This window comes from Cyprinodon tularosa, unplaced genomic scaffold (assembly GCF_016077235.1).
Source record: "Cyprinodon tularosa strain WSP-4 unplaced genomic scaffold, ASM1607723v1 ctg21, whole genome shotgun sequence".
In the NCBI taxonomy this organism is placed as follows: Eukaryota; Metazoa; Chordata; class Actinopteri; order Cyprinodontiformes; family Cyprinodontidae; genus Cyprinodon; species Cyprinodon tularosa.
In genome coordinates, this window is record NW_024038778.1 from 252,290 (window position 1) to 475,684 (window position 223,395).

General features: G+C 38.6%; 9 protein-coding genes, 1 long non-coding RNA gene and 2 other non-coding genes across 21 annotated transcripts in view; 8 read left to right on the top strand and 4 right to left on the bottom strand.

The window, feature by feature from the left end:
- The window catches only part of LOC119783658 (protein kinase C beta type-like), a 68,297-nt gene extending 41,810 nt beyond the window's left edge, over positions 1-26,487 (bottom strand). Inside the window, exons 1-2 of one of the 2 annotated variants that reach the window (XM_038285282.1) lie at positions 25,976-26,487; positions 25,606-25,637 (exon numbers count right to left, since the gene is read on the bottom strand). In XM_038285282.1, coding sequence (XP_038141210.1) covers positions 25,606-25,637; positions 25,976-26,139 — 196 coding nt within the window. In that variant the 5' untranslated portion in view covers positions 26,140-26,487. The remainder of the gene's footprint in view (positions 1-25,605; positions 25,638-25,975) is intronic. The other variant, XM_038285281.1, reaches the window with a different exon arrangement.
- Positions 26,488-38,862: 12,375 nt separating this feature from the next.
- On the top strand, positions 38,863-44,288 carry LOC119783654 (ATP synthase membrane subunit DAPIT, mitochondrial-like). Its single transcript, XM_038285276.1, has 4 exons — positions 38,863-38,959; positions 39,073-39,143; positions 42,693-42,785; positions 44,080-44,288. Exons 2-4 carry the CDS (start codon positions 39,075-39,077, stop codon positions 44,182-44,184), a joined length of 267 nt encoding a protein of 88 aa, XP_038141204.1. The 5' UTR covers positions 38,863-38,959; positions 39,073-39,074; the 3' UTR covers positions 44,185-44,288.
- Positions 44,289-47,177: 2,889 nt separating this feature from the next.
- On the top strand, positions 47,178-59,030 carry LOC119783655 (suppressor of cytokine signaling 1-like). 2 transcript variants are annotated; one of them, XM_038285277.1, is made up of 4 exons: positions 47,178-47,264; positions 50,647-51,095; positions 56,630-56,817; positions 57,740-58,064. In XM_038285277.1, the coding sequence occupies exons 2-4, from the start codon at positions 50,877-50,879 to the stop codon at positions 58,062-58,064; spliced, it is 732 nt and encodes a 243-aa protein (XP_038141205.1). In that variant the 5' UTR covers positions 47,178-47,264; positions 50,647-50,876. The 2 variants fall into 2 exon arrangements, with proteins under 2 accessions (XP_038141205.1, XP_038141206.1); XM_038285278.1 differs by lacking the exon at positions 47,178-47,264 and having other exon boundaries at positions 50,877-51,095; positions 57,740-59,030.
- Positions 59,031-70,312: 11,282 nt separating this feature from the next.
- Positions 70,313-132,538, top strand: si:dkeyp-9d4.3 (caskin-1). 5 transcript variants are annotated; one of them, XM_038285287.1, is made up of 22 exons: positions 70,313-70,844; positions 97,308-97,359; positions 101,830-101,927; positions 108,694-108,839; positions 108,978-109,073; positions 110,437-110,558; positions 111,411-111,519; positions 111,699-111,807; positions 112,435-112,529; positions 113,023-113,137; positions 113,591-113,869; positions 116,267-116,365; positions 117,801-117,979; positions 119,609-119,690; positions 121,169-121,236; positions 121,699-121,806; positions 123,849-123,950; positions 124,152-124,290; positions 124,994-125,778; positions 125,856-126,501; positions 128,382-128,991; positions 130,733-132,538. In XM_038285287.1, the coding sequence occupies exons 1-22, from the start codon at positions 70,751-70,753 to the stop codon at positions 130,815-130,817; spliced, it is 4,218 nt and encodes a 1,405-aa protein (XP_038141215.1). In that variant the 5' UTR covers positions 70,313-70,750; the 3' UTR covers positions 130,818-132,538. The 5 variants fall into 5 exon arrangements, with proteins under 5 accessions (XP_038141215.1, XP_038141214.1, XP_038141217.1 ...); XM_038285286.1 differs by having other exon boundaries at positions 70,314-70,844; positions 117,795-117,979; XM_038285289.1 differs by lacking the exon at positions 113,591-113,869 and having other exon boundaries at positions 70,316-70,844.
- Positions 132,539-135,920: 3,382 nt separating this feature from the next.
- On the top strand, positions 135,921-137,312 carry LOC119783693. Of its 2 annotated transcripts, none has more exons than XR_005280837.1 (4): positions 135,921-136,027; positions 136,624-136,742; positions 136,938-136,985; positions 137,173-137,312. It is a non-coding gene; the product is annotated as an uncharacterized LOC119783693 (long non-coding RNA). The 2 variants fall into 2 exon arrangements; XR_005280838.1 differs by lacking the exon at positions 135,921-136,027 and adding an exon at positions 136,149-136,393.
- LOC119783720 lies at positions 136,778-136,866 on the top strand. The gene has a single exon (XR_005280841.1). It is a non-coding gene; the product is annotated as a small nucleolar RNA SNORD60 (small nucleolar RNA).
- Positions 137,024-137,105, top strand: LOC119783722. The gene has a single exon (XR_005280843.1). It is a non-coding gene; the product is annotated as a small nucleolar RNA SNORD60 (small nucleolar RNA).
- A 4,335-nt stretch (positions 137,313-141,647) lies between the features above and the next one.
- Positions 141,648-144,932, top strand: LOC119783690 (guanine nucleotide-binding protein G(I)/G(S)/G(O) subunit gamma-13-like). Its single transcript, XM_038285328.1, has 3 exons — positions 141,648-141,813; positions 144,350-144,476; positions 144,556-144,932. The coding sequence occupies exons 2-3, from the start codon at positions 144,379-144,381 to the stop codon at positions 144,659-144,661; spliced, it is 204 nt and encodes a 67-aa protein (XP_038141256.1). The 5' UTR covers positions 141,648-141,813; positions 144,350-144,378; the 3' UTR covers positions 144,662-144,932.
- Positions 143,384-159,466, bottom strand: chtf18 (CTF18, chromosome transmission fidelity factor 18 homolog (S. cerevisiae)). Of its 2 annotated transcripts, none has more exons than XM_038285327.1 (22): positions 159,222-159,466; positions 158,400-158,489; positions 158,178-158,322; positions 157,886-158,075; positions 157,682-157,774; positions 157,313-157,362; positions 157,090-157,234; positions 156,772-156,996; positions 156,603-156,700; positions 156,396-156,519; positions 156,179-156,315; positions 154,978-155,071; positions 154,790-154,888; positions 154,573-154,703; positions 153,930-154,044; positions 153,618-153,842; positions 153,376-153,525; positions 151,451-151,581; positions 149,660-149,804; positions 149,467-149,556; positions 148,742-148,811; positions 143,384-145,079 (listed from the first exon to the last, which is right to left on the bottom strand). In XM_038285327.1, exons 1-22 carry the CDS (start codon positions 159,307-159,309, stop codon positions 144,958-144,960), a joined length of 2,757 nt encoding a protein of 918 aa, XP_038141255.1. In that variant the 5' UTR covers positions 159,310-159,466; the 3' UTR covers positions 143,384-144,957. The 2 variants fall into 2 exon arrangements, with proteins under 2 accessions (XP_038141255.1, XP_038141254.1); XM_038285326.1 differs by having other exon boundaries at positions 149,461-149,556; positions 159,222-159,465.
- A 2,903-nt stretch (positions 159,467-162,369) lies between these two features.
- On the top strand, positions 162,370-208,145 carry slc5a10 (solute carrier family 5 member 10). The gene is made up of 15 exons (XM_038285285.1): positions 162,370-162,650; positions 162,729-162,800; positions 166,479-166,583; positions 167,008-167,067; positions 169,657-169,761; positions 169,855-169,960; positions 170,228-170,308; positions 173,409-173,614; positions 180,621-180,756; positions 197,528-197,635; positions 197,728-197,878; positions 198,203-198,371; positions 203,321-203,536; positions 206,951-207,044; positions 207,138-208,145. The coding sequence occupies exons 1-15, from the start codon at positions 162,543-162,545 to the stop codon at positions 207,341-207,343; spliced, it is 1,923 nt and encodes a 640-aa protein (XP_038141213.1). The 5' UTR covers positions 162,370-162,542; the 3' UTR covers positions 207,344-208,145.
- On the bottom strand, positions 176,176-190,876 carry LOC119783659 (protein FAM83G). Its single transcript, XM_038285284.1, has 5 exons — positions 189,709-190,876; positions 187,643-187,810; positions 186,674-186,798; positions 182,422-183,790; positions 176,176-177,212 (listed from the first exon to the last, which is right to left on the bottom strand). The coding sequence occupies exons 1-5, from the start codon at positions 190,198-190,200 to the stop codon at positions 176,850-176,852; spliced, it is 2,517 nt and encodes an 838-aa protein (XP_038141212.1). The 5' UTR covers positions 190,201-190,876; the 3' UTR covers positions 176,176-176,849.
- A 4,765-nt stretch (positions 208,146-212,910) lies between the features above and the next one.
- Positions 212,911-221,006, bottom strand: LOC119783656 (GRB2-related adapter protein-like). Of its 2 annotated transcripts, none has more exons than XM_038285280.1 (5): positions 220,709-221,006; positions 220,523-220,620; positions 219,748-219,867; positions 213,790-214,099; positions 212,911-213,699 (listed from the first exon to the last, which is right to left on the bottom strand). In XM_038285280.1, the coding sequence occupies exons 1-5, from the start codon at positions 220,784-220,786 to the stop codon at positions 213,520-213,522; spliced, it is 786 nt and encodes a 261-aa protein (XP_038141208.1). In that variant the 5' UTR covers positions 220,787-221,006; the 3' UTR covers positions 212,911-213,519. The 2 variants fall into 2 exon arrangements, with proteins under 2 accessions (XP_038141208.1, XP_038141207.1); XM_038285279.1 differs by having other exon boundaries at positions 212,911-213,702; positions 220,709-221,001.
- Positions 221,007-223,395: the final 2,389 nt, after the last annotated feature.

Here is a 223,395-nt window from a genome sequence, read left to right on the forward strand (position 1 = left end):
TTTGATCTGTTTTGTTTTAAAGAGGAGGACCCAAAACGTGACATAAACTAAGCTAATCAACAAAAAGTAAGAAAAGACAAAGGGTTGCAGATGTCATGAGTAAAAAGGACAGAATGATGGAAAACTCCTTAAAAGACGCTCATCTGGTTCGGTGGTTCTGCAGGGATCAACAAGGGTTTGTCTAAAGATGCTTTAGAACTGATTGTCGACCTTTTTTATACTCTGAGATAGTTATGATAAATAGAGATATTATAAGTTGATTTGCTGATCTACAATTGTGTTTTCTTGGCATAAACTTCCAAGCTTAAGTCAACTTTTCTACCACTCAGTTTGGATATATAAAACCTATACACACACACATACACACACAAACTTGTCTCTATCGTTACCCTAACCCTAACCCTAACCCTAACTGATTAATCCAGGTGTGTCTGATCTCAGTGACCAGCCTAACACACCTGGATTAATCAGCTTGTCCAGTAATGAAAGACGGGAAACAAAGGAGCTGCTGCAGTTCAGGAAGTAGTGGAGCTGTGCATGGATCGCAATAATCTACTTCTTTGAGATGCAGAGGCCGATGATGAGGTCATTTGACAGTAATAAACATATATCATCTTTATCTACAGGCTTTGACCGTTACTTGTTTTTTATCCATGTTAACCCAGGAAAATCTAATTTTCTATGGTATGTAGATGTGAACAGAATGAGAATTTGTTGCTCCTTATTGCAGAAGTGAGGGAACTCTGTCTCCACAGACAGCTTCAGGCATAGGCTAAATGTTGGATAAATATTTGTATTTACTTTTCTGGGTTTCCTTTTCCTAATGTCACTCTCCCCTCAGGGGACAGCAGAGCTGTTTAGGCCCCATAACATTGTAAAGCCCTGGTAACCACCCTTTACCCCTCTACTCACACACAAACCCCCTTCCCCAAAACCCAGAGTTCTAGATTTCTATTCATAACACTAACGATTTATTAATTTTATTCATCTTAAGAAATACCAAAAGTGCGGAGAGGCACATTCCTGGATTTTACACTTGAGATGTCTTGTTCTTTTTTTATATGTATGAGCTAGAAATGTTGCCAGGTTTGATTTCAGAAATCTTGCCACTTTACCGTAATCTTTCCATTTCCAGATGATGCATTGAACTGTGCTCCATGAGATTTTCAAAGCTTGCTAAATCATTTTATTCACCTATTACTGAATATTGACTAAACTGCTTTAGGCGTCTCCACAACTATACCCTTGACCTGTCTGGTGTGTTCCTTTGATCTCATGATGCTGTCCGCTCCCAAGCATTTTCTGAACCAACCTCTGCAGGGTTATACTATGCACTGACATTATATTAAGGCAACTTCTGAAGTCAATTGGTTGCTTTTTACAATCCTTTAATTGTAAAAATATTTTAAATAACTTGATTTTATTTCTATTTCAAAAATGTACAGGTGCTGGTCATAAAATTAGAATATCATGAAAAAGTAGATTGATTTCAGTAATTCCATTTAAAAAGTGAAACTTGTATATTATATTCATACATTACATACAAACTCATATATTTCAGATGTTTATTTTGTTTAATTTTGATGATTACAAATGACAACAAATGAAAATCTCAAATTCATCATATCAGAAAATTAGAATATTGTGAAAAGGTTCAAAATTGATGGCCCCTGGTGCCACACTCTAATCAGCTAATTAACTCAAACCACCTGCAAAAGCCTTTAAATGGTCTTTCAGTCTAGTTCTATAGGCTACACAATCATGGGGAAGACTGCTGACTTGACAGTTGTCCAAAAGACGACCATCGACACCTTGCACAAGGAGGGCAAGACACAAAAGGTCATCGCTAAAGAGGCTGGCTGTTCACAGAGCTCAGTGTCCAAGCACATTAATAGAGAGGCGAAGGGAAGGAAAAGATGTGGTCGAAAAAAGTGTACAAGCAAGAGAGATAACCGCACCCTGGAGAGGATTGTGAAACAAAACCCATTCAAAAATGTGGGGGAGATTCACAAAGAGTGGACTGCAGCTGGAGTGAGTGCTTCAAGAACCACCACACACAGACGTATGAAAGACATGGGTTTCTGCTGTCGCATTCCTTGTGTCAAGCCACTCTTGAACCACAGACAGCGTCAGAAGCGTCTTGCCTGGGCTAAAGAGAAACAGGACTGGACTGCTGGTGAGTGGTCCAAAGTCATGTTCTCTGATGAAAGTAAATTTTGCATTTCCTTTGGAAATCAAGGTCCCAGAGTCTGGAGGAAAAGAAGAGAGGCACTTCATCCACGTTGTTTGAAGTCCAGTGTAAAGTTTCCACAGTCAGTGATGGTTTGGGGTGCCATGTCATCTGCTGGTGTTGGTCCATTGTGTTTTCTGAGGTCCAGGGTCAACGCAGCCACATACCAGGAAGTTTTAGAGCACTTCATGCTTCCTGTAGCTGACCAACTTTTTGGAGATGCAGATTTCATTTTCCAACAGGACTTGGCACCTGCACACAGTGCCAAAGCTACCAGTACCTGGTTGAAGGACCATGGTATCCCTGTTCTTAATTGGCCAGCAAACTCTCCTGACCTTAACCCCATAGAAAATCTATGGGGTATTGTGAAGAAGAAGATGCAATACACCAGACCCAACAATTCAGAAGAGCTAAAAACCACTATTAGAGCAACCTGGGCTATCATAACACCTGAGCAGTGCCACAGACTGATCGACTCCATGCCACGCCGCATTGCTGCAGTAATACAGGCCAAAGGAGGCCCAACTAAATACTGAGTGCTGTACATGCTCATACTTTTCATGTTCATACTTTTCAGTTGGCCAACATTTCTATAAATCCTTTGTTTTTATTGGTCTTCAGTAATATTCTAATTTTCTGATATGATGAATTTGGGATTTTCATTTGTTGTCATTTGTAATCATCAAAATTAAACAAAATAAACATCTGAAATATATGAGTTTGTATGTAATGTATGAATATAATATACAAGTTTCACTTTTTAAATGGAATTACTGAAATCAATCTACTTTTTCATGATATTCTAATTTTATGACCAGCACCTGTACACCACTTTGTGTTGGTCTTTCATATGAGATTCCAATAAACTATGTTTGTTTGTGGTTGTAATATGATATAATGTGGAAAAGATCAAGGGGTATACTTTAGAGAATCGCTATATTTGGTATTGTCAAGAAGAAGTTGAGACACCAGAACCAGCTAACATCTGAAGGCCATTTTCAAAGCAACTTGGGCTTCCATTACACTTCAATAGTGACCCAGGCCGATCACCACTATGATGCAATAATTCATGCAAAAGGAGACCCTACCAAGAATTCCCTCAACCACTGTTTAGTGTATGGACAAGGTCTTTGATATTTATGAATTAAAAATCATAATTTATCATGCTAATAATAAGCCTAATTTGCTGAAACGCTAAATTTGGGGTTTTCATTAGTTCTAATGTTATATTATATTCATCAAGAACAGTAGAAAGAAATGCACATAATCTATAAAATGTGTGTTGAAATAAAATGTTTCCTTTTTTTATTTAATCACTAGACTATTATCTTTTACGTTTGTTTGTCTCCATCTATGCGTTTGCACATTTTATTAATATATCTGATGTGTTATGCCATCTGCCTGCCTGGGGACTTCAGCTAAATATTAGCCTGCAAGGTCAAATCTGGTACATTTTCAGGATGTACCCATGCTCACTAATGTGCATTGTCCAATTGCAATCCAAAAAAACCTGAACTTGGAAAAGGTCCAGGAGTTTCAGCTCAAACAGAGCTCCAATGCACTCACTGGGCTCAGAGATGATTTAAGGGGTTTGAGTTAGAACAGGTCTGGACATGTATAAGCATCACATGCATTTTATCTGATGTGTAGGATAAAGGACGGTGAGGGAATGCATCATTTCCAGTGAGCTTCCTCGGATGAGAAGGGCTGGGAATCCGTGTGAGTGTGAAGGAGATGTGGGCACAGCTGGGTTTGAGGCGACATGAGGGGGCGGAGACTCACTTGTGTGCCTGCAGCATGCCAGAGAAAGCTAGAGCAACAGAACACAGTGTAACACTGCGGTTCCACTTTAAAGCTTTCGAGTTATAAATCTGCTTCGTCACTCACACAGCTGCACATGTAGACAAACACATGCACATAACCGAAAGACAGGCCCTGTGACCTGGCGAGGGGGGTCTTTGGTCTGTTTCCTAGCAACCAGGCTGAGCCCTACAGTCGAGGTGCCGCACGCCACCCCGGTTTATCTGACTGACGCCATCGACAGCCAATCGGAGTCAACGTCCAAATAAAAGATCTCCGCAATGAGCCGCCAGGATAACAGCAGGCCAACAGTTTCACATGGACAGGAGGACAGCCGGGAGATTCCTCCATCTTGGATGAGTACCAGGATACATGCCACAGACTGATGCATAATCATAATCAGCCATCACGCCTCAACATGCAACAGTTAAAATAGATCCTGTTAACGGGTTCCTTAGAATTAACAAGGAAAACTAAAGAAAGATGGTAAGTTCTGTCTTGTAGATCCACCACTGCCTTCTCACCCTTACAGCCTCACCCAAACTGATATTTTCAAACAGTGTTCACCTTTTTCCTTCAAGGCACAACAACCTACTCACTTATTCCACATTTCTCTAACCAAAAGGGCAAAAAGCAAAACAGCACAATTTACCTTCAATGTTGGTGATCTTTTATGTACTGCTCTTTGCAAGCAGGGCTGGGGGATATGGCTTATCTAAGTAATTTTTTTCCCAGCCCAATCTAATATTTTTTTTTCCCACTTAAGTTTCAGAATAAACATAGCTGTCAAAAATGAGCTTTTATATTGCAATCATGCACCTTGGAAGGTGACCTTAACTTAAAGGACAATATAATTTGATCAGTGAAACATGCTTATAAATAATCCTGTTTCACAACAATGAAAATATAGCAAACTTAATGTTTGCTGCTAGTGGTATTGCACAGTGCATATGGTCTAGTTAGTTATGAGAACACATCTACAAACAGAGTGATTTACTGATATCACCCTGAGCTACAGAAGGCGAAGGAGTGGATTAGTGGAAACAAAACAATTCTGAATCTCAACCCAACATCATCCAAACCCTATTTTTTCCCAGCATATGATGTCCCCCCAACCCCTGCCTGGTTGGTTGACCAACCAACACAGGCAGTTTTTCAAACAGCTTTATAATAGATCATCAAGATTTCTGATAAAACTCAAAGGTTGAGGTCCCGTTTTCCCTTTGATGTTTGCAAACATCAGCATGATGGCTCCAACATGTGTTAAAAGTCAGATACGGACAAAACTTAATTGGTATCCCTGATGTGCAGGTCCAATTATTTCTATACATTTCCACTGCTTACCCAAACAAATACAAATGTGTTTTTAGAATATTTAGTGGTAAACAAAAATCTGGACAGTGTGGAAACTAAAGGAGTGCAACACATTAGTAAAGCCAACTATTCTCTAGGAAAGGATTTAAAGCCCTGCTAGTATAAATACTGTTTGGCCCTTTAAATATCTCTACCTCATTACACTGAAAGGGTCCGAAACTGGCAGATAATTCTGATGAATTTATATTTTTAAGTTTAAATAAAACAATCAAAATGATGGCATTTTTAAATCCCATGAATAGAAATGCGTAGATTTTGAATACATACAGTGGGAGATAAAAAAAAAAAAAAAACATTTATATATTATTTAGTCAATATTGCAAGAGAGCAGTCAAAGAGACACAGGTTGATCATTCTGGCTTACAAAGGCATATAAAAAAAACTAAGAAAATTTAATTCATCCTTTAATTCACAAGCTGTCAAAACATTGTCCCACTGACACCAATGTGGCCAAAATTGTGCAAGAATAAAGTTGAAAAAAAAAACACTGATAAAAGTGTACCATGACCTCAAGCATTTTGAGAAAAACATCAAAAAAAAATTTTTGTTTTATTGTACCTTTATTATATCTGCAATTGAAATAAAAGAGAAATAACCCTCAACTTACTTTTCAAATTGAGCCTTTATGCTGTATAAAATACTGAGATTATTGTATAAAATGAGCTGGAAACTCTGAATAACCTGCATTTCTTTGCATTTATGATGCAGCTTACAAGCCTGTCTACACAAGGCAGCTGACATAGGAAACAAAAGACCTCGCCCTGAAATTAAACAGTCTTCTTCAAGAAAAGCAACATTTTTCGATTAAGGTGCAGAATTCACACCTCATGCATGTGTGATTGCCGATCAATTTCATGTAGCCTGATTGAGAACATTTGGAGTAATACTGTAGATGTGGCTTGTAAGCTGCAAGATGCCAAACTATGCTTGCCATAACAACAATTTGGGCGAGTCTGCAATTTCAAGGGTATATTAACAAAAAATAAAAAACAAGGTATTTTTCTATTGTAGATAAAATACAATTGGCTCATATTGTAATTTTTTTAAATAATAGCTGTACAATCAGATGTTGATTTCTTTAATTATTCTTTTTCAAATTGCTTATATTAAACAACGTATTATCAATAACTTAAATTCTTTCTAGTATTAGTAGGCACTGTTAGCTTTAGAGAAAAATAATCCTATGGAGCCCCAAAAATGAAATGCATCAACCTTTACTTATCATTTAAAGCATTGTTTAAATAAACACTTTCAAAATGAAGAAACGGAAAATACTTTCGCTTATGTCACTTCTTGGTTGAGTAAATACCTCAGTACTGACGTGTGCGAAAGCAAATAAATAGATAATTAAAAGCCTTAGGCATGGTTTAGGTTAACTTTATTTAAAAAGGTCATGATGACCAGAAATAGGCTTTGGTGGTTTCCAGAGGAGGGAAAAACATACCAATTCAGATAAATACAGTATATTTTGTCATCTTCATTGAAGATATAAAAGATAAATAAATAATAATAAATGGCTTCAAAGCTAAAGACCAAGTGAAACCATGCATATATCAAACAAAAAAACACATTAAAAATATTAGGGCTAAAACATTTCATCAGATTAATCAATTATTGAAATAATCATCAACTAACTTAGTAATCGTTTCATCGTTAACTGGAGTATAGAGACTGTAAAACACGCCTTTAGCTGACACAGAAACCCGCTTTGAGCAGTAAATATACCTAAATTGTAAAAAAAAAAAAATATGTAAACATTTTGCATTTAAGATATAAATTGTTTTGGTCTGTCAATATGCTCTATCCAGAACTCCTCAAAGTGGAAATGTTTTTAACAAATGCTTTAATTTAGCAAAAAGCCTCTTTAAGAAACCTTTGGCTATCCGATTATTAATCGATTAATCGAAAATATAATCGACAGATTAAACGATTTGCAAAAAAAATACACCAACCAAACAAAATATATGAATGAAAGATCTACCAAGTTCTCCTATGGTTTAAAAAAAAACATATCGTTCCGAAGTTAAGGTGGAAAAACAGCAAAAATAACCAAACCTTTTTTTGAGGTTTACTTTGCTCCTAAGTACAACAAAACAAATTAACTTTACCTGACATCAACAACCTGCTTGGAGTGTAAAAAGTCAGAAAATAAGAGATAATAATGTTATAACAATGTATTCAGATCTCAAAAACTCTGTCAAGTTTCCCTGACTGATGCCAGTACAATGTTTTACAGTTAGAATAGTGTGTTGGTCATAAAGCCGCTAGATAGCATTTGACAAACTGCAGTAGTGATGCACTTTAAATTATCTTGGCTGGAGAGATGCTCCTCGAGCACAGAAAGCCAAGACTGTTGTGATATGGCCTTCTTTTCACATTCACATCGTTATCCAGCTGTAGAGAAGAAAAAAAGGGCAAGAACAGACTTGTTGCAGGATTCAGTTTCTAAAAGTCTAAGAGTAAAAGGAAGGACTTGTAATTGCCAATGATACCTGGAAAAACAGGCTCCAACGGCCTGTGGTTTTAAAGTAGAAAAAGTGCAGTCACAAAAATACGACTTGCAAGAGGTATTTCATCCAATTGGCATTATCAGTATCTATGGGGGGAAGTGGAGGCAAGAAGGTTCACAAAGTACAGCACAGTTTTTGCTGAATAAGACTGATAAACTGATAAATCCCTTCCATGAATTTTGGGCATTGGGAATGCCCAGTGTAATGTTTTGCAGGCCTTACTTTTTTGAGAAGGGATGTAGAGTTGATAACTTGTCTGCATAGCAATAGAAGGAGATTTAATGTTTGCTTAGAGTGGCACTGAATGGTAGCATTTACAGTGAGTGAATACAATCTAATTTTTCCATTTTCAGACTGGAAATGTGTACGCTGGTCATAAAATGGATTCACAATTGCCATTTTCAACCTGATCAACAAAGAGGTTTATAAACATAGGATTTTTATATCAGATCCAGGAGTTAATTAAATCTCTCACTTAAAAGCATGAAGCGTCAGCTGCTGTGTTCGTAAAAACTGGTCAGAGTTAGAGGATTTCATTAGTCCCAACGCGCCATTCATTTACTGCCTCCCAGCCAATATACATTCATTTAAAACCAATCAATTTAAAAGAACTATAGAAAACCCATAAATAAAGCAATGCAAATGAAAAGTCCAAAAAGCTTTATATATTTACAAACATTAACCATATTTTTCAGTATGAATAACAGCGTTACCTATTTAAATTAACAGTTGTCTTCATGGGAAAAGAAAAATATCAGTGCTGTGGCAGTGCAGAGGATTTTGCAATTAGCCTTTTTTTGAAGGAAGTTCATGTTCTTCTTTTTAAACTTCCTTAATCATGAAATGCTGAGTTAGTTACACTGCCTTTGCATTGGATATGCTTTGTTCGGGTTTTTTTGTCACAGAAAATGAACTTTTACCTAATATAAACATTGTGGCAAATAATTAAGTAGGGTATGAGACCATAACCGTCTACAAGCTTGAGCTTTTAAAAGTACAGTGGTAGACAGATCATTTAGTTAAAGGCTGCCTCACCACTAAAACCTGCAGATTATTTAATCTCTGTCCCACCCTACATATACGCTCTTCTTTTCATTCTATAAATGGAACAACGTTCTGCAACTTTGAATGGAGTTTTAATATTTAACTCAAAAGTGGATTGTAAAAGAGGTGTTTATTCAAGTTCATAGAATAAACACCCAGGTGAAATAAAATGTATTACTTCATGACTCCTTTAAACAAGACTAAGGAATTAATCCAGTTTATTACAAAGTAATGTGACATTTTGTCGTTTTATTTTACCTTAACGCCATTTTATTCCTTGTTGCTCAAGGGCTTAAGAGTTCTCAACTCATTTTAAGGCACTTTGGTTAACCTGGTAGCCAGTGTAAAGAGCTAAATATATAAATGTAGTATTAAATTCAATAATCATAAAAATAAGAATCATAAATACAATATAATACTTGGATAATACCATAATACTATATGGAAGCAGTTTGAGCCTTTTATTTCTTAGTTCTTTCTTAGTTTGTTTGTATTTTTTGTTTTTCGTGCATTTCATTATAGTTTGATAGCACAATTCCATTTCGATATACATAAAAAATTTGAGTTTTTTGGTAAATGTCCTTAAACATAGCAAGCATCAACAATTAAATTGGTTTATTTCTTTTTCATTCTCTTCAAGTACTCATTTATAATTTTAGATTTAACATACAACAGAATGACACTTCATAAAACAAAAGCAGCATTAATAGAGGAGAATAAGAATAATCCTAGATTTCTTTTAATGCCTGCTGCCAAACTCACCCAGAGCCATAGCTGTCTTGAACTATTAATTCCCCCTGCTCTTCAAAGTAATGATTTTATGGGCTTCTTTATAAATTATACTGGTTGAATTGAAAACAAGATCATTGGCACCCCTCTAAATATGATTGGTTCCTCTCTGAAAGGCGAGGCAGCATCTGAAGTAGGGGTGTAAATCACATTCATCATGGCGATTCGATTCAGTATTGATTTCCTGACCCAACGATTCGATTATTTTCGATACTCAAGAATAAACCACGATTCGAGTATTCGATTAATCGATTAATTTTTATTTTTTATTTTTTTACACCTTACAGGCTAAACAAAGTTTCAAGTTTGAAATAAATCAATGAAAACTGTAATATCGTTAAGCATTTTTATTTTTTTTAGACACAACAGCAAATAACAGAAATAGAAAAGTTGCATCAAAAAATACTGCACATAATCAGTGCAATGAGTGCAATCCAATACCTCAGCTCCAGACGTCCCCGCCCCCTTGAGAGACGCTCAGGTGCGCGAGAATGCGGGGACCCTTTTTCCACCTGGCCCTCATGTCCCTCCGTCGTCGGACTAAATTCGCCCCCACTTCCTCGCCGCCTCGGCCGTATCTAGACCCACAGCGTATAGCACAGACCATGCTTCAACATTGAGCATAATTTAAAAATGTCTGTGTCAAGCTTACTGCAACACACTGCTGCAGGAGTATAACCAGGAAGCGCGGCAGGAGGGCAAAATAGGTTTAGCGCCACCGCAGCACGGGAGAGAGAATTATGCCCAGGAGCAAATGGATAAAAATAGACCGGAGGAAAAAAAAAAACATGAATCGATTCTCTTGCGGACCTCGGATCGTCAGCTGTTGGATCGATGCATCGATACAAAACGATTATTATTTACACCCCTAATCTGAACTGAGTAAAAGAGAAGCTGATTAGTCAGTCACTTCATTTAGATGTGATTAAATTGATCTCAGATAATAAAGAAAAAAATATTGTGTTATTTTTTTCAGGACCTGCAATTTAAATCCAATATCAAAAAGGTTTCATCGTTTCATCTGCGGAATATGGCAAAAAATTTGAAATCTCCTGTCCAGGGGTGATGCTGAGAAACTAGTCCATGCATTTGTTACTTCAAGGCTGGACTATTGTAATTCTTTACTATCAGGAAGTCCACAGATGTAGTTAAAAGCCTTCAGCTGATCCAAAATGCTGCAGCCAGAGTCATGATGAAAATTAAAGAGAGATCATATCTCTTCTATCCTAGCTTCTCTTCACTTGCTTCCTGTTAAATCTAGAATAGAATTTAAAATCCTCTTCCTCACATATAAAGCATTAAATGGCCAAGCTCCATCTTATATCAGAGATCTGATTGTACCTTATGTCCCTAACAGAGCACCTTGCTCTCAATCTGCAGGTTTACTAGTGGTTCCTAGAATTTCTAAAACTAGAATGGGAGGCAGATCTTTTAGTTATCAGGCTCCTCTCCTGTGGAACCAACTACCAGTTTTAGACTGCAAGGCCGACACCCTGTCTTTTTTTTATTTGTTTTTAAAGATTTTTTTAGGACCTACTGGCCTTTATTTTTGTCAATTTTGTATAGGCAGTCAGGAAGATGGATTAGAAAAAAGGGCATCAAACTTGTTTAATTTTAAGAGTAGGAGTGTAATTTCCCTTTTTGATAAAGCTTATAGTTAGACTGACTGATATTATCCTATGCTATCTCTATAGTTATGCTGCTACAAGATCAGGCTTCTGGAGGACAGAGGGAACCACTTTTTAATGATTCTATCTCTATTCTCCTATTCTGCAGTATACCATGCTGGACAGAAATATTAGCTGAGCTGTTAACCAACATATTTGGTTATAGATGATAGAGTTGGGCCAGTTTTTAAGTGTTAAGCCTGTTTTTCTGTGACTATGTGCTCTCTTTCCTCCGTTTGACATTAAAACATCTCCTTAACCGTTTCTTTCCTTAACAGCGTCACCTGTGGAACCTGATCTATAAATATAAAACATTTCTAGATCAGTGCTTCTATATTTGTTTTATAGTTTGCTTCTGTGTCGTTGGCCTCAGCAGAAGGCCGCTCACACTGAGCCTGGTTCTGCTGAAGGTTTCTGTTTTAAAAGGGAGTTTTTTTCCTCTCCACTGTTACCGGATGCATGCTAAGTGTAAGGGATTGGTGGAGAATTGACAATAAAATTTAAACCGAATATCTACAGGTGCCACATGCTATTCCAGGAGGAGCATACACTGCAAGTCAATGAGGAGATGCAGCTGATTTTCCTCAGATGGAAAACTGTTTAACCAATCTGACTATTTAGCAGATTGAATCGTCTCTGCAAAGTGCCTTAAGATGACATGTTGTGAATTGACCCAATATAAATAAAATGAATTGAAAATTTTAATACATTTCTTTGCTCATGCTCTTAGTTAAAGCTCAGCTATTTTGTTTAAATTCAATTACTTTGAATATAACAGAGTCATTTACTTACCTACACTGGATATTTTATAATATATATTTGCAGAACACAAACTTAGACATATGTATTTGGATTTCAAAGTCACAAACAAACAAAGACCTTAAAACCCCAGATATGCAGATATCACAAATGTTTATATCAGCTATGCAGCTTTTTTTTTAAATATTTTTGTATCTTTCAAATGTTTTTGAAGGCTGGAATGAAAGAAAAACTGAAGTAAAAATAGCTTATTAAGCATCAGACTAGATTGACACAAAGGATGGAATCACCTGAGGTTTATTTGTTTCTTAGGTTTTACCTAAGAAACAAATGGCCAAGAATGCCAAACTGAGTGAAGTGTCATTCTGGTTACAGCGAGTGTTGGACATTTACCACAGACACTGATAGCTGATCAGTTTAAGATCAATATTTAAACATCCAAGATGGAATTCTACTTCAACATAACGCAGCAAGATTAAAATTTAAAGCCCATGTCTGTTAAAACACCAGAAAGATTTTAAAATGTAATAATTTTTTTTTCTAGATGTCTTTGTATGGGCAGAAGACACAAAAATAAGGAATTTACCATCCTTGGTTTATCTGTACATCTTAAAAAGAAGTATAAACACAGTTAATATAGAGAACATCATGTGTTTTCTCCAATTTTATTGTATTTTAGCTGCTTAATTAATGGGAATCAGCTATTGCTGTTAATCATAAGATCATATTGGTCATAGCTAGTTAGTGTGAAAAAAAATAGGTTTTATCTTTTGTTGCACTGTTCTGGTAAATATGCTTCTGCATCAGTAGTCTGGAATATTTTATGTGTTGTTCATATAGGCGCAGCTGACGTCACAGCGAATGAGTCTGTTAAATGTATTGTCCATCACTGAGTGAGGCTCCAGTTGGATGTTAAGAAGCAAAACATCAATATTTAAAAAGGCCTGCGTGAGGTTTTCTCTAAACAGCTGATTAAGAGCAGACCGCTTTGGATCACATGGCTTGATTCATTATGCTCTTTCACCGAAAGCATCTTTGTTCAGATCACATAGAAACACAGCCGACCAACCTGAACCTACAACAACAGCAAGAGCGATTCTATGGAAAGACAAACTCATTTGATGTTTGCCTTGTAATGGAGCTTGTGTCTGTATAACCTGAGCTATGTGGAGTTCCTCATTAGTACCTGCTTTCAAGCCAGGCTTAAAGCTGCAGTCTGTAACATTGAGGAGAGAGCAGACTTCAACTGAAAATTTGAAGAAAAACAGGTTTCATGCCACTCCCCCACCCTCTCTGCTTCACTGGGCGGGTTTCAGCGTGTGTGAGCTGTGATTGACACTCCATCAGACGCTCCTCTGGCTGTGATTGGTTCTTTTGACTCGTCCCGAATTATTCTTTCCAGATTGAAATACAGGCAGTAGGCGGTACCAATTGAAGCAGTTTTTTTCACAGGTTACATATCACATGTACTGCTGTCTGGGCATAGGGACAGTTTTAGCCAATATGACAAAAAAGTGATTTTTAAAAACTTACAGACTTCAGCTTTAAAGGAGGACCCCAGCTTGACTCTAACACAGAGAACCGGAGGGGCTGGGCCCCGTAGCTGTGCAGTGAACTCACTTATGCTGTGATCTAATAGTATCTATTGAGTTAAAAGGTAAAAGATCAGATATATTCCAGTCAGTGAACACCACGTTCAGAAAACTACAAGGTGGCATTAACAGAACCACTCTTTGGTCTTGAAGAAACTTAAACCTGACTATTCTTCAGCAGCATTGGTGAGATGTCTTAAAAGTCAGGTTGCAGGAAGCACAAGCATTTAAGGCACTATTCAAAGTAAACTGAGATGTGATCAGGTTTATTCAGACAGTGAGAGGAGGAACAAAAACACAACGCTTTCAAAAGGTAACAGAAAGGAGGAAAGGAGTAAAACAACGTTGCTTGGGTTTATCTTATTAAGCTGATGGTCGTCATATCAACAAAGGCTTTAAACATCTCAGAATTACATATGTCAGAGATAAGGTCAATAAAATAACATACTCCTCACATAATTAAACATGATATCTATGCTTTCTCTGCTATTCAACTTAAAAAGAATAGCTGGCAAGATTATCTTTACTTTAAAACAGCAACTGCTCTCTTACACAGTACAAAGGAGTTGCCTGTGCTCCTAATATACATAATTGTTGACAGTTGATTTAAAAAACAATATTAATTTGAATGCTTTTCTTGTGTATAATATAATAGAATAGGTCCAGGTGTTTTGGCAGTAAGTAAAGATTAACTTACAGAAAAAGAAAGTGAATAAGTTTTATGCAGCTGTTAAAAAAATGAATGATACATAAACATAATGCATACCCACAAGGTAAAATGTGCAACAGAGTAGGAAAAAATGCAAGTGTAACAAAACGCATCAAATTTGTTGAATATAGTTATAGCTATAAAGATTAATAGTTGCTGAGAGGAGGGATTTGCGATATTGCTCCGAAATGCACCTAAGGTGCAGCAGTGTTTCATTAAAGGAGCTCTCTAGCTCTGTAACAGCTTCATGCATGGACTGGATGACATTTTCCAACAGTGATGTTGTTTTTCAATAGTCTCTCTGTCTCCCACCACCTACAGCGTGTTTAGTGTACGTCGATAATCCAAGTTTAATTTTCACTGATTTATATGGTCAGTTCATTTCTGCAGTGCAAGGGCAATAACCCAAGTCAACTACTATGAGGTATTCCTTTAGCTCTCTACTGTGCAGATATTTCTGTATCTAAGGAAAACATATTCCACGACATTACAATGTTTTTCTTTTTTTTTTTCTATTATGCATTTTTGCTACTATATACACTCTTTTTAAAATGTCTGTCATATTTTTATCTTTAATGGCATCTTGCTTTAACTCTTTGTATATATAAGCTACCGGAACCAGAATTTCACTGAAGAAGTAATCCAAATGGATAAATAAATTTGAGTCCAATCTTAGGTTTATTTTTTGAAGAACAAAAATAAGAATCAAATCATTACCTACAGTCTGTGTGGCCATTCTTCCACTAAGTAAGAACCAATTTTTCATTGCTTTTCCCATCATTTATTGCACTCTTAAATAATTGAGGCAGGTATACACTCATTTTGAGCACAAACCTTTTCTTGTCACACCGAGGGATCCTCTGTGGGACCCCACACTCTCACACTTTAATAAAAAAATCTGAAAGCTCCAAATCTGGAACTTGAAAACTCTATTTTGCATTAGGAGACATTCAGTTTCAGACATGTTGGTGTTCTAGCTCCAAGCTAGAAAACCAGAGGAGCTGGAGTAACTATTATTAGGAAAACATGCTGTCAATGTAGTCATCTGTGTTTATAGAAAGCAAACACCAAAGGAAAATGTCCTGTCAGAATCTAATCAGGATTTTCAATTGGAAACCTTTGCTTTCCACATCAAAATTCCAACTTTAGCAGGAAGTCAATCTAATCTGTCTAAGTTTTCCAACTCCTCAGTCTAAAAAATAGGATTTCTTTATATTAATAAGAGCAAATCTTCTGGTTTAATCAAACCCATCTTGGCTTAAAAAGAGAGGGGGAAAAAATTCCTGTTTTTTTTTTTTACTGAAAATAATATATATTAATATCAAAGCACAACTTCTAAAAAGTGATCAGTAATCTGGATATCTGGTTTTAAGCAGGAAGCAACAGCAGCAACTTCCTCTATTTCACTCATTAGCCTTGATAGAAAAGCTAAGCCTAAAGGGGAAAGCAGTACTTATTCAGTGACACCTCTAGATACCTGCTGAGAAGGTATCCAAACACACCATAGCTCCAACTAAATTCATAGCAAATACCTATGTCGCACTTCCAAAACACTATTTATTTTGTTGCTACTAAGCCTGAGATCTTGTAAAGACAGGTCTACATCAGAGGGCTGGAATTCCTCTGATGCAACCGGTCAGATCTGTCTCTCACTGTGAACCTCCCACTCTCCTTGAACTGCACCTACACCGGTTTTTTTCTTCTTAACTTTTTAAAGGTGTAAATACTACAGTTCCTTCTGCATGTTTGTCACATCACTGTTCAATGAAAGGTGATGGAAGCTACATGATGAAAAGCAAAATGCAGTAAAGAAGAATGTGATGTTAGTTCTGTCAATTCGTGCTACAGAGCATTCAAATGATAATGTCTTCGAGTATTGAAACGGCTCCTAGAGCCGATAACGGTCAGCATGTGTAACCATGTGTAACAAAATTATCAGTGGAACGATATTTAGGAAAAGTAGATTTAAAATCTTTGAAATTTGTGAATCCTGTACTGACATCTTTACAGAATTTCTTGCCCTACAGTGAGCCTGGGACATTCACAAAAAAAAGCTTCCTGATTTTCCACAGAATGGGTGTGTAGACCGCCTCAAGGCAAATACAGATAAATGCTCAACAGCACTGTTATTAAAGTCAAAGATCAGCTGTTAGTGTTTCAGAAGATATTGTTCCATCTATAAGAATAAGACTTGCATAGCGGTGAGATCATATTGGTTACTTGGTCAGAGTGCTTTTGCAACATCTGGAACTTCTTGGGTGTAAAGATAAACATAAAACTGTGACAAAACAACTGAACATAAGACTATTCTTTACCACCTATAGAGGGGAAAAGGTTTGGAAAAATAACAGTTTATAGATGATAAAATACTAGTCATTTATGTTTGCAACTTCCAAAAAGTGTTGATGAGATGGAGGACTAACTTATTCCTCGTTGGCTCCAATTTTTTTTAAACTAAATAGATTTTAATACATTGTTTTGTTTTCAATTTCTACTTTTATCTTGTTTCTAATTTGTAGCTTATCTTGTGTTAATTTTTTTTTCTAAGATGCAATGAATTAGGCATTCCCATCTCAATAAATAAATATCCAACAAAAACAACATCTTCAACGGAATATTTGTCAATCTAACATGTTTTTGTCTGTTTAATAATGTTTAGGGTCGATTGGGTGGATGTGCACTGCCTTTGATGTCCACACCGGAAACAGATTTTCATGACCAAGATGCTAAAGCGTAGACACAAGGGTGGAAATCATGATAATGGATATGGAAGGGAGAAAGTCTGAGTTATCTCGACTCTAACTTAGCAGTCCAATGATTTCCCAGTTTGGGCAGGAATAATTAAAGGGTCCCAGATTTTATTTGGATCTCTCTAAGAAAAATGCTTTTTTTTACATCTTAAATTGTGTGGCAGAATATGTCATTTTATTCAAATAGTTACTCATTATTTACAGACATGAAGGAGTTCAGTCCATTTTTTTGTAGGCTTCTAAATTTAGCGTAACGGATTTCTCTGCCTTCCGGTTTCCAATCAGCCACTAAAAGCATTTCCCAATAAGTGTTTTCTCAGAGCTAATGCATGGTATGTCTTTTTTGCAGAGAAGCATGACAACCAACAACGGAAAATTTGCAATACCTCAGCTGCCTGTCACTGTGTTTACAGCAAAACAGCCTAAAATGGTCAAAATGGAGGAAGGGGTCAAGTTTGTGTAAATGTCTTACTACCCTACCCGATGTGGACAGCTTGACGAGACAACAATCTTGAATCGTTCTGGTTGTAGTCCTCTCAGACAGTCATCTTCCCATTACTTTCATTTAGGGATTTTCACGTTATCACCTGAACGAGGAATAGGAGGAAAGTTTCTCCATGGGAGCGGGATAGTGGCGACACTGAAGTTCAAACTAGACAGTTACCCTCCATCACAGTTCAAAACTGTGCAGAATCAAGTAAAGCAATTTAAGAAATATAAAGATAAAAAAAAATTAAAAATGTATTAAATCACAAGGAAATTGTGGATATAAATAGCAAAAAGGCCAAATGGATGGATAATTAATAAGCTAATTAATAATACATTTGCCAGTTTTTTAAATAATAAAGCAGATTGTATTTAACCAGTAATAGAAACTCTCTTCCATTTTTTGCAAGTGTAGATCCAGAATGATCTCTCCCCGAGGATCAATTCTAACATCTCATCGAAGACTTATATTTAATGAACCATTGAAGCATCCTATTTACGTGAGGTACTTTTTGTAGCAGAAGCTAATGGCTTTTTTTATTCTGCACAGCTGGACAGCAACAAGAATAATCCTCCTGTTGAAAACCTAAGAGTGGAGCTTTTCAACAAATATATATATATATATATATATATATATATATATATATATATATATATATATATATATATATATATATATATATATATATATATATATATGTCTGTCTTTTCTTTTAAAAATGCATTAACCTTTATAGTTAGTTTTTCATATGTCAGGGATCTCTGGTGGTTTTCCATCTTCTTCAATTCTCCTCCCCTTCAATATTACTTTATTTTGTTGATTTTGTACTATAAAATAGGATAAATACCCAGAAAATAAGCTCATAAATGATAAATAATTTTACCAATACCAGACAACTTAATCTATTTTAAATAATTTTTATTCTTATTCCAGTATATAAGTCACAAAACATATTGCAAAATTAGGCTCCTTGATCAAATCAAAGTAAATGTTAGTATTTTTAATACATTAGGTGTCATCCTAAGAAGAAAAATCTTAACTATATTGTTAACATCACAGGCCTCCAAGGCTAACTAATCTTTAATGATTTTAAATATAAACACATATCAAGCAAATGAAACAAATATGATCAGAGCCGGAGTTTTAAATATAAGCAAAAGCAACAGATAAACCCCGGATGGTCAGCCCATGGACACCATTCATCTCTCAGCAGCAATTAAGAGATGCAGACGTGCTCCATCTGAAACAACCTGCATTAGAAGGACCATCTAAATCGTAAGTGAAAGACATAACAGTGCGAGCAACTTGAAGGAAGTGGCCATGAATATCAAAAGTGAAACTGAGACACAGAATTTCCACATCGAGGCTATAAATAATAATTATCGGTACCGTGTTATTCAAAGGAAGTTCAAATCTTCTTAAAAGAAAATTGTGCTTCAATTTACTCTCCATTGTAACTTCACTAAATTGATTTTAAAATATTAAAAAATGTGCTCATTGAATATAAAGATGGGCGGTTAGGTGCATCTTAGTGAATTTGTATATTTTGCACATAAAGTTTAATAGATTTCAAGTGTTTTTTTTCTCTAGATAAGGATGCTTTTGGTCAACAGTTAAGGAAATAGGTTTTATATATTGCTAGAATATCATATTCAACCAATAAAAAAATGATTTTATTAGCTGAAAACTTTTAGAAGAGGTTAAACAAGTGAAAAAAATATATATAGTTTGTTAAATTGAGAGGAAAAGTGCTCAAATTGCTTGAGGTTCAATGTGAAGTGTCCTCAGTCAACAGTAAATATAGGGAGCTACGTAATGCAGCGGTGAGGGGCACCACTTCATCAAGTCCAAAGTCAGGATGGCTTTCTACCAGAGGTTAGAGAAATTCATACCTTTATTCTTCTGCGAAACAATATGGAGATACTGATCTCATTGTTGAGCAGGACTTTGTACCTGACAACCTTGCCAAATTAAACATAGGCTGTTTAAATGTTCAAGGTGTGCTGGATTGGCCATGAAACAGGCCATACCTGACCACCCCAGAGAATTTAAAGAGTATTGTCAAGAGGTAGAGAAACCAAACCTAACAATATCAGCCACATGCTATTTAAACAACCTGTGCTTCTTGAGTACCTCAGCAGAACAACAGGCTGATCTCCTCCATGCAACATTGCACTGATGTAGTAGTTCATGCAAATAGAGGCCTGACAATTTTCCAAGCATGTATGCTGCAAATTTGACTGTTTTTGAGTGGGCCATCAGTTATGAAGTCTCTTCTTTTATTCTGATGCAATAGTATAATTGTCTGAGGTACTAAACTTTTCCTGCTTTTTTTATGATCTGCAAGTCATAATCTTTTAGATTAGCAGATGTAAACACACAAATTGTATCACGCTGTGTTTTTAATTATTAACTGGATTAGTTTAATTTTTTATTTATTAACTTAATGAAATTCACTGACTAGATAAGGAAGGCGCACCTCTATGTGTATTCTCAAATAAAAAATAAGTAAATTAATGGTTTAAGTGTGCAACCATCATTTGTGCTCCTGGCAAGCTGCTAACAAGGTCAGATTTTACACAGCTAAAAGTAACATTTGCAACAAAACTAATAAGAGCTGCATTCATAAAAACAAAAAAAAAGTGCTTTTTTGTTGTTAATCAAAAGCAAACGTTGCATAAAAGGGCTGACATTATTCTCTTAAAATGCTGAGCCACAGATGCGGATAACTGAGATTAAATAGATTAATCTGTGTTGATGTGTGACCATGTGACCACCTCATCTGAGGGTTCATAAGTGAGCAAATACCTGACTGTTGAAGCATACGACATAATTTCCTGCCACCTTCAAAGTCATTCTCACTCTCTAGTAGAAGCTTTGAGCCAATCATACCTCACTCACAGAAACATTTTATTACCCTGAAAGAAGTTTCTGCATCCTTGACAGCAGGAGTAATAAATAGAGTTTAAACCAATTGAATCTGCATGTGCGTACTTGTCAATATGCGTGTGCACGCCTAAATTCAATGTAGCTTTGAGTGCAGAAGCAGTTATCACAACAGATAAGACGGCAGCTTCCTCTGATACTACTGATCTGAAACTACTATTTTTTTTTCTTTTTTTCCCCCACACCACAATCATGTCGCTTTTCTTCCCAAATGCAAAAGAACTCAATATATTTTAGTCTTCTGCTGTACAGGTGCAGCCCAGTTAATGGGTATGCACCTGTACAGACATGAACCCACATAAAAATGTCAACAGGTCATTGCAAATCAAGGTGACTTTGCGTCACGCATTTCAAAAACATAATTAAAAGTAAATTTAGTGGAAGGAAAAAAAGTTCTGTTGCAAAATAGTTCAGATAAAGATATTACCATGAGAATAAGACGTAAACAAGGTGCAGACTTGAGTGATGTTTCTGTCGCTGCATATGCATGAATTTCCAGGACTGCAAACTTTACTGATAGCGTTATATCTTTAGTCTGAACTTTAGCCAAGAGTCTGAGTTACACACACAATATAGTAGGAAAAAAAAGCCTCATGTTTGCTATGCAAAAATGTTTACAAATATTTAGGTGTCTTTTTGTTTTCAGGGATCTGATGAAAAGAAACCAGGAAACCAGATCTGTCAAAAGGCAGAGCGATCTGTCCAAGACCTCAACTGGCCTTCACAGTACGAATACTAGATCTATTAACTCAGAGTACCTCACCTAACACAGGTCTCTATGTGTGCATTCAAGTTACACACGTGAAGCATTGTGTTGTCTTCAGGAGATGATGGGACGTCACCCTTTTCCTCTTTTGAAAATGACCAGGTTTGCACAACTCTTTCAAATCCAGGGAGGCTAATATAGAAACTGTGGTTGCCTTCTTCCTGGACCTCGTGCAGCGGCAGGGGAGCGTCACATGACCAGGGCCAAATAAGTTCAGGTGGGTGTCTGAGATGGACTAGTGAGGAAGAGGAAGTGATACTGGGAACAGAACGACATTTGCTGCAGTACTGTAGCACACATGTGGTTAAAGGGATGTTACTATATTTTGCAAGGGCCTGCTTTGTGAAACCATTTTGTGCAGCGATCCGTGTCTAGACACCCACCCACCCACTCACCAGTGACTGTGTGACGAGCTGCCGCCCACCCACCCACTCCCTCCCTCCCTCACCCACATGCAGGCCCACCATTTCACAGCTCCAGTCAAGATGCATCTGTGGAGAAATCTAACTTCCTGCTGCCTCTCCCTCTCATGATCTCTCCAGACATCTCAGCTTTCACTGCCCGCTCCACTCTTCTACTCTTACATCTCTCTCCGTCTCCCTTTAGCCTCTTCGAAGCGTTCTCACTGTCATTTAGCAGCGTTGGTGAGCGGCTGCCTCGGGTTTGACACCTACCTGCCAACACCATCATACCATCAACGAGAGGGCTAACAGGTCGCTCTGACAGTGCTGACCTGCATTACGCACACAGAGCAACCAAACAGGAGCGGGCCACAGACACCCATATAAAGTTGCGGTCTGCAGCCATTAATTAGGTTGAAAAGCCGCTTTTTATTTGCTCCTCCAAGGTGAAGTTTCAAGATGCACAAAGACTCAGAACATCATATCATACCTTATCCATTTTGTTTTTCCAATCCAGTTAGCAATACAGCTGGGAGTTATTGCGGAAACTTTGTTCTGACTAAAACCAACTTAATTTTCTTCAAGATTATTTGAAATAATTCAATCGAGCAATTAACCTTAAAGGCTCTTAACAAGTGTTCAAGGATCTATAGTGAAAAAAATATGTACATACACTGCATGTGTGTGTGATAAGCTGCAGGGAGCAGATCGTTGCTCACAGGGAAATAAGTCCTATATTAACTAGAGCTGGAATGCCATTCAGCAAAGAAGAAGCCAATAACTGAGAAGCAACATAAATCCCAGATTACATTTTACTAATATTACATTTTTTGGAGACATGTTCCTGTAGTTTAAAGAAATAAAGCTATAATTGCTTGGCCATGATGACTGTTGTTTATTCTAGAGCAGGCATCCCCAACCTTGGTCCTCGAGGCCCGCTGTCCTGCAGGTTTTAGAGGTTTCCTTGCTCCAGCACGGCTGATTTTAAAGGAATAGTACACCCAAAACATGATTAGCCTTCATTTTCTACTCACCCCCATGCTGAACAACACTCTGGAGTACTTTTTTGATATCTCAAATGCATCTGGAAATCTGGGAGGCTTCTTGCTGTCTGCTGACATTCAAATAATGGAGGTCTATGGTGACCGAGACAGAAAGGTCCATAAAAGTCCACAAAAAACGTGTCAATATTCCTCCATACTGCTCGTCCAATGTATTCCAATTGTCCTGAGTGGGTAGCATCCAGAATTTACTCGAGACGAAGTCATTTAGAATGTTTTTAGAGCATAAACAGTAGTGTATAGGATTTCCTGAAAGCACGCACATGCGCGCTCACGACGCTACGGAAACCGCGGCAGACCAAACCAGATGAAAGTGCGCATTCAGCTCGGCAAAGAACTCATGCTCTTCCTCAACCCTGAAGTCCTCAGACATTTTTCTTTCGTTGTTTCTTTCTTTGCACAGGTAAACAGCACAGAGCAGACGCTGAATGCGCACTTTCATCTGGTTTGGTCTGCCGGCTTCCGTAGCGTCGTGAGCGCGCGTGTGCGCGCTTTCAGGAAATCCTATATATGTTTTGGGTGTACTATTCCTTTAATTGAAAGCTGATTAACAGGCTTTTGGTCTACTGCAATCATTATAATCAGCTGTGCTAAAGCAGGGAAACCTCTAAAACCTGCAGGACAGCGGGCCTCGAGGACCGAGGTTGGGGATGCCTGTTCTTGAGGACAAAGAGGGAGGAACTGAAGGCTTTAAATATAACCCTAAGTGTTAAGTACAGGGATCCTTTTCTGAGGGTGTGGTGCTTTAGGTGGGACTGGTCCACCTGAATAACATAACATCATGAGAAAGCAACAAGTCATTTGGTTGACAAGTTAAAGCTTGGGTACAAATGTACCTTTTAGATTGACAACTAAGCCTGCTTTAATATTATATTTTTAAACGGTTTATAGACAAAAAAATAAAAAGTATCTGATAAGCCAAATGCGCCTGTGCAAGCCGGTGTTTCTCAGGAGGAGTGGCCCATTCTCAGAAGCTGTTTCAAGCCAAGCAGATCAAATGGAAATTCTATCAAAGACTGATGAAATGTCTGAATTCACTTCAGAACTATTTCTTATCAGCCCCTTTAAAATACTGATTATTAATCAACGATCATTTGTGAAAGTATTCTTATTGATAGAAATAAAAAAAATGAAATTAAACATTTTCCTTTTGGTTTTTTTTTTTCATGTTTCATAATAAACTGAGGGACATATTTTTCAACAGAAGTGTCTACAACTGTTTTTCATTGTTTTATCTTAAGCCATCTGTTTTGTAGACATAGCAAAATCTCACAACAAAGCCATCTCAGCAAACAATTCCAAAACAAAGTCCATCCATTGTTCAAACATGACGGATGTAAACTCAAACACATTCAGCCCAGATCAAATCTATCATCCATTGCAGTCAGTTTCAGTTTCTATCAGTTAGTTAAAAAAAAGAGCAACCAGGTGAGAACAGTGAACAATCTTTGAAACATTCTGCTACTGCTCTTTTAGATTTAATTGATGATTTAATGTTTTTTTTTTTCTCTAACCTTCTTATTTAAATCAGCATCAACTAAGAGAAACCATGGGTTAATTAGTTGCTAAATTGATTTGATTTCTTCTGCCTTTGTGTGTCCTGTATAGTGTGCTATCCAGTCCCCACACACTTCCAGGCTTTTAGTTAAGGTGTGTCACCACAGCAAAAGGTACACAATCCGTGGAAACACTTCCAGTTGACAACTTAAACAATTGCTTTCACAAACTTATCACCTTACAGTACAGAGGCAGAATAAAGGTCAGAAGTACATCTGGTTATTGCACTACTTTCATTAGGGTGTTAACCACCCTGCTATATTGCACCCACAAACTGCCTTTTTCTATCCCTACCTACTTTAATTTCCTACTTTAATACAATGGGTTCTGTATCAATAAGGCAAAACTATTGCATACCAGTTTGTTTTTTTAACAAATCCTCTTCATATTCAGGAGTGGATCTAGATGGGGGGCCAGGGGTGGCCATGGCCACCCTTAGCCAATCATTGGCCACCCCCACCATTTCCCCCCCTCTAATACAGATGGTGGAAACAGTAATACTCTCAAGTGGAATATTCAACACATTTAAATTTTTTTGTGGTTAATTATGCATATCAATATACTAATATCAAAGATGATAAGTACAGGACTTATCAAATAATCAATTTATGTAGATATTAGTGCTTGTAAATACCAATTTTATGCAGAATGTTTATTGGTACAGGTAGGTAATTAATGACAATGGAAAAGATTTATACCCCCCGAACTAAAACTGAAAGAGTTTTATCCTCTATACCTTTTATTTAGAAATTACAGATGTTTAGATATATGTGTCTATTTGTTAGTAAAGGCTGTAGGAAAGTGTAGTTTGTCTTTATGTAGAAAATACGGATGTTTTGCTCAATAATTTTCCTGTTGGAACAGTGTAGATTGATCCTGAGGTTCTAGTGCCTATCTACTTTCGGCCACCCCTCTGTGCTAATTGCTTATTGCCTGGCCCCCCTTATAAAAAATTTCTGGCTACACCTCTGTTCATATTCACTTTGCTAAAAAAAAAAAATGATTGCATATTCCCGGATAGTTTGTTGGGTGTCCATTAGTTTTACATACTATGTGACACCTGCCATCAGAGCCCTCAATCTGCCCCCCTCTTGATGCGCCCCTGGACATCAAAGATCCGTCCATCCACCCACAGTCATGCAGTTTGTGAATGAGCCTCTTACCTTGGCACTGGAATCCCTGCTTCCCGAAACCCCTGTGGGCAGAAACAGACAGAGATATATTAATAATAAGCAGAAAAACATGAATAAAAGCAACGGCCCCCCTTGTAACCAACAGCATTCCTCCACCAGTTTAGAGGTTGGTGTGGAGGAGGGGGGGATGCGGTAAAACAGAAAAGCCGAGCAGCATCTCCCCCCCTGTTGAAGGGACCGCCAGTGCTGTCGCATTGAATGGCGCATCGCCTTGTATTGGTTTGTTTTATAGTGACAGGTTTTGAACACTGCGGCGCTGATGTGAGCAGAGAGGCCGCCGCAGCAGCAGCAGCAGCAAGTGGATCACCTGTGTCCTTTCGCCTCGCCTGTTCACACTCACCAGATGAAGTCCGTGCAGTGGCTGCAGAAGGTCGGCTGCTTGAAGAAGCGCGCGATGAACTTGTGGTTCTTCACCTCGTGCACGTTCTTCTGGCGCAGGGCTCCCTGGCGGGCGAAGCCGCGCGCGCTCTCCGGAGCCTCACCGTCGCTGTTGGGGTCAGCCATCTTAACGAGGAAGCGGTCCGAGAGGTATGAGGGGCGAGGAAAAAGACGCTACGGAGGCGGCGGGGTAAAAGGAGTCTGGGTGCAGGTATCACCTCTTCCTCATCCACCTCCTCCTCCTCCTCCTCTCCGCCCCACGGTCACTGGAGCTCGTGCCGCTGGTGATTTACACCGCCTGGGTCCAGTTAAGGCTACTACCTTGCCGCTGCTGCTTCTTCCGGCGGCTCTGCTTCCCTGTTTAAAGCGTTGCTGCTTGCAGCTCACTCGGTCTCTCTCCAACAAGCGCAGATGCACATAGATGCGCGCGCAGAGCTGTCTGTCAACAGCATCACCGACTGAACCTGGAGCTCTGCATACCTCCAGGTTCAGAGTGGATTACTGTAGGCACACACACCCATACAGGGTGGAGTTCCATCTCTTAGCAGGAAAACTATTTACCATGCACAAAAGAAGCCTCCAGTACGACGGAGTATTTAAAGTCGACATGTCGACTTTAAACTCGCCATTTCGAGAATAAAGTTGAAATGTCTTGTTGAGTTTAATCTCGACGTGTCGACTTTAAACTCGCCCTGTCGACTTTAAACTCGCCATTTCGAGAATAAAGTTGATATACCGTGGCGACTTTAATCTCGACATTCCAAAGTTTGGAGAAAAGAGCAACCGCGCTCCACAGCTGCAGTCTGCGTTTTAAGAGTGAAGGTAGTCTTTGACGTGCTGCAACTGTATAACTGTATAATCATCACAGAAAGTACAATTTGACCAAATCATCTACACAAGGCATGTCTGATTCTGGATTCTGTGCATGTAACCTGTGCAGCGGTTGGCTCTCTTGAACTAATTTCAACTTTATTGTCGACACGTCGAGATTAAACTCAACATGACATTTCAACTTTATTCTCGAAATGTTGAGTTTAATGTCGACATGTCGACTTTAAAGTCGACATGTCGAGTTTAATCTCGTCATGGCAAAAATATTTTTTCTCTTCATGTGTGGCCCTAATACTCCGTCGTAAGTACGAAATAGGATTAGGGCCACTAAAAAAGTTTTTAAAAAGTTAACAGATTTTTTAATATAAGCATTATTTTTTCCCATATTATTTGAGAACAAAGTCAGAATTCTGAGGGAAAAAAAAGTCAGAATTCTGAGATTAAAGTCAGAATTCTGTGGGAAAAGTCAGAATTCTGAGATTAAAGTCAGAATTCTGTGGGAAAAGTCAGAATTCTGAGATTAAAGTCAGAATTCTGTGGGAAAAGTCAGAATTCTGAGATTAAAGTCAGAATTCTGAGAAAAAAAGTCAGAATTCCGAGAATAAAGTCAGAATTCTGAGATTAAAGTCAGAATTCTGAGATAAAGTCAGAATTCCGAGAATAAAGTCTGAATTCCAAGAATAAAGTCAGAATTCAGAGAATAAAGTCAGAATTCTGAGAGAAAAGTCAGAATTCTGAGATTAAAGTCAGAATTCTGAGATAAAGTCAGAATTCCGAGAATAAAGTCTGAATTCTGAAAGTCAAATCAGAATTCTGTGGAAATAGTCTGAATTCAGAGATTAAAGTCAGAATTCTGAGAAAAAAAGTCAGAATTCCAAGAATAAAGTCAGAATTCTGAGTGAAAAGTCAGAATTCTGAGATTAAAGTCAGAATTCTGAGATAAAGTCAGAATTCCGAGAATAAAGTCAGAATTCCGATAAAAACATCAGAATTCTGAAAGAAAAAGTCAGAATTCTGGGAAAAAAGTCTGAATTCTGAAAGTAAAATCAGAATTCTGTGGAAAAAGTCAGAATTCTGAGAAAAAAAGTCAGAATTCCGAGAATAAAGTCAGAATTCTGAGATAAAGTCAGAATTCCGAGAATAAAGTCTGAATTCCAAGAATAAAGTCAGAATTCCGAGAATAAAGTCAGAATTCTGAGAGAAAAGTCAGAATTCTGAGATTAAAGTCAGAATTCTGAGATAAAGTCAGAATTCCGAGAATAAAGTCTGAATTCTGAAAGTCAAATCAGAATTCTGTGGAAATAGTCTGAATTCAGAGATTAAAGTCAGAATTCTGAGAAAAAAAGTCAGAATTCCAAGAATAAAGTCAGAATTCTGAGTGAAAAGTCAGAATTCTGAGATTAAAGTCAGAATTCTGAGATAAAGTCAGAATTCCGAGAATAAAGTCAGAATTCCGATAAAAACATCAGAATTCTGAAAGAAAAAGTCAGAATTCTGGGAAAAAAGTCTGAATTCTGAAAGTAAAATCAGAATTCTGTGGAAAAAGTCAGAATTCTGAGAAAAAAAGTCAGAATTCCGAGAATAAAGTCAGAATTCTGAGATAAAGTCAGAATTCCGAGAATAAAGTCTGAATTCCAAGAATAAAGTCAGAATTCCGAGAATAAAGTCAGAATTCTGAGAGAAAAGTCAGAATTCTGAGATTAAAGTCAGAATTCTGAGATAAAGTCAGAATTCCGAGAATAAAGTCTGAATTCTGAAAGTCAAATCAGAATTCTGTGGAAATAGTCTGAATTCAGAGATTAAAGTCAGAATTCTGAGAAAAAAAGTCAGAATTCCAAGAATAAAGTCAGAATTCTGAGATTAAAGTCAGAATTCTGAGATAAAGTCAGAATTCCGAGAATAAAGTCTGAATTCCAAGAATTAAGTCAGAATTCCGATAAAAACATCAGAATTCTGAAAGAAAAAGTCAGAATTCTGGGAAAAAAGTCTGAATTCTGAAAGTAAAATCAGAATTCTGTGGAAAAAGTCAGAATTCTTAGAAAAAAATCAGAATTCTGAGATCAAAGTCAGAATTCTGATTTTTTTTTCTCATATTATACTCAGATAAAATGTAAAAATCATTTTTTTTTCAGTGGCCCTAATCCTCTTCCGTACTTCAGCACCCACACCGAAACCCTGAGAAATAAGCTGTTTAGATACGGACCTGCTTAATTACAGCTTTTGCATCTCTGACTTTCACTAAAGAATACAAGAAATCTAAAAAAAATTGAATATTATTTAGGAGTTGATTTATTCTAGTGGATCAGAAAGCTTTAATTCATCATTCCTAGTACACAGAATTACATTTTGAAATCATTTAAATCTAGTAATCTTGATTATTAAGACTAAGATGTAATGAAGAGCGAAAAAAACAGTTTCAGAAAACAAAATTATATTGAAGAAAACCAAAAAAAAACTTGCTTGTGATATTTTCTACTACATCTTTGTACTGAATCTGTATCTTTGAACAACAGCAACAGAATATTGAACTTTTAACTTAATAGTCTGAACTCTATAGATGTTCCCGAGAAAACTGCTGCTGCCACCGTGCATGCTGGGAAAGCTGTCAGTCTGAAGAACAAACAAGTTTGCTCTGATGCATGCTCGGTAAAGAGGGAGGGTCAAGAACAACATCCGGGGAGTTTGTCCATTCTCCATCTTGTGTTCTCGTGAATTGGAACAGTGCTGGGGTTGCGGCACATGAGAACGCCCAAGTACGCTTATTGAGAAACGGCCATGGAGCGTGCTTCAAGAGTAACCACCCACAAACACCCAGAACATGAGCTTCAGCTGTGGTTATTATACTCATGCTTGGCCAAAACTCCCATTTTCAGAAAAAGCACATTTTGCATTGTGTTTATATCTCAAGGTCCCAAAGTCTAAACAGGCACAGGTCCAACATGATTTTGCATTAGTCAGTGATGTTAAATAGTGTCATATCAGTTCTTTGTGTTAATCCACTGTGTTTTATTCATTTAAAAGTAAGTATGGTGGTCTACTAGGACATTTCAAGGCACACAGGAGGGCTGTGAGTAAAACTGTTCTCACAGTACAAGATATTTGAAGAATTTTTGAAACATACAGTAAGCCTAAATGGGTGATTCTGATATATTGCATATAAAATGACAGGATGCTGAAGTTGGATCAGAAGATGACTTTTAGGGTGTGCACACTCATGAAATTGGTTGTTGCAACTTTCAAACCTTTATCAGGTTTGTCAATTTCAGTTAAACCACACAGGGTAAATATTCTTAAAGATAGGAGGAGCTTTTTGAACTAGTTATCTGTGTCTTTAATAATAATAATAATAGGCTGTTGGCTCATCCGGGGCTTTACTTTTTTTAAAATAAGCCCTTTCTATACCTAATTGTCTGTTAACTGTGTACCTCAATCCCCAGTTACTAAAGTGAGGTCAATTAAATATCCATTTCCTGTTCTTTATCCCATTTTGAAACTGAGTGAAATTACTATTTGAATACTTAAAACTGTATATTTTAAAGTGAAGTTTTAAATAAACATTAATCAATGGTAAGTATATCCAACATTGTTGGCACAAAATTCTTCATGCTTGTACTTGTCCTCTTGCGGTCTTCAGCCTACGGTGTTACAAGGCAAGTGTTGTGCCTCACAGCTGTGAGTTAAATATTAGCAATGACTATACAAGAATGTTAAAATCATGTGTTTGAGATTCTGTAGCTAATGTCCTATTAGGACATTCCCGAAGGACGAGTCTCACTAGACATCATTGTACCCCCTCGGGTTCTCCATGTATAAACTTTGTTTGCAAAGACAAAGTTGTCTTTGGCCCGTGGGCTCTCTGGAACCCACGGGTAGAAGCATATTAATGATACTTTAGTGAAGCTTTAAGTAAAATTAAACCTCCACTGAGTGCATTCTTACAGTTTTCCTTCATAATTTTAAGTGTTCCTAACCAAGTTTGTTGTTCCCTGAGAAGCAATTCAATTACATTAACATTCAATTACCTAAGTTTTTATTGCCTTCTATTTAGGCAAACCTTTCAAATATAATTTTGCCAAACAATGTTTTATCTACCTCGTTGATTTGAATTGTGAAATAGTTTATACACATTCCAGCTTAAAGTTCGTTTCAAAGGCAATTTTAATGTTAAGAGGTTTTAACCGAAATATGTGTTCCCTGGAGCCTCCTTCAGGTTGGACATGCCTGGAACATCTAACAAGAGAGGAACCCAGGGGGTTCACCCTATCTCTGAGGAAGAGCCCAGCCACCCTGCAGAGGAAGCTTATTTCACACCTTTGTATCTGGTTCTTTTGCTCATGACCTAAAGTTTGAGAGCATAGGTGAGGTTAGGAATGTAGATTAACCAAAGACTACAGGTGCTGCTCATAAAATTAGAATATCATGAAAAAGTAGATTGATTTCAGTAATTCCATTTAAAAAGTGAAACTTGTATATTATATTCATACATTACATACAAACTCATATATTTCAGATGTTTATTTTGTTTAATTTTGATGATTACAAATGACAACAAATGAAAATCTCAAATTCATCATATCAGAAAATTAGAATATTGTGAAAAGGTTCAAAATTGATGGCCCCTGGTGCCACACTCTAATCAGCTAATTAACTCAAACCACCTGCAAAAGCCTTTAAATGGTCTTTCAGTCTAGTTCTATAGGCTACACAATCATGGGGAAGACTGCTGACTTGACAGTTGTCCAAAAGACGACCATCGACACCTTGCACAAGGAGGGCAAGACACAAAAGGTCATCGCTAAAGAGGCTGGCTGTTCACAGAGCTCAGTGTCCAAGCACATTAATAGAGAGGCGAAGGGAAGGAAAAGATGTGGTCGAAAAAAGTGTAGAAGCAAGAGAGATAACCGCACCCTGGAGAGGATTGTGAAACAAAACCCATTCAAAAATGTGGGGGAGATTCACAAAGAGTGGACTGCAGCTGGAGTGAGTGCTTCAAGAACCACCACACACAGACGTATGAAAGACATGGGTTTCTGCTGTCGCATTCCTTGTGTCAAGCCACTCTTGAACCACAGACAGCGTCAGAAGCGTCTTGCCTGGGCTAAAGAGAAACAGGACTGGACTGCTGGTGAGTGGTCCAAAGTCATGTTCTCTGATGAAAGTAAATTTTGCATTTCCTTTGGAAATCAAGGTCCCAGAGTCTGGAGGAAAAGAAGAGAGGCACTTCATCCACGTTGCTTGAAGTCCAGTGTAAAGTTTCCACAGTCAGTGATGGTTTGGGGTGCCATGTCATCTGCTGGTGTTGGTCCATTGTGTTTTCTGAGGTCCAGGGTCAACGCAGCCACATACCAGGAAGTTTTAGAGCACTTCATGCTTCCTGCAGCTGACCAACTTTTTGGAGATGCAGATTTCATTTTCCAACAGGACTTGGCACCTGCACACAGTGCCAAAGCTACCAGTACCTGGTTGAAGGACCATGGTATCCCTGTTCTTAATTGGCCAGCAAACTCTCCTGACCTTAACCCCATAGAAAATCTATGGGGTATTGTGAAGAAGAAGATGCAATACACCAGACCCAACAATTCAGAAGAGCTAAAAGCCACTATTAGAGCAACCTGGGCTATCATAACACCTGAGCAGTGCCACAGACTGATCGACTCCATGCCACGCCGCATTGCTGCAGTAATACAGGCCAAAGGAGGCCCAACTAAATACTGAGTGCTGTACATGCTCATACTTTTCATGTTCATACTTTTCAGTTGGCCAACATTTATATAAATCCTTTGTTTTTATTGGTCTTCAGTAATATTCTTATTTTCTGATATGATGAATTTGAGATTTTCATTTGTTGTCATTTGTAATCATCAAAATTAAACAAAATAAACATCTGAAATATATGAGTTTGTATGTAATGTATGAATATAATATACAAGTTTCACTTTTTAAATGGAATTACTGAAATCAATCTACTTTTTCATGATATTCTAATTTTATGACCAGCACCTGTATACCTTTTAGCTCAGCTCCATCTTCCTTTCTATTCTTCTTTCACTCCTGAAGTAAACCCCAAGATAACCAAGCTCTTCACTTCAGACAGGATCTCTCCTTCAACCTCCATTTTCCACTTACTATGAAGTACATTTTAGCACAAAGTTTACCAAGATAACCTAAGAAAATACAAAGCAATATGCAAGTTTATAAAAAAAAACAATAAAATAATTATATAAGAGTGTAAAGATTACCAAATCTCCACATTAACCTGTAGATGGAATCTCCATATCATCCTATTACCTCTAATGAAGCGGTGATGTTTTTGGTAGCTATGGTTTGTTGGATTAGGTTATGAAAAAAGTTGTGAACAGATGCTCTAAAATTGGGCTGATTTTGCCAAACTGATTTTGTAACTGTTGTTTTATTTTATTTTAGCTTTCCTCTACGCTAACCACAAGCATGTAGATGTTTTAATCCAGGATTTTATTGTTTGATGACCTTGAAAGCTTGCTCTTGTTGATTCCGTTATCACAGGACTTTAGCGTTACTGTTAGGCGCATGCATGATCACAAGGCTGCTAGCTGCAACATTGTCTTCCTTCTGTGTGGTGGCCAACCCGCCTTAAGCTCATTAAAGCTACTAAAATGTAATGTAATGTGACCAAAATCAAGGGTCTATGCAATTTCAAAATAGGTTTAATTGCGATTATATTGCAAATGCAGTTAATTGCCTAGCCCTACTTTGAAATTTGTTTTTTACTAAGGGTATGTCTAACTTAGAAGCCATAAAACCACAAAGGTTTGGGAACCACTGAGGCACCCCTCAAAATAACACAACAGGTGGGCGTATGGATGATGCTTGTCCAACTGGGTGTTCATTTTTCCATAGCACAAAGAAGAAAGCGTAAACAGCAGGAGAAAGAAAGAGCATGAAAAATAATTAAAGCTAAACATATGTCCGAGTAGTTTTTGACGTTGGCCAATTTAACTGATTCAGATTTAATAATTACTTTCCGTTTTCAAAGTGTTAGAAGAGCTGGTAGCTTTTTGTAAAAATATCACTATTAATATGATAATTGAACATGTATGGACTTTCCAGATAATTGCCAGTTGTTACGTTTAATGCTTAGAGTAGCATGTGTAAATTTAACAAACCCAAAAAACTCACGAAAAATCGTTCTCTTCATTGTTTTCATCGTCTCCCTCCATTATCGTCCTATATATTTTTTCACCCTTGACACCACTGTGAGCTTTTTGATCAGATGAGATTTAGATGGTAGTAACTCTGCAGGTTTGCTGAATTTAAAACCATTTATGAACAAGTGGAAAGCACTCCACACCCACTGTGGAGGACAGTGGAGGAGTTATGCTGGAGTGTGGCATCATAAAGTATTTGAAGCAGAGGTTTTTAATAAAAAGCTGGGGCCTAAAAAAATCAAATGTCATGTGACCAAATGAAAAGACACAACCTAAGCGTTCTTCCATGGTCATCTCAATCCCCAGAAGAGGGTATAAGGGAGGAGCATGGAAGTACTGTCATGGTGGCAAATGGGGTTGTAGTATTAATGCAAATGTTCTCAAATTTAACATGTAAGTTTTTCAGAAAAACATGTATTTTTTTTGTAAAATTGCCCTTTTCCCTATTAAAAAAAAATGTCCTCAAATTACATTAAAGTAAATCTGGCTTATCCTGCATCTGTAAGCATGAGCTCATCCTTCTGCCATAAGATACGGGGTTCCTTCCAGAATGTACAAACAGATAAACCCTGTTTATTTGTCAATTCTCACTGAAAACTACAGTTTTAATTGGGTGTTTATCAAAAGGCTTATTTTGAATCCGGGTAATGGGGTATCCCCTTTGATTGCACGCGGACTTACAGATCGAACCGAGCCTTTAATCTCTTCAGCAGCCATGCTGTGTGTGGGAGGTTATGTGTGAATGAAGGAAACCGCTGCCTTGTGAGGATCCAGGCCTGTGATGTTACAGGTTTCATGTGAAAGCAGGGCTAAAATAGGTGTCCCTCTGTCACCTGCCCACAGCTCATAGTCGATGTGTAGCAGCAACAGTGTTCAGCTCCACTGATGCGTTCGGTGAGGAGTCTGTTTTAAAATTTACATGACTTGTTTTGCAAGTAATCAACTGCTAAGTGTTTTTTTTTTCCATTGTGGACCAAACACATGCTGATTAATTCAGTCTTCTTTGAAAAAGCTTTAACTCCATAGAGACTGTTAGAGGAACAACTTGAATCTGTGCCATGTGTAAAACCTTGTATATTAAATCCTCCCATTTGTCTGTCTCCTACAGCTCTTGATGGCTGTCACTTACTTTTATTTGGATTTCAGCTGGTTTTCCTCAGTAAACAAGTAAGGGATAAACACAAATACACTGCTCAACAATATAAAGGGAGCACATAAACAGCACAATATAAGTTCAATCAAATCAAACTCCTGTGAAATCAAATCGTCCACTTAGGAAGCAACACTTATTGACAATCAATGTAACATGTTGTTGTACAAATGGAATACACAACACAAAGAAATGATGGGCAATTAGCAAGACACACTCAATGAAGGACTGGTTCTGCACGTGGGGACCATAGACCACTGCTTAGTACTTATGCTTTCTAGTTTATGTTTTGGTCACTTTTGAGTGTTGATGAAGTTTTCACACTTGTGGCAGCATGAGAATCTACAACCCACACAAGTGGCTCAGTTAGTGCAGTTCATCCAGGATGGCACATCAATGCAAGATGTAGCAAGAAGGCTTAATGTGTGTCTGTCAGAGTAGTGTTCAGAGGTAGGAGGTGCTACCATGAGACAGGCAAGCACACCAGGAGAAATGTCGGACACCATAAGAGGGCAACAATCCAGCAGGAGGACTGATACCTCTGCCTTTGTGTGAGTAGGAACAGGAGGAGCACTGCCAGATCCCTGCAATATGACCAAACAAAAATCTGTCTGCACAAATAGTTAGAAATGGACTCCATGAGGATGGTATGAGGGCCCAACATTCAAAGAAGGCCCAAGAACACCAGGATTGGCAAATTCACCACTGGCATGCTGTGCTTTTCACAGATGAAAGCAGGCTCTAACATGTGAAGACATGACAGACAAGACATGGATCTCCTCCCAGATCTGGACTAAAGCAACCCCCACCCACACACACACAAACCCGTTCCCCAGGCCTGATTTAGATCAGGCCTGGGGAACGCCACGACGCAATACAGAGTATCCAGGAGTTGTTGGATGTTTTAGTCCAGGTCTGGGAGGAGATCCCTCAGGAGAACATCCGCCACCTCCTATGGGGCATGTCCAGGTGTTGTAGGGAGCTCATACAGGCACAAGCAGGCCCTACATAATACTGAGCCTCATTTTAATCTGTTTTAAGGACATTACATCAAAGTTAGACCAGAATGCAGTTTGTTTTCCGACTTTAATTTTGTGTCTGACACCAACGCCTCCATTGGTTAACAAATTTGATTTACGTTGAAACTGTTTTGTGTGAATTTGTTCTCAACACATTCAGCTTTGTACAGAACAAAGTATTCAATGAGAATTTTTTTAAGTCTTTCAGATAGTCTTTCGGAAATATAATGTTATTTGAGTGTTCACTTTATTTTTTTGATAAGTGTAAGTTACCAGACCTAAAAACCCATCAAAAAATCTGATTTATATAATGAAAATGTTGCAGATTAGAAATTCAGTCACAGTTTACCAATAAATTCAGTGTAAAATGTGATCTTTGCAAACTTCTCTGTGATGTGTTGACACAACAGTGACTCACTCACTCAGGAGTACAGTAGGAGCCTGTTTTATATCTGAGTGATTCAGAGGTTAGAGTTAATAGGCTCCTAATGCCACAAAAACAAAAAACAGTCATATTTGGAAAGGGTGGAGAGAATAAAATCAGCCAACTGTGATAAAACTATGATAAAAACATACATAGAAAGGACTGTTTATTGGGTTTTAAAAAAAATGTGAAGGATTTTTTTTTTTACTACATTATATCTCAGTAGCGTGTTCGTCTTTTGAACAAATTTAGCTCAATCTGTCCTCACATCAACACAAGCTTTTCATTATGCTGCCACCACCACATTTCCCCTTAGGGGTAATGCAATCAGGGAGGTGTTCAGCATATTGCTTTGCATGTAGACCACCAAGATTCAGTCCTGACAAGAGTCTTCTTCTGCTTGTTTGCTGTTCTCTGCAGAGGGTGCCTCTCACAGCTCTCTTCCAACCACAGCTTTCCCTTTACAGGTTCAAATGGGGCCAATTTGCAGATGGAACAATAAATTGACAAATCTTCCCCACTTAGCTGTTGATCTCTGCAGCCTCTTCAGAGTGACTGTGAGTTGCTTGGCTGCTTCTCTGATCTATACTGTCTTTGTCAGACATGCACATTTAAGAAGACTTGCCAGGTTTTCTAATTTGACAGAATGTATTTAAAATGATGGAATGAATAGACATCTGCGAGGTAAAATCTTTTCCTATTTATTATAACTTAACCTAGCTTTAACCTAAACCACAACCTCATCCCTGTCATGAACCCTTGGGTTTAGACTGAGATTAAATTACACACAGAAGGGCTCTGTTTACAAGGTAGGAGACTTCGGAAGGCAGTTGTTTACACTCTGGTAATGGGCATTGAACTTTATTTTTACAAAGTATTTTCTGTATGCAAACTTAATTGAAAGCCACATTTCCTGGATAACAGACTAAACTGGACATGAAAATGTGAGGGGGTCCACAAGAAGGCTGTGGTTTCTGAGGAAGCTCAGATCCTTTGCTGATATTTTCTATAAATCAGTTGTGGGCAGCGTGACTGCTTCTGCCATTATCTGTACGGTTTGCAGCATCAAAGCAAATGATTTGGGGAGGCTTAACAAGCTGATAAAGAAAGCTTAGTTAGAGGCCTCCACCAACCTGCTGTAAGACAGACAGATACAGGAGATTCTCCCTGCCTACATCTATTAACATCTACAACAACTCGTTAAAGAAACCTCTGCAAGAACTTCAACAACATATGATTGAATGCATCACTTGCTTTCAATTCACAATTTGACAGTACTTTGAAATGTGAATTTGTGTCTTGTAAAAGTTTTCTGACAGAGTCTCTTAATTTTTTTTGTGTATGATAGCCTGTTATTTCAATATACAGAAGATACCAGACAATTTTCGAAGGTTTCCAAGGTGTCTGTGAGAGGAAAAGGCCTCACAGCATTACACGTCGTCCTTATCGCAGAGTATAGATGGGACAGTGAAACTACTGAGTTAATTATTTTTTTTCAGCAACAATTCATGTGCATTTCTTTTACAAAGATCTGAAAGCATTTTTTTACCAAATGACAGGAAAGTGTGATTAACCAGAAATAGGATGTACTATAGCTGAGTATCTGCTCTTCTGATTTAAAAAAAAAAGCCTTGCTGGTTTTGTTTTTTCCTTCTGTAACACTCCTTTCTTGACCAATCCAAACCTTACCACTTGTTTCTGATTGAATAATTATTTATTAATAATAATAAATATTTTTTTAAGATATTATTATAAAAAAATTAAATTAAATAAAAAAAAAACAACAACAAAAAAACTATGCACTCTCTAACACTTTATTCTGTATATAAAAAAAGTGGAAAAATGTGATTTATTTTTTCACTGTTGAGTCCCCAAATATAATATTTTTTCCATGTAATATATAAAAACATCGAAATGTTATAGTGGGTTCCTTTTAAAATGAATGATATCGAAGTAGATTTATTCCACTTCATTGTTGAATAATGTTCCATAGTATGCTCACAATCATGTCAAATATTAGGTCAACAATGATAAAGGGATCGCTGGTTAGAAGAAAACAATTTAATTCAGTGACGATTTTTTTCTGCCTTTTAAATCGCAACAAGAAACGAACAGTAAAAGAAAAGTTATAATTTTCCGCCCTCTAGTGGTTACTTTAAAGTGTAGCAGCTTGTTGGCCGTTTGTATAACTCAATTTAACGTCCGCCTACCAGAACGCAGCTTATTGGTCAGCCGTTTCAATGGAGGCATTCAATTGGTCCAGACGTCTCTCTCGCAAGTGAACCCGGAAGACAATAAATACAGTGGAATTGTATAAATTACCTACAGTCTGCAGCAGGTAAAGCTTTAAATACGCCCTTGAATAAATTACAATGTGGCAAAAAGAGTGTTCAAATAAGGACGAGTAGTTTTATAAGCATGAATAAAATGTTTTGTTTGAACTGTCCTTAGAAATGCCGACATCCCCTGTGAAAACTCGGATCCCCCTGACCAGCTTCGGTCATCTCATCACAGAGGTGAAGGTAAGATGCTCACATATATAAAACCAGCATTCATTTAAGACAAAACAAGTTCACCTAATAGTCTAAAGTTACTGGTGTGTTTAAATAAATTGGAATGACATCTAAAAATAGCCAATTTTAGTGAATAAAAGATAAAATCTTCATTATGCCCAGAATGCCTTTGAGAAACTATTTATTATAGCTTTTAGAGAAAGAAAAATAATGTTTCACTTTGAGAAAACTAGACTAATTCATTGGGATTTGATTATAGGAGAAATGCTTTGCAACGAGCAAGGTATTCTGTACACAATCATCAAAAAACTGCTTTTCACAAGAATGGTAAAACAATAAAAGGCGACTACTTAACTCCCAGCTGTTAAGATGCTTGATCAAATGTTATGGAAAGATTAGTGGAAGGAAAAACTGTGTTAAATAGGTTCATAAAGAACAGTGATAACCTCAGCTTAGAGAGTTTTGATTAAAGCCCATGTAAGTCGCAGGAGTCAGGGCTTTAAGAGCCTTCACACTGATTTGATGACTGTACTCGGTTGGCCTAGAAAAGTCAGCAGATCATCTAAGATGTGTGTAAGATTTAAGAAGAAAACAAACAGACATCAAAGTGGTCCATTATGGTAAAGCTGTCATTTCATTCGGAAACCAAAGCCCCAGAGTCTGGAGGAGAAATGGAGAGGTACAGAAACCCTGTTGCTCAAAGTCAAGTGGGAAGTTTCCAAAGTCCGCAATAATTTAGGGCCAGGTGGGTTTGATGAGATCCACAATAACAGGAATAATTTACAAGGACACCATGTCACAGCTGATATTTCTGCAATAAACTTTTCATCTAGCTCTTACTCATAGAAAACATATTAATTGTGCAGGAATAAGGTCTTAGCTCTGTTACACTTGTAGCCAAGTAATCGACATTTCGTTGTCAAGATTCACCTTGTGTTTTTATATGCAATGACAATAAAGGAAGTCTAAGTCTAAACATTAAGTCAGAATGATCCATCCATCCATCCATCCATCCATCCATCCATCCATCCATCCATCCATCCATCCATCCATCCATCCTTCCAGGTCGCCGGGTCGCGGAGGCTAAACAGAGATTTACAGACCTCCTAATCCACACACACCTTCTCCAGCTGCTCTGGAGGGACCCTGAGGTGACACCAGGCCAGCTGAGAGATATAGCCTCTTCAGCGTGTCCTGGGCCTTCCACAAGGTCACAATGAACAGTTAATAATAATAATAATGGTCCGAATCCGTGGTGTCTAAAGTACACACATTTGTTACTTAAGTAGAAGTATAGATACTACAGTTTTAAAACACTCTGGTAAAAGTTGAAGTATCAACTTGACCTCTTTACTCAAGTAAAAGTGAAAAAGCATGTGCTCCAAAAACTACTTTAAAGTATAAAAGTATAAAGTAACCTTTAAAATAACAGCCAGATGTCACTATATAAATTGAAAGCTCAATTTTTCAACTATTTCGAAAAATTCTTTGAGATAGGGCCAAGGGTGAGGGAGGTCTTGTTGGTCTCCATCTCCCGATACGCTCTCGCCTGTGTCCGACCTTTCAGACATTTCAACATCTTTTTCTGAATGCGACATTGTAGCATAGCAGTTTGAAGAACACCTGCTTGCTTCTGATTATTTCCTTTGGCGGCAGCACAAATTTAACGAATAGCTAACCAATGAGTGTTTGCGTTATCCAATCACCCTAGTTTTCACTAGATGTGGATAGCGCCAATGATCTGCATTGGATGGAGCACATGATGTGAAATAAATATTTATAAACATAAAACTGAAGCCAAGAGTAACAAGTAACGTTTGTTTTAAAAACGTCAGGAATAGAAAGTACAGATACTTGTGTTTTAGAAGTAGGAAGAAAAATAAGTAATGGAGTAAAGTATAGAAACCTAAAAAGTGTACTTAAGTACAGTAATTATTTGTACTTCGTTACTTGACACCTCTGGTCAGAGTCATATCTGAAGAGCTGCAGCTGTTCAGATATAAATATAAATACATATATTTTCCAATAGAGGGCAGCAAAATCTCTTTTCCCCAGGAGTGAAAGCAAGTCGGTGCTAATTGAATGTAAGGGAGGGAGTTACTCTCTGCAGCATGCAGCAATTCAAGCCTTTAAAGTGATCAAGTTGCATTTAGTTGCCCTAAACTTCATTAGGTCTGCAGAAGACTTGCATCCGATGGAGCTCTGGTAGGGGTAGTTCTCTTGCTGAGGGCAAGTTTAAACAATTCAAATAATTTTTAGCAAGTTTAAAAGTGGTAAAAATATATTACAGTATTCTTACCCCTTTGACTGTTTACCAATCTTTATTTTATCTGCTTTTATGTATTTCAAACCCTTTTATAAGCGCACATTTAAAAATTATTGTATGCATCTGTTACCCTGATGCCCTTAAGAATACATCCAGATATTTTTTAAACAGATATTTTAAAAGTCGCCTTAGTCTACTTCAATGTGAACACATCCTATCTTTGAAGGTCTGTTAGAGAATATTAGGAGACAAGAAGCATCATGAAGACCAGGTTACATAATAGTAGGGTCACAGGTGAAGATGAATGCAGTTAAAATCAGAGAAATCCTGCAGGAAATTTGCCCGATGCTACAAAATACTTCAAGCTGTGGCAGAGGTTTGACTTCTAGCATCCGGGATTAGATCACAGCAGATTTCTGTGTTGAAATGGTCCATTCAGAATTCAGCCCTAAATAGAACGTGTGCTAGCAGCATCATGCTGCAGAGACACTGACGCTGGGTTTAGAGACAATATGCAGAATAAGCAATCATTCTGATACACCCTGGAAGTTCTGAGTGGAAACATTTTAAATGACCTGGTTTTGGTGAATTTTGGATTAATTTGTTCACATCTGAGAAATAATCATTTTGTTTTAGAAAATGGATCTTAGAGGTTTTGATAAACCACAGATTAAAAAAAATGGGTGAAGGCTACAGTAAAGCTGGTCTCATTATATTGTTCAGACTAAACAGCGGCGTAGCAGAGATTGCTCAGTGAGGTCTCCGAATCAAAAAGCTTGACATCAAGACTGTCCTCTAGAACAGCGTGTTAAAATATGTAATATCCTGTCCAGTCCGCTCAGAGGTGCCATACATTAAGCTGCCTCATTTGACCTTTATTAGCTCAGGAACAGGACGATAAGATGCTAAAAAGACACAACCTTCTGTTTGATGGTCTAGTTTGGAGCCAGAAAAGAGCCTCTGAGCTACAGCCAGCAGCAGCAGAGGAATATGATTAATCTTCTCTTCTAATTACAATTTATATACCCTGTGACATGTTGCTTTCACATTCATTTTGACGCGGCGACTGCTTGGCAGCAAGCCCTTCTGGATGCAGGAAATGGCCTTGTTACTTCTTTTATTCTTGTGGCTTTGTTTTCTTTTCTTTGCTCAAGTTTTAACTTTTGATTGCATTTTAGATTTTTTTTTTTCTTTTTTTAGTCGTCATTGATAATTGTCATTATTTATCTCTTAATCCTGGAATGTGTAAATGCTTTTATGCATGTGTGTTTTGATGTTTTTCTGTGTTTCAGAAGCAGCTGTTTGGAATGGAATCGCCTTCGCCTGTGCAGCTGACCGGTTGGAGGAAACACTTCAATAGCTACACACTGCAGGGACGCAGAAATGTACGTAACGCAACTAAACGCAACTCTAACACCAAAACAAATACGCAATGAAAGAGTTTTAGTGTACCTTGAAAATGCTCACGTTTTCTCACACTATAAACACGAACCTTTATTTATTTATTTATTGACCAATAGGAACAGTGATTACTTGCAAAGGGACGCACATCTGCAAAGTAAGGCGTTCATTTACATCCAACCTTTCTATGTAGATCATAGAAAGGGTATTTTTGCCCTTAAAATAAGATATTTAGATATTATGTACTCAATAATACAATAATTTTCTTTTTATTTTAAATGCATTATCTTGTTCCAGTGGCAAAGTGTCTCACCTTTTCAGTTAAAGAAAAAAAATGCACTTATTTTAACTAAAATTGACTTACTCAGATGTATTCCTTTATTACTGTTAAATATGACTGCTGGCCTTCTGCTCTAATAGTTAATTCCTGGAAATGTAAAGGGAAAACAATGCTAACTTCTCCAATTGGTTAAAATAAAAGAGAAGCTAGTTTGTTGTAAATCCTTCCACCATTAGCCAAACTATTGCAATCAAGCTAACTGCACAGAAACCCGTCTTTTTAGCAGAGAACCAATGATTGTCTACGAAACACAAACCACATTTTCTGAATTGTAAACCAATGACAATAGACTTGGATTCAAAAGCATCCTGATTCCTTAATGTAGACTTAAAGTTGAAGCCGTCAAAACACAGAGTTCTTTGTCCAACTTCTAAGGCAACATTTTTCAGTGACTGAGGGAATCCATGGTAACAAGGAGAACACAGACATGATGGATTGTTAACCGTTTTCTCTTAAGATTTCCTTGTTTTGTTGGTTCTTTTTGCCTCGATCTTTACCTATCTTCACATCAACACTCCAGGTTTTTGCCAGCCTTAATGGGGGAAAGCTTTTCTGTCACATTCCTTCACAAACGCGTGTAGTTTATATAATAAACTACACATGATTCCCCAGTGCATGTTGCTGCCACCACCATGACTCACCATTGGAATGGTTTGCTCAGGTGGTTCAATGTAATTTTGGTCCCGTCTAACCAGAGCACCTTCTTCCTCTTTTTTTTTTTTTTTTTTTTTTCCTAAATAAGCAATGTTCCATAATCGCAGAATATTGCTCAACACAAGTGCATGTTAAATAACAAAAGCGTAAAAAAAATCCTGACATAATCTTTTTTTCCACTACACAATAATATACCACTTTAATGTAATCACAACTAAAATGTGTAATAAGATATTAATAGTTCTGCATGTTACTGTTTAAAGAATATTCTTTTTCTCTTGCAGTGCGTCTTGGCTACGTATGGGATCTTGGGGTCCTTGGCTGCTGCTTACCTGATGAACAAAAAGCACCAAGATGGAAAACAGACGCATTCTGCTTCCATGCATTAAAGCTTCTCCTGTTCAACTGTTATTTATTAAAGGAAACCACATCCTGGCGTCTCTCAGCCGTTAGCTGAATGTTGCATGTTAATAAAAGCTGCATTCATGCCTTTCTGGTTATTGTGTTATTGAATTTAGCCTGAACAGGACAACATTTAGTGAGTTTGTTCAGTTTCATTCTTTTTGACGTGATGCTCATCTCCTACAATTACTCTGCAGCTCAGGATTGTATTCTCTATTTTCTCATGTCTTTGTAACGCTGTTGCATAAGAAAAGTTGTTGAGCCAAAAAGAAACTGATAGTAAGTTTATCCTATAGAGCTGTGCTCATGTTCTGCAGACTTGCAAAATGCAATCTTATCTAAGGTTTGAGCATATTGTTAAATGTTTCTTGTGTATTTTTCCCTATTATGAAAAATGTCATGCCCTTTACTCATCTGGAAACTGGTCCTGAGGAACAAAAGAGAAGAATCACTGGCCTCAGAGTGTATTTCTCAGTAACTGAGAGGAAATCGACTAAAGAACGTATTATAGACAACAAAAAAAACACTTAAAAGGTCAAAACGGAAGGCTCCTGTACCCGATCACCTACATTCAAACCACAGCCTTAAATTTTTTTTTTCTTTCTATGCAGATTTGTTACCAGATGTTTGCCTTTCATTGGACCAAAAGCATGAGCTTGAACAGAAAGTTAGACGTGAAGGAGATTGTTATAACCCCAATAGATTTTAGAGGATATTCTGCTGCATTTATAATGACTGACTGAGATATAAAATACATACCACTGATGACCTTACAACATTACCGCTTGAGTTTAGTTTTTTTCATTACTGAAATTGTTTTTAGTTTTAAAAAGTATCTGAAATTTTGTTTTTAGTCATTCCTAGTTCCCCACTCACTGAATGAAATCATTTCCTTTAGCCCTAGAGTACCATCTGTATTCGCACACCTGTTTCCATCCTGTTGCAGACTGTGGTTTAAGAGAAAGCATATATTTTACTTTGTACAGTGGTGGAACTGCAAAAAGAAAGACTGGACTTTATAATCCAGCCTGCATGGTGTTTGCATGTTCTCTCTGCACATAAACAGTTCCCCTTATGGTACTCTAACTGTCCCTAGATGCGAGCCTGTGTCTCTGTGATGAATGGGGACCTGTCCAGGGTGTACCCTTCCTCTCACCCAACGAGACACCAGGGCATAGACAGCAGATGGGTGGTTTTACATTACCTGCAGCTTCCACTCTGTCAATATTTATGCAGCAATAATTAGGCCAAACTGGAAATGTCAACAACAAATAAGCAACATAACTATATTATCAATACTTCCATATCAGATTTTCTCATAGAACACAATATCTTATTCTTCAAAGCCTCAGTTTGCATGCTGAAATGTTGAAGTTAATGGTTTCATAATCAGAAGATGACCAAACCAATAAGGTTTGGTTAACCAGTATCAGTTTTTTTGTCTCTGTGGAACAGGAGGTGGGAATTGAGTTTGAAAAGCTTCATCTGAGTGAATAAGGAAACACAAACACTTCAGACCTACTGTCAAGCAAGGTGTTGGAGGTGTGATGATGATGGTCTTCGTAACCACACGAACCCTAGCAGTTTGTTTTAAGTGAGCTGATCATGAACTTCTCTGTATTTTGTAGTTAAATGAGGGCTGAACCTCGGTGGGAAATCTTGGTCTTCAACAAGTAGATTTAAAACACAACAGGAAATCTGTAGAATGGCTGAAAAAGAAGAGAATCAAGATGTTGCAGTGGCCTAGTCAAAGTCTAGAACTAGAGCTGGCTGAAACATGGGTTGTTTCAGTCAGACAGGGGCCAATGGGGGCCAGTGCCCCTGTAGATCATATCCTGGCCCCTGGGACGGCCCCTGTACTGAAGACATAATACTAAAAGAAATTCTAATGATGCTATGTGCTGGAACAGACATGGTTACTGATAGGTCCTTTGGATCTATTTAAATTTTTTTTCTTTACAAATTCTGTTTGACTGATTATTTAAAAACAATAACATGATAGCTTCAGTGGTATTGAGATAGGATCCCAGTTTTCATCTGCTAAATGTTTTTAAAAAATAAAAATAAAAAATACTATAATTTTTTTCCATCCATCCTTTTTCTGACATGCTTAATCTCAAGCGGGGTCAAAAGTGATGCTGGTGCCTATCTCCAGCTGCCTCCGGGCGAGAGGCAGGGTACACCCTGGACAGGTCGCCAGTCCTTCACAAGGCAACACAGAGATGAACAGGACAAAAAACCATTCACTCACACCTAAGGAGAATTTAAAGTAGCCAATTAACCTAACAGTCATGTTTTTGGGCTGTGGGCGGAAGCCAGAGAGAACCCCACGCATGCTCAGGGAGAGCATGCAAACTCTATGCAGAAAGACCCCAGGCCAGGAATCAAACCCAGAACCTTCTTGCTGCAAGGCATCAGTGCCACCCTCTGCTCCACTGAGCAGCACCTGCAAGTTTTTGTTGAGTTCTAATTCAGATTTTATATAAAACATTTATTTAAACTTAAATTAAGTCAAAAATATGAAAATTCCTAAGTTATGAATGTATATTGACCAAATAAGAAATACAATTTCAATTAAACCTGATTGAATAGAAATCTCATTTCATGCAGCTCTCTCAATATATTTGAACTCCTTGCTCCCCCATGAAAACACGCTGCCCCCCTCCTGGCCCTCTGGGACATTTGGTCTAGAACCGCCACTGGACTGAAACGATTTTCCACTTTGACTTTTATCTTCTTTTTCATAACAGATGTTAGGGCTTATTAATAAAAAATATTAATAAGCATATGACATGAATTATCGAAATGTATTCATCTATTCTTTGCACCCTGAATGTAGAGTAAACTGCATTTCTGCAGCCTTATTTCTACACGCACGCACAAAGCGCTGCTTGCAGATCACGTGATTTATAGGAATCAGCCTTGCAGAAGAGAAAATGAAAGCAACAGTATTTTTTTTTTTTTCCCCTTTACAGCTCCGCCTTAAAACCAATGTAGCTCCTCGGTGTGAAGCCACTGCACCCTTTCATTGCTTAGGAAAAGCTGGATCCCTCTGCTGTCATTCACTGTAAGTCACTCAGAAACTTTCCTTCTTCCTTAGTTTTATACAAACTCTTTCAAATGTGTGTTTTTAATTTCAGTCAGACCTGTTTGTATTGGACTTGTCAAGTGTCGACAGTGTTAAATGTGAAAGTAAAGTAAAATTAAAGTTTGTAGATAAATTATTATTCCTAATTAATTAAAAGCTGAACCAAACTGCTGTAAATGTTTCCAACTCCGCCCAAAGTCTTTATCCCACAGCACTTTAACGCCTCATTTAATTTGTATAACAACATAAAAATATGTCCCATTACCCGCAACAAGGAGACGCGCAAATTAACATTTATATAACTTCTTCATTTTATCATGTGTTTACCTAAACCCCCAAATTTGAAGTTTTATAAAGCCAAGTCGTTTGGCACAAGAAAGGGTGTGACAGAGTTACTGTTAAAGAGATGAAGTGCAGATAAAGTCTGCAGCAATATAATTAAACAGCATGTAAATAAAACTGAAACCAAAGTTTTATAAGTCATAAAATCTAAAAAAGGAAACAAGAACTTTGAGTTTCTCCTCATGCAGAAACTAAAACAAATAGCTCGACAATTTGAATTTAGAGTAAAATAATGCTTTTTAATATTTGGAGACACTAAATAGCATTTGCAAATAATGTTTGTATTATAATGCTTGCAGGTCTATACCCCCTTCTCTATTATTTTGCATAACTAGCAGTGAGGTTCCCTCCCGTTCCACAGTTCTCCATATCACTTTCCTTTACTCTTCGTTTATTCTTAGATTTAATCATCACTAACATGCAGTATCCATGCTCCATCCCACCCCGGATGAATCGACTTTAAGACTTCTAGTCTGCCTTGTCTTGAAATGTTTTTAAACTTTAACATTAACCTAAATGAGGTTAAAAACATTGAATTAATTCACTTATTAATTTTCGATGCTTCAAGTAATAATAATAATAAACAGATCAGCCTTGTTTTGCAAAAAAAAATAATAATAAAAAATCCGAGGTGAATATAAAATCTTTCGGATCCTTTGTCTAAATGCTGCTGCCAGTCTTTTAAGTGGAAAACACATGAGCAAATCTCTCACATCCTGTTCTTGTTTCGTCGGCTTCGTGTGCATCACTTACTGCACATCCAAATCCTGATGTTTACTTATTTATAACGTGATGCTTTTGCTCTTCAATAGTGACTGTATCTGAATTTCCTCCAGCCTCATCTTACCTGACAGCCACATAGATCAGCTGACCATTTTTATTTTAATGGTCCCAAAAACTTGATGCAAACTGAGAACACTGGGTTCTTTCCATTTTCCCTTTTTCTTGCAGATGTCTTTCCGTCCTGCTATCATCTTTCACTTCAGTCCACAGTGTTAATTCATGTGCGCTTTTAAAACATCTGTTTTCTATTTGATTAATGCTTGTTTTATATCTTTTCTCTTTTTCTCATCTTGTCGATTTGTATAGTATTTCTGTCAAACTGGCCATTTAAACGCGCTTCATAGATAAATTAGATTATTTTGTGAAAAGGTTTTTGGGACTTTCATTAATCATTAAATTAAAACTCTGTTACAATTTCCTGGAAATGTGGATGATGTATTTGTGGAAATGATCACTTCTGGTTTTTATTAAACAGAAAATAATGACATTTTGGTGCCCAAAATAAATCCACAGGTTTTCATTTAGTCTTAGGTTTTTTTTTTTTTTTTTTTTTTTTTTTTTGTTCTTGTCCTGTATGAAAGCGAAAGCATTCTTCTGTGATTAAAGGCAGCAGCCGCCTTTCCTCTGTGACATATGTCACAGAGGTGACATATGTCACAGAGATACAATCTTTAAATTATATCACTAATACAGACAGACAGGGATTGAAAGAGGTTATTGTTTTTACTGTCTCTATTGGAAATGCTTCAGTCAGGTTTATCCTGTCCAGAATCAATTTCCAGTTATCTTTCACATCTGAGCTGCCTGCTCTACTTAAGCGGGCGATTTGACCCCAACTTTAACTATCATAGATGTAAGCAGTGGCTTCCTTTTAAAGAAACTTAAATATAAAATCACTTTATCCCTTTTTCATTGCAGGAACCTTTAGCTAGTCTCGGTCACAATTTTACCCGAGTTATTTTCCTTTCCCAAATCCACCTATTCCAGGATAATCTGCCCTGGTCTGTTATATGATTGTTCATATCAATCCTGAACTGTCCAAGGGCAGGGTTATGATTGTGGATCGCTGGGCTTCAGATACAACGTGGTATGACACTTAAAAAATATATTATATATTTTTTTTTTAACTGGCTTTTGGAAAAAAAAATGGTCAGATATGGATTTTTCAGACAGGCTATGCTTATTAGGTATTTGGTTTCTTATTACCACCGGCCGCATGACCAGAGTTTGTTTTTTTCTTTTTTTCATAACTTCCCCGTACGTCATTAGGCCGATTTTAAAGGAAGTATCCACAGCCTTTTTAGAGTAGTGGAAACAGAAAATAAATGACTTGGGATTCCTTTTACCTGGGAAAAAATAAAATAAAATCCCATGCATGCATTTTTAGAGGAAAAGGGACTTTAGTTACTGTTAGAATTAGGGCTGAACGATTTTGCCACAAATTTTTCAACCAATGTCGCAATTGCAATTTTACTTACATTTTCCTTTGCACTAACCAAAAGCTCTAAATGCTATAAGAAAAAGGAGGAAAATGGGCTGCAGGTTTTTGTTGATGGATGCTTTGATGGTAGCTTTGTCTCTATAGAAATGTAAGTAATTAGTCATTTCTTGATAATCATTGTTACAGCTCAAAACCACTTCATCTGACCTTTTTAAAAGTCTTTCTTTTGGTTGATGTATTTTTTGGCACAAACAACTTGTGGCATGTTAAGCTTTGATGCGTGTTGTCTAAAAAAAGGGGTGGGAAGAAATTTTACTGATCAATTTTTGAGCCAATCGGAAAACAGTTGTTCAATGATTCCGTTGTCACCATTTATTTTCTCTGCTACATGATGATTTTAAAGTAAAATAGTTATTATAGTGTAGTTTGTGAAGCCTAATATTATCTTTATCATAATATTACCAAGGGTTGTCTAAATTACAATTCTTAAAGCATTTTTTTATCCTTTGTTTTTTTTTTTTTGTCATTGGATGTTGCTGATCTCCATCATACACATCTGCTGTAAACAGTAGATAAATTATATATATTTTTAAAAAGTTTGGATTGTTGAAACAAACCAAAACCAAAACTGAGGTAGAATAAGCACCAAGCAACATGAAAAACAGGAATGACTTTGTTTAAATAAGCAGTGATTTGTGGTCACATCTTGTTCCTGCAAGTTCCTAACAGATAAATTTGTTTTTACAATAAGATCTGGCTGCAGGGATTATCTGTGTTTATCTCTCTTTGTTGCAGCTCACTCATCTTTCCGTGGCGGATGACAGAATACATCCATACTCTACCTTCCTATGAGATCTGTGTGGTCCTTGTGGTAAATCTTAATTTAAAGTGAAGCTTCATGGAGCCTCGGAGAGGAGCTGGCTGCAGATGACCGATCAGAAAAGAGCTGATGATGGAGACCCTGCCTGTGGAAAGAGAAGAAAGTGGTGCAGCAGGCAGTCGGGAAGAGGATTCTCCATTCTAGGATGGTCAGAGACAGTCTGGACAGAACATCTGATCAGAACCAGAAACAGGAGCCGGCAGCTGAGACACAGAGCCAGGGTCAGAACTCGGAGTCGTCCGATCTGCCTCAACAAACAGCAAAAGCGGTTCATGCTGGAGACGAGGACCCTGCAGGATCAAAGCTAGATTTTCTGCTCTGGTGCAAGCTCAGATTTGAGGAGGAGCCTGAATCCTGGAGCCTGGTCAGTTTCCACTCTTGGTTTGCTTTCTGTAAATTAATTACAGCCTTTTATTACTTGTGGGAGTTCATTTCAAAACATTAAACAGATGATAAACATGAGATAAAGAACGAAATCTTAGCGCAGGAGTTTGATTACTGTCTGTAAAACTAGTAAGACCAACAATAAAACCCATAAAAAGTGAAAGCAAAAGAAGGGAAGCATTTGTTTTGCAGGCATAACATCCATCTAAACATATCTCCCGGCGCCTGAGGAATAACATTCAAATATTTATTCTCAATATTAAACATTATATTGTCATATTCTGTTACCAACAAATTTGCAAGGATTTTTCAACATTTATTCTTTATTACCTTTTCCAACAGACAAAAATATGGACTTTTTGAAGGATTGCTTCAAAGACTAACTGCTTTTTAGATCCAGATATTCCCTAGTATATTCAAAGTAAAATTATTTCCGCACATCCATTCTAAACCTCTACAGAATAATACCCTTTATATTTCTGTTAGTTTTAATAATTATGCCATACACCAACACACACAAAACAAAAACTTTTCTCAGAAAAAAATAGATATTGCATAAGACCAATAAAACAGTATGATTAATACAGAAATTTAACTTTAATAGCTGCACAATCATAAGGACTACTGATGACTCACCGTTGTCCAGTGGACACTTATTAATGGTTAAACCAGTGCTAAGCAAGCAGAATGACGACAGGCTGCGTATTGATGGGAAACTCAGAGGAAGGAAAAAGTGTTGTAGAAAAATTAAAAAAGGAAACCTGCAGCTCCCAGCTCCTCTGCATTGTTGGATTTAATTTTTCTTCCCTTACTGTCCTCCTTCAAGCTCGCCATCCAGGCTAGCGGGGAAACACCACGGCTGTTGTTGTTCCTGTTGTTTCTACCGCACTTTTTCCTTCCACTAAATTTCCCGGTTTGAAGTAGAGGGGAGCAATGATTGTTGGATAATTGTTATGTCAGCAATCTCTCTTTGATTGTGCTGTGACATTTTTGTAAATTTAATGTAATATTTCCTTTTTTTAATAGAACTGAATCAATGTTCAATAGCTGTAAGCCTTGATTGTTAAAATTAACTACATAAACACTACATATGTCGCTCAGTGTTCAATAAACCTTAATATAAAGATACATATTCTAAATTAATTAGTAAGGTTATTGACATTTTGTCTTTATTAAGATACAGCTTTATGTAGAAACATTGTTTAGTTGACATTTTAATTTATCTGAATGTAAATACATATCTAGTGTTAGAAAAAGCTTGTAATTTAAATTATAAGAAAAGACACAAAAGAGTAATTTTGTGCTGGAAATCTTTTTCTTTTTTTTTCTTCTGCACAACATGCAATTTTTTCTCTCATCCTTTTTATAAAATGGATGAAGACCGCCTGTAAAGTCCACACTTTTTGACACATGAATCCTAATATAGGAAATTCATATTAGATCCTAAATTATCGTCTCATTATTCATGAGTTTCACAGCTATGCTGAAAATGAACCTCAGCTGCTAAATGAACACAGCAGACTGGCTGTTCCCTGAGAAGAAAAAGAAAAATACTGAAAGATCACTTTTAATTTGTGATTCAATCTACAAAAAACATTTCATACGAATCTAGAAAGAATGATTTAACAGGAGCAACGCTTTATGCTGCAGCTCCTGCTTTTGTTTTTGTCTGTTTTTGTGGGAAAGTCTGTCTGTTCAAACCGTTCCAATGTTTACTGGAAGCGGACTTTGAAGCTAATCGCAGAGATCTATTAACCTTTTAGACTGTGTCGAATATTTTGTTGATAATGGAATTTTTTTTATTGTCAGCAGTGGTTTAAAGTCTCTCAAAACAAACTGAACTATAAAAGTTGAATGAATTCTTGTACTTTGGCTGGAAACTGAAAGTAGCAATTAAATCCAGTGTTTCTCCAACAGCTTTCTGTTAATGTTTAAAAGTTGATCAGCAGTTGGAAAGAATCCAGGATTCCCAAATGCTCCTCTTGTTCTCACGAAAGGAAGCTGATATGTAAGGGTCAGAAGTAGAAACTAAATGGAACGATGATATCTTTCTAATATCTACCAACGTTTCCGCTTACATTTAAGGTTTCACATCAGCAGATAGGATACTTAATAAGTTGGATCTTCGAGCTTACACGTAGAACTCAACACTTTAATTATTTAGATCATTAGATAGACAATGATAATCTGATAAACACAGTTTAATCCGTTAAATCCTAAATCAATAAATAATTGTCATAGGGCTGTGTAATTTTTTTATTTTTTTATAATTCAGCTTTGATTGTCATTAATTCCTAAAGATTGATTCATAAAAGCAAAGATTGATTTTAAGTGCCATTACAACATTGCTATAACTATAAGGTCATGTCATTCATGTTACAATAAAAAAAAAAAATCTATATTTTTTACAGATCTCAATCTTTAGAACTGGAATTGACTCGATTCTTGAATTGACACCGAGCACTAGATTGTTAGAAAACACTAGAGTTGTCAATTAACATTCTGACAAATAAAAAAAAAAAAAAAACTTTTGAATAAGATAAATTATTATTATTTTTTTTTTTTATAAAAAAGAAAAAAAAAGAATAAGTTAAATTAGATAAGTTATTGGTATCATTTTACATCTCTCTGATTGCATAAGTCATGATTTTCAAAAATATCACACTGATAATGTCTAAACAGATTTTCATATCATATATCATATATGATAAACTTAAAGGGTTAGATAAATCCCAAATATCGTTTTAATGATTATGTAATTCTTTGTTTAGGGTAAAAAGCTAAAAATCAATACCATACCAGCCCTTTTTGAATGTGATTGGCCACACATCCTTGTTAAACCAATTAACAATCATCAACCTTATTAATGGTTAACTTTCAGCAGCCAAACCAAAACTCAGAGTATGGCAAGAACTTTAATAGAACCCCTCTGACAACATGAATTAGGGTAAAAAGCCTGATAAAGCAAAACATTACGACCTGCTCTGAAGAGATTTGTGATCTTAGTGTGTGGAAGTTAGCCATTTTTAAGGCTTTAAATCAATCACTGTTAGAGTCATTATCTACACATGGCGAAAACGGAGAACAGTGGGGGAACTTTCCAAGGAGAAACTAGCCACACAAAAAAAATAACTCTAAGAGCACATCCAAGAACTAGATCAACATATAAAGCACTGCAGGCCGGACAGGTCTCAGCTTTAAGAAAACAGACGAAGATGCCAAAATGGCATTCCAGACCAGAACCACAAAGAACTCAAAGGACTCTCTCAGATTAATCAAGAACATATCTAGATGATCCACAAAGCATTTGGGGAAAGTCTATTGTTGACAGCCGAGACAAATAGGAACTTTTCGAAAGGTCTGCAACTTGTTCTAGTGAAAAAAGGGAACAAAGGCACATACCGCCTGCATAGGTTAATTATTTCAACTAGACATCTGATACTTCAATATGAAATAAACGTCAGGCTCTGAGTCTTTTTTTAAAGCTTTGTTGTCTGATTGTTTGGCTGAAAGCTCCTGAGCAGCAGAACAACCCGCTGAGTGTTTCAGTGTTTGCTGCGAAGTTTTTAAAGTTGGCAACAATATGGGGATTTCCAGGCTCAACGCATAATTAACTCTCCAGATTTTAGCTATTGTTAAAAAAATATAAATTTCCTTCTGACCTTCTGGCATTAAACCAGATACACTATATTGCCAAAAGTATTTGCTCACCCATCCAAATTATTGGAATCAGGTGTTCCAATCACTTCCATGGCCACAGGTGTATAAATTCAAGCACCTAGGCATGCAGACTGTTTTTACAAACATTTGTGAAAGAATGGGTCGCTCTCAGGAGCTCAGTGAATTCCAGCGTGGAACTGTGATAGGATGCCACCTGTGCAACAAATCCAGTCGTGAAATTTCCTCGCTCCTAAATATTCCACAGTCAACTGTCAGCTGTATTATAAGAAAATGGAAGTGTTTGGGAACGACAGCAACTCAGCCACGAAGTGGTAGGCCACGTAAACTGACGGAGCGGGGTCAGCGGATGCTGACGCGCATAGTGCGAAGAGGTCGCCAACTTTCTGCAGAGTCAATCACTACAGACCTCCAAACTTCATGTGGCCTTCAGATTAGCTCAAGAACAGTGCGCAGAGAGCTTCATGGAATGGGTTTCCATGGTCGAGCAGCTGCATCCAAGCCATACATCACCAAGTGCAATGCAAAGCGTCGGATGCGGTGGTGTAAAGCACGCCGCCACTGGACTCTAGAGCAGTGGAGACGCGTTCTCTGGAGTGACGAATCGCGCTTCTCCATCTGGCAATCTGATGGACGGGTCTGGGTTTGGCGGTTGCCAGGAGAACGGTACTTGTCTGACTGCATTGTGCCAAGTGTAAAGTTTGGTGGAGGGGGGATTATGGTGTGGGGTTGTTTTTCAGGAGCTGGGCTTGGCCCCTTAGTTCCAGTGAAAGGAACTCTGAATGCTTCAGCATACCAAGACATTTTGGACAATTCCATGCTCCCAACTTTGTGGGAACAGTTTGGAGCTGGCCCCTTCCTCTTCCAACATGACTGTGCACCAGTGCACAAAGCAAGGTCCATAAAGACATGGATGACAGAGTCTGGTGTGGATGAACTTGACTGGCCTGCACAGAGTCCTGACCTCAACCCGATAGAACACCTTTGGGATGAATTAGAGCGGAGACTGAGAGCCAGGCCTTCTCGTCCAACATCAGTGTGCGACCTCACAAATGCGCTTCTGGAAGAATGGTCAAAAATTCCCATAAACACACTCCTAAACCTTGTGGACAGCCGTCCCAGAAGAGTTGAAGCTGTTCTAGCTGCAAAGGGTGGACCGATGTCATATTGAACCCTATGGATTAGGAACGGGGTGTCACTTAAGCTCATATGTGAGTCAAGGCAGGTGAGCAAATACTTTTGGCAATATAGTGTATCTGTGGGGTTCTTTATCAATCTCTGTTGTGGCCCTCTGCCAAAATACCCCATGACTTCCCTGTTTAGGAGAAATTATCCCAGGAGTCACTGCATGGGGGCAGTGAAAGACTGGAACCGTTTACAGTTCTCTAGCAGCTTAGAGGGACTCAGACATGCAACTGGATGTAGGTCAGGGTTTAGCTGCCAGCAGGTCACATTCTGGAAGAATCATAAATCAGATTTAGATCCTGGAGTTGGAGAACAACATTGTTCAGTTATTCCATACATTCATCTATGCATACGTACATGACCTTTTCATCAAAGTGGTAAAAAAAAAAATCTTTAAAAAAAAAGATATACAAAATACTTTAAAAGATATATAGCTGCTTATCTGAAATAAATGTTTTCTTTTGAAAACCATCTTAGTTTTCCCGACTTGTACTTTTTTTTTTTCTGTTTTAGTTATGCAAACTTACCGTTCCCCTGTTATATTAAAGGGAAGTCACAGGCAGAGGGAAGTCTAAGCTGAGTCCCTGATTTCCTGTTAATTCACTACCAGGAAACCTTTACATCTTTTTCCTTTGTGTTTTCATGCTGTAGCCAGAGACTGAAGCCGACCCTGAGAGCTTGCCCACACACCTCCGTCCATTCACCAGCTCGGCAGAATATCAGCTGGTAAGACTCACCTTTCTGCAGCTGCAGCAGAGCGGTTACTACTGGGGGCCGATGACCATGGAGGAGGCACACCAAAGGCTGGGCAACGCATCGCTGGGAACCTTCCTCATTAGGTACCTTAGCACCACTTTTTCCTCTTAATCCTGGTTTAAACATGTTTTGTTTCTTCTGTTGATTTTTAGTTCAATCAGTGAGAGAGAAATCATAAGCAGCTATCCAGGAAAATAGAGTAGTAGATAAAGAACCAACATGCTTTCTTTGAGTTTGGTTCTTTATTTAATTCAAGTAAGATATTGCACAAGTATTTTGATCTGTTTAAGACCTTTTAACAACTGAAGCTGATTAGAATTTGGTGATTTCTGTCACAGAAAAAAAGCCTGTAACTACAGAAACATTGATGCAGCAGGAAGAGATTATCATTATGATAAATATTAATATGACAGGTAAACCGTTTCTATATATGAGGATTTTCCTTATATTGGAAAAGGGGGAGTCTCAAAGCTAAAGGTAGATAGAGGAGAGACTTTTTTGACTTTTTCTTATCTTTAAGATACACAGATCTTGTTTTTAAGCTCATTTTTATGTTATAATTTAGTAGAAATTTTTGTCTAAATATGCCAGATTTTTAAGATAAAGAAATAAGTTTCTCAGAGGCAGCGCTTGATTAAACAGCTTTTGCCTCCTTTACTGAATATGTAAAACCCTAATGCTGCAGCTGTCTCTGTAAAAATAAATAGGAATCTCTGTTTTTCCTCTTTATAAAACAAGCTTTCATCTCTTTGGATTCTTAATTTTTTTTCACTCACATTAACAACAATAACACATAGGAGAACACTGCAAAAAGTGTTTTGTCGAGAACCAAGTCAGGGCAGACCCTGAAATGATCTCAGCAATGCTCAGAATGAGCTGAATAGTGTCCTCAGAGAGATGGATGTTTTAGATAATAAGGAGGTAATAAGTTCTAACAGAAACAATAAACTGCACTATTATACAGATTGATGGGACAGTCCTGTTTGCTGTTTTTTTTTTCCTCAGGGACAGTGGCCAGCCGGATGTTTTCTTCACTCTGAGCTACCAAAGCGAGGATGGCCCCACCAGCGTCCGCATCCATCTGAACAACCTGCTCTTCAGTCTACACGGCAGCCAAAAGACTTTCGCGTCGCTCTTCGCTCTGCTCACCTATTACACCAGCTCGCCCTGCAAGCTGACAAAGCCTTACCGCAAGCAGCGGCCCGAGCGCCTAAAGCAGATGTGCAGGAGGGCTCTCGTACGAACGCACGGTGTCGAAAATATACGCACCTTACACGGACTCAGCCCTGATGTTAAAGCATATGTCTATGCATATCCATACTGTACATAGAAATACTTGTGGATATATTGCCTTTTGCTGGACTTACATGTTTTTTTATTAAGTTAAAAATTGTGCTTTTACAAAAGAAATGCTGGAAACATTTTGGTACAACATTTAAATACCACATAGACTGAATATATTTTATGGAGATATACTTTCTTTTGTAGGTTTATAGAGCACAGATTCAGAGTTAACAAGATTATTTTTGGTACTAAAATTGAAGTTGAAAGGAAGCAAGACAAAGATAAATTATTTCTGACCCTTATTCAATTTTAATTTGATAAACACGCTGAGAAATGCAGTCGCCATCATTCAGTTTGCCTGTGGCTACTTCTAAAGTAAAGTTTAGCTGTTCCTGACCCTCCGCGCAAAAATTGGTTGAAAAGACCAATGATTTACATCCAAACAACATCTACATTTGGTTAAAAAGTGAAGGTTGAATATCCATAATTTGCAGTTTGTTGAAAAGACGTTGAAAACTGGGTTTGTGACATCTTTTCACAGTCTACTATTGGACTAAAGTGGGACAAAATCAGACCGACCACAAACAGCCTAATTTCCAGCCACTGTTTCTAGAATAATATTAAGACAATGATGCACCGACCTGATTAAGCCTAAAGAATTCCCTCTGGTCTGCTGAGAGCTCCAAAGCATCAGATGAATTTCTGTGCCAAAACTTATCAGTCAGGGGCAAGGGGCGTAACAATTTCCAACTTTTTAGATGCATGACATTGAACGCAATGGAGTGTTAATTATCGAGAACAGGAGAAAGTGAAGAAAAGTAACACAGAGAACTAGATATCCTTTCAGAATATATAAATAGAAGGAATAAACACTGGATAGGATGGCTGCTAAGAAGCTAACAGTAACATTAATAACATGTCATCGTTTCTGGCAAGTACTGGGGGTGGTGTAAGTAGATGTTAAAAATGGTAGTAGGCAGATACCTAGGCTTCCAATTACTCCCCCCCCCCCCCCCAAAAAAAACAAAACCCAAATCCAGAAAACATCTGTGGAAGCCTATTTAAAGTCGCAACTAGGCTTCTGGGAAGCATGGTGGGGGCAGTACCATCATTTGGGATTCATCTTATGCAGCTGTAGCCTTGTTTTTAAGGTGACAAGAAGTTAAATTCCAAATACCTTTTGGTGAATCTGACTTCAGGATACAATTAAAACTGATTTTTTTTTTTTTTCATTCTACAGATGAAATTAAAATACCTCAAACACAAATAGGAACATTGTCTTTCAACATGATAGTGACACAAAGCATAAACCCAAACTAACATGGCTTCACCAGAACGACCACAATCTAAGGGCATGGTCAAAATCCATCAAATTTGGGACATTTTTGCAAGGCATAGTGAGAAATGATCATCAAGCCAAGATGTGTCACGCTGATGTGTCAACACAATAGGAAACAGAAACTATAGTATCATTAGGAAGTCGCTCCCATTTATGCAACAATATTATTTTAGATTTTTTAAAAGCTTCACGTTTTGCCCTTTAATGATTTTGGTTTAATTATTACAGTAGAAATTTAAAGCTTTTAGTTTAGATTTAGGATGGAAAAGGTTCTAAAAGCAAGTGCAATAGCTTTTATCTAACATTAAACAACCAGATATAATAACAAGTGGTGTTAAAAATTAGAGCTACTTTACACATTATAAAAATGTTGAATTCTTTTAGAAAGCAAAAAGTTAAATTCAAACGATTACATTGGGAAAAAGCAAATTTTAAGATTTAAAGGAGTTTTTGGTTGGTCGGGGTTCAGAGGCGTTCTTGTAAACTAAAGGGTGGGGGGGGGGGTAGCCATTGCTGCAGGAGTTTATTAGACTGATAATCTTTGATTTCTGAACATAAGTGTAATCAGTACTATGTTAAACGTTTTTATTTCAGAACAAGTAATAAATAATCTGAGCACCACATGCCGAATGACATGGTTGTCATGGTAAAAACAGTTGCTGTGCGACTAATGTTACAAAGTAAGGACTTCATATCTTGCAATCTGTCACATCTAATGCAGCGTTGAAACATGCATTAGTAGATGTGGATGCCTCATTTGAGATTGTTTTCTGTGGTTTTATTTTCCTATGTGCTTCTGTTTATCATTCAGTGTTGAGTTGTTTTATCCTGTGTTTACTTATTAAGTATTCATTGTTCGTTATTTCGCGGGCACATATCAAACTTTTATTGTGCATTGATCCCAAGAACACACATTGGTCCTTCTGTTTGGAGTCATTGGATTTTTTTTCACTCATTTATGCAATTTGAAAATTTGACTCTCGACCACTGAAGCGGTTGTCCATGTTATTGTGTTTGTATGAATAGGAATGCATATTAATGCATTGATACAGCCGCCCTAGTTCATGTGTTTGTTTGTTTTTTGTGAAAAAAACTTGCACTGTTAAATTAAAATAACATTTGTTTCTTGACAATTCTTGATAAGTTTCCATAAATATTTATTTTAGGTCATGCTAGTTTTAATTTCTGTGTTAATGTGTCCCTCTGCCTCTCAGACAGCCAGGCAAATAAAACAGGTAGACATACAGAAGCTTAAAAAATTCATCTGGTTTTTACCTTTACATAGTTTTTGTCTAACAAATAAATGTGTGTTTGATCTGAATGGGAATGATATGACCCAGCTACTTTTAGTATAGAAGTAGGCAAGGTGAGATTATTTTGTGCAGTATGGTATTTCACAGGACAACAAATGTACAGTAAAAAATGCTTTAAACGATAAGAAACAGGGGAAGTGGCGACTTAGTGGTTAGATCTGGGCACTTGCAACTGCAAATGCAGCAATCTCCCTTCTTCAAATTACAGACTACCACTATGGACCATGAGCAACACCCCTAAAACGAACCCTGGGCTCTGCACAGTGGCTGCCCACTACTCCTCAGGGGATGAGTTAAATGCAGAGAACAACTTTGTTTGGAATGTAAATTACTGCAATAACTGATGATGATGAAGATGAAATGTGAGAAAAGAAGCATTCTGCTTTCTGTGAAATGTTAATTTGGAGGGAAGTATAACTTTACCATAAACAAAGTTCTGCAGACTTCATTTCCAAACCGGTTGGAGCCAATCTGGTCTAAACGGGAATGAATCCCCCTTTCCTTTAGATCCAGAACTGGAATCAGGTTTCATGTCACAAATAGGATCAAATGACACTGACAGAAGCCACTGACCTCAATTTACTTCAATGTTCTGGGTGGGGTTTTTTTTTTGGCAAAAACTGTAGCTGCAGATTTATTGGACTTTCCTATGAATTTTTTCCTTTTGTTTGCATTTCCCATTGCTGAAGCCAAATACTTCAGGGAGCCTTTAGTGGCATTTGATATGACAAACAATGAAGGCAGAAAATTAATAAGAAAAGGCCACAAATGTGCATTAACCCATAGATCATTTGAAAATAGAAAGATTGTGTCAGACAGAGATGGGAAGTAACGAAGTACAAATACTTCGTTACTGTACTCAAGTAGATTTTTCTGATATTTTTACTTTACTTTACTACTTATTTTTATGGAGACTTTTTACTTCTACTCCTTACATTTTTACACAAATATCTGTACTTTCTACTCCTTACATTTTAAAAAATTGGCTCGTTACTTTAGTTTTGAATCATTTCAATGGAATTACCGTTATTATTTTTCACGTCATCAATACCAAATTCAATCTAATTGGATGGGAATCTACGTTGCATTTGACGCACCACTACAAGATGAATCGACAGATTCGGCGGTATTCATTGGCGGCAAATCATTGCAGCTTGGTGGCGGTGGCGTTAGCATAGTAGCATGGACCACGAGATGATTGAAAATGAACACAACGGAGATCTAGTCCTATTGGCAGACATCCATTTAAAATGAAGGCAACGGCATGAAAAAAGTGGTTTCTACTTTTACTTTTATACTTTAAGTAAATTTACAAGCCTGTACTTTGTTACTTTTACTTGAGTAAAGAAGTTTAATCAGTACTTCCACTTTTACCAAAGTATTTTTTAACACAAGTATCTGTACTTTTACTCAAGTACGGAAAATGAGTACTTTTGCCACCTCTGGTGTCAGAACTGTAAAGATGTTTTTCCTTGATGGAAAACCTTACCTTGATGGTTTCCATTCAAAATGTGGTGAAAAACTAACAATGCCTCTTGGTTTTGTGAAGAAAAGGGGTGGGAGCATCATGCTGTGGGAAATGCCTTATTATTTACCTTTTCTCAAAAGGAATAAATGTTGAATGGGATGATAAAAAAAAGAATGGAGCTAAATCCAGGACAATCCTGGAAGAAAATGTGTTACGGGCTGCAAAAAAATATCAGATATCAGAGCTGGGGTTCATGCTAAAGCTGGACAGTAACTTCTAAATACAGCCTGATCTTAAACTGTGTGCTTCAGGTCAAAGTATATTCAGGTGTTAGGGTGGACTAACCGAAGATCAGACTGAAATAGAACTTGTAATCCGTAGAAAGAAATGATAGTAGTTATAATAGACATACAATTTGACCTAGCTTGTGTGATTGTGTTATCTGCGACTTTAAATCCATATTTGTTGGGATCTGGAGGTCTGTCCACTTTCTCCACCAGAGGGCGTACGAGATCTCCTTGAGCCGGGGCTGATTGCACCACCTGTTCCTCATCTGCTCATCAGGAGATCCGTACTTAAGGAGGCGGAGGGCTTCACTCCAGTGCCAGAGTGTTTGCCAGTAACGGTTAGCAAGCCTGAGCCAACCAGCCTGTCTGTAACTCTGACCCCCTGAGATCCGAACCTGATCTGTTTTCTCTCCTCTCTGCTCCTCAGATTGAACCTGCCTGAAACGAGAAACTCTGGAGAGTTTCTCTGCTGGTAATCAGCCTGTCCGTTCTCAGAAGTTCTCTGGAGAACAGTTCCTGTCAAAGATCTGCCTGCCCGCTCTCAGAAGATAACCGGAAACTCAATCAGTGATCTGCCTGCACTCAGTAAGCTCTGCCTCCGCCTCTGCTCTCTGCCTGCCGTCAGCCTCTGGACCCTCAAGGTTCCCCCCCTCTGCAGCTCTGCTCCACTCAAGAACAGGTACAGCCCTGACACACTCTCAACCTGCAATATTCCCTGGACCTCCGCTAAACTTCTCTGTCCTCCCCTGCAGTGAACCCACTTGTGACCAGTCAACCACTTCCTGGATCTGAATAACCTGTGTGCTTTACATAACTCTCCCATGACCAGTCAAGCCTCTAACTGAACCTGATCCATTGTTGCACATTTATTGTTCAATAAACTTTTTGAACTTTTTCTTCTGCCTCCGAGTGTTCTGCATGTGGGTTAGGCAAAGTAAGCCGAACATGACAATATTGGATTACAGATGGTGTCAGAGTAAAGGATGCTAAATATAAACACACTATACTTTTCTCTTTTGGGGTTTTATCTTTAATATGATGCTAAATGTCCATTTGCAAATAATCCTTATCTATGCTTACTTAGATATATACCGGTAGCTAAAAAAAAAAAAACATGAAATCCAGTTGAAAGTTCGAAGTACCTTTTGAAGGCGTGGATGTGTGTTTTCTGTAAATCTTGGATGTAGAACTCAAGTCTGTTCTAGTAGGAACAATTAATAAACTTCATTGACAGTGTATATCTATGTCTGTGCAGCCAGGTTCTTATCAGATTATTTGTTATCTTGTGTGGGGGACCCTGTGCTCTCATTACTGGGTTAATCCTGCCCTGCATTAAGCTGACTGCCAACTAGAGGCTTTTTGCGCTTTATATCAGACATCCTTTTGGCTTTGATTCAGCTCTCTGCTGTCAACACGCGCTGTGCAGCTTGTACTCTTTTCAAAAAAGAAATCAAGTTTTCAGGCATCTGTTCCATATCCTGTTCTAATTCTGAGTGTAAATGGCCCCTTTAGACTTAAATTAGCACAGAGAATACACACACTTTTCAGGTCCTCAATTTATCTTTCTCATTAACCTTATCTAGTGGATATAACCCCCTGACACAGTTTAAGTCAAGAGAAATCTTCAGCTGTATGTAATAAATTCAAATATTATTAAAAATCTAATTCACTTCAGTAACTCATTTACAAAGTAAAACATGTTATGTGGAATAATTAAGCAAAATCCGATATTAGACTTAAGTTTTTCATAATTATTATGATTTTTTTTATTTGTTTGATAATAAGTCTCATTTGATTACTTGTAGCACCTTTCTTTTTATTTCATTCCTGGGCTTTACCACAGAGCTGCCGTTTCATGTTCTTCTTGTTTCTCATCTGCTCATTTCTTCATATGAAATGAAGAAAGCTCCAGAATAAATTCTCTTTGGTTCCCTCTCTTGATGCCAGATCCTCTGTTGTCCTCGTCCCGTCTTTGTTGATCCGGTCTGTCATTGAATTGTCTTTTTTCCTATGCTCCTGTCATTCTTGTCTCTCTGTTTGGATCTCCAAAACCATAATACCTCAAAGCAATGAAAAAAAAAAGCAGAAATGTGAGCCTAATGAAGAATATGTTTAACCTCTGCTTAAACACAAAGAACAATATTCGTCATAGATAGGCATAATTTTTATTTATCGAACATGAGCACAGCTTTCAAAGAATTTTAATTTTATAAAAGCTAACATAAATACAAAACATGGATGCAGATAAATGGTGAAAAGGTTCAGAAAAGGCACAACTTGTAAGGAATCCAGTTTGTGTGTGTTGTTTGTGTGTTTTTCTCCCTTCACCACCAGGTGGTGCCCTGTTCCTCGTTAGGCCTCCCTGCACACCTGCGGCTCGTTGGATCATTACTGGAGGAGTATTTGAGCAGTTGGCTGTCACTAGATCGATGCCAGAGTGTTTACCAGTTTTGGGAAGTCTTCTTGAGTAACTGGATACCTGGACCTTCTCCCCCTGGAAGAATTAACTGAGTACACACTGAGCAGGGGAAATCCTCCACATGATCCGTTCAAGTCCTCTTCGGAAATCCAAGTGACAGTCCGCTCCTTTACTCTTCTGGGTCCAACGCTTGCCTATCTGTCTGCCCTCCAACGAGTTCCCTCTTCTCTGGATTAACCCCCACAAACTGGATTCAAGGATTGAATTGACCCCCCCCAAACGTGAGTCCCTCTCCAGTAATATTCAAGCCTCAGTCAAATTTCCTACGGTCCCTAAACTGATCACTGTGATCTCCCCTTCATACTTTCCTGTTCTGGTTCACCAGTCCACTGAGTTCCAGATCCATCTTCTGTTATTCATCTACATTTAATAAACCTGTTAAACTTTTTCCCTTGGTCTCTGAGTGGTTTTCTGCATGTGGGTCAGTTCGCTTAAATCAATCATGACACAATTCAGTAATTGAATACATTAATAAATACATGGGCCCTAAACTGATTTCTTTTTAAGTAAATAAAAAATGCTGTTAGTTGAAATATACATTTCAGTTACAAAAAACAGATGTGTTCTTTTTTCTCCCCAGTATTCCATAGTTTCCTGGTTGCATGCTACAAAACATGGGCTTTAAGGACACTTAGGGCCAAAGAGGAAGTGTGATAAGTGCTGTCCAAATAATTCTTCCTGTGAAAAGGGAGGTAGGAAAGGGATGCAGGATGCATGCTATCAGTCACAGGGACCTCCAAACGTTCCTATCCACTGCACAGGAGCTACACAGTTGCCCACAATCCTCTGGGTGTTAGGAAATACAGGCATAGTCCCCCTCATAGAGCTTAGCAAAAATACATTATTTCCTTATGTGTAATGTGTGTAACACATGCAATAGTATGTATGGTTTTTATAAAGGAGTGCTTTTGGCTAACTTTGGCTTTGAATATCTTTTTTGGTAGACTCTAGACGCATTTTTTTCCCACACATCATGCATTTCCAATTTGATCTCATAATGTCATCCATAAGGCTGCTGAATTTGACACAGCAGTCTGAAGTTCCTTTCCAACCCTAGATAGTGTTCTTACTGTTGACCCCAGGGAAGGTGACGGAATAGAAGCTAGGAAGCAGAGGTAGGAAACATAATTTAACCAGATTGGTATCATCCATATTATTATTTTTTAGTAAATCATTGGGTAGAGCCCCCACTGCTACAGTTCATATATTTAGTCAGAAGCTGAGTGGTTGAGCCCCTTAATTAATTAAATTTGTGTCTACGTTATGAGCTGCAGCGACTTGTTAAATCGCTGCAGTACAATGACTTGTACATTTAATGAAAAGTAACAATCTGTTTCTATGAAAACCATATAGAAAGGTTTTGTCAATGTACAGTAAAAATTCTACTACGTCTGGGATTCCTTTGCATGCATTGCTGCATCAGTACAGCTTAACATGCGGATAATCAGCTAGTGACACTGATGAGGTGTTAAAGGAAACCCAATGGTTATAAAATAGCTTTCTACTTTTCTACATTGTTTACTCTGGTGTCTCTTATAATTGTCATGGCAATGCTCTAAAAACAATCTGTGAACTTAAAGGTCATGCCATTTAAGTTGATCCATCAAGCCTAATGATATCATGGTCATCATAGCTTGTATTGGTTATTTTTAGTGTATTGGTGCCAAGTCCTATTGGAAAATTGTTTCTATACAGCTTGTTATCAGATTGGAGCGGACATCCTGCAACAACCTGTTGAGTTGTTGCTACAACACTTTTTCCTCCCTTTAAACTTTCCTGCTTTATTAGCAATGGCATCTTTGTGATTTAATATGTGTTTGGTTGGTTGAAGGAGTGTCCTCTGGATAACTCAGTAACAGTACGCCACAACATTCAGATTCATAGATTCTGAATGTTAGAATATCATGTTTTTCTATTTAGAGAAATGACTACAACACAGTCACATGGTGTTTCATCCACATGCCTCTTACATAGGGTTTTAGAATTCCTAAAACATGTTTCAAAATTATGTTTTCACAAGTACTTTTTGTTTTATAGTTGTGTCAACAAATATAATGATATTTAAAATTCCACTTGGCATGTGTGACTCTGCAGGAATAATGCAACAGCAGGTATTCAGTTTTAGCCACACCCCCTAATGGCCGGCATTATTGGAAACAGGCTCAGACCTTTCCAGGTAGGGGTCAGAGGTAATTGTGTGACCATTTCTGGTGATGTTACCGGCATGCATTACATAAGCTTGCTCTGTTATTCTTATTTACTATTCAGATTGGTGACATTATTGGTACATTTCAATGAAACAAAAGCTGAATATTAGGTTCAAAGGCTTTGTCTTATGCAGAAGGTCTCCAATAGTGTAAATCAACATATTGGTCTGACCAGAATCCATTTTATGAGTGGAAAAATGCATTTTTGCACTTTTGCGATTGTGCCAAAATCACATTTTCGCCTAGCACACTGCCCACTAAAACCTTTGTGGAACAAACATGCTTCAACCTATTCAGTCCAAATTAGCCTGAGTTATAGTCAAGATGTAGCATGGGTGCCATTCCGAACTTAGTCCCGCCCACAAGGTTTGAGGTCGGGAAAGTTCGGTCTGGCATTGCTCCATAGTAAAATGGTAAAATGGTAAATGGCATGTACTTATATAGCGCCTTTATTCAAGTTAGGAGACTTGACCAAGGCGCTTTACACTACATTCATTCACCCGTTCACACACACACTCACACACTGATAGTGGCAAGCCACATTGTAGCCACAGCTGCCCTGGGGCTCACTGACAGAAGCGAGCGCGAGTATGATCGCCCACTCTCTGGCGATCCAATCAAATTGTCAGGGCGGGCTGTATACGATGATGGACAGATGATCAACAGTAACGTAATCAACCACGTGACCAAAGCGCGCTTGGGTGACAACAACAATGGCTGCCGCCGTAGAGTTGAGGTGAGTAGATTCTGCTATTAGGTCTGTTCTAGAAGATATCAACAGCAAATTAATTTTAAAAGAGGAACAGAGAAACGCGATCAAGGCTCATCTTCTTATTCTAGGCGTGCAACTGCACGCTTTGATTTTTGTTGACAACAACAATGCGTGGCTTAACATACCTCACGCACTCCGTTGCTCTTATTGGTTGTAGGTCTATCCAATTGAGTGCAGAGGCATTTTTTTCCTGGTTCGTTCAAAACACGCCCCATAATCACAGCTCTATGGAGCAGTATCAGACTCATGTTCTGACTAGAATTGAGTAGGACTACTTCAGGCTAGTCAAGATGTGGATCTATAAGGTCTGAGGGTTCATCCAGAGTTTCAAATGGGGTTTCATGGTGTTTTGCAGCATTTATTTTGGAAAAAAATTCGTCAAGGCTAAATATTTTTCATTTTTTTCTTTGTTTAATCACCTATAAATCAGACATGGTGACATTGAAAATAGTTGTTCCACCTCAAAAATATTCTTCAATGCCTTTCTGTCATACAAAACAAACAATCGTATTTCCAATTTATAGTTTGGGAGCTGCAAAATTGTTATTTCACCTTTCCGATTCATGATCCTCCACAGATGGGTTTGTCGTCTGATTGCCAACTTGAAGAGGGAGGATTTGCCTCCGATCTTCTGGCCAGAGAAAAAAAAACACATAATATGTAGCCAACATTTCGAAGTGGAATGTTTTCAAGATGACTTGGATAATAGTACGTTGTGACAAACACCAAATAGAGCACTGGGACTTGATCAACAGCCGATACCTAGGGATGGGAATCGAAAACCGGTTCCTGTTAAGAACCGGTTCCGTATTTTCCGATTCCATGGCATCGTTTGGCAGCTCGCTGAATGATTCTTTTTTCGATTCCCGCAGCACCAGAGCCTAGAGTCACGTTTTTTACGTAAGTTACGCAACTTACGCAAGTTACGCAAGTTGGAAGAACTATTCGAGGAGGAAGACAACTAGCTGCGGTCACTTTGTGAATCAAAGCCTCGTCTTTCCTTAGCCCAGAGGGTAGATCAGGAAATCCAGCTCTATAAAAGCTTGCCCTCCATCCCCTGCAGGGATAGCGCCACACTGTGGTGGTGGAACAAGCAAGATACGCTGCCCTTGCTATCTGGACTGGCTGAAAACTACCTCTGTGTGCAGGCTTCCTCCACCCCATCTGAGAGGGTGTTCTCCACGGCTGCAGACACCATAAGCCCTGAAAGATCCCGTATCCTTCCAGAAAAAGCAGATATGCTCATCTTTCTGCAAAGAACTATTAATTTTCCCTACTACTGTTTTATAATTAGTATTTTTTGTTATTTAAAATAGGTTATTATCCCATCATTTGTTATTAGACATTGTTGGTTATTACGTTTGTTCTTGTATTCATTTTTCATTTAAACACAGATGTTACTCCAGTTTCACATTTCCTGTGGACATCTTGATCTTGTTGAGTTTGTAAGATTGTGCAATAGTTAAGTAAACAAAGTTGATTCTGATAATCAAACTTTTTGTTCTCCTTTTTCCCCCAAATTGGAATCGAAAAAAGAATCGATAAAGAATCGAATCGTTTCATAGAATCGAAAAGGGAATCGGAATCGTGAAAATCTTTTCAATTCCCAACCCTACCGATACCACACCGTGATGTGGCAGTAGTGTTCTTTGACCAACATGGATGTCTCCAGTAAAGCACATTCAAATTAAATTACTCTTAATTAAAAACACTCATTATCCTGCGATGGACTGGTGACCTGTCCGGGGTGTAACCTGCCTCTCGCCTATAGACAGCTGGAGATAGGCACCAACACTCCTCGTGACCCTGGAAGGGATCAAATGTGACGGTAAATGAATGGATGGATAAAAACCCTAATTATTTATTGAATAGTATGCACCGGTTATCTGTGGCTTTCTGGTTGACAACCACAGCCTGAGATGCTAATCCAATTTGACTGACACCTTTATTTTATAATAGTTGTTAAAAGATCACAACACAACCTGAATGTTTCTATCTCATTTTATTAAAAAGAAAATGTGAAACAATAAAAACTCATATGAATTGCAAATACTGCTTTATGCTTTAGAATATAAATGAAAACATTTAATTATGGGTAATCAGACATCTCCCAAAATGAAAAAAAGGTGGCCAATAAATTGATGCACCCCTTTCTATCTGCTACCTCTTGGTGTAGAACCGCCCCTGGTAAAAACAAACAAACAAAAAACAGACTGAACATTGTGGCATTTTGAATCTCTGCTGCACTACATCATCCAGCTTGACCTGTTTATCTGAAGAAGGTGACCCAGCAGCTCCAGGCGCGCGCTGAGCATGCATGCGCCTCACGATTGGTTCCAACTTCTGCTGCAGCAGCAGCAGCTCAACAGCTGGACCTGCACGCCAGTGTAACAAATACTGCCCAACTGTGACCGTTTGCCGTGTCAGTGCGCGTGCGTGGCCAGATCCGATCCACATTGGTACTGAGGCGACGGTGACACGTCAAACATCCACGGAGCGCAAGGAAGGTTTTGACCCAAAGGTGCACGAGGGCTCTTTACGCTCCACCTTCTTTTTTTTACGCACAAGACGCACGCAGACCCGGTGAATCCGTCACGGTGGGTTAGTTAGAGAGTCTGTGGAATCGAGCCTTTTTTATTTATTTATTATTTCTACGTTGGAAGTGCGACAGCGACCCGCGCTGGAGGCTGCGGTCGAATCCAGGGCATCCTGCTCTTTCCACCATTCATCCATCTGTCCCAACATCCGCAAGCTCCAGCGGGAGGCCGGGGAGCGGCGACAGGATGTAGCGGCGGATTAACGGAGGAGATAGGGGCGCTCAGAGGAAGAGAGCTGGACCGGGTGGACCGGGGCGGGACGGAGGGGACATGGGGAAGGACCAGGAGCTGCTCCAGGCCGTGAAGACCGAGGACCTGCTGACAGCTCAGCGGCTCCTACAGAGACCACGGCCAGGAAAAGCCAGTTAGTATCCATCCATCCATCCATCCATCCATCCATCCATCCATCCATCCATCCATCCATCTCCCATCCTCTAGTCCATGACCCCCCCCACCCATACACACACACACCCTCCCATCATTTCCAGGTCAGGACAGTGCAAGCCCCATATAATATAACGCCCTTGGATCTACATGTTTCTCTGTGTTTGTTTGGTTGTGCACTCTGCATGCATGCATCTGTGTGTTTGTGCTTTGACGTTGACAATACGATAGTGATGACGTTGCACATGTGTGAAAGCAGTCATCACCAGGATGCAATTAGAAATCAGGCGAGCTTGTCACCCCTTCCTCTGCAATTAGGCGTTTGTGTTTGCATCTGCATGAATGAACAGATGCATATATCTATATTTAGGGAGAGATGTCCTGTCCATAGGGGGGGTGGGGGGGGTGGCACGTGTGGGAGAGAGGCAGAAGGTCCTGCACTGCTCTGGGACATAAAGGAGGATTATCAGTGTGTGAAGGCGCCAGATGTTGACCGGAATAAATTTGGTGATTGTAAGGGTACACGTGCAGACATTTTCATGGAGCGTGAGCTTGCTCCTAACACGGATTCAGCTGGGACTTGAGGTGATAATTAGATTTCAATTACAACCTTGAAACTGCTTTCCTCCTCCCCATCTCACCAGAAGCTCTCCATGTTCCTCCTCCTCTTCCTCCTCTTCTGTCGCCTACTTTCCTCCGTGCTCTTCTGTCACCTCCTCCTTGTGTGCTTGTTTGTCTATGATAAACATCGGCAGCAGTGCAGGGGGAAAGAAAAATGCCTCTCTCTACAAATGCCAGACCAGATCAGCTCTGAGGGCTCAGGCCGCCGCACACTGACAAAAGGGAACAGGGGGTGGAAGATGGAGAGGAAGAGGAGGGTTGTGGTGGCACGAGAAGGTGCAGGACACAGGGATTCGAGCAGAGAGGCGAGGACACAGGGTGTGTTGGAGGGAGGTTAAAATTTGTGTGTTTGTGTTTGCACAGGTTTTATGTTTGAATAATTAAACAGTATGCCAGGTCTCCCTGCTGGAGGATGTTGCCTCCACAGACAGACAATCCCAAACACTGTGCATGCACAAAATTGCAGGCAAGCATGATCAGAAACACACTTCACACTTGCAGTGTTAGTCATGTGCTTAGCCGTGTTTGTATTATTAATAGAATGCTAATGAAGTTCAGAGGCAGTAGGGTGGTGGGTTAACGGGGAGGGAGGGTGGGGGTTCCTGTGCAAAAGGCACAATTTAATGTTGGGAAATTTAGGGAGGGATTACAGGAATTTATGTAGGAGTCCCAACCAAACAGCTGTTACTGTAGGACTTCTTATTTGGGTTACATTTATTGATTAAGAAAGAAAAAAGTTCAATCAGATCTTTTTTTTTATTAACAAACTGATATCTTTAGTATAACACTTTGTGATGCAACAATATATCCAGCTAATGGGAGGAATTCCAGAAATATAACCAGTTTTTACCTTGTTCAGGTTTAACAAATCATTAAATATGCAGCAGTCACAACCGGGGGCGGATTTAGGAAATTTGGGGCCCTTGGCAAAGACAGGGATGGGGCCCTCTGAACTGTGAAGACAACACAAAAGACCCATTATAAACATCCAGAAATTTTTAATATAATAGACATACATAATTTTTTCTACGTTTTGTCCCGCTTTTTGATTTTCATGCTGTCTCAAAAGGAATGAAAGATTTTTCCCAAGCACTAAGCTCACTTAGCTGATTGCTTCTTCCTGTGTTTCCAAAAAGGCGACAGCAAAAGTGAATAACATAGTCCTTATTTTTACTGTAGACAAGCCATGATCTGCTTATCTGTTCTCCATTTTTCATTTGGATGAAATAATAGCTGCATGAATCATGACAGCAGACAAGAGAGCAGGAGGCGGGGTTATGAATCTTCTTGATCTGTAGAGCAGAGTTCGCTGCTTTTATATGTTGTCACCAAAATCTCCACTAGCAGAAGAAAGTTGCTAGATTTGGCACTAGGCGCATTTTTGAAATGAAAGGTCTGAAAAGTCACTAAATATAGCGACAAAAGTGCATAGTTGGCAACACTGCTCTTCACATTATATGTTTTCAAATGGTTTTCTGCTGTCTGTTTGGACCTTTCAGCAAATGGACTGATCCAATATGGTGGATACTGAAGGGCCTGAGACAAACTTAATATTATAAGCATTCTGATGGCATGTTAGTGAAAGGATTTTTATCAGAAACATAATTAATGTGCACAAATAAGGAATAGTTGCATTAACCATACATGTAAACAGAGTTTTATGGGGCCCCAGGAACTTGGGGCCCTAGACAACTGCCTAGTATTGCCTAATGTTAAATATCCTCACCCCCCCGATCACTTGACATTTGATAACATTTATCTATTTATTTATTTATTTTACTAAACAGTTTTGTTTTACTGTTTTATTTTCACTATTTGATTATCCAGTATCAAACAAATAAACAAGAAAGTTGTGGCTGATTGTGGCTGATTGTGTATTTCTAGTCCTGATGCCAAAAAAGTATTTCCTTTTGTGGTGTTTTTGTTGTTGTTTATTTTTTAGCCAAATAGAATAAAAGTTCCATAAATTTTAAGTTGTGTTTTATAGAATCTTTTTTCAGTGAGTGTGTTCAGTCTCTGTTTATTGTTAAAGTTACGAACTACTGAAATGTCACATGCTTCAAAATGTATTTATTTATTTTACAGATACAAGAGTCTTATTTAATTAGTGACTGCTCTTTTTACATGAAAATAAAAACACAACAGAATTCTTCCTTCTTTTTAAACATGTTATATCCATCCATCCCAAACTCTCTAACTGTATAGTTAATCTGTTAAAAAAATATATCATAAAAAGCTCCTTTCCCTATCCAACCATTAACTGATTAATCAAACAAAATTTAGAACAGATACATTTACAACTAAATATTTATTAGTTGTAAACCAAAAACAGTCTTTAAATGCATTGGAAAGACCTCTGCAATTAAAATATGTTTATGTTTTTAGAAAAAGCTTTGCAAACATACATTTCAAACAGCATTAATAAATCACTGAAAAACAGATAAGTACATAAGTCAGGCTGTAACAGGAAAAGTAAAAAAAATGCAAAGATTATCTCTGGAAGATACCAAAACAGAGACAAATTCTAGTTTATCTGAGAAATGGCTCAGATTGAGACATTTGAAGCAAAATTTAGAGTGACATGTCTAAGGGGTGGTAGATAAATTGGATAAAGGATGATAGAGTTGCTGCAAAGGGTTTGGAAAAAAGAGAAATACCACAGAGAATGTTTGTGGATGCAGTGAAGATAGACATGGATAGAAGGTGGAGGTGATGAGATGAACACAGATGGTGAGCTATGGTGATTCCTGAAGGGTGCAGTTAAAGATGGAGAAGATAAAGAAGCTAATGTTTTCAGAAGCCCTGATACAATTTATGAAGAAAGTTCCAGTTAGTGTCAACAAACACACTTAAAACATGTTTATGAAAACACAGAAATCTCATTTTTATAATCAATATGTCCAAGTTTTATTTAAGAATATATTTCAATAACAAACCCAACTTAAGATTTTTTTTTGTTGTTCTCTATTGCATTTTGGAGGTGAAAGTATATTTTCTGTCCCTACTGAAGTACCGTTTTATCAACAGAAACTCCAAGAGGGGGTTTCATATCTTGTCCTGGAATAAACCATTTGGAAATAGCACCTTATGTCTAAAACAGAAAAACAAAGACAGCAGAAATTCCTCAGCTGTTTTAAAAGTTGTTCATGTTGGATTTTTGCTCAAAATTTTACTTTAACTTGAATAATGTAATATGGCGCACATATTATTATTATCATCATATTTTTTAAAGGCCTCTTGTCATATTAGGTTGTGTATAAGTGGCATAAGGGTTCTCCAATTTCATTTCAATGTTTTTGTGATTAGTTTCTTCTTAGAATTCTACTTTCTTCTTTCATCTATGTATTTATGTAATTATGGATTTTCCTATTTTGTTTGTTGATCTTTTTTTCCCTGAGTCTTACTTCAGCACCTTTGTGTTAATTACGCTTCCTCCCTTAGCTTCCCTGCCTTCCTCCCATTGCAGATCTTCCACATTTCCCCTAATTAACTAACCGATCAATGTCATCAGTATTTGATCTTCTGCTTTGTTTTTTATTATTATGGCTGTTTTCTTTGCCGTTTCTCTCCACTTGGGTCCTCATTCCACAAACATGATATTAGAAGCTAGGTGAGATACTGCTTCCATGGAAAGGATGAAAATCTATACTGTACTTAAGGTTGCTGAAAGACTAAGTTAGGTTAAATATTATTTTTCTTTTGAAAACATGTGGGACAGAGGTCTTTAAATACAAACTAAGGCTGCTGGAAAATATCTAACGTAAAAACAAGGAGCTGTTTTAGAACTGCTCTCTTTTTTAATAAATCAAATGAAGTTCTTGTGACTCCTCTCTTGTGATTAAATGTTTCTTTGGCCCCAGCTCTTGATCGAATCCTTTGAAATTCAATCCTCGTGCTGTATATTGACCTAAATATGGATAAAAAAATCTGTTTAAATAACTGGTGTAACAGCTGGGGCTTTTCACAAGCCTCTTTAAGAACCCTCATTCAGAACTATAAGGATCCATCCATTCATATATGCCACCTGACCCCGAGGGGAACGCTCACAAGTGCTGACACAGAGAAAGCCATTCAAATATGCCTCAGCCTATAAAAATAGGTAGTGCTTAGATTACTTCACTTTCTATCTAGGGAGTTCTGAGCTCAAGCCGTGACTCCTTAAACCAATGGGACCTACATCCTTACCTGTTTGCAGAGTGGAAAGCATGAAGAAGCAAAACATTTCACTTTTCTGGCTCATTGTTTTGCTTCTCTTGTAGATTTTATGCATTCAGCATCAGAAAAAGGCAAGACCAAAGGCCACTGACCTATAAACAGTGTTGATTGTCTATCTAGGGATAGTCAAGTTAGTAAAGAACAAATAGAAGGTACAAAAACTGGGTAAATATCTAAGAAGAGTAGATTTAAACAACTTTTGTTCAATTGTACATTTAGGTGCAAGGTTTCCAGATGTATTACCACTTTGCCAAGATCTGGAAAAAGACACTGTTTCCCTGAGATAAAATTTTTATAGGTTGGCTGCAACAGATTTTTTCCTCAAACGTTGAAGCTCCGGTTTGGGAATGAACTTAATGGCTTCTGATTGCAAATTGGAAAACAGGGCTTATTGTTTGGCATTAACTACTGCAACAGCAGCTCATGATATGTCACTTTGTCCTATTCACCAAGATACTAAAGGATTATGTTTACAAGTAGATATTTTACAGCGGTATTGGTAGCATTAGTTAAATGAAGGACAACCAGTTTGAAGGGAAAATATATTTCACTTCATTATACGCATTCTCTGCTATATCAGATAGAAAAGTCCAGGTTGCTGCAATATTCCCAGTAGGGCTTTACAGGGAGTGCTCTTGATGTTTCTCCAACTGGGCAGCCATGAAAAAAAATGCTTTGGTGATTTTTTTTTTTTTTATGAGCACCCTTCTCTAAAGCTACCAACATGAACAAGACTCGTTCCTGCAGAAGGATGAGGCAGGGTTTGATCTCAAAGGCCAAAAATTAGCAACGATTGCTTTTTCTTTTCTGGAAGAGTCTGATTTTGAGACTTGCTGACCTAAGAATGCAGAACCATCTGTCAAGCATGGTTGTAGTTTGGCTGCTGGTTGACAGAGTAAAGCAAATTATTAAGAGGGGAAAACAATTGCTATAGCAATGGGTAGAGAGCTGACAATTGGCTCTCAGTTAAATTTCAATCTGAAAAACACGGAAAGAAAAAGACAATTAGAGGAATTTTATTATTACAATTACTTTTGTCTTTGGGGCTCAGATCTCAAAAGGGAACAAAGCGCTGAATTTTGTTTTATATGCATGAACACGAGTAATGAACAGGGCTGTTTCCCCCCAGGCCTTAAACTGGTGTTGGAGTGGAGATAGATGAAGTTGGTCAGTTTGTAGACTGCTGGTTAGCGAGACAGTATGCTGAGCTTTATGGGGACATCCAGTGGACAGCGTGAGCTGATGCTAGAGCTTCACTCAGGGACCTGGAAGATGGAAGTCCAGCTTGGATAATACAGTTTGAGAGACCCCGTCCATGATGAGCAAGCATGAAGCGACAGTGGAGAGGAAAAACTCCCAGTTGGGAAGAAACCTTTGCAGAACCAGGCTCAACATGGCGGTCTTCTGCCGGACCGGTTGAGATAAGACAGGGAACGCAGTAAGAATCCAGGAGGAATGACACTCTGATGGGGACAAAGTAGAAGAAGCACCATGGAAAGTCAGATAAAGCTTTAACTACGATGGTGGTGAAGGGGATGGAGGTGGGTTTAATCAGGTCATCTGAATCGAAGTCAGTCATAGCGCACCCAGTGCCTGCGCTTTGGGTAGCAGACTGAGTTGCGGATTGGAGACCTATTAAGATGATCTCTGGATGCTGATTTGGCTTTCGTGGAGGTGTGGTTCAAAGCTGATTAGCATGTGTCAGAGGCGCATGAGGGTAAGTAATCAGTTTATTCAGTTGAACTTCAGCCTAGACTCCATTTTAATGAACAGCAACTCCAAACACACGAACACTGTTGTTAGGATGAGCAAACATCAAGGTTTGGGTGTAGCCTTCACAAAGAAATGTCACAAAAAGGTGAACTATACTTATCAGCTCTTTCTGTACCAGGAGAACAGGTTCAAGCAAACAAGCTTAAATAAACTCAACTTAAGGAGGACTATGCTCCAGAATTATGTTAGAAGTATGTTGATGGCTACAAAGTGGCTGGGTATCTACATTTAAACAAATATTACTGTGGGTGAACTGTGTGTATAGCTTTGATTATTAATGGTTCAGTAAAAAAAATCTCTACATTAAAAGTTGTGAATCCATTTGTTTTATTGCAAATTCTAGAAGCTGTATGATGATTATAACCCTGCTAAAATAATATAGGTCCTATGCATCATTTAAAGCCCCTCATTAGGGCTTTATGATCCTACATTTATAACAATAGAAGTTAGGATGGAAAATATTAACATTACTTCTTCACAGTGTTTCTAAGGTAACTGTATTGCTGTGACTGCAGGTCAAAGGAATCATAGCTCCGCAAATAAAAATGCTGAAAACTAAACATATTTAAAACAGGCTTCCTCTGGACCCCAGTTACATAATTAAGTTTGATTTGTAAAGTCCAACAGTAGCATTTTTAATCATATTCTATGAATTTTTCAATCCCCCCAATGAAAAATAAGAAAAAACGAAAAACATTTTTTTGTCAGTTCCTTCATTTTCTTGAGTTTTCAAACATCCTTCATTTTAAATGATCATTCAGACAATAAATCAAAATTTATGAGAAATTTATCATGATAAACAATATGATAAATACCCCCGATATTTCAATGTATGTCGATATAACTTCTTACAGCCACATTGTGTTTAAACATCTATATTAGATGGTTGGCTGGCATTCTGCCTGGATTGAACTTTCTTTCTTGATTATTTAATAATAAGCTTGGTATATCTTTTTTTTCCAAACCTGAATAAATATGTTTATTACATAAAATTATTATTTTTAACCAAGCCGACATAACAATCCTCAGTTATACCTCCGTAGCATATGTATTTAGGTAATTTTACATGACATAAGATGTCATGTAAAAAATGTCAGGTATTTAGGTAGATTAAAGATAACTACTTGCTTTTTTTGCAAGCAAATCAACAAGTTTCAGATTTTTGAATGTGTCTGCAAACCTTAGCTCTTCTGTAATAATAGAACATAAAACCGCTTTGAAGTCAGTAATAGCAAACTGCAGCAAGAAGGCATAACTGTCCCCTCAAATGACAGGCTACAGTGCACAGGCTATTCAGAACAGACATCAAGTGTTCTCAAAAACCTTTATTTTTAGGAACCAATTAAGAGGGCGTATGCTTGACTCAGTAAATAAATAGATAAAGAGAAAGTGCCCTGTTTTTCTCATGAATACGTCACGTAAGCGAATCAGCAGACATATTGTTCCATTTGTTTCTTTAGCATTCTCTGTAATTTTAAAGAACCTGCTCAAATCAGTAGAGATATACAACTAAATATTTGTAATATAGGTTATATAGAATAAACAAAAGAGTAAATTACTTATTATGCAGTTATATGGGACTTACAATATAGTTTAGGGACACAGAAGAACTTAGAAGGAGGTTTTGAGGAAGAGCTGGGACTAAATAAGGTTTCACCTCTCCTTAATCCTTATATGAATTAACTGTTTTGTCAAAATGATAGCTTAAAACTTGTTTTTTTATTGTTCTTTTGTGTGTTTTAAATAAACGTCTAAAAGGGAAACATTAAAGAGTTTTTACTCAAAACCAGGCTATTATAAGATGTGTGCCAGCTCTTCTTTAAACAGGACGGCTTCCTCTTTCAATAATGATTTTCCTATCTCTGTTCCAATGAAAATAAAGCTCTTATCCAGGCTATTTGAGCACACCCTTATCATAATGGTTTATCCTCTAGTTGCAGCAAATGACTAAAATGGCCGTTTATCACTGATAAGTGGGTTATCTTTTGGAAGCGTTTATAAAATCTTGGTTTAATCATGTGAACACTGTTTGTACACCCTTCCCCGAGCAAAATGATGACATCTTGCTTTTCCATGAAATTCAGTCAGGCGGCTCATAAATGAATGATAGCAAAAAATATGAGGCGTGAAGGAAATAACTGTAATTAATAGCACATCTTACATGTTAAGTCACTAAGCAAAAACTATTACAATTAGTATACTGCTGCACTTCTTGTTTTTTTTTTAATTTGTTTTTAAATATAAATATGAACATAAGAAAAAAAAATATTCCTCATCAGTTCTCATCAATAATTGGATAGAAATCTAAACTGTTTGCTGACTTGTCCTTATCAACCATAAACATTAGTTAATCCCTAGTTTAACTAAAACAGTTTGGATTGAGGGGAGTAAAATACTGATGACCTGATCAGGGTTTTAGGACCCGTTCTGCTATCTGATTTATCTGATTTGATTATGGGGTGAGCTGTTTGCCTTTCAGGCATGGACTTACATTGTATAACACCTAACATCTTACTTATTTTTGTATTTCTTTTTTTACGATATTCACAAGTACAATCCTTTATTTTCAGGCTGGTTTTCTCTTTTGGGTGTAAATATTGGTAGAAAGGTCTGCAAAGCTGCTGGATCTTGCAAAATAATTACTCGGGAACACTGTCATTTCACAACCCTTTCTGACGGGAACATTCATTAACTGAACATGAGAGGATGTTAAAAGTGTTCCTTCCAATATCAAATTGCTCCCATTTCTGCAAGGATACTGGCATTAATAGCATTATCTGTGTAGTTAAACTCTCCCCATGTGCTGCTAGGATACTTCTCGTAAACACAGAAGTAGCAGAAAAAGGATCAAACATTCAGTGGATGAGATAAATGATGGGGCTCTGATTTGGTTCTCTGTTTGCAAATGGTTGGTAAACTGGCTGGCTTTGCGAAAGAACAGGCTTTAGCTTCAGTTAGGCACCAGAAGTACTCTGAAGCTCACTATATATTCCTACTTTGAGTCAAAGCTTCGTATAGAAAGCATCCAAGCTTTCAATAAACTGCGAGTATGTCTGAATTTGACTTGTTTCCATGGCCTGTAAAGGCTGAAAGCTCAGAAATATTGTTGTCTGCTGAAGCTTATTGTCCTGAAACCCAGAGTGTCACTTAAAGGAGCCAGTTCTGATTATTGTAAATCTGACAAAACTTTCAACAGTAAATATTTCCACAAACACCTGAGTATTGATTGTGGTGCCAAATATATATACAAAAAGGAATAGGGCCACCCACAGGCAGGCTATGTATTAACTTTGTATAATCCTACATATAAAATATAAGTTAATCATATCCATATATTTATATTTTGTCCTAGTTATGGACTGATGAATGCTAAAATAGGCACTACTGTATTTCAAGGAGAAGCAGAGTTAGGGCAATTTTTTTTTGCCTTAGATGTTTAAATGTTTAATGTAAATTCAGTCTAAATGTAACCTGCAGCAAAATATGATTGATGAGACATTTTATATATTATATATTTCAATGTTTCACAGGGATTGTACCAAATAAATAAATAAAATCCTGGATCATTTCCTTGTTGAATGTAAATTCCAGAATCATCAGTGAATATCAGTTTTATCCAATCATCCAGAGCCATTGACTGCTCCTCTTTATCCCTCTGTAACCCTGTTTTCTGCCTTGTTAATGATGATTTATGTTTGGTTTCAGCTGAACCTAAATCCTATTTCCTTTAGCCGATTTCTTATGTTTTGATGACAAACACTGACTCCTGTTTACGCTTTCTGCCATTTTTCTATGAGGGAGGCATGTTGCTTACAGTCTTCTGTACTGATGCTTTGATGTCTTCCTTGGCCTACCTTACCTCCACATTTTTGTTTGAACTTGCTCCAGTTGGCCGGTAAAAAAAGCCAACCTGGTTTTTTCCACACTCTGAGGGGATTTATCTGCTTGAAGGAGTTTTATTATCATTCTCATTGTTTCAGACATCATCTCCCTTTGTTGAGACTATGTTTTTTCAATCAGTGAAGAGCAACAGCTCATTAAATTCCCCAAGGTTTCTCTTTTAACTGCTGACTCATTTGCATAAAGAGACATGCACATATTTTCTTTTTATAATTGTAAATTGTGGAGCGAGTTTTTCTTTAGATGTAAAAATACCAAAATCCGAATTATAAGCTATTATTTTTAATTTTTGCTAAAAATAATACAATTGTTTTCGCTTGGGGTACATATATATTTGAATAAGTTAGAATAGCAGCCGCTGCATTGATGTGACGTTTCAACGTGAAATAGCTAAGCTGTAAAATCATTGGATCAAAATGGATTTAGTACAAACTCCATTCTGAGTTTAAAAATAGCCAGGGTGTGCAACCGTATCTGATCTCACCGCAGCTACTAGGGAGGGTTCAGTCTGTTCCTAGTTTCATCTATCTCCTCATGAGATCCCACTGACTGTAATGCTGATATCAAGACTTTGTCGGGTCTGCACAACCTGCTGCAGGACTCCCTGTTCTTCTCTGCACAGAAGAGAGCTTGTTATTTATCTAAATATATTTTTAGGGCTTTGATCACACAGTAGAACATGGGGCAGTCAGCTCACCCTGAATGCAGCATGTGATGGTTGCAAGTCTGATCAGACAATGCTTTTAAAGAAATCTTGCAGAGGAATCAGCAGATTTACCATTGCAGTTTAGTTCAAAACATTTTTGTGAACCCCTACAAACCTATGTCTCTAAGAACATTCACTGTGGGAAAAATATTTCCTAATTTCCACCAGACTTATTTTTTAAGTTTTAAATATTTCTTTTTTTCCCCCTTAGGTTAACAGTTTGTTATAGTTTAATCCATCGCTGAAAATTATACTAGATGGATTATTTTCTATAAATTTATCTGAGAAAAAATTAAATTCATATCCAACTAGTATTTAGGTCCTTAAACTTTTTTCCATGTATTTCATGGTATTTTAACTTTATTGTACCACCCAAGTACTGCATATCTACATTAAATTAACTCCCCACCCTCCTATGCATCTGAAATTTTAGTATTAACACTTAAATCAATAGTAAGGTCAGATCAATACATATTTACTGGACATTTTGAAAATATTCATAAGGTGAACGTTTAAACATACAGTATATAATACACACACGTTTTACTGTTACGGAACTAACAAAAAATGATATTCAGATCTTACACTAATTAACTGATAATACAGCTTAATTCATAGCATGCATGTAAAGAATATATATATGCTCTAATTAATTTGAAGCAATGAAGGAACGTTTGTATAGTTTTCTAACTTTGTAATGGGTTTTTTAAATTTATTAAGGGGTTAAGGACAAGCCCAAGGTATTTAAATTCAGTTACAGATGGAACTCTTGATTTTGCTCATCTATTTCAAAACCTTGTGCTACATTTAGTTTTTCAATAGAGAAGCTAATTAACACTCCCTTGGTTAGATTTTGCACAATTTAGTTTTGATACAACCATTGCCTCACCTCAGTCATACATGTTAAAATTAGCCCACTGCTCTAGTGACCTCACCGACGCATAAAAAATTGTATCATCCTGGGCATAGCTGTGGAGCAGGGTTTAAGCATGCAACCCATTGGTCTTAGATGCAATTAGATTTAAAATTAGAATTTCGAGTCTTTGTTCATGACCTTTACTGCATGTGTTCCCACTCCCTCTAATCCCATTACCTGTCAGCCTACTTTCAAAAATAATAAAATAAAAGCCAAGTGTAAAAAATAATCTGAAAAAAGCCCCTGCATCATCAGCAAAAATATGGCCATGGCACCTTTGCAGGTAGCGGGTAAGCTATTTATAAAGAGGCTGAACAGTAAAATTCCCAGTGTCAAGCCCTAAGGTACGATTTTAATGCTTAAACATGAGGATTTCTCTCAACCTATTTGAACACATTGGTCCCTATCCTGAATACATGATGCAGACCAGCTCACTGCCTCAGAAGAAATGTTAAACGGTAACATTTTAGATAAAAGCAAGCCATGACAGAGCTTCAAAGACGTTTTTTTAAGATCTGAAAATACTGTTCCTACCATCTAGCCCCCTATCCACCCTGCTGTGGGTGGAAAAGCTGGTTGGCTAAATACTCTATACTAGTCAATTGTGCAGCAACTACTTTTTCAATGACTTTTAGAAGTATTGACAAAACTCTATGTGGGCCTCTAATTACACATGGAGTCCAGGATCCCTGATTTCAAAACTTGGGACACTACAGCTTTTTTCCAGCCGGAGGGACATTTTTAGGGTCTTGTAGACAAATTAACCAAGTGTATCAGGACTTCTCATTCATAATAACGTCTATGAAGAATTTTGGTCTGCGGTTCGGCCACTTCACAGCACTGAAACAGCCTTGTGGTCTTCTCATGGAGTTTGACCCTGGGCTACTCACCATACTCTTCTTTTTTGACACATTCTCCTCAAGCAATTGTCCTCCATAGACTTTTACAACATAGTGCTTTTCTGGTTCATCTCGTACCTCACTGTCCCCACAGTGTGTATGAAATAAAAAAATCACAAATAACACCCTTTCCCTCGCTATATTAGTGTCACCCAGGGCTCTGTCCTGGGGACATTTCTATCTGCCTGCTTTCTACTGGCAATATTTTGAGAAAGCACAACATCCCTTTCCACCTCTATGCCACAGATACAGAGCTCTGCTTTTCATCCAAACCCTCTATCTTCCCTTTCAAACTGTTTAACTGAATTAAAACATGGTTCTCTCATAAATTTCTAAAACCTAAAGCTATAGAGGACAATATTTTATTTCCAGTGGATCATCTAATTAAGTGGTCCTCCTAATTGTCAGTCATTCTGGTGATATCTTTACATAAGGCCGTCCTACGTTAGCTATATTTTTTTGCACATGCGCACTTTCAGGCGTATATGTGTGGCCATTAAAACTCTCCTTTTTTACTGCGTTTTTTTGAAAATGGCGAGGGTCATAACAGAAAAAGTGTCTATGAGTGTCTACATGAATGTCTATGAAAAGAAGATTAAGGCTTCAGAGTGACAGATATATCCTGGAATGCTTTATGCGGAGAGCTCTCCTTGCAAAGCATTATGGGATTTGCTGTCACAACAGCCCGCTATCGCCATAGGCTGTCGCTACCCGACAGCGGTGGCTTATAACAAAGATGGCGCAGGCACCGCGCAGTTAAGGAGGAGTTACTTGACCAACAATGAGCAAAACGCAGTGATCATCCTTCCGAACGGCCAATTAACTGAGTTCACTAAAAAGTCAACTATATAGTCCCTGCTCTATATAGAGAGTGAGCGATTTTTTATTTTTTTTTAAGTGGAGAGGGCGGGTCTTTTAAAAAAAAAAATCACAAAAATCCTCCACAATACCTTTAACAATAGCAAAACAGAATTTCTCATGGTTGGCTCTAAATCTTCTCTCTCCAAATCTTCTAGCTTTTCTGTTACAGTTCACACCACCATCATCTCCCCCTCACCACAGATCAAGAGCCTCGGTGTCATTCTGGACAGTACCCTGTCTTTCACAGCACACATATAAACAGTATCACCCTGTCAGCTTGTTTTATAAATCATCTATGTCCATCACTTACCCCTAATCGTATAGCAATCCTGGTTCAATCCCTTGTTACATCCCACTATGAGTACTGCAAATACCTTTTTTTTGGTTTACCTGACAAGTCCATCCATAAACTCCAATGGTTTCAGAAGGCATCTGCAGAACCCCATGACTCATCACCCTAGTACTCAAACATATTCACTGGCTCCCTGTTAACTTGTGTATTCAATTTGATGCTCACCTTCAAAGCTCTCTATAACCTGGCAGCGTCCTACCTCTCTGACCTCCTGCACTCATACACATCTCCCTGTATCCGCCGTTACTCCTCAGCCTGTCTTCTTTCATTCCACCTGGCTGCATGTCCTCCATGGGCCTGAGAGCCTTCAGTCGCTTAGCACTTTGGAACTCCCTCCCTGCAGAAATCTGGCAAAATGACTCATTCTCTGCATTTTAAGCCCCAATCCCAATAAACCCTTTACTTTCCACCATTAGCCCTTACTCAGTACCACCAGCCCATACTCATTTCCAACACACCCTGGAGTTGAAGCCACAACAGTTAAGGCTTCATAATCTTCCCTAGGAGTTGGGACACCCCATCATCCCAAAGCTTTTTAAAAAAAAAGAAAAAGAAAACAACTATTAAACCTAAAATTGTAAAAAGGAAAGTAGTGGAGCTTGTTATCCTTTTCCTTTATCAGGTATGATAAGTCTTAAAAAGTGATGTATTAAACCTAGCTGACAATTTCTAGTCCAAAAGATATTAAAATTACAAAACCATAGGACAGAATTACACAGTGCCTTTGCCATTTTTTTTATCAAACTGGAAGATACAGAAAATAATGTTGTAAAAGAATGAAGTGGGGAATGCTCTTAAGGGCTGTCTGAGCTCCAAAACACCGACTAACCCATCCACTGCTGTCTGGGGGAATCAGCCAAACCCAGAATGCTGACATCTATAGCTTTGTTTGGCTTTCAAAGTAACTAAGCTTTCAAAGTCGCTCCGTAAAATCCCTGTCCTCCATGTTTTCTCTGAAATTGTCTCTGGCCCTTCCCGGTCAAGTCAGAATCAGAAATTCCTCGTTTAAGGATTAGTTTTATAGCCCCCTACCTCTCATTATGTCCACTACACCTACGGCCAAACAATGCAAAATTTAGGGGTAGGGCTAAAAAGTAGTGGGGATTGGTCTAATTCCATTTAAAAACTCATCTTTGACTTTCTTTCCCCACATAGTTACATTATTCTATATTGTTTGTCCTATGCATGTCATGTATATTTATATTTTTTGAATTTTCTGTAATGCGAATCAAATGTATTTATTTTATCATAGTATTTTCTAAGGGGATCTTGAACGTCTCGAAAGGCACCCATAAAGAAAACGACTTTTAGAGCTGGAAAGGTACATATTAGGTGTAAAATCCTTTTCTAACTTTTCAATTTTGGCACTATTGGTAAGTATTTGGCCAGTAATAGTGAGTTTTTAATTCCTCAGCACTTAGTTGGTTTATTTGTTAATTTATTTAGGCAGTGAACTGTTGGTTTCCCTAATAATGTCAATGAGGTGTGTAATATTAAGATCTTTTAGCTTTTTGCAATCCTTTTACCACTTTATTTCTTAGAATATTTTAAGGGTTTTTTTTGTAACTTTTGCTTACGGTCTTTGTACAAACATATAATTACGATTATAATTGTACAAATTTATAATTTTAGCATTTACTAGGCAAAAGGAAAAGTAGTTCCCACCAAAGTGTGCATTTATTTTATTTTTTTCAAAGATATTTTTATTAGAATTTTCTGTTAGACATACAAAAACAAACACACACACACAGAAACATGAAAAATAAAGCAAAATAGACTAAAAAAACAAAACAAAGCAAGGTGCATTCCCTCCCCCCATCCCCCACCCAAAAAGAACACTAAACCCCAGGGCTCACTCTATCTACACACTCAAAAAACGAGGAAAAAATAGCTCTACATGTCACAGTATTTGATAAGATGTAGGAAGGGAAACCAAATATCCAATAACCAAATTTTTATTAATGTATAGCACTTTAACTGACCGTAGTATTGAAAGTATTGATATTTGTATTTTTAAAAACAAAAATTCTGGTTTCTGAGCTATCAATATGTTCATTTTCATGGGGCTGCTTTTAAATCTTACAATTTGAGGCAGTCTTTTATCAGATTAATAGTATGTATGGAGAGAAGAAACACAAAGGGAGTTATGCTACTGCCAAAGAAATTGGTGGCTAAACTTTGGGAATTCTTCATTCCAAGCATACACATTTAGGGTTGCAGCTCAAGGTTATTTCGTAAATCATTTAATATGTCAATTATTTTTTCAATTAATATAGATTTATAATCGGACAGCCAAAGCTTCCTTAAAGAAGATTTCTTTTTGAAATTAAACCAGGTGAAACTCACAGTTTTCCACTTTAGGAGTTCTGGATAGAGCATATTGACAGATGAAAAATATTTTTATCTTAAATGCAAAATGTTACATATCTTTTTCACAATCTTGGTATAATTATTGCTGTAAGTGGGTCGCTCTGTCAGTTAAAGGCATTTTTTAGAATCTCTATACTCCAGTTGATGATTAATCGATTATGAAATTAGTTGGCAAATGTCAGCGATGTTAAACAGTACAATTACAGTGTGACTGTTTCAGGCCTATAAACATTTCTAAACAGGGAAAATGTCCTTATTTTCTTATGGTTTGACCATGGGTTTGCTACATTAGACAAAGGGTCTGTGGTCACTTTCTTGTGGCCCTCAACTGCACTTGCCATCAAGTGGAGTCTCCTTTTAATTGTTACTTCATCACTTTTTAAAACTAGGTTACTGAATGTCTAATTAATTGCTGAGCAGGTAAAAACAAAAGACTTTCAAAAAAAAGGATGACCCCCTGAGTACTTTTAGGGCCCAAAACTACAATAAGATTTGACAGCATTGGTTTAGATCCACATTACCCACTTTTTTTTACCATAATAAAAATGGAAAAATATGCAGTGTGACAACAGCAAAAGTTAGAAGAAATTACAGCTTGACAGCCGTATCTACCAACTGTTTAACACCCGCTGACATTTGCCATCTAGTTTGCCCTTTTTTAATCTGTCAATGTGACCTAAACTTGTAGGCCATCTGTTTCCGAGGCCTGTGGTTCTTCAGAGGAAACACTCAACCTTTTTTTCTTTAGAGCTACGGACATAACATTTCCATAAAATCTGTTCAATAACCTCTGATATAATTTTAAAACACCTTGTAGAAAAAAAATTTAGTTTCCTTCAGCAAGTGTTGGTTTTGTCGCCCGTAGTGTTGAAAACATGCAGGTTGGGATATATAGTGGTGGTAAACTAAAACCAGATGTTGCCGTCTGCAGGTCCATAGTTGTTTATGCAACTCTGTTTCTGCCCTTTAAAATTACTGTTTGGCAGGAAACCCCTAGCCTAGTCAACTAGCCCATCATTTAAGGACGTATTCACCGTTTTAACTGACAGGCTATTTGTTTACACTCCCCCACCAGCTTACTCTCGCACTTACTACGTCACAGTCAGTTGCGCTCATTGGTCAGAGCTTTGGCCAATAGACACAGACATGGTTTAAAAGCAATGGGTTGTTCTCATCAACAATCTTCCGATGTCTCTTTCATCGGGGCCAGACTAAATTACACATTTAATCGAACATTTAGTCTGGTTTATCAGGCTAGGAAACCCCTCTATTACCAGGAATGATGAGAAAATAAGTAGCTGAGAGGGGAGGGGCTCTATGTCAGAAAAAGGTGTACTTCTAACTCAATATCTGCACTCAACCGAGTAGGTTCTAAGCATCGAATTAACTGTTTATTGTGGAATAATAATTTTCAGTTAATGGTGGTACTGTAGCTACATACTGTGTTTTAATGGAGATTCTCATACTAGCCTTGGTCAACATCTTTAGAAGGTATTTTACTTTTGTTCTTGGACACATTTATGACCAAATCTTTCCATCTTCAGGACACAGAACCAGTCCTTACTGACTGGTATGTTAAATAAATATTTCTATATTTTTTTTCCCTGTCCATATTATTGTTTAATAAAGCAAATGTTATTGTTTAAAAAACAAAATGTGGCGCCTTCAGCCTAAGATCCTAAACTTATTTCCCAATATTTTGGTGGATTTGTTTTAGTTAGCTTTCATAACCCAGAATGTGTGACTGAATCTATTAGAAGCCATACTACAACATACTACAACATAAATCGGTTGGGTTTTCCAGATTTTTGAAAGGCATACTAACCTAGGCGTATGTAAACTTGGGAATTTCCTAGAAAATGCTCTAATATTAATCTCATTTGGCCCATATAAATAATTCACATAATCCTTACATACCTTAGGAATGAAACTGATATTAAATTTCAAATCATAAAGTAAGGAAAACAATAGTTAGATGCCTTTATTGAGCATAGGTAAGAATGTATTCCCAACCCTTAATCTCGCTGAACCTAGCAAATTTGTTAAAGTCTCAGTTGGTTCCCTTGGTTACCTTTTTAGCCAAGTGGAGGATAATGGATGAAATGAGTGAAGTCTGATTTATACTGGAAAAAGAAATCATTTTGGACTAGTTTTACACCTAGCCCTAGACAGGGAAAGTCTTCATCAGTCTGCACTAGCTGCAGTCACTTGGCAGAGAGAGTTGACAGAACAATCAGTTAGTGTTAGAAGATGTAAAGAGTTCAATCTGGAGGTTTGTGAAGGGAAACCAACCTCAAGCATAGTCAAGCAAACACATTTGGATTTTTTAAGGTTGATCTGCATGCAACTGACGTGAATGCAAATGCCGACAACCAAAAGAGGCTAGAATATGAAAGCAACAGCTATGTAAATGCTGACTTATTTTCAAAATTCATAGCATCTGTACAGTCAGCTCAAAATAGCTCTTGGAATAACATATACTATAATAAGTAAATACAATAAAATACTTTTGGGCTGTGAAATAAATTACTTTGAAAAAAAAAAAAGAAACTTGAATATTTATAACAAAATATTTTCTTCTTTAGTCTGTGATCCAGCTGCTGATCCTTAAGTGATTATAAGTATTTTAGTTGTGAAACAGATATTGCTTGATAGTATGAACACCTTGTCTTTTTTCAAAAGCATTGTTTTATGAACCCAGCTTTCATTCATTTCCCTCAGCTACTCTAAAGATGTAACCTAATGTTATTGTGACGGCTCCTCTAGCTGGTAGCTGCAGGCAGCTGTTTGCTCTCAACATCAAGAATGGCAGGTTTCTAACTGGAAGTTACTGATGGGATTTTATGTCAATACAAATCCATCATTTAACCATTGTTACAATTTGATGGAGGGTTTTACCAAACAGTATCATGTCGATGACATCCAAAATGACTGACAGGCCAGGACTGACACAGTGAGGTGGTTACCATGGTTACTGCAGCCTGGATGCAGTGTTATGCTTAGTGTTATTCTGAAATATAAGCAAAAGGACACAGATGGAGAAACAGGAATGGGAGTCTCTCAAACCAGCAGCCCACATCAGGGAAGGAAACTGGGATTCAGAGATTAATGGATGAAATGAGGAAAATCTGAGGAGCAATGCTAATAAAGTTAAAAACTGGACTTCAGTGTTTATGGCTGAAAACATTTTATCTTTCATCTGAAGGGCGTTCTTTGGTAGGGGAGAGGTTCCAAGCTTTTAAACTGCTTGGAAAGGGCTGTTTTTTAGGTTGAAATACACTTGCAGATTGGACTCCATTAACAATAGGTAATTGTTCGAGCATGGCTCACTGAGAGATGTTTGCTCAAATACAAGAAGGTGTGATTTGGCACAAAGCCCGAGGAGCTGTCATTGGCGTTTTGATATATATGCCACCCTGGTGAGAGGCATGGTAAGGAAAGAAGATAAGCAGAGAGTAAACAACAAACTCAGGAGAGGAAAATTAAGAGGAGCAAAATGGGTTTGTGTGAAAATCCACAATAACTTGAATAGCTTCGGAATCAGATTCTGAATGGTGACTAGAGCTTTCAGGCAGGGGCGTATTTAGGACATTTTAGGGCAAAAACAGGCAGGGATCCTCTGAATTTAGACGACAACACATTAAACACATCCACTATACAGCTTCACAAATTTGAATAGAATAGATATACATTTTTTGTTGTACGTTTTGTCCTTTCCTTAATTTCCCTTTTCTTGTTGTTTTCCTTTCTGTGTTTTGTACTCAGCTGACTTTTCATGCTGTCTCAAAAGGAATGAAAGATTTTTTCCAATCACTAAGTTCACTTCTGATTCACTGATTGTTCTTTCCTGTGTTTCCAAAAAGGCGACGGCAAAAGTGAATAACACATTCCTTCACTCTAGACAAGCCATGATCTGCTTATCTGTTCTCCATTTTTCATTTGAATTAAATAATAGCTGCATGAATCATGACAGCAGACAAGATAGAGGAGAGCAGGAGGTGGGTTTACCAATCTACTATTTTGGTGCTTTTATATGTTGTTGCCAAAGTCTCCACTAGCAGAAAAAAGTTGCTAGATTTGGCGCTACACGCTTTTTTGAAATAAAAGTACTAGAGGGGTCAGAAATGTTGCTAAATATAGCGACAAAAGCACTAAGTTGGCAACACTGCTCTTCGCACCATTTGTTTTCAAATGCACACTGAATTTTATAAGCGATCTGATGGCATTTTAGCAAAAGGAATATTATCCAAAACATAATTACTGCGCACAAATAAGGAATAGTTGTATTAACTGTACATGTAAACACCGTTTTATGGAGCCCCCAGAAACTTGAGGTCCTAGGCAACTGCCTAGTATTGCCTAATGGTAAATTCCCCCCCCTGCTCTAAGGTCAACCATTGTTTCTGATAGCGAAATCAAGAGCAACAGAGACCCTAAACCTTTCTACTCTAGGTGGGCGTATCAAATGCTTTTTTTTTTTGCTTTTTTTTTTGCCAGTACTTTCACTGGGTGGGACCACGTATCTGACCAAGAACTTTGTCAGATACATCCAAACCCTAACCCAGATACGTTGAAAGTACCAGCTAAATCTGTTTCAGCAAATACATGTTTATTTTTGAACATGTGTTAGTGGGAGGTTTACTGAAATTTAAAACAATTTTCACAAATCTTCTGACTGACTATAAGTTCAAGCAAAAGGGAGTTTTCCATTTGGATGAATGTCTTTATCTATGTCAACTAATTGAAAACAATTGCTTTCAGGGATATTTCTTAGAATTTTACAAATGTAATATAAAATTATCATTGCAAAGGAGATATATATTTATATATATATATAAAAAAAAAACGGTTTTCTCACCCCTCGTGGGGTGGTATGTGTCATCCTCAAGCTCGGGTCCTCTACCAGAGGCCTGGGAGTTTGAGGGTTCTGCGCAGTATCTTAGCTGTTCCTAGGACTGCGCTCTTCTGGACAGAGACCTCTGATGTTTTACCTGGAATCTGCTGTAGCCACTCTCCCAGTTTGGGGGTCACAGCCCCCAGTGCTCCAATTACCACTGGCACCACTGCTGCTCTTACTTTCCACATCTTTTCTAGCTCCTCTTTCAGCCCTTGGTATTTCTCAAGCTTCTCATGTTCTTTCATCTTGATGTTGCTGTCGCTTGGGATTGCCACATCTATCACTACTGCCTTCTTCTGCTGTTCGTCGATCAACACGATGTCTGGTTGGTTAGCCATCATATATATATATATATATATATAAAACATTAAATTATTATTTTCGTGAAAAATTCAATAGATCCAAGCATAGTTTTGTATATTTCCATTTGTCAATTTAAGCTTGATTAAATGTTATTCATCCAACCCTTTTACAGTCTGTTAATCTCAATCTAAGTAACAAAACAAAAACAAATATTTGAGTCTTGTATTCCCAATGTGGGACATCATATATTCTCAGAAGTTAAAATTGGCCCTCAGTAGATTCAATGCTCAAAATTTTTTTTTTTTTTTTTTTTTTTTTGTGGTATACTTTTTGGTAACCTGATAAGACAAAGCACACGGAATCCGAAAAACTACCCTTCAAAAAGAGATATTTTTTAAAGGGAATCTTCTCACCTCTCTTTTTGAGGCTGCAGCTGTGGGGTCGGCCCATCAGTGGCTCTCCACAAGCGACACTACTTTCAGATCAGGGCGGAAACACCATTTTGTAAAGGGAAGCTTTGTGTTAATGTCTTTAAAGATACAGTGTGTAATAATTACAGGGATTTGCTTACATAAATGGTATATGTAATCTATATTTATGTTAAATATTATCACCTATGAACTGAAAGAGTCTATCTTTATGTTTGCCTTTAGAAGTTACTATTTTTAATTACATAGATGTAGCTCTGTCTTTCTGGATGCAGACATCTTTGCCCAAGCAGTGCGCAACTGTGTAATCACGCAACATAGAGGGAACATTGGGGTTAAATAGAGAAGACGGTGGAAATGAGGATAGCTGTTTGACTTATCCACCACCTAAAACGTGGATTAAATGAGTGCATAAACATTGATGTCATATAAAAAAAAAAAAAAAATCTTTTATTTACCTAATTCTGCCTGGTGCTATGAGCTGAAGGAATAAACAGTGTCATTTGCTGCACTTCAGTTAAACCCAGTTACTCTTGTGGGCGGGGGAATGACCCGATTTGATTCTCCATTGTGCAGTTGGTGGGCTTTATCGTATAAAACAGATTCTAAATGAACTAGAAGATTAAGTTACGCTTAAGTTTGCATTTAAGTGCTTTTCAGTTCTATCAGAAAGTGTATGAAACAAGGCAGGAATCTCTTAAGACATAAAGTATATGTAAGAAAGTATCTCCCTGGAGAATATGTGCCACAAATTTAGAGCGGGAACAAATACCCTCAGGGAGCCTACCTTAGTAGAGTTGCATACCTGTCAAGTTTTGAATTTTAAAAAATGGGACATTTTTACAAAATTCACCGTATACTACCCCAGTCAAGCTCCAGTATCCATTATATTTTAAGACATGTACACAAGAAATCAAAAACACTTGTCATCCAATTGCAAACTACAATAGGGTGACCAGCATGTTTGGAGAGGCAGATCAATGCAGCAGTGCAGCAGGAAAAAGATGAGGCTCTCTTTCTGAATTTGGCGTTGTTTAGTCATGTCAGCCGTCACTAGCATCGTAGGTAACTGACTGGTCATTTCTTTATTTGGCTTTAAGCAACACTTATGACTGCTGCAGATTTTTGCTTGCACACACACCTGCAAATTCTTCTTTATTGATTTTAGGCAGCTTTTATTTCGTCTCAGTAGACTGGATACCGCAACTAAAGTTTGAACAATTGAAAATTTTCGAACCGGCTCTCATCAATTAGCGATTCTCAATGCTCAACCCTATCTGGCAGGAGTAAATGCTGGAAGATTGAATGCAGTTTACTGGTTTTCTGTATGGTTAGATTGAAGTAACGGTTTTTAATTACCCTTAAGGGCTGCTTATACTCCCGCAGCAGTGTGTTGCAGTGAGCTTGTCACAGGTATGATGCAGATATTTTTGATTCATGCCCAATTTTGAAGTGTGGTCTGCACTATGTAATGCCACATCACAATGCAAGAGGGACTATCACGAACTAGCTGTAGGTCTAGATATGGCCGAGGCATTGAGGAAGTGGAAAAACGCAAGGGGCAAGTTTGTGCGACAATGGAGGGACATGAGGGCGAAAAAGAGCAGAGATCCAGGTGGAAAAAAGCTCCCAGCGTTCTCGCGCACCTCGCTCTTGTAGCTGGTCCAACTTCACAAGTCGTTTTCCACAATGGTGGTCATACAAATAAAACAAGCCAGTAAGGTACCAAACAGGAAACACTTATAGTGTAGAGCGGATTTAGATTTGACCAGTCGGATGCCTCCTGACACCAGAGTGTCTGCCGAAGTGGCGGGGGCATATTTACTGCAACACACATGCATGCGAACTGGTTTCTGAGTATAAATCAGCCTATATACAGCATGTGTTGTGAATTACATTTTGTAACATTACATTTAGATCTGGGGTCTGTTTCAGTCGGAGCTAAGTAAGCCCCCTTGAATTAATCATGTAGGGTATGTTCATCCTTCTTCATTGTCAATGAGCGCTAAGCGCTACAACCTCTTTTCTGTTTTATCGGACACAAAATCATGTTCGGTGTATTTAGGGCTTTGCACAGAGCACATGTCACACAGGTTAATATATTTCTGTAAAATGCTTTGAGGTTAGCTAGCCTATACATCCTGTCAAATAAAGTATCGAGGGCAACCACATGGCTCCTATGCAGTGAATAGGATAGTTGGGAGGTCTCTATGCTAGATTAACCATCAATAGGAAGCATCTTGCTTCCTATTCCTTAATCAACACCAGCACTTACCATGGTAAACACTGACAAAATTCCACTTTAGCTTAAGTGTCCTTACCGATCTGCACTATTTGGAAGCCGCCCTGGAGATGTTGTGAGGAAAATCAGTGCATAGTATCCAGAATCCCATTGGTTTGGAGATTTACCACACAAAACAGAAACACTCAATAGTATAACCAAGTTAGGATAATAGTGTGATTTCAGCAATTCCAATTCTTCTTATTCGTGAAACAGCTGCAACTGTGGACATAATTAGTATTCATCATCAGATACTCCGAATCAGAAAATGCTAGAATCTGTTTTTTTTTTTCATTTCATCATAACTTTTAAACATTCTAAAGCAGGGGTTTCCATAGACCCCATGGCCTTTTTGCTGCCCTCTGAATTACTTCCTTAATATGTTGCAAATTTGACCCGTATGCACAGTTGTTCCATATGCACTCTTTTTCATCTTTAGGACAATATTTTCCAGAGAAAAATAAAGTCTTGCGATATTTAAAAAATTTTGAATACAACACAAGCTGCTCAGTGGAGAAAGAAGGTTCCAGGTTTGATTCCTGGGGTCTTCCTGCATGGAGTTAGCATGTTCTTCCTGTGCAGGCGTGGGTTCTCTCTGGGTATTCTGGCTTCCTCCCACAGTCCTAAAACATGACTGTTAGGTTAGTTGGCTTCTCCTTAGGTGTGTGTGCATAAGTGGTTGTTTGTCCTGTTTGTCTCTGTGTTTTCCTGCGATGGACTGCCACCTGTCCAGGGTGTCCCCCTCCTCTTACCCACTGACAGCTGGAGATAGGCACCAGCATCCCTCGTGACCCCAGCAGGGATAAAGTCTGATGAAAAATGGATGAATAAAACACAAATTATTTCATTTTCTCTCTTTTTAAAGCAGGTTCCATTCCTTTATTTTGGTAGTTAATCAAAGCTCAGAGGGAAAGAAAACTTCTAAAGCAGAAAATGGGATAGGGAAAAATAAAATTGCTGTGTTCTTTTAATTTTTGGTGCTTCTTTGATACTTTGATAGCGACAAAAGTACTGAAACTCATCCAGGTAGTGTATGGTGTGTGTTGGTAGGGGGGAGGGGCTGGGCTGGTCATTAATCCAAGTCAGGATGGGGGAACCTAAACGTGCACACTAAGAGCTCACGCAACATCCAAGCAGGAAAATGATGTCAGCATCAGAGTGTAAACAGAGACGGCCAAGCCACCAATCAGCACGCGCTCTTTAGCAAATTACAGCGAAAATTAGAGTGTGAAAGTAGGATGAAGGGATGAAGTGGGAGAGAGAAGCTTTCCCGCAGATTACAGGACAGCTACAGATTATGTCCTCCGGATTATGAGGGTTTGACCAGAACATTAAAAAAATGGGGAGAGAGACAAGCAAGCTGTTATATCTGAGTGCATTTCAGAGTGTTTGTTAAATTGTAACCCTCCTTTAAGATCAGTGCTGTTTCTCCCATGTGGCATCACATTAGTAGCCATAAACAGATGGAAAATGTGACGCTAATTGGAGGGAAAGGAAAAATGTACAAAATATGCAGGTAATAAATGTGCATCAAAAACAGCAATGACTATTTCCCAAAGAAGAAGCAGATAAAATGTGTAATATTAAAATTAGTCAATGAAAAAAATCTATAATATTCTACTTTTCTGAATATACCTATATGTTTTACCTTCAGGAATTATTCACATTTTATAAGCAGAAATAGATGGGTTTTCAGAAATACTTGTTTATCCTCAGTTGTGATTTTCACCTCTTCTTAGTACAGTGAACGAATTGTACAAAGGCACACGCTTTGCTCAAATGTTTTCACACAACTGTAGATTCAACACCACAATGAAGGAGTCAAACAGCAGAGTGTGTCTTTAGTTGGCAAAGACTACATGTTTAAATAAAAAACGTTTTTTTTTTGTATCTTTTAACACCTCCGTCTTTTCTCTTTCAGAGCTTCTTGGTGCAGCAAAGAGGGTTAATGTCAACATCCAGGATGCAGACGGGTGAGATAGACGGCTCCATTTGTTTCCTCCTGTCATCATCATCCCGTTCTTTACCGATGTACATTTTAGAGACAGAAATAATCAGTGAAACTATACTAATGATCATATAGTAGTGAAACAGAATAGATCCTTCAAACTAGGAATGCATTGAGATGTTATTTAGCAGTTTTATAGTAGCTGGGATATGTCATACTGAATCTGATCACAGATCGGTGTTTGCAATCTGATATTTAGACAGTTCGAGGCACCATAGACCATTGCTTGCATTGTGAAGTTGACCTTGCAGAAATGCTTCATAATTAGCATTCATCTAGCACAAAAGAAAATAACCCACTGACTGACTAGAGATTTGACTAGCCCTAGCAGACACATAAAACACAAGACTGTAATAGAAATACCTTTTATGCTAAAAGTTTTTTCAAAACATTTAAAGGCAGTCGTTGCCTTTTTTGTGGTTTCATTTAGGAGAAAAACCCATTTAAGCAAATAGCTCAGAGTCAGTTTTCAAGTCTAGAGGATGAAAGAGAGCACAATCACATACAGGTGGACTCAGTAAAAGCTCAGCCAATAACAAGGTCTGGGAGAGAGAATGAGATTACTACTAAAATACAGCGACGTGTGTAACATCTATTGAGGGAGGAACATGAACAAAAGCCCAGCTAATGCATCCAGTAAAGGCCATGTAGCTACACCAATGAGAAAAGCATAAAAATACCCTAGCTGCGTTTCTATTGAATTTTGAAGTGAATTTTCAAAAAATAAAGAAAATCCAAAATAAAGGTGTTTTTTCTATTCATTAGCTGAAAGTTACCAGGTTAGGTAGTAAGCTAGTGTGGATGACAGATTAGTAATGGTCCAAGGTTTTAATTAGGCAAGTTGTACTTATTTTATAATGTCAGCTACTATGGTATTAGAAATTTGACATGCCATCCAGAGATGTTAAGACAGAAGTGCGATTTTGATTCTTGCATTCAGGATTCAAACAGCAGACACATCTATCCAGTCATTTGAGGTAAATGTTCCTTATGTCAGAACTTGACAACTGTGTTTTTTTCTCCTAATTGGTGCATTTAGTCTTGAACCACATACCTTAAACTATAGCTCCTACCTTCTGTTCCTAGATCCTATCCATTCACCTTCCTTGGGTCAACGGTTAGAACACCAATTGCGTTGGAAAGTTCCTCTGAAAGGCTGTGCTGAATCAAGACAACTCTCAGCTTCTTTGGATGTCATTACGTGACAGACACCCACAAGAATGATGCATGTTAAATTGGGAATACAGCTTTTAGAAAAAGATCTACAAAAAACAAAAGTGACACAAATACACTGAATGGCTGAGGCTCTCCATTGTACACATGTGAAAATAAATGTTGGTACCCCTCAATTAATGAAAAAATATCAGGTATCACAGAAATAACTCTAATGATAAATATAAATATCTATGAAAATAAACAAATGAAAGCCAGACTATTTTTTTCAGCCATGCTTCAACAGAGTAATTTTGAAAAACGAACTCATGAAACAGGCCTGGACAGACATGATGGTACCTGAAGAGAAGACTTGAAATAATATGACCAAACGTAAATGTTAAATCAAAGTGTGTCCACTAATAAGTATCACAGGTGTTTACTATCTCGCAATCAGTCAATATTTTTATATATACAGATATCTGTAATCACTGTTTTGTGTGGTGACATGGTGTGTACCACACTCAACATGAACTAAAGGAAGCAAAAGAAGAGCTGTCTTTGCAGATTAGAAAGAAACATATAGATAAGCTTGTTAAAGGTAGAGGCTAAAAGAGATTAAAGGTGAACTTCAGGCTCAAGGAACTTCAGAGTCAGATCGCACCGTCAGTTATTGTTTGAGCTCTGTGTACACGGATAGAAAACTGAGGCCTATCAAGAAAAGAACACTATCACTGCAGTGAAACATGGAGGAGTTTCTGCTATGATCTGGGGCCTCTTTGCTTCTTCTGGGACAGGGTGTATGGATACAATAAAATCTCAAGACTATCAAGGGATTCTAGAGATAAATGTGCTTCCCAGTGTCAGAAAGCTTAGTGGTAATGCACTTCTATGAGCCATGACCTAAATCCTATAGAGGATCTTTGGAAGGAGCTAAAACATGACATGTGGAAAAGGTGAATCTGAGACCACTGGAGCTGTTTGTTCATGAGGAGTAGACCAAAACACCTGCTGAGAGGAGCAGAAGTCTCATTGAAAGTTAAAGGAAGGTTTGGTTGCAGTGATTGCCCTAAAAGTTTGTGCAAAAAAATATGAAGTGTAGATATATTTTTTCCAGACCTTACTGTTTATTACTACCTTGTTCAAAGTTATTTCCGTAACCATTGTTGTTTTTTCTTTAATTAAACAAGGGGTACCAACAATATTGTCAACACATGTACCGGTAAATGAATTGACGCTAGAAAGCATCCTGCTTCTTGTTCCTTCCCTACTGCCAGCACTATTCAGATAGCACTTATGGTGGACGCGGACACACTGTCATTGTATCTTAAGTGTCCTCACCAATTTGGGGTATTCAGACCAAGCCTTTTTCCTTTTTGAAAATGTAAAAGAAAATAATCACATGAGCATGAAAAACTTTTTTGCCAAATTTATTCAACTGATCCAAATTCAGTTGTTTCCATCAAGCCCTTCTAATGGCAAACATCAATGTTTTTAATGGCAAAATGCGCATAGGAAACTTTGATGAAAACCTCCAGCATTATGAGTCTATAGAGATAATACACAGCCAGCTAATGATTACCTAAGTCACCCTAACTTTAAGATTTATTAAAAAGGAAAATTGTAAGTCTACTCAGTCTTTATATTAGAGGACTGATATGTTGCATCTCTGCTCCAACATACCTGAAGTAAATGAATGGTTAATCCACAGACCTTTGCAAAACTTGGTGACATGCCAGGAGAAAATTCAGCTTCTTGATTCCGGTTTGTTGGAGCAGGGAAGAGTCAACAGTTGCAGAACAGTGACAGTCAAGGACTGAAGTTGCAGACGCTTATTTACATAATAGGACATTAGGGTCAGAATTTGTGCAGTTAAATTCACCATCCACTCCATCCAGTCTAACTCAGGTTGAATCATTTCCCAAAAAGAGAATGGATAAAGCTGCCACTGTCTAGTACATGTAATATAGCTGGTAGAGCCCTAACCACAAAATAAGCAATGCTGTAATCATAGCAAAATTTGAATCTACAAAATATTGAACCAGTTGGGTTGATTATGAAAACCATTTATCCCTTTCCTTCCCCCAAATAATTGTGTGCTACTTTGACTTGTTTTACCACAACAACAAAAATAAAAAAATAAAACAAATTAAGTTTGAGTTGTTTTACAAAATGTGGAGAAGTTCAAATGTTGTCTATGGCTAGGTTTGTATAATGCAGTGCAATGCAAAACATTGAAATCTAAATGAGTTATTTCAAATGATCTTATTTACCTAGTTAAATTAAGCTTAAATACGCTTACGATTTTTTTTTTGTTTCAGTATTGTTTAGTTGTTGCAGTGATATGCTGGTCATTACTGCTGTGATAGCACCTGGAATCTCTGAGTAAAACTGAACCATTTACCTTTAAGAGATGAGGGAAAGCAGCAGTAAACAAAAGTTTAAATCCGTCCATTATTATTAACTTGACTTAGCCTGGTTAGTGAGTGCAATAGATAGCAAACCTTCTAACTGGAAGACAGTTACATTGGATGCAACGTGTTTTCCAGATAAATGTTGTGATTTTTCTGGGTAAATGGAGCACAGCATAAACAGGAAGGGAGAAAAACTAGATCACAACAAGACACCTGTTTCATCCTGAGAAAGAAAAAAACATAAATAGCCTGGAGGACTGTAATCCATGCCCAACTATCCGCTCTGACTCACATGGCTGAACAACAGGAAAAACTTCCTGTGCTCAAATCTGTATTTTCCATAAATGAAATCATATAGAATGTAAATGATAGGTAGGCCCATATGAAGCCAGTTGAAGGGTTTGTTGTTGTGCCGTTTTATGGCTCTACTCAGATGTGTGCACATGCTTGGCTTGTAACTGTGTTCCCTTTCGCTAGATCAAATAAGAAGAAGCTTTCTATTGTGTTGGTGGAAATTAGATAATTGGACTCAGTTCCCTGGTTAACGACTGATGACTTTTTAATGTGAGTCGAGGGACAGGCTTATATCACAGGGGATCCATTAGACTCACACATAGATGCCCTGTGTGTACACTCCACTCCAGGGTAGTAAGATTGCTTATTAATGGAAGTAGGTCACCCCTCACCCCCCCTCTACCACCAACATGTCAGCTCAGCTTCCTGCCCTCCCTCCTATCTTTCACGTAGAGCTGAGGGGTGGAGCAGCTGTACGATGGAGATTAATTCAGATGAGTTATAGCCAGGATTCATGCTGATACGTATATATGTGAAAATGTTTATTTTCATGCTCAATCTGTGTCTGTGTGAAGGCTGTCACCGCTGCACCATGCTGCCCTGAGTGGGAACAAGGAGCTGATCTCTCTGCTGTTGGAGGCTCAGGCAGCTGTGGATATCAAAGATAATAAAGGTAAAGACATACGCAGATGTCTGGACTAAAACAAAAAAAACAGACACAAACCTGGTAAAAGGGCGTAAAAATAAAAACTAACAAAAACCATGTGAGAGCTTGTTGAAAACACAATAACCTTTTTACATCCCTGTGTGTGTTTGTGTGTAAGAGAGAGTGAGAGAGAGCAGTGACAGATTTGTTTGCACAGTAAATAATAGAAAACAGAGGATAAAAGCTTCATGGCTGCACAACCGAGAGCCAAATGGCATCAGAGGAGGAAAAAATCTCCAGCCAGGGTTGTCGGATTCTGTGGAAAGAAAAAGAGGAAATCTCAGGGCAGATGGGGGTTATAATCCCTGCAGGATGTTGGCCTAGTCTCTCTGCACTCTCAGTTAGCTGTGCCCCCCTGCATCTCTAAATACAGACATACACCTGGCAGGCGTATTTACAGCATGGCCCTTCCTCCTCAGTGAGGGGCTTTCTGTACCAGAAGTGTTTGGGAAGTTGTTCCCCATCACAGACACCGTAGCTCATTGATTTGAGCAGATTGGAGACCCTGGGTGTTTTGCTCCATTTTCGGCCCAGAACTCTGCCAAAATTACAAGACACAATTTCTAAAATACTAAAAAAAAAATGTATTGCCACAGTTTCTGAAGGCCTTGCCTCCATATTCTTTCATTACTCTTCTTTTAATTTTCAGTGATCTCAAAGGGAATTATTGGATATTCAGCTTGTGTGGGCGGGATTTGTTTTTTAACACCTTAATCCTTCCTCTGTTCATATTAGCCACTAATAATGCCTGACTGAAATGTTTGCCACTGGGTTTAGTTTTAGGGCTTTTTTAGAAACTTTTAATACATTTTTAATTTCCTTGATATCTATTTTTACTGCAGCATGGTGTAAAAATAATTAACATCCAGCAAAAGAAGCAATACTTTTCAGAATCTTTATGTTAAAAGCAACACTCCGAATTTAGTGGCGCCTCTGGTAAAGACCTTCATCAAAGGCCCTAAAATACATTGATCTTTCAAAAAGCAGGTTCAAAATCTATGAAGGAGTATTAGAGCCAGACTTGGAGAAAAAATTAGATTAAAGTCATAATTTATGACTTTATTCTTGTAGTAGTACCAGAAAAAAAGTTGTATATTACTATTACTACTTTGTATTTTTTAAGGTGTATAAATGCACATTATTGTCGGCACTAAATGCCTTTAGACTTCTAATAATCTGAAGCACAATTTCAAAGTCAAAGAACTCTTCTGGTTTTCTTCCCATTGCTAATCTGAACTGCCAATATTAGGATGATTTCTTTTTGATGTGTAATCTTTTGAAATACCACAAGAGAATATTTTTCTTTTTGTTGAAAGGTAGCTTGTATTCTTGTTTTTTTTTCTGTAAAACACCACCGGATTATCCTTCCCATAAACATGAGGAGATAAACAGAAACGCGGCTTCAAAGATTAGTAATCGTATTCCATTTCGTGTTTGTCGTAGTAATTAAGTCTGACTAAAACAAACATTTCTTTTTTTATGTTCCTTCATAGTATTAGTCAAAACAGTCTCATGCCAATGTAGAGTGGGTCCCACAATCTTTAGTTTATTAGAATCTAAAGCTAAAAATCATTAACTGCTGTCAACTATGGAGACCTTTTAACTGCTTAAAGTTACAGCATTTTAAAATTAGACTTTAAGACCTTTCAGATTAATCCAAACAGATATTAAAAGTCTGATTTGTTGGCTTGTTAGATGAACACCAAGCCTCTTTGTGTTCCATTTAGCCATAAATAAAAGTCTTGGTGTCGTTTGTTTTGTAGGCAGCATATTTCTTCTATGTCTTTGTAATTTGTCTGGGTAGTTTATTTTTTATTGATTTATTTTTCCCCAGCTAAAGTTCAAACCATGGGAAGCTAGATGTTCCAAACATCCCGGCTAAGGTCAATCAATCACCACAATCCGGATCCAAACAGGATGTCAGGGCCGGCCCTGGTGATTAACACATCGGTCACAATTACAGCCAAGTTCCTTTATCACCTCAGAGCTAAATCAACACTTAGCTTTGGTTTCGACTTCTTCCTATTTCTTTCTTATGGCTATTTTGAGGCAATTTACCTGCTTATTTGAGATTTCTTAGTTTTCTTTAATGTGACAATAGTGCATTCACTGAATGGAGGTAAAAATTAAAACCAACATTATAGCAGATTCATGTATTAGATGTAAAAGAAAAAAATAAGATGGGAGCATTAAGTGTTATTTTCATCCTGAACTGATATGTTAGGGTGGAGGTAGTGGGAAAAACGAAGATGGGAGGTTGGATAGTTAGACAGTGAACTAAGCTTGTCATAGTTTCTCTGTGTAATTCTGAGAAATCTCTCAATGGATTAAATATTTCCCACGTCAGGGGGATTTCCTGCCTTGCTGCAGACAGCAGAGAGTGGAGTTAAGTAAAAAAAATTAGCAGGAGACATAGACTAGAGACATATATTTGAAGCTAAATTCCAATGTGTCCTCAGAGGAAAATGATTCAGAAACTTGAGGAATTATTATTGGTTTAAGATCCTTTCCTCAAATAACAGTCCAGCTTCGATAAACAGCCTGAGTTCACTGACCTGGTTCCTTTCAACAAAAACACAGCAAGGAATGAGGAAATTAGGCAAACTGTTAGAGTTTCACTGAACTTCCTAATTATTCTATGAAAGGCAATCAGGGTATTTCAAAGAGCTAGAATACATTTGATTAGGGTTGTCATTTTGCCCTGAAACTTTCAAAGCTCTTATTTGTGGAAAGAACTGTGTATTGCTCAGAAAGGAGAGACAAACTTTTCACTCTTTAGCAAGAAGTGAATGGAGGCACACTGACCACTTCTTAAAGACTGCGCCTCCAACGTGTCACCAAGGCAGAGGTCATTTTGGGTGGACCTATGCAGGAATGTGAAGGAAATTGCACGAGAATGAACACAGGAAGTGAGACACAGTAGCAAAGTAAAACACATCTTCTTTTGGAAAATCAAACTAAAACAGTCAAATGACAACATTATTGTTATGTACTTTCTGATCCTAAGACTGAAACAGCTATCTTTTTTTAGCTTCTTTGAGCAGCAAATGTAGTTTCGTTTTTACTCACAGACCCTCTTGGTCTTGTTAGTCCAGTGATCCGTTGACATTACCTGTTGTCGGATCCTATGTGTTCTGAAGAAATCCAATTGGACTGTGTAGAGTTGCATGCAGGTGTCAAGCAATGTGAATTATGCCTCCTTCATGCAAGCTGGGCATGAAGGCTGTCTTTATTCAGTAGGAGAGAGACAAAAAGCATTGTCTTCTGACTCAAGATGGATACACCTTTTTCCACTGCTGGCAAAAATTTACTGTTTTGTTCAAGATTTTGAGCAAACAACAGGAAGGTGTGAGAATTCAACCTCTTTCTGCCATGCAACATGGTGGATTTGAAAATGCTGACACCTTCCTAGAGATCTAATCATGCTTTACATAAAACCTAATCTATGCTGTGGACTAAATGTTTGGGAGATTTAAAATATGCCCTCAAACGTCAGAGATGTAAAGCTTAACTCCAAAGATAACTGGTCAAAATACCATAGCTAAAATGTTAAAAACTAGTGAGCAGTTATAAGAAAAGTCTGACTGATGTAATGCAATAAAATGTGTTTTTTTATGAAAATTTAGAAGGGAACACATTAATTAAGAGAGATAATTTCCTTTGTGCATTGCCTCATCTTTACTGAGATAAAATTTTCAACAGAAACAACATGAAAAAAAATCCTTGATGAGAAGTAATATGTCTTAATTTGTCTCACAGAGGCCAGTGTTTTTAGTCATCCTTACTGTACCAGAACGCTAAATGCTAATACTGCAAACACTGTAGAGACATTTTGCAATGGAAATTCTGTTATCATCCGAACGTCAAAGATCACCTTGCCAGAGATTATTAATTGACCACAAAACTCTGATCAGTGCATTTCTGGAGACAAATATCTGAATATCCAAACATGGGGTCCGGTGGTGTCCTCAGAAATGTTCCCACCAGACACAGACTGCAGTGCCTCAGGTGTTGCTTTTCAAAAAAATCTCTGTAACATCATCTGTTTAGGGGAGTTGACAGTGACTCCAGCTTCATTTTTCTGCACTTCTCTCAATATCAGCTTTAACATTCTGCAGGAGTGCTTTCTGTATTGTCCTCTTAGGACATAGTATGACGTTGAAAAGGGTTTCGTTGCCCTTTGTCTCAAGCCCTTGGTCTCAAATGTCCCAGAAGTGTGATGTTTGCACAAGCTATCATTCCAGGGTTACACAGGGTCATAAAGATGTCAACAGCAACAACAAGGGTAGAGTTAAGCAGGAGGTCCACTCAGAGTCTGTATTTAAAGCTGCTCTGAGAGATGGAAATCAATGCAAACTGTAATGCTGTAATTAACTATGGTTTCTCTTCACCAAATTCATCTAAAACACATTAATAGAAATAATTGTTAAACTGTTCTTTTTCTTTTCCTTTTTTTTTGTTCTTGCAAAAATCCACTTCTTACTCTTCTTACTCCGCGTCATTACTTTGCAGAACCCAATGTCAGTTCACTTGACTGCAGCACAGTGAGAGGGATCCTGAGCTGCACAAAGCCTTTAGATCTTGGATCTTCTCATGCTCTTTTTTGTTTTCAGTTCAACCTGTAGGTCTTCAGTAGGTTTTAATCCGGGGACTGGGCTGAAGAAATAAATGATTTTGGGTAAATTAATCATTCTGTAGGTTGGAATTAGCTATTCTATTTATTTATATATTTTGTTGAAAACCCGCAAATATGTATTTGAAACATCCAATTGTTTAAGATGTTACATAATCTGTAACAAGGACCCCAGAGCCTTAAGAACAGAAAATGAGCCACAGTCAATGTCGTGCCAGATCATAATTAAAAAGAACTAGTTCAAAGTTCAGTTCATACAAATAATAATGAACTAGCTCTGGTTCATAGTTCACTTTTTTCAAAAATTAACTAAGTTCACCAACCTAAAAATTAACCGGTTAAAGTTCATTTGATAAATTAAGCCACAATCCTACACAATAGAACCTCATATTTCACCCTTTAAATGTGTGATCATAATATATAGAAAGAAATACTTGATGCTGTCAAGGAATTCTGTATGTGCAGTGAAGCCTTTATTTTGCCAAATTACACAGAACTTTAGAAACATTCAAGTACATTCAGGTTCTGCTTAAATTATCTGTATCAAAAATTATTTTTTTACGTTTCTCATTCAGTAGCAGATATTTCCCAAGATAGCTTGGATGCTTTAACTCGATGTGTTGCATTAAATTTGAAGTAGACTTGACTGACGTACGGACTTGTATATTAAGTCCTGGTGGGCACAGTTCAGACAAAAACATGTGTTTTTTTCTGTCCGAGTCTTCCTTTGATAGTTCCTAAAACTCTGCAAGCGATCTGCAAAACTGGCATCAGAAATACCAGTAGATGCCTCTGAATCACTTAGACTAGTACTAGTAGTAGACATGCTGGTCTATTATGCCGTAATAAGTACCATAAAACCTGCCTTTATCCATTGAAAAGTGTCGTTATCAATTGAACGAGAACGTGAGCTGTGTGTGTTGCTAATTATTCTCAAAGTGAACGTCGATCTCGCTCACTTTCAGTACTACAAATCTGATCCATGTTCACCGTTCACTAAAAATATGAACGTATTCAGTAAACGCTGTTCATCGAACGCGTTCGTACACCATTGTGGGCATGTGTTGTTACATCCTTATCATTTGTTTCATGTTGAGTGTAAGTCCCCAAAAAGCTTCAAGGCACAACGTTTCATTTAAAGCTTTGGTCGTCTTTAGCAAATTCCACATTTTTGCACCTGAAAGGAAAGACAGTTTGCCACTGGTTGGCTAATAAACAGCATACCGTGATTACTATGGTTACTTGATGACACCCAACATGTCTTTTATCTCCTACTATCTTGGTCAGTGTGCATAGTGACAGATAAACCTGGGTCCTTAACTGTAAAAGTGTCAACGTAAGGCAGATAAGTCTCTTCTAGTGGCCGTTCCCTTATTCATAGTGATAAACACACACATAGACCACTTAAAATGTCATACTTTTGTCTTTCCCTTTTTAAAAAGTACTTTATATCTGCATTACACTTCAAATCTAAAAAGATTGAAAAAACAAAAATGAATCATTGTTCCTAGACTCTGCGATCAATTACATATTACCTATCAATCTTTCTTGTATTTACTTTTTCTTTCATTAACATTATATATACACCAATCCAAGGTATATTTTTGAAAGCTTTATTAGTGTAATTTTCTTACTTTTCCATTATCATATTTATCTGAACTAAATTTGTGCTATTGCAATAACATAAAAAATATGTAAAGGCTTTTTAAACATGTTAACCATATTGTTTGGTTATTAACTGTTTAAAATAGAAGCAAGCAAACATTTGCGTTTTTGTTTAATTAATTTATTTTTGTTTTATGAAGCCTTTCATGATCTGTGATTATCAAGTCTTCACTGAACTCTCATTTTTTTTTCATTGAGATGATAGTTAAGTAATTATCTTTTTCACCAGTAATTAAGTTTAGAGATTGGAAGCCATGAATTGTGTTTTCCTGATTTCAAATGAATTGATTTAAATGAGAAACTGTATTTGCATGTGATCATGTGCTGATCCTTGTGTCTGTGTGCATGTGCTTGTGGGGTGCTGTATATGTGTGTTTCAATGTGCCGTCATGTCTGGCTCTGCGCTCTCTGTTGGTGTCTGGGGGTGTTGTGTAGGAATGCGTCCTCTGCATTACGCTGCATGGCAGGGGAAGACTGAACCCATGAAAATGCTGCTGAAAGCAGGCTCATCAGTCAACGGACAGTCAGATGAAGGACAGATCCCGCTCCACCTGTCAGCACAGCATGGACACTATGATGGGGTAACTCTGGGTGTGTGTGTGTGAGAGATGTGGGCTTCTGTTATCTAGAACCTGATGATGCATGCATAAAAGGTCTTTTCTCTTACAAGACAGCTTACTCAAATACACCAGTAATGTTTTGGTCTGTTTGTGCTACAGTCAGAAATGTTGCTACAACACCAGTCCAACCCATGTATCTCAGATACAGCTGGGAAAACCCCCCTGGACCTGGCATGTGAATTTGGACGGGTTGCAGTAAGTACAGTAAACCGTAAACATTCTTTATTTCATTTAAATATTCTTTATATTTGAAATAATTTCTCAGTTTCCTTAGAAGATGTCTAATAAGGACTATATTAAATCTCTATTTAAATGCAGGGATGTATAAAATGTCTCCCTTGATCAGGATGTTTTTATTACAAGTATACATACACAGCTTAAGTCAGATTAGGATATAATAGAAATAATTATTTCAGAAGCTTATTTATTTTAAGATTATCATGTTTTTAAACAATTTGAGAAACCAGGTGAGGGTGCATTGGCTTTTCAATCTTCTAAAATAACTGGAGACATTCCTATAAATTATTTCTACTCAAACATACTGCCTCCTCATGTGATGTCATAGAAAAGTCAAAGAAAATTAAGCAAAATATCTTCAAGATAATTGTTGACTTCCAAAAGTCTGGAACAATTTTAAGATAAAGATGCAGCACTAATTGGTTCAAGTGTTTGCACCTCATCTTCAGCCGTCCTATTGCTGGGAAAGGAGGTGGCTTGTACGTCCAATAGACGCACTTAATAGAAAATGTGTGAAACAACCACAGAACAATTGGGAAATAGATGTGAAGAAACTCTCTGAAGCTGGTGTAAGAGTATCACTATCCTCACTGAAACATGTCTGATAGCAGCATGGATTAGATGGCCAAATAGACAAGAATGAGCTGTTAATCAAAAAGCGATAATAAAGCCAGAATAAAGACACAGGCTTTATTTAAAAAAAAAAAAAAACAAGTCCTGTGGTTGGATGAAGCTAAAACCAAGTACTGGCCACAATGACTGAAAAAAGGGGGAAGCAGGGGGTAAAATCATCATTCCACCTGTGAAGCATGGTGGTGGCAGCTTTATGCTGTGTGAGTGATGTCCTCTAAAATAGAGGACATCATGAAGAAAGAATATAATGTGGAAATATTAAGGGAACATCTGGTCTGGTCTCTTGCTGGGAAGTTTGGGAACAAACGAGTCTTCCAAATAAGCAATGAACGTAATCTAACGGCAAAACTAGCTATAACAAGAGTTAAGGACAATACAGTTAATGTTTAGGAGTGGCCATCACAGAGCCCTGATCTCAGTTTCATAAAGAAGTGCTGTCTCCCAGCATCACTTATCACCCAAAATCCAAATAATCTATGGTGAGAAGCTTGTTTGTCCTCAGTCATCAGTTTAAAAGGTCAATATATAAAAAAATAAGTAAACAGATGTTAACTATGCCTTTTGAAAGAGGTAAAATGTTTTATACTGTGCATGTACATGTCCGATCCCAGATGTATATTTACATGCAGCGTAGCTCTGTCTCTATGTGATGAAGTTCTACTGATGCTGTGTCTTTCTGTGTGTTTAGGTGGTGCAGCTCCTGCTCAGCAGTAACATGTGTGCAGCCATGTTAGAGCCGAAACCCTCTGACCCAAACGGAGTCTCCCCTCTGCATCTCGCTGCTAAGAATGGACACATCGACGTCATACGGTCTGAACAAGTTCTTCTTTTTGCTCCTATTTCAATGTCCGTCCTCTCTCTGACTATTTCCTTGAGTGGAAAACAAACAAATGTCATGAATCATCCTTCTTTTTAGTCCCTGTCTATTAAACATGGCCCCGTCTCTTAAGTTTTAAATCATAATAATCAGTCAAATTAATGAAAATAGATTCACTTTTTTTGTATCAGTTTTAAAAGTAATCACCTGAATCCGGTCTCTGTTTGCAGATATGATTTAACTCAAAACTGATGCAACTTTTAAAGGCCGGAGCAAAAATGTACACCATTATATAAATTATAATTTTTTTTTTTTCATATTTCCTGTACAATTACCACTAAAATTAATCTTGTATATTTAGATCTGCCCTTGAAATACATGATTGAGATACAAGATATGAAGCTCTGGCCTGCAAAAACCATTAAACAAAGAACTTGACTGACTGTTTTCAACTGATAAACACAAACAAACTGATGCCTATGGAGTTCTATAGATTAGAATTTCAACGATTTTTTCCTGTGTTGTCTTGACATGACTTGTCAAAGCACAAACACCGTCTCTACATTCTTCCTGCTAAAGCTCTGGAAGACAGCCAGCCATGGTTAGGAAAAAGACAATAGAAAAATGAGAAAATGAACTTCCTTCAGCCTGCTTAAGATAGCTAAAACATTGTGTCAGGAAATCAATAAGACATATTTCGAACCAGAATTATCAAATATAAGCATTTTATGTTTAATTATAACTCAATCCTCTGTCAATAGCAGCAGATTTCAGTCTACATTATTCACTTTGACGTCATTATAAGATAAACAAAGGTATGATTTCAGTTTTGTGTGTTTTTGCAGGTTGTTGATCCAGGCTGGTATAGACATCAACAGGCAGTCAGAGTGTGGCACTGCCCTACATCAGGCTGCCCTCTGTGGGAAGACAGAGGTGGTGCGGCTGCTGCTGGATGTGAGTCTCACTGCTTGTTTTCCTAAAGCCTGTTTTTTTTCCAGCTCAGAGAAACTCTTACCTCTTTTAGTCATTCTTTACTCCCTGCAATGCAAAGACATTTCTGGAACATGTTCGTTTGCTCCTTGTGTCCCTGATACTGATTAACGTCGATTTTTACCCCCTCTGCCTTATTCTAGAGCGGCATCAGTGCAGGAGTGAGAAACACTCTGAGCCAAACTGCCTTGGACATTGTTAACCAGTTTACCACCACACAGGCCAGCCGGGAAATTAAACAGTTACTGAGAGGTGAGGCCTTGATCCCAGCTTTGAGCCCCAGCTTATTTTATGTCAGAGCTACGAGTAAAATACAGACAGAAAAAAAGTTAAAAATATGCATCATTGCTGCTTTCAAAAGAATTCTGGGGGGTAAAAGAAGCATAGGTGATGCTGATCTAGGGTATTTTATTAACTGTTCATTCACAGGTGTCACGGCTGCTAGAAAATAAGACTTTACAACAGTTTGATTAAGATTAAATCAATAACTATAACATCAAATGTGTCTGGTTTATGTTTAGATGTATGTTTCTGTCTTTTTAGTTTTTAGAACATAGACTTATATTTATGCAAATAAATAAGAACTTGGAAAATGTTCAGTTCTAAAAACTGCTGGCAGATATTTGACTTAACTAAACATTTTCATTATCTACGCAGATTCATGTAATTTTTATGCCAAAGTTCTTAACGGCGAATAGAGAAAGAGCACCATTCTGATATTAACCTTTTTCTGACAAGTTACCTTTCATCCAGGTTTTAAGGGAATATAGTTTCTGATATGTTATTTGCCCTCTATTGTATGTGAATTATAAAGATGACTGCCCCCCACCTCTGCTGCCTCACTCTCTGTTCTCCCATACGTGCTGCTTTAATTTATAGATGCTTCGGCTGCTATGCAGGTCCGTGCACTGAAGGATTACTGCAATAACTATGACCTGACCAGCCTCAACATCAAAGCTGGAGACATTATCACGGTACAGTCATGTCCTAACAGCTGCACACATTTCAGAACCATTGTAATATATTTTTTCTGATTATGTCAGGCACCATTAGAGCCCTTTTTTCCAGTTGTCATCGTTTTGGTGAAGTTTTGGGGCCTGTTTTAATCTGGGGCCCATGCTGCTGGTGGATTTGATTTAGGAAAGTCACACTTCCTCACTTAGGCATATAAGTAGCTCATAGGAAAGGAACAAATGAAAAAATATGTTCAAGACGTCCTGTATTAGTTTGCTTCTCTTCTTGCCAAATAAGTCAGGTGTGGAATAACCGAAACTGTTGCTAAAGCTCAGTTGCTAAAGCTGTGGCTTTTTATTGTTATGATACCAGCTAAAAATGTTGGGTGTTTGCTGATCGTCTGCTGAGCAATCGGTGCATTGTCCTTTCAGTACCTCTCTTTTGCAACTAGGAGTTTGGAGGTCAGATGTTTGTGCTGGTGTGACGGTGCTACGGCTGATGTTTGTGTCTCAGGTGTTGGAGCAGCACTCTGACGGTCGATGGAAAGGCTGCATTCATGATAACCGCACCGGGAACGACCGTGTGGGATACTTCCCATCCAACATCGTGGAGGTCATCAAGAGGGCAGGTGACCACCCACATGACGGCTGTGTGTGTGTGGGTGTGTGTGTGAGCGTTCAGCATGTGATTGTGGTAGATAGCAGCAGCTAATGGTCTCCATCAACCTGTCGATCATCTTCATTGATCAAACACTGTCCTCCTCCGGCTGTTTACCTCCGCTCCTCTAAGGTTCTGCTCCTCCTGTCTCTCTCCTTAATCTCTAATCTACCCCGTTCCCCACCTTTTCCTATAACCGCTTATTTAGATGCTTTGGTTCATTTTGTTTGTTTGCTTTATTACATATACAGATATATTCCTTCTGGATATATATTAATGTTCTTTTTTTATTCTCTTGTTTTTCACTTTTAATCAGTTCTCTTTTTATGGTTTCTTTAACTTTTTGACTGATCAGTTGTCGTTATGTTGTTGTGTTGTTTTGTTGTTTTACCCCCTCCCCCTCCTTCTCCTGGCCTGTGTCCAGGCCACTCCCCCTCCCAGCAGTGCCACACCCTCCTCCTCCGCCGGCCCAACCCCTGCCCCATTGCTTCGGCCAACGGACACCCATACCCCCCCTCCAAAGTCCTCCCCCTGCATCTGCATCTGCCTCCCCCTCCTCCCCTCCATTCCAGCACACAGCCCCTAACCCGCTTCTCCTCGTTCGGGTATGTTCCTCTTCCCATCTCTCCTCCTTCTCTGTCCACTCCTCCTCTGTCCTCTTCTCCTCCTATCTCCACTCCTCAGGAGCAGCAGAGTCAGACAGGTACATACTGTAAACCACAGATAAGAATCCTTTCTGTTTTTAAGCTCTTTGGCCAGAAAACACTTCGTCTGTCAGCTTGTTTATGGGCTTTAGTTAAAGTGTCAGTTCACACTATTGACAAAAAAGCCCTTTTCCCATTTTTCTATTTTAAACCTTAAAGAGATTATTATTTTCCCTCTATTGTTTTATATTTCATGTCATATTTCCTTTTTTCACAAATTATGTAAATGAACTGACACTTTAGCTGAAACATTCCACCTACAGCATTTAGATTACCTCATATGACTAAAGGTGCTCTGCAAAGGGCTTGGTTCCTATAATCCAGGCGTTTCCAAAGTCGGTCCTTGAAGGCTGCTGTCCTGCAGGCTTTAGGGATTTCTCGGCTCAGCAGAAGCCTAATAATCATCTATCAATGGAAATCAGCTCTGCTGAAGCATCTAAAACCTGCAGGACAGAAGCCTTCGATGACCAATTTTGGACACACCTGCTGTAATCTGTTTACCTGCTCTTTATCAAGGGGTTTTCAGGCTCTCTTTATGGATTTTATAATGTATTTTAATGTTTGCAGCTATTCCATAGACTCCAGGGAAATGCATATAAAGTGGGACAGGATAGCAGAAATATGTGAGGGGTTCATACTTTTTAACAGCACTGTGACTGACACGTGGTATCAAGGATTAAAAAGCTTCTAATATCCAAATGACAAATTTCCATTGAATCTTTAGGTATTTGTTACCAGCAGCCTGTTTTGGATTCTAATCACCTCATTCTTCAATTTTATTACATCAGTATCAATCAGTCCCTTGGTTTCTCTAAGACAAATAAGTCTTTTGATTCACTATAGAGAAGCCCAACTCTTTAAAATACTTAGGTTTTAATCATAGTCACATCTGACTGAGGCTCTAAACACTATTCGGGTCAGTCGACAAATCAAGAAACCCAGTCAACAAAAATAACTCCTAGGAACCAGCTATTTGAGGTCACATAAAAGCATTTCCCTGTAGTAGTTATAGCAGGTGCAAATCAGTTGTGACATGGTGAAAACGACCTTTTACAGTATGCAGTGCATTAGACTCAGACTTTAGTGTCTCCCTGCCTCCACATACCTGACATAAATAAGTGGGTGATTAGCAGGCAATCATTTAATACAGGTGTGCTAGAGAGGAGGCATGTCTAAAACATTAAAGTTAAATACCTGCTTTCTTTTCCTTTAATGCCTACTTTATTGTTTAATTTAACTGTGCAAAGAGAGCGTAAAATGCTAACATAGTCAGGCACAATCCGAGCTGTTTCAAATTTAAGCTGCCAAAGTGTTAGAAAAAATGTTTAATGACTGTCAATGTTTTTGTCAAGACCCATATAGCAAAGTAAAAGAAAAGAAAAAAGAATGAACACAGTTAAGTGGTTGTAGAATATATGCTAAAGTAATATTAAGAGTCCGTCCTCAACTCAGTACATTAGAGTAACATTTTATATATATATATATATATATATATATATATATATATATATATATATATATATATATATATATATATATATATATATATATATATATATATATATATATGGACATTTTTATTTTATTTGGACAAGCGGCCTGACTAGGAGGTTCTCTCTACACTTTCCATGTGTGTCTGCACATTCCCCAAAAATTGATTTAGCTACAGGGAACGAAGGTTTCCACAGTCAGGGAAAAACAAGTTAATAGTGTTTCTATTTTTATCAATTTTCATTTAATGCAAACAAGCAGAAATCAGATAATGGTTTGTTTTACAATTTATCATTTTTGTTTTAAAAGCAAAATTATTGGTATATTTTTGTTTTCTTCTTTGAATTTAAACTATAAAACAAACTGCCTGAATGCACACTGTCCCTATTATACAGCATAATAGCTTGCTTTTAATGTCATATTGGAAAATGTATCACCACTAGAATGTATGTTTACAAAAAAACAAAAATTTATCCAACAAAACCCAAAGATGGGCGTAATCACGCAGACGAACAATGCAGGTCATATTTCCATGTTGGCCGCGTCTTGGTTCTTATCTACTCAATTCGTTTAGGTGTAAGAAAAAGTCAACACTGGAACTGATATCTATTACTGAAGGGGCTGTAATGACTGAGTGGCACTACATCTGGAAATCCTTTTTAAACAGGGGGCAGAACCATGTCAGGACAGTTATAATAAAAGCTAAAACTTTAGAAACCACTGTATAGCTTCCATTGAGTAAAATAGATTTATAGGTGAGCATATTTCTGTGTAGATATATATTTGTTTTCTTTCCATAGAGAAATTCTTTGTTTTACAAAATATTAGAAGCCAACCACAGAAATGCTTCGACTTATTTTGTTGATGTAAAAAAGAAAATGCGTGTATGTGTGTGTATTTGACAGGTTCACGGACTGCAGAGCTGAGTCCGCAGGGTTCTCCCACTTTAGGGCATCAGAGCAGCACCAGCGAGGACATCTGGGTACTGCGCAAACCAGTGGCAGGTAAACTCCTGACTTTGTCTACAGGCTTAGAAAAAATTCACATCTGCAGTCACTATCTCTATGATTATAATAAACCATAAACTTTATACATATTCTGCTTACAAAAAGGCCAGCAATCCTTGCAATCTTTTAAAGTGATCTCATTTATAAATTATCTAGACTTTCCATATATGTTTCATTGGACTTTAGCTGTTGTCCTTTTAACTGGGAGAAAATGTCCTGCGTGTGCGCTTAAAAAATTGGAAAGTGCAAAGATAAAAACGAACAACTTTATTGTTCAGCAGAGAGAAAATATTCCTATAATACTGATCCTTTAGGCCAGGCATCCCCAAACTCGGTCCTCGAGGGCCGCTGTCCTGCAGGTTTTAGATGTTTCTCTGCTCCAGCACAGCTGATTTTAATTGATAGTTGATTAACAGGCTTTTGCTCTACTGCAATCATCATAATCAGCTGTGCTAAAGCAGGGAAACCTCTAAAACCTGCATGACAGCGGCCCTCGAGGACCGAGTTTGGGGATGCCTGCTTTAGGCTATACAAGTTTTTAGCTAACATTTCCTTGTTCTAAAATACTATCTTTTATCTCTCAGACTGAGCTGTTTTAGTCTCCTACACCACCCTCGCGCATTTCATTAATATTTGTAGAATATGCATTTCAAAGGAAATAAAACTCCACTATCACCCGTCTGCACAGCTGATAGTCTTTTTCATACATAATATGATCAAATGAACATGTAAGGATATGCCAGACAGAATCAACATTTAGTTTAGGTCATGTATAAATGCATTCGGTGTGGCAAAAAAACAGCAAATCTCTGCTATCTTTTTGATTGCATAGGATAATTTTACAGCTGTTTGCCTTGGGGTCGGATCAGTGTTCTCATCATGTTGTTCTTTTTATTTTAAAATTAGAACAGTTCACTTAATCAGTGATTCCCAACTGGGGTACGCGTACCCCTAGTGGTCCCCGAGTGCATTGCAAGGGGTACATGAATATGTTTTATTAATTAGGGAGTAAAATAAAATAGGGCTGGGATCTGTTTTATTTGTGTACTTTTTTTCTTTATTTGAAATGGAAAGAATAAAACCCTGAGGATTAAATGCTCAGGTTAAAAGATTTAGTACAATAGTTTTAATTTTATAATCAGTACATTCCACGTTTGGACAATCATCAATATCTTTGAGTGAAGAGGTACTCATGGTAAGACAAAACACCTAAAGGGGAACACAAGTGAAAAAAGGTTGCACTAAATGACCAACAAGTGCCAGAATCACATTCCATATTTAATGTGAATTTAAGAGGTGCTTAATGCTGGACTTAAAGTTCATGTTTTGAAAATATGTGGCGACTCAAGACCACATTGGATGACTCTAAAAAGGTCTGGCTTTTTGGTAGATCTTTGCTCAGGTCTGTTGTCTTCTATGTTTGAAGGTGCAGAGCGGAGTGGAAGTGTGTGCAGCCTTGGCAGCGTTCGCTCCTCCAGCAGCCTGCAGGGATCTGGAAACACCCACGTTCTGACCACACCGGCCCCCAGCCCGCTCCCAGCCCCCACGCCGGGACTCAACACTCACGGCCTCAATGCTCCGGGGTTGCATGCACAATCTGAGGGGGTCAAGGTAAGATGCCTTCTAAATCTGTTTACGTACAGAGGCTTCTCACCACATTTCTGCTTTTAAGTTTCACAAAACAACAGGCTTGCTGTTTCTTGGAAAAAAAAAAATTCAGGAACCAAACACAACTGTGTTTACCATGTTAACCACAACCGAGCTTCCTGCTCAGGTTGTTGTTTCGTTTGGAGAGAGCTGTATCACCTTTTTTTCATCACTTAAACCAGGTGCATTGTAGTTCAGACTTTCACTTTTATTTTAACTTCAAGTTTTAAAGGTTGAATTTTTATCACTCAAAGAGAAAGTATTATATTTTAAAAAGGCAAAAGGTTAAATGCACATTTTATCTATAAAAAGGTTCTGCCTAAATTATATATTTGAATGTAATAAAGCTTTAATATAAAAGTTAAAAAATAAATCCATGACAGGTGTAGGGTTCAAATTTATTGACTTTATTTAGTATTTATGAGGTTTTACACTTTAATTACTGCAACTCTTTTCTGTAATATATGGTTCCTTGCAAAGCACTTTTATACCCCTATAACTTTTTGGAGCTTTTTTTCACAGTACAAATAAGTAAATAATGATGAAGTGAGTTTGCATTTCAATTTCTGAAATAAACATATGTGAAATGGTGTGCATTTGTATGCAGCTCACTGAATCAATCCTGTGTTGAATCACATTTCTTTGCAATTACAGCTGCAAATCCTTTGGGGTTTTCTCTTTGCACGTCTGCTGAATACATTTTTTCTCATGACTTGCAAAACAGCTCAAGCTCTTTCAGATCAGATGCAGAGCTTCTGTGAATATCGGTTTGAGCGTATTGCCTGAGATTTGGCTTTTGGCTGGGCCTTTTTCAATAGAACATAGAGAATAATAATGATAATGGTGACGTGAATGGGACTCGTCTTAGTGCACTTTTGGCTTTATATATGCAGGGTTATTGTCCTGCTAGAAAAATGATCCTGCACCCCAGTCTCAAGTTTTTGAACAATTGCTTTCTTTTTTGCCATTTTTTCTATACAGCCCTGTTTTGTAGAGTGGATCATTAACAGTTGATGTGTAGACCTGAGCTTTGGGTCTCTGCAGCTCCTCCAGGGTTAGAGTTAGGGCTGCCTCACTGATTAGTCCTCACATTCCCCTGCTTTCAGTTTTGGCAAACAAGTCATGTTTTGATATCTTTTAATCTTTGTCTAAAATACCTTATTTTAAACAAATAGAAAAAAATAATGTTTTATATATATATTTTTTTTTTTTCGAGCAGGTCGTTTGGTGTAGAACAATCCAAGTGAGTTCTGACCAGTTTAAAAGTCTATATTTTTGGTTAAATGCACTCTGGATCCCTTTTCACATGGCATATAATTAAATCATAAGCTAAATCACTTTACAAGTGGTTACAATTTTGTGATTTTCACATGTAATAGTGATAACAGCAGAGGTAGGAATGTTTTTTGTGCAGCATGGTATTCTGTTAATCCTCTAATCCTCAGTGGAAAGGATCCTTTTGGCATCTCAGTTGCAGCAGAAAAGTGAATCAGCTGCAGGTGGATCTAAATCCTCCCTGCTTGCTGTAACACCAGTCACCTCTGGGACTGGAGCACCGGTTTACTAATCGTACCTTTGCATGTGTGCTTTTAGCTCCTGGCCACTGTGCTGTCTCAGTCGGTGAAAGCAAAGGAGCATCTCTTGGAGCAGTCGCAGTCTGTGGAGCAGTCAGCAAGTAAGCGTACTGTCACCTGAGCACAATCATGTCTTTGAATATTATCTTTAAAACATAGATTTAAGAAGCACATGTGTTTGTATAGAGGGCGGCAGCTGTCACAGATATAAATTGAAAATAAAAACGCTGCTTGTTTTACAGTGATGACAGTTCAGAGCGATTAAGGCCTTTTCATGAGTACAGTAGTTTCCTCGGGGCTTTCTCCTCATATCACTTTTATTCAGACTGACTGTCTAAAGACCACCTGTCGGTTCACATCAGACACCAGCAGCAGGGCCCTCTTAGCTTCCTCTAATGTTTTAATAATAATAGCAGCTGCTTTAAACATGTTGATGGAGCTTCAGATGCATCCAGTCTTTTTAGGCTAAGATGTATTAGCACATTTATAAAGAATAGTAAACGACTTAAAGAGAAGATTGATGCTTAGGGTTCATCTGAAACATAGTAAAATCGGTTGAGTTTCAATTTACTGTTTTGTAGCCTGATAAGTTTGGGAAACAAAATTTGGATTATAGAATGTCATTACTGTTGACCCCTTCATTCCCTTGTCTTTGTCAAAATTTTTCATCGTTATTTTATTCTCCCTTCTGTAGATTGGTTCTTGTTTCATTTCTGCCTTCCTTTACATCCTTTCTTCTGTCAGCCATGTTTCTCTAGCTGTCTTCGTTCCTCACGCCTGTCCTTCCTCTCGTGTGTACTTTAGTCTTTCCTTTGTTATTTTCTTTTTTCTTCCATGGTTTATTTTCCAGCATTTTCTCCCTAGTGTCCTTCTTTGCCCCTTTTGGGCTTTCTTCTATCCTCCTTCATTTCTTCTCTTCTTTTGCCTTGATATTCTTTTTTTCCCTAATAAATCCATTCTTTCTTAGTCCTTTCTTCATATTTTTATCCTACCAGCAGCAGAAAAAACTACACTGAATGGATTCACATCATTTATTTTATATTAAAATCAGCATAAAGAAATTTAGAAGGTTGAGGTTCAAATGTTCAACGTTTAGCACTAAAACCACACTGTATCACCAGGGGAACTTCTCAGTCAAACATGGTGGAGGCAGAATCATGATCTGGGTTTACTGTGATATGCCTAAAGAGGGCAGTAGACAAGCTGTGATGTTAATAGACTCCCACTAAAGGACTAACTGCAGATGGAGACAGCATTTCTGTTTAAGATTAGTTTAAGGGTATAAACAATTCAGGGACTAATTATATAACATTTTGGCAATATTTTATAAACTGATTTCTCCAATATCTCCTTTTCCTCAATTTGAGCCTATGCTCTGAAACTTTGAAGTATTTCAGATTACATTTCTTTAACATAAAAAATGATCAAATGAATTTAATACAAAACAGTTCAGGCGTAATAAGAGAACAATATCTCAATAAATGTATAGAAAAGGCTAAGCTCAATTTATTTATTCTGCTTATCTATCATCTATTTACTTTTTTCTCTCCCCCTTGTCTATTTTCATTTAAACTGGAAGGCTCCTCCAGTCGCACAGTCCATGAGCAGCGATCTTTTGAGCGCAAGGCCGAGGAGGATGATGGGAAAGTGAGTAATGCTTAAAGACAAACTCTTTTTTTTCTCAGTTTGCATCTGAATCTCCTGAGATTGTCACTGGAATGGGAGAAATGCACTTCACAATATTGGGGTTCAGTGGGTGAATTTCAATGGATGAGGAAGTGTCACCATGGAGACAGGCAGAGTGACAGATGCTGTCTCACCTTATGTCCATCCGCCTACACGCCCCTGCTGCCACAACACTCTGAGACACCCACAGACAGCTGCTCAGCTGAAACTGAGCACTGAATCAGGGTTTGAACATCTGCATTCAGCTGGTGAAGCAAAGCTGGTAACCTAAGTTTATACCAAATTATAATTAAGAAACGCCTTATGTTCTTCAGTGAACCCTAAAAGGAAGATGTCTTCTCACATCTGTCTTCTCTGTGCTCTAGAGGATCACTGGTTTGTCCATTGGGAGCAGTCAGTAGTGTCCTGTGTTTTGTGTTGTAGAAGCAGGCAGTGGTGACGTGGCTGGGAGAGTTTCAGCTGCAGTTCTACACCACTCACTTCCTCACAGCAGGATATGATCTAGACACCATTAGCCACATGACCCCTGAGGTAAGGTCATGACCAACAGCGCTTTCTAACACCTTTCCATCCATCCATCGTTGAACTGGATCATGTCATCGTGGCCCTTCTGTCTGTGGTGTGGGTCCTGGGCCTCATGTCAGTAAGTCTTCAGCGTCTGTGTCCTGTTTTACATATGGTCCAGCCTGGTATAGAGGTTTGGGAAAATTTGCACAGCAATTCAATTTTTGCACACCCTAGTGACTTGATTTTTGCACTGCAGGGTTGCGCTGAAGATGTAGCAAATATCGATATCACTACTAAAAACTTAACCCTGTAACTGCCTAATAAACCAAATTGTTGACCAGTTGCTCTGCAAAATGCAGACTGGAGGTTAACAAGGCAGTTGAACTGTTCAAATAAGTGCATTTTCTCTTAAACTGAGCGGATGAGTGAGGCAATTTCTGAGTCCCAGATGCTGATATATCAGTGGTCAGAGGAAAGGCAGGAGATCAGAATATAGGCAGGATAATCCAGAGGGCAATACCAAAGCCGATGTCGGTGACATGGTCGGTCATCAGAGCCAGGATGTCAGAGATACGGTGAGGTGCCAAGCAAGAATCCAGGACGGAGCCGGGTCACAGTTCCAGGTACGGTACACAAACAGGCACAGATCAGGCAGGAGTCAGAAGACAGGTCAGGCAAACAGATCAGACAGGAACAGGCAGGCTCAGAGGTTGAGAGGTAGAACAGGTCAGGATCAGGTAATGAGAACACGGGAATGCTAGAATAAGTCTCTCCAACAGCTCTAAATAATCTGGCCCCGATGCCTGGTCTAAAGGCTGGTTAAATAGAGACTGATGCAGGTTGGTCAGATAGAGGGTAATGAGAACTGGGCGGAGCTAAGCAGATACGTGAAATCAGTAATCAGACCAGCATCAGTGCTGAGTTTATGACATTATCTTATTTTAAGGGTAAAAATATTCATTCCATTGGCAGGCCATTTAATTTACCTACTGAAATTAAGGGTAAATACACTTTTTAAAGACATTTCTACTTATTTTAAAACATTTGTCTGATTGATGTGAAAAATATGCACCTACTTTTGCACAGGATAGTAGTTTATTCCTTCTGTGACACCGAAAGGGCAGGAAAAAAACATATAGATGAAAATAAATGCATATTTTACTTCCTAAAAATGTAAAAGGATGTGAAAGTCCATTCACATCTTTAAAGAAGGTGTGTTGCTTGTGATTTGCAATTTTTTTTTTTATGAATAAACTTTTGATTATTTATTCTGTATTTTCATTTTTTGTCTAAACAATAGCATGTCTAATTATCAAGTAATGTAACCCCCCTTCTACTCTTAAACTTGCTATGACCCAACGGGTTTGCTGTATTGTAAAGCTGGCAAAAGTGAAAGTGACAATGGAAAAGGAGCCAAAAAGCAGACAGACAATGAGTTTTAATGGTCTGCAGTCAGGGAGCGCAAACCTGTTTTTTTTTGTGTGTAGCTTCATGAAAATGCAGACAATATTTTGAAGGTGGAAGTTATGTGAATAAAGATATGAGCCCCTGCAAAGCAATATATCAAACCTGAAAGTGCTTGCAGGAGCAGTTTGAACTTCCGTTTGTAGCGTTCACTTACTTGATGAAAAATGATCCCATTTTCGTCAGTTAGGTAACAACCAGTTTTCAGAAGACAGTACTTTTTCCATTCAAGTTATTGGACACAAACATTTATTTTCCTTTTGAGAATCACAAATACTGTGTTCTACCTGTAATTTACATGAACAAATTATATACATGGGAATGCATATCCTTTGAATGCATTCACTAAGCTTCATTTTAAAGTTGGATATCACTACATCAGCATACAAACAATTTTGCTCAGAGTAGTATAATTTTACAGCACTATTTTTTTTTTTCATAATCTACTCTTATTAATGGTTAGATTTACCAAAACATTCTAAAAGGCATGTTGTGTGAAACTCGCGTAATAACGTTAAACTTGCATCAGATCTCATTCATGTTACAAACAGGCCGCTTCAGTGTCAGTGTTCCTAATGTGATGAAGTCTTTATCTGTTTCAGGACCTGACAGCGATCGGCGTCATGAAGCCTGGACACAGAAAGAAACTACTGACAGAAATCAGCAAGCTTCCCTCCACAGACTGGCTGCCTGATCACAAGCCTGTAAGATTTTCAGTTCAGGATATGGATCTTTGGAAGCCACATTTATTTACAGTTTCCCTGCTGAAAATATAGATTTTTTTTAAAAACTCTGTAATATATTATTGTTTAATGGTTTTCTTTGGATCTTTTAGAGGTTTTTTTTTCCAAGACTTTAGTCGTTTTTTCTTTTGTTTTCTGACCAGTAACCTGTGTTTTATTTAGGCCAACCTGGCGGACTGGCTGTCGCACCTTGGTCTAAGCCAATACTATCAAGTTCTGGTCCAGAATGGGTATGAAAACATTGACTTTGTTTCAGACATCAGCCTTGAAGACCTGCAAGAGATTGGCATCTCTAAGCTTGGTAAGCTTTGTTACAAGTTGCAAGTTACAACCACAAGCATAAATGTACTTCATAGGGGACTTCTGTCGCCTTGTTGTTCACTTAGAAGATGACTCTGGATTTTTTTCCTAATGGGTAGTTTTTTCTGCTACTTGAATTATAGCAAGTACCCAACTGTCCTGTTAACAACCTTAGCTCACCGCAGGTGTGGATCCCTGCAGCCTCTCCAAAAGCACCGTTGGCCTTTTTGTTGCTTCTCCACTAATGCTCTACTTGGCCACTTTGTGAGAGAAGTGAAACAGCCATGTCTTTGTAGGACTGTGGTGGTGCAAAGCCATTTAACTTCTGGATGACAAATGAAAACTTTTCATCAGGAGGGTTCAACACAGCATATTTGGTTGCCTGACCCTGTTGTAACTCCCACAGCCTACGATTTTACCTTGAAGCTGATGATATTTATGATCTTGCGGCCTTTACAGAAAATTTGGATTTAGTGAGATTAGATTAGACAATTTCTCCTATCTAGGTCTATCTAAATGCAAAGCATACATCCGTTTCCTTTTAGATCCAAGTTGTGTTCTACTATGCATTGAAATAAACAGAAATTTCTGTTCTAACCAAATGAAAAGTGGAAAGGTAACAAAACTGATAACTACCATTGCTAGGGACTGCAATATCTAAACTTTTCTTGATTCTTCTCTATTACACCCCTGTTGTCCCTCAGGACATCAGAAGAAAATGATGTTGGGAGTAAAAAGACTGAAGGAGCTACAAAGAGGAGAAAGTGGCTCTGAACCTCCTCAGAGTCCCACTTCAGCTCCTTCCAGCCCAGCAAGGAGCACCTCCTTGGAGTCCCGAAGAGAGGCAATGAAGCTGAGGGAGGGCACTGCTAGCCCCTTGGCCAAACCTCGCCCAGGTCTCCCAACTTCACAGACGCCTCCCCACACACCCACTCAGACGCCGCCACAAACCCCTCCACATGCCCGAAACCAGCAGGCCTCCCCGAGAGCTCGCCCTCGGCCGTCCACCCAGACTTCCAACGCTGATACACCTGTGCCGCTACTGCGGCTGCCATGTGAGGAAGAGGAACGGCGGAGGACGCACAGCCTTATCGGCTCAGAATCTGACTCCCGTTATGCAACCGTGTGCCGAAGCAGCTCCACGCACACCACTGGCCCTAATGATGTCACTGTTAACCGCAGCCAGTCATCCGTCACCCTGCGTCCTCGTCGAAAAGGTCGGCCTCCTACACCTCCAAAGCGTTCCTGTTCTTCCATCACCGGCGGTGATGGTGAAGTTGAAGGACAAGGGGTGGGGCTTTTGGGGCTGCCGACGTATCGAGAGAGGCGAGCGAGTGACTGCGGCAGCTTGGGAGCAGCTTTAAGGGCTCAGGAGTCTACAGGCCTTCAGAGATCAGAGGGGGGTTCTGGGAGTGTTCGCAGCCTCGCTGCCATGCTGGAAACATCTATGGTGCCAAGGAATGTGGGAAGTGGCACTAACTTCCTGCAGGTGAGTCTATAAAAAGTTGGAATTTTACATTTTCAACCTAATGCAAGAAGTTCTTGTAACAACCACGTGCCTTTTAGGCGAGTCCTCCTCTGCTCCGCCGGCAGGCACGAGCTGGAGGTCTAGGAGCATCCGAGGACGATGTCTCAAATCGCTGCAGGACTATCAGTGGTCTTGAAAGCCTCCCTGATGAGCATTCTGACCAGTTACCTCAGCAACCAGTACAGCAACGTCCAGAGCCACGACCTCGCTCCATTGTGGTCACCTCAGCATCAGAGATCAACAATGGAACAGCGACCCTCAGGAGGAAACAACGTCCTCCATCAACAGACTCTGAAGCCCCCTCATCAATGGCTACTACTGTGGTCACCATGACAACCGGCTCGGAAACAATACGAAGGCGGCCACGTACGACAGAGCAAACTGATTCTGTCACTTGCAGGAATAATCAATCAAACTCCCCAGACGGCACTAGGAAAAAGGTGGATGAACCGCAGCAGAATGGCGGCGTGGTGCTGAGACGGAGGCCAGCATCTGAGGTCTCAGAGAAGACAGACACCAGCAGGGAGACATGTGAGTGGATGGAAGCCAGGAAGTCCCTGAAGCCACCGGTCTCACCCAAACCTTCCTCAGTAGTCCTGAGAAAGACTCAGGCAGACCCACCAACTCCGACCCGAAGAGTCCCCATTCCTGGACCTGAAAACACTGAGCCAGCACAGAGCCCTGGTGAGAACAAAAAACATGACTACACTCTGATGCACCTACTGAGTCAGGCCTTCATGTTGTCTTTTAAAGAAAGCATTCATAAAGCCCAGAGAATTGTCTTTTGATTGAGGTCAGGTCTTTGCCATTCTCTGTTTATGATCCAACAACGGGTGCAAAGAGATCTCTACTTTCTGTCAGTTCATAAAAATTGGCACAATGCATAAGGATAATGGCTGCAGTTTGATTGTATCAAGATGCAACAACACACTTTCGCACTTTTTTAAAGGTAAAATATAATGATTAGACTTAGACTTGGCTTTATCTATCCCTCGGGATGACTCCTTGTGGGAAATTCAAATTCCAGCAGCTTAGCATGACGGGACGGAAGCAGCACACAGAGGACAAAACAACAGAAAAAGGCAAATTAAAAGATTCTGTACAGACTTAGAAAATTAAGTAAAAATATATAATATAAATGCCAAACCAGTGGTGGACAAAGTACTTAACTATAGCACTTAGCGGTATAGAGGACAATATTTTATTTACGTGTGGAATATCTAAATAAGTGGTCCTCGTAATTGCCAATCAGTCTGGTGATATGTTTATGTAAGGCCGTCCTACGTGCTCACCACGTTAGCTATCTTTTTCTGCGCATGTGCACTTTCAGGCATGTATCTGTTGTGAGCTACGGTTTCAGTCACTGAAGCTCACCTTTCTCACTGTGGTTCTTTGAAAATGGTCAAGGGTCATAAGAGAAATAGTGTCTACGAAGTGTATGAGAAGAAAAGAAAGGCCTCAGAAGAGGCGGATTGATCCAGAATGCTTTGCTGCGAGCTCTCCTCGCAAAGCATTATGGGATTTGCTGTCACAGTGGCCCGCTGTCACCATAGGCTGTCGCTACCTGACATTGGAGACTATTAACAAAGATGGTGCAGGCAGGCTGTGGTGAAGGAGGAGTTACTTGACCAATGGAGCAAAAAGCAGTGATCATCTGTCCGAATAGTCAGTTAACTGAGTTCCTATAAAGTCCACTTAAAGGTCCCTGCGGTATGTTAAGACAGTAAGCTTGTATGAGTTATGAGAACAGCACATTTTACAGAGGGTGTGCACAAGAAGAAATGGGCTTGTGCATGCTCTAGCATGTGAAGAGGGCAGGTCTTTTAAAAAATAAAGAACTGAAGTATTCACTTTTGAAAATACCTAAGTATTACAAAGTGTGACTTAAATTTTCCGATATCAGTACATTTCTCTATATCTATATTCAGAGTAATTTAGAGAACCCTGTAACTTTTAGAAGCCACCTGATGTATAGATGCGTAGAACCACCTGCTACAAATTCTAGACCATCTTTAAAGAACTTTAACATAAAAATGCCACTAAATAAATAAGTAAAGCTATTTGATTTGTATATTTTTTTAAACAAAAGTAAACAGGAGAGTCCTGATTCTCCTCACACTTTCATTGTGGAATAGAGGTTTAACATTGAATCTACTACCCCAAAGAAACTACAACTCTGATTTGTGAACTCATCTTACTAAACAACTAGGCTATATGGCAACAACTAACGCATTGATAACATTTGTAATTATTATATTATATATATATATATATATATATTATAGCCAATCACTGTAAATCAATAGCATTTCAACTTCAGCTCTTTGAAAAATTTAGAGTTGAAATGGCATTTTAGGTTTTTAGCGTTTTTTTATATATATATACATGGAGGTATGAACGTAAAAAGAAGTACCAGCCCCCCAAAAAAAGTTTTTAAAGACTTTTAGATAACACGTCTAAAAAATGTTTTAGACAACGTAAAAATGTCTACGCTTCGGCTGCTTTAATTGATTAAATTCATGTTGTGTATTAAATCATTTTATCTTTGATGTTTCTGTTACCAGAGTCAAAGCGTGTCCCACCTCCTGTATCCCCAAAACCCCGTGGGCCTCCAACGGCGCCCAAACCTGGTAAAGCAGTTGCGTCTTCAGCTGCAATGAGCCCAAGCCCTGTTGCTACTAGCCCGGCTGCAACCAGTCCAACTCCGGCGCCCAGACCCTCCTCTCCGTTGGCAGCTGCCCCTATTCCAGCTCCTGACACCCCCTCTGCTCCATCTCTCTCTCCTGGACTCCCTCTCACTTCCACCTCTCCAGCCCAGAGTCCCTCCACTCCGTCTCCACACCCTGTCAAACCTCCCCGCTCCTCCATCGCTGGCCTCTCCATTGACTTGACGGGAGTACGGGAGGCTGAGGAGGAAGAGGAGAGGAGAAGAGAGAGGGAGCATCAGAGGAAAGCAGAAGAAGAGGAGGAGCAGAGGAAGAGAGCAGAGGATGGGAACCAGAGAGAGCTGGATAGGAAGCCTTTGAGGAGAGAAGAAGCAAAAGAGGAGAGCCAGGAGACGGAAGCAGGGCAAGAAGAGACAATTCAGCATCGTTTGGAGGAGACCAGCGCCTCCTTGGCTGCAGCTCTGCAGACTGTGGAGCATAAAATCAAAGAGGAGGACAGGCCAAACGAGTAAGTATTAATGAAGCAGAGATCCATGATGTCACTAACATCAAAGGGGTGGAAACTCTTTTATTGCACTATGAAAGTTAAATGTCAGGTGAGTATTTTACCGAGCACCGCCAGAATATTGTACCAAGTGTAAAGCGGGGGACCAAAAAAGTCAGAATCATAAAATACATTTAATACATTAAAAACTCATAAAAATACTCATAATATCAATCTTGATAAGAATATAATAGAAACAAAAAGGTACAAATCTTGTTATTAGAAGAACAAAATATTTGTTCCAGAAAAAAAAGCCTCTGTAGTGTCTTGAAGTGACTTTGAAATATGAAAGTAAAAAAAAAAATACCTGCAAGTAGTGCTGCAAAGGTTAACACATAAATTAACAATAATCCAATTATCTTTTAGGCCTGATACGTTCTTTCAATGCAATGTTAACACACACGCTTCTTTACTATCTAACTGTCTCAGCAGTCAACCAATGAATCTGTTAACATTAAAGGAGATGGCTAAAAGTCTTGCAAGCATCTTTTAGTTCATGTATTGCAACAAACAACTGACCCTGGTACATCTGTCTGTTGGACAGTATCAAAGGTCTGGTTATATCACTAATTGTACCCCTGGTATGGCTTTTGGTTTTAGTGTAGCCATCAGTCCAGGCTCACTGAAAAGTCTCCGACTGTCTGGAGAGTTTTATTCCAGTATTTCCCAGCTCAGGAAAGGTTTGTTTAAATCAAAAACAGCAGCCCATTTAGCCATACATATGTTTCTTCATCCATCCATCTGTTTAGTTGTAGCAAATATCTGCCTTTGATTATTATTCTACTGCTTATTCAACCTTTGTCTCTGAAAGGACTGAAAGGAAGCTTTGTCAAGAAAATAACTGAATGATTCAAGAACTGTGACTTTATATATATTTTAGGGATGCTGGATATTGCCTTTTTTGCCGATATTCGATATGCCAATATTCCAAATGATGAATTTTCGATTCCGATATAAGCCGATACCGAAATAAACTCATTTCACAACATGCCAGTCACAAAATTTTAGCATAACCTACATTTACTGTTTTGCCCCACTACACACTGTATATTCCACAAATAATTACCATTGTAGAGGAAAAAAAAGCATTTCAACATCAGGAAAATGCAGAATTGGACATTTATTTTCAACACTGTCTCAAACAACATTTAGAAATATGCTTTTCCTGAGATTAACCTGACAATGAATATTTAAACAAGAGATAAATCTCTTTTCTTCACAAATAGGAAAAAAGTGTACCTCACCAGTACATCTGTATTGCACAGAATTGAATGTAAACACAAATGAAGTCCAGTGTAGTATCGCTGTTGAAGGACAAAGTCTTGGTTCCCCCACGCATGACAAGGACCTCACATTCGTTCCAAATTGCAAACTTCAAGTCATCATTTGAAACTTTAAAAAAGTTCCACACCGCAGACATTTTTCGTTACAGTTTAGCTTTGCTGCTGCTACACAGTTGGCCGTCTGGCGCGGTTTAAAGACGTCATGAGGGAGCGTCGCGTGTTGGCAAGAGCGCTCGCTTCAACATATTTCTCAAAGTCTAGGCATTATATTATCTGCTTTTAATTATCGGGGGGAACCCGATAAGAATATGGACAGATATCACATAATTATGCTAATATTGACTGATAATATCGGCTGCTTGATATTATGGAACATCTCTAATATATTTATATATATTTCCCATCTTAATTCTCTGTTTCAGCAAAAAAGCAACAGTCTCCATCCTGGACGACATTGGCAGCATGTTTGATGATTTGGCAGACCAGCTGGACGCCATGCTGGACTGATCTTCTGTCCACATACTCTGCATTCCAACAAGGTCTTTTCCCCTCATCACCTGTAGGTTGACGAAGAAATCTTCCCCAAGGCTACGTGCCGCTGTTTTTCACACTGCAAATTTAAGTGTGTCCCTCGTTCTGTTGGCAAGAACTTCCGAAGTAACCTCCAGAGGTACTGCGGAGGGGGATTTATGTTTCTGCTGCGAGGACGCTGCTCCCAACACAACCGCTGACCTCTGCAGCCCAAAAAGCGATGCCTCCACCCAGCCTAACACGGCAGCGTGGACCGACAAGCACAATCACTTCGCGTATCCTTTTATCTGTGCAATCTGACTTGGACCAGCCTGCAAGGACAGACTCTGAGATGAACAGATATTACCTACAAAGCTGAGCACATAAATATTCTGACAGGCAGATAGAAAACCTGGTAGAAAACATTGGGATGTTTTTTTGGGTTTTTTTTGTTTGTTTTTTTCAAAAAGCACACAGAATGACAGGCCGCTGTCTGACGACTCCAACCAGAGTAGAGAACTGCCCTTTTTCTCCAGATGAATTGTAGCCTCTCTTCCTCCTCTGTGTGAGTGGAGGATTCCCGTCCCGCGTGTCCTCTCTGTTCACGTCGTTGTTGGTGCCGTTGCTGTTATCGCTGGCTTTGTTGTTGTTTCAAGTGTGCGTTGTCCCTGCTTTATATGCTTCCGTCAGTTTCCTCTTTTTCCCACCCCGATCTATCAAACCAACCAAACACATCCGTATCCATGAATTTCTAAGAATGCAGACAAGCACATGTACGCACACACACATATATACACCGGTGGAACTTACATTGGTTTAAATATTTCTGGTGTTGTTGGTGTTTATCTATCATGTGTGGAAGGACTGTTTGGAAATGATTCATGGGGAATACATGCAAAGACACATGCACCCATGTGGTATATCCCTTTGTCCTGCAGCAGTGAACAGTGTTTTCAGAAAATACTCCTATATTTCAATGCTTTATATAGTACATACAGTAAAAAAAAAGACTCAGAGTTTAAAGTAGATCTGGATATTTGAGCTGTTAGAGCTCCCTCTATTGTTGGTTAGTGAAGCTGCCCTTAATTTCCCCAACTTCTTTCTCTTCTTCCCTATATTATTTTAAATCTATGTCTAATTTGGAAAAACTGCAAATCTCTGTGCCTTCTTACTCTACTTTATATATTCTTTAATTTTGTTTTGTTTTGATTGCTGTCTACTAAAAATGTTGATGGTCCCTTTAAACCCCCTCTGTGTCCGTTTTGTAAGAAAGTAGCTTCTCAGTTGATCTGTCAGTCCTCTACAACTACTAAAATGAAATCCTCCCCGTATGCAGCCCTCTATAAGCTCTGTAAGCTGTGATAAGTTGGCTCCACTCTTCCAAGAGTTCCTTGTTTTCAGTGATCTCCCCCAGACCAGCTTTCATCCCAGTGAAGTCCACTTGTATTTTTATGCTCTTTGAAAACAGAGATATATTTGAGAGACAGTTCTATGTGAATAATAAAACTATTAATGATAATAATAATGATGATGATGATGATCACAATGATGTTAAACATTGAATGGAGCTGAGCTGATTTGAGCCTGTGTATTTATGGTTGAGTTCAGGATGTGATGTGACGGCTGTTGTGTCATGGTTGGGTTTAGTTGGGTGTTTCTGCTGTGACGATGCATTCCTGTACATCTGTCATCAGAATAAATGTATAAATTAAACCAAATGTGACTCTTTTATTTTTTTCATTCTTTCAGATATGGCATACTTTCCTGCTTTTCCAACAGTTTTCATTGAAGTCTTGCGCTGAGTAGTCATATGCTGAGAATTATTTAACCTCCTGTCACATTAAGACCTGAAAAGCTTGAGGTATTTGGTTGATATTTTAGATTTTTTTTTTGTATAAATTAAAGTAATTAACTAAAAATGTATTTGTATAGCACATTTCAGCTACTCATCAGATCAAATCTCCATTAAAATCATTTTTAAAAATCAAGTAACTTCACAGCAAATTATCAAAACTTCACACAAAATCATCAGATACACATGATAATCAGGGAGGTGTTCCATGTGTAATAACATATTTTGTTCAGAGCAGCTTTTCTTCTGCATTTGTTTCTAGACTGCTAATCAAAGACAGCGCTGGAGAGATGGGTCTTTAGCCTTGATTTAACCCCTTAAGCCCAGAGGGTCTTAGGAGCAAATTACATATGTGACTTAAAGCAAGTACAGCTCCCAAACTATAAATTGGAAATATGATTGCTTGTATGTCATCATGTCTGATTTACAGGTGATTAAACAAAGAAAAAATGAAAAATATTTAGCCTAGTCAAAGCTTTTTCCAAAATAAACACCATGAAAACCCATTTGAAACTCTGGATGAACTCTCAGACTTTATAAATCCACACTTTGACCATAACTCAAGCTAATTTGGACTCAATAGATTGAAGCATGTTTGTTCCAAAAAGGTTTTAGTGGGCAGTGTGCTAGGCGGAAATGTGATTTTGGCACAGTTTTGTGCCAAATGCATTTTCCACTCATAAAATGGAATCTGGCCAGAAAAATATGCTGATTTATATTATTGGAGACCTTCTGCAGAAGACAAAGCCTTTGCTCCTAAGATTTAGCTGTTGTTTCATTGAAGTTTACCAGTAATATCACCAAACTGAATAGAAAATAAGAATAACAGAGCAAACTTAGGTATTGTATGCCAGTTACATCACCTGAAAGTCGAAAAGGTCTGAGCCTCTAGTTTCCAATGATGCCAGCCATTAGGAGGTGTGGCTAAAAATTAATATCTGCTGTTGCATCTGACATGTCAGATGGAAATTTAAATCTCTTTAAATTTGTCTACACAGCTATAAAACAAAAAGTGTTTGTGAAAAGATAATTTTGAGATATGTTTTAGAAATTTTAAAGCCCCATTTTGAAAGGCATGTGGACGAAACACCATGTGACTGTGTTTTAACCATTTCGGTAAATAGATCAACATAGGAAGGTGTCAAAAGGGCCCAGTACCGGGCTCCTTCTTTAAGGAATGTAGTGTTCTGGCTGTTCTGCAGTTTTCTGAGAGTTTCTTCCGGTGTAAAGGTGCATACAAACTGCCTCTCCTTAGCAATTCCTCATCAAACACATGTTTTGGTCATGCCCCAAATTACAAAACTTTTGGAATGACGTGTACAGGGCTATAAACCAGATCCAGAACCAGCTAATCCAAAGGGATGTTACAGTTGTATTACTCGGTATCTTTCTAGTTGAATTACAAGGACAAGCCAAATCATATATTTTAAATGCTCTTTTTACACAGCCCTGAAATTCAGTGGAAGCAATTAGAGCTACCTTCTTACAACTGATAGGTCCAAGTAATAAGGCAATTGTACCAAATGGAAGAGATAACATACTTATTAAGACTTCAAAAATGCTCTTTCAGGCAATGCTAAGACTGGAAGATCTACCTTGGTGATCGAGTTCTACAACCTATGCTTTTGGATTATGGTACTTAGCCCTTCCATCTAAGGTGGGCTCTTGTGTAAGGTTTATTTGGTAATGCAGGGATAGACAATTATGATGCTGTAATTGTAATATGTCATGCAGAGATGTTAAATATGTGGTATACTTTCACATTGTTAAAAATTATAATTATTGGTGTTGTATGGTTGTATATTTGCTTTGTTTCAAAAATCTATTAAAATGTAAGTTTTAAAAATAAAAATAAAAACTGCTTTACCGTGTTTGGTTCTGGGAATATAGAATAGACTAGAACCAGAAGTCTTTAATGCATTGTGATGTTAAACCATTTGATTTACAGCCATTGATAAACTAAAAAAGTATTAAAAGTCTATCTTCTGAGCAAGAGGTAGCCAGCGTAAGAACTTTAAAACCAGGGTGTTCTAGTGAGAATATGTTCAGCAGAATTTAGGATTAATTACAGCTGTCTGATTGCTTTTGTTTTTTTGTTGTTGTTTTTTTTTGCAGACCCGTCAAGACATTGTTCCAGTAATCAATGTGACTCAAGATACAAGCATGATTGAGTTTCTCTAGATCTTGTTGTGACATTAGTTCTTTTAATGGAAACTTTCTCTCTCTCTCTCTCTCACTCTATATATATATATATATATATATATATATATATATATATATATATATATATATATATATATATATATATATATATATATATATATATATATATATATATATATATATATATATATATATCTCATCAATTTGATGATGAGAAACAGGTGATGGCTAACCAACCAGACATCGTGTTGATCGACAAACATCAGAAGAAGGCAGTAGTGATAGATGTGGCAATCCCAAGCGACAGCAACATCAAGAAGAAAGAACACGAGAAGCTTGAGAAATACCAAGGACTAAAGGAGGAGCTAGAAAAGATGTGGAAAGTGAGAGCAGCAGTGGTGCCAGTGGTAATTGGAGCACTGGGGGCTGTGACCCCCAAACTGGGAGAGTGGTTACAGCAGATTCCAGGTAAAACATCAGAGGTCTCTGTCCAGAAGAGCGCAGTCCTAGGAACAGCTAAGATACTGCGCAGAACCCTCAAACTCCCAGGCCTCTGGTAGAGGACCCGAGCTTGAGGATGACACATACCACCCCACGAGGGGTTAGAAAACAGTTTTATATAGATAGATAGATAGATAGATAGATAGATAGATAGATAGATAGATAGATAGATAGATAGATAGATAGATAGATAGATAGATAGATAGATAGATAGATAGATAGATAGATAGATAGATAGATAGATAGATAGATAGATAGATAGATAGATAGATAGATAGATAGATAGATAGATAGATAGATAGATAGATAGATAGATAGATGGTTTCTGACTCATCTGGATAGCATTTAAAGGCAGAAATCAATGACTTAAGCTTAAAAAACTACAACTCCCATGATGCATTGAGAGTCCGCTACTAAGTACATTAGCTGTTGTTTCATTAGCTGTCGTAGTCTTTAAACGTGTATGCACTCATGTACTTCGTTCAAACGATAGTTGATATCACCAAAATTAACTATCTAGTGAATTAGTTTCTATATTCAGCGGTTTTTAGAGAATAAATCCATCAATCATGTAAAATCGCACGCGCTCAGCCGTCATTACGTACGCGGGGAGGAGCTTGATACGGAAGCCGGGAAGCTGTTATCGCTGCGGTTTGCAGTGGTCTTTCTTTTTGCAGCGACATGGAAAGAGGTCGGAGCTCACTTAACATCACTACACCGATTTAAAAATTCGTATATGGATATTTTCATTTCTGTCGTCTAATGACGGGAGTCAGTAGAGCAGGGGATAAAATAACTGCAAGAATTTTTCATAAAGGGAGTTTCTTTAGTTAACGTGGCGCAGTAAACACGTGGCTGCCCTGCAGGAGCAGAACCCACTGTTCGGTTTTGGCTGTTCTTATATAGAATTTCGTTTTTTCATTGTGATTTGATCAATCGACACATTTTCAGAAAGTTGTGTAATGATTTTAGAGGAACCATTTCTAGACACCACTATTGTTCCTTTTGTTTAACGGTTTAACACGTGGACTGTAGAGCTACACCCATCATGGTTTAGGTAAAACTGTTGTAACTGGGGGGGAAAAATGCTGTTTTTAAAAAACTATGATGCAATTCTTCATATACTGTTTAAGTTAACACATTAAGACAGCATGTAATACCAGCTGCCTGCAATAAAGCAATAATATAGCTGTTCTGTTTAGTTTTGTTTTTAAGATGTTTATTTCAGGTTTATTTTCAGTTATCTAACTTTAAATAATCAGGTTTCTCATTGTTTCTTTTTCACAGACTGAAAGATGACAAAAAAAGTATTGCTGATGGTGTCTGCATAAAAATGTCTCCACTGGATGAATTCAATCCAACGATGATGGAATAATCCTGGGATTATAATCTCTGTGGAGCAGCTGGTGAGACTTTTTTTTTTATTGTGGTTTTCTATTTCAGCCTGTGATGACAAGCTAAACAAACTTTTCTGACACCTACTATGAGAGCTGATCTTCAGCTCCTGATTCTGACTTTATTCTGAGGCTACTTTACTACCTTTTAATATTTAATATGCATTGTTTCTATTCTAACCAAAGCATTTTTCTCCCCATTTATAGCTTGGAAGTCGATAGAAGATCACAGCTCATTGAGAGACTTTGCTGAAGGTAAACTCCTAAGCTGTGTATTTGCACGTAAACTATGCAGCCAGTGATGACAGTATAAATTTTTCTGACACCTCGTATGAGAGCATCCAGCTCCTGATTTAAAGTTTTTATCTGAGGCTACTGTTGCTTTATAATCTCCTGTTTTAACCGTTGCTATGTTCCAATTTGAATTTTATTTCTCTTACAGGAATACAACAATTGGAATTCAAATCAAGCTTTCCCAGAATCAACAAAACGTGCCTATGCAACATTTGAATGCATCTCATCTGTAGAATTGACCTTTGTATTTGAGTTATTTTCCAAAATAAAGTCTGAATTGTGAATAAATTTGTCTTTTTTTTTCTATATATAAATACTTGGTTTATTTATATCGATTTTTGAAATTGTAAAACCATGAATTCTATTTAGATCAAGCTTTAGTTGTGTCAAAGGGATTAGGTGCTTCAAGAGGTTGGCCATCTTTAATTATTGAAACCATCTCTGCATTAGTTATATTCATCATCTTTACCTGTACAGGTAAATGTGTGTGTGGGTTTAACAGCCAGTGATCCTTTAGGTTTGGTTCTTCGATACATTCTTTTTATTCTTTGAACTTAATTGGGGACTTCAGACGAAAAAGAACTTTTAAGTATTTTGGACTTGGCCTTTCTGTTAAGTGTAGGGCATTTCTACAAAGGGCACTTTTAAATTAAATAGGAAATCAATGATTTTACTCAATATAATTACCATTCTTTACTGCCAAGCTGATACAAAATGTAGAGGTATGAGAAAGGCACGCAAGGGGGGTAAATTTAAAACCTGTTGGGTGCCTGGCTCCCAAATCAAAACCTGTCCTGTGAAGTTAATTGAATCGCTGGAAAATCCCAGCATAGGACAACGGATGACACATTTTAATATCATTCTTCAAGTCAGTCAAGGACTATAGAATAAAGGATGTGATATAAATCATATCAAGGATGCTGTTCAGTAGAAGAAAGTATAAAACAGCAGTTAGAGTATGATTTCTGAAAAAGGTTTTAATAGTCAGAGGGTCTTCAATGGAAGCAAGATGAGAAAAAGGGATGTGAGAATGTTGAAAGCAAGAGAGTGACGCATATGACCTTGGGTTATACGTTTCTGCTGAGAGAAATTCACAATTTAGCTGAAATTATCTGCCCAATCAGGACCTGTTCTACAGGGGCCAGTCCCCCGTTAGGCCCCCTGCATTTAAGATAGAATACTAAATTGATTATATTATTGGAAATTAAAGACTGACACAAAAATCACATGATTTTTATCTGGGTTTTTTTAAAACCTTTACCAGAGCCGTAGCCAGAAAATGTTTATACGGGTGGCCAGGCATTAACCAATGTACACTGAGGGGTGGCCGAAAGTAGATAGGCACCTGAACCTCACTTTCAATCTACATTCTTCCAACAGGAAAATTAACGAGCAAAACATCCATATTTTCTAAATAAAGACAAACTATACTTTCCTACAGACTTTGCCAACAAATAGAAACATATATTTAAACATCTGTGCTTTCTAAGTAAAAGGTATAGTGGATAAAATTCTATCAGGTTTGAGTTGTGGGGCGAACATCTTTTCCATTGTCATTACTTACCTACTTTTATCAATAACTCTGCATAAAGTTGATATTTACAATATCTATATAAATTGATTATTCAATATGTTTTTATTAAAACAGTTATCTATGATTTCCCTGAAGACTCCTAGATGACTTGAAGAGACACATTTTCTCTTTACCCCATGAAACACAAAATCTATTTCTGCTTGAATTCTGTACTTATCATTTTTAATGTTACTATATTGATGTGCATAATTAACCACATTGTTTTGCTGTTAAGTAATTGTTAATATATGAAAAATTAAAATGTTTTGAATATTCCACTTGAGAGTATTACTGTTGCCACCATTTGAATTAAAGAGAAATAAATGGTAGGGGTGGCCATAGATTGGCTATGAGTGGCCATGGCAACCCCTGGCCCCCCCATCTAGCTCCGCCCCTGACCTTTACAGACCTATTTTGACAGTGATGTAAAAATTCGGCTGCTACCTTTAACTTCAGGAATATTGAGATATGATCACAGCTTTTCACCTGCTTGATGTGAGGTTTCCAGGCAGTAAACAACCCTTTGGTTCCCTCATTTCATATGACAAATTATGTGCCTACAACCAGGGGCGGACTTAGGCAAAGACAGGCAGGGGGCCCTCTGAATTGAGAAGACAACACATAAAACAGACCCATTATACAGATAGAGAAATGTTAATAGAATAGACATCCATTATTTGTTCCAGGTTTTGTCCATCTCTTGTCTCTTTTCTTTTTTTCCTCTCTAGGTTTTGTACTCTGCTGCCTTTTCATGCTGTCTCAAAAGGAATGAAAGATTTTTCCCAAGCACTAAGCTCACATAGCTGATTGCTCATTCCTGTGTTTCTAAAAAGGTAAATAACCCAGTCCTTCAAGCCATGGTCTGCTTATCTGTTTTCCATTTTTCATTTGCATGAAACAATAGCTGCATGAATCATGACAGCAGACAAGATAGAGGACAGCAGGAGGCCATGGCCACCCCACCATTTTTTCCCCTTTTAATACAGATGGTGGCAACAGTAATACTCTCAAGTGGAATATTCAAAACATTTTAATTTTTTGTGTTTAATGATACACAACAATATACTAACATCAAAGATGATAAGTACAGAATTCATGCTCTTTTCATAACTAGATTTTGTGTTATGTAGGGCAAAGTGAAAAATATGTGTTTCTGCAAGTCATCTAAGAGTCTTCAGTAAAATCAAAGATAAATAACTATTTAAATAAAAAATGATCAAATAATCAATTTATGTAGATATTGTACAATAAAAAATAAACCCTTGTTTCAGCATATTGTACAATAAAAAATAAACTCTTGTTTCAGCATACAGTAACCAGCACTGTACTGTACTGCACTCCATATTTTAATACTTATTTATAATCTGTTCACTGCACCTCAGGACTGTTCACTGCACCCTTATAATGTAAATACGTGTGGATGTTATGTTATTTTTACTTTTTCTTATCTTATTGTGTTGTGACTGTCACTATGTGTAAAGCTGCTGCTACACTGCAATTTCCCAGCTTGGGATAAATAAAGTACATCTATCTATCTATCTATCTATCTATCTATCTATCTATCTATCTATCTATCTATCTATCTATCTATCTATCTATCTATCTATCTATCTATCGATCTATCTATCTATCTATCTATCTATCTGTGCTTGTAAATATCAATTTTATGCAGAATGTTTATTCATACAAGTAGGTAAGTCATGCCAATGATGATTAATTTATGTCCCAGAACTCAAAACTGAGTTTTAACCACTATTCCTTTTATTTAGAGATTACGGATGTTTAAATATATGTGTCTATTTGTTAGTGAAGGCTGTAGGGAAAGTATATAGTCTAGTCTTAATTTAGAAAATATGGATGGATGCTCGTTAATTTTCCTGTTGGAACAGTGTAGATTGACCGTGAGGATCTGGTGCCTATCTACTTTCGGCCACCCCTCAGTGTACATCGCTTATTGCCTGGCCACGCTTATAAAAAATGTCTGGCTACGCCTCTGGTTGTCGCCAAAGTCTCAAGTAGCAGAAAAAAGTCACTAGATTTGGCTCTGGGTACTTTTTTTAAAATCAAAGCGCTAGAGGGGTCTAAAGAGGCTAAATATAGCGACAAAAGCGCTAATTTGGCAACACTGCTCTTTGCATCATTTGTTTTCAAATGATTGCTGCTCTCTGTTGGACCTTTCTGAACATGTGCAGCAAACGGACTGATCCAATATGGTGGACACTAAACAAGGGGGGCTGAGAAACACTTAAAATATTCTAAGCGTTCTGATGGCGTTTTAACGGAAGGATTTTTATAAAAAAAAAAATTTAATGTGCACAAATAAGGAATATTTGTATTAACCATACATGTAACACGAGTTGGGCTGCTGAGTGGCGCAGTGGGTAGCACTGCAGCAAGAAGGTTCTGGGTTTGATTCCCGGCCCGGGGCCTTTCTGCATGGAGTTTGCATGTTCTCCCTGAGCATGTAGGGGTTCTCTCTGGGTACTCTGGCTTCCTCCCACAGTCCAAAAACATGGCTGTTAGGTTCATTGGCTTCTCTAAATTCTCCTTAGGTTTGAGTGTGTGAGTGAATGGTTGTGTGTCCTGTTTGTCTCTGTGTTGCCCTGCCATGGACTGGCAAACTGTCCAGCGTGTACCCTGCCTCTCGCCCATAGACAGCTGGAGATAGACACCAGCACCCCTCACAACCCCACTTTGGATGAAGCGTGTAAAGAAAATGGATGAATGAACCAAGAGTTTTATGGGGCCCCCGGGAAGACAACTGCCTAATGGTTAATCCGCCCCTGCCTACAACACCGGTCCCAGCCTGGTACATTTTACCAACAAGCCCCATGGAGGGCCACCATTGCCCCCCCCATCGCCTTTATTTCTCATGATCTTGGTCTCTGGGAGCCTGTCCTGTATTATCGGCCCCATTAGAGGAGGAAAACATCCCTGGCTGCCTTGCCTCCACATCTCGCCCTGATTTGCCTGCTTCATGCAGCAGGGATTTGCATACAGGTGTCCTGAGCCTCGTTTGACAGTCAAACCAGGCGGTCGGTCTCTCTCTCTCTCTCTCTCTGCGCATCCAGCATCCAGTCACAGCCTGAGGAGCGCAGGGGAGTGCCGACCCATCCACAATTCCTTCTCTTCCCACGCTGTAGCCGGAGTAAAGCCACACGGAGCGGACACCGACGCTGTTAAAGCCCCTCCAATATCCTCCATCCTCCTGAACAGGTAAGCCAGGCAGCGAAGCTCCCTTTGCATCCATTATTATCGCGATACATCAGCCTGTGATGCTGTGCTTTATCCCAGGCCTCCTCCTCCTACAGCCACAGAGCTGCAAACATCCATTTATAGACTAACATGTCTGCTTTCTGGAGTAGAGAGGCTTTAATGGAATGATGGAGGCCTTCCTATAGAGCAGATGCTGATGGAGAAATCAGTATCTGACCTACATAGATCCATTAAGGAGATGAAAAAATTAAAAACATAAAGGCTGAGGCGACCCATTGTTTCCTGTAAAGTCCTGTTTATCATCACTGTAATATGTTCTGTAGGAATGTGGAAGTTATTCAAAATAAAGCAGTTATATATAATATAAAGGATGGACACAGCTGCATGTATCTAACAGGGGTTTTAGTGCTGAGGCTGCTGGATGAATATTTTATAGGCTGAGCATTAACTGAACTATGGCTCTACTGTTATAGCCCATACAGTAACAGAGAGAATGTAGCATAGATTTCAGCAACTGATTTGGTAAAAATGTTTTTTTAATACCAGTTTTTTTTTTATGCCTCAGAACAATCCAGTCTAAAAATGTTCTCTAAATACCCCCCTAAATAAAATTATGCATATTCTAAAGGGACTTAAAGAGCCTTCAGATCACTTTTTGGAAATGGCTTCATATAATCCTGCACAGCAGCAACAGTCTCCTCTTTAAGATCACAGCTGATTTCTTTCCACCTCAACAGATGTCAGCAACTGCCAGAACTCCTCCTTCAATACAGGTGGTTTAACATAAGTTTGTATTGTTGTGGGAGCATAAAAGTGTAAACTTTTGGCGAGAGAATTTGTAAAAAAAAAAAAAAATCTCCTTTGCTCTCATCTTCAGCTCCCTCCGGAGGTTTTTAAGAATTTATTTCTGGAGACTGAGATGTGAACCACTGACTGACCCACTATCTTCTTATTTAATACTTTAGTTTATGATGCAATACAGGTGATGCCTTTGGAAGAGAAGTTGGCCCACAGCACCACAGATCCCCTACCTTTCTTTACTAGTTACTTTGTTGCTTGAATTTTAAGTTTGATCTGACAGACCGTGATGTTTTATCCCAAAATGTAAGTGATTTCCTGAATCAATACATCTGCAGAGGAATTTAACTTACTGATCATATTAATTCAAAACTTCCCTCAGAATTAAGGTCTTATGACCTATTAGTGTTGCAACAATTGTGCTGCCAACTATTAAAACAAATACTATTAACATCATATAATGCGTATAAATCCTCTTCAGTAAAGTATAGTCTAGTTCTTCCCATCACCCTGATCTTTAGCTTTCTATATACAAATTCTGACCAGGACTGTAGATCAGTCACTCAATCCAAACCAGTAACTTCACCTCCAATCAGAAGGAATGACCTGATAAAATGAAAAGACTGAATCTCCCAGGCTTATGGACTATAGCTCCAGTAAGACGATCCTTTAAAAGCGCTGCGATTAAAACCAGTCATGCAGTAGATGATTGACTGGAGGATGTTACATGTCCTAAAGATAAGGAAAAAACGGGAACTAATTTAAAGCCAAACCCTGTTGCTCTTTTATTGGTGTCTGCAATCTTATATCTAGAAACACAGGTTGAAACTTTATTTATGAAACAACTCCTGCAACGAATCATTTTGTGTGAAAAAGCTTGAAAAAATCCCAACAAGTATGCATTATAAGCATAGCTTCTTATGAGTTCAACTAATTAGTCCTGCCAGCTACTGACTCGGTTCAGCGAAGCAGCAGCTGTGGTTCAAGCTTTTTTATTAACATATTGCCTTGTTACAAACACAAACATCGTTTCATTGGGATTTTCTGGACATAGATCACCAGAGTGTTTTCCATTGAATTGTGCAACCTAAAGCACCTTATGAAATCCAAAAAAATCTGCTTAAGTACTTGTTTTTGGACATAAAAAGTAAGATTTTAGGACCAAATGCAAACCTGCTAAAACATGGAGGGTTACATAGATTGACACACAGGAACCTCACAGCTAAAGTTGAAGAATTTGTTGATGGGATAACAAGATGTGCTTTGAGGATGCTTTTCTTATGTAGCAACGATGAAGTAGATCAGGGTTGGAGGGTGGAGCAAAAAAAAAAAAAGTGGATTCATTAGATAAAAACAAACAAAACTACTAAAGCCAAGGTTAGATTTGAAGCTGGGCCCAAATAGCTTTTTAGGAAGGCACCCTTAACAGAGAGCAGTATATAGAATAGTTTGGATTAAAGCACATCCATGTTAGATGGCCTAGTCAAAGTCCTGACCTAAATCCAACAGAAACTTTGTCAACATTGAAAATCGTTCCTCACAGACACTCGTCTCCAGAGTTCGTCTCCACCTGTCCAAAGCATGCCACACTTTTCAGGTTTTCACGAATAAAATTTTGGATTTTGAAACATGACTCTAAATTCAAGCCATCTGTGCCACAAATAGTCTGTGATGTGATGAAAAATTAAAGCGGTTTGAATATCTGTGAGGCAGTCTATGTTTTTGAATATCTGTTTAGTTGCCTGGGTGAACCACATCGGCGGCATCATGGCGGAGTTAGACGTCCCACAGATGAAGAGAGAAGTGGAAAGCCTTCAGTATCAGCTGGCGATCAACAGAGAGAAATCCTCCATCACCGTAACGGAGTGAGTGGAGCGTCAGCCGTCCATCTCCCTCTCTACCCCAGTTAACATGCTCACGCTGTCCATGGTTCTGTTTCTGCAGGCTGGTGAAGTGGATCGAAGGCTGTGTTTGTGAAGATCCGTTTCTGAACCCTGAACTGATGCGAGCCAACCCCTGGGTGGAAAAGGGCAAGTGTGTGATCCTCTAATGGTCGCGCACACAATCACAAATGCATATAATCTTAAAAACAAACAAACATGCAATCCCCCTCAGCCTGGCTGCACTGGTTCTCCCCCCTCCTACACACATTGATACTTCTATTTATGTTTATTTATGTGGAGATTCCTGGATGTTATTGCTTGATGTGCGTGTTGGAATGAGTGTGCAACACTGAGCATCTTCCCCTGGGTTCAGCAATGTCCTTTTTATTGGCTCTTTGCACTGTCGATCCAAATAAAGACTGTTTTGAATTAACAGAACGTATTGATGTCGGTCCAGTGGTGTTTATAGGAGCTCTCGGATGTAAACGTTGCGTCTGACCGCATTGGACATGCCCTCGTTGAAGCGGAACCACACATCGCTGTTGCCTACGGCCGTCCCCATGGAGAGAACGGCACACTTCTCACCTGCGGGGAGAGGAAACAGATCATTTTGACATCTGCTATGGTCTGCATAGTAAAGCTGTTTGAAAAGGACGAAGTATTTGACTTAATTGAGACTGCCATATTGGTCTCAATTTAAGCCATAACCTTCTTTCCTCCCATTCTCATCCGCATTTCATTCACTCGGTGAGCTTAGCCATTTAGGGAATGTCATTTGTGTTCACTGTGAGTATCTGCTAACCTGAGGCTCAGTCAAAACCTGGCAGGTTTAACTTCAGCATGGAAAATGTAAGATCAAAACACTTGGGATGAATTAGCTGACAGTTATCACACTATAACAGTCCTTTGGGATGCGGATTTAACACGCATCGATACTGTAATTACTATATTAGTGACACACTCTGCAGCCTTTCATTTAACCAAAAAAAATACTTGATAAGAAGAATGTCCCTCTAAAAAAATTATAATCATGCCTATTAGGAAGAAAATTACAAATATTTCAGCTTTTAAAAGAAACCTCAACAGTACACTGTTGTTTACAAAATATTGATTCCTTGTTGCTCCTCTGCTGCTTAAAATAAGGAAAACAAGATTGATTAAGCCTTTTTCTTAAAAGATTATCTTTAGGCTCTTGTGGCCTTTACTTTATTATTTTAAAGTAGGTAGACAGGAAAGTGGGCTTCAATAGGGGAGAGAAATTAGGCAAAGGTCAGCAGGACCGGAACTTGAACCTGTGACCATGGGTATATGGGTCATGCGCTCTACCTTTATATCAGTACCTAGAAACCTCCTTTTTTTTTTTTTTAGAATCTAAGTACAGCTCATGATGCAGAGAACTGTAGCTTCACCATCAGTGCTTATCAGCTTCAGTCATTTTCTGCCCCTCATGAGGATTGGAGATGTGTTTCAATCAGGCTGAGGTCTGGACTTTGACTAGGCCACAACAACTTTTATATTATTTTTCAGCCTTTCTGTTCTCAATTTGTTGCTGTATCTGGTACCTCTGTTAGAGTCAAGATTCATCTGGCTTTTTATTTTAAGTCTTTTTATTCATTTGGATTTCATGGGGTGTGTTGGCCGAATGGTTAGAGCAGTGCGCTTATGCTCTGAGAAGGCTGCAAGTACCCGGTTCGATCCCCACAGCCTCCACTCTGGGATCCTGAGCTAAACCCTTCAGCTCACACTGCTCCCCGGGTGCCACACAATGGCCGCCCACTGCTCCCCAAGGGGATGGGTTTAACACAGAGAGTGAAAATAAAGGGATAAAAAAATCCTTCTTAATCAGCTGGTTTCTTGCTAACTTTGTTAATATTCCAACTAAAAGTAAACCTTGAAGCTGGACAGACCTGGAAGAGAATATTCTTGGACATCGACTTCTGAATAGAGTATTTAAATCGTTTTTGAAATGGCTTCATATAACCCCGCAGAGCATCAGGTTTCCCCTTTTTAAGCTCACAGCTGATTGCTTTCCACCTCAGCATGTTTCAACAACAGCCAGAACTCCAGCTGTAATACCGGTGGTTTAACTTCCTGATGATCAGTTCGTCAAGTCATTTCAACAGAGGCACTAGATGACCATAAACTAATATGGTGGGGCACCAAAAGCTTGCAATGAATAAAAGAGTGTGCATTTTATTTGTTTAAACATTGAAATAACATTTTCTCTCAATTAGTTAACATTGTGAAGGTTTTAGAGAGCAGGTCCAGAAAGAAAAACGCATTAAGACAGTTTATGAGGTTCAGAAAGTTGGATACACTTCTCCCTTCCAACAAAGTATGGATATTAGGCCTGAAACAGTTAATCGGATTAATCAATTATTGAAATAATTGTCAACTAATTTTGTAATCGATTAATCATTAACTGGAGTATAGAGACGGTAAAACATGCCTTTAGCTGACAGAGCAACCCACTTAGAGGAGTAATTACACCAAGATTGTAAAAAAATACATAAACATTTTGCATTTCAGTAAAAAAATAATAATAAAATAAATTGTCTGTGAAAATCTTCTATCCAGAACTCCTTAATTGGAACAGTTTTAGTTTCACCTGGTTTCATTTTGTAAAAATTCTTGTTTAAGGAACCTTTGGCTATCTGAAGAAATAATTAACAGATAATAGATAAGCATAATAATGTGTTAGTTGCAGTCCTAATGGTTATCCTGATCTGATATTGATATTGGTTCGATATCAGCCCCCCCAAAAAGAACAACTAAATATCTGAATGTCTTTCATTTTAAATCTCTGGTATTAGCAGGCCAATAGAAACGCTCTACTTCTGTTAAAAGTTTATGTATCGCATTGGTTAATAACAAACATGTCGGTTTTTCTCTTAAGTATATTAGTTGACTATTGTTCTCCGCTTGAGCAATATAAGCTGATAATGCATTTTCTCATATGCCCCAATACATAATAGGTAGTAAAAGCATGTATGACTTGTGTTGATCTCATACTGGGTTATTATCCCTCTCAGTCATTAGCGAAAGCTTGAATATCAGTACTGTCTCGCCAATTAAGTTGTATTGGGACACCCCTAGTACAAAGTAGGACTGAACACAGATTTGCCTTCACAAAGCCTCAGAAGGGCAAGATTTCTGTACAAAAATTAAACCTGTACATGAAATTATGTTTTGTTTTTAAAATGTTTTTTTTTTTCTTTTTGGCATTCATATAAATAAACTGGTGTACTTAGTATATGTGTGACTGGTCTATTTTGAATTTATAGCCCCCCTCTAGAGAAAACTGCACCAGCCGCCACTGAATCCAGCATTTCTCTTTTGGATACAATTTGCCCAACTATTTGTGTCCTAAGTGCTTTTTCTTCTTTTTTCCCCGATGAAAAAAGGCTGCCTCTTGCAATCCAACACACAACAAAAGCAGAATTAAAAAAAACAGGGTGAAGCCTTAGTATTGAATGAATGATAATTACACAGCAGGAAGCGAGGTTAACTCCATGTCCTTGGAGGTCACCAGCATATAAAATGTACTAAAACTGAGCTTTCAGTAATCAGCAAGGGCAGCGGGACACTCCGGATTTGGAGCAGCGCCTGTTTTGGTTCAGAAAATCCGTCCGTTGTTCCTGCTTTGACCTACAAACGGCTCCAGCTTTGCTTCCGCACCCTAATTGCCCTGCTGATCGATCGCTTTCAGGGAGGTTAGCAGCTTTAATGGGTACACTTTTAATTGCCTTAGCCCTCAGAATCTGGGCCTTGTGTATGCACCATTCACAAAAATAACTCTGGGTGGTTGCATAACTACAGAGAAAAGTCACCCATATAGCTTAAACTGAACTTTTCAGCATATAAATGTGTTGGACGCAGCTGTTAAACACCTATGATTATTCTCAATAATATTTTCCATCTGGATTATGCCACTATTCTGAATATACAAATGAAACTACATTGTAATCCATTTTATTACATAAAGTGTTGTTTTTTTTACATGCAAATTTAGAAAATGGCTATGTGGTCCTCTGTGATACAGAAATGAACTTTGATCTAATTCCTTTGGTGAGTTTTCAGCCTGCTACATGAGGACCAAATTAGAACCGTGACGTAACTCACATCCTTTATCAGCTCTGGTTTCTGTGGGCCTGACTTGTCACAGGGCGTTTTCACACCAACGGCCCCTCAGGGCTAGAATAAATGAAGCCACAGTGACGTGAATTTGCACTCACTGTCTACAGTACCTGAGTCTGAGGACGGCTGTGGTCTCTGAGGTTTGGGGGTGACAATTCGACCGAAGAAATCCACCTCCGGCTGCAAAACACAAACAGAAGAAGAGGAAAGAGTTAAACTTAAGTTTAGAAAAAGTAAAACGGGTTGGAAGCAGAACATTTGCACACATCACCTTTTTTATTAGCCTACTTTCACCATCAGAGATTGTAATCCCAGGGGCTTCTTTTTATACTCGTTCTGCCCCCTAGAGGCTCAACTCTGTCATTGCAGAACCATTAAAATATAGGGTTGGTTTCATCAATCAACACCTGGCTGAAACTAATTAGCATGGATCCGCTCTGTTTCAACATTTATAGCACTTTGTTTAATGAAATTAATTAAAACACATATAATAAGCTAAGGAGCTTCTACAGGGCCGCAGGTACATAAAAATCTAGCATTAAATCTATTCATATTCCTTGATGCTCTCATTAACAAAAGTAATAAAAAAAAACTAATCACTAATTAAAATGTTCTGTTTTGGGGGGATACGAGTAGCTTGTTATCTGATCAAGTATAATGGAAACAGAACTACTCCGGAGAAAAGGCTCCTTCTGTCCAAAGATCATGATAACAATCAGAACAATCTTTGTTTGCTTTTGTAACTTGAGCCAGCTAAACTTCCAGCTGTCTATAAATGAAGCAATCATTTCCACCAAAGAATTCCTGAAGTGCTTCTGTGCTCCCTCACCCTCGCCTCCACTGTGGTTTGTTTCACGATGTTCTCCAACCTCTGCTGATGGTTCCTGGTCGGTTTTGGGCCAGCACTCTTTTTCTCTTCCTCTTTCTGTACAAAAAAAAAACAAAAGAAAAACACGCACATTCCAACATAAATACTATTTCATTCAGCTCCAGTTCTGTTTTCATTAAACAGTGCTTTGGCCTTTCACCTTTGAAGGGTTCCTCTGCATCATTATATGCTCTGCTCTCCTCATCTTTTCCTGCTCCATCTCTCTGCTGATGGTCTGTTTGGCCTGATATGTGAGCTGCCGATGCGGTGGTAAGCCTGGAAACCTGGCCACCTCCTCAACACGCCTGCAAATCATAATAACACCCAGGTGTGCCTCAATTGATGTAGAAAATAAAACTTGGAAATACTCCAGTCATGTATAAATACAAAGCCAAATAAGCTAGCTCCATGAAGTAGCAAAGGATCCCATTTCCAGGATGGATTGAGCACAGACGAGTGATAAAACAGCAAGGATTTTACAGTCTAGTTTACTACGCTTATTAATTTTGGCGAGAGAAAAAAAATAGCTTTGGTCTCTTTTATGAAGTAAAATCGCGGGAGACCCGAATGTATGCGCTAATGAGCTGAAGGTACGGATCAGGTAGTGACACTTGCTCCAACTGAAACGCATGGATCTGCGTGCTAGTTGCTCTCTCTCTTTTATGGTAATCTTAAAAGAGTATAAAATTTTCTGAAGTCCTGTAGGAGAGCATGTCTCAAAGATGGCGGGTGGGACAACCAATAAATAAACCAAAGCTAAAAGAAGATCATCCACTACATGTTTAAACATAAATCCATCCTGATCAATAATCAGTCTTTTTTTTTTCTGTACTCAATCAGATCTAGAAAATGATCAAATCAAAATCAAGAATGTTCCAGACCTGTTAAGAAGCCTGACACTAAGGACATTATTTACATTTTATTCATGGATGCAACTATTTGAAAATGTAGTGTGTATACAAAATATTAATATCGTTGATAATGAATATTTACCACATAATTCAATACCCTTTCAACTTATACAGCTGAAATTGCTTCCCTGCTTCAGTTAAACAACACAATCCTGCTCTGCATCGCCGTCACATGACCAAACAAGGACCTCCTCAAACATCATTAACCCTGATAAATCCTGCATCCCTAATTTTCTTTCTGGGACACAATTGTCCATTATCTTAATCTATAAACAGGCAGAGATGAAGAAGAAAAAAAAGTGGCTGCAGTGTCTTCATGCTAAAAAGGGTTTAAAAGCTGTTTGCTGCTTACAGCGTCTGGAATTAGTCCCATAACTGCGACTCCCTAAGAGCAGTCTGATCATCCATCCCATGTCTTCCACACATTCCGGCTGCCTACATCACTAAGCCCTCGTTCCCAAACGGATCTCCTCCATCTTTTCCCATCAATCACTCAGAGGGTGGTGTTATGGTGCGCCAGCGAGGGCAGGTACAGGAAGGTGTAGACCAGGAGCAGCAGCAGCAGAGCTAAAACCAGCGGCAGGCACCAGTCATTGGTGACCAGCACCTCGTCACAGCGCGCCTGCAGGAAGGAGCCGTCCTGAGCGCCGGGCTGCTCCTCAGCTGGGGCCGGCATCCCTGAGGGATCCCAATTTAAACTCCTAGTCTCTGATGGGTTTAGGAATCAATAAAATATAAAAAAAAAAAAAAAAAAAAAGTCCTAAAAATGAACACAAAGTCCAAAGCAAAAACTGTTCCAACACATTTCTGCTCGATAAATGTTGAACTCCTCCATTTTGGGCTGTCAATATCACTGTAGCCCGACAGTGAGGCTCTACTACCTTTGCGCTGACACAAACACACCAGGTAATAAGGGGATTATTCTCTAAGCTGTTATCCAGAGACACCACCGTATGGCCAACAGCAGTGACCTTCAACACCCCACAAGCAAACATCTGCTCGCTGAGCCGCCGCCCCCGCGGTTATGTAGGCGTACTCACGGTTCCAACACGTAGGTGTACTGGCCCTCAGGTGTGCGGTCCTGCCTGTATGAGAGGTTGTAGGCCAACATGGTGTCAATCAGCTCGCGCATCTGTTCCTTCTCTCTGCTGCTAAACAGCTGCGGATTCACCTGGAAGAAACCAAGGCGGCACCATCATCCGGTGTAAAGTGTAGAAATGTGTAAAACAATGTCAGTGGTTTGTAATATTAAAACAAATCAAAGGGTTTTAATGTGATAAAATGGTTGTCTGCATGATTTAAATGAAAGTAACAGAAAAAGTTCAAACATTTCCTTTTAATTCTACTCATGCAATTTAAATTTCCTGGGTCAAAGGTTTGGTAGGACCTTCACATCATGCGCTGAGAAGCCATGACCGATGGACCATTTTTTTTTTGTTTCTTTTTCAGTTTTCTAACTTCTGCAGCATATTTAGGATGTGTGTTTCTCACCTTCCCTGTTATATAGGGCTTCATATTTAAGCAAACTTGGAAAAAGGATCAAAGTAGAAGGACATATGCCACTTGTGCTTTCTGCATGATGCTTTGTGAACAGGACCTGCTAGTTCGGTCTTTAGTTTCTTATTACCCCCACCTGCTGGACAGGAGAAGTATTAAAGTTTTCTTTCGCAACTTACCCAAGCATCATTACCCTGATTTAAACAGACATTCTGTACGTTTTTACAACAAAAAAAAGTCTTTTTATTTGACCTTTTAGAGCTAAAGCATTGTTTGATGAGCAGACGGACACCTCAGTAGTTCAGCGCTTTACTCTACTTTATGTGGATGCAACGTTAAGCGCGTTCATGTTAAATGGGTCCAATCTAGCAAACAATCGAAGCGTTATATTCAAGAGGGATTTTATGGATACTCAGAAACAATTCAGACACCAAAGGAAACAGCTTGTCAGGTGAAATAACTAAAGAAAAACTTATTTAATTTAAATATAAGCGCATGCACTATTTTTGCATGCCACGTATTACTTTACTTGGATTTTCACTTTATTTGGATTTAGTTTTTACATATGCATAGATATACGTACAAAAGAGCTATATGTGTATATACTTTATCTCTTTTTATTCTTATTTTTTTTTTATCTTTATTATATTGTATAGTTGGATGTGTGTATATATCATGTAAAACTGTAACTGGAGTGTGTAACAAAAGTAATTTCCCTCTGGGATTATTAAAGTATTTCTGATTCTGATGAGAACAGCAGAAAAGTTCTGTAGTTGTGGGTTTTGGCCAAAGGTTGCAGTATGATTAGAAAACTAAGTAATGCCTTTTTAAATAAACGTCTCTCTCAGAGCAGTGGAGATGGAAAGCACGAAGGTTTCCGTACACAAGATTTCTGTTACCTGGGTGAAAATGAAAAAAACAAAAAAATCTCCTATTTAAGCAAGGAACAATTAATGGTAAATAAAAGGATAAAAAAAATGATCCTAAAGGTTGAAACTCCTTTTGATTGACCATTTCCTCTTGAGTTCATACCTTAAATTAGGGGTACTCTGATTTACCAGCCAGGTGATGGATCGGCCTCGGTTTGGCCAATGCTTCACTGTGAAACCGATCCTTTCCACCAACCTGATCTACCTCTTTAAAAGGTCTGAAAACCATCCACTGTCAATGCCTTAAAGTTTAGTTTATAGTTGAGAGCCGTTATTTTATATGTTTATCGTTTCATAAGCAGTGATTGTTTTTTCTGTGAGATGAAACTGAAGTGATATATCTTTACACTTGTAATGATATATTACACTTCATCAAAACTCAAGGTTTCCACGGGGTTAAAAAAACAGATAATACAGGGTTGTAAAGTGAAGCAAAAAGTTCTGAGAAAGTTTATACTGGATCAATGTCCTAGTATTGAAAAAAAAAAAAAAAACATTTTCTATTTAAAGCAGAATGACGACATATGCTTTAAACTTACAGGTCGCAGTTTTGGACAGATGATGTCAAGAAGCAATGTGAGAATGTCAAGAGTGAGGCTGAGCGGGCCGATCCTCGATCGGATGCTTGCTGGGATGTCGGCCAACATGGTGGACAAAGCGTTCCTGCTGCTTAGTAGACGAGACGCAGCCTGCAAAGGACGTCAACATGAGCTCTTCAGAGGTCCCCTTTCAAAATATCCCATATAACAATTTGGCTCCTTGTTCATTTTACACGCGGTACCTCGTGGTGGCTGTGAGGATAGCTGATGCGCGGCACATGCATGTGGGCGAACAGGAAGTGAAATGTCACGGAGAGGAAGGGCAGGTATCTCATCAGGGAGAAGTTCTGTCCATGCAGAATCACTTGGTTCAGCCTGTCGGAGAACATCAGCCAATCCAAAGCTTCGCACACGCTCTGCATGTTGGGGTCCCTCACTCGCATGGACAAGTAGTTATCATAGAGGCCCTGAGGAAAAGACGGCAGCTGCTTTAGGTGTCTGCTGTGCAGAAAACTGGAGGAACAAGGCTGTGGTGATTATGGATCATTTATTACCTGAGACACCTTTTCGTATTCTCCGCTTGATGAAGCAAGGTGCAAAATGTGCTGGAACCTCTGAAACCCACTTCCTGAACCAGGTGCTTCTTCAAAGCCTTCGCCGATGCGTTTTCTGACCAACACAAACCAGCTTTACTCAAACGGCAGGGCGTTATGTTAAAAAGTAGGAGACAAGCAACTGCAGTTGAGCTGGGTTCTCCCCAGGACTTGTTAATTAGAGTTTAATGGGATCTACAGCAAAATTATTTGTTTTTTATCCCCTCTGCTGTGCCCATGTCCTCTTTTGTTTTTCCTCTTTCTCCACATTGTGAGGTAATGTTCATATTTCACATTAATAACTCAGACTGACCCGTTGAGTCTAATCTAGGTCCTTAAACAGTTTTTTCATGTTTTTGAGCAAATAAGGAGCTAAATGTTTAAAATACAGCTTCTGCAGCTGTGACAATCATTAAAGAAAAATAAAGTTAAGCATGTTAGCTTTCATTTCAACATCTTTCAGTGTAGCCAGCTGTTATGCTATAATGCGCTAAACAGGAACCTGTACATTCACACAAATATATGTATGTCAGTATATAATAAATACATATTCAATTCAAAACTTAACAGGAAGATCTCAGGCGTTGGGGCACAGAAAGTTTACCGTTTTATCCGTGGTAACTGAAAGATCTCCTGCCACAGATAGAACAAGCCTTTATTTTGGTCCTTCTGCCCGACAGAGACGCTCTGGATGGTTCTGGAGTCCAGCTGCTTCAAGCCACGACCATGGAGGAACTGCGCAGGCAAGAGCATGCACCCTCACTAAATAAATATGGTCTAATATACAAAGACAGAGGATTCTCCAGAGGACAACCACGCACCTGTAGAGTGTTGATGCAGGAACGAATGTCATTATCTGTCTTCTCACACAAGGACATCAGAGCCCCGGCGTCTGCTTTTAGGCCCTGCCGTGTGGAGATCTAAGAAAAGACAGATGCAGTGTGAGAATATGTCAGCTTGATCTCTGACTTGTGTCCTTATTTGAGTGTTTCAGTAATGAAATACTGACCTCTGCTAATCTTTGAGTGAGGCGGGAAGGTTGGGTTTGTGGGAAAGACAGAAGAAAGGCCTGCTGTCTGAGAGGTCTGAGAGCAGGAACGTAACTAAGAAAGAAAGAAAAACGTAAACTTGAAGGAAATGAGGCTTAGCTCTCCACTGGGTACTTAGTCAAACACTTTGACAATGAGTATTTCAAGTCAAGATTGTTATTGGTGGACAGAACAAAACCTAATTACTTTTTAACACTGAAAAAAAGGTATTTTTAGTCTAATTACCAAAACAGTCACTTGTTCAAATAAGGAAAAACAAAAAGAAAAACAAAACAAAACAAAAAAAAAAAAATCAAAAGAGTGCTTCTGTAAGAAATTCATGAAAACCAAATGAAAAAGAAACACATTTTCTGTTACAACAAAACCCTCTGAACATTAACTGTGATACACGAACTGGATATTCACTTTAGCTTATAGCTTAGCTTTTTAACTTAAATTAACCTTTTTTCCAATCCAACTATAGGTCATAACAAACACAGACTAGGCAACATTAGTTTTCTATAAAGCAGTTACACTCAGCTTTCAGCCAGAGGTGGATCCTGCAGATGATTTTGCCTTGTTTCTTACAAAGTAGTGTTTATATCCATGTTACGAAAAAAAGGTAGCTTGGACACTTAAAGATATGAACTGGTGAGAGGAAGGATCAGCTCTGAAATGTAATGTATTGGTACAATATATAAGGAGTCTGTTCTTTATTTGGTTCTATATTAAAAAAAAAAACTTAACTGTAGAAAATGCAAAAAAGACTTATCAATATTATTGAAAGCTAGTGTGTCTCTGAGGGAAACTAAAAAAAAAAAAAAATCAAACAGAAGATCATATGTAAAAAAAAAAAAAAAAAAAAAACTAAGAATCTTTGTTTTTGTTTTAATGAAATTATTGTGATGGAGTGATTTAGCCTTACTTGCAAAATTATTTTTTGCAAGTAAGGCAATAATTTGGATCGTTCTGCCGCTTTGAGCCAAACTTCAGCTGTCAGGAAGCTGGACTTGTGTTTTGCTCTGCTGTGTGCATAAAGACAAATCCACAATCAGCTAAGTGACAAATGGCTAGCCAAGTCCTTATGATCACACATCCACCACCGTGCTGAACAGCAGCGGACGGGTGTTAGTACGGCATGAAATGTTTCAAATCTAGAAGCATAATTTGTGTTCATCTTACAGGTCGTTACAGATGCAGATGATTGGGCGAAGCAATATGGACTCTTTCTTCTTTTTCTTCTTTGCGGTTTCTGCACCGGCCTCCCCACCATGTCCATCCTTCCTGTTCAGCACTGATAACAGTATGTTGATGGCGGCCTGCGGACATAGGAAACATTAAAAACTGCTCCGAGTCTCATGGTGTCTCATTGATGGTTGATGCATCTTTCTGAAGATACCGCTGGTGCTCCATCGATCTCGTCGATTATCAGGCAGTTCGGCCTCTCGTTGGCGCCTAAAACAGATTTCATCTGAGTAGCCGTGTCGATGCGTTTCTGGAAGACTTCTGCACTGCGATCGTCACTGCACACAAAGAACACCCGGATGTGGGAAAAACGTCTCGGTTTGGTTCTCTTAATGTTAGCTTTGATCGCAGCAGGTCTGACCTGGCGTTGATTTCCACCACATTGTACCCAGCATGCTTTGCTATGACATGAGCCAAAGTGGTCTTCCCTAAGCCGGGAGGTCCTGACAACAACGCCACCTGGAGGGAAAAACATCTGGCGTCACAAGAGTTCACCTAAAGGGAACCATCTGATGGCTCAACTGCACTACCTTATATTTAGGTCGTTTGTACTGGTCCAGTTCAGCCTCCAGTAGCTCCTCCGTCATCTCCACTTTGCTTTTGAAGCGGTTTGGATTCTGATTTCCCTGATTGGGTTTGAATGAGTTGTGACTGGGTGCCTGTCTGTCAGAGCGTGTGGGGCGGGACTTCCTCTCTCTTCCAAACACCACTGTGTCCCACAGCTTCAACCACTTCAGCAGACAGCGGTTAGTGAACTGAGAGGAAAGACAAGAACAGAACGTGAACTGATCCGAAACCAGATTATTCAGCGTTTATCACCAGACAAAGGATTAAAAGGGATCCCTGACATCATCACTGAGGAGCTCCGTGTAGTGACGCGGTGAAAATCTGTCCACCCACAGCCGAGATGTCCGTGCCTCTGCGTCTTCAGGATCCTCGTTCTCATCCTCCTCCTCTCTGTTTTCAGAGTCGCCGAATGCATCGTTCACACTGCTGCCCGTGCAAAAACATTTATTGACAGGATCAGTCACTTCTCTGTGCATTAATGAGAGATGGTGAGGAGCTCCATACCTAATCAGCTCAGTGAGACGCTGCGATTCCTCAATAACCTGCTGGTGGCGCTAAAGGATTAAAGAAACAAGAAAACAGATGTTTACCATCTTGTTTTTTCTGTATTCACAAGACAAACCTTAAAGTTGGGGCGTCTCCAGGTGCATTTGATTTAAATTTTATAATTACAGAAAAACAAATCCTGAAGTGTGTTAGAGAATAATCTATCTATAGAGAGAGAAAGGATTTTCCAAACTTAGAAAAAATAAATCAAAGTCCAGTCTTTGTTTGGAAACTGTTCCTTAATAAACAAAGTCACACATCACTTCCTAACCTCTAGATCTTCTGTTCAAATCCTCATCCATTATCCAGACAGATTTCATCACTCACCCTCTCTGCTTCCTGTTGTCTCAGTACTCTAATTGGCAAAGTGAGCAGTCCCAGTTCTCCTTCAGTGTTCGGTACTATTCTTGAGTCCACATTCTTGAGAGCCGGACAGAGAAAATAAAAAATAAGAACCACACAGATCAAGTCTGGACAAGCTGTGGACAGACTAAGTTTATATCAAAGTAGAGTTAATGATGTGTGGATTACCTTTATGCCCGTCTCTTCCTTCTGTCGGAGGTACACCCGATTCCCCAACGAATCCGTCACATTGATAAACTCGCCCTCCAAAGGCGGTCGCTTCAGCACACGTGTGGATGCCGGGGTCAGTGTGGCGGGTTGCCCGGGGGTCTCCGGGATTTCTGCAAAGCCACTGATATCCAGCGCGGCAGCGGTAGATCTACGACACAAATCAATCCTTTTTAGACAAGCAGCAGTTTTCATCTTCTTGTGAATATTTAAGAAGAAACTGAGGTGTTTTTTTCTTTTCTAACTCTGCTACCTGAAGGTGTTTGACACCTCAAACTGCTCAGGAGATGATGGCGGTGTGATGTCGTCACGCTCTGGCAGGACTTTCTTCTCCTGAGCTTGGGATCCATTGAAAAGACGCTTAACCACGCCTGTATCATGCCGCTTTGCTTTTGGAGCTGAAAGGTTTTAAGCTTCAATGACATGCAATCAATAATAAAACAATTATAATACATATCTACAAGGCTGAACTCACTGTTGGGCTGAGTGTCCAGGAGGTGTTCTATGTCTGAAATGTCGTCTCCATAAGTCTGCTTTAGACGCTTCGCTGGCTGGGAGGTTTCGTCTAGAAGGAGAAATTAGCACCTGTCATGTCCACAACTCCTCCCTGAATGTTCCATTTAAATTTCCTCAACTTTATCAAACTGTGTCACCATGAACACAACTTCTAAAACATAAGTGTTTTTTCTGTTTGTCTCTCACACAATGAGTCAAATCTTTAGGGTCTCCCTCTACAAGCTATTCATGATATACTGCCTCAATATTTTTGCCACAATCGTCTTTTGTCAGAAAGCCCAAACATCTGTTTTGAAAACCTTCCAGACAGAGAAACAGAGCATGATGCTGCCACTGCCGTGTTTCACAGATTGGATTCATGTGCTTCTTGCTTTCCGGGATTTGTGGCCATGCATTTCAAAAGGAGACATTGTTTCTCGCCAAAACATAAATATTTTCTGCCTATTTGGAATGTGCAAAATATTATCTGGTTTTGTTAGACAGCATCTTAACATCTTTTGCTGCAGTCCTGGGGGTTGGATGCATTTTTCACACTGAACAACTTCATTCTAGGGCACAGAACCCATATTATTCCTGAATGGTATGAATTCTGTTTGACATTCCGAGGATATGTTTACCAAGTTAGATTTTTAGGAAGTCAAATTTCTTCAAGATGTGTTGCCCCCCCCCCCCCCAAACATGTAACAGAGGGAGGGGGAAATGTGCATAAGTTGTCGTCCTAAAACATATCAGTAGATATGCCATCACATCTAAAAACTGGGTATATAGTTTATGCACTCACCCTCCATCTGAGCTAACACTTCCAGCTCGTCAGCAAACTGCTCCTCGAACCGATCCTCAATCTCAAAAATATCGTCATATTCCTCCATGTTTAGATCGTTAGAAACACCGCTACCAGCAAAACTGTGGTTTTTAAATCCAGCCGCTCAAAAACTAAAAGAAAAAGAATCGTTTTGATCAATGTTTTACACTCGGCCTCTGTGGTAGTTCGCGGTAATTTTTGTTGCGATGTTTACTTCCGGGTAAGTCGAGAAGCCTGGCATCTGATTGGCTATCACTGATGACGCTATTTCCTGTAAGTATTTGCGGAACAGGCTTTCAGATGTTTTTTTATTATTATTTTCTAATTATTCATGTTTTATTACTTCTATTTCTGATGTTATTCTCAATAAATGTGATGGATGGATGGATTTTGTCTTTTGAAATAAAATTTTAGAAATATGTCGCTTCTGCAAACTTAGAGAAGGGCAATTTCTTTAAATAAATATGAAAATAAATAAAAAAAAGAATAAAAGAGCGAAAAAAAAGATATATATATATATATATATATATATATATATATATATATATATATATATATAGATAGATAGATATCTATATATCTATATATCTATCTATCTATCTATCTATCTATATATATATATATATATATATATATATATATATATATATATATATATATATATATATAGATATCTATATATATATATATATATATATATAGAAAAAAATAAAAAAATAATATATATATATATATATATATATATATATATATATATATATATATATATATATATATATATATATATATATATATATATATATATATATATATATTTTTTTTTTTTTTTTTTTTTTTTTTTTTTTCTTGCGCGAAGTTTGTTGAAACCGTATGGTTGAAACAACCAACATGAGGTACTGTTGACAGTTTACGTGTTGGTTGGTATTTTGTTTTAATTTACCCATCCATTGCGTACACCGGCCTAATCTTTCTCCATGACAGTGCAACAACCAACCATGTATACATGTTCATAAAGGAGTTACAGTTTATAGAGACCAATTAACCTAACAGTCCATTTGAGTGTTTTTAAAGATGTTAGATTTTATAAAAAAATTATTTTATCTTATAATGTGGGAAATTTTCCTTTACTCTAGAAAGTACCGGTATATCAGTTCTGTTTTTATATTTCATTTATGAAGCAAGGAAAAGTATGTATAGTTTAGGATAAATGAAGCAGCTGGAATAAAGCACAAGGTTTATATTCAGCATTAGGAAAATCAACATGCTATTTTTACATTATTGTGTTTATAGCTTTAAGCTTACATCATCACTTAATTAGAATCTTGTTTTCACTTTGAAAACATGTCTTTTTTTATACCTCTACCACAAAATAGAAATAAAAAAGCAGCAGTCCTTTCCATTAAACTGTAAGTCTTGTAAAATATTTATTTGGTCAAACTCTGATTTAATAAAATGTCTTGACTTGACTCCAGTGCACAGCTTTGATATCATGTGGTGTGTTTGTCTGAGTGCGTGGGGGAGAAAGAGAGATTGATGATGATGATGATGTGTGACGTCAGCATGTCACCATCGCTGCCATCTGCTTCTTATAGTAAGCAAACAATGGCCAGCAGTTTGTGTTAATTTCACATCGGGGAAGCATGAAAGCAAACTTACTCAACACTCTTATCTCGGACTTCTTGTCCTCTCATGTTTGTGTACCATTTAAACAAAACGGATGCAGTTAGAGTTTTAAATAACTGCAATTTAAAATCAGAGGCTGGTGGACCAATAGTTTAGATTCTGTCACATCTACTTCTAAAAAGATACATTTGAAAAAAGGATTTTATATAATGCAACCTAGATTATGCAGGTCTGGAAGGCTACTCGCACACAGAAATCTGAATGCCCCCCTTCGTTTGATGTTGTTTGTGAGGCTGCTCAGGCCACATCCTGTCTTCTCCACCTTGGTCTTTCTGCATTTGGCACTGGTCTGGTTCCTGACCTACTTGTTCGGGGTCCTCATGGGGTCTCCTCTGCTTGGTGCTTGTTGCTCTTCTTGTTTGCATTCCTTGGCCTCTTTAGTTTTGGGGCTGCTGCTCCTTTGCTGAAGACCAACCTCTATGAGGGGCAACGGGTGCTGTGTGTTGCAGGCCTTTGTTTCTTACTATACATAAATATATGGTAACAAGAAAATAAAACAAAAGAATATTAAAATTCTGTAGCATCCTTTGGTTTTCTATTGGAAAATAATTGAATAACTTTTGAAGGAAAGCATTAATAACATTTAAACATAGTCCGTTTAACAAACTATCATCCATCGTATTAGTACTAGAATATTGGGGGTAGTGTTGGCCCAGTGGTTAGAGCAGTGCGCTTGTGCTATGAGAAGGTTGCAATTAGCCGGTTCGATTCCTACAGCCTGGACTATGGGTTCCTGAGCAAAACCCTTAACCCCACACTGCTCCCCAGGTGTCACTCAATGGCCGACCACTGCTCCCCAAGGATGGGTTAAATGCAGAGGTAAATTTCTCCAATTTGAGATCAATAAAGTTCAATTACTATTATTATTCCACAGCAGGTTAGAAAATCTTAGACATCCAATGTCATCAGCTATTAACCAAATCACTCGCTTAAAGATTAAAGATAAGTTTGGACTGCAGTTCTTACTCACCCTCCTAATTTTGCCAGAAACCCTTTAAACTCAATATAACATAGTGAGGGGGGGCTTACAAAACTTCCAAAAATATTTCTTGCATACATACTTGTGTCCAAACTAATTTAAGTGAAAACACAATCAGCTCAAAGTCTCTTGTCACACACCTTCACTGACCACTATTAGTACCTCAGCAGAAGATGTTTGTGTGTTTAGACACTAATGATACTAAACTTGTCACCAGCAATGATTGACCATCTGTGTGTGTGTGTGTGTCAGCATGGACTCTGGTCGGCATGAGCATCTGCTCTACTCCAGTGCCCTGCCATACAGTACACTCCATTATTCCTTGGCAAAATGTGTGTGTGTGTTGGTGCTGCAGGTGCATTAGGGTAATGTGTTTAATCATCAATTCAGCTAAGGAACTGCCCTCTCCAGCCGTACACCTAACAGCCTGTGGAAGGGTTTGCATTAACACAGAGTTCAGTTTGTGGCTCAGCCAAGAGGGGGGGATTTACTGGACGACTTTAAAGGTTAAAGGTTTAAAGGGTGCCTGTAACTTTGGGAATCTGAGACTTTATTTCTACATTAATGACATTTGAACAAAAATAGCATCAAAGAAAAGTTTTGGGGTTTTTTTTTGTACCTGCTGAGACGACTTGAGGATGCCGAATTCAACCATCAACTTCTACGCCCGGTCGCAGTCCTTTAGCTTCTCTGATATTATTGTCATTGCAACTTATTTTCTCCTGAACCTAGCTGTGGGTATATGGGTAAGAGTCAAAGCTAACGACACATGTATGCTTTCTCAGATTCACAGCCTGTGCTCAACCAGCTCTGTTTTCTGTCAGTCATCATGCAGGGTGAGCAGGAACACTCTGAGTGGATATTTCTTGGCTGGAAGGGACATGGCCTGGTGGCCGGTAAGAGTCCTTCTCTAGGATTACTTTTGATTATTTCAACAAAAACTATTCTTCATTTTCAGTTAAATAAGAAAAACTTATTCATTTTTATACAACCTTGGCATTACATATGGATATTCCCATCGATAATTCTTGTTTTATCATCTTGATTAGAAAAAGTGCTAGGATTTTATTTTGTTTTACAATACAAGAGGTAGAAAGATTGAGTTACTATGAAACTGTTAAATGTTTAAAAAAAAATCATGGCATAAAATTGGGGAACCATGTAGAAGTATGGATATTAAATCCTGCAGTTTTTATAGGTTTGGATGAAATGAAATGAAATTAAGACTTTCCAAAGCAAAAGAAAAAAAATCTCAATACTCATGGAAACTCGGAAATTGATATCCCAAAGAGAAAACAAATAAATCTATTATTGTTCCTACTTAAAAATGATTAAACACGTCTGTCAACAATTAACCTAAAATGTGCGCGTGTTATTGTTTATATGACTTTTAGTTTTGTTCTAATATTTCAATCCACCATCAACCCATAAGGACAAACTCATCTTCCAGCATTTTACAACTGGACCAGTTTCTGTACCGTAGGAAACCAAACTGCTCTTAGATGAATTCAAATCAATGAGTTAATTTAATATTTTCCACTCATAGGGCAAATGCAGACAGAAATACAGTACTGTGATAAAGAATTTGTCCCTTTGGAGATTTCTTCAGTTTTTGCTCATTTAACCTTTTCAGACCATTCAATGTGAAGTTACAGACTGTACATTTAAGAAACCCTAAAAGGTAACTACTCCCTGAACAAATTAAATGGTTGTGGCAGTATTGGTGGCAATGAGTCTTTTAGCTTCTGGAGAGGAATTCTGTCCCAATCTTTTATCCAGTAAATGTGTTTTAAACATGATGGCTCTTACTTTGACTAGGCCACTCCAGAACCTTTACTTTTTTTAACTACTCTGAGGGGGACTTGATGATGAGGTTTAAATTATTGATGCTCTGTCTAACCTGATTGTAAGGTCTCAAATTAATTACCTTATTTGGCTTAAAAGCAGAATTCAAGGTTCCAGCAGTTGTTATGAGTCATTTAGGTCCTGAAGCAGCAAAGCATTCCAAACCACCAACATTTTAACTTTTGTTTCACCCTAGAAATAATTTTTGCCCAGTCTCTCTTTCTTATTGTGAAATCATAAACACTATTCAAAAGCACGTTAACATAGAATTTTTTCCTGAAATATCTCCAAATGTGAAGTTAAAGAAGCTAATTTACGCCATGGTTTTGTAATGTGCTGAAACTTGTAAAGCTTTTGGTCAGGCGTGTTTTTATTTTTTTCACAGCTTTTTAAGATAAAGCTAGAGCCAGACCCTGTTTGGATTATTATTGGACTCGCGGAAAAGTCTAAAAAAACTCAAAAGCTCACAAGCCTGTCTCATGTCATATGGTCTGATGTCTGCTGAGAGACTGATTCTCCTATTATGGAAAGAGAACAAAGTCCCCTAATTAAAGTCCTGGATATCAGTCATGATATATACTTCATTTTATACCTTAAAACCATGGATCAGCAAGCCAATCTGACTGACAGATAGCATTGCAGGGTATGTGGGAAGGGGTAGGAGGAAGTTTTTATTATTATTTTTTATTATTGTTTTTCTTATTTGTTGCTTTTGTCTTTGAGGTTTCGTTAGTCATGTTATTTGTTTGTGCCACATGGTCTTTGCCTGTCTACTGTGAGATATCTCTATTTGTATTTTGCCTCTTGTTTCTTATTTTTGTCAAATTAAGCATGTACTGTAGTAGCTAAGCAATGATTAACCTGTAAAAGTATCTGCTTCAAAATAAAAAAGATATCATACCAAAGGTAAGTGCTTTAAATGTTGTTGAGTATATTTTTTGTGGATGATGGCTCTCATTGTGGTTCTCTGGAGTAACATTTCTTTATTACCACTTTCAAACTTTATTGGGGCAATGTATGTCTTTTTTTTTTTTAAAAGCACATATCACCTCAGTATTGTAGTAATCAGTACAATGAATCCTATAAAGCAGTTACTTATCCTGGACAAGCATGAAGAGTTGGTGAAAGGAAAAAAAAATCATGTTAACCTCCTGCATAACAGGGTCGATACCATCAGCTATCTGCTTTGGCCAGCATCTGGTTTTGATTCTGTTGTAGAAAATCCATGCACATGTTTTATAAGGTACAACAGAAATAAAATGCAAAGCTGATACTTTCCAATTAAAATATCTGTGAAGATTCTCAGTCATCCTGGTGATGCACCTGCTCTCCCATTGAGGCACACGGCAACCCAAATTACTGTACGCCACATCTTACTGGAAAATATGCTGAGGGACAAGATGTATTCATATTTTTATTTCTTGATTAAAAAAAAATGAATCAGACAAGATTAAATTAGTTCAGTCTAGGCAAGTGGAAGTGAAGTTTTCAAGAAAATGTTTCGCCTCTCATCGCCTTTTTCTCTTTTAACTAACGACCCATCAGAACCCTCTAATGACCATTAACACCCCCCATATGACCTCCTTGGCCTTGTTAGACCTGCAGCATATTAATATCAGTCCTCCCCTCCACTAGTTAGAACTGAAGAGGCCTCTAGGTTGAGAGGCCAGTTGCCTTAACTGAACTTTTTAAAGCTTGTCCAATTAAAAGAACTAAAAACATGAATACATATTGTCCCTCAGCATATTTTCCAGTTAGAAATGGTGAGAGCAGGTGAATCACACAGAGGCCACATTGTTCAAAGGCCGCTACCAACTTTCTGACAGAATGTTGCAGAATTTGGTTAAGAAGAAACATCAACCTTTCCACCAACAAAAACTCGTCTTAATCAGGTCAACAATCCCCTTCTATCAAACCGCAGTCTGCACATCTTATAAACAGCTTTAAAGTGTAAGCAACAAACTAGGTAGACTGCTGCATACTTTTCAGTGACATCAAATGATAGAAACAAAGGAAGCTTTTAACAGCTTTTCCTTTTAAAACCACAACAGCTTTTACCTCTAGGTGCCAAAAGGTGCCAAAGATGTTTGGACATAAATTAGTTCTTTAGCTGTACGACGAAGTACAACAATTCACAAAGGAACCAGGAAGTGAATGGAATGTGCAAATAAGGAAAGCCTCATAGGGCTCATAATAAATCTCACCACAGCTTAAACTTATACTTAAGGTGACACATTAAAAGTGAAATATAAATAAATTAATAATGATGATTACTGTATTAATAACAGGAGACACAAAAGTAACAAGAGAGATTCAGCAAAAATAATAAAACACAAAATAGATACAATTTTGATGTTATATTTGATTCAATTTTTTGAGCTCTCTATAGAGGATAGAGATTTGAAAAAGTTGAATATTATAATAAGGAATAGGGAGTTGACGTGTGTCTTGTTGTAGGATTGTTTAAAGAACCGAAACTCATCACTTTATAAACCAATATACCAATATTTAACTTGCATAATAGTGTATTTATGTGTGTTTCAGGATTTTACTAAATCAGTTCTTGGTTTAGATTTTTTCTACATATGTTTTATTCACTGATCACCTTTCTGTGCACTTATGGACTCTTACTTATGGATTTTGTATACATACAAATTGATCATTTTATAATGTTGCTAATTTCAAAATGAAGACAAGCAAAGGAGGCTGAATATTTTTGTTGTGTGCAGATTGGCTCGTCTCTTTTTGCCAGCTCAGAGGGCTCGGGTCTGTTCATCGGCCTGGCGGGGACTGGGGCCGCTGGTGGCATTGCTGTCGCAGGGTTTGAATGGAACGTGAGTAAGAATCCCAGCATCCTAATTATTGATCTGTTCATTGTGACAACACACTTCACACTCTGGAATGAAAAACATCCAGCCTGCAGATCTACATGCAATTTTAGATTTAAGCAACAAAAAAAAGAAAAACATGGGGTAAGAAAACTGATCTCTTTGTGTCTGTTAACAAAAGCTGTGAATTTGCAGCTTATGAATCCTTTGTCTTAGTTAATGAAATTACCTGCAGGTTTGGTATGACATGCAACATGCAGCAGGTGGCAGCACCACAGCCATTGGACCCAGCCCGGCCTAGCAGACATGAGATCTTTATCTTTTGCTTAAGCGTTTCTAACTGTCTGACCTCTGTCTGATTTTTCATTTTGACTGCTTTGGAGAATCTGAATGTCTTTTCTTTTCTTATCTGTTGTCCAAACAATCTCAGGCAACCTATGTGCTGCTGGCGCTCGCTTGGATCTTTGTGCCTGTCTACATCTCCTCAGGGGTCAGTTTACACACACATACATTCTCATAAAGGTATATATGGGTGTGTGCCTTCTTGTCAAGGCTGGTTCCGCAGGTAGATTTAGGTGCCAAAAGACTTTTCTCAAACAAGGATTCCCCGCCTCATAAATTCTTTAACAGGGTGTTACACTCACAGCTACAATAAAAAAAAAAGGCCAAAGGTTACTCTACACCACCTTGTTGGACGATCACTTAATGAGATGTGAATTCATTATGTTTATTCAAAGGCAGTAATCAAAAGCACATCATACTGTTATCTGGAAAATGCAAAAGCATTATAATGCTTTTTTAAAATTTTCATATATTAATACATTTTATTGGTTTTGTGTGAACCAAGCCGACAAAGTAGGCACAACCACACAATGAAGTTCCACAGTGTTGTGCTAAATTGCGTTGATGTGGATATAGACTTTGACTAGACAATCTTAAGCCATGAATGAGCTTTGATTCAGCCCATTGTAGCTCTGGGTGTCATAAAACGGGACAGATGGACCCAGTATTCAGGTGAGACAGACAGTGGGAAGTTTCAAAACATTTAATGACAAAAATAAACAGAAAGAGAACAGACATGGAATGTGGACTGCTGTGGATCAGCGGACCTGCAGCGGCTGCGGGGGAAACTCCAATCACTGGCACTCTGGTTGTGGGAGAAACACAGATAAGTGAGGAACATACCTTGTTTAACAGATCAGTCCATCCTCTCGGGTGAGGCAGGATCAGCTGATGGACTGCCAACGAGATGAGTCGCTGAGCTGTACAGAGATGCAGCAACCCCAGTGAGCAGACAGGAGACAGATCCAGGTCAGGGAAACAGTTCAGAACAGGACCTTTCTGAGATCCAGGACTCTGTAGCCCGGTCAGGGGTTATGATCAGAACAGGAAAAGACAAGTCCAGGGTTCCAGGAATCCATAGAGCACCCAGGCAGGTTCAGAGTCCAGCAGCAAACTCAGACAGACATGCTCAGATGGAGACAGACAGGCCCAGCGGTTGAGAGGAACAGAGAAAAGACATGTTACCAGGAGAACTACAAACTTTAAACTGTACTCCACCTAGGAGCCAAGATTTTGGGAATTAAAACTCTCCCCGCACCATGAGCCAAAACAGAGAGGGCTCTGCAGAGAAGAGCATGATCAGGAGACAGATGACAAACAGTAAACCATCTCAATCCACCGACCTCCAGGGACGAGAACATGAACCATGGAAACAAATCCAAATAACGACAGAAAATAAATATGGAACAAACACGAAATAATGATCTGGCCCCAATAGCTGGGCTGAGCCGTATATAAATCAGCAGGAGCTGGTGGATAAGACCATGGATAATTATAGAGCAGGGAGGGTACGGCAGCTGAATGAAGTGAGTAATTAGATCAGATACCAGGGCTGCGAGCTTGTCACTGGGTGCATGTTTGGGGACATTGTCCTGCTAGAAGATTAATTTCTGGCCCTGTCTCAATTTCTTTTGTTGCCTCCAACAGGTTTTCTTTCACGTCTGTAGAACATTTAACACTGTCCATCTTTTCATCAACTCTCAGGGGCATTTTGTATCAACTTTGAACATATATCAGTTGATTTTTTTTCTTCTTTTTTTGCAACATCGAACAGTAAATCTGGATTGGGAGGGTCAACTCTCATCTCACATTCTCAAGTGAAAATTATTGTGAACTTTGGTTTAATTTGCTTTGATCTAAACTATTTAACTGTAACTAAGGCATTTGTCCTACAGAAAAACTGTCAAGGATTGGCCTGTATTTAGGTACATTAAGCTACTTGGGCAAACCTTCCTGTCCATGCTGGAATTGAAACACAACCTCTGTTTTCACATGGGGATGATACCATAAATTTAGGGTAATCTTCACTTTTAGTTTTCCACCATTAAAAGGTTCAGCTTCATCTGACATGAGCGGCTTCCTCTGAAAGATTGAGTTGTCCTCTTCATGGGTTGTCACAAACTGCAAAGAGGACGACTCTGTGGTTACACAACTAACAGTTTTCCTGTCAACAGCTCCTCCAGAGTTAGCACGGGCCTCTTGGCTGTTCCCCTGCTATTTAATGCCCTACTTGATAAACCTGTCTGTTCAGGTGGACGACCATGTCTTGTTAGGTTTTTACTTCAAGATGAAGGACAGAATTTTACTCTTTAAGATGTAAAATTGTCAATATCTTTGTATACCCTAAACATTGTTCAAAACAGCTTTATCCCTGTGTGGAAATTGTCTTCCTAAACAACACTGTTTTATATTGTAAATGTCATTCCATAAAAGTTTTTTGAATTGAGAAAGCTTCTTGGAAGAGAACGTCTTCAAACTTTGGATACCAAGTCCAGTGGATTGTTTTTTAAACTTTTACGGAATGACTATGACCTGGATGACTGAGAATCTTCATCAGCATATTGTAAATGTCATGGTAGATATCTCAGAAAATATCATTTCACATTGTTAAAATTATACTTATTGCTTTTGTATGGTTGTGTAATTGCTTGGTTTAAAAAATACATGAAATGCAAGTTCTAAAAAAATGTAAACAGGTTTGATATAATGGAAATGTAAAAATGCCCTTTTTATTTAGATTGTCACAATGCCGGAGTATCTGGGGCGCCGTTTTGGAGGAGAGAGGATCCGAACTTACCTGGCTGTACTCTCACTCCTGCTGTCGATCTTCACTAAAATATCGGTACAACACAGAGACAAGCTGTATGCCAAAAAAAAAAAAAGCAATTCAAGTTTTTCTGCCTGTTTCAAACATGCCTTTTGTTTGTGCTGCCAGACTGACTTGTATTCTGGAGCCCTGTTTGTCCAGGTCTGCCTGGGCTGGAACCTCTACCTGTCCACTGTCCTCATGCTGGTGGTCACTGCGCTCTACACCATTGCAGGTAGACACAGGCACACAAAAAATTAAACTGCATCTATTGCAATCTGATAAATGCTTTTTATGCTTTAGAGCCACAATATCATCAGCATCAGTTAGCTGTTCTTCCTCAAATTATTTAATTAGCAAATTCATATCCATTTGTCATCAACAGAGCTGTTATTTTTCAGAACTTTTGTCAGTAATGGTTTTAAACTAAGTGAGTTTAAAAACAATCAGATAAAAAACATGTGAGTGATGGTTAAAATGTTCCTTGTTTTCCTTTCACCAGGTGGACTGGCTGCTGTCATCTACACAGACACTTTACAGACGTTTATTATGATCATCGGTGCAATCATCCTGACAATTACTGGTACGTTTAAATTCTAAGACAAACAACAACTTAGATATACAAAGCACCTATCTTCTTGGTCCAAAATGGGAACATTCTGGTCCTCAAAAGAATGTCCTTTGTCCATAAGGCGTAGATGTACCACAGAGTCTTGTCCAGAGGAGGACGCTCTTCTGTGTTGGGCCATGCGTCTGTGGAGAGGGTTGTTTGGTTTCTTTTTCACTTAGACTTTGCTTTCAAGTAGATTGATGTTACAGGGATGTTTTGAAGTGCACTCATTGGATATTTATTGAGGTTATAAGGATCTTTTAAGGTTTTTCTTTAGACTAACTGCTTTTTCATTCATTTTCACTCCAGTGACTGAACATGAATGAACATGCATCACTCGGGTCCATGAGACACTGCTGCTGCCTGAGGTGTTTATAGAGTCCAACAGAGAATCTGCTGCTAGTGGATTTTTTTCAAGGTTTTGTGACTCGAGTGCTTATTTGAAGTATTTAAACAGGAAATGGAAAGATGGAGGGCAGAAAAACAACAAAGGTCAGATATCTAGAATTGAACCAGGGACAGCAATATCAAGAACTATGAATAGGGTAGCTGCTGGGAATTTAAAAAAAGTAAAAAAAAAAAAAAACAATCCATTGCACTTTGTTTCCAAGTTTGAATACGTTTCGCTTCCCATCCAGAAAACTTTTACAATTCAAAATGTCAGAAATAGCGGGTAGTTTGATGCTTTATAAACGTAGAGTGGACTAAGAACAAAGGATTGTTTTGGCTTGAAAAACATGCAAATTGAACCGGATGAACCGGTCTTAGGAATGGACAGTCGTTTGGGTTCTTTGTTAGCCTGCAATATCTGATACCTGTCTATGTCTCTGAAAGAGGGGTTGTTAAAGGGAATTGTTGGACTGGCTGAACAGGTGAGGTGTTCTGTTCCCCTGTAAGGGGGTGGGGGTTGCGATCATAGCGGGAAGGAGTCAACTCAGTCGCTGAATTGTAGCTTTTTGAAAGGTAAGATCTGGGTCCACCACCTCCTTTCTTAACATAGATGGCCTACTTCAAACTCCTCTCAAACCACCTATCTTCTTTGTCTAAAATGTAAACATTCTGGTCCTCAAAGGAATTTCCTTTGTCCATAAGGTGTAGATGTACCGCAGAATATTCTCCCGAGGAGGTCGCTCTTCTGTGTTGGACCATGCGTCTGTGGAGGGTTGTTTGGTGTCTCTAATATAAAGATCAGAGCATTCCTCACATCTTCTACATCTACAAAGCTTGCCCCACTTGCCAGGGGCTTTCTATAGTAAAACCAGCAAGATCCCATAGAGCCTTCTCTACTGCCTGTGACTTATAGTGCATCAATGAGAACCTATTAAGATGTCATTAGTGACCCTGGCTTCCTCTGCAGCACCACTGATGTCTCTACAAGATCTTCTAGCAACAAACAATGCAAATTATGTAGGAAATTTAAAAGGTTACTTAAAGTTGTGGGGTACTCCAGCAGATCATAGTCAGGGGCCCTTTACTAGGGGCCATCCAGTCTCTATACAAGCGAAGCAGTAGATCGGACTGCATTGTATCAGACCTGTTCCTGGTTCCCGTTGGACTCCTGCAGGGCTGCGCTCTATCACCTGTACAGGAGTTATTAGACGCAGCTAAGGGCTAGAGGAGTTTTTAGGGCCCCTGTGTCTCCTTTTTCGCGGGTGGCTCTGCTGGCTCACTACAACATGGACTGGAGCGGTATACAGTCAAGTGGAAAGCAGCAAGGATGAAGATCAGCTCCTCCAAGTCTAAGGCCATAGTTCTCAAGTGGAAAAAGGTGACATGCCCTCTTCAAGTAGCTTGGTGTGCTGTTCAAGAGTGAGGTGAGATTTGAATGGGACCTGTGCAGCTGCTGCTGAAATACAGAGGCTGCACTAGAACTGTTGTGGTGAAGAGAGAACTGAGTCTGACGTAAAAGGCGAAGCTCTCAATTTAACAGTAGGTTTGAATTCTTTCCCCACCTATGGTCACGAAACCTGGATCATGACCGCAAGAAGAAGATCCTGGATACAAGTTTTTGAGATGAGCTTTCTCCGCAGGGTGGCTGGGCATTCCCTTAGAGCGGAGGTCTTCAACAGAGGTCCGCGACCTCTAGGGGGTCCACGGAGGTACTGCATGGGTGTCAGAAATACCTTAATAATCGCAGGGTGAAATTACTGTCGTTGCATGACTCCATCTGTAATAGAGTGACTATAGGACCAGTTTGATATAACACAATTTTATACAATTCCCCGCTCCATCTCGCCATCAGCTTTGGGGTCCTTGGCCTGAAAAACGTCAAAGAACTCTGCCTTAGAGATAAGGAGCTTGGTCATCCAGGAGAGGCTTTGAGTAGAGACACTTTTCCTTTACATTGCTGAGGTGATTCAGACATATCTTTCAATTAAACCCTTTTTCTGGGCTCATCCCACTGAGAAGAAGGCCAGGGGACTCTTTCTCTGTCTCTCTGCTGGTCATAGAAGGGCTTTCTCCAGAGGAGCTGGAGGAGATGTGTGGACAGGGAAGGTCCTGGCGTCTGCCAGCTATACTTCAGGAAATCGCAAATATGGACAACCGCACAGTTTGATCGACAGAAACTGGAATAAAGGACCAACAATAGGATTACTAAATGATTATTAACTAAAAACTTGCCATACAGCAGATGAACAACTCAAGGTAGAGGACCGCTTTAGGTTTACTAGATTCATACAATGGTAGGATACAAGGACTGAACAGAAACAGGGTAGAAAAATAGAATGCTTAATATCAGCTTTATACCTGTGGGTCAATTTAGGCCTGTCACCATATTTTATCTGGCCTTAAGAGCCAGATAAATAGCAGATCACTTTATGAAGGAGAGGGATTTGTTCTTTAGTGTAAAAATGGGCTGAACCTGCAAAATAAAACAGAAGCAAACTATGATGCCTGAGCTGTGAGCTCTTTCAAATGAATAATAAAATCAAAACCTTCATTTACACAGCCCAACCAGTCCTTTTTAGAGTATGATGATGCTGTAGTGGTCCGAGATAAAAAAAAAAAAAAAAGATTGACACCCCTTTAAGTTTAAGTCTTAAAAAAAAAAACTGCGTCTGTGTGTGTGCAGCTTTCAACAAGATCGGTGGCTACAGCAACCTGGAGCAGGTTTACAGCATAGCGATACCCAGTAAAATTATCCCTAACAGTACTTGCCACCTGCCACGTGCTGATGCCATGCACCTGTTCAGAGACGCCGTCACCGGAGACCTGCCCTGGCCTGGCATGACTCTGGGGCTCACCATACTTGCCACCTGGTATTGGTGCACAGATCAGGTATGTTGCAAATACCCAGCCTGGATATGAGCTCTTTATTTAACAAATAATTTGTGCATATCAATCATACAAAGAAAACTAGAGTATAGATTTTTCCCCCCAGAATTCTCCAATATTTAAAGTGCTACTAAATAAGCGCATCTTATTTTTTCAGATCCAAAAGGCATTTTTTGGGAATATTTTTTATGCTAAATTGAGATTTAACTCAATGTACTGCAACTTTTCTACTTCTGATCTTGCAACAGCAAATTAGATAAAGTTCAGGCTTAACTATTTTAAAGAAATCTGAGCTTTTTTGTGAAGGCATTCTTTTCCTCAGGGGGCTTTGGTGGAGCCGCATAGGTCATCAAGTTGAAAAGCTTAAAAAAAGGCAGTTATTCTTCATCGTGCAAAAAAAAAGGTTTTAGTGCACTATTCGCTTTAAGGTAGGAATGTTAAGTGGAGGGCTGCATGGTGGCTCAGTAGGTAGCACTGTTGCCTTGCAGCAAGAAGGTTAATTAGTAATGGGTTCATTAGAGATGCCAATTAGCCTCGTTCAATTCTGGGAATTGAGATCTCGAATCAGCCTGTTTAATTGGCATCTAAGTTGTCCTTAGATGTGAGTGTGTGTGTGAATGTGTGTATGTCTTTGTGTGCCTCTGTGTTGCCCTGAGACAGACTGGTGAGCTGTCCAGGGTGTACTCCACCTCTCGCCCATTGACTTACGGAGATAGGCACGGCCCCATTGCCCCAAAGCAGGAGAAGATGGATGGATAGATGTTTAGTGGCTGTTATCTGAAAAATGCAAGTATCTCCTGATTATCCTTTCAAAACTTGAAGATATGGACCTGCAGATCTGCTATCTAATATATCCAAGAGACAACCCTAAGAACAAACTACAGTAATCACCAGCTTTTCTGGGCCAAAAGTACCAAAACCAATTAAACTCTTTTGAAATTTTGTCATTTAGAAGTACAGCCTTATATATATCACATTGGGCTTTTCTATCATACATGAACACAAAGAAAAGCATCAGATTCGTAATTTGGTTATTAAATGTGTCATAAATTAAAATCTATGTATGAGCATTTTGAATAACTTTATTCTAATACCTCAAAATAAAACCCATAAATACAGCTGCTCTGTGAAGGCATCACAGGCTTGTCAGGGAATCTGAGAGAGCAAATAGCAGCAGTGGTTAAGTTTAGATTATAAAACAATATTTGAGGCCCTAAAAACATCACTGATATGCAGTCGGTCCAATGATTGCAAATGAAAATAATGCGTTACAGATATCGAGGTATGGCTTCGAAGTAGCGTTTTAACCAGAGATTATTAGGGGCAATAGAGCCATTGCTTGGAGGAAAAAACTAAAGTATAATAACCTGTCAAGATAAGCCAAGTGATTAAAGGTTATTATTTACAGTTTGCTTAAGTCATGTAGAGAAAAGAGTGAATGTAGAAGCAGGTACTTCAGTTGGATGAGATTGCAAACTAAACTTTCTGGCTACAAAATGTTTTGCAGCAGAGAGCTAACCTCACATATCACCCTGAAAGCACCATGCTATTCGTCTAAACATGTTAATTGCAACATCATGCTTTGTAGCTCTATGTACATAGGTAATACAAGTGCAAACTTCAGATTTTCTTTTCCAGGGCAGTTTGAAAAATGTTTTTTTTTTTTTGCATGTATTGTTTTCCTTCCAGTTAAATTTGCTTGTATCGCTGTAAATACAACTTAAGTTCATGGATGTAACACATCCGATATATGTGGGTCATTTCTAACAACATCTAAAGCTAGAGATCCTTACCCAACCATTAAACTGGATTATGCCCACATTAGTGTGCCCTCTAGGGTGGAGCTCTACATATCGTCCCTGTAGTAGGGACAAAGAAGAATGCTAGCTGCCGTTAGCTTGTTGACTCACAACAGTAAGAGCTTCTACTGAAAGATGGGGCTTTATCAGCTCTTTATTTCAGCTCTGCAGGATTTGAGCTCAGTCTCTTCATTGGTTCAGCAGCTTTAAAGGAAAAGTCCGGTCAGCAAGTAATAACCAATGCCTAAAACTAATATGTTTGCTGTGATTTAATTAATTTACCATTAATCAGTAAAAAAATAGAAAATAATAATTTTCGTTGCAATCACTGAGTCCTGGACCGGCCATTTTTGCCCAAATATTGTGACACCTCACTACTGAAATCTTCTGGCACTTAGGTCTTGGTGCGGAAACCCTAGCGCCATTCTCCCCGCTTTACAAGCAAAGTCAATGAGAATTACTAGACACATCTGCAATCAGCTACAATTATTTAAGGTTTCAAGAGGACTTCATCACTGAAATGCATGAGAGCTATAGTTAAACAGACAATGCCCACTTGCATGGCAGTTGGATGTTGCAATACATAGGTAAAAGTGAAAAAATATTAGTTATTTCCCTTTCCGATTCATGATTCCGATTCTCGTCATTGGATTGCCAACTTGATATATGTGGGTCATTTCTAACAACACCTAAAGCTAGAGATCCTTACCCAACCATTAAACTGGATTATGCCCACATTAGTGTGCCCTCATTGTCAGTTTGATGAAGCTTCCCAAAACATTTTATTTCATTTCAGCAGGTTTCCAACTGGAGGAGTCAAAAACAGAGTTATCTTTGCAACAGTCTGTCTTTTAATTCAAAACATTCATTTTCGGTCCCATGACAGTACACTGGATATGTCTACATTTGCACAGGTTATAAACAACCTTTGTCAAATATGTAAAAGTAATCATGTCATCTTGTGCATAGGTGGAACTAATCACAGCGCTATCAGTGCTGATGCCTGATCTGTTTCTATAAGTAGACACAACCTTACATAACTCAGACACTTCATCTGTGTTTGTTGGACGTGAACAAACATTACCGTTTAAGGAAAAAGAAAAGCATCTGAGGTAATTCTAGGCTCAACATGCTGTTAGGGTATGAGTGCATGGCTTAGCAGACAAGTATATCAGAACATACTGAACAAAGTACCAAATGAAGGAAATAGTCCATCTTTTTCTTTAACCAAACAAAGGATCCATGGCACATGTGCACGTCTGTAAACACAAATAACTGCTATATTACTGTCAGAGCTCCTTTCCCACAGACGAAACGTCTGCTTATCACAGCAGTTCTCCTAGTTATGTTGAACTGCAGGCTTTAAATCGAAAACAGTCCAAACTGAATTGCTCCCAGTTTCTAACCAGGACCTCATGTACCTGTTCTAACCAACGGTTCTACCTAGCAGCATTATTACTATGAGATGCTTTTTTCTGAGAGGTTCCTGCTCGTCCTTTCAAACTTTTAAAGCTGTTGAGTTTTGACAGAGACACTCCGAGCAATCCCTTTGGGTCAGCTGTTGGCTGGGGTGATATCTTCCTGTAGCCAGGACTGTGTCTCCGTGGTGATCGCCCAGAGCGGGCTTCCACACGCTGCTGTGTTGGGTCGGGCGGCACCAGTTGCCCCTGCCAGTAACGGTGTCCTCCGATCACGAGAGCAGCAGTTCTTGAAGGGCGGTGATAACTTCCCGGTTTTGCAATTATAACTTTGGGACCCTTCCATCTTGCATCACGAGCTGGAGACCTTGAGTCCGGCCAAAGCTGTAAGGAGAGAAGCAACAGAGAGATGAGTAACCCCTGGAGTACCACAAGGGGTGATTCTTGGTCCCTCATAATTCAGTTTACATTATTTCAACCTTTCATAAGCGGTTTGTCAGTTTTGGTTTCTTACCCGAGTTATTTTATATTAAAATAGGTTATTGAGCAAAAGAATGCCATATTTTCCGGACTATAGAGCGCACCTCACTATAAGCCACGCCTTTTTTTTTTTTTTTTTTACTGGAAATGTACATACATAAGCCACAGTGGGCTATAATATATGCACCGCTGATATCTACTGAAATTTCTCTCACCAAACCTATAGGGGGAGCTCTACATATCGTCCCTGTAGTAGGGACAAAGAAGAATGCTAGCTGCCGTTAGCTTGTTGACTCACAACAGTAAGAGCTTCTACTGAAAGATGGGGCTTTATCAGCTCTTTATTTCAGCTCTGCAGGATTTGAGCTCAGTCTCTTTATTGGTTCAGCAGCTTTAAAGGAAAAGTCCGGTCAGCAAGTAATAACCAATGCCTAAAACTAATATGTTTGCTGTGATTTAATTAATTTACCATTAATCAGTAAAAAAATTGAAAATATTAATTTTCGTTGCCATCACTGAGTCCTGGACCGGCCATTTTTGCCCAAATATTGTGACACCTCACTACTGAAATCTTCTGGCACTTAGGTCTTGGTGCGGAAACCCTAGCGCCATTCTCCCCGCTTTACAAGCAAAGTCAATGAGAATTACTAGACACATCTGCAATCAGCTACAATTATTTAAGGTTTCAAGAGGACTTCATCACTGAAATGCATGAGAGCTATAGTTAAACAGACAATGCCCACTTGCATGGCAGTTGGATGTTGCAATACATAGGTAAAAGTGAAAAAATATTAGTTATTTCCCTTTCCGATTCATGATTCCGATTCTCGTCATTGGATTGCCAACTTGAAGAGGGAGGATTTGCCATCAAACTTCTGGCCAGAGAAAAAACACGTCATTCATCCGTTACTCTCTGCTCCACATAGTGCACTGGTCATGGCCAATATGGATAATAGGGCCTTGTGACAAACATCAGATACAGCAGCAGGACTTCCTCAACAGCCGATACCGCACCGTGACGTCCCACACCGGTAGGCGGCAGTAGTGCTCTTTGACAAACATGGATGTCTCCGGTAAAGAACAGTCAAATGAAAAACTCTTAATTAAAAACCCATATCATTTATTGAAAAGTATGTAATAATTTCATCCTTAAAGTACTTTCAGAAGTTTGTATTCTGAATATGACTGGACTTTTCCTTTACTGCGGAAAATAAACATCAAAATGTGAGAATTCCGGACATTTGTTCTCTGCTGTGCTTGCTGCTAGCATGTTCCTTTGCAAATGAAAATAAACCCCTAATTCTTCCATTTCCACCTTCTTCTGGAATCAACAGTAAAGCTGCACCTTCTAATAAACTGCATGGTTCAAAGCATGGCAAAAACACAGAGACTTATAGTCCAGAAAATATGGTAGATTAAAAAGTAAGAAGTCAAATAATTTCACTCTTAGAACACATTTCTATTATCTATAAATATTATAAAAAAATTATTAAGACATTTATATTTCTTTCAGCAAATCTCTTCTCACACACTTCTGTTTAAATGTTTGACATTTTAAAGACCACTTCACAATTGTCACCATCCTCTCCAAAGATGTGTCAAAAACCTTTATCCTTTTATATCTGGAGCTTAACCTCATAGTGAAAAAAATACCACCTTAAATTTGAGCGCCTCATTATTCCTTTGAAAATACCATTTTCAAAGGTATCTTTAACTTTTTTACACTTGAACAGTGTTGAACTTTTAATTAGTAACAAATTATTTGCTTTTCTCTTTTCCTCTTCAAACTGTGAACCACAAGGAAGTCTTAAAAATGTTTAAGACAGCTAAAAATGTAGAAATATGTTAAAATATATGTATTTTTCAAAAGCCCTTTTCTAATATACTTTAGCAAAAAAGGGTTAATTTGTTTAAGAAGTAAAATGTCTACATGTAACAAATCTAAAAAGGTTTAAGGCCTAATTCTTCACAGAGGCCCAAAAATGTCTTACAGATGGTGAGATGACCCACAGTCACTTTTCAGAAAAATGCTTCAGCTAACAATCATTAATTTAAGTCTCATGTCGAAACTGTCTGCTCTTCAACTTTCCAAATCATTATCTAAGCCCTTCAGGACTGTTTTGTTTCACTGAGCCTGGAGTGAAATAAATGGAGTGAACTGGAAAATGTCTGTGACTCTTATCTGTTGTTTCTTTGTTGGCATTCGAAGAGAACCACACAGAAAATATTTAGAAACGAAATATGAATGTAATCTGAAGCTGATAAGAGTCCCTATAACTGTGAAACATAAGTGAAAGTACAAACAAACAGGAATAGGAAGCACGTCATATTTTATTCCTGATCTTGTCATCTTTATGCCACACAGCACCTGACAAGCCTCAATAAACCATTAAATATGTTGTAATAAAACTCTTTAACTACATAATAACTCCATTCCCTCACCTTAATCACTGTTAGATACTTAGTAATGTGTCATATTGACAAATACTGTGATTTCTTTTTAAAACAAAGATTTAGAATAATATTGAAAACGACCTCAAAAAAACGAGAAAACACAAAAATGTTTAGTTGTAAAAGATACAAAACATTTTGCACAAAATTGATGGATTCTTAAAATAGTTAGTCCCCCTTAAATACAGTATTTACACTTCCTGGAATAATGTCTGGATATAAAAAGGTATATTAATTTTTTCTACATTTCAAATAATAATAAGAGAACCGAAAACAGGAAATAGCTTTAAATTGGTCTGCCTACATCAGGCGTTTACCTGAAAGGTTCACCATGCCAAGAAACAAACAACTGATCAGCGGAATGCTGATCTTGCTGCATGGAGTTTGCATGTTCTCCGTGTGCATGTGTGGGTTCTCTACTGGTACTCCTAATTCTTCCTGTTAGGTTAATTGGCAACAGACTGGCGACCTATCCGAGGTGTACCACGCCTCTCGCCCATAGACTGAGATAGGACTAAGCGGGAGAAAATGGATGGATTTTTATCATTTTCTTTGTTATGCTTTGAAATAAGTCTATTTTTACAATTCTTATTTCACCATTTATCCCATTTCATTTCTGTTTTGATGAATAATTTATGTTTAATTAGAAATTAGGGTTGTTTTAGTATCTAAAACTTCCTAATTTTCTCTAAAAGAAACTTTGTTTTTACCTTTTCTTCGAAAGGTAGGTCAACCTGTTTTTTGGGGAAGCACATATTTTCCCTTCACTTTCCTTTCATGGTGGCCATAGATTATTTCAACCTCTATTTGTCCTCCTAATATTATTGTTTTGTTCTTGATTTATCTCTCCTGTACATACAGGTCATTGTACAACGGTCCTTGTCAGCTAAGAACATGAGTCACGTCAAAGGAGCTTCAATCTTTGCCGCCTATCTGAAGTTGCTGCCCTTCATCTTCATCATCCTTCCGGGCATGATTAGCCGAGCCCTCTATCCAGGTGCACGCCCACTCAAACAAAGACAACATCCACGCATTGATTTTAATTAAGAGAACAAAGGTAAAACACGCCGTGTCTTTGCAGGTAGAGACTTGTTTCGCTGCCACAGGTGAACTGGCAAACTGTTTCTTTTTTAGATGAGTTTGTAAAACAGATGTATGTGTGTGTGTGTGTGTGCATGTCTGAAAAAGATTCTCAGCATTTCCTGTAAATCAATGCTGAAAAAAATACTTCTGGGAAGCTGAGGACTTTCCCAGTGATCAGTCCTGACAGACGCAGGGTCATAATGACAGCAGGGATTTTTAATGCCATACAATCAAAAAACATTTTTAATATCATTCTTACGCAAAAGCTTCCTTCAGTATTTATTTCTCAGTTCAACACAGAGAAACTACACAGCTTTATGCAAACCTAACATCCTGGGAATCTTCCTTCTTTGGCTGAAGAGTTACTTAAAAATAAACATGATTTGCAAACATATGGATACTCATACAATTGATAGAATAGATCGACATGACGTATTGTGTCATTTCTAAGTGGAAGAAGAAATCCTACATGGTTTTAAAGTGTTTACAAATAAATGTCTAAAAAGGTTTGGGGTGCCTTTGTTTTGGTCAATATTCAGTAGAAGAATCATTCCCAGCAAAAGCTGTCCGTATCAACAGATTGAAATGTTGCCCTGTTCTGCCTAGCACCTGTGAACAGCAAATATTTCAGTCTTGCCTCAGATCCTTGATAAAAACCCTGTCTGGGGTCTGACTGAGCCATCGTGACGCTTTGATCCAAGTCTTTTCTTCCAGAATTGTTCTAGTTTTCCATTTATTCATCTTCCCATCAGCTCTGGTAAGCTTCCCTTTCCTTACTGAAAAAAGGATCATGTGTTGAGCTCTATGTTCAGCGGTACGTTTCTGCCACTTAACGTATTTCTATGCTGGCATTAAAGTTCAGATTTTCCTTCTTCTGATCAAAAAACCTATTGAATGTTTGTCGTGTTTCCTGGATGGCCTTCAATCTGCAAACACATGGTGGCCCCTTGACTGCTGCTCTGCCTGATGCTTTCCTTACCAATCCTGTCTGTCTAGGTCAGAGGTCGATAACCTGAGGCCCCGGAGCCACACTGGTTAATTAGCTTTCTCAAAGTGGCTCCAAAAAGTGTCTTGGATTGTATAGATAATATATAGTAAGGCTGGTTTGAACAGTTGTTCTATTTCTGTTTAACATCAGCAAAAACGTTTTCCACCAGATTAATGCTAAAAGTTTATGAGAGTTTATACCAGGCAGCTTATAAACTCAGACGGCCTCATTTTCGAAGTTTAAACTTTTTTTCACACAACATATACTTGTCAAACTAAGTCCTTTGTTGGTTTTGTGGCACCAGAAACTCTTATGTTGTTGAAGCAAGGGGAAAAATAGATCTTATGAAGATCCTGAGTCTTATGAAGGCATCCTGTTGTAAAGTGGGAAAAAACTAGACGATTTTAAGGGGTGTTAGGACATTTTTGGAGGCGGTGGATAAATAAGTTCTAATGAAGCAGGTTGGCTGGACTTGTAATTCCAGAACTTAAAACAACAAAATCATTGTTCATAAAGCAATGGAAGCTGGCTTAGTTCTTTTATCACTTCTTACAGGTTAGCAAGTGGTTTTTTGTTTTTATGTGTGCTCACCTGTCCTATGTGTCGGTGTGGGGAAGCATGTCCCTGTCTACGCAGTTGCTGGGATTGCCGAATGAGGGAGGAGCCGCCCTCTGATTGGTTGGCCTCCCGCAGGTCCAGCATGCTCTGAGAGAAGCGAGCCATCATGTTGAGTCCGTCTCCGTGGGAAGGCCCTCTTCCTGATCCGGTCTGCCCCCCGTTGGTGAGCGCTTCGCCGCCTGCGTCCTGCTGGGAACAGTCAAAGAACTCCTCCTCTGATGCTGTGGAAGCGCTCGAGGGTTCGTCGTTGAGCGCTCGGTCGCAGATGACCTTAGTGCTGTCCTGGCTCCCCTCTTCGTTGCTGCCAGAGTCTCCGCTGTCATTCTTCGACGTTAACCGGATACGGTTCCGGGTCTTCTCGGGTTGCTCTTTGTGTAGATTATCCACCTGGTCCATTTTGATCAGAGTGACCTGAGCCTCACCGGGCTGCTCTGATGAGGCGGGGTCTATGACCAACTGCAGCGTGCGGCGTTTGGGAACGGGAGGCGCTGCAGGCGGTGTTTCTTGAGTTTTTCCAGCATTGTCCATAGGCTGTGTATCAGTAGTAACTTTGAGTTGTGTTGTAGACGTTTGTGGTTCATGTTGTGGAGATGAGCTGGGCTTCTCAGTGGGTCCTCTGGAGTCAGTTTGGTCCTTATTTGGAGCACTTTGGGATCCAAGCTTGTTTTCTGCTGGAACTACAGGGGTGGAGTCTTTAGCACTCCCAGTCCCAGGCAGATTGTTTCCTGTTTGAGTGTCTTTTTCACCCTGATTTGCGTTGGATTCCTCAGTCGGTGCTGGTTGAGTCAGTGGTGAGCTGAAGCGTATAGCCTGGCTGACCTCGAACCTTTCCGACCTCTGGAGGTGAACCTGATGGGCTCTCTTTTCATCCCTGATGTTGATGAAGCCGATCACATCACTCGGGGGATCTGGCTCCGGCCAGGTTGGCAGATACGGGATTAAGTTGGCTTTCTCCAGATGGACTAACCCAGGGTGTAGGGGCGACTCCTCAATAACCTCCTTAAGGCGTGCTTTCATCACCTTCAACCCAGCGGGAATCTGGGAGTTTGATTCCTTTTTACTGGAGTTCTGGTCAGAGGGGGTGGGGCTTGTGTGAGCTCCTGTTGTGACAAGTGCGTATTTGGGATTGATGAGCTTTCTGGCGACAGAAGCTGGGACAGGTGCAGGCACTGTCTGAGGCAGCGGGTCGGGGATTGGCTCGTCCTGCAAGGGAACCTTGCTGAGCGACACTCCCCTGGACGTAAGGAAGAGATCCCGAAACTGAATGTCGAAGGTCTCTACTGCCTGCCCAGTTATGACGGTGATGAGGTTCCGGTCCAGGCGGGAAGAGGACCAGGTGAAACTGCAACACCACAGAGATTAAAACGTTAGGTCACCGGAGTAGATTAACATTTCATTACCACCTGGGAAAAACCCAAGTAGTAAGCTATTACAGCCATATAACTGCACCAGATGTCTTTTTGCTGAAGTCACACATCTCCAGATGATCTTTGATCAAATCACATAATTGTTAACCCTTCCTGGAGGAATCAGAGTCACAGCAGTGAAGAAGCTAGACAAGCACGCCTCTACAGACAAAGGCGTTCTGTGTTTGCCTGCAGGAAAGTCTGGCTAGTTTATTAAAATTAGCCTCAGCTGATATTAGATGTGCTGCAACATGTAACAAAAGACCAGAAAGGATGAACACTGGATATAGAAACCATTACACAATCCGTCCACGGGGTGTAATGTCTCTGAGCTGTTTTAAGTAATTTGAAGAGATTTGCCTTCACATCAGTTTCACAATAACTGATAAACGTTACTGGTTTTGAGTCAGCTGGAAGACAAAAAGAGGATGATGAAATCTACTGAGCCCTTATGAGTCCAAGAAAGAAAGCCTTGTAGTATCCATAGCCCTTACACATTTACTCACTTTGAAACTAACAGTTATATCTGTATGAGAAAAAAAAACACATAAAATACAGCCTCCCGTTACTTGGACACCAATACATAGATCCCAGGGTCATCAAATATCTTCAAAAGTCTCCTGACTATCAGCAGCATCTCTCTGTGAGTGATCTAATCTTAGTAACAAATCCAGCTGTGCTGTGGAGGCCTCAGAGGTTTTGTTGGATAGAATTAGAGAATGAACAGCATCATGAAGGAACATAGCAGACAAGGAGAAGCAGGGTTAGCTTGTTTGTTTTTTTATCAGAATATGACTATTATAAACCAACCACAACAAGGGTGGCCACTTAACCCGACAAGCCAAACAAGGACAGCATAAAACAAGGAACTGACCCAGAAAAACATTAACCAAAGTAACTCTGGAGGAGCTGCAGAGATTCACAGCTCAAGTAGTTTGCTAAAAGCAATTTGATAGACAAGGAAAAAATGCTGGTTTTGTGGCCAGGAGGGACCTTCTTAACTGGCAAGTTAAACAGTCTGAAAACCCACAAGTCATCTAAGGCAAGTTCCTGTGGAAGATTCTCAGCCATCCAGGTCATAGTCACTCCAAAACTCCCTCTTCAAAGGGTTTCTGTCCTTTGTGTTGGTTTATTGGATTCTGATCAAATCCAAAGATGTTGGCAACAACATGAATGTAATAATTAAAAGAGGTAGTGAAACTTCTTCAAGGCATTGCATGCTAATAAACAGAAGCAGCATAGCTGTGGCCTAGCTGCCATGAATCAGATTTAAGCGGTGCTGCAACTGTGACGCATTAGCAATCATATTTTAGTACGACCCAGCTCCCCACGAGACACCAAGGATATTATCTGCCTCTGTGGCTGCTACATTCTCCTCTTTGTACATCAGCTAGTTGCTAAGTATTTCTGTCAGTAATTTTCTGCTGAGCAGGATGTGTGTGGTTGATTTATGTGAGCTTCCTCCTGCGGGGTAAACTCTAAGGCCTGGGTGAGGGATAGAAACTAGACAAAACCAACAAACTGAACATTCGATTTAGAACGGTATAGGGAATGTGTACGTTTTTTAAGTCTAGCTTTCTAACACTAGCCTTTGGCTCAATTCAAGGGCCTTACTATTTTTTAGATGAACGTTTTTATAGTTACCTCTGATCCAATGTTCGTGCAATGTGTGTTTAAAAATACAGGAAATAAGATGGTGGAGGACAAAAGAAGAAGTGGAAGCAATAACAATTATTTCTTTTTGACAACAGGGCAGAAAATCTTGTAAAAATCAGACACAGAACTCAGTCATTGTTTTTCAATAACCTTCTACCAAGTTTTCAGTTCATATTTCTATTTGATAATTAGCTAAAAGCATAATATTTGCTTGGTTATCCATGCAATTTGTTTTGTACTTTACATTATTTTATCAACAAAGGAAGTTCCTCCAGCTGCTGTCACGCTGCTCTCTAACTTATTGTGCCTTGCGTGTTTTTAAAATGAGGAAAGGGATTTATTTAGTCAAAAATCTGGTGCTGTCCCACCTGTGAAGTATGCACGCTGCTTTTGATGTTCCTATAGTGTATAGAGAATGTGTATTAGGATGGAGGGTATTTTCCAAACATAATTTTGTCAAAGTTGCACCCCCCAAAAACTCCATATTATACCCAATAATAGTACATTTTTATCCATTTACAAAGTATCTTACATGGAGGATTGGTTTATTTTCATTTGCCAGGGAAATATTAGCAATTCCTGCTGAAAGCAGCCACCTATCCTGCCCATATACAAAGCATTCACTTGTTGCTGTACTTTTGACACAGTCACCAGTGCCAGTGGTTGTACTTTGAAAGCATGATCATGAGCCTTTAAAAGCAAGCTGACAATTGTCTATTGATGGTTGTTTTCTACATTACTTCAAATCTAATAAAAGACGATATTTAGCAGTACATGACTGTTGAAAAAGTTGCTTTGGGCCCAAAAATGACTTTAGATTTTATATTATATCTAAAAGCAATTCAATTTTTTCTATTGTTTTCATAATACCGACCTGCTCTACCTAAACTGACTATGATTCAACAGAAAAAGAAGCTGTTGGTAGACCCAAACTTACACCATTGGTCCAGCCCAACTGAAACATTAGGTAGATACTTAATAATCTGAGAGAGGTATAATCGGGGGTATGTGCATAATTCTTTGGTTCTTTGGTGAGGTGTCTTAAAGTGATCAGAGACAGAAGCCAGGATCTATAGAAAAACTGAAAACTTTGCAAGGCACTAAAAACCTAAAAGACAGTCAGTTAGATGTTAGTGACCAAGCACTGAATTATTAGCGCTCACCTGTATGAACCAGAGATGGCTCTGTCTCCATCTACAAGGAGGAACTTCTGACTCAAGGATCCTCGAACCCTCTGTGCCGATCGCGTGAAAAATTCCAACCCTCCGCAGCAGCGCACACGCAGATTCTACACACACACACACAAAGAGTGTTAGCACTGTAAAACTCCACAGGGTTTGGCATTGAGGGCAGACAGGACTTGAATGCACAAAGGGGAAAATAATGGCAACAACAGACTGGAGGGCCTTAAGAGAAAGCCTTTCCTTGTTGCTTAAGAGTTGGTGCTCAGCATTAATAATCTCTGCATGATGTTGAGTGACTTTGCAGGTTAGAGCTTGGACTCTCATGCTTCATTGACACACCCTGTGGTGTTTGTCTTCAGCTCTGTGATAAGGGTGTGGTTCCTGGCTGAGCGATAGATCTGTGCAAAATCTCATAGGAGCAGCTACAGAAAGGAGCCATAAACACTGAGGACAGAAAAATGAAAAAAAGAAGCTAAACGGGGCGCATACCTTAGAGAGGAAGGTGGGGAACTGAAAGAGAAACAGTGACAGCGAAGGGAGTGTTGGTGGCTTATTTAATTGCCTGCAGCACAGGCGGGAAAATATTCAGCATCTTCCTGGCCCCCAGTCTAAAAAACTCCTTTATAAAATTCCTGTGAAACACTAAGCATTTTCTGTTAGTGGCTTAACCAGTTTACCTCAGAGGCAGAAAAATAATGTTCAATGTTGAAAAACTGGCTGGAACAAGGGAGACGCCTAAAGGCAAGAACCAGCAAGACTAAATCAATAAAGCCATCTAATCTAGTTCTACATCAAAAACTCTGATCTTGTTGATAAACACTGTTTTTCTAAAGAATACTTCTCTAAAAGAACAAACCTGTTTTTAAAAAAAACATTTTTAATGAGATTGTCCTCTACTCCCTGCTTCTAATCAAAATCCCATCCATGTGCGGGTGTGTGCATACAAACCTTTAGGTGCCCTCTGTGCATATCAGCTCTTCCACACATGGAAAGAAAGCAGGGCACTGCAGCTATATCCAGAATTATGTACACAGGGATTCTGCGTTTATAGGATGCGTCCAGAAGGTCTCGAAAGATATCCACATCTGTAAACACGTCCATCACCACAGCAATCACCTGCACATACACAAAAAAAGAAAATAAAGAAAATAAAACACACACACACAGGAAGGCAGAGCTTGTGTTAATGTTTCCTGGTCTAAGGGTGGGTTCACATTATTCTACTGTTATCAACAATATTAAACTCATTAAATGGACAGAGGAAGCTGGGCACTTTAGGGGAAGGAACAATAAATTAGGAAGGAATGAATTCCAGTCCAGAAAGTACAAGTTTCATCAAGTGACTGTTAGAGACAAAGAATGTTTTGCAGAGAGGCGATAAAATGCGGCTAGACGGGTGACTCTGTGTTCCTCTGCTGCAAAGTAGCGCCAGAGACATAGCAGTCCTGCTGACTTAACCAAAAAGGCACAACTGGAAAACAAGATGATCACGATTTAAATTAATATCAAAACATCTGCCAACAATACTGAAAAGCAGCTCTCAGATTATTTGGAAAACCAATCAGTCTACTAATCCATATAATTATGTCTGTGATTTTTAAATAAGGTCTAATTAATCTTTAGTGTAATACTAAACCGTCATATGAGACTTATGAGTAAGAAAGGTAAAAGTGTTGTTCGTCTAGCAGGCATGTAAACGTGTTTAGTGACGCAAGTGCATTTCTTTCCTCTGACACCTCAAGCTCAGACCTGCCTCTATAAAACTTTGATGTAGGCGTGTGGGAGGGCGGCACATGGTTGGGAAGCAAATGTATGAAAAGGAAAGCTGCGGCAAACAGAACATGGAAAGAACATTAGGCTTGAGTTGAATTTTAGACAATAGACTGAATAGTCTGAGCTGAGTTTGCCAAGTGAGCATAAAATGATGGCCTCCCCTCTATAAAAGAAGAAGCACTGATAAAATCAAAACCACTAATCCATTGGTATAAAAGTGTAAAATTTACTGTCAGGTAACGTTTATGATACCGGGAAACATCTAACCACAAAAGGTTGTTACAATGTGAAGGTATTTTCATTACCAACTCAGCCTGGTTATCTATATTTCCTCGAACTTCTTATGACCTCAAACTTTTTTTTCAATCCATCATGTGAAAAGGACGGATTCTAATTCCTGATTCCCAATTTCCCCCCATAATGCACATCTGACATCTCTGTATCAGGATTGGCAGGAATAAAAGGAATGCAGCGGTGAAAGCCCATGTGATCCGTATGTCTGTGTTTGTGGTGGCTCTGGCTGCATCCCACCATGGCTTGTCGATTTCTCATAGACTCTCTAATGGGCTTTCATATACATGAGTACTGAAAACATTTATTTGATTAATCCTAAATCATTGATTTGCGAAATAACAGGCAGCTTTTTCAGTAATCAAATAATTGTTACAGACAGATTTGCAGAAACAAATACCAAACAAGAGCAGAAATCAAGCCATAACTGTAAAAATATAAATGCATTTTGCATTCAAGATGAAAACCTGATTTGTCAGTAAACATGGTATTATGAAAAATCTCTTATAAAGCAACATTTGACATCCAATTATTAATCAAAAAATTATTTAAATACTGACCTATTAGCAACACAATCGTTATTTGCTGCCCTTCTTTAAAATCGCAAGGCTGTGATTATTGTTTTTGACTGTATACTTGTCCAACATGTTTTCTTCCTTCCACTAAACATTCTGTTAATAAGCCTAGCTGTAGCCTTTGTGAATGCCAGCCTCTTTAATGATTTTAATTTTCTATTTCTATACTTCAAAAGGATGCAAATGACTGTCCACAACATAGTTTTTAAGTGATATTTCTTCCATCTTAGCACAACCCTTATCTATAAATGTTATTAAAGTTTTTTTATGAATTGCATATAGGCACTTAGGCACATGGACAAAGGAATGGTGAGATCAACCAAACATTTTATATGAGTTTCTATTATAAACCTCCACCAGCACCATACTCCTCACCTTCTGAGCTCCAGCAATGCTCTTCCGAACCACCTCTTTGATGTGCGTGTGACCCTCTGTGGGAGGCTGCGTGTACACGGTCACGCGCGTCACCCCTCTGTATGAGATGGAGTCAGGCCACCCGAGGTCCAGCTCCGCCACAGAGGCCTCGGACCGGTCCGGCCAGTAAGCGAGCGACACCTCTCCGTCCTCTCCTTCTTCTCCGGACCCAGGAGTCAAGTTCCCCGCCCCGGGTGTCCCCGGTCTCGGGTGGTGTTCGTGGCCCGGTCTGTACGCCTCGGCGATGCGCGTGACTCTCTCCAGTTCCGTTTCAGAGAGGAACCCTCGAATTTCGTGCTTCTGGATGTAGTCCGTGAACGCATCGCGGCCCTTGGTGATGAGTGCTTCGAGGGCCAGCCGTTGGTCCTCGCTGTAGAAAAACTCCGGCTTGCTCTCGCTAATGCGCCAGTTGACGTGGTGGTCGTCCAGACACTGGACCTGAGACAAAGCCATAATCTCCAACTTTCAATAAAAAATAAGTTAAGCACTAAAATCAGTCTGAGGCAGTTTTCTGTCTTCCAAAAGGGTCAAGCCTATACGGTCATTACGGTACTCAGACTGTGGGTTACCCATTTAGTAGAATTTCCATAAGCTAAAAGCAGCTAACAGCGATCCAACAGACTTGGGTAACTGGATCCCTTATTCAGGTGTAGTCTGAACAAAGCTCCCTCCGCCCAGAGCCACGCCTTTCACCTGACGGAGGCTCCCGGCCGGCGGCCCCGCAGCCTCAGGGCTCGGCAGATGTCCCGGCGGCGGATGAATGTTTCTGCCTGTGTGAGTCAACAATAAGCGGAACACGCAGCTCAGACTCAGACAGACGTTATCAACCCCCCGTTAAATGTCCTAAAACTGCGTGAGTCAGTCCAAATGTTGCGCTGACGAGTCACTTTTCCTCCAGTTTGTCGCAGCAGCTCAGAGGTTTCCAGATGTTCAGGCAGCTGTTGGAGCAAAGTTTGCGCTTCATGAACGTGGCACGAATCTGACTGTATCCGGGTTCACGCCGCTGTTCTTGTGTTCACGACTTCCTCTAAAACAACGTTCAAACTTCTTTTAAATCCAGAGGGACAGGCGGAGAGTCTAATCACTGAGTCCGGGAACGGAAGCTCAGTGACCGGGGGCAGAAAGGCGGGGTGTCCGGGAGTTGGTGTGGAAACAGAGGCTTTAAACCCCACCCCAGACCGGACAGAGAAAAAAAAACTGTTTTTTTTTTCTTACCCAAATCATTGCCGTTATGAAAGACTGTAATAACAAAGCCACAATGCGGTGTTAATTAATATACTTTGGCAATAATAATCTAGACATCTGGGCCAGCTGGGGACAAGTAATGAAAAAGTTTAGAATCATCCTGAAAGAAAATATGCTGAGTCATGATAATAGAGTGATAAAATGTTGTGGAAAAATTATTAAATGCTAAGATTAGACTATATAAGTAAATTTTTTTGTACTTAAAGGTATAGGGGAGGATGTTGTTTTTCTGGGTGGATCATCAAAATAAGTGGTCATCCTACTTGTCAATCATTCTGCTGATATATTTACGTAAAGCCCAGGCTCGGAATTAGGAATGATTTTCAGCCCTGGCATTTTTCCAACTGCACCAGCCCACCCGAAAGAAAAATAGTCAAACGCATGCATCTCAAATGTGAAACACAAAACGAATACACATTGTAGAATAACCATCTATCTTCAGCATCACATGACAACCATCACCAAGACTTCTATAATGCAGTTTTACTGACTTCTGTTATTAACACTGACGTGACAGTGACTGCTGCTACGTAACATCCACACTTGCACGAAGCCAGCCAGACACCCACTCACACGACACAGCATCGTCACTGACCCACTGTCACAATGGGGGTGGAGGTCCGACAGGACCCAAATGCAGACACAAAAGCTTAAGATTGTTACTTGAAGGTTTAATTAACCAAAAGTTCAACAGAAGCAAAAACCCAAAACATGAATCCACAAAAATGCAGAAAACCAGGAATACTCACAACAAGAAGGGGACAAATAAATGACGACAATCCAGCCAAGAGTGACTGAACAGCAGGAGAATATATGGGAGAGAGAAAAAAAGACCAGGCTAATTAGCAGATTGGGAACAGGTGTGAACAGAGGAGGCAAGAAGGGAGCTAGGGAGAAGTAGACTGACACAAGAGAGCAAACAGGAAATATCTAAGAACTCAAATACAATCAAAAATACCTAGAACACAAGAATCGAAATAAAACCAATGCAACCAAGCAAGGGGGGGGGGTGCGGCCGGGTGGTTAGGGCATAGGGCTTTGAATCCTGAGATTGGGAGTTCGATCCCCCACTCCCCAGACTGCCACTCTGGGTCCCTGAGCAAGACCCTCAACCCCACACTGCACAATGGCAGCCCACTGCTCCACAAGGGGATGGGTTGAATGCAGAGATAAATTTCTCCTGTGTGAGATCAATAATGTTCAATTTATTATTTATTTAAGCTCAGAGATAAAACTTGAACAAAACCAAAACCATGACACCCACGTTTTCCAGCACAAAAAATTTTCATAAACCGCCTGTATATATGAAATCTCGCCCAATTTGAACCAAAGTCTAGTGATCTCTAAGGCCATAAATCTAAAGAAAATAAAAATTTTTACCCATAGACGGCCATCCCAACCTGCCGCGTAATAACGTTAGCCTTTAGATGCAAAACCCCATCATGCACCGCAACATATTTTTGCAAAATATTCAAACATAAATCCGCCAAATATAAGACGAACATCGTAGTTTGGTTTAAAGAAGATATTTTAGTTTTATTATAATTTTGTTTCCTGCAAGGATTTTAAGGTTTGAAGAAATAGAAATTACACCATATGCCAAGTATCACAAGGATGTGCATGACAAGGAAGGCCTACTGTATGCATCATTTAGGGAGTTAACATTGCATTAGTTTTTGAGCTCCTTAAGTTATTTGGCCGGTGACTAAGTGTTGGGGCAGGTATGATTTAAGGAGGGCCGACCCTCACATGCTGAAATTAGGACCGGCCCACCGGGAAAATGCATCACAGATTACCAGTCCGAGTCTGGTAAGGCCGTCCTATGTGCTCATCTCCATTTTCACTTACCGGTAGTGAGACTGACATAGCTGGAAAATAGCTAATCTTCTTTTGGAAAGTTATCTTGCATGAGTGATGCAAACAGCAACTTTTAAACAGAGCATGCACGAGGAGAAATGGGCTTGTGCATGCTCTCACATGAGCTCAATTGGTGTTCCCTCTCAGGAGCGGGTACCGGGTTGTGCATGTGCATTTTCTCTTGTAAAGTGAAGAGGGTGGGTCTTCAAAAATCCGTAAAAGTCCTCCACAATACCGTTAATTATAGAACAAATTAAGATGTTTCATTTTAAAGATGCCTGCTTGCAGAATCTAAAGGTGGATTTTCTTCCATTCCTGAAAGAAAGGTTTGAGGAAATCGAGTTGGTTGCACCATTTTGGTTCTAAAACGTGGCACTAACACCAATGTTGTTTTGGTACTTAAATAGTTTATTACTTTTTAATCAGGTGTGATTCTAGGATCAAAGGTTCAGTGGTGCTGAGCACTTAGTGAGATTTATGGCCAGGCGAGATGAATTTCAAAGCTTTTTACACACATTTTTGAAACTTGCTTAATGTGTTTTGCCACTAACAGACTCCATCATTCTAAATCCATCGTCTCTGAAATTTGTGCCAAATACCCGACAAGGAAAGCAAAAAGCTGCATTTTGTTTAGAAGAATATTCCATCCATTTAAAGCTTTTAGATTAACACATTTCATGAAAGCATTTGAATTAGTCTCCATCGAATGAGTTTTCTCTTTTGTGTGCAAGACTGACTTCTATTGTATTTGTAAAGTTGTTCACTGAATAAAAGGTTCTTCTTTGTAAGCTTATCAACTGCTGTTTGGCCTGCTTCTATTCTGTTTGTTTTCTTACCTGTTTTCTCCTGACCTTTCACTTTGCACACACCTTGCTCCTCTCCTTCCGCTTGTACACCTCTCCCACTTTGGACCGGCAATCATGAAATGGATTGTAGTTTACTAGATAAATATATACAGTTGTGCTTGAAACTTTAGCAACACTCCCATTAAAGAAAAGGCTAAATTCATTGCAGTAATTCAAATAACTAGAAACAAAAATATATATAGATAAAGATTTACTCAATTATTATTCAGCAAATATAAACATTGACATTGAGTTGTGGTTTAAAAGATAATAAAATAAACAAAACAGTCCCAGATACATTAGAGCACCTTGCTCATGAACATTTCACCAACAAACTATTTTATGAGCCCCATCAGACTTGTTTACTTGTTTTTTTGTTTGTTTATTATTAATATTTCTCTTGAACAACAATTAAAAATGAATGTAATGATTTTCATTTTTATTTATTATTACTTTTGTCAATGTCAACTTATTTCACTGGCAACTGATTTCCCCCAAAACATCTTTAATGTAAACATTCAAGCAAAAATAAAGCCATCTCTCTGCTTTTTGAGGCACATAACCAATGTCTTTGAAATTTATTAAGATACAAACATTGATACAGGCTATTCTAACCTGAATCTAACTCTTTTTTTGTTTTATACAAAAGACAATCTGATGTTTACAGTGAGGCTGTCTGCACACACACACTCTCAGTGCAGGATTCATAATATTAATGGGCATTCAGTTAGCCTGTCATTAGCACCTTTGGGTTTTCATAAACACATGCATATGACTGCAGCTAGCTTCTCTCATTCCTGTTTAAACAGGATAGTGGTAGTGTACACCTGTCAGGGTAGCTTACTACTACCAACACATAAAGAGAAACCTAAGTTTAAGCGCAGCAAACACGAGAACTGGTAATTACAATAATGTGTTGTTATTAAGTATTAGTTAAGCAAGTGCAACATATCCTGCTTAAAGCCAGATGCTTACACTACTATCACGGGTCTACGACTCGTAACACATTTCAGTACATACTTCAGTAGAGAGCGGTCACCCTCTGCCGATAGGTTTATTTTTTCAACACATTAACTGAAAAAAGGATCTTAAGTTTCAAAGTCTTTCATCCACTAGTAGTAGATGTATGTAAAATATTATAATTGCATTGATTCGTCAGGCTGGATCAGATTTTTTGTAGGCCAAATCCAGACCAATGTTCAATCATTTATTTATTGCTTTGATTTGATATTTTCGTATTGGCCTTTTTCTATTTACCTGTATTTTAGAGCAATCCTCAGCTTTTAGGAAAGGGTGTGTTCAATCTAGAATAATGGTCACAGATCATATATTTCTATGTAATGACACTTGAGAATCTGAATCATCACAGTGCCCCTGCTGGCAAACTTTTTGACTTGCGGGCCAGAATGGGTTCTAAAATTTGACAGAAGGGCCGGGCCAGGAGCATTTGGACAAGCAATGTCATTAATTAAACCTGGGGATTGAAATGTATAAAAAAACAGACAATTTTCACCACCATAAGGCGCACCGTACTAAAAGGCGCAGTCTCAGTTATGTCTCCCATTTCTGTATTTAACACACACATAAGGCGCACCGGACTATAGGGTTTTCTTATATACAGGTACCTGTCCTCTACTACGTTTAAATACCTCTAATGCGTATTTAAAAATAGAGCGGGAGCAAAACTGAGTATGATTGTGCTTTATTCATGTATTTATTACAAAGTATTAATCAAACCTGGCAGCTGGCCATGAGACAGACACATCGCTGATGACACAGTGCGCTGTGATCACTCCTAAATTAACTTAAAATTTTGAAACCTGCCGACGGAATATGTTCGCTTTTATTACCGGTATCCTGGTGCCTGCAGTTTAAATTATTTAGATGAAAAACACCTGCCAGCCACCGTGGTGAACCCAGAGGCTACCCTGCCCAGAGGCTGCTGATGAATTAAGTTTTCAGGTAGAAAAATAGAGCGGGAGCAAAACTGAGTATGATTGTGCTTTATTCAAGTATTTATTACAAAGTATTAATCAAACCCATCAAAGTCCTCATCCTCTGTTTCTGAATTAAACAGCTGCACTAAATCAGACATGCCAATTTCCCCTTCTTCGCTGTCAGAGTCACTTTCCGTGCCGGGCGGCTCCTCAGAAATAATGCCGGCTTTTGCGAAAGCTTGAACAACAGAGCCAGCAGACACGTTAGTCCAAGCATCTACAATCCATCCGCAAACGGTTGCGTAACTTGCCCGGCGCTGCATTCCACTTTTCGTGAAACTGTGGTCTCCGTCGGTCATCCATCGCTCCCACGCCGCTCACAGCATTACTTTGAACGGCCGGTTCACACAGATGTCGAGCGGTTGAAGTTTCTTTGTCAGACCGCCCGGGATAAGGGCGAGCACAGCGTTCATTCAGTCACAGATTAACAGCGATGGTGATGCGTGGAAAAAACCACCTGGTCTCCTCACATACACCTGCCTCAGCCACGCTTTCATCATCTCCTCATCCATCCAGCCTTTTTCATTTGTGTTAATATCATTTGTCATCAGAGCGCTGTGTCTGTCTCGCTGTCAGCTCCCAGATCAGCTTCTCTGATTGGCTGATGCGGCGCGTCCAGCAGCAAAACTTTAATTTTTCCATCTCGAGCAGCAGCAGCGCGTTTCCGGCGCGTCAGATAAACGCTCCCGACGCGCTGCGCCTGCTGCTCAAAACACGCTGCGGGACCTTTTGCTGCGCCTTGACGCGCGTCAACCATTGACTTTGCATGTAAACTCGCTGCTTCTGCTGCGCCTGCTGCGTCCGGTTCACACCGATGTCAAGCGGTTGAATAACAGCGAGCACAGCATTCATTTGTTTCACCATGTTTTTCACATCAGCTGTGAGATGGGCACGCATGGAGTTACAGATTACCAGAGATGATGATGAGTGGAAAAAAACACCTGGTCTCCTTACATTCACCTCCCTCAGCCACGCTTTCATCATCTCCTCAATGAGGAGATGAGGAGTTCTGCATGGTGCATGGTGGTCTCAAAAGTCGCAGTTACAACACACATAGGGCGCACCGCACATTTTGAGAAAAAAACAAAACAAAAAAAGACGTTTATGTGCGCCTTACAGTCGTGAAAATAGGGTAATTTGGACAAGTTCGGTGGGCCGGATTAAAAAGCCTAACGGGCCGGGCCGTATACGGCCCGGGGGCCGTAGTTTGCCCATGTCTGCCTTAATGCCTCAGTATACACAAATCCCCACTTCATTGTGTCTGTATTGTTGAAGTTAGTCTTGGAAGATGTTTTGATCCTAATCCATGTCCCGGATAAGCTCCCAATTATTGTTACTCAGCTCAAAAGACTGCGCACAACGGGATGCACAAAGCAAAATCATTGTGCAAAGATTTTTCAAGTATAGTTTAGATTATAGTATTAGAACTAAATTGGATAAAGCAGGGTTTCTCTTATATGAAGGAAAATCCAAACATTGCGGGTGTTGTTTTTAAGTTTACATGTGGCATTGTTTGGGTGCCAGTCCTGATACAAGAAAAAATAACACTAATATCACTTAAAGCATCTACCTCTACAAGAATTTGGTTATTTTAATTGCTGGGCTTTATTGCAATGAAGTAAAATTCCTTTGATCGTCTACATACCAATCTTAAGACAAACTAAATGTCAGCACAAGAAACTGAAGTCATAAAGTTCCCATTACACAACATACGAGGTACAACAAATGCTTTTGGCATTTAGTACACCTCTGAGAGCTTTCTGCTAGGTGTAAAAATATTTTTTCTTGTCTTCTACTCCCTGTTTGAAGACACTCAACTGTTTGTTCATTCTCCAGACACTGTCGGATGTGTGGATCCAGAGGAGTGTGTGCGGGTGTGTGGAGCTGAGGTTGGATGTTCCAACATTGCCTTCCCCAAACTGGTCATTGAGCTGATGCCAAGTGGTGAATTTTTTTTTCACTTGTCTATTGTTTCTTAATATTTTAATCACATTGCTAAGCTTTGATTCTATGCATGTGTGATTATTGAACAACAGGCTTGAGGGGGCTCATGATAGCTGTGATGATGGCAGCTTTGATGTCTTCACTGACCTCCATCTTCAACAGCAGCTCCACACTCTTTACAATGGACATCTGGAAAAAACACCGGCCAAGAGCCTCTGAGAGGGAGCTGCTGTTGGTCGGCAGGTAAGCTACATCCCCGGTACACCTCAGGTGACCGGGTCGCTATCTTACTATGCAATAAATTGTAACTCATGGATGTCAAACTAAAGTTCATGAGAGCCGACTTCCTACAATTTTAACAAACCTGAATCAAATGGCTTTATTACCTCCTTAGCTGAAGTCAATTCCTCCAGAGTTAATTATTTGATTCAGATCTATTAAAGCAGAGACGTATCTCCAGTCGGCCTTTGAGGACTAGATTCTGGCATCCCTGCTGTAATTGCTCATAAAAGAAAACGCCTTTGTAGAATATCGAAGAGTTGCTATTATTGCTTTTGTTTGTCCCAGAATTGTAACAGTGATCCTGGTGATGGTGAGTGTGGTGTGGATCCCCATCCTGCAATCAGCCAATAGTGGCCAGCTCTACGTCTACATCCAATCAGTGACGAGTTACCTGGCCCCTCCGGTCACAGCTGTCTTCACTCTGGCAATCTTTTGGAAGAGGACCAATGAGCAAGTATGAAGCTGCCACTAACAAACACACAGGAATGCAGAAAACACTACAAATCTGTGCAGTATGATTGCAAATGCATCGTTCTGTGGGGAAAGTATTAAAAACAAGAGTGTGCATTCAATCTTTTAGCGCCTTTGTCATTTAAAAAATGAATGCAGAATGCTTTGTCCATTATTAACCTATACCTAATTTCCAGGCATTGTTTATGTGAAAGTAATATAACTTTGTTGATCACACACTAGAGAATTTCACCTCTGCATTTGACCCATCTCCTTGAGGAGCAATGGGCTGCCATTGTGCGGCGCCCCGGGGAGCAGTGTCAGGTTAAGGGTCTTGCTCAGGGAGCAAGAGTGCAAGCTGTGTGGATGGAACCAGACACAAGTGCACTGCTCTAACCACTAGGCCAACACCTCCCCCACTACATATTGCCAGTGCACACATCTCAGTGAAAAATATTTGCTTGGTTGATATTAGAAATGTTTCAAGTTGGTAATTTTAATGTGGAATTCCTTGGAACTTCAGTTAATAAACAGGGAACCCGGATTTGAATGAAAGGCTGCCCTTAGTTTAGTGAAATCTAAAAAAAAAATTAGATAAAATCATAAAACAGTAGCAGATGTTTTTAATTTTCTCAAGTAAAATTTTCATATGTGATTTGATATTTTTGCTTCCTTTTGTGTTGCACTGGAATACTGTTTTATTATTATGAGGTTGTGGCATTGCACAGCAGTTCCTCTCACTGCTTTATGTGGTGTCAATTTTCTTTGTTTGAACGTGTGATCACACACTTGGGAGTCTGTCTGTGATTCTCGCTCACTTTATGAAGTGTATTGTTTATATTTTCCTGTTCAGAAACCAGCTTGAATGAACTCTGTTCTCAGTTGGAAATCCCAAAGAAACCCATTGTATAACCAAGATGTAAGAGAAAGTTTAGAACTGCAAGATAAAGACTATACGGTGTGGCTGAAATGTGATAACAATGCTAAACTAAGACTGTGTTTTCAAGGATGAAAATGTGTTGAAACATTGTTCATCTGCATGTAAAGACCAGTCTGCTGCAATCCACTTTTTAATAGAGCAGCTTCTGGGTGTGTCTGCTGTCCTCTGGCATGCTGTTCAGATTTTATAAGGTTTTTCACCAAGAACAGGATTTTCTCCCTCAACGCTCTGCTAAACATCAGTACCACAATGGCCAGTTTCAGAAAAACAAAGGTTGGAACTGTCTTTAATTACTTTGGGTTTACCACTAGCCTGTCTGAGATTATGTTACCAGACACAGATCAGAAAGTATCCCTGTTATCTGAAATCCCTTTGGTCTGACACCTGCATCATCATTTGTTTTAGCAGCCTGTCACCTGGTCACTAGGCTACACAAATTTAGCCTAGACTAATGTGTTAACAGCTGGTTGCTGACTGTTATTAGCAGATTGACACCTAGTTTTAATGCCTAAACACTTAGATGCATTCCAATGTGCATTTAACATTAATATTCCTCTTATTTAATAGAGTTTGTTTTTTATTAACATATTACCAACATGACATAATTAATCAAATAGGCTTGAATTGCATGCTGCCCCATCAGAAGTGATCAGTAAGATATTAAAGAAGAAAATATTTTTAAAAAGTCTATCTATTAAAAAACCAGGTGGATATTAAACAGTTTAAAAAACCTTTTATTTTTGTTAGACTTATTAGAAGAACTAAATCTTGTCATTTGACCTATAAAGTAGTCATATGAGAAGGGTAATACAGTTATGTAATGCTTGTGCCTGTGTGTGTTTAATGTTTTGTGAGAAACACTCTAAGCAGGCTACTATATAAAGCTAAATACTGTTGACCCGCGGGGTCAAAGGACACACCTTGCTGCACAGTTTATGTCACACTGAAGTTGTTTGACCAAACAGAATTGTGTTTACGTGTGAACCTGGACAGAAAATACAGCTTTATAAGGGTAATCACACATACACTGATGCAGGCAGACAAGGAAGCTCTGGCTTTATCAAATTGTGACATAATCATCCGGTCATTATTTAACCTCAAGAGTCTAAACACAGCAGTGGATGATGTTACCTGGCAACACATCATCATTACCTATAAACAAGACCATTAAAGTGATATCTTGGACCTATAACTGCTTCCTCAGTAAAACAAAGACCCAGTCTGCACCCTCACAGAATACCAGTCAGTAATTTTACATCTATAACAACATCAATCACGTTAACTGTGTGTGTCTGATCGATGGTGTGACGGGCCATGTTTCTTTATTATGAGAGTTAAGACAAGCTGGACAGATTGCATTCTTTCTGAAAGGTTAGAGATAAAAGGAAATAGATAGCTGCTTGCCTAGTGTTCCCGACTTGTGTTCATACAGTAACTGAGACGTAACATGAAAGGTTAACACAGTGGGAAAGTTTGAGTAAAACAATCGCAACCAAATGTTGTTTCAGGAATCGCTCTAAGCCTTCCAAGAGGAGCAAGTTCAGCATTTCTATGCAGAATAAAAAGCCTCACAAAACTAATCATACACACTTAACTTTTTTTTTTTTTTATTAGTTTGTCAAAATTAAAACCACAAACTTCATTGTATTTAATTGTAAATCTTTTTATTTACACAAAATATTTCAATATTGTAATCTAAAAGTGTTTTCAGCCTTCCAGAGTCTATTGGAGTATTTACAAATGGAAGTCTTTTGGAGTATTTCTCTAATTATTTTGCATAGACAAATAGTACATAGTAATAATAGATAGTAAATAGCTTGAGTACATTTGATCTGATAATGAATTATTACCGTCTCATATATTCTGAATTGATTGATTGTCACGGCTGTGTTTGGGCCATCCTAATCTTTTGTAGTTTCTAGCAACTTGTTTTCCTGTCCCATATTTAGCTTAAACTACTTTCACATCAACTCCTATCATATCTGAGTTGAATGAATAGGCTTCACCGTGGTGAGTTCAGAATGAATTTCAGAATAATACTTTTTTGCCACATATACTGCATAAATCAAAATCTTTTGCTGGATTACTCTGCTACTACCTGACATATGACCTGGTAACAGAGTTTCTTACCTCTGCTGCAGATCACTGCAGCTTCTGCAAGGTTAAATGTAGAGTGGAGTAGAGTCCTGCACTGGTTCAGGTACCCGCGGGTCCCCGACGGGTCACCCGCTAAAATGCTCTTTTGCGGGTGAAAAATACATAAATAAAAATAAACAGGTACGCGGGGTCGGGCGGATATTTTTTTAGTGCGGGCAGGTAGGTGGTGATTTTTTTTTTTATGCGTATGTGTTGTTATGGACATCAGAAATGTTATATTAATCAGGCACTGGGGTCACCCTTATTGTACTGTAGTTTAAAGCCCTGCCGGCAGTGTGGGCCTCCCTCCAAAAAGGCCACAGTCAGTGCATACACGTCTGCTGCAGTGTTAATGGCGCTGTTCTGCAGCGCAGCATACTATAGCCTATTACATGATGTGTTAACCGGTCGAGTTGCGAGTTAAATATCAATGGGTCGGGTTCGGATTTGAATTGAACATATCCGCGGGTGACGGGTTGGGTTCGGTAGTCTTCCTAATGGGTTCGGGCGGGTGTGGGTTGGTAAAACTCGACCCGTGCAGGACTCTATAGTGGAGGATTTTCGCGAGCTTTTAAAAAGACCCACCCTCTCCACTTAAAAATAAAATAATGCACATGCATAACCCTGTACCTGCTCCCAAGAGGGAATACATATTAAACACGTGTGAGAGCATGCACGTGCCCATTTCTTCTCGTGCACGCTCTGCTTTTCTGCTGTGTCAAACTCACCACTTGTAAGTGAAAATGGGGACAAGCATGTAGGACGGCCTTATATAAACATATCAGCAGGATGCTTGATAATTACAAAGACCACTTATTTAGATGATCCACCCAGAAAAAGAACAGATCATACCTGACATATGGCCTGGTAACAGAGTTTCTTACCTCTGCTGCAGATCACTGCAGCTTCTGCACGCTTAAATGTATAGTGGAGGATTTTCATGAGCTTTTAAAAAGACCCGCCCTCTCCACTTAAAAATGAAATAATGTCCATGCACAACCCTGTACCCGCTCCCGAAAGGGGATGCCTATTAAATACGTGTGAAAGCATGCACATGCCCATTTCTCCTTGTGCACGCTCTGCTTAAAATTTGATGTTTGAATCAATCATACAAGCTTACTTTGCAAAAGATTTGCATTTTTTCTGCTATGTTAAACTCACCAGTCGTAAGTGAAAATGGGGATGAGGACGTAGGATGGCCTTACCTAAACATATCAGCAGGATGCTTGATAATTACATGGACCACTTATTTAGATGATCTACCCGGAAAAAGAACATCCTCCATTCTACCTTAAACATTGGCCTCTTATTTTCTTAGTTAACTTGCAGGTTTGCATGGAAAGAGTTTTCTGTTGGTTTGCAGTTGTACCTCTCTCCTTCTGTTTTAAGCATAGGGACTTAACAGAGCTCTGTGAGATGGTCAAAGTTAGGAACACTGTTTTGTGACCTATATCTGCTTGATAACATCTCAATAACTTTCTACTGGCATTGTCTTTACTGTTTCTTTTCTTTAATCTTTTTTTTATTTTGGTCTATTGACTAATATTCTCAAAGAAGTCTCTGAGGCTTTAAAAGTGCAGTTGGACTGATACTATGGTTATATCTAACACAGCTGAAGTGTATTTGCAAATTAAAAAGATGACGTCTGAAAGCAAATGGTTGGACTAGATTTTGTTTTGCGGTATCAAAGTAAAAGGGGCTACACACATGCATGCAAAACCTTTCCTTTTCTTTTAAATTTGCTGGTTTTGCTTCGTCTGACAAAAAAACAATCCCACTACATACATTACATTTTGAGGCTTTAATGTTGTCATAATAGTTTGGTGTTATGACTGCATGGCTGGGGAACTGATTAGCCTGTTTTTATGTGTTTGCAGGGCGCATTCTGGGGCTTGATGGTTGGTTTGGTGGTAGGTGTGTGCAGGATGGTGTTGGAGTTCGCCTTCCCTCCTCCCAGATGTGGTGTTGTGGACTCAGCTCCCATGGTGTTGCGCGGCGTTCACTACCTCCACTTCGCCATTCTGCTCTGCGGACTCACTGCTATCGTGGTAGCAGTTGTGTCACTTCTCACACCGCCGCCTAGCCACGAACAGGTTGGCACTCATGCATGTAATAAAGAGCAACAGATCCTCCAGGGAAGTATTTGTTAAATGTTTGAAGTTTCATTGTAACAACAAATCCTATGTGTCAAGCAGCCTGTGAATGAACCCAAAAGGCAAACATCACCTTGAAGCAACGCCCTGTTTTAGCATGTTTTAACATATTTAGCCAAAGCTCTGCCAAATATTGTTTCAGCACACAAAGTTCCCAACACAACATTTAGTTATGTGCCCAAACTGCTTTACAGTTGCAGATACTCAAACTGTAACACTATAAGCTTAGCAGAAACGATGAACTCTCATTTAGTATCTGTAATCTCCACAGACATTCAAACCACATGACTGTCCACACTTTAACCACTCCACTATAATTTCCCTTTTACTCTTAGTTAATCACTGAATGGGTTATTGCAACGGTTTAATGGTGTCTTTTTGTTTTGCTTGAAATGAAAATGCAATAATTGCATAGAGAAAAAAAAAGTTAAACACCCTCAATGGTTTTAAATTTAAAGCCATGAAAATCTGAAATATTCAGAAGGACTAACATAGACTGTCCAGGACTGGATCTTAAATGTATGATCTGGTTCCCTACTAACATGTGTATAAATACTCTCAAATATGCATATGAAGGGCGGTCATGTTTATTTTAATAATTCATCATGTAATACAATTGTTCTGTCCAAAATGACAGCAGATTATAGCAGCTCTAAAATACAACACACAGAAAAGTTTATCCATTAGAAAAAAAGTTTAGAAAAATCAAATTACACCAATTATCAATGTACTAATTGACTCACTTTGAGAGGAAATTTTATTTAGTTCAAAAAGATTTTATGAGGATTCAAAGCGTTATTCTAGCTCGGGATATTACAAGGTTTCATACAATCAATAGGAGCAGTTTGCTAGAGGAAATATAAAACTCTCCTATTGAATACATGTATTATATATGTATATATACTTTAATCAATAAAACCGGCTGGCACATCCAGTGTCCAGCAGGCTGAGATGCTGTAAGCGCCCAAGCTAAATAAAATGACTATGACGACTATATTTAATTTGGTATGGCAAGCAAAAACGGGGCTCCATGCTCTCTGCACTGCATAGATTGTCTTGTGTGTCGAACACGTACAAGCAGTGCACAATTGCATGAACACAGGGCTTTGAGGTCAAAGCAGGTCAGCCTTTGTTTGGGGGCCCCCTGGCCAGCTTAGGGGCCCTAGGCAATTACTTGGTTTGCTTGCCTTGCTGCAACGGGCCTTTCTATACCTGCTTGTATTTGGGGGTCTTTTGGGCCTGGAATCTGAAAGACGAGAAAACCCACTGAATTAAATGAAATGAACAAGGAAATAAAAAAATATTTAGAAAGACGTCTCTTCCAAGAGGATCTTAGAGCCCAACAGATCCATTATTGAGGCATCAAACTCTAACACACTTAGAGGCTATGGTGGGTCAGTTTGAAGCATAGTTTCACCTTCTCACAGAAATGTTCCAAAAGTTTCCAGCATATACTGCAGACTTGGCCAGACTTGATTTCTTTTTTGCTTTTTTTTATAAGACAAGTTGCCCAAAGATAAGAAGACCAAAGATTAACAGTAAGTAGGTTCCATAGACAACAGCAGAAAGAGCCAATCATGTACCAAATCTGCTGCCTGTGTCATTGAGAGCAGATGATTAGAAAATTGTCCTATAAAAGCTAACGGAGCATGAGGAAGCAGCTCTAGACAAAGGACTTAATTTCAGCCTCTATTTAAGAGAGATGGTATACATGCATCTTATAATTTCCATTGAGTTAAAAAGATAGAGGATTAAAGTATAACAGGGTTAAAGTTGCCTCTTTCAAACACAATGCTATCCACAAGAAAGAAGGCCAGAATAACCCCTAAGGAACAACTAACTAGTCATGTTGTTTTAGGTTTTACATAGTTTTAAAGCAAGAGCAATTATTGAAGAGGGAAGCATACATCACACTCCCACAGACTGCCACTCTGGGTCCCTGAGCAAGACCCTAAACCCCCACACTACTCCCCGGGCGCCGCACAATGGCAGCCCACTGCTCCCAAGGGGATGAGTTAAATTCAGAGAATTAATTTTGTTGCTCTATACTTGTGACAGTGTAATGACAATAAAAAAGCTGAAAAATATATATTAATCAATAAATAAGCCTTTATTAAGTTTTGTTGTAGGTTCCTCTTCTTGTGAGGCAACTGTGAATATGGCCCACTACTTTAGTTTTATTTACCAAAACCAAGCCATCAGTCATGAATGTGCGGTCAAACAAAGGATTTGATTAAGTTGACTACAAACTAGGGACAACATATATCTAATCACTAAACAACAAATGAGAGAAAATTGGGAAATTTTAAATGCAGGCATAAAACAGAAAGTCGTACTGTAACCCACTGACTTCTTTGTTCCTCGCTCTGCAATTTTTTATTTATAAACTACCTATATGAGGAGTGGACTCACCACCAAAATAAAAGGTTGTTTGGGTTTAGCATATATTTTAATAAATCATTGCAACCCCCCCCAATGAAGACGAAGTACATTTTCATCTCCTCATTCATCAACAGACACCTGATGCTAAAATGCTCAATACTCAATCCTGCATGTTTCAGATCAAATCGATTCAAATCTTTTGCTTTGTGATAGCATCTTCCCTTTGATTTCTAAAAGTTTTCCTTAAGGTTCTGGTTTTGTCTTTGTCTCTAACTTACAAATAATATCATGTGTGCATAAAAATTAGAAAAGTGGAAGACAAAAGCTGTCTACAGCTAATGAACTGCTGATGTAAGTCATGTATCTAACAGTAAATAAGTCTAGGAAAGACTTGACAGAAACAATAACAAGAAAACAGGAAAAATTGTCTCCCTGTAGGCAAAATAAAACACAAAGTGGTAGGATTTGATTGATTTTAAAGTAAAAACAGAAAAGAAAAAAAAATATTCAGAAGTTGTTCAAAGGTTGAACTAAAAAATGAAGAAGAAATAAACCTGTACTGATGATGGTCAAAGGACAAGTTTATCTTTTTGGTTTTCCATGGAAACTTACCTCCATGAACCCACACAGGTCACGCAGTGAGGTTAAACTCAGACTTCAGTTAGGTCCTCTATCAACTTTCTTTCACATGACTAAGGAAAGGAAAAGTCTAGTGTAGAAATGAGCCTCCAAGGTATGTTTCAGGAACATTTCAGTTGGTTCAATTGTTTGTTTTTTATGGGAGAGTACAGCCAATACAGACATGAAATCAAACCAAAATGTTAATGTCTTTTTCTGAAGACTACTAAAAGTTCAATTGAAATTAAAATACTCTTTTTCCCTTAATTTTTATCTAGATGTGTCAGATGTCTGTCTGTGGATTAGACCCCATTATTTCAAACCTTTTGCCTCTGTGTTTTTCTGCTTTCCCAGGTGCGTAACCTGACCTGGTGGACAATAACTGAGGAGCCAGAAGGAGAGATTCCCCTCCAGAAAGTTTCAGCCGTCCACCACCGTAACACACATGGTAATATTCTGAGACTATTTCAGCCATCCTTTTCCACAGTGGAATGATCAGATGTGTAACTCTGTGGATCTCCTGTGTGTGATGATGATGAAGCAGGAGGAAGGGGATCTGAGCAGAGCCATCGGGGGATGTGTGGACAGGGGGCGGCCTTGTGCATCTCAGCTATTCGGTGCTCAGAACAGGCTCCCACTGCCAGAGTTCCCACCATCCGTGAGAGCGTGTTCTGGTCCAGGTTCTGTTGTGGCAACGCTCTCCTCTTGATCAGCATTAATATTTTCCTGTATGCTTACTTTGCCTGAATTGGGGTTTTAATGCCGCACCACTCTATAGCTCCAGCAGAACACTTGCTGCAAATTAAAGAAAGCTGGATGAGGTTATTTACAATATTTTTTTTGTTTTGTTTAGGATTTCAGTTGTTAGATGCCAGGCTGCTACAGCACAGTGTTAAAAATTAAACCAACTCAGTCCCTTTATTGTGTGCTTGGAGCCAACCAGACTTTTTCTATAAAGCTTCAGAGGTCATGATCCCCTGTTCCCTTCAATTTCCTAAGTTTCCAGTTCTATACTTGTCTCTAACTTCCAAAGAAGATTATTTAAGTGCAACAATAAGAAGACAAGTGGAAGATAAAGGCTGTCTGCATCTAATGAACTGTTTTTGAAAGTTATGTATCTAACAAGCATTAAATAAATCCAGCAGAGGCCTGTGGAAAAAGATAACTACTTGATCTGACTTTACAAGATAAAAGGACAAACTGGGTCACTTTTGCAAAGCAAAAACAAAAAGTTATAGGATTTGTTCACAATACGATAGTTTTATTTCATTGGATAATTTACTTTGAATTCAATGCTTATTTGCGCCCAGAATCATTTCATACGGTTATGATTTATTATTATTATTTTAGTATTTATAATTGTAAAAATAAGATCCTTATTTAATATGAAACACGAAAAGCAAAAACACAAACATACATCCAGAAAAAGTAAAAACATGAAGTAAAAATGAAAGATTTGATAAAGATGATTGGAAAAGATATTCATATCTCCTTCACTCTCCGGGAAAGCTTTACCAGACTTTATTTCCATCATGTTTTTTGAACCATTCATCCATGAATTGTCATCATCACATTCTGCAGCTGTAGCAGTTTTAATATGCAAAGGCTCTTACCAGTACTTTTGAATTTATAGCCTAAAAATTGTCTTTACAGAAAAAATTGAGTGGAGAAAAATACAGAAATTTTGCCTTTTGAATGAAAACATTTACCGTATTTTCACGTCCATAAGGCGCACCGTACTAAAAGGCGCACTCTCAGTTATGTGTCCCATTTCTGTATTTAAAGCTGAAGTCTGTACGTTTTTAAAAATCACTTTTTTGTCATATTGGCTAAAACTGTCCCTATGCCCAGACAGCAGTACATGTGATATGTAACCTGTGAAAAAAACTGCTTCACTTGGTACCGCCTACTGCCTGTATTTCAATCTGGAAAGAATAATTCGGGACGAGTCAAAACAACCAATCACAGCCAGAGGAGCGTCTGATGGAGTGTCAATCACAGCTCACACACGCTGAATCCCCCCCCCCCCCTTTTCTGGTGGCATGCGGTAGCCGCGCAGATGCTGTGAGAGGGGTGGAGCTTGAGTGAAGCAGAGAGGGTGGGGGGGTGGCGTGAAACCTGTTTTTCTTCAAATTTTCAGTTGAAGTCTGCTCTCTCCTCAATGTTACAGACTGCAGCTTTAACACACACATAAGGCGCACCCGACTATAGGGCGCGTTTTTTATATACAGGTACATGTCCTCTACTACCTTTAAATACCTCTACTGCGTATTTAAAAATACAGCGGGGGCAAAACCGAGTATGACTGTGCTTTATTCATGTATTTATTACAAAGTATTAATCAAACCTGGGTGCTGGCCGTGAGACAGACACATCGCAGATGACACAGCACTGTGATCACTCCTAAATTAACTTAAAATCCTGAAACCTGCCGACGGAATATGTTCGCTTTTATTACCGGTATCCTGGTGCCTGCAGTTTAAATTATTTAGATGAAAAACACCTGCCAGCCACCGCGTGAACCCGGAGGCTGCCCAGCCTAGAGGCTGCTGATGAAGGGATTCCTACTGTCGGTGCACCGCTGGTATGTGGGGGTCTGAGCGCCTCCGACAGAAATAGATAATCTGGATGAACTGACTGCAATTATTAAGTTTTCAGGTGGACTTTCTCACTTAAAAACATATTAAAACTACTTTATTCCCACTGATCACAGCAAATATAGCTGCAAGATTTAGATTATTTAGATGAAAAAACACCTGCCAGCCACCGCGGTGAAGAGGAGGAGACCCGCCCAGAGGCTGCTGTTGAATTAAGTTTTCAGGTAGAAAAATAGAGCGGGAGCAAAACTGAGTATGACTGTGCTTTATTCATGTATTTATTACAAAGTATTAATCAAACCCATCAAAGTCATCATCCTCTGTTTCTGAATTAAACAGCTGCACTAAATCAGACATGCCAGTTTCCCCTTCTTCGCTGTCAGTCACTTTCCGTGCAGCGCAGCTCCTCAGAAATAATGCCGGCTTTTGCAAAAGCTTGAACAACAGAGCCAGCAGACACGTTAGTCCAAGCATCTACAATCCATCCGCAAACTGTGGCCTAACTTGCCCGGCGCTGCCTTCCACTTATCCTGAAACTGTGGTCTCCGTCGGTCATCCATCGCTCCCACGCCGCTCGCAGCCTTACTCTGAATGGCCGCTTCACAGCGATGTCGAGCGGTTGAAGTTCCTTTGTCAGACCCCGGGATAACGGCGAGCACAGCGTTCATTTGATTCACCTTTTTTTTCACATCGGCTGTGAGATGGGCACGCAGCGATGGTGATGCGTGGAAAAAAGCACCTGGTCTCCTCACATACACCTGCCTCAGCCAAGCTTTCATCATCTCCTCATCCATCCAGCCTTTTTCATTTAATATCATATGTCATCAGAGCGCTGTCTGTCTCGCTGTCAGCTCCCAGATCAGCTTCTCTGATTGGTTGATGCGGCGCGTCCAGATGCTCGAGATGGAGCAAAAATTTTTCCATCTCGAGCAGCAGCAGCGCGTTGGCGTCAGATGCTTAAACGCTCCCGACGCACTGCACCTGCTGCTCAAAACGCGCTGCGGGACCTTTTGCTGCACCTATACGCGCGTCAACCATTAACTTTGCATGTAAACTCGCTGCTTCTGCTGCACCTGCTGGGTCCGGTTCACACCGATGTCGAGCGGTTGAACAGCGAGCACAGGGTTAATTTGTTTCCCCATGTTTTTCACATCAGCTGTGAGATGGGCACGCATGGAGTTACATATTAACAGCGATGGTGATGAGTGGAAAAAAAACACCTGGTCTCCTTACATTCAGCCACTCTTTCATCATCTCCTCAATGAGGTGGTCTCAAAAGTCGCAGTTACAACACACATAGGGCGCACCGCACCATAGGGCGCACCGCACATTTTGAGGGGAAAAAAAGACGTTTAAGTGCGCCTTATAGTCGTGAAAATACGGGTACTAGAAAAATTTTACAAGCTGCTTTTATTTTTTGTCCCAAATATTTGTTAAATTTAGGTTTAACCCTTTTTATACATCTGTTCTAGGCCTTTTACCGTAAGTCACTTTTATGATTGATTTGAAAAATCAAAAATTCTTTAGTTTTTCTGGTAAGTCATCATCCTTTTGTCTGTAAACCATTTGTGACTTCAGGTATTTTTTTTTTTATAAACATTGTTAATTTTTGAATATTCACACTGATTTACAATAGAGTATATATTCCTTTAACAATGACTTTTGAAATAAAATCAAATATTGTTTTAATGTCACATGTGTTCAACTTTTTAAGATGTTCTGTGAAACAGATATTTTACACAAAATTTCTATTATTTTATTTCTATTATATTTCCAATGAACTAAAAAATATGTTTGCGAAACAAGCAATAAATACAATCAATTCATGTAGAGGAATCTTTCGGAAGGATAAAATCTAAATTTAACGGATCAGTTTGCAGCTGGTAATGCTGCAGGATTGCACATCAAAGATGAGATGATAAAAAAATGAAAGTTTTTTCCATAAACTCTTTATATTTCAATGTATTTTAAGGTTTCCATTAAAGGTGCAAATGTATATTAAATCAACATCTGATGATCAGTGAGTTAAATATCATTGTTATAATTAGGTTAGAAGGTTAGATCACTATATTTCTTGTTGAGGAATTATCAAATGGTACAGATTAATAATCTAAAGTAAATAAAAACAACAAAACTCAAAGTGGTTTCTGAAAGCTCTGAGAATGATACCAATGTAATGTCTTAGCTAAGAAACTGGAAATGGGTCTTATAAAACAACATGCTAAATAAACATTTAACATTTTTCCGTTTCACGCCTCACTTCATCATAGAGAGCTTTGATTTTCAGTCTGTGTTACAGGAACAAACGACGTTACTTGCCTTTTAGTCTGAGCCGTTTACAAGTTATTTCATCATAAAATAAACTGCAATCTAGAGCAAACACAATACTTGAAGCATATTTCATTTACTTCAAAGATATAGTTATTTCAAAGAGAACTACAAAGGAGAATATCTGGAAACTTTTCAAGAAAAAAGCTAAAGTAGGCTACTGGTGCTCTTCATTTACTTCTGAAGTATCTTGATTTGAAAATACAGCTTAAAATACACCATAACTGGGTTCAATTTATAACTTGGAAAATTCGGTTAGATTAGATGATTGTTGGCTTCAGAAACCAGGCTAATTATAGTTAGCATTACAAATTAAATTCAGTTTAAAGTTTAATCCAATATTCAGTTTCTCTCTTCCAGGAAATACAGACAAATATCTCTGGAAAGATCATTTTATGATAGCAAAATAGTGGAAACTCTGGAACAAAAAGTTTTAAAAATCTACATTTATTCAAACAAAAATTTTTTTTTTTAAACTGATCCATACCCTTCTCCTTTATGAATGCAAATAATCTTTTTGTACATTTCCACTGGTATCTCCACAGTTTATCTTCAGTGATGAGTGCGTCTTTAAAGGGCCAGTAAGTTAAAAATAGACTGTAAAATTAATCAAAATCATTCTCATTTTTTACCTGGAATGGAAGGAACAATACCTGTCAACATTCAACCCTCTCCATCAACAATTTCTTAGTCAAATGTCACTTTCAATCCTAAAGGTATGATGTGGAAAAATCTGGGTGCGGTGTCTTTGTTTCCTGTTTCCTGATTCAATCAGATGGGAATTCCCAGGCTTGCCAAAACAGCGGAATTTGGTATTTTATGTCAACAAAAGGGCGGCAGCCTGCAAACATGGAACCCAGCAGAAGAAAAGAAATAGGCTCAACAATAATTTAGTGGATTATCAGACAGATTAACAGCAGACTACTCTAAAGCATTACCTGTGAGAAGAAAGAAGTCGGTAAAATTAAGATTCATTCACATTTTCCGGTAGTATGAGTAATTTTAATTGCATGTCTCTACATTTTAGCTTTCAAACAATAAGGGAATCTGTTTACAAGTAGAGGTTGTCCATGTGTTTGCAACTGGGTGCAAGATAAAAAAAAAAAAACTAATTTGCATGTAATTATTTATGACTGCAGCTATAACAAGGACACAGCAGCCATGTTGGATTTTGACTTTAGGTTGGGTTTGGTGTGGAGTTCCTCCCTCTCCGTTTTGGTGTTCTGGGTTTGGGAGACTTTCCTACAACCTGGACTTTTGGAAATGTTGACTTAAACCATCCAGGGGAATATGGACAAAAACCGACACTTTTTTTCTTATTTTCTTAGAAACAACACAGAAGAAAAAAAAACAGAATAAGTCCAACTTCTGTTGTACAACTGTCTCAAAGTGCTGAGAGATATATTTGTATTTATTGCAGGGATTCTTGTGATTAACATCATAAAATAAACAAGAGAATACTCAATGACAACCTTATAAAACGGTGGACAAGACAAACTGCTGTAATAATTGGCACCTTGTTGTTTACTAGACGTAAAACAACGTTTTCTGAAAATGTCCATCATTAAGCTATTTACACATCTTCACCAGGGGATCAATAAGTGTTGAATATATTGGATCACTGTTTACATATCAATTTCAAAATATTCAATTACACCCAGAGAAAAGGCAGAAATGCAGGGGTAACATCTGACAGCTGCATACAATTACACCAGTGCGGTTTTTCATCCGAGCCATATGGGCAGCGACCCAGGGCTGCATCAGGAAAGGGAGGCACATTAACACCAGGTCTTTCGGACAAGTTGTTATTTACATGCTGCTGTCAAAAGGGAGACTATTTGAAATGCAACCCATTTCTTCTTGCCCTACAGTTTTAATGATTTTCTGCGTTTTGATTAATAGGGGAAAGGGCTGCCCTGGGTGCCCTTCATGCAAGAACAGCCTCTGGTCCTGGCTGAGAAGCCTCAAAAACTTAGTCAATGTACTGAGCATCTGTAGTTAATGGTGAAGTGGCTGGACAAACTCTGGTGGAAAGATGCCAACACGGCCCCGACAGCGCCCCCTCCAGCTTAGGGTGCTTGAACAGTCTAGGAGGTCGATGATTTCATTGCGCTGGAAGTGGAGGTGGGTAGTCTGAGAGGGGGTGTAGTCACACAGAGCACGGGCCACCCGAGGCCTCTGCTGAAAGACAAACCATGGCGTCAGACACACAGGTGTGCAATTTTCAGCTGATTCTGAGGCGAAATGACATCTTATTATGTGTCATACCTCTAAAACAGGTTTCAGTGAATGTGCAGAGGCCTGTCGCTCTCTCAGAGGGGGGTTAGAGTGGAGGTGGGCTGAGGGGATCGACTCTATGGAGCTGCTTTTATACGGGTTAGGGTATGGGTTCCGTCCAGGATGGGAGTGTTGGTTAGGGGATGATGGGAAATCCCTGAGGCGGACCACTTTCTCCACAGCAATGCTGTGCGCTCTGTAGAATTCCACCAGGCGGTTCAGGGAGCAGAAGGCCTTATCCCAGATGTAGTACTGACCACCCCCCTCCAGAACCCTGAAGTGCTCCACCCTGTCACCGTAGCTGCCAAAAGAGACAGCAGAAAGAAGTCAGGTGATGAAAGGCAGGTATGTGTGCTTCATTATACTCCATCTTCCCCTTCGTCTTCATTCCTGTTGTCTGTTTCTTTGTTTGCAGGAATTCACTTGAGCCATTCTGTGCATAACTTTCAGTGTGGGAACTGAGACCTTTGCAAAATGGTTATCACTTGGATCGTTTTGCTCAGTGAACTGCCTTGAAAAACAATTTGTATGACTCAGCACTTCATTAAAAAAAATACAAATATTTGAAACTTTAATTTAGGGCTGAAACAATTAATCGGATTAATCGTGATTAATTGAATATTGAAATAATCATCAACTAATTTAGTAATAGATTAATCATTAACTGGAGTGCAGAGACTGTAAAACAGGCCTTTAGCTGACAGAACAACCCACGTAGAGCTGTAATTATATCAAAATTGTTAAAAGATATTAACATTTTATATTTAAGATAACAAAAACATTTTCTTCTGTCATTGCAGATCTCCTCAAGTGGAAAAGTTTTAGTTTCACCTCGTTTAAGTAAAAAATCTTTTCCTTGGCTATCCGATTATTAAGCCATTAAGCTAAAAAATAATCGTCAGATTAATCGATTTGCAAAATAATTGTTAGTTGCAGACCTACTTTAATCCACAATGAAGGTGATGTGAAAAATACAGACTGCAGTTGGTGAAAAAATATCTCAACTCCTAAACTATTTCTATAATGCAAATAATAATTATTGTCATATAAATCAGATTTATTATTTTGACTATATACTGGTTCATGTTTCCTGGTTTGAAATTTTTATATGCAGTCCTCAGACCTCCACCAAGCAGGTAAGACAACTGCAGGTCCAGAGAATAACGTCACTGAACCCAGATGGATGGAGACAGAGAGTAAAAAACAGAGGCTGTAAAACCCCTGAAAATACTGTCAGACACCCTAAATGTCATCTGATTAAAAAGATAAACATGTTGGAAATGTCGCAAACAGATTTACACATTCAAAGAATAAAAATGTTACCCATTCTTTGCTGGAAAAACAGCTAAAATTTACACAGATTGGGTTTTACTCAGCCGTTCTAACTAATGAACATGGTCTCCAGCTCTAGTCCTTGAGAGCTGCTGCCCTCCTGCAGGTAGGTGGAACAGGCATACATGAATAAATCTGTCCATCAATAGCTCAGGCTGTATGTTTATGTTGTCCTGCTGGAAAGGGAAACTCTGTCCTAGTATCCAGTTTTTTCCAGCCTATAACAGTTTTTTTTCTGTTTTGTTTTTTCAGGATTTGGCTTTTTTGTTTTTACTTAATAGATTTTCCCATAATCCCTGACTTGCCGAAGCAGAAGAGGATCCCCACAGCATGATGCTGCAACATTCTAACAACTTTAATTGTTGTTTTTAAAAAGCACATATATCTTTTGTAAATAGTCAAACACAACTTTATTATCATCTTTTTTATAGAAAATCTGAATAAAAATCCATCATGGTTTGCAGCTGTAATAATATGATAATATGGAGGGAAGGTGTTAGAGCTCTTTAGCAAGGCTCGGAGTTTTGTTTAAGGATTATAGAGTCAAACCATCCGCCTACACACATATAATCTGTTAATTAGTTCTGCGTTTACATCTAAGATTAATGTAGGGTGGAAGCAAGTATGAAAGTGCACAACAATCCCAATGTGAGTTTGGAAGTTGTTTTGGGATCTGCTTCCAAGTTCTGCACACTTAGAAGTCCATCTTTAAGGGATCCTGTGCTCCCTCTGAGAAACTATAAATGCAATAAGGTGTGAAATATAATTTCTCTTTAAAAGTATGATCAGAGTTGTGTTTTACTCTGGAATAGTAGCCCCCTCTACTGATCACTTCGGGTATGACAGAACAACCCATACACAGAAAAGAACCATGTAGTAAAACATATTTTTGAGAAATAATTTATCTAGGAATCCAACAGGCAAGTTATATTAAGATACTTATCTTTATTATTTACATTGCTGTCTATTAAGATAAAAAGTAATTCTAATAGACTTATTTAACTTTTTTTCACTTGCTGCCACAACTATCAAAATCTTATAAAGCTTACATATTTTTATTTGTGATTTATTTCCTCTGTTTACAATTATTTCTCAATTAATTCATACATTTTATTCAAAAAAAAAACAGAATAATAATCTGTTAACTTTTTAGACATAAAACCACCTAAATAATTTATTTTATTTTGTTGTGTTTTTGATGATTTTGCCGAGTAATTCAAGTTTTAATAAATTTATGTTTTTTTGTAGATGAATCAATATCCCTGATCAGGTCGGTGTTTTAAAAAAACTTCAACTAAAGACCTGAGGTCTGTTCTCAATCCTGTAAGACACAACATTGTTTAGAAGGTTCTATTAAATAGAAATTTGATGTAGTCATCAATTAAGAATATATATTTTTATCACCACATGATGTAGATAAATGAATTTGATGAACTTGCATTAGAGTTCAGTTTAATCATGCCTGTCAGAACAGCTGTCCCATCTTTGAACTTTTGCAGGCAAACACATGTTGTGCCGTTTTAAACAATAGCATGCATGTTTTGGCAGGTGTCTGTTGCATAACATACCTATGCATAATTAAAAAGCTGGCTGGAGTTATGCAATGCCCCGCTGATTGAACACATTTCATCTACCCTCAGTGATTAAATGAGTCCCGTGTCACTTTGCTGTTGACCCAGATAACAGCTCCTCTTCCTCACTCTGGGCCTGATGTGTGTGTCAGAGAGATATTTTTAGTCCAATGAGTTCTCATTGAACACATTGAAACTCTCCATGCTCTGATGGGCCTAACACACATTTAAATCATTGTGGATGAAAAGGCAATCATCACTGAAACTATTGCAAAAACTGTATTTTGCCATCTTAGAATCAGAAATAGTGATCTACAGATGTAAAATAAATTTTGGTGAGTTAAGCAAGGAAGTTTGATATAAAAAATGTATTCCACAATGCTTTAAGAGTAAGAGACTGTTAACAGAAATAACACTTTGCTTTAGATAATTTTTCAAATGTGTCCTTTTTTGTTGAGAAGGCAGCATGTTTTGATGAAACATCCAAGTATGGTGAGTACGGTGATACGAAGCTGCAGTCTGATGGATTTTGATGAGTGATGAAGCTTTAGGGAGATTTAGACGTTACTTCTCAGACACAGTGTGTTTCTCACAGATAAATGTAATTCTAGTTTTCTCAGAATTTAGAAAGGAATCCTCCAAAGATCTATTTTAAATTATGATTTGTTTTTAACCTAAGTAATAACAGGGGATACAATAGTTTAAAAAAAACAACAAAAAAAACACTGGACTTTGTTTTCCAAGTTTGAAGACGGTTCGCTTCCCATCCAGGAAGCTTTTTCAATTCAAAATGTCTGGATTAGCATTTGCTGGGCTTGAAATTCAAAGCTAATCCAGATATTTTGAATTGAAAAAGCTTCCTGGATGGGAAATTAAACATTTTCAAACTTGGAAAACAAAGTTCAGTTGATTGTTTTTATCTTTTTTTAACTTTTTTTGGAATGACTATGACCTGGATGACTGAGAATCTTTAGTTATAAGCCCATTCTTTTTTAGAGCTGCCTTTGACTGTTGAAGTTAAACTGGTAACTGGGATATTAGTTTAAGGTTGTGGTCCACCTGCTTCAATTTCTTGATCTTTTTTTTTTTTTGCTTTTGTTCTGCCTTTTTGTGGTCCGATTGTTTTAATTGTTTTACAAATGTCTTTACTTTTATTCTGCTTTCATTTTTCTTCTATTTCTTTGTCTAATTCAGGTAAATCACTTGGAATTGTCCTCGTAACAAACTGTGCTATACAACTAAATTTGCCTTGAATTAAGCTAAGCCCTTATTTCAATATAATTTACTTAAAGGTGCTCAGATTTTAATGCAATATTTCATTTGAATCGTCCCTTTAAAAGACAAAATCATCTTTTACTTACAACACAGTGTGATTTTGTTAATGATGAAAATATAAAAGGAGGCTTTACATAATGTGCTCTGGTTTGAGCCAGGCTTTTATGTGCTACAGTCATCCATGTATGGCTTACAGTCACTTCATGATTTATTGGAGATAAATTTGATGGAGCTTTTTGAAAATCACTCTTCCATTGTATTTATTTAGTTATTTATTTATTTACTTTTGACTAAAACGTTTCCCCATTATAGTGAGACTTTTATTTTAAAGATATTTCAGCATTTACCTGAATAACAGCATTTCTTTCAGGGAGCATACTCTTTATTTGAAAGGGAGAGGATGTCCACAATAGGACTGACTGCTTGCAGCAGAGACAGCAAGGGAAGCATTTTTCTTTTTTTTGTCAGAGTTTTGAGAAGTCTCCAAAATAACCAGAGAAAGTCATTCGATGTGTTACTAGCCCCCTTCTTTTACATAGTGTCTGTAAAGAGGACTGAATGATCACTAAATGTAGGCAAAGGGCAACAAAGTTAGCAGAACAGGATTCTTTCACAGAGTGAGAGAAAGCAAAGACGTAAAAACTGTTTAAAAAGAAATTGTATGTTTTTCACATTTAAATTTCTCTTCAGAACTGGGAGAGAGAGAGTAATATGAAAACAAATAGCAGGAAAGACAAAAACAAGGCTTTGATTTCATGATGTTAGATACCTCTGGCTCTAGTTAAAAATTCAAATTGTGGAAATCTCAGAATTTACCAGGATAGCAACATGAGACTGTTGTTTCAGTAGTGCTAGTATTTTACGCACATTTATTCCTAATCTGGCTACTATTATCTTAAAAAAACGGTGTAAAATGACCTCCTATACCGACCTATGTAAAAGATTTACAAAAACTAACAGCTAAAAAAGGCTTCAAATATACAATTGTTTTGCTACTGTCATGAATTTTGACTTTATATAAAGTAATATGTGTTCATTTATCTATATGTATTCATACTGATGTTTATCTATTTATCAATGGTTTAATCATTATTAGATTATTTAGAGCTGTAGGAAAACTGGAAATCAGAAATGTTTAATTTTCCACTCTTGGCCAATAAAACACTGGATCACTTGGTTCGTTTACCATCTACAATAAATAGGGCATAAGTTTATGGCTTTTTAAACAGATAAATGAAAATTAATGTCAGCATATGAACTGAAAATGAGTCAAATACTAATTAAAGTGCAGAGTGAGGTCTGACATTTTGTTTTACGTCTACTGTCCAACGCTCTATTAATCAGACATAGACTCAAAGTACAAGCAAAAAGATAAAGCTCATGTGGTGGGCTAGTGGTTAGGGCATAAAGCTTTGAATCCTGAGGTTCTGAGTTTGACCTCCACTCCATTCTGGGTTCCCTTAAGGAAGGGACCCTTAACCCCACACTGCCCCCCCGGCGCCCCAGAATGGCAGCCCACTGCTCCCCAAGGGCATGAGTTAAATGCAGAGGTAAATTTGATGATCAGTTAAGGTAAATTATTATTAAGAAAAAGTCTGAAGGCTTTTAAAAGCATTGACAGAAACTTTAACTGAGACCATCCAAACCAACTACCAAAATCTGAATTTTTTTTTGGGGGGGGGGGGACATTAAAAAGTGACAGAAGTTTTATCAGTACTGCTTTGAATTGCCCCTTATTAAAGATCCGTAGTGTTCAGGCGTATTTACTGACCTAACGGAGAGAGAAAACTCCCCTGGAGCTGATTCACTCTCCCTCACCAGAAACACTCCGGTTTCCTGCCAGCAGAGACGCTTTTCACCCTCCAGTCTTGATATCGCTCCTGCAAACCAGCTAAGAAAACAGACAGGAACAATAAACTTCACAGCAGATCTTGGTTTTCAGAATCATTAGATATTCTAAAAGTGCATCAATCTAAAACCTAAGCACACGCATGAACATTGGATGTGCTTTTTAAGGATTTACAGATAGAAAAATGACAGAACATGAAGTATGGGCAGAGGGACAAGCAGGCTAAAGAAGGAACAGGCAGGTAACACTATATAAGAGAGGTAATCATATGGACCAGCTGAGGTAGAAGAAAGCAAGGAAGCTGAGGGATGCTAGTTAACATAAAGGTACCTGAATTAAGATAGAAGCTATTAGCCAAGGGAAAAGACAGATACTGAGGTAAGGGGAAAAACTAAACTACACAGAGATCAGAACACAATGAACTGAAAAAGAAAGTAAATGAATTAACTGATATATCAACACATTGCAGACACTTATCAATAGAAAGTAATTTTCTAAATACAGGTAGACCGGTTAGAGCATAATAAACAAGATGAAAACAGACAGAAACCAAAAGACCTATGGAATAAAACTGTATTTGCAAATTAATAACATGTGTTTTTTGTCCTACAAACAGATGCCAGTAACACAAAGGAAAAAGCCTCTGAAAAGCAACTAGAGATTCTTCTTAACACAAGCTGGATGATAAATGGTTTACGGATGAGGACGAAGGGAGATGTAGTTCTCAGGAACAAATCCGCGCTTTCCCTCCATCTCAGCAGTGAACCAGCAAGAGTCCTCCTCCATTTCTATCACCTGCACCAGAAACATGACATACAGCAAAGTACCATGTGAAGGCTCTAAAAAAAATCAAATCAAATGCACAGATTGTATGCTTCACTACCTTGACGATGTCTCCCTTCTGGAAACTGATCTCATCTGCCTCTGATGCTGCGAAAGAGAATAGAGCCACAGCCTCCATCCTGCACTGAGAGCGTCAAACACAGTTTGACTTCATGAGCGAGGGGACCGCAGAGGAGAGATGGCAGGGTGAGATAATCGGTGTGTTCGTGCTGACATGCTGCAGCTCTGAAGTTAATGAGGAGCGTTTCTAAAAAACGTGTGTCCCTGTGTCCGTCCATGTGATGGAGATGTGTGGAGAGTGTGAACACATGGAGGTGCTGACTGCCCTCTCGGCCTCCATCTGTGCAGTCTGCACCTTCTGAACACGGGGGGATTAAACAAAGCGCCAACCACGGTACAGTGGAGACATGGAAAGCTTTGCACTGTGAAGAAATGAAAAGAACCAAAAATAGAAAGAGTCCTGACCTTTTCTTTTTAGAACAGACACGCCAGGAGTTAAGCTAAGAGCTCCAGTGGATACAGCCAATTCAGTTCTTCTTATTTTAATGAGATAAAAATAAAGGAGAATTGCATATTATTGATACAAAAAAAAGGTTTAAATAAAATTTTCTTTTTTTTAATCCCTGGTTAAATAAGACCTACAAGTATCCCCCCCCCCTTGAAGTTTTTCTACATTGTCTGTGTCTTGTATATAATTTATCTATATTTATTCAGCAGATCAACACGAAGTTGTAAACCGAAAGGCTGATTTTAGAGGAGTAAATCAACATCATCATCATTAACACATTTGTTTCTAAGGTGCTTTTACTCAAGCTACAGAAACAACGTGCAGAAGATCAAAAGCACACAATAATAAATCAGAAAATCTTGCTTCAAAACATAATCAAAATGCAAAAATAAAAATAGATGAAAGAAATGCTAGTACGGATGAGGAAAAATCAATACAAGTATATTTCTAAACAATTTTTAAAAGTGGTCAGTAAAGCTTGTCAAATGTGAAAGGTTAGAGGTTGAAGTAACTTAGGGGCCCCACTGGGGAAGGGCCCTTCTTCTCTAAGCTTTCATTTTGAGCTGAGAACAACCAGGAGCAACTGGATCTGAGTGACTGATTGCGGGTGTAGCAGTGGAGAAGCTCCGGCCAGTAAGGTTGCCAGGTTTTAAAATGAACTCTAAGCCACTGGAAGCAAGAAAGAAGAGAAATCAGGATGTGTTCCAGTTAAACGATGTGTTGCAGCCTTTTGGAACAGCTGCAGACCAGCTTGTGAGGCTGATTCTGAAATAAAGAGAATTACACTAATCCAATAAAATGGCCTGCACTTATATACACTGTAAAAACGAAAAAGTTAGTTCAACTCAAAATTTCAAGGCAACCGGCTGCACAGAATTTTTGAGTTGAAGGCATCAACTTAATTTTTTAAGTTTTGTAGAACTACACTTATTAAGTTGTGTCAGCTAAGTTTTTCAAGTTCTGCCAACTAAGTTTTTTTAATTCAAGTTACTGGAACTTTCAAGTCTGTAAAAACTTATCATTTTAAGTTCAGATTATCTGTAAAACGTTATTTTAAATTCAGATTACCATCCCCTGTAATAACTTACATTTTTGAGTTTGAATCCCCCCCATTAAATCATCCACTGACAGTAAACCATCCATTTTCTTACACGCTTGTCCCAAGTGGGGCAGGGTACACCCTGGACAGCTCACCAGACACACAGGACTAACAACCATTCAGGCACACACTCAACAATGTAGAGAAGCCAATCAACCTAACAGTCATGTTTTTGGACGAGGCCGGAGTACCCAGAGAGAACACACACATGCTCAGGAAGAACATGCAAACTTCATGTAGAAAGACCCCAGGTCTTTCTGGGGGTCTTCTGCAAACTTCATGCAGAAAGACCCCAGGCCAGGAATCGAGCCCAGAACCTTCTTGCTGCAAGACAGCAGTGCTACCCACTGCGCCACCGAGCAGCCCTGACAGTAATCCAGTTAAATTTTGGATGTTTATTTGAACCACTTTGGCAAAAACAGGTTTACAATTTCACATTGTAAACAGGTAATCTTATGCTTAAAGCAAATCAGGTTTCAGCACATATTTTTTTTACTTTCCAACTCCTGTTAAAACCTTACAAATAATGCAATATTGCCAGAGATGACAGGAAACTAGTGCCTTAGTCTTCTCTTGCACGAGTCCTCAGGGAAAGTTACCGCCAGCAGAGTGACCAGATGGCTGAACCAAACTTTAGAAGGGAGCTCCTGGGAAAATCCATGGAAACCCTGTAGCAGCCGGTTGCCATGACAAATTTGAAATGAGCATGCGCAGATAAGTTGACCTCGCTCGGACTGGGTGTCAACTACAACTTCTAAGTAAACTCAACTTAATTTATTGAATAAGATGAACTTTTCATCAGAAACTTATGAAAGTGAGTTCAACTGGCTCACAACAGACAGTTCAAGTTCCAACTGGCAATTTTATTGTCAGTGAATGCAAAAATCTTAGTAAGGTGAACAATTTTGAGTTGTCGTTTTTACAGTGTGAAGTGTCTTGCCAAAAGACACAAAGCCAGAGCTGGGGCTCAAACCAACAACCCTGCGATTGCAGGGCAAACCCCTGAACCTGACGCCATTGTCAACCAAGAGGTCAGTGACAGTTCTGGAGGACCAACAGAGACCAACCGCTCAGGTGGGAGAATCTGCTGTTACCAATCAGGCATGAATTAATATACAAG

Excerpts from the sequence above, each read along its gene's own strand:
- slc5a10 (XM_038285285.1), top strand. The coding sequence starts at position 162,543 with ATGCCGAATTCAACCATCAACTTCTACGCCCGGTCGCAGTCCTTTAGC. Across the intron at positions 167,068-169,656 it reads CTGTCTACATCTCCTCAGGG|ATTGTCACAATGCCGGAGTA; the intron begins GTCAGTTTACAC and ends CTTTTTATTTAG. Across the intron at positions 203,537-206,950 it reads CGCCGCCTAGCCACGAACAG|GTGCGTAACCTGACCTGGTG; the intron begins GTTGGCACTCAT and ends CTGCTTTCCCAG.
- LOC119783690 (XM_038285328.1), top strand. The coding sequence starts at position 144,379 with ATGGCGGAGTTAGACGTCCCACAGATGAAGAGAGAAGTGGAAAGCCTT. Across the intron at positions 144,477-144,555 it reads TCCTCCATCACCGTAACGGA|GCTGGTGAAGTGGATCGAAG; the intron begins GTGAGTGGAGCG and ends CTGTTTCTGCAG.
- LOC119783655 (XM_038285277.1), top strand. The coding sequence starts at position 50,877 with ATGGTCAGAGACAGTCTGGACAGAACATCTGATCAGAACCAGAAACAG. Across the intron at positions 51,096-56,629 it reads AGCCTGAATCCTGGAGCCTG|CCAGAGACTGAAGCCGACCC; the intron begins GTCAGTTTCCAC and ends TTCATGCTGTAG. Across the intron at positions 56,818-57,739 it reads CTGGGAACCTTCCTCATTAG|GGACAGTGGCCAGCCGGATG; the intron begins GTACCTTAGCAC and ends TTTTTTCCTCAG.
- LOC119783654 (XM_038285276.1), top strand. The coding sequence starts at position 39,075 with ATGCCGACATCCCCTGTGAAAACTCGGATCCCCCTGACCAGCTTCGGT. Across the intron at positions 39,144-42,692 it reads ATCTCATCACAGAGGTGAAG|AAGCAGCTGTTTGGAATGGA; the intron begins GTAAGATGCTCA and ends TCTGTGTTTCAG. Across the intron at positions 42,786-44,079 it reads CACTGCAGGGACGCAGAAAT|TGCGTCTTGGCTACGTATGG; the intron begins GTACGTAACGCA and ends TTTCTCTTGCAG.
- chtf18 (XM_038285326.1), bottom strand. The coding sequence starts at position 159,309 with ATGGAGGAATATGACGATATTTTTGAGATTGAGGATCGGTTCGAGGAG. Across the intron at positions 155,072-156,178 it reads ATCTGCATCTGTAACGACCT|TTACGTTCCTGCTCTCAGAC; the intron begins GTAAGATGAACA and ends TTTCTTTCTTAG. Across the intron at positions 154,889-154,977 it reads TCACTCAAAGATTAGCAGAG|ATCTCCACACGGCAGGGCCT; the intron begins GTCAGTATTTCA and ends GTCTTTTCTTAG.
- si:dkeyp-9d4.3 (XM_038285286.1), top strand. The coding sequence starts at position 70,751 with ATGGGGAAGGACCAGGAGCTGCTCCAGGCCGTGAAGACCGAGGACCTG. Across the intron at positions 109,074-110,436 it reads GTGAATTTGGACGGGTTGCA|GTGGTGCAGCTCCTGCTCAG; the intron begins GTAAGTACAGTA and ends CTGTGTGTTTAG. Across the intron at positions 128,992-130,732 it reads GAGGAGGACAGGCCAAACGA|CAAAAAAGCAACAGTCTCCA; the intron begins GTAAGTATTAAT and ends TCTCTGTTTCAG.
- LOC119783659 (XM_038285284.1), bottom strand. The coding sequence starts at position 190,200 with ATGGCTTTGTCTCAGGTCCAGTGTCTGGACGACCACCACGTCAACTGG. Across the intron at positions 186,799-187,642 it reads TGCACAGAGGGCACCTAAAG|AATCTGCGTGTGCGCTGCTG; the intron begins GTTTGTATGCAC and ends GTGTGTGTGTAG. Across the intron at positions 177,213-182,421 it reads CACACCGACACATAGGACAG|CTTTGGCCGGACTCAAGGTC; the intron begins GTGAGCACACAT and ends CTCTCCTTACAG.
- LOC119783656 (XM_038285279.1), bottom strand. The coding sequence starts at position 220,786 with ATGGAGGCTGTGGCTCTATTCTCTTTCGCAGCATCAGAGGCAGATGAG. Across the intron at positions 219,868-220,522 it reads ATCTCCCTTCGTCCTCATCC|CTGGTTTGCAGGAGCGATAT; the intron begins GTAAACCATTTA and ends CTGTTTTCTTAG. Across the intron at positions 214,100-219,747 it reads GAGTTTTCTCTCTCCGTTAG|CTACGGTGACAGGGTGGAGC; the intron begins GTCAGTAAATAC and ends CTCTTTTGGCAG.